Genomic DNA, 288,358 nt, shown 5'->3' with positions numbered 1-288,358 from the left:
GAACAGAAAACCAAACACCACATGTTATCACTCATAGGAGGGTGTCAAACAATTAGAACACATGGACACAGGGAGGGGAGCATCACATACTGTGGTCAGTTGGAGGTAGCTAGGGGAGGGAGAGTGGGGGGTGGGGAGGGCAGAGAGGGATAATGAGGGGAGAAATACCAGATATAGGTGATGGGGGGGATGAAGGCAGCAAACCACCTTGCCATGTATGTACCTATGCAACAATCCTGCATGATCTGCACATGTACCCCAGAACCTAAAGTACAATAAAAAAGAAAGAAAGAAAGAAAAATAAGTATTTCAGTATCTGAAAAAACTTGCACATGACTGCACTGGAAAACCTATTGAGTAGGTGGATGTCTGCACCTGTGTATAGAGTCGCCATGAATGCAGTAGCTGTAAATGCGCACAGATCATATGTGTTGTTAGGATGGCTCAAACACTGTGATTAGCATTGCCATTCATAACATGATTTTCCAAAATGGTGAACAGTCTTCATAAAGTCCTGAACAAGTATGTATCATCTTCACTCTAGGCTGCATTCCTGGAAAATTCAGTGTATGTTAAAACTGCAAAAAAAAAAAAAAATTCTTTGTGTTTCTATATAAAATGGGGTTGGATGCTATTAAGTATTAACAGATGCAACTGTTAGTATTAATTAGATGCAACTGTATTAACAGGTTTTCATGGACATAAACATCTAGTGGGACATTTGAAAGTCATGAGGGTCAGTCACTTGTGATGTGGATGGTGGTCCTGACCACCGCAGAGCATCTGACATCCCCAGTCCTGTCCACTGAATGTCAACGGCATCAGTGTAACAAACTGATAGTAACAAATGCCTCCCTTAATTTCCAAAGATACCTCTTAATGATGGGTGGAACCACCCTCACTGGGAATCCTGAGTTAGAGGCAGGAGTGTGAGTGTGTGTGTGTGTGTGTGTGTGTGTGTGTGTGTGTAGGTAGGTAGGTAGGTTAGGTGTGCCTTCCAACAGCTGGAGTTGAGAGTGACCTGATCACCCTATTGCTCCCTTTGATGGTTAATTTCATTTGTCAATTTGACTGGGTTCTAGGGTGCCCAGATATTTGGTCAAACATTTTTCTGGATGTATTGGGGAGGGTGTTTCTGGATGTGATTCACATTTAAATGTAATGAGTTAGAGTAAAGCACATTGCCCTCCCCAATGCAAGTGGGCCTCAAAAAATCAGCTGAAGGCCTTAATACAGCAAAAAGGTTATTGTCCCCCAAGTAAGAGAATTGCTGCTGCCTGACTGGCTTCAAGGTAGTACATTGGCTTCTTCCTGCCTTCAGATAGAAACTGAAACATTGGCTCTTCTGGGTCATGAGCCTGCTGGTCCTCAGACTGGACCTACACTCTAGTAGGTCTCCTACTTGCCGACTCACCCTACAGATCTTGGGATTTGTTAGCCTACATAATTGTGTGAGTCAATTCCTCACAATTAATCTTGCTGTATATACCCTATTGGTCTGTTTCTCTGAAAAACCCTGACTAATACACTCCCATATGAGTCTGAGCCATGTTCTTACCTCGGCCTGCCTCCTCCCTTCTCATCACTGACTCTGGGTTGCCAGGCTCTTGGCCATAACAGACGCTGGTCCACGCTGAGATGACCTGGAGCACTCTAACAGGAGGCTACCGCGTCAGCACACAGGACCCCACTCCAGGCTCAGCAGGAGCCAGGCAATGGCAAACCAGAGGGGCAGGAGACACCAACACGGCATCCTGTGAGAGCGGATTGTTCCTGGGCTTTCCACCCGTTTTCAGTGTCTATTTGGACATTAAGGCCAGAGGCCTCTTGTGAAACAGCAGAAGACATGGTTATTAGGAGTGCCCACCCCCCAAAGAAATATAATGGGAAAGTCAGCAAGTCCAGGGCCAATGATGGAGGGAAATGTTACAAGGTAAACATGTCTAGAGAACTCCCTTCAAATACCACGGGGGATGAAGACAGTTTCCCCATGGGGCACCATCTCTCAGTGGGCAGAGGGTGCTGCTAACATGAAACTGATCACTTCCCTTCAGTGAGTGAATCCAGTGGTCAGGAAGGGAGATCTCAGGAATAAATTGTAAGGGCACTGCCTTCTGTCACATATTCACTCATTCAAAAATGTATTGAACATCTACCACATGTCAGGTGTGCATGAAGTTCTGGGAGTATTAGATGAGCAAGGTGTATCCCCAAGAAGTGCACAGCCTGGCAGCAAGACAGAGAGTGACAGGCCATTGTGAAATGACCAGATATACACTAGAATGGGTAAATACAATTACCACGGCAGCTAGCCCTCCCTGGGAGGTGGGGCTGGAGGGCTTCCCAGAAGGGACACCAGGCATGTGTTTTCAAGAATAAAGTCAGTCAGTCAGAGAAGGGGAGAAGAGGAAAACAGGCAGAGAAATGAGCACGATAGAGGCAAGGAGCAGGGAGGGAGCAGGTATTTCCTGGAAGCTGGTAGAAGGAACATAGGCACAAGGGCAGAATGGTGAGAAACAGGGCAGAGAGAGAGTAGGCAGGGGTGGGGTTGTGGTCTGTGTGATATACACAGTCCCTGTATATGCACATATCACAAGCACTGAAGAATTGAGTCTGGGCTCACAAACTAGTAGACTGGGAGCAGAAGCTGCACTTGGAGAAGTGGCACAGCAACATCACTGAGGTGTGTTGTGACCCAAAGTAAGGTGCAGGACAGAAAAATAGAGGAGGGAAGGGGCATAAGAAATGTCAAGTGAGGAAAGGATGTATACACATGCAGCTAACAAACATGCCCAACTTATCAGAAAATATGGAAAACATCTTGCTGTCATTAATAAAGCAATAACAAATAAAATGACATGGTACCTTCTTCCATCACACAGGGAGTCACACCACTGGTACTTGGCCCTTTGAGTCTAGAGCTTCAAAGAGAGCCCTGGGCAGCGGGCAGGGTTTGGGTATATGTGGTGATCAGAAGCCTCGGCAGTGTATAAAATCACCAAGGAAGAGACCACAGAGTGAGGATGTAAGGCAAAACCCTGGAGAACACTAGCAATTGAGGGGCATAGAGGTTGAAGAACAGTTCAGGGAGGCTGAGAAGGAACAGTCAGAGAAGCACGAGGAAAACCAAGAGAAAGTAATGTCATGGAATTTCGGAGAGGAAGGAATGCCAAGGAGGAGGAAGTGATGAAGAGCCTTGAAAGTTGCAGAGACTTCAAGTAAAATTGACCTTTAAACTGAAAAGTTTCATTGTATTTTGAAATAAGTCATCAGCGACCTTGGCAGGATGGGTTCAATGTTTGGTGGGAGAAGCTACATGGCTGTGACTTGCGGAATGAATGAAGGATGAGGAAGCGCAGATGAGGAATCTAGCCACATTCAAGATGGCTGGTTGACTTTGGGGAGAATAAGGTGGTTTTGGAGTTGTACGGAGACCCCCAGAATTCAGTTCCTATTTTCCCCACCAGAATTCTAAACCAATCAGATGGTAGGAGGAGAGCAAGTCAGATGGAGACCAAAATGTCACCTTTATTAGGGATAAAGCTGACATTGAAAAAGGTGATATTAAATGTCCAGTAATAATTTTTCCAAATGAGAAAGACAGACTCACCAATCACAGGCAGCACTGGGCATTCCAGGCCTTCCTGCACAGAGGATGCGCCTGGAGAGCTGGAATCACGTGAGAGCAGATCAGAATGAGAGCTTGCTGATAAGGCTGGCTACACAGAGGAAGGAAGAGAAGTGAAGCAGTTGAGTCAACCAAGACATTCCTCCTCTCTGGGGAGAAGCAATGGGGGAGAAGGGGAAGAGGACCTGTGGCATTTCAGGGAAATTCCTCCTCATAGAAATAAGGAATGGGGACAAACCTGTAAATGCCGACCCAGAAGGAGCTAAGTATAGTTAGCATGTTTGCATCTTTGCAAGAGCATATGTATTTGTGTGACCCAGAATGATTATGAGGTAGGATTGGATAGAATGGGGCCGTGTTCAGGGGGAGCAACTTCTTGCTGTCTGTAAAGAAAAAAGGTACTGGAATCACATGTGGCTTCACTATTTTTCACATTTGATTTTTAACACATACTGGTTAGAGACTTTTTGCAAATTATCTTAGAATTACATAGCAACTCTGTCTTGTTCAGTGCTCTTTACATTTCATTTTATTGGGTTCTAACATAGTAATTCTTTCCTGCTTTGTTATTTGCATTTACCTGGTATCTTTTCTTGCCTTTTTATTCTCAACCTTTATCACATTTGTTAAATGTATTTTTTTCTTGTGTGTATATATACATGTTTATAAATAATACAACAATATATACAATATATGTACATATATATATTTACAAGAAAGCATGTAACTGCTTTTTATTTTACTCAATCCAATAGTCTCTCTTTTACGAATAATTCTGTCTATTCACATTTAATAATACACTGAATTTTATTTCTTCTATTTGACTTAATATTTAGTACTTATTTAAGCCCCTTCATGTTCTTTATATTAATTAGGTATCAAGTTACTCAGTTATTTTATTTCTCTTCTTAATTTGGGAGCTCTAGTTTTCCATTCTACCAGCTCATTCTCCTTTTTGTCACTCATAGTGAAACTCATTCTTTTATTACGTTATACCAAGATAAAAGTCCAACTATCTCCCTGATTCTCTCTTCTCCTGCTGTTCTTCCTCCCCCAGCATGAGGCCTTTAGAATGCTTTCACTTCCCTCCCTCACACACCAAAGTGAGACCTATGGAAACTTCACTTCTCCTCTTTCTCCTTTAGAACTTTTTGTTCCAGGCTATTGTTAACATTTCCCTTGAAATATGTCTCTTCTATTTTCAGCAATTATATTACACATTCCCGAACAGACTATTATTATCTGTCTGAATTTAACTGATGATGTGTTGTAAGGCTCCTTGCTCACCACTAATTTTTTTCTCCCTTTTCCTCCTCCTTCCGTCCTGCAGCCTTTAAGCTGATCCATCTGTTGTTTGGTTAGATCGTAACACCTTTTTCTCTGATGGAAGATGTGGGTGACATGTCTTTCCTTGACTATCCTCAGCTGTGCTTCCTTGGCCCTGACAGAGGAGTGGGGTCTTGCTACAGGAGTCTTGGTGTGCACTGTTTTTCTCTCAGTAATCTTCACACAATTGGCCTCAATCGTCCCTACTTTAGGTGTTATAGAAGAGAAAATTGATGCCTCCATGATCCTTCTTCCCCTGTAAGTCACTTGCACTTTCTTTCTGGAAGATTGTAAGATTTTCTTTTCAGCCTTAGACTTCTGGAATTTCCTAACCTGTGAATCATTTGTCCTACCCAGAACTTGCCAAAACTTTCCAATCGGCAAACTCGGGCCCTTTCTTAACTTGGGAAATTTACTTCTTGTTAGCTATTACCTCTCTTTCCCCCAGCTACTGAATTTGTCTGCAGATCTTGTCATTTGGTTCCAGAAACTCTTTTTGTGCTCTACTGGAACGTTTAGGTCCTAATGTTAATATTTTTATATGTATTACTGTTCTCTATTGGCTTGGTTTCATGTGAGCCTCTTCTAAGAGCATTGCTGCACCCCTTGGGTATAAGAGTAATGTTTTCTAATGTAAGCTCTCTGGGCTTAGGGCCAGCAGCAAGGGTGCCTTCTCAGAAGGGACAGATCCACAAATGGTGGTTATCAATCGTACATCAAGTCCCTGAGGGAAGATTCTCATTTTCCTGTTTTCTCACATCACCCAGGCTCAGAGGTAGAGGTAGACTTAGCACACCTGCACAACTTCCCTACCTCATCTAGCCAGGTCCATCTCCCAGGATACTCGCTGTGCCCAGCTACCAGTACCCTCTTATTCTTATTCCCAAAATCAGGGGTGGTTTGGAGACCATGTGTTTACTCATACAACTTTAAGAAAGTATCATGAGTTTAGGGTCTACAGTTTGACCTAAGCTTCCCCTGGCTGGGGCCACTTCTCTGGTCCCTGGCTTGAGTCTCCAGGCTCAGAAGATAGGGTATCATCTTCTCCAGGCTTGATATTGGCAGAAATCCCTTTTGGTCCCTCCCAACCAGTCTCTCTGGAAAGGTAAAGCATATCTGTTCTAGTTTGTTACTCTCCCTTTGCAACCCAGAGAGGAGGAAAGGTCTTAGGCTATCAGGCCCCAAATTCACTTTTTTTAAAGGACCCATACGCATCTCTTTACTGCAGAGATGACAGTTCCCCTACATGGTTTCTAGGAAATCACGTTCTTACATCATTGCTCTCTTAACACCCCCCTTAATCTGCTAGACCAGGCTTGGCTTTCTCTCTTGACTAGCTCACACGTTCTAGCATGCAGTGCCTGCCCCAGGTTTTTTTTTTTTTTTTTTAAGCCTTGGAGCCAAGTGCCAGTCTGAGCCCTTTTCCACTTTATCACTTTGAATGCTCTCCCTGCTCTATTTTTCACTTCCTGTCCATCATTTTGAGCATTCCTGAGTGGCCCAAGATGGGGACCAAAAAGGTTCCTACTTTTGATAAACAGGGCATAAATGAAGGCTGATGAAGTTTCAACAGTGACCTCGAGCAGATCACTTCAGCTTTCCTGAGCCCTGACTTCCTCATCTGTGAAATGGTTATAAGACCTTCCCAGCCCCCTTCACAGGCTTATGGAACTCAAAGGACATGAGAAAGTACTTTGAAAACTGAAGTGCTCTACACATGCAAGGCTTTGTTTTATGCTTTCAAAAACAGTGGCTCACATTTTGTAAGTGGAGCTTTGCAGTATTAACTTACTTCTGTGGATTTAGCAGTTTCAAATTCACAAGCAATTCCCATGATTTCACAGAATCCACTCTTAGAGCTTCCCTTTATATTTGCATTGTTTCTGAAAACAATCACTTTTTTATTCATTGAAAGGCCATAACTCTAGGTGAAAAAGGAAAAGGTTTCTTTCTACAGCCTGACACGGTTACAATTTAAAGCCTACTAATGTCACAAATCCGGTGGTGGTTGTGGTAGAAATGGTCGCTTAGGTCCCCCTTCAAGAAAGGACTGAGTGCCTGGCTGCGGAGATGAAGATTAAGGTGTGTTTCAGCTGCAGAGAGCCACCTGGCCCTAGGTCACACCCTCCCAGGGCAGCCCACATCTGTCTTGTGACTGAGTAAGACAGTCACTTTGGGACACTCTGACGGGCAATACACAATCCAGAACTTCTCAGTGGGTCACCTGAGGATTTGCAGGGTTGGAATGTGTTGGACTTCTCCCTCTGCCCAATCCTGCTTTTCCTTCTTTCTTCTACAGGTGCTGATCCCTGATAACCATCTTGTACTCCAAATTGCATCTCAGCACTTGTTTCCAGAGAATCTAACCTGTGACAATCAGATATACTACACTAGAAAGGTGGAATGGAGAGCAGTGTGAAGAAGAAGAGGCGAGAGCGACCCCCGGACCGACCAAAGCCCACACGCCGCTGCATCCCGCGCTCAGCGCCTACGTCCCACCGCCGTCGCCACCATGCCCAAGAGAAAGGCTGAAGGGGATGCTAAAGGAGATAAAGCCAAGGTGAAGGACGAACCACAGAGAAGATCCGCGAGGTTGTCTGCTAAACCTGCTCCTCCAAAGCCAGAGCCCAAGCCTAAAAAGGCCCCTGCAATGAAGGGAGAGAAGGTACCCAAAGGGAAAAAGGGAAAAGCTGATGCTGGCAAAGAAGGGAATAACCCTGCAGAAAATGGAGATGCCAAAACAGACCAGGCACAGAAAGCCGAAGGTGCTGGAGATGCCAAGTGAAGTGTGTGCATTTTTGATAACTGTGTACTTCTGGTGACTGTACAGTTTGAAATGCTATTTTTTATCAAGTTTTATAAAAATGCAGAATTTTGTTTTACTTTTTTTTTTTTAAGCTATGTTGTTAGCACACACAACACTTCATTGTTGTTTTGGGGGAAGGGGCATATGTCACTAATAGAATGTCTCCAAAGCTGGATTGATGTGGGGAAACGCCTTTCCCTTCCAGTTTTGAGAGACTTCCTCTTGGCTCCCAGGAGGAGGGATTCCCTGACTGTGACACACATGGCCACCTTGGCACACAAAAGCCTTGTGGTATGGAAACACAAATTCGCTTTCATGTCCTCTACTCCCTTTCCCTCTTTCAGCATAGACTTAACTCCCTTAAGCCCAGGCATCTGTTGGGACCTGACTCCCAGTCATTGGTTACCAGTGTCAGGCAATCTGGACTTGCCAGAGATGCCACTGAGATGGCACCTGTCAAAAAGCAGTGATTCCATTTCTAGATTGTGGATCTTCAGATGAATTCTGCCATTTTCATTTCACTTCCTGAAAGTCAGGGTCGGCTCGTGAAAAGTTGTTAAACAACATGCTAAATGTGAAATGTCAACCCTCACTCTAAACTTTCCCTGTTCAGAGCATCAGATGAAGACTTCATTGGGTTTTATAGTGGCTTTCTGATTTTTGGTAGTCCATCAAAGAAGGGAGTTTGAAAGTTGTTGTATACTGTTAATGATTGTCTGCCCATGTCCTGCCTGAAATACCATGATTGTTTAAGGAAAGTATCTTTAATAAAGCTGGATACAGTTTGGCTTGGAAAAAAAAAAAAAAGAAAGAAAGGTGGAATGGGGGCGGGGGGGTTGTCAGGGCATGTCTGTGGCAAAAAAGGAAAGAAAAGAATATGAAGAGGGGATTTTAAATGAAATCAACTTCACAACCACAGTCAGCTCCACGTCGAACAATGAATGGGCAACTCAAAGGTCTAGACACTGCAACTGTGACAGGTGGAAAGCTGTTGTAACCTGCCCAACTTGGACCAAAATCTCACAAGGGAAGCAATATCATCTATTCTTATTCCCAGCCCTAGAGATAAGCTGATTTGGTGCTCTTACCTGGAAGCACCAAAGGCTAACTTCTATGAAAATGCTAACAACATGCTGTGTATCATACAAAAACTCATGCTAGTATCAAGAATGGCTAAATGATCTAAATGTTAGTCACAGTTCTGTTGTTTCAACTATCTTTTTACATACAGATGAAAGAGAAAGTGACATTTTCTAGAACTCAGCACTTCCGTATTTCATTTGGAAGCGTGGTTTTAAAGGTTGAAGTTGGCCCTGGTGGAGGTCAGAGATCATACATGGTTTCTATAGTGACAGAAGCTGCCACAAGTCTGGGCAATAAAAGGTAATCTTTTAAAATGAAAATCTGTCATCCATCAACCCACTCCTTGCCTTCCCACATACATGTAAAACTCCTCATTGGCTTCCCATTGCTTTTACAGTAAAGACCTCAACCCTACGGGGAAGGTCCCACCCACAGAGTCTGGCCCCTGCCTTGGCAACAGTCTCATTTCCCTCCCTCCTCCTTGATCCTGATGCTCCAGCTGCACCACATTGCCTTCTTATGGTTTCTGAAATAAGCCATTGCATCTCCTGCCACAGGGCCTTGAACATGTTGTTCCTCCTCTCTGCTAGTCTCCTCACTCCCACCTTCGCCTAGTTTATAACTTAGCTTTAGATGCCAACACAAGCATCCTGTTCTCAGCCTTCCATGAACCGTACATCCAAGTCTAGGACAGGCTCTTCAGTTATATGATCTCAAGGAACTGCACTCCTTTCCTGCAGAGCATTTAGAATTGCACCCTCATGTCTAACATTGCTTGGTAAATCTGTCTCCCCACTCTGGGCTTCAGGAATGGTGCCTGACTTTGCTCTCCATGCTATTTCTGGCTCCTAGCACAGTTCCTGGCAGATATTAGACACCTAGTTACCATTTGCTGAGTAAATGCATACATGAATGAACAAAGGAAAGAAAAAAGGGAGAATTGCTGAGTTTGGTTGGGTGGTGTGAGGTTTCTTGGGGTTTAAATGTAGGAATGGGGAGTTAAAACCAGAAGAGGCTGAGTGGAAGGTGCACGTGGTGACAACTTTTAGCGGGACTTTCTCCCTAATCACTGCTGGGGAGGAAGGGTGCTGGGGGCAGCAAAGCCATCAGAAGTCACAACGTAGCTGCCAATCTCATCACTGAAGGCAAGAATGCCCAGGTGCCAGGCCTTGGAGTACAGGAAAATTATTCACTTCACAATCAGGAAGAAATGTTACAGAACAAGAGTTGGGGGTATAATCTCAAATTTGATTTTGTTCTCCAGAGCCCTAAAGTTAACCAGCTGGAATCATTTTTAAGGACCATTCTATTTAACTTTTGGAAACGAAGCATCTGCCTTTTAATGGAAAAACTACTTCTCATTGTAAAGATAGCACACACTGTTCTTGGCCTCTTTGATCTCCAGAAAAGGGAGTTTAGATATCTCCCTGTGTCCCCACTATCTTGAGCCTCCTGTGTCAACAAAACAGGACAGATTGATAGCTAACTTTTTTTTTTGATAATAAAAGTAGCAGCCCATTCTGTTAAGTATCAGGCAAGGCAGCCTATGCAGGCATATCTGCCTCTCAAGAAGTCTTAGGAGGCTTAGGGATCCATACTGAAACGCTCCATATAGCCAACCTCAAAGCCACTGTATTCATACAAGAACCCGGTTTATCATGCATTCAAATTTCTGTACCTCAAAAAGCATCTACAAAGTGTAATTAGCTAATCAATTGATTAATCAAATATTCCTACTTGGCAAAAGTCCCTGCTGTGAGGGGACACAGTTAAGATAGGTCCCTTCCTTAAGAATACTGTAACCCAACTGAAGAAATAGGCTGTGGAAGAAGTAAGATGTCAATTAACAGCACAAGGCACACATGGCCAGTTCATACAGCCCATATCCAGCAACACAAACCTGCATTGAACATTTATTATACAACATGTGCTTTACATGTATTTTCTCATTAAAGCTTCGCACTCCTATGAAATAGATAATTGCAGTCTCTTTAGATAAGTTGAGTAGCAGATCTAAAGTCATGCAGTTAAAAAACAGTTTCAAGGTCAGGTCTGATTCCAAAGCCGAGGTGAATAACCACAGAGCCCCTGCAGCTTGCAGAGCTCACAAGGCTTGGGGCTGACCTGGCCCTTATTCCTGGCTGGATAAGGAAGGGAGCTCTGAGCTAGGCTTTAAAGTGGGCAACACTAAAATAGGACAGCAACGGAGACAGGTCACTGTGTGGCACTGTGGTGGAAAGTGTTGGAGACAGAAGATAGAGGAGAAGGGGAAAGAGGACATATGGTGGCAGCTGCTTGGGCACAGCCACTTCAGGGTGAGGAATGAGTGAAGATGGCTACCTTAGGCCATATCGACACGTCCCCTTTCTTCTGTGAAAAATGCCATTATGCCACACAGGAAGGGTGGGAGAGAGATCCGACAGTGGAGTCTGGTAGGAAAGCAGTCTGGCCTTTCCTTTTGCCCTTCCTTCTGCCCCTCTCTTGCCTCAGAGCAATACCCCATGCTTTCCACCTACCCAGCCCAAGTCTTGTGCCCATGCCACAAGACTTTTGAGACCCCCATCCCAAGAGGGGCAGTTTCTTGGCTTGAAGTTGTCTGATAGAGCCTGCCTGATTATAAGCAGGCCTCATCTCCACTCTGTCTACTGGATCTGGGCTCTCAACTGGGGTGGGAGGTGGGGAAGTGGGGAGGCTGGTCCAGGCTACCACTTCCTCTCCTGACCATTTGATAGCCATCCTTGCAAGGAAGGTGGTGGGGGGCAGTTCTGTAGCATAGAACAGTACTGTTCTTAGGCCCTCCTATTTCAGAAAAACTCTCAAGCCATGCTTTTCCTCTGCTCTCATACCAGGACAACAATCATCAACACAGAAGACTTCTGCGACCAAATGTGTGGGGATCCCCCCACACACACATACACACCAAGCCATGGGCACCAGCTGGGTGTCCTCCAATTCAGTTCCAACACTATCTACCTGGAAAGAGTGTCTGATCCTACAGGTCGAGGGCTCAGTCAGATGAAGAGATACGTTAGGCGAGGTCTAGAAGGATCCTGAGCGCAGGAGCTTTTGTCCTCACAGGATAAGTTCTTCGCCTTCCTGTCTGCCTCCACGTGTTCAGCTCTCCAGAAACTCCCTGAACCCTGTCCTCTGGGCCTTTTATGGAAACTTCTTTGGTTTCCCATGACTGACGCATGTAATTGAACAAAATGTGATTGGACAAAAAGGACATGATCTAATCCCAGCAAGGTGTGTCTGTCCAGATTCTTCATCTCTCTGCAGCATTCCTTCCTCCAGGGTATGGGGCATGACTTCCTCTGGAATGAGGATCTTATGATCCATAAACAGATTATAGAATCCTGCCTTGGGTGGATGAAAGGGCAAAAGAAGGTCAGAGAGAGAGATTGTTTCCTGAGGGCTAAGCTACCTCTATGTTATAACAAAAGACTGTAACAAGTATCATGGGAAGTATGAACCAGGAACCATGGACAAAAACATATACATATGTAATCATAAGATCACACCTCCCACCACACACCACATTGTTCTATGTAGAAATGCCTTCACTATACAGCCTTTCATCCATCCATTCATTCATTCATTCACTCACTTCAATGAGTAATACTGAATTCCAAACCAGGAACTGTGCTACGTGTTGGGGGTGACATGGCCCGTAGCCTCAAGAGCCTTCTCTTCCATGGTTGATGGTGGGTATTGATGACAGATGGTCAGTCAGTAGTAACTGTAATGAATGTTAGGATAAAGAGAAGCCCAGAAGGCTCCTTGGTGTTCCAACTGCTCACAGGATAAGTTGCTTGTCTTGTTCTCTCCTGTATCTCCAATGCCCATGATCATACCTGGCACAGGAAGTGCTCAGTGTTTACTGAATTCAGTGACGTTCTGACTGATGCTGAGTGCCAACCCTCCTGCTCAGTGGCGCCTCCCCATTAGCCCTAAACCTGATATCTAGATGAAAACAGATAAGGATATGTGACAATTCTTCAAGTAGGCCACAGAGTGTTCCAGCTGAGAGGAAACTGACATAGCTTTTTACATCATCACTGCCATTCCCTCCATCATGTCCCCACAGTGGGGGTAGTTAATGAACTACTTGGACCTTCATGCTTTCCTAATTTCTCCTTATCCTGGATGCTCTTCTAAGAATACTGAAGTTGGTCAATATTCCTATTAAAATGTAGGAATCTGAACCTTGATCCAAAATTTCTGATTGAGATCTCACCTCAGTTTCCATGTGCATCCTCAGAGGCTCTACCCTGGCTCACCCTGGAGAGTAGGGGGCAAGAAGTCTGATGTTACTCAGATTTCTCTCCTGTGCCAAAAAAAACCTGCCTGCAAGAATTGGAATGTGTATTAGTCCATTCTCAACTTGCTATAAAGAAGTGTATTAGTCCATTCTCACCTTTGCTATAAAGACTGGGTAATTTAAAAGAAAAGAAGTTTAATTGGCTCATGGTTCTGCAGGCTGAACAGGAAACATGGGAGCACTTGCATCTGGGGAGGCCTCAGGAAACTTTTACTCATGGAGGAAGGCAAAGCAGGAGCAGGAACGTCTCACATAGTGGGAGCAGGAGGAAGAGGAGGGCAGGAGAGATGCTGCACCCTTTTAAACAACCAGATCTCATGATAACTCACTATCATAGAACAGCCCTGAAGGGATGGTGCTAAACCATTTATGAAGGACCACACCCATGATCCAATCACCTCCTTTTAGGCTCAACCTCCAATACTGGGAATCACAATTCTACCTGAGATTTGGTCGGGGACATAGATCCAAACCACATGGGAATGCAAATCTTTGGGGAGTAGACGGTTACAGAGCTCCTACTATTAAGTCAAAAGGTTCTTGCTCTCTGATCTTTCTGCTGGTCTCCCCCAGGTGCTGAAACAGTGAGGCCCCTCTGCTAGAGGAAGTCCTTTCTCTGTAACTGCTCCAACTGGCTCAATGGCTGGGAGCCACCTCTTCCTTGAGTTATGGGGCTGTGGTAACAGCAATCCTGGCTTCTGGTTGGGTCTAACAAATAGGAGCCATCCATAAAGAGTGATATTTTTTCTTAAGCAATGTCACACCTGAGGTTCTTAACATGGGTTAAGAAGATGGCTATCTAAGCTAGTTTCCCACAGGCCCTGGGGCCCCACAGAAGCAGAGCCATTCTAGGAGAAGCTGAGAAAGATCATGAGTGAAGAAGTTCTCTGAGGAAGCTCAAAAGTGACTCTGCATTTGGGTAACAGTGGCCCTCAAGGCAGAGCAGGTATCTGGGCAGTATAAAAGTCGTGAGGAGTAAATGGGAGGGATGGGAAAACATGCTTTCCTAGGGCTAGGTAAGCGCCCAACCCTGGCCCAGCTCTCCAACCCCGCCGCCAGAAAGCATCTCTGCATGGTCTTGGGACATGCTCAAAGCCTCCCAGCTGAGTAGCAACAGAATGGCTTTAGAAGCAGGTTTCCTGATTCCTGGGGTTGTTTTTTTTTTTTCCTCATCACTCTGCCATTTTCCGGGTCTGGATCTCATGGGAGAGTTCTTGGCTTGTCAAATCCTGGAACTCTCCCTTCAAAGACGAGTCCTGTTTGCCAGGCAGGCCTGGGCTTTTCTGGTTCTGATGGGTGGATTTTTCTTTTTCTTTTTTCTTTCTTTCTTTTTTTTTCTTTTTCCTTTTTCTTTCTTTCTTTCTTTTTTTTTTTTTTTTTTTTTGCACCTTCCAGTGCCAACTGTCTCCCTGCCCCTATCCATCCCCTTGCTGGGAAAGGTCATCCGGAGTCTTCAGCGACCCCGTGGCGCCTCACGGCCATGGGGAGAAGTGATGGGCAGCCTAGGGCTGGGCCTAGGACCAGACCTCCCATGGACAGTGGGCACGTGCCTTAGCATCTGGGCATGCTGAGCTTTTTCTTCAAAGAGGGCAGTGTGGGGGCAGAAGCGGGTGGAATCCAGAGACTTCTCGCCATAAGAATTCCTGCTCTCCTCCTCAGTCTGACCCTTGCTTTGCCCGTCTGGGCCACGGCAGTGCCCACGGGCAGAGCAGTGGGAAGAGGAGAAGAGGGTTTGCTCAGCTGGCGGGACTCTGGGAGCGCGAGCCCTGCCAGCCCCTCCTCCGCGGGCTGTCTCTACTGGCTCTTCTCCCGCTTCTGCCCGCCTGTCCCTCTGGGCTGCTCGGGCGCCACCGCTACTGTCCCCAACCCGCCCTGCCAGCTGGGCCAAAGAGTGACTTGACTCACGGCGCTGCCACCAGCCCACAGCTTGCCCGAGGCGTATAAAAGCTGCCAGGGCCGAAGGCTGCCAAGCCCTGCGCGGCCTGAGGTGCACAGAGCATGGCCCGAGGCGCGGAGCGAGGCCGTTGGGATGCGGGCTGGGGCCTGCGCGGCGCCCTGGCGGCCGTGGCGCTGCTCTCGGCTCTCAACGCTGCGGGCACGGTGTTCGCTCTGTGCCAGTGGCGCGGGCTGAGCGCGGCGCTGCGAGCGCTGGAGGCGCAGCGGGGCCGGGAGCAGCGGGAGGACGGTGCTCTGCGCGCCTTCCTGGCCGAGTTGAGCCGCGCACCGCGCGGAGCCCCCGCCCCACCCCCAGACCCTGCCAGCTCAGCGCGCAACAAGCGCAGCCACGGCGGGGAGCCCGCACCGCGTATCCGCGCCGAGAGCCAGGACATGCTGATGATGATGACCTACTCCATGGTGCCGGTAGGCGGGGGCTCGGTTCCCCGTGGCGCCCCAGCCGGGTGGGCGGCTGGGGGTGTGGGGCGAGGACGCCGACGCCCTTTCCTCCCCTGGCCAGGCGGCGAGGTGCTGCCGAGAGGGCCCTGGGCACGAGTAGCTGGGGATGTCAGTTTGGCAAGCACCTCAACCCACTGGAGTCTGTTTTCTCATGTGTGAGGTTAGGGAGAGGGTGAAGGAGTGAGTCTCTTCTACCTCTGACATTCTTTGAGTCCGCATGTAAATGAAGGGCGAAGGCAGTGCTTTTTAAGAGCCTGTTTTCCTTCTCAACTTAGACAAGTTTTTGTCTTCTGCTGTGAACAGAGCCACAGCAGCCTTGGGGCTCCGCCTGTGCCACTGGCCTGTGACTGGGGCCCTCTGAGCGGATGGAGGCGCGTTTCTGAAAGAGCATAGGCTTTTTCAATAAAGGGATTCTTTCTCGGGCATCATCTAGTGGTCTGGCTTTTCACCTGGCATCGCCTCATTCCCAGGAGATGGCCGGCCTAATTGTTTCCGTTTAAGTGAAAACAGCCAGCCCTAGTTTTACTGCCCACCTGGGACCTAGATGCTGGGAAAGTTGCCCCTGGATGTCAAGTAGTTCCAAATGGGAGACATCAATATGGTGCAATTTTTTTCTTAAGATGCTGTGTCAAAGCTGAGGTTCTTAACATGGGCCTGCGGATTACTCTCCGCATGGGCTCCAGGAAATCTGTGGAACTGCAGAAATTGCCAAGTGTGTGTGCCTGTGACCTCCTGCCCAGGTGGATGACGGTCTGCAGGTTTTCACTAGATCTTCAAGGGGGGTCTCATTGCATGCCTTCCCCAAAGGGTTTAAGAAACACTGCTCTGAAGAAAGTCTTCAAAGCCACAACGATTTTTTTTCCAGTGTTAAGTTTCTTTGCTTTTGCTGCTTTTAATTCAGTAAGTATTTAACAAATACTATTAGATCACATTGCAGTTCCCCATCCCATTTCATTATCTATTACAATTGCGACAGTCTTATTTCACTTTGTAATTAGAAAGATTTCAGCTATTACCTCCAGTCAAGTGTGAGCCATACTTCGGAATCCTAGGTATTTGAAAATAAATCGACTTAAAGCTTCTGTTATCATAGAAGCTTTTAAATATCTTACATGAGAAGAAATGTTTTTAAAACTACATAAAAGTACTACATATTTCAAATACATCTTTTGAGAGAGATCAGGTTTTCCATTTTTTTTTTTTTTTTTTTTTCAATTCGTGTTATTTGAAAATCTGGACCTAAGCAAGTTTCAAAAAGGGACTGCTATAAGATGAGAACACTTACTTAGGGGAATTCATTCTCGCCCTCTCAGCTTTCTACTCTACATTTTAAGGCTTTTAAAAAATCCTCAGAAAGGGATGCATCTGAGCATCAATGTTTTATACTTCTAATCCTACTTTTAAGGTAGAAGCTTTTGTATCCAAATTGCAACCTATTCTGTCACTAACAAATTAAATGGAGATACTCTTCTCTGTATCAAAGCTAGATTAGGTGACCTGGCAGTGCTACCACCAACTCTGTTACAATCAGAGAGCAGAATTACCGTGTCAGTCAGATGGGATGCAATAGTAGATTATCATCGTCTCATCCCCAACTGCAGTAGGTATGTTTTGACCTTTTAGAGTCATGAGGGACTGTCCCTGAGGCTAGGAGAAGGCAGTCCCCTGACCCTCATCCCCCTACCTCCTATGACATTGGTGAGTTTGATGCAGATGGTCCAGGCACTACACTTTAAGAAACACTCCTCTAGAATACTGTGTCTTAACACTGTCTTTATTGTGGACACGAATATCTTGGGAATCTTGTTAACATGCAGATTCTGATTCAGAAGGTCTAAGATGGGGCCTAAGATTCTGCATTTCTACCGAACTCCCACTGCTACCAATGCTCCTGGCCTGAAGACCACATTTTGAGTAGTAAGGTTGCCTACTGGAATTATTTGGGGAGTAAGCTTTCAAACTTACTGATGCCTGAATCCCACCCCCAGAGATTCTGAATTTGTTAGGCCACAGCCTTGGGGTGGAGTGCCCACTCACCAGCAGGAAGGACCTTTGCATGACTTCCTATGGATAGTAGCTGTGTCAGGCATCACACTCTCACCAGATCTCCATCAAGGTCTTTTCTTCAGGCCAAGGAGCCAATTTTATTACCGAAAAGTTTTAAAATTTATTACAGCAATATTCTTTCCATTCAGCTTCACAGTTTTCCTCATCTTTACTCTGGGCTCTACTCAGAACAAATATTCATATGAGAAAACAACTTTTTATTTAAAAAAAAATCATTGGGAAGTTCTTGTAGAGAAGTTAAGACAATGCCCTTGTATGTATCATGGACACAAGTGTACACACTTCTTATGGGTGAAGGCTATACCTTCCCTGGCCCTTTTATACACCACCATATCTTGATTGAGAGTAAGACCCAAGGTCCTCACCCTGAGATCTTATTTCCTTACAGGTCTAGGAACAAAGAAACAAACTCACTATGCAGACTAATGTCAACATTTCAAAAAGCCTTCCAGAATGGTTAATTTATCCAAGATGAACCTCAATGTAACTGATACTTTGAGTTTCTGTACTGTTGGCTGAAAATACATCAACTCAGCATGAGAATTCTGTTTAGCTGAGCATATTCTTACCAGAACCTGGTTGGCAGCTGTAAATGACTTCATTAAAAAGACAAGATAATTATTAAGTACAGTTAATTTGGCACAACACAGAAGCACATTAAATTTTTAAAACCATGTGCATACTCTTGGGAGAAAGTAATAAAAGTGGCCCTGGATGGGGCTTGGGAACCACTGAATTAGGCCAGTAATGGGAATAGGGATCTGGTGAGCGGGGAGAGAAAGAAAATTCAACCCATCTGCTACTGACTCCTGCAGGAGATGCTACTTCTGTTTAGTCTCTTTTTCTCTGACCTCCTCTGGTATCCTCCTTGTTCTCTTCCCGTCAGCTACTCTCTCTCATTCCTCTCTTCCTATCTCACATTTGCTGACATTCTGGTAGCTTTATCATCCTGTCTTTACTTGTCCAAAATCCAGGGTCAAGCACCCAGAAGGAGTTTCACAAATATTTTCATAAATTAAACAAACATAGAGAAGATATAATACTCTGAGACTGGTGATTACGTATCCATGATAATTGTCGTCCTTGAGGGACCATATGCATTTCCTCACCCGGGATATTGTTCAAAAGGTCCTTGGCACCTCTCTAACATGAAAATCAATCTGGCTATTTTAAAGTAGGAATTACATTTCAAATGATTTTTTCAAGGAAGGCAAATAAGATTCCATAATTACCAAATGATGAAAAGGCATTTGACAAAATTTAACATCTATGCTGGATTTTTAAAATATGCGATAAAAATAACAATAGGGAACACTAGTTCTTTGAGATATTAAAATATAATTAAAGTCTGAGTAATTAAAACAGAGTGGGATATGAATAGGGACAGAGTGGAAAGTCCAGAAATAGTCTTAAAGACATATGGCAATTTAGTGCATAATAAAGATAGTAACTCACCCAGTGGGGAAGAATTAACTTAATAAATGATTTTGAAACAACAGGCAAGCCCTCTGGGAAAAGATAAAGGTTAGAAAAGAATAGTTTTATTCTCACAATGTATACTTTAACAAGCTCTAAATGGATCAAAGATTTACATTTTTAAAAAATGAAACTAAAAGAAAATACAAGTATTTTATTTTTAATTTTGTAATTGGGCAGATTTCCTTTCAAATTATAACTCAAAAGCCAGAAAAGAAACAAACAATAAATAAATTTGACTGTATTTTAAAGGCACATGAAGCAACAACAAAACTTCTGCACAGCAAACAACAACAAAAATTAAAACATCGCAAATAAAAGCAAAAGATAAATAACAAACTAGAGGGCCAGATGCCGTGGCTCATGCCTGTAATCCCAGCACTTTGGAAGGCCAAGCCAGGTGGATCACCTGAGGTCAGGAGTTCAGGACCAGCCTGGCCAACATGGTGAAACCCTATCCCTACCAAAAATACAAAAATAGCCAGACATGGTGGCGAGTGCCTGTAATGCCAGTTACTCAGGAGACTGAGGCAGGAGAACAACTTGAACCCGGGAAGAGGAGGTTGCAGTGAGCTGAGATTGCGCCACTGCATTCCAGCTGGGTGACAGAGCAAGACTCCATCTTACAAAACAAAGCAAAACAAACTGAAAAAACCATATCATATCATAGACATAATCTTTTTTTTTTTTTTTTTTTTTCCGAAACAGAGTCTTGCTCTGTCACCAGGCTGGAGTTCAGTGGCTCAATCTCGGCTCACTGCAACTTCTGCCTCCTGGGTTCAAGTGATTCTTTCACCTAAGCCTCCTGAGTAGCTGGGACCACAGGCACGTGCCACCATGCCCAGCTATTTTTTGTATTTTTAGTAGAGACGGGGTTTCACCATGTTGGCCAGGATGGTCTTGATCTCTTGACATAGTGATCCACCTGCCTCAGCCTCCCAAAGTGCTGGGATTACAGGCGTGAGCCACCGTGCCCAGCCAGACACATTAATCTTTCTAATACATTTAGCATTCCTAAAAGTTGATAAAACAAGAATTTGATAGGAAAATCAATAACAGAAATGAGAATCCAATAGGAAAATGAGATAGATAGTTCTCAGGCAAAGAAATATAAATGTCTCATAAGCACATGGGAAAAGGTCTCTTCATTTAAAAATGTAGATTACAACCACCCCAAAATATAATTTTCACCTAAAACCAGCATATGCAATCTGTGGCCCAGGATGGCTTTGAATGTAGCCCAGCTCAAATTCATAAACTTTCTTAAAACATTATGAGATTTTTTTGAGTTTTTTTTTTTATTTTATTTTTAGCTCATCAGTTATTGCTAGTATTAGTATTATTAGTATTTTATGTGTGGCCCAAGACAATTCTTCTTCCATTGTGGCCCAGGGAGGCCAAAAGATTGGACACCCCTAACCTAGCAGAATGACAGAACTACAAAAGTTTGACAACATACTCTGTTAGGGAAGCTGAAGAGAAACAGACATGCTGTTGCATTGCTATTTGCAGTGCAGAATGGTAGAACCCATCCAGAAGGCACTTTGGAAAAATCAGGAAAAAATTAAAAATACTCTTTGACCCAGCAATCTCATCATGGATTGTATCACCTATGAATGACATTTGTACGTATTCATCACTGAATATTTGTAAAAGCAAAAGATTATCATTAAGCCATGTCTACCAATCCAGTACTAGTTAAGTTAATCTAATACTAAGTAGCTGTAAAACAAGAATGAGGAAATTCTCTATATAATGAGAGTTAGAACAATCCCCAGGATATATTCTAAGTGAACAAAGCAAGGCAGAGAAAATATGTATTGTATTACCTTGTGTAAGCAAGAAAAGGAAAACTAATTGAAGACATTAATAAAAGTGCTTACTTTTGAAGGCCGGGTGCGGTGGCTCAAGCCTGTAATCCCAGCACTTTGGGAGGCCGAGGCGGGTGGATCACAAGGTCAAGAGATCGAGACCATCCTGGTCAACATGGTGAAACCCCGTCTCTACTAAAAATACAAAAAATTAGCTGGGCATGGTGGCGTGTGCCTGTAATCCCAGCTACTCAGGAGGCTGAGGCAGGAGAATTGCCTGAACCCAGGAGGTGGAGGTTGCGGTGAGCCAAGATCGCGCCATTGCACTCCAGCCTGGGTAACAAGAGCGAGACTCTGTCTCAAAAAAAAAAAAGTGCTTACTTTTGGAGGGTGTGATAAGGTAGGAATAAACCCCTTATTGTATAGCTTTCTGTATTATTTTGACTTTTGAATCATGTGACTGCGTTACTGTCTTCTTCATGAGAGTCAAAAGGGCCTTGCACCCCAGGTCACCTGGCAGCTGCTCCTGGGTCGGGGAGCAATAGAGCATGGTAGGGACTGCACCCACCTGAGGTTCATCTGCTATGCCTAAAGGGGAGGCTTCCACTGGTAGCGACTGTACAAGAACCTGAGCTTCCTGCTTCCTGGGCCTGACTTTTTTCTTTCCTTTTCGTTTTTTTTTTTTGTTGTTGTTGTTTTTTAGAGACAAGGTCTCACTTTGTCCCCCAAGCTGGAGTGGTGCAGTGGAGTGGTCATAGCTCACTGCAGCCTTAACTAACTAGGTTCAAATGATCCTCCTGCCTCAGCCTCCTGAGTATCTGGGGCTACAAGTATGTGCCATCACACCCAGCTAATTAAAAAAAATTTTTTTTTCTTTAGTAGAGATGAGATCTCACTATGTTACCCAGGCTGGTCTTGAACTCCTGGGCTCTAGAAATCCTCCTGCCTCAATCTCCCAACGTGCTAGAATTATAGGCATGAGTCACTGTATCCAGCCTGATTTTTTTTTTTTAAAGAGAAGTATAAAATCTGTTTTTTTTTTTTTTTTTTTTTTTTTATGTGAAATCTCCTGGCTTTTAAATATTGAAAGCAATTCAAAAAAGTTTTGTGTTTTTTTTAACTGGCTCACAGACTGTTGGCCAAACAACATTCGCATTGTTAGGGGCCATGTTAGGACTTCCTATCATGCATTTGCAGGAGTCTCATCTCAGAATTATGAGTGGTTTTGAACCCAAAGGGCTTTATTTAGCTTGACCACAATTCCCTTATTTACCCGTCTGATTCTGAAAGCATGGAAGTTACTGTGTCATTATTGTTGCTATTACTGATTGAGGTCAATGTGGTTTTCTGCATTGGGTTTGGTTTGAGTTTTTTGTTGTTTTTTGCTGGTTTTAAAAATCAACTCCAACTTCAGTGGATGGAGATTTCCTGTCACTTTCAAAAGCATGTGCTTCCGATTCTGAGAGTAGTTCCCAAGCAGGAGATTCCAGCTGGATTAAGCAGTAACACATTATTATGGCAAACTGGTAGCTTTGCATGATGACTGCTGTAAGCTACACTGATATGGGTCTAAAAATTCTATTGTTTATAAAGAAAAAAGTCACAGCTTCTGTTGGCATGGGTGCCATATTTCCTTAAATTGGCTGTACCAGAGTTTACCTCCCTTTCCCACTTCCTTGGACTGGGTTATTTCCAAATGTTGTAAAAACTGAAGATGTAGACTGGGGTCAGTAAACTATGGCCTGTTGGCCAAGTCCACCCGGCTATTATACTTGTTTTTGTACAGGCCATGAAGAATAGTTTTTACATTTATAAATGGGTGGCGGGAAAAACCAAAGAATAATAATATTACATAATATAAGAACATGATATGATATTCAAATTTTAGTCACCATAAATAAAGTTTTATTGGAATAGTCATGCCCATTTGTTTACAAATTGTATATTGCTGTTTTGGCACTACAACAGCAGAGCTGAATAGTTGCAGCAGAGACCATGTGGCCCACAAAACTTAAAATACTTTTTGTTTTGTCCTTTTCAGAAAAAGTTTGCCAGACCTCCACTTATATTGCAATTCCCTGGAACAGCACTAGGGTTGATTCTTAGGAGTGCTCAAGGCACTAAATCAGGGATTCTCCTGATTCTTTGAAGTATGTGGTGGTGGTGAGCAGTGTGGACTTGGAAGTCGAATGGATTCACATCTTGGACCCACAGCTTGATAGCTGGGTGAACTTGGGCAAATTTTTTAACTTTTCCAAGCCTCAGTTGCCCTGTCTGTATGACTGAGAAAATAATACCTACCTCATTAGGTTGTTAGGATGTTTAAGAGAGATCATATAGATAAAGTGCAGTACCTGGTATAGTTGGGTTCTCAATAAGTGTTTGTTGTTGCTATTATTAAGATTTATCATACTCTTAGTTTATTCAGGCTGCTATAACTAAATACCATAGGCTGGGTAACTTATAAATGACTGAAATGTATTTCTCACAGTTCTGGCAGCTGGGGAGTCTAAGATCTAGGTGCTAACAGAGTGGGCGTCTGATGAGGGTCTGTTTTCTGGTTCATAGATGGTGCATTCTCACCTTCTTACCTTCCACCATGGTGGAAAGGCAAGGCAGCTCTCTGGGGCCTCATTTTTATAAGGTCATTAATCATTTTTATGATTTTATAAAATCATTGTTATAAAGTCATTAATCCTATTTATGTAGGCTTTCCCTTCATGACCTAGTCACCTTCCAGTGACCCCACCTCCTAATATCATCACACTGATGATTAGGTTTCAACATAGGAATTTGGGGGTACACAAATATTCAGACCATGGCACTCAGTATTGTTTTGCCATTAACCCTTTTTGCCCCATGCTCCTAGTGCCTTGTTTCTGGGTTTACTCTTTATTTCCACTTACTTTAGGGTGTCAACTTGTCTGTTCATCTGTGCTCTTATCAGCTGCTGCTTTGGGATAATATTTGGCCTCTTGAAGCCTGGATTGGCATCATACCAACCTAAGTCATCTTGGCATTGACAACAAAACAGAGTTCCCTTTAATATGGCAACAAGGCTTGTTCAGAGATTCAGGATTTCCCAGCTCCCACCCCTCTAAAACTGCCTTTGCAAAGATTATAATGGTGTGAAAATTATGACAGTGAAAGAAATCTGACCTAACTGGCTCCATCTTGCTTTGACCTCCAAGCTGCCCTCATTCCTTCCTCAAAGTAGGCTGAACTAACTTTGGAAGAAATTTAGTTTCTAGTTCAACTTTTTAACAAAGATAATAATAGCCCTTCCCCAAAACAAACTCTCTCCAGGCTTGGGAAGCAGACCACCTTTGTAAAACAAAAAAAAATTCGCCACAAGATTAGAAATTACATGCAGCTAGAGGCCACAAGATTTCTAACCTCCCCAATTGCTCCTATTGTAAAACCTAAGATTGGTATTCAAGGTATTTTTCAGACCCTACACATCCTGATGGATCAGCTGGCACCACCAAGACGAATAAACTGGTTCATCTGGTCTTGTGGCCACCATCTAGGAACAGACTTGGTGTAAGAGGGGAGCTTTGACTCCCTGCGATTTCATCCCTGACCCAACCAATCGGCATTTCCCATTCCCTAGCCTCCTGCCTGCCAAAATGTCTTTTTAAAACCCTAGCCTCTGAATTTTGGGGAGGCTGATTCAAGAAATAATAAAAGTCTGGTCTCCTGTTTAGCCAGCTCTGTATGTATTAAACTCTTTGTTGCAATTCCCCTGTCTTGATAAATTGCCTCTATCTGTGCAGCAGGCAAGATGAACCTGTTGGGTAGTTATACCCCTGTGTGGCCACTGATGATGAGGTTTGGCATTCACTGAAAGGCAGTCATCTTCACCACTCTCTGACTGGCTCAGCTATGGTTAACTTCTGTTGATTCCTGTTGGTGGCATTCCTGAAAAAATTTTTGTATGCTTGCGTTTGAAAAATTGAGAAAATGTGAGTGGAAGGTAGAGCAAAAACAGATTGAGAAAGGAGAATAATTTTACTTCTTAGGGGTCTTGTGTTCTCCAGGATATTGTTGCCAATGTGAGAACTATCAGAATAGTCCTTGGATTTGATAAAAACACACTTATGCAATCAAAAAAAAAAAAAAAAAGGACATTCTTTTTTTCTCTCTACATTCCTCAAACTCACCACCACCACCGCCACACAAAAAAGAAATTCTTGGCCAAATCTACTTGACATTCAAGATTAATTTACATGCATTTTATCTACAGACTAAAGGTCATGTTGTTTAAAACAAGCTGAAGATTTTAGGTTGTAATTGAGCTACAAAGGGAGCATTTTGCAGCCCATCAGTTGCTTTTGTGTAGATCTTTAACAGCTCTATGCTTTAAATAGGTATAATCTGCTTCTAATTTATCTAAAGTTGAAGACACAATTTTCTTTTCTGAAAGGTAGCATTAAAACAACAAGGACCACTAAAGATCACTCAAAATGCAATTTGTGTAGTTTGTTCTGAATGTGGTGGAGTAACCCCTTCATGTGCCATTCAGAAAAAGTTTGTGCTGGCCAAACTGCTGGGAGATTTGGAGGCCCTGCCTAGGCTTTATATAAAAACTGTGAAGTACTTTGTAATGGGTTGTTAATAACTGTACTCTAAAATGGTGAGCTGGTGATGGCAAAATAATGCCCCAGTTTTTTTGGTTACTCAGTGGAGGGAGTGTTGAAGTCTTGTATTCTTTTTACTGGAAGGTGGAAAATGCCTACCTCCACCTAGGCCACACTTGGGGACAGTCTTTTAGAGCAGGAAGACCTTTAGAGGAAAAAATGCTTCACAGTGACTGTGTGGAGAGCATGGGAGTAGTGAAGAAGAGAGAAAATAAATCCGCGCTAAGGAAACTGAATTCAAAATGGGCAATGGAGAATTGTAGAGACTGGGGCAGGCAAGGAGGGTGAATCATTCCAAGTACAGGCAATAATTTGAGCCAAAGTCTAGGGACCAAAATGAAAATGGTACAAGTCAGGAAGAACAAGAAGTCAGACCGGCCTTCCTGTACTGAAGAGTCTGGGGTGGGGAGAAGGGAACTAAGGTTGGCTGGGTTAGAGAGAGGTTTGAATTTGTACTTTTGAGAAGTTGAGAATGAACCTAATGAGCACTTGGGAGCCATTGTAGACCCTTTACCAGGGAGGAATCATAAAGGCAGTGTTTTATAGGAGGACAGATCTGTTGGTGCAATGCAGGAAAGACTGGAAATGGGGAAAGACTGAAGCAAGAAGAAAGAAAGTTATTACATTAATCTAGGCAAGAAACAATTCATGTCTGGCTAAGATAGTGGCAATGGAAATGAAGAAGGGTGCTGTCCTAGAAATATCAAGAGGGAAGCATGAATTAATCTTGCTAACTAATTGGATATAAGGAAAAGTGTACCAAAAGGGGTCCTGATCTGGACCCCAAGAGAGGTTTCTTGGATGATGCACAAGAAAGAATTTGCGGCGAGTCCACGGACGAAAGCAAGCTTATTAGAGATATATAGAAACAAAAGAATGGCTACTCCAGAGGCAAAGCAGCCCCTAGACTGCTGATTGGCTATTTTTATGGTTATTTCTCCATTATAGGCTAAATATGGGGTAGATTATTCATGAGTTTTCTGGGAAAAGGGGAAGGGATTTCCCAGAACTGAGGGTTCCTCTTCCTTTTAGACCATATAGGGTAACTTCTAGCCATTGCCATGGCATTTGTAAACTGTCATGGTGCTGATGGGAGTGTCTTTTAGCATGCTAATGCATTATTAATTGATACATAATAAGCAGTGAAGACAACCAGATGTCATTTTCATTGCCGCTTTGGTTATGGTGGGATTTGCCTGGCTTCTTTACTGCATGCTCTGTTGCCAGCAGGGTCTTTGTGACCTGTATCTTGTGCTGACCTCCCGTCTCATCCCGTGACTTAGAATACTTAACCTCCTGGGAATGCAGCCCAGCAGGTCTCAGCCTTATTTTACTCAGCCCCTATTCAAGATGGAGTCGCTCTGGTTAGAACATCTCTGACAAAAGGAGCTGCCTGTTCCAGATCCATTTAACATCAAAGATGGTGTTATGGTCAGAAGTAAGGAAACGTGGAAGCAGGCTAATTTAGACTTGAGGATGCAGAGTTTGTTTTGGGACTGAATGTGACACTAAAAGAGAGAAGGAAAACTGAGATAAGAAAGAATATTCAGGGAAAGGAGAACATCCTGCTTCCAAGGAGAACTCTGTCTTCTCCCCGTAAGAGGCCTTTGCAAATCTAAAAAGTATAAGGCAGACCCCAAAATGATCTAAGCCTTTATAATGGTAAAAAGCGTGGGCACTGGAATTAGACTGTGAGTTCACTTGTGGCTCCCCTCTCACCCGTGTGAACTTCAGCAGGTCACTCAACCCCTCTGCATCTCAGTTCCCTCAGCTTTAAAAAGGTGGTGAGAGCAGTATTTAACCCACAAGTTATAAGAACTCAGTTCATTCATCTACGTAAAGTCCTTAATACAGTGCCTAGAACTCAGTATGTGTTCACTCACTGTTATTATTTTAGTATTTTTCAAATGCTGCCATTCTCTGCTTCAGGGAATTTGGAAGCCTTGTAATAAAAAGAATTTGGAGATAAATCAAAAGAACTTGCCAGAGAAACAGCAGATTCTAGGATGACACTAAAGTTTGGAATCTTGGGTGACTGGGACAACCCAAAGACCTCTAAAAAAAAATACTGTTTCCCAGATAGGTGTTTTGATAGTTGGTGGGGACTAAAAGGATAACGTGTTTTGATATTAGATTTAGGGAGATTAATTATACTGAGCATAATCTGAAAGCATTTGACTGTAGTCAGTAATAATTTAATTGTACATTTTAAAATAAAAGAGCATAATTGGATTGTTCGTAACAGTAAGTGCTGAAGTGATGGATACCCTGTTTACTCTGCTTTGATTATTACACAATTGCTCATTATGTGCCTATATCAAAATATCCTATACATCCCATAAACATGTATATACCTCACAAAATTTTTTAAAAATATTTTAATTGCAAATATTTTTAATTCATTTTGTCCAATGTGAATGCATGCATTCATTTTTTTTATCGACTAAATCTGCATGCTGGTTAGACCAATCCTCCCATCCAGCCAGTGTCCTGATGTTAACATCATCAACAATTGCTTCATGGATAAGCATCTCACTATACCCCAAAGGACCTCATTCAGATGTTTCCTTGAATGATCATATAATATCACCCAGGGCAGCATCTAAGTCTCATCTTGAAAGATGCGAGAGGGGAACATGCTTGAGCAACAGGTGGTTCATTTTAGCTTGAGCATGACAGAGGTAGATATCCCCTGCATTGAGGGAGGAGGGGGCTGAGCAGGGAGTTGGTTGAGAAAACACTCTTACAGATGTTTTTGCTCTGTACGAAGGATGCCACAGGGCAGCATTTGGAGATAATGGTCGAATTCTTTGTCTGTTCCTCCCAACATCAGATGTGTTTGTTAACTATGATTTCTGACTATCAGATGAATGTAAAGAATCCTTAGATAAAAATCAGGAAGTATCTGAAGTTGTTTTGTAAGGCAACAATGTGAGTATAAAATATTGCTGTTAGTGGTTATTGAAAGATGATTCCAGCAGCACTCCTGCTTAGAAACTCCATTAGAGGCCTGGGGAGGACAAGTGATTCTCGGCTCACTTCAAAACACTCATCCCTTCCCATCCTAACTTCTTCTTCTGCACTTATTTATCTGTATCATACAACTCAAACTTTGTTTTTACACAATTTTGGCCTGTGATTTGTCACCTTTTTTCACCTTATCTCTTTAAATATGTCTCTTGATTTTTTACTATGCCTCTACTTAAGAATTTGATGAAAACCTCTTGACTGATAGACTGATCCACCGCTCGATCAGTGCATATACAACTTGGGTATCTGCCAGTTTCTGAACCTGATTTCTTGCCATACTAAGAGTTTTGGAGGTGGGTCCTGCAACATTTAAAAAATTCATTCCTACAAATTCATGCTACTCACCAAATAGGACATGATATCAGATATTGGTGAGACTGACTCAGAGAACTGCTTTACTGATCAAAGATTCATTCATTCATTCAATATGTAGCCACTGAGCACCTATTTTATCCAAGGCACTATTGTAGGTACTTGAGAAACAGTGTGAACAAAACATATAAATGCCTGTTCTTTTGACGTTTATGTTCTGGGGGGAAGGAGATAAAAACCAAAGCAAATAAGTAATGTATTTATCTACAGTGTTAGAAGGTGATAAGTGCTATGAAGATCAACAAAGTGGCTGGGTGTGGTGGTGCACACCTGTAATCCCAGCTACTCAGGAGGCTGAGACAGGAGAATTGCTTGAACCCAGGAAGGAGAAGTTTCAGTAAGCCGAGATCACGCCACTGCGCTCCAGCCTGGGCAACAGAGCAAGACTTCATCTCAAAAGAAAAAATAAAAATAAAGCAAGGAGGAGGATTTGGGAGGGGGAACAGGAAGCTGTAATTATAAGTAGTGGGGCTGGGGAAGCCTCACTGGAGAGGTAACATTTGAGCAGAGACTGGAAGGAGGCCAGGGAATGAGCCGTGTGAATATGTGTGGAGAGGGTCGTTTGGGCAGAGGAACTAGCAAGTGCAAAAGCCCCAGGGTGAGAGAGCTCAGGGAAGGAGACTGGAGCAGAGTGAGTGGGAAGAATAGTAACAAAGGAGGTCAGGGTCGGGCACGGTGGCTCACGCCTGTAATCCCAGCACTTTGGGAGTCAATGGTAGGTGGATCACCCAAGGCCAGGAGTTTAAGACTAGACTGGCCAACTTGGAGAAATCCTATCTCTACTAAAGATACAAAAATTAGCTAGGCATGGTAGCGGTGCCTGTAATCCCAGCCACTCGGGAGGCTGAAGCAGGAGAATCGCTTGAACTGCGGAGGCAGAGGTTGCAGTGAGCCAAGATTGTACCACTGCACTCCAGCCTGGGCAACAGAGAAAGACTCTGTCTCAAAAAAAAAAAAATAAAATAAAAGGGAGGTCTGAAAGGTAATTGGGTGGAGTGGGGAAGGAGGAACGAGAGACCAATTCATGTAAAGTCTTGAAGGCTGTTATACGGGACGGACACTGGCTTTTATGAGGAATCTTTGGAGGGTTTGGGGCAGAAGAGAGACGTGATTTGACCTGAATTCTCAATGAATCACTCTGACTTCTCAGTGATGAGAAGAGACTCTGTAGGTGGGCAAGTTAGGTAGTGGAAGTAGGGGGCCTATTTATTTAGCCATTGCAATAATTCAGGTGAAAGACGATAGTAGCTTAGACCAAGTGGAAGCAGTGAAGATAATAAGAAGTGGACGATGTAGAGATATGTCAGATAGTTGAGCTGATAAAATTTTCTGACAGTTTGAATGTGATGTGAGAGAATAAAAGAGGAATTGAAGGACTTCAAGGTTAGTGGCTGAGCAATAGGAAGGAAAGAATTGCCATTAACTGAGATGGCAAAACTGCAAATGGAACAGGTTTGTGGGGCAAGATCAAGAGTTCAGTTTTGAATGTTGTTAACATTGAGATGTTCATTAGATGTACAAGGGAAGATGTCATCAAGAAGTCCCAGCTGGAGGCATAGTCAAGAAATTGTGGAGATGCTAAGCATGGTATTATTCATTACTTGGACTTAGGGAGACTCTGTCAAGAGTCGGTCTATTCCTTATGAAACCCAGACTGTTACGTTTTTAAGTCCTTTATAAACAACCAAATTCAATCAGTCAACTGTATTGTGAGCTTTTGTGCCCACAGATTTTGCCTTATTTTTAAAAGCATAGGGCCCAGCTTATCATGTGTTTCCTGAAACAGACATAGGTACTTTTGAGTCAGTCAAAAATATCTTGGAAAGAAGTTTAAAGAAGGCTTTTAGCAACCAAGTAAAATGTAAATCAATATAACAAACACTCAGTGCCTGTTATGGGCATGTGGGTGCACACTGTGGGTGCTAAGGAAGAACAAGAAAGGAACCCTTAAGGAATTCACAGGCAAGTGGGTGGGAAAAGAAAAATCCTTAAACACTTATGACACAAGCAATACCTAACAGGACCCTAAGAGGGGTATGAATAAAGTCCAGTGGGCGATCAGGAAGAGTTTCAAGAAGGAGGCAGCATACCAGTCAAATCTTGAAGGATGAGAGAGGGGAATGGTATTGAACAGTAGGTGGTTCATTTTCACGTGAGCATGATACAGGTAGATGCAAAAATGTCTAAAGATTCTTTATTTTACCTTCGCTTTTGAAAATTATTTGGAGTATAGAATTCTAGATAGAAATTGTTCTTCTTTCAGTACTTAACAAATGTTACTTTACTGTCTTCTCACTTGCATTGTTTCCATTGAAGAGGTCTGCTGTTATCCTTAGCTGTGTTTCTCTCTGTGGAATGTGCCATTTTTCCTTTGGCTGCCTTTAGAATTTTCTCTTCGTTTTAACCAGTTTTATTATGATAATGCCTTGGTGTCATTTTCTTCATGTTTCTTGTCTTTGGGACTTTTTGAACCTGTTGAATCTATGGATGTATAGTTTTTTATTAAATTTTGGAGTTTTTATGCCATTGGTATTTCAGAAATGTTTCTGCCCTCCCTGCCAGCACTGGACTCTAGTTACTCATGTATTGGGCTCCTTGAAGTTGTCCCATAGCTCACTGGTACTCTGCTTATTTTTAAAAAGTGTTTCTTCTCCATGTGTTTCATTTCAGATAGTTTCTACTGCTATGTCTTCAAGTTCACTCACCTTACACATCTGTAATGTCTAATCTGCCCGTGGGCCTGTCCAGTGTACTTATTTGTTTCTTTAGAGACAGGATCTAGCTCTGTCTCCCAGACTGGAAAGTAGTGTCATAATCATAGCTCACTGCAGCCTTGAACTCCTGGGCTCAAGTGATCCTCCTGCTTTGGCCTCCCAAAGTGCTGGGATTACAGGTATGAGCCACTACACCCAGTCTAGTTTACCTTTCATATTAGACATTATAGTTTTCATTTTTTGAGTTTTGAGTTGGGTGATTTTTATATTTTTTATATTTCTGCCTAGCATGTTCAATCTTTCCTCTAGCTTCTTGAACATAGGAATATGGTTAAAATAACTATTTTATTGCCTTTGTCTACTAATTTATTTATTTATTTTTTGTATCATTTCTGGGTGGGTCTCAATTAATTGATGTCTTCTCCCTCATTATTGGTTGTGTTTTCCTGCTTTGTTGAAGATCTGGTAATTTTTATTGGCTGCTAGACATTGTGAATTTTACCTTGTTGGGTGCTATAGCTCAGTGAGGCACCCTTTAATTACCAAGGGAAATAAATAGCCTTGAGTAAGTTTCACATGGCTGACCATCCCAGAAACTACACATTACAGCTTCATGCCAAAAAATGTCCTACTGTTTATTTCACAGTCAAATAAATGAAGCACAAAAACAACAGAAGATAAATACAAGTTTGAATCTGGTACTTCAACAAATGACTCTAAAATGGAGAATCAGAAGCCTGTAATTAAGCCAGACTGGCTGGGGAAAGTATTAGAGTCTTGGTAGTTTGAAGTTTTTTTAAAAGAGGAGTGTCCAGCTCATGGATGGATTGGACCACTGACACCAAGAAGGGACTGCAGGTGTTTGATTAAACATATTTATTGGTGATTTGAATTTTTTCACTGTATGAGATTTATTCATTAATTTTCTTTGCTTATTTTTAATTGGAGTTTTAAATCTTTTTCTTACTAATTTACAAGTGCTCTTTATATAGGAAAGTTATTAGCTTTTTGTGTATCATACACATTGCCATACTTTTCCTTTAATAACAACTATAATGTTTATTGAGAATGTACAACATGCCAGGTTTTACGGTAAGAGCATTAGGTATGTGTTTCAAAAAGATCTTTATCTTATCCTGATAATAACTCTGTGAGGTAGTCGTTATCATCATTATCATCATTATTCCCATTTTACAGACGTCATTAAGGCTTGGAGAGGTTGAACATCCTGTGCAGGGTCACACAGCCAGTGAGTGAAGGAGCTGGAATTCAGACAGTATGTCTGCCTCCAAAGTCCACGTTATTTACATTACACCTTTGGCCTAGGGTGCTATCTATATTTTAATTTTGTTTATGGGTATTTTGGGAAAGGATTGGACTTTTTCATTTTCATGCAGTCAAATCTATAAAATCTTCTGTTCATAGGTTCTTCGTTTGCTTTTATGTGTAGAATGTTCTTTCCTACCTCAAGATCTCAAGATCAGATAAATATTCACCTGCATTTTCTCATGATTATAATTTCAGTTGAAAGCTATTCTGTTACATTTGTATGTGTTTAAAACATAGAGATAAAAAGAGCCTGTCCCCTTTAAGAAACAATTGTCCAGAATAAGTTATAAAGTTGCAGGACTCACAAACAGGCAATTCACTACCAAACAACTTCTTAAAAATAAAGTACAGGTGAGGAGGTGAGATGAGTAAGTTGATTTATAAATGCTTCCTTTTTTATGACTGGGAAAGAACTATCTTGGGGTCAGCTGTGGTAGTTAAGTAGATAGAATGTCAAATTGTCACTGTGTGTGTGTGTGTGTGTGTGTGTGTGTGTGTGTGTGTGTGTGTGTGTCTGTTCCTGACCCGGAGGAAGAACAATCTAAGCACAGGCGTATTGGGAGAACACGGTCAGAGGCCACCTCTGAGAGTGGCCCAGGATTTTTGGCATTGGAACTGGGTCAGCCAGTTCATGCAAGAAGGAAGCCTTGCTGCCAGCAGCTACTATCTAACCAGGTAAACAACCGAGGGAAAAGCACAAGGACTTGTCATTACTGAGTGGCTGTTGCTTGAACTGAAGACTGAGCAAAGCTGAAAACCAGGGGCTTGATGGAGACTGCAGGTCTCCAGGTGGAAGAAGGAAAAGGTTTAGGACGGTGGTTGTAATGACCAACACAACTAACAGTTCGTGGGTTAAGGCACTTAACTGTTTGTGCCTGGCTCTTTCTATAAATCTTAGTAAGATTTACTCAGATTACATTTTGAATTCAGTTTTTAAACTGAGCTGGTGATTAGACTTTCATGAATTAAAGTAGCATGGATTCTACTAAGTGAGGTGGCTCACACCTGTAATCCCAGCACTTTGGGAGGCTAAGGCAGGATTGCTTGAGCCCAGGTGTTTGAGATCAGTCTGGGCAACATAGGCAGACCCCATCTCTACATTAAATCTAAAACCTAGCCAGCCGTGGTGGCACAGGCCTGTGGTCCCAGCTACTCAGGAGGATTGCTGGAGCCTGGGAGGCAGAGGCTGCCCATGTACTGCAGCCTGGACAACAGAGTAAGACCCTGTCTGAAAAAAAAAAGTATGAATTGAGGATTGTTTCAGAAAACACAATTGATTTACATTTAAATCAAGACCAAATGTGTTTCTATAACAGCACAAACATGCAAAATTCCTCACAGCCACTCCCTGGGTAAATATCGTCACTTTTCCTATTGCATTCCCCATGTCATCAGAGAGGCTGGGAATCTGTAGGGTCTTTCTGTGGTCAGTAAGAAGAACCTCCTAGGCCGTCTGCCACCCCTGCTGTCTTATTCAGCCTTCAGATCCTGAAGAAGCACACCTGGGGGAGGAAATACTTTTTCAGGAAGTTCAGCCATGCTCAGATGGTTCCAATGTTAATGGCACACGGAGTGCTTCTCCAAAGCCCTGATTTCAACTGAAAGTAATTTTGCCAGAGACATTGGCACACAGGCGTTTGCTGGAACTGCCCCTTCCAACTGAGATTGCTGAGGAATCCTGAGCAGAGCCCCAGCCTCTGTGATTCCCACAGCCCTTGCGTGTGAGAGACCTGGCCAGGGCTTGTGGGTGGACTGAAGTCCACCCATTTGTTTGTAAACAAACACTTGGTAATTATTTGTCTAAGATATTATTAGAGAATCGGGGCAGTGATGGAGGCAGTGTAGGAAGGAGCACTGCTGGAGGCTCCACCCAGTCTCCCCCAATTCAGTTCAGCTCTGTAGGCTCTACTCAGCAAAACAAATGACTCGAGAATAAGCCCTACTCCTTGAAAGGCAGGCTGGCCTCCATTGCCGTCCTGATCCCCTTAGCAAAGCAGGAAGATCTGTTGAATATCATGCCTTCCCCATGGCATTGCATTTTCAGTGATGTCTTAGCCTTCTTTACATGTCAGCATCCCAGTGTCAACCTGGCTGGCCCAGCCCTGACCAGCCCTGAGTGCAGAACCTCACGCAAGTGCCCTGACTCAAGATAGTGTGAAAGGCTTGTGTACTATTGCCTTACAAACCAGGCCACATCAGTGGTCTCTGGTTTTGCTGTGATGTTGATAGAGACAGGAGGGGTCTAGCCATGTCTCGGGAACCCTGACTAGATAACCCTAGCATCTCCAAAGTCCTGTTTTCTAGGGATTAGTGGAGTGCCTACAAAAATCAAATTATCCTAAACAAGCAGGCACAAAGAAAAGCAGGTGACCCATGAGAGGTTTTCAGTTCCTGGAAACAAAGTGACTGCCTGTCTGAAAGGAATAATATCATTGGTTGGGGAGCACATTCCCCTCCCAATTGAACAAGTAATGAATATGGAAGTCTTTTTTGAGTACCTACTTTGTGCTCGGTGCCATTCTAGTGCTGAAAAAGGGAATGGATGAGTGAATGTGGCAAACAGAAAAAGGACAAAATAGTTTCTACCATTCAGAGCCTAGTCGAGAAGCCAGCATAACAGCAAAAAAGTGAGCCAGTGACTGGCCACACTGCTGGGCTCAGAAGGAGACAGTCAGTAGGAAATGGGCTCTTTGGGGAAGGCTGAGCAAGAGTCTGCTGGACTCTGCAGATTCCTGGCAGGATGAACTGATAGGAACACTTGCCCCCTAGGTCGCTAATGTGGGATGGCAGAAGATGGCTGAACAGGCTCACCTGAGCTGTTAAACACCTGCAGCCCAATAGCAGCTGAGGTCTAGGAGTCACACCCCAGAATTCCACTGTTGTGTTTCTAAGAAGCTGCATACGAGGTATCAAAGTTAGGTTGTTAGGATTTTAAGAGTTTATTGTACATACAAAGAAAAGTTCATGAACTAAGAGACCTCAAACTGGAAAGTGGCACAAAGTCTCAAATTTATAGCAGTTAGAGCTCAGTTTCAAGAGTCTAGAGGAGGAAGCATTTGGGCCTGTTTCAGGATTGGATGTCATTTATTCTTTCTTAAGGGATATGGCTATTTAAGCTGATTTGCCTGTAGTTGATTGGTTTAATTTCACTGAATCATGCTGATAAGAAGAAAAGTTTCCTGAGCGTTTATGTTTTGGGGGGCAGAGAATCAATAAGAGTTAAGTCTTGGTTATGTAGCTATGAGTGATTGGCCTTGGATACTAAACTGTGGCCTCCAGTTTTATTTATTGACATTTATCAAAGGCAAGACTCACATTCCCATTGGTGTTTGCAGAGTACCTTCACCATGTCTTGGTCCCTATGCAAACTCCTGCCTTTCCCAGAAATGAGTCCAGGGTGTCTGACCCCAGCTTCAGATCCCACGAAGGCTTCTTCCAACATCTGTGGTCTAACCCTCCAGTGACAAGCAGGTGGACCACCACATTCATAGCCCCATCTCTCCAGCCCAAGCAATCTCAGCCAACAGTAAGGTGAGTTATCAGCTCCTGGAGCTTTTTCTAACAGGATTGTTTGCGTGCACATAATAACAGCAGTTTGCATAATTAAGGAGAGTCATACAGAGTATTCAGTTGTCTAAAAGAGATGGAATTTAAGTTACAAAATGGGTCAGACCTGGAAGATGACTTAGCATTTAAACAGTGTTCCAGCTAGCAAACTATAGCCTGTGCTTAGAGAATTTCAGAGAAACCATGACAGGCCTCATTGTTTCAGCAACACACAAACCAGAGTAGCTGATGATAATGAGCAGGTTTGCTCTCTTACTTCTGCATGAATTCATCCTGAGAGTAAAAGGTGAGAGAGAGTTCAAGAGAGCAGCCAGCCAAACACTGTGAAGTTTCAAGTTCCATTGAGCAGTAGCAACTTACCACGTTTAGCTCTATTCATTCTGATGAGAAAGACATGGTTTTGATTTAATAAGCTTTTCACCTTCACACAGAAATTGACACATTTTAAATCACACATCTATTCATAAAAGTTTAATATCCTATTTATATGCAAAGTACACTAAAGCAAAAAAAAAATCTGTTTGAAGTTGAATTCAGACAATTCCTTTTGCAAAGGCTGAGCAGTATGAAAAAGTAGCAGTGGCTCACATCTATAATCCTAGCACTTTGGAGGCTGACCCAGGAGGATTACTTGAGCCAAGGAGTTCGAGACAAGCCTAGATAACACAGAAAGAGCGTATCGCTACAAAATAAATTAGCCAGGCATGGTAGCACATGCCTGTAGTCCAAGCTATTTGGGAGGCTGAGGCAGGAGGATCTCTTGAGCCTGGGAGGTTAAAGCTGCAGTGAGCCACATTCCGCCTTGGTAACAGAGCGAACCACTGTCTCAAAAAAAAAAAAAAAAAAAAAAAAAGAAAGAAAGAAAGAAAGAAAGAAAAACTAGATGAAGGGGAAATGTCTCAGCTCTGGAAGCCAGCTGGGTAATCCTAAACCCACTACTCGATGGCTTCCCTGGGCATCAGCTTTCTCATCCCTCCTCCCCACATCCTCTGAGTATTTCTCACCACCTCCTACCGAGCATCCTCTGATGGGAGCAGAGTCTGAAAATCATCTTTGGTGTCCAACCCTCTCATTTTACAGACAAGTCACTAAGGTCAACCCCACCCATTTACCCAGGGCAGCTCCATTTTTATTTGCTTTATATTTTGGGGCTTGGTACATATATAAGAAAAAGAAAAGTCTTATAGCTGATGAACAATTTGAAAATCACTGGACTGGACAAGAGTTCTAGTTCATTCTGTTCATTTGTCTAGAAACAACAGAGATCAGTCTGAGTAATTTTGAGTGTTGGGAGTAATTGTGAGGATGTGATATTTGGGTTTACACAGCACTTACATACTTTCCATTCCCTGGATTACTAAAAACACAGAAAAGTAAAAACCACCTATTATTCCAACACACCTTTATAACCATCTAAACTAAAAAGTGGAAAAAATTAAAAAAAAAAAATCTGCCAGGTCCAGTGGCTCACACCTGTAATCCCAGCACTTTGGGAGGCCAAGGTGGGCAGATACCTGAGATCAGGAGTTCGAGACCAGCCTGGCCAACATGGTGAAATCTTGTCTCTATTAAAAACACAAAAATTAGCGATGTGTGGTGGTGGGTGCCTGTAGTCCTAGCTACTTGGGAGGCTGAGGCAGGAGAATCACTTGAACCTGGGAGAGGTTGCAGTGAGTCAAGTTGGTGCCACTGCACTTCAGCATGGGCAACAGTGAGACTTTATCTCAAGAAATAAAAAGTAAAAAAAATAAAAATAAAAATACTCTCTTCTTATCCCCTAGTCTCAGTCTCTAGGGGGAAGAATATCAGCTGGTTGGGTTCGTGGCCCTCCCAGCTTTTCTGTGTACTTATACAGAAACATCTAAGTAACCTTTTTCAACCAAAAAGTTGTGTTGCATTGTGTGGCTTGTGCTGTACTTTGCTTTGTCACTTAACACCATGCCAAGGCTGTCTTTTCAATAGTACGTATAGATCTACCTCATCCTTTAAAATTTGTTCAACAAGAACCTTATTGATGAACCTTTAGGTGCTTTGCATGTTCTGCCACCAATGCTGCATTGAGCATTTTGGTCCAGATGTCGCTGTATGTTCTTCCAAGTGGGATTCCTAATTCGTAGCATTTTCTTTTTAACAGATACTGCCAAATTATGTCCCATCTCTGTATAGTTAGAACTAAAACAAGCTCAAGCCATCTGATGCCAGGTTAGCAAGAAGTCTGTTATTTTTCTCCTAGGGTCTCTTCCTTGGCCAAGATCCCCAAGAGTTTTGCTAATCCAATGAGAATAGTTCCCTTTTCAGAGAAAACAACTGGGAAATCTGGTCAGGCTACCAGCAGGGCCCATTTGTGCTATCTTTTCCCCATCACTATTGCTTTAGTCTACTTTCTGTTTATTATAACAGAATACCTGAAACTGGACAATTTGTAAGAAAAGGATGTCTGTTTGTTTGTTTGTTGTTTGTTTTCCTGAGATGGAGTCTCACTCCACTGCTCAAGCTGGAATGCAATTGCTTGATCTCAGCTCACTGCAACCTCCTCCTCACTGGTTCAAGTGATTCTCCTGCCTCAGCCTCCCAAGTAGCTGGATTACAGGAGCACGGCACCACACCCAGCTAATTTTTTTTTTTGTATTTTTGAGACAGGGTTTCATCATGTGAACTCCTGACCTCAGGTGACCTGCCCACCTCGGGCTCCCAAAGTGCTGGGACTACAGAGATGAGCCACCGCGCCTGGCCAGGAATCTATTTTTTACATTGATAGAGGCTGAGAAGTCTAGGGTTGATGGGCTGCATCTGGTGACAGCCTTCTTGTTGGTGAGGATTCTCTGAGGAGTCCCAAGTGGGACAGAGCATCATATGGCAAGGGATTGACGTGTATTCACTCAGGACTCTTCCTCTTCATATGAAGCTACCAGTTCCACTACCATGATTACCCATTAATCCATGAATGGATTATTAATCCATTCTTGAGGACAGAGCCCTCTTGATCCAATAACCTCTTAAAATGTCCTATTTCTCAATATTGCCACGTTCAGGATTAAGTTTCAACAGGAGTTTTGGAAGGAACATTCAAACCATAGCAGCTACCATACATTCAATGCTGAAAACAAGTCCCCACACAATGTAATATGTCCCTGTCCATTGCTTCATTGATCTTCCCACCTGGGTGGTGAACCTGATGGGCCCCAGTGTTTCTTCTGGCAGATAATTCTCACTCCTCAGTGATGCTTACAGCCAATGGTGCATTCATCCTGAGCTCTTGGGGGTCCTGTTTTTATTATCTTGCTTTCAGGTTGACAGCCCATCATTCCCACAAAGTCCGTCCTCCATGCTAATGTGGCTGGGTTGGACTTTTTTTTACCTGTGCCTCACCCACCCTCTCCCCAGCACCACCAGACGCTCATGTCATGAACTGATTAGCAACTCATTGTCAGCTTCTCTCAGGGAAACTCTCCCTTGGAGACAGTTGATGTGCTTTCCCACTTGAACCACTTCTCAGCAGAGAAGTTCCAGGCCTGAGGCCAGTCACTATTCTAGACACAGGGTACCTTAGTCTCTTTTGTGCTGTTCTCATAGATTGGGTAATTTGTAATGAATAGAAATTAATTTCTCATAATTCTGGAGGCTGGGAAGTCCAAGATTGAGGAACCAGAACCTAGTGAAGGCATTCTTCCTGCATCATTCCACAGCAGAAGGCAAAGGGCAAGAGAGTGAACTCAAGCCCTCTTATAATCAGCATTAATCCATTCATGAGGGTGGAGTTCTGCAGACCTGTATGTCTTCCTTTAGGTTCCACCTCCCAACACTTATGTTGGGTATTATGTTTCCGACACATGCGTTTGGGAGGACGTATTCAAATCATAGTACAGGAGATGCAGACAAAACAAAGAACAAGCTTTCCTGCTCACAGGATGCTTCCTTTCTCTGGGGAGCAGGAGTAGGTAATAAATACGTAAGTGAGATAATACAGTCATTCCTGTTTCTGTGGGGGATTGGGCCCAGAACCCCTGTGAATACCAAAATCTGCACACTCTCAAGTCCTGATGCTGACCCTGTGGATCCCACGTATATGGAAAGTCAGCCATCCTTTTCTGAGAGTTTCGCATCCCTTGAATACTGTGGACGGTTGCAGATGCAGAATCTGTGTATATGGAGAACTGACTGTATTTACTGATAAAAATTTGTATACAGGTAGGCATAGTGCTAACCTGTTATTCAAGGTCAACTGTACTGGATAATCATAAGTGCTGCAAAGACAAAAGGCCAGTTGAGGTGTTGGGGAGTGACTGCCTGGGCTCCCTTCAGCTGGGAACCAGGGAAAGCCTGACTTGAGGCATGAGTGAAGCCTGCCAGGTAAAGATGCAGGGCACAGCACACTAGGCACAGCCAAGACTGGCGACAAGGCCACTGGAGCAGTGACAGTGGTGGGTGGGGGAGGGGGGGAGCAGTGGGAGATGCCCTCCAAGGTGGGGGCAGGGCCACAACATGAATAGGTCATGCCCAGGACCCCCGGGACAATAACCTCTAAGGAGTCTTCCAGCTTCAACCACCTCTAGACCTACCTCAAGTTTTAAGAGGCCCCTTATGCCAAATATGACTCCTTAATTTGACCATCTAGATTTTTGTGACTTGCAATTGAAAGTTTTCTTATTTTCATTCCAATTTTTAATCATTATGACCAGAAAAAAGTATTTTTTTTAAAGTATTTTCTAACTTTCTGGCCGCACCTTTTCATACCATCTGTTTCATCTCAATACAATCTTATAGACACAGCCGAAATTCACTAAAAGACTATTCTCTAGTAAAGATGAACATAATTTACTGGTAAATATCTAAATTGACATTTAGCATACAAATGAAACCAAAGGTCAGGAAATGAAAACTGCTTCTTAGTTTTTACAGAAGCTGCACCTGCCCCAGATCAGTGATGAGTACCAAAGAGAAAGGCTGATTTCCCTATTGATGCTTCTGTTGTTTCCAGTGACCCCTCTGCTGTGATTCCCTCAGGCAGCAAATGAAGCAATTGTGAAGTCTTTTCTTGTCCTCTCAATGGGCAATTTCACATTTTTTAAGACAATAAATTTTGTTCCTAGTGCAGCTGATTACATTCATTTGTGAAAATGACTAAAAGCAGTGAATCAATTTTTTTTTCTGTCTGGTGATGTTAAGATAATCACCAGAGACATAATAGAAAGTAGAATGGACCTGGAATCAGGAAACCTGGAGCTGAGTCCCATTCTCCTACCAGCAAGCTGTGTGATTTTGAGTAAATGATGCCATCTCTCTAAATCTCTACTTTCTTACCTGAATAAAATGGAGAGTAATACTGCCCAGTGTACTCCAACTCAGAGAGCTGTTGTCGATGAGGGGACATTGGAAGGCTTCCAAGGCATTGATAAGCTTCCATTTCATTTCATATATATGTGTTTGTCATATTATCCATCATTAAATTATCTGTACACATTTTATTTCTTTTCCTTTTTTTTTTTTTTTTTTTTTTTGAGACAGGGTCTTGTTCTGTCACCCAGGCTGGAGTGCAGTGGTGGGATCACTGCTCACTGCAGCCTCAGCCTCCAGGGTTCAAACAATCCTCCCACCTCAGCCTCCTAAGTAGCTGGGATTATAGGTGCATGCCACTACATCCAGCTAATTTTTAATTTTTTTGTAGAGAAAGGGTCTTACTATGTTGCTCAGGCTGGTTTAACTCAAATCAATCTTCTCACTTGGCCTACCAAGCATTGGGATTACAGACATGATCCACCACACCAGGCCCACATTTTCTTTTTATGTGATACATATGATATATTTCACGATAAGTTTCTAAAGCAGTCAATAAATAGCAGTTGACATACTTGACACAAAGTAAAACAGTATGAGTTTTCTTATGGATCTCCTAACAAACGGAATAAATCTAGATTTAAGACAAAATCATTTTCCCTTCACATCAAAACATGGTATTTTGAAAAATAGTTTAATGGAAAGAGTAATCAGTGAAATTTTGGAAAAGACAAAGGTATATCAGGTTTAGTACAGGTCTCTTCCACCCTGACCTTCCATTTTTCCCTCACTTGAGGTTTCCTAGATCTATCTCCAGAAATATTCTGGAAAGACAGAGAGTATCTTAAAAGCAGCAAGAGAAGCATATAGAAGCATTTCTGTGTGCACTACTGTTTTACATAAACAAAAGTATGTTATGTGCTGTTCTACAATTGCATTTTTTTATTTATCCTAGAGATCTTTCAGTATCAGCCTAAAAATTTAGCCCGATGAGATTCATTTTTTCTGAAGCTCATTGGAGCAATGTGGAAAATACGAAGAGATATACAGTGGGTGTGGGGCAGCCGGATGTTTTCCACTGGTTTTCAAAACATCAGGCTAATGGCATGCTGCAGTGACCATCCACCACAGGTGGTCATCCAGGGGGGAGTGTCCACGTGACATGAGAATCACTGCCACCCAGGGGCAGTTTCCACATCCCAGGTACTGAGCAGGTACAATCCTCAAGGCCAGGTGCTTGTATTATTCAGAGGAGGAGACCAGAGTTCCAAGAGGCTAAGTACCTCGTCTGTGCTCATCCCACCACTAGGCTTACCACCCCTTCTATTCAGGCTCACAAACTGAGCCCTTCAGATGCTGTAGGGGCTAACTCATTACAGTTGTGGAAGTTGGGTTTGGCAATTCCCTCATCATCTTCTGCCAGAATTCCGCAGAAATTCAAGGAATTTCTGTTGATAATGTTGATAGATAAGCTGCTGATAGCAAATATTCTTACATCTTTTAAGGGTATCTTTTAAGCTTTATGTTAACTACAGTCATATGTCATGTAATGACAGGGATACATTCTAAGAAATGTGTCGTTAGGCAATTCTGTGTAAACATTATGGCGTGCACCTGCACAAAACTAGATGCTATAGCGCACGACGCACCTCGGCTCTCTGAGGGAGCCTCTTGCTCTCGACTACAAACCTATACAACGTGTTAGAGTACCGAATGCTGTAGGCAACTGTAACACAATGGTAAATATTTGTGTATCTAAGCATAGAAAAGGTACAGCAAAACAACAGTATGAAAGATTTAAAATGGCTCACCCGTATAGAACACTTACCGGGAATGGAGCTTACAGGACTGGGGTTGCTCTGGGAGAGTCAGTGCGTGAGTGAGTGGCAGTGAATGTGAAGGCCCAGGACATGACTGTGCCCCACGGTATTCTCTATCAATGCTGTACATTTAGGCAGCTTTATTTTAAAATATTTTTCTTTATAAATTAACTTTGGCTTACTGTGATTTGTTCACTTTATAAAATTTAAATTTCTTTTCACTTTTTGACTCATAATAACACTGAAAACACAAACACATTGTATGGATCTACAAAAATACTTTATATCCTTATGGTGTCAGCTTTTTTCTATTTCTTAAGCTTGGGGCTTTTTGTTTGTTTTTACTTTTTAAGCTTTTTTTTTGTTAAAAATGAAGACACAAACTCACACATTAGCATAGGCCTACACAGGGTCAGGCTCGTCGGTATCACTGTATCCCACCTCCACATCCTGTCCCACTGGAGGGTCTCCAGGGGCAGTAACATGCATGGAGCTGTCATCTCCTATGATAACAGTGCCTTCTTCTGGCATACCTCCTGAAGACCTGCCTGAGGCTGTTTTACGGTTCACTTTTTTCTTCTAAGTAGGAGTACACTCTAAAATAACAATACAAAATATGGTGAAGTCAAGATGTCAGCTGGAAACTTTTAAAAGACTTTTTAAAGTATAATATAGTAAGTGCATAAAGCAGTAGTGGTCATTTGTTATCAAGTATGATGTGCCATACGTAATTACACATGCTATGCTTTCTACACACTGCAGTGTGATACGTTTGTTTATACCAGCATCACCACAAACACAAAGTCATGCATTGCACCAAGACATTCTCTCGTGACTGCACAAGTGAGGTTTTCAGCTCCACTGTAATCTTATGAAATCACCGTTGTGTACGATCTATGGTTGACTGCATAGTCACGATGTGGGACATCGCTGCATTTTCCTTGAACTGCGTGTTCTCCTGAAGCTACTTGATGACTATCTGTGATTGCTTTCTGCTCATGTGAATAAAGGGTGAGCCCAGGGCCCGCTGCCTACTGTCTGCTCTGATGACCCTCTCTCCCCTGCAGATCCGAGTGATGGTGGACCTGTGCAACAGCACCAAGGGCATCTGCCTCACAGGTAGGCTGGCTGCTCGGCAGAGCCGCTCATACGATGAGCACATGTGCCACCGGAGGCCCATGGCAGAATGAACACCTAGGAACATATGATGTTATAAAAATACATGTTGGTTTACTTTCACCAGATGTTTTTAATGAGCTGAAAACCCATTGTAATATGATTATGAAAAATAGTATTTTCAGTATTGCCATAGAAATAGAGCCATGGAAAATAACTAGGACTTGGGTAATTAGAAACATGTGGTACCTTGAACCAGAGCCAGAGATGTTTTTCTTATTCCCATTAGTTTTTAAAAGAGCCGGGGGGAGGAAGGGAAAAGACCGTGCTAATTAATAGAGTTCTGTTATCAGAAGTACAGGTGTGGTGGCCCCGCTGTATGTCGTGGAGTGCTGGAACCATCCCCTCTGACTTTAAAACATTACCATGAGATCTGGAAGCCACCTGAAGCTTTTGCTGGACTTCTCAGTTGATGGTCCCAGTCCCTGGGGAGGCCAGGCTAGGGCTGACAAACCCTGCACAGTTTGTATCAGGTTGTAGGAAGCCTAGCCCTTTTCTGCAATATTTCCCTCACCTCCTTCTCATTACCTGCCTCGCATTAGGATTGCAATGTGAGTTTGCTGTGGCTATGTGAGTGTGTGAATGGAGGTGAGATGGTAAGAAAGAAGCTCCCCTCAGGAACCCCAAATCCAAGTCTGACTCACGTTCACTTAGTTTGGCCTCCGAGAGAAAAACTATAATCCTGTAGCTTCTTGGGAAATGCTAATTGAATAACTCAAGTCATATTTCAGCCCTCACTGGAAATTAAAGATCTTCAGAACAGCTTGGTCCTTTATTCTGAAACTCTTATAGCTTAAGCATCTTTCTTCCATCTCTGGAAGTCCCTTTTCAGAATTACATGTGACAGTAATGAGTGCTAGAGAAATGGAAGGACAGAATTACAGGCGCAAAAGCCTGTTGAGAGGCACAGGAAAAGCATCTTCCTTTTTCATTTTATTTTTTATAGTGACAGACCTGAGAGCCAGGCTGTACAGTGAATGCACGGGACGGAGCTATTGAGATCACTTAGGAGAGATCGGCAGGGAGGTGGGGGATGACATCCGCGTTAGAAGTGGGTTGAGTAGGTTTTGCTTTAGCACTTCCAAATGCTTTTCAAAAGACAGCACCTTCTCCTTTCATGCCAGATTGAAATTGGGCCCTCTTTCACACAGAAAGTTCTTCAATTAAAATTAGATGTGAAAAATACAAGTTGCAATGTGAGAGGATGCTTTGGGATGAACCACGAGGCCTGGATTGGGGACAGGGTAGTTGGCAGGAGGGTGAGTGACAGGACCCAGGAATGAACTGGGTAGCTCCAGTGGGTGGACAGAGAGCATGGGTTCTGAGCCCTAAGAGGATGCCTGGCAGGAAGATGTGCCAGAGAAGAACCTGGGCTTGGGGACCAGGAACGAGATTTAGCTTTCCATTGGATTCATCTTTGAAAAAGCAGGCACTCATAATCTGAGGCTAGTCCAGCTGTGACCAGGCAACCCTGCTCCCATTCCTCAACCTCATCCAGCTATCACTGCTATGGCAGTCAGGACAAATGCTATGCCATTCTGTGCAACCTTTAACATCTCAGTTGGATTGTGAGCCTAATACCCTAGCTCAAGTAATTAGCTATTTTTGCTAGTACAGAGTTTGTCAAACACCGTATGTTTTTCTGAATACATCTTACTCAGGAGCCCACATTTCCTTGGGAACCCAGAAGCATATCTTCTGGGAGAGCAGGTGTCTTGAAGAAGCCATGTTCTTGAGTGATTCTTCACTCACTGCATCTTCTTCATGTGGATTTGCTGGGAATCATCACATTACTGAACTGCTTATGGGGGCAGAAGCACTACACATTTTCCTTGCTGCCAAGTGAGCCTAACCCAATTGTGATACTTGTCACTACTCTCTCATTCTATACGTAGGCAAATCTCAATCATGGGTTAATGACGCTGAGCACAGCCTCGTAGCATTCTTTTCTGCTGTTCCAGAAAGCCAGCACAAATTGACTGGAACTGGCACTTCTCTCTGCAAACTGACTTGTTTTTAGTGTTCAGGGCCATCACAGACCTCAAGTTTACATAACTAGGGGCATGTGACCAATTTCAGATTTCAAGGGAAAAAAAAATCTAAGTGGCTCAGCTCTTAGAAGCATCCACCCAGTTTTAATCAATTCTGGTTAGGAGTGTGGGATGGATACAGTTACCGTGAGCTACGTAATTTGCAGGGCCCAGTGAAAAATGAAAATGCAGGGTTTCTTATCCAAAAGAAGCAGAAAAAAAGCTTCTTTCTTTCTTCCACAGTCTTGACCTGTTTTGGTGTGAGTTTTTATCTGCTACCTAATGTCATACTCCCCAAAGCACAGAATACTTATTGGGAAAGTACAGACTCTCACAGGAACCAGGGGTCCTGTCCTGTGACTCAGGCATGCAGGGCACCACTTAGCCCCACCTTTCCTGCACTTGTGCCCGGGTCCCCACCTGGGTGGAAGGTGGCGGAAGTTACTGACAGGGCAAGGAGTACAGAGGACACATCATGGGGCAAGGGAGCAGATGACAGGCAACCTGTCCTAGGAAGGTGGTAGGAGTGGGACTCCACCAGCCCTCTGTGCCTACTTTATTGACCCATTGGACTTCATTTACAAAACACAGATTCAAAGCCAAGATCATTGGGAATTTCTAAGTGGTGACTGCAGAGCATTAAGCCCACACCTGAAGCCCCCTTGTGAGGTGAAACCCTATGCACCCACAGGGGTGGCAGGCCCAGGGCACCAGCCCTGCATGCACTGCTAGCATGAACATGGATGTCTGCACATATTCCTTGAGGATGTGGTATTCAAGAAAGAGAAGGATCAAGAGTTGAAAAAGTTTTCTAAACACTCAGTTGGCACATATCATGACATTTGACATTATTTGACCCGTCTGGGGGCTCTTTCAGATGTTGGGGCCCCTGGAGAGACGGGCTGGCATTCTGAGAGGACAAGAGTTCATCCTACCATCACCATAGCTCCCTATGCCTCAGCACGTTTTATGTCTGCCTGGACTGCTGAGCTGTCTGGGGCTGTCTTCCTTTATCTTCTGAAATTCTCTCCTCCTCTAGCTCTGGGGCATTAGAACTCCTGGATTTCCTCCCCCACGTGTCTTCTGACGACTCTCTCTTTCCTGGTGCCTCTTCTCTCACTTGCCTCTCTCCAGGTGGGGCGTGGCCCTCCCCCTCTTCCATTACCAGTTCTAGCCCAGACTTTTTACTCTTGCCTTAAGACTAGTAGCTCTGAACCTTCTTAGGGTCAAGAACCCCTCTCAGGGTCTGCTGATGGTGACTGATCCTTTTCCCAGAAAATTGTCATATCACATCAGAGGGCCCATGACCATCTGCATCCCAGCCACCTATGATGCTTGGTAAAAATGCAGATTCTTGGGCTTTACTCTAAATCCAAACTGAATTAGAAACTCCAGATAGGGCCTGGGTATCTGCATTTTAATAGGCATTGCAGACAATTCTCTGGATTCATATGAGAGGAACGCTATCCTTAGGGCATCAGTGGAGTTCCTGCAGAAAACCCAAATCTAAGCACTTCACCATAGTACCCTTGGCCACCTAACTTGTCCTGAATATACAGCTTCAGCCCGGAGCTCTCACCAACGTCCCGATGCACGGACATGGTTATCAGACTGTCCTGGGAAATCTTGAAACCTACTGTGTACAGGCAATTCATCCGTCTTACAGTCAAAGCATCCTTCTACCAATCTGTATATCCGAATATGGCTCCCTCTGTCGTAGGGAACGATGATTAATTGATTTCCATTGACTCTGTTAACTGACCACATCACCCCCTTCCCAGTACATGTGCGCCATCTGGTGGTAAAGTCGTGGAGATGCAGGTTGTACTGACCCTAGAGAATGTGGTGCCGTTTTTAGCCAACCATTTTTGCCCAGAGTAGGACTGCTATGTATTGAAAGCATACCCTCAAACACCTATTTCTCCCAGGAATATGCCAACACAGACTCTATCCATCTGTGTCACAGGCCCCCTGTTATCTGAAACGCTTCCTCCTTTGCCTCCTACCCAATCAGACATGGATTCCTGCTCGTTCTGCTGAAATATCTCTTGAATTTCTAGCTTTCTCTACAACACCGCAGTCAGCACGTTTATCCACAACCTTGTCACTAATTTTAACTACAAGGATTCCCTTGGTATTTTTTCTGCAATAGCCATCCTCCATGTCTCTGTTCCTGTCTCTTTGTCACTGTCTCTCTCGTCTTGTTGCACCTAGTTCTATCCATCTTCCAGCTAGAAAGAGGCTGTCAAACCCACATTGCTTTCACAGCATCATCCCCTGCCTAAGAAAATTCCATGGCTCCCTCCTGCCCCGCAGATAACATCTACACCTCTCGGCTTGGCAGTCAAGTGCTTCTGCCACCCACCATACCCAGGTCCTTCTTCAGCCTCATCTCTCCGCACTCCAGCTGGGCTAGTCCTCTCACTTCCTCCCACCCTGAGTCTTATAAGTCCCCACCTCTGTACCTTTACTCCTGGTGGCCCATGCATAGAGTGCCAGATCTCATTAAGCCTCATTTCTTCAATGTCATGGCTCCAGGATCCTTCTCAGACCACTGAGTGCCCACACTTCCCCAGTATCCTTCATCAGGGGTATGGGAGTGGACACTTCACTATAGCTCTCTCATACTACATTATGGTTTCAAAGAGTCCACCTTCCCCGCATAGACTGTGAACATGACAGGTACAGGGACCAAGATTTCTTGGTGGAGTTTGATGTATATAGTAAGTGCTTAGTTAATGCTTGTTTTGTGTATGGTCACAAGCTTAGATTTATGGAAAGACCTTGCCATGCCAATATTGGTAAATCATTATATGTGGTCTAAAGAAACAAAAAGGGCCAGGCGCAGTGGCTCACGCCTATAATCCCAGCAGTTTGGGAGGCCAAGGCAGGCAGATCATGAGGTCAAGAAATCAAGACCATCCTGACCAACATGGTGAAAGCCTGTCTCTACTAAAAATGCAAACATTGGTTGGGCATGGTGGCATGCACCTGTAGTCCCATGTACTTGAGAGGCTGAGGCAGGAGAATTGCTTGAACCTGGGAGGCAGAGGTTGCAGTGAGCCAAGATCATACCACTGCACTCCAGCCTGGTGACAGTGCGAGGCTCTGTCTTAAACAAAAGAAGAGAGAGAGAGAGAGAGAGAGAGAGAGAGAGAGAGAGAGAGAGAAGGAAGGAAGGAAGAATAGGAAATCAACTGCTCAAGTTACAACCTCATTATTTTGTCTGAGTACTCAAATAGAATGGTTGACAATAAGACACTCCTATTTGTGGGAGCAAAATCAATTTGGATTCATCTGAACCCCTTAGATCCTTGGGTATATACATGCTAAGAAAGGTATTTGTTACCTGATCTGTGCTCTCGATTTTTATCAAGCTATATCATGTAACAAAAGAGAAATCTAGCCAGTCGGCTTCCACTTCCAACTCCCTCCAGTGGCTCAGATGAGACAAGCCAGCCACATGAGAGCACTTGGAGCGATGCTTGGGACGGCCAAATCTCAGTCCTACAATGACAGCACCATCATTCGCTAACCCCCTGTGCTAGGGCTGCACTCGTGCCCACCAGCATTGTTACTGGCCTGCCGTTTATGAGGCTGACAGCTTGAGAGGTGACTAATTTGTGAATCTACAGTGAGGCCAGCTCAGAAATTAATCTTGGTTCATTGAAACTTAAGCAAAAGTGGTTTGATTGGCAAATGGGTCTTTGTTGGATTATTTTAAAGGATCTTTTGGCCAAATGTAATGAGTTCTAAATAGAAGATGTGGAATCTGTTCCTTAGGGTCAGTAGATGATTAGGAGATTCAAAGGTGGGAGGGTGCTTTTTGTTTTTTGGGTTCAGAGCTGGTTTCTCTTTCTTCCACCCACGGTTTCTCATCTAAATTTTTTTTCTGTTGTAGGACCTCCTGGACCACCAGGTAAGAGCCTGTGGACTTTTCTAGTTCAAGGGGCGGCTGTGGGTGGTCAGACCCTCGGATCTCTCTGCCAGGACAGATGTGGGGGGGTGAGAGCCTGAGGCAGTCCTGGCTGTGTGTCTCCTTGGCGCTCCTCACCTGAGGTTCTGCCGTCACCATCCCCATCTCAGCACTGTTTCAGCCAGAGAAGGAAGGGAAGAAGTGGGAGAGGACGTGGAAAAGGCATTGAGGGCTGCTCAGCTTCACTGGTAGAGGAAATCACAGTAACTTCAATGAAGATTGTTTTTTCATGTCCCTGTTTCCGTGTTTTGATGCAGGACCTCCGGGAGCTGGTGGGTTGCCAGGACACAATGGATCGGATGGACAGCCTGGTCCTCAGGGCCCAAAAGGAGAAAAAGGAGCAAATGGAAAAAGAGGAAAAATGGGTATTGTGGGCAACTGTTCTAATTAATTTTCCTGTTGTTTACCTGCATGATTGCATTTTTGGATGACTAAAGCTGTGTGCAGCAGAGGTAAGGTGTTTCACCTCTGCACAAAAGGCTGGTTTAACTCTTACCTAGAAGCCATTGTGTTCTGGGACACCAAGGGTTTGCTCCTTGGTCCCACCTTGGCAAATGTTTATTTCAGACTGGAGAAGCCCTTTCCTGGGAACTGACTCCCACCCTTCTGCTGCAGATGGGAGGAGGAGGGAGCAGGAGCCCACAGCCTTTGGGAGGGACGCTCTGTGGTCCGTGTGACAGCTGGTGCTGGTGCATTCTCTTTCGAGGCTCAGCTCCTGCCTTGCCTTCTATTGCCTCCTCCTGCCCAGTAAATCTGTGTTTGGTTGAAAAATCAATGGGCTGATGTTGGCCCCTGGTAAGGCTTTTCTTGGCTAGAAGAATAGCTCAAAAACTGCTTGAGTGGAAAGGCAGCATCTCAGCCCCTCTGAGGCCAGCACTCAGGTCATGGGGTCCCCTCTTCAGGGTCTACAGGATAACTACAAAGACATGGCTGGCATCTCAGGGGAGATTCCTTTGCCCTGTTATGTGCAGGGCCGTGCCACCACTGGAGCAAAGGCCCAGAAGCACCAAGGTGTCAGATGTGCCTACGGAAAAGTGAGAAGCAGGGGCTGGTGCAGGGCCTGGCAGGAGGCTGGAGCACAGAAGGGGAAGATTCTGAAGGGCTCTGAGCACCAGTCCCAGGTTGCCAGGGCCCAGACAGATTCACCTGAAGAAAGCTGGCACATGCCATGGTGGGGGCTCAAAGACAGGGGGTAAGAAACTACTCAGGAGACTCCCACAAAGGCCTGGCTCTCAGCCACCTTTCAAGGCCACTGTTGACGGCAGAGAGATTGTTTTCAGCCAGAGACTCCACTGCACTGTCTCATTTTCAACCTTTTGGCTCTGCTACCCGAAATCACTTGGACAGGCCCTAGACTAGAAGAAATGGTAGAAAATTCTCCAGACAGCATTACTCCTTTGGTGACCTCCACTCTTATTCTCATTAGCAATTGAAGTAAGGGCCTGTGGCGAGGGAAAAATTGTTGGCACCTCTGTCGCTTGGCAGTGCCTACCTGCCTGTGTTCCAGAGGGTGGCTTCAGAGAAAATGGGCACACACCGTCCAAGCCAGCCCAGTCCTCAGAAGGCCAGCAATTACCATTGGAATTACAGAGCAGCAGTGGATTGTTCGTATAGGATAATGAGTGTAATTATACATGACCATTGCTGTAGAATAATCATGATGACTGGCTTATCCTGGGAAGACTCCAAAAATGTGATTCAGTCCTGAGGCCTCAGCAATGGGCATGATGAGGGCAGGCTCAGGGGCAGGAGTGCATTAGGAAAGGGATGGTTTTCAAAAAGACTTGAGGCAGATCCTGGCCTCGAGGATGCACTTAGCATGCAACCCACAACCCAGGGAGTGCAGAAAAGAAAAACTGCGTTCATTTATGGAGCACATGTTTATGTGGCAGGTACCATTCTAGAGGCCGGAGACTCAGATATAAGCCCGCCCCCCCCCCCACTTCCATGAGGCTTACATTCTAGTTGGGAGAGATGAATAGTAAATAAGGTAAATAAATAGAATATATGGCCTGTTCCATGGTGAGAAATGCTCAGGAGAAAAAATACCATAGAAAGGGGTAGGAAGTTTATGTGGAGTTGGAGGTGGTACATACAGATTGAGAGGCCAAGTAAGACCTCCCTGAGAAGGGAACGGAACTTTGAGCAAATACCTGGAGGAGGTGAGAGAGGGTCTCAGGGTTTCAGGACCGAGGGCTCTGTGCAGAGCATGTAAGTCTCCAGGATACCTACAGAAAGGCTGAGTGGTTAGCCTAGTCTAGTTGAGATCAGAGAGGTAACTAGGCCAAATCAGGTCCGCCTTGGGCATTTTAAGAACTGTGGTTTGTACTCGGAGGAAAATGGGAAGGCTGTGAAGCGGAGCAGTGCTGTGCCTGACGTATGGGTGACAGGATGGCCCAGCAGCTGTGCTGAGAGGACGCAGGAGGGAAGGGAAGAGGCTGGAACAGAGGACAGCAGCAGAGGAGGGAGAAGGTATTGGATTCTGTTTGTCACTAGAGGATGACCCCAATCCTTGGTTTCTAGAAGGTCCCATAGGAACTGCAGCAACGACACAGACCCTTCTCTGCAGCAAACTCCCAGAGAGTAAGGCCTCCAGGGGTAAGCAGCTTTACCTGAGAAGCCTCCATTCATACTCAGGGTAAAAGTTGAGTGTCCGAGGCCCCCACAGAGAGTCCTTGTCCCAGGCCAGGGGACGTGGGAGACTAGCCACCAAAGGTTATCTGAAGAGCCCAGCTCTATGGGATCGCTCAGTCATGGGCCGGCTCAGGCTGCAGAGCAAGAGCCACACTGTCCTGTCACCCTGCCAAGGCCCTAAGGATGCACTTTCCCTCTTCCACTCGCTCCTGAGCCCTGGGACAGATTCCCTTCCTACCCTGCTCTTGCTAAGAACGGGTAGGGAGGAGGGACCAGAGGCAGCAGGGCCACCGAGGGAAACCAGGCTTCTTCCTGAGGGCCATGAGAAGCCCCAGAGAACTGTCAAGTGGGAGAGAGTGATGGAATCAGATCTGCCTCTCTGAATGCCACTGTGGCTGCTGTGTGAAGAACACACTGGAACGGGCAGGTGAGGGAGCCAGGGTGGAGGCAGGGAGACAGCCTCCGTAGGCGGAGGACAGCAGGCGGGGGCAGAAAGACCCACAGGGGTAAGTGACATTTAGGAGTGAAGCCAGCAGTTCCCGGTGGATGGTGGATATGGGAGTTAGGGGGTCAGGGAGGCATCAAGAGTGACTCTGAGGTTGCCATCCTGCTTGACTGAATGGATGAATGAGCTGCTCCTGCCTGAACTGGGGAGCCCCACACTCCACTCAGATCTAAAGGGACAATCGTGGACTGCGTGGGATGTGCTGAGTTTGAGATGCCCTGAGGTATCCAGGAGGAGGTGGGGAGGTGGCCTTGGAAAACAGGTCTGCAGTCGGAGGAGGCCCCGGGTGAAAGGTATATACTAGGGCATCTTCGAGGCATCTGGGCATGTGAGCAGGGGTGAGGTCACTTAGGAAGAGAGCCTGTCAGAAGAGGAGGGGCTGGGCTTCAGCCCTGAGAAGCTCCAACCTCAAGTGACCAAGTAGAAGGGGATGAGTCGGCAAAGGAGAATGAGGTGGGGACTGAGCAGTGAGAGGAGCACCAGGAGAGGGTGGGGACGAGCATCGATAAATAGTTATCAGCAGACAACAGTCACATCTACCTACCATCTCAACATGAGATGTGTGTTTGAAGAGAAGAACAAGGTGCTCCAAGGTACCGTGAGAGAGAGGGAGGGTAGGGAGGTAACAGCTTGGCCAGACGTGAAGGGAGGCCCAGCACACACAGAAGGGTGGGACCACATGGCCAGGTGAGGTTGGAGGCTGGTGCCAGGCCTTTTTACAGCTTTTGGATAAGCAGCCATCTCCCAGGATGGCACTGCAGGTCCTCACATGGGTATGCAACCTGCCAGGCCAGTGCTGTGACTGTGGAGAAGGAAGAGCCATCATTTAAACTGAGAGTTAAAGAATCACTCATGGTTTGCTGGCAGGGGTAGGGCAGGGGAGATGTGGGAGTGCATTCCACAAAGAGGGAACAAGTGTTACTTCCAAGAAAAGGAAAAAGGGCCTGTGTTCCACAGTGTCAGGGACCCAGTTAGGGTGGGATGTGCCCCCTAGCAACAAAGTTTGGAACCATAATACACAGCCAACATTTACTGCCAGACACTCCACTAAGGCCTCGGTACACACAGCTCATCTAGTCAAAACAACCCAAGGGCACAAATGCTTTTGTTAGCCATGCTCTTTCCAGATGAAGATACTTCTCTCCTCAAATAGGCCAAGTCTCCCTTGCCCCAGGGCCTTTGCACACGAACCACTAGGGACCCAGAGTAGATTGGGGTGGGACTAGGGCACAGTGACTTGTGCCCACTGCCTCATGCCCTCTCCCTGCCTTCCCCTGTCTTCCCAGGCTGCAGGTCTTAGCTCAGATGTCACCTTGTACACGAGATCATCCCTGGCCGCTGTGCCTGGCCTGTCTCACCTACTCTGTCATCCCCTGCTCTTTTGAAATATTGATTCCTCCCTGAAATCACCCCGTGGTGACTATTTGCTATTGCCCTGAGGGACTGGCTCCCCAAGTGGAATGTGAGACCCGTGAGAGCCAGGGCTTATCTGTCTTGCTTAGTTTCTACCTTCGGTGCCTGGAACACTCTGTCAAGAAGCTCAATAAATTAGTCATTGAATGATTGGATATCAATTGTCTAATGTCAAACGCTAATAAGTGGAGGAGGCAGGACTTGAATCCAGGTTTCTCTGACTTCTGGACCCCTGCTCTTAACCACAGTGAACCGTCAGTTTCCATACTTGAGGGGCTTGAGCCCTGTTGTGAGAGCAGGGTTATTGGAAGTGCTGAAGAGCAGGAGCAAATAGGAAGGAAGCCTGGGCCCTGGGCACTGGTGTAGTTAATGGTTGAGAATACAGGGCTTCAGACACCCTCCATCCTGATCTCCAAGGCTGAGTCTTCCTGGGAGGGTTGGGAGGGTGCCAGCCTTTCAGAAAGGCCTGCAGGATATTGTTGCGAACATGCAGTTCAATTAGTAATAACCTGCCAGTTAGAGACAGTTGATTTTGTCTCTCTTGTTCCCTGCCTTCAAGGCAGAAGGGAACAGTTGAAAGAGTTCTAGGAGCTCTTGCCTTGATCCCTTACTGGCCCTCAGGCCCTGGGCAAGTCACTCCAACATGAGGCCTTGACCGCCTCATCTGTAGCCAGAGAGGTTGAGTTATAACAACTCTAATATGGTTTCTGGTTTTAAATACTCTACTATAGTGTTAGTCTATGAAGGCAGGAACTATGTTTTATAGCTTTTATTATCCATCACATCTCTTAGCTAGGGCCCAGCTAAGGTTCAATAAATAATTGATGAATGAAGAATGAATTGATGAATGAAGAATGAATTAATGAATGCATGCATTAATGCATGAATGAGAAGAATAGAACATAGTGTCTGTATACAAGGGCTTCCTCACAAACCAGCTGAAAGAGAAGATATACTGGGCAACAGCAGGTACTCAGTAACTATTTATTCTGGTTGGAAGACCACTTAATACTCCATAGTGGGCAATATTGCCAGAAGAAAAAGCCAAACTTCCCTGTGCAGATGATGACCAAACAGACCTAAGCGTAAAGGACGAGAGGGAAGAGCAATCAGCAGCTTGGACATAAGCAGAGGCACAGTGGAAAAGGCAGGGAACGGGGGCCGGAGGGTGTCACACAAAACCCAGTTCCAAGACACAAAGAAGAAGGAGGGCTTTCATTTCTGGTTTTTTTCTGAGAATTTGATTTTTAGAGAAGATACTGCAGCATTTCTCACGGGGAGAGAACAGAAAGGCCTAGGCTCACAGATTATGAGGCCACCCCTGGGTACTAGTGGGGACCCTGGCTAGACTGGGGTAGGACTAGGGGGTAATGGCCTTCAAAGTAAGGTTGGGGGTTCAGCTCCACCTATGCAGGAGGCAACCAGGAGCCATTATAAGACTACCCTGATGAAGCCAGAGCTTAAGCTCTGTAGCCTAATAGTGGCTTCTAGAAGATTGACATATCAAAGTTGCTCAGGTTCTGACCTTAGAAAAGCTAAGAATGATGGTGGAAGAGCAGAGCCAGGTGGTTTGGGTCCTGGCTCTTCTGCTTACTAGCGGTATGCCCCTGGGTAAGTTACTTCATCGCTTTGTGCCACAATTTCCTTGTTTGCAAAATGGTGACAATGATAGTATTAACCTCATAGTGTTATTAGGAAGATTAAATGAGTTTGTGTGTGTGTGTGTGTGTGTGTGTGTGTGTGTGTGTGTATATATGCATGCTTAGAAGAGGATGTGACACAGTGTAAGTGCTGTACTGGGGTTAGCTATTTTTATTGTTGTTGTTTTCAAAAGTGGGGAAGGAGAAACTTTATTTAGACCAAAGGGAAACCTAACTGGAAGCGTTCTGTATTCATTTGGAAACACCCACTTAGATTTGAAGAGAAGAGTCAGAACTGAAAGAGACCTGAATGTCAACTGTGCAGCCAGCATCTTCTATGAAGTATGACATGCCATTGCCTCAAAATCAAGCATTTTCTTTCCTTCCATCTGCCTCTCATTTTCTCACTTACAAGTTAGTGCTGCAAAGTCTTCTCTAAAAATCAAATTCTTATAAAAACAGAAATGAAAGCCCTCCTCCTTATTCGTGTCTCAAGACTGGGTTTTGTGTGACACCCTCCAGCCCCTTTTCCCCCCCGTCTTAGTCAGCAACAGATGATACTGCTGAAAATAAAACCTCCTCCCTCACCCCCTACTGTGAAGACGAGAGTGGACCTCAGCCCAGAGATATCACACAACTCCAAACTCAAATGCTAATGAAACTGTTTGTTTTGAGTGGGCAACACCTGGGAAAAGAAATGCCGGCGAGCCACTTGTAGCACAAGTTAGGCAGGCAGAGTTGGGCCTTCCTTCTCTGGCATAAAGTGCTGACTCAAAGCCAGCCAGGGGTCCAGATCACATCGTGTCCTAGCTGCCACTGTGCACAGCCAGCATCCCTGACCTTCGCTGGGCCAGGGCAGGGTGGAAAATGCCACGCATAGGTTCCTGATGGTGAATCATGATTAGGTGGCATTTCATTTCTGACATACCACAGCCAAAGCACAGCCAGGGCGATTTTACCAACAAAGACGAGGGAAAGCTGTGTCAGTGCCATGGTGGACAAGAGGGCAAAGGCAAACTATGCAGATAAAATGTCCCCCAACACTTTCTTAATGAAAATTAAAAAATGATCATGCCTTCCCCAACTACAGTCAAAATACAGCCTTAAGCAAAGGTCTTGAATAGCTTTAAATACCTGCCCCTGTGGGGGCTGCATTTCAACAGCTGCCCGACGGCAGGCACGTTTCCCTATTTCACATATGGCCTTTCCGAGAAAGAAAAGACAAGAGGAAGGAATAAAAGAAAGGAAGGAGAAATCGGATGATGCAGAAGGCTGTTTGTGACTATCATAAATGCCTGAAAAAGATATCTCTGCGGTAGCCAGCAGATCCCATTTCCCTGGGCACTGCTAAATCTGGGTCATGTGAGACCTTTCAAAGGTGTCAGTTACACTTGCTGCATTGTGCGGGCTGGACTCTATGGCGATGCCCTCATCTTTTGTCTCCTTCAGATAAAGTGCCAAATTGCCCGTTTAAAACTGACAAAAGAACGTCTTCTCACACACAGGGCCTGGCAGAAGGGCTCCTTTCAAGTGAGTAAACCACTTTCCAGCCAAATGGCCTCATGACTGAGGCTGGGGGGAGCCAGTGCAATGGATTTTTGGTGCTGTAGTGAGGAAGGCGTTACGACTAATGACCCCTCAGAGAGGCATGCTTTGACCCCTGAATCCACAGAATCCATAGCCGAGCCGGTGCTGACAATGGACAGGCCCCTGCTCCTCTTCACATCATCTGGCTGGGCAGCCGCCACCCAAGCTTACCACTGGTAGCTGTGAGGACCCCAGGTCTTCTGACTCCCAGCTGTAGCTAAATGTCATGGTTTTCGCGAAGGTTTTCTATTGGTTGGTTGAAATCTAGCAAATGATTTTTGTTCACTACAGTTTTCTTCTAACAGTGATCAACACTTTGAGGCTTTTTCATGCACTGCTGTCTTCCTTAGAATAATCTGTGGATGGTTCCTTGAATATGGGATACAAATATGAATATGGAAGAGCAGAAACAATTTTGATTATTTATTACTCCTCTAGGGTAAATGAAAGGTGCTAAGAGCTCCAGATTTATGTTTTAGGGTAGGGGTCCCCAACCCCCAGACCCATATCGGTCCATGACCTGTTAGGAACCGGGTATACAGCAGAAGGTGAGCAGCGGACAACTGAGTGAAGCTTCATCTGTATTTACAGCCACTGTCTAGTGCTCACATTACCCCTGAGCTCCACCTCCCATCAGATCAGCAGTGGCATTAGATTCTCATAGGAGTGCAAGCCCTGTTGAGAATCTAATGCCTGATGATCTGTCACTGACTCCCATCACCCCCAGATGGGACTGTCTCATTGCATGAAAACAAGCTCAGGGCTCCCACTGATTCTACATTTTGGTGAGTTGTATAATTATTTTGTTATATATTAGAGTGTAGTCATAGAAATAAAGCTCACAATAAATGTAATGCATCAGAATCATCCCAAAACCATCTCTCCCCACATCCTGGTCTGTGGAAAAATTGTCCTCACAAAAAACTAGCCTCTGGTGCCAAAAAGGCTGGGGACTGCTGTTTTAGGGAATAATTAATCTGACGGCAGTGCAGGGCATTTGTGTATAAACTGAAGGGTATTATGACTTGCTAACCTCCCCATCACTGAAATCTCTGCCACTTGGGCAATACCTCTGTTGAGCAATATCTCCAAGGAGCTGTTGTTAAAATGAGCACATATTCCCTGAGATAGAGTATCATGTTAATTGATTCATATCTGGCAATAGCTTTGAACAATATTAGATAATTAACTTCCCCTCTCAGGGACCCTGTGTAACTGTATAATTAAGAGTTCTAGTGGCCTTTTTATGGATTCCTTGAGATTTTCTACATAAGCACTCATGACATCTGCAAATAAAGACAGTCTTCATCCATCCTTTCCAATCTATCCACCTTTTAGTTATTTTTCCTTGCATTACTGCTCTGGCTAGGACCTTCAGTAGGATGTTTAAATAAAAGTGGTGAGATTAGATACCCTCTTTTCTGATCTTAGGGAGAAAACGTTGTCTTTCACCATTAAGGATGACACTAGCTATAGGTTTTTTGTAAATGACCTTTTGCAGACTGAGGAAGTTCTATTTCTAGTTTGTTGACAAATTAAGAATGGGTGCTAAATTGTATCAAATGCCTTTTCTATATCCTTGAGATGATCATATAGTTTTTCTTGCTTAAATTGCTAATACACTGAATTACATGAACTGAATAATTCAAATTTTGGACTCTCAGCAAGCATAGAGTCAAGCGGTTAAATAATTTGCAGATAAGTTTGGTCCTTTAGAAACTTGTTTTGAAGCTTTGTAATGATGGGTCCACAGCATCCTTCAAGCCAAGGCTAATTTAGCCTCACTACTACAGCAAGACTTTTTCAAGGACTCTACCTGTTATTTCAGTATTTTGAGATTTCTCCGTGTTGGCAGTGGGAATGAGAATTTTTTGCTATGTGAATCCCAAAAATTGTATAGTGAATGGTCTGTGAATTCCTTTCCCAGCCCTCTGGAATTCCCTCACATGTGCGAGTCATCCCTCAGTTACAGGTTCAAGAGAGCCCTTTGCAGATCAGCAGGGCTCTTTCACATAGCTGTCTCCTCTCTGCTCTTCTGTCTTGCAAATTCTAGCCACCTCCATCTCCCCAAAATCTGACGTTTGGCTCAACTTAGTGAGATTGATAGGCTATTTGAGGTCCTCCTCCCTGTGCCACTGGGAACTACCTCCCAGCAGTGAATTGGGACAATCCAAGGGGGTGCTTTCACTGCCCAGGTCCAAAGCTGACACAAGCTGTAACTTAGAGCTTGACTGGTTGCTAGCAGTGTGCGAAGGACAGCAGTTCCTGTAGTCATAGCTCCCTGTGAACAGAGGCAGAAATTTCGCTCACTACCTTTTACTCGCCATCCTTACTAATGGTTGTCTTAAAGCAAACTTTACCTGTTTTGCTATTGTGATTGAAAGCATTATTGTGATTGAAAGTGTTTTGCATTGGAATGTCACAGAAAAGGGCATTAGAGATTTGCTTTGCTGCTCTGATTTGGCAGCATCTGTTATAACCACTGTAGGCCTTAGTTTCAACACCTATAAGATGAGAGTAAGGATGACTGCCCAGACTACCACTCCAATATGTTGTGAGAAATAAACTAATGATTTAACACCCACTAGTATGGCAGTGGACACACCCTTCTGAGCATCATGGTTGCAGACTTCTCATTAGGCCTTCCTGACCTTCTTTCCAGTGTTGCTGATGTTACCCCTCTTGCCATTCACTCCTCTCTCTGATCTGTTGGCTCAGCCAAATTTCTCTGAAAATAATCCAGCAGGCCAGGTGTGGTGGCTCATGCCTATAATCCCAGCACTTTGGGAGGCCAAGGTGGGCAGATCACTTGAGGTCAGGAGTTCAAGACCAGCCTGGTCAACATGGGGAAACCCTGTCTCTACTAAAAATATAAAAATTAGGTGGGTGTGGTGGCTCACACCTATAGTCCCAGCTATTCAGGAGGCTGAGGCAGGAGAATCACTTGAACCCGGAAGGCAGAGGTTGCAGTGAGCTGAGCTCATGCTACTGCACTCCAGCCTAGGCAACAGAGCCAGACTTCATCTCAAAAAATAATAAATAAATAATCCAGCAGGGCCACCCAGAAATGCTGTTCTTTAATGAACATACGGCCACACTGCTGCTCTAAAATGGTTATGAAAAGCTGTGCGTTTGGTGTATCTGCTTCCCTGAAAAGCACAAAGTACAGTAAAGTGGCATGCTGAACTTCTTGCACAATAGGCTAAAATGTCTTTTGGTTTTTTTTTGGTCAGGGATACCTGGAGCTGCAGGAAATCCAGGGGAAAGAGGAGAAAAGGGAGACCCTGGTGAACTGGGCCTGCAGGGAAATGAGGGCCCACCAGGGCAGAAGGGAGAAAAGGGAGACAAAGGAGATGTGTCCAACGACGTGCTCCTGGCAGGTAAGAAGGGCGCGCGCCGGCTCTGAGGGCATGCGTGCCCAGAGAACCACCTGGTTGCAAACACAAGGGTGGCTCCTGTGTCTTCTCTCCTTTATGGCCTTATGCAGCCATCTGTTTTGCAGCATGTTTTGGAGTTCTATGCTTTCAAAGAGGAGAAACCTGAGCATGTTACTCCATGTGGGCAAGACCAGGTCTGGCATCCCAGTGCATAAGTGGTTCAGGTAATTGGGTCTAAAAGGCATGGCTGACTTCAATGGAATGAAGGAAGTTTCTTTTCCAAGTATCTACTGAAATCCAGCACAATCCAGAACAAGACAAGTAAGCAAGCAACTTATGATACCTCAGAGGACAACTGACAGGAAGCAAAAGCATTTGCTGTCGAGGTAGAGCCATCCTCAGGCCTGGAACCTAATGGCCTTTTCACATAGGACTGGGGCAAAATATTGTTGTGCCAAGCCCCGGTCAACCTCAGTAAGGATGGCAACAGACTCAAGAATCCAAAGAAGAGACCTGGGGCCAGCAACTGCTACATGGGACTTTACTGGGGGACTTGTACAGGGGAGAGAGTCCAGTGGTAATGGGGTGGACAGGAGAACCACCTTAAGACAAAAGCAGCCTAGGGCAGTGGACTGGATGAGCTAACTGCCTTACCTGCAGCCCAGGGGCAATAGACTCAGCAGGAAAACCACAGACACCTGCAAACAGCATGCAATTTACCTGACATTTTCACTTAACAGCTGTACTAGTCTGTTCTCACATTGCTATGCTATAAATACCTGAGACTGGGTAATTTATTTTAAAAAAAAGAGGTTTAATTGGCTTATAGTTCTGCAGGCTGTACAAGAAGCATGATGCTGGCATCTGCTCAGCTTCTGGAGAGGCCTCAGGAAACTTGTAATCATGGCAGCAGGTGAAGGGGAAGCAGGCACATCAATGGCAAGAACAGTAGCAAGTGAGAGTGAGAGTGGAATGTGAAGTGCCACACACTTAAATGACCAAGTCTCTCAAGAACTCATTTATTACCAAGGGGGCAATGCAAGCCATTCATGAGGGATCTGCCCGCATGATCCAAAGACCTCCCACAGGCCCCACCTCCAACACTGGGGAACATGAGATTTGAGCGGGACATTCATACTACGTCAGCACTCTCCCCTTAACCACCTCCACCTAGCAACCTTCACCTAACCCAAAACTCAGGGCCTCAACTGCCTGCATGGCCCCCATTCCATGGGATGGGTCAGGGGCTCAGATGTTCCTCAAAACAAGGAACGAAGCTCTGGGTTGGCAACTCCCAGATTCCCCAGCTCTGAGCACACATTCAGATGCATCTGCTATACAGAGTCATTCTAAGGATACACTTCAGTTACTGTCATCAGGGGTATTTCCCCTACAAATGCAGTGGCTGCTTTTCCAGCCCAGGGTAAAAGCAGATAGTTGGTGTTTGTGGGAGAAGAGGGTAAGGGGCAGCAAGCCAGAAAGATAACAACACAGGGGAAAGAGCAGGTGACAGCTGACTCTCATGGAGGAGCAGGAGGCAGAAGAATTTTAGAAGCACAGTACTTTGGAGATCACCTATATGATAAAAATATAACAATATAAATATAACCATGAAGACAATAAAGATGTATCAAATACCAGAGAACATTATTTCTGAGTCAGAGACTTAGCTAGTAGCTGGAGACGAGTAAGACATAACATTTGTCCTCAGGAAGCTAGGAGGAGGCTAGGTGTTCAGAACAATGACCCAGAATCAGTTGCCCATCCAACCATCTATCCATCCACTCGGACTTGACTGAGTGCCTGCTGTTTACCAGGTACTGTGCTGAGACCAAAGCACCAAGGAAACATCGAACTGAGGTTAGTACATTTTGTTTCATGAACAGGGGATGTTGCTATGCAAAATGTGTAAAATTTAAGAGGGGTTTTGACAGAGTGATATACATAAATATGTTTGAAAAATATAAGATTACGTTACACTTCAGCTACATAGGAAAGCGACACATCCAGAGTACCACGTTCCCCCATGCTGCTGACCAAGTGAGGGGTGATGACAAACCCTTCAGAAAAGCACCATCCTGTACGAACCCCAACTGAAAAGGCCAGGTCAGGGCAGAGGGTGTCCCTTGGAAGAGAGTGGAGAGGGCACCGGAAGAGGGCGGAGCGGGGCGCAGAAGGAGGGCAAAGAGGGCGTGGAGGAGAATAGAGAGGGCGTAGGAGGCTGGGGCTCGTCTGCTCTGCCTGCAGATCCCTGCTTCCGGCTTCTGTGACTCCACTTGCCCGCTGTAGACAGACTGAAAAGGCTTATTTGGTCTGGCTGTGAGGAGGCAGCTAAAGAGACCTTAGCTGACCAGTCTCAGCTCAGGACAGGAGGGGAGAACCAAAGGGCTGAACACCCCAGCCAGTGCCATCTTTGCAAAAGCTCCAGAACCAACAGCCCTGCTGGGGGCTTCATCCACATCAGCCACCTGAAGTTAGAGAGGCTGCCTGCAAGTGTGTAGGGATATAGCTGTCAAAGCGCTCACAGCAGTGGCCTCCCTGATTCCCACAGGGCAGGGCAGGAATTGTGAGACTCAATTTGGAGATGAAGAAATTTAGGGGCTCCGAAGGGTTAAGTTCTCTGCCCAAGATCACAAAGCTGAACAGAACTGGAACCTATAGGACTCCTAATTTCTTCAACCACACAGAGCGGTGCTTCTCATACCTGTCTACATATGAAAATGCTTCGGATGATACAGCTGACCAACCTCCCCACAGACATTCAGATTTGATTGGTCCGAGATGGGACCCAAGCATTAAAATTTCATGAAAGCTTTTTAGGTGATTCCAATAGGCAATCAGGGTTGAGATACACAGGCATGGCCAACAGAAACAGGATGAGCTTTACAGAGAGACACACACCTCAAGCTGTGCTTCCGCTGTCTTCAGCTGTAGCACTGGGCAGGTCACTTCACTTCTCCAAGACTCAGTTTCCTAAGGAGATAACACTATGACCTCACAGTGTGGTTGGGAAGAATGATGGGAGACTGTGAAACTCTCGGCACAGTCTCTGGCACCCAGTTGGTACTCAGCACCTACTATAGGTTGCTCCTGAACGTGGCAAAGACAAGTGCTAGGGTAAGTTACCTCCAGGAGGGGTAGCTCAGTGAGGCTCCAGGGAGGTGCTCGTTAGTCCTCTGTACTCATATTTAGAGCACCTTAATCAATCTCCCTCTTCCCTTCCTCCCTTCCTCCTTTCCCTCACCCTCCATCCATCCCCCCTCCCGCCCTTCCCCCTTCCTCCCTTCCTTTCTCCCATTGCCCTCCTTCCCCTTCTTTGTCCCTCTCTCCCCTTCCCTCTTCTCCCTCCTTCTCTCCCTTTCTCTCTCTCTCTCCAGGTGCCAAAGGTGACCAAGGCCCACCCGGTCCTCCTGGGCCCCCAGGCCCTCCAGGTCCTCCAGGGCCCCCTGGAAGCAGAAGAGCCAAAGGCCCTCGGCAGCCAAACATGTTCAATGGACAGTGCCCAGGTCACCACCCCTCCCCCACAGGACCCGCCACCTCTGTCTATTATCCCAAACTCTTGGTCTGCACCCCAGGCTCTGTGACCAGATTTGTTTTAATAGAGGGAGGAGGGTTTTGTACAAAATAAGAGTCCCCTTCTTGCAGCCTTCTCATAGGAGGTCTCTTTGTAGTCTGCCCCTAGGCTAAGGACTAGGGACAGTTGTAGAATTAGGCTTCCATTCCCCTTCCCTCATCCTGCTTCCTTCATTTACCAGAGGATAGGTCAGGGACTCAGATGAGCAGATCATCCCTCCCCGCTCTGGAAAGCTAAGCTGCTCACTTTTTGCAGTCCTGGGAAGTGAGAAGCTTGACTGATGCTCAGGAGATGAAGGGGACGTTTGGGTTGGCTAAGTCCTCAATGGTGCTGCAATGAGCCGGGCTCGGGGCTATGTGCTTGTTTAATTCTCACAGCAATCCTATGATATTGGAATCATTATTGCATTTAACTTACAGAGAGTAAAACTGATACTATCCTATTCCTTAGCTCCCAGAGAGCTAAGGAACTTGCCCTAGGTACCCCCAGGAGTAAGGGGAAGAGCTAGGATTCAAACCCAGCTCTCAGGGCATCTTCCATTTAGATAGAAATTCACACTGTGAGACCTGACCCAAGGTCAGGCTAACCAAGAGCAAGGAACACTTGACCTCTGCTGGACCAAGAGGACTTGTTCTTCAGCTGGTTTGTGGCCCAGTGGCCACAGGGTTGAAAGCTCACTGGAAATCAAGGATTATATTAATAGAAAATACTTCTAGGTTGATGCTAGGACTTCTTCCCAAAAGGAGTGACCTAGGATCTGTCACTTTACTGAAACCATGAGGAGGGCCACTTGCAGCCATCTCCTCAACGGCACTCGTAAGGAGGCTCCTCACTGGAATTTCTCGGCCTTGCTGTGGCCGTTGCTGCTATTTTCCTAAACAGTCTTGAGCTCTGTTTGGTGCACTGTTCTTTCTGGAAGACAATTGGGTGCATGCCGTTAGCTGTCGTAAAGTGGGCGAATCTGTGCTTTCGAAGATGGCACCATCCCCCTATCCGACTCAGTGGAGGCTGATTCTAATTCTGCAACGTGCGACCAGGGCAGAGCTGCTCCTCCGCTGGGCTGCCCTGCAGTTCCTCCCCAGAAAGCAGCACCAGCCCTTTGCTCAGTTTCCCTTGAAGAATGAGCTGAGTGGGACCTCCCCTGAGAGAAGAGGGCTCTGACCCCAGCTTTTGCAGAATTCTAATTTGCCACAGGCTCTGCCAGCCAGTGACAGCCCTTGTCTAAAGAAGCCATCTCCTGGGTTTGGCGGGATCTACCTGGGGGCTGGGTTGGCAGGGGCTGGACCCAGAGCCATGAAAATGGCTTTAAATGAGGCATTATCTTATCTTCCACTCTGCCTCCTAGAAATGAGTCTTTGATTGCCAGGCATTTGCATCTGAACTTGGCCCTCTCTCCTGCTCCATCTCCATGTCTTTAATACCCTGTAGTTCCCTAAATGGAAAGCCCCGTTGAAACCCTGGGGGCAGCAGGATTGCCCATGAGACGTCATAATAGATCCCAGAGACCACTCTCATCAGATGACAGAGGGACTTCAGGGAAACAGGCTTATCCAGCTAGAAGGAAGCTTAGAGATCATGGATGGTTGGGCCCCCTTATTTTACTGATAAAGGAGCCCTTGAGCTTACCCTTTCCGTCAAGCAACTACAAGGTGATTTGAACCCCTCAGGATTTGAGTGGGCCTGCAGTCGAGTGCATGGCCACATTCATCCTCCTCCCTCTGCCTTGCTGCCACCCTAAGGCACGTCTTCACCAAAGGTCTGAATTCAGCCCATTCATTAAGGGGAACACCGGCAAGCCGAGGAGGATGAATCACAGCTCAGCGGCAGCCTCAAGCCAATCTGAACCAGGCCCCTGTCAAGGACCGGTGTTTCTCTAGGCCAGGCATCCCCAAACTACTGCCCCTGGGCCGCATGCAGCCCCCTGAGGCCATTTATCCGGCCCCCCGCCGCACTTCAGGAAGGGGCACCTCTTTCACTGGTGGTCAGTGAGAGGAGCACAGTATGTGGCGGCCCTCCAACGGTCTGAGGGACAGTGAACTGGCCCCTTGTGTAAAAAGTGTGGGGACGCCTGCTCTAGGCCCTCGGAGACAGTGGGGAAATGGTCATGAGGGGACTCCTGTGTCTCTGGGCTGGATGGAATCTAGCTTACTTCTTCCTCTAAATCTGCACTTTCCCTCCCATGCCTCTCCCAGGAAGATGCTGCATAAAGTGGGCCACCCCATTCTCTGGGGCTGCTGCTTCACAGCTTCCACCACCTTCCCTGGAAGTGAGAATCCTTCCAGAACAATGCAATCATGATAGTGACACCACCTGCCAGACAGGCCAGGAAGATGTCCACAAGCCTCTCATTTCCCCAAATTGCTGAGGCCTTGAACAGGCTGGCTCAGGTCACTTTGTCACTTTTACTGACATCCTTTTGGGATTGTATTATCTTAGCAACTGTGCTCATGGAAAGCTTCTTGGGAACTCAACAAGCAGCGGGAATAGTTTGGAAGGCTATGGCTTAGAGTTGCTTAAAAGCAAGCAACCAAGGAATCTGGTGACCTATTGCAAGGGATACTTATGAGACAAGAATCTGGAATGAGGTAGAGGAGAGCAGCAGCTATAAAGTCCAACAAATCTCACTGTGCCAACCGCATTTGCTCTGATGATTATTGTTGTCATTTTAGGTGAGACCTGTGCCATACCAAATGATGATACCTTGGTTGGAAAAGCCGATGAGAAAGCCAGTGAACATTCCCCACAAGCAGGTACAGAAACAAAGCCTCCTGTCTTGAAATTTAGAAACTGAATGCCTTTAAGTCATAATTGACTGGCAAGTGACATTCTTTTCTCTTCTTTTGGCAGAATCCATGATCACTTCCATTGGAAACCCAGTGCAGGTATTGAAAGTGACAGAGACATTTGGGACTTGGATAAGAGAGTCTGCTAACAAGAGTGATGACCGGATTTGGGTGACGGAGCATTTTTCAGGTACTTGCACTCGTCCCATGACCCATATCTGTGTAGCAACTGGATTTCTCATCAGTTGCCTACCTTCAGGCGTATTCCATTTGTGTGTGTCTGAAATCCCTGGTAGTTGGCATAATAAATGTCTCTTTATCTTAGAAAGACCGAAGAGTGGGCAGAAAACTTTCCTCCTTTGAACATGCTGTGGCAAGCTTTGAAGTTCAGGTCACAGGGGCATGATGAGGGTAACCCACATAGAGCCTGCTTTAGGCCAAACATCCGCAAGGAAACAAACAGCACTATGACTGCAGGCCCCATAAACCTCCAGACCATAATGTGAAAAAACTGTCAGACAAATCCTTGTGCACCGTCCGTCTTTCTCTAAGTTTGCCCCCCTCCTAGAAGAGTACTTTTGGCCATCTTTCCCAGCCACCTGTCGGACACAGAGCCCAGGAAGGAGGTGAAGTTTCACCTTGCAGTTACACTGCATCCGAGCAGGACCCTAGTTGTACTGTCCCAAAGAGACGTGGTCAGGAATCGCTGTAGGAACACTGGCCTCTTTAAAGAAGGGGTCTGGCCATACTCACTGGTTGGAGAAATAGCTGAGAAGAAATCATTTTGTATTTCACCACGGCAAGTTATTCAACTGGGCAGCTGGTAGTAACTGCCCAGAATACCAGAATCTGGGGACTCAAAAAGGAAGAGTAATACTGTATATTAGCAGTGGCTGCCACACAGTGCAGGAAGAGGTGGGAGGAGGCAAGAGGTGACCACCCAAGCACCAAGTATTTGCTATTCCTGGTGATGGCCTATGCCATTCTCATAAAGAGTTTAATGAGGCTGGGTGTATTGGCTCACACCTATAATATGAGCACTTTGGGAGGCCGAGGTGGGTAGATCCCTTGAGGTAAGCAGTTCAAGACCAGCCTGGCCAGCAGACGAAACCCTGTCTCTACTAAAAATACAAAAATTAGCTGGGCATGGTGGCCCGTGTCAGTAGTCTCAGCTACTTGGGAGGCTGAGGGAGAAGAATTGCTTGAACCCAGGAGGCAGAGGTTGCAGTGAGCTGAGGTCACAACACAGCACTCCAGCCTGGGTGACATAGCCAATACCCTGTCTCAAAAAGAAAAGAAAAAGAAAAAAAGAAGAGTTTGATAAACAGTATAGAGTTGCGGGGCAGTGGGGCTGGGGGAGTGTGATACACAGTTCTCCCAGGAGGAACAAAGCCAATTTGATGCCCATCACTTTTAAAGGACATTTCAGAAATCCATATGGAGAAGTGGACTTTGAGTTTGGGAGTCTTAGATTCTTCACATTGGACATGGGACCTTAGGGAACATTTCACTCTCAACTTCCCTTCCTCTGAAATTCCTCCAAGGACTCCCTCCCAAGCTGTGATCGCTGGAAGCAACAGCCTCTTTCTGGCTTCCCCCCTACAGGCATCATGGTGAAGGAATTCAAGGACCAGCCCTCTCTTCTGAATGGCAGTTACACCTTCATCCACCTCCCGTATTATTTCCACGGCTGTGGACACGCTGTTCACAACAACTCTCTCTACTACCACAAAGGGGGTTCCAGCACCATAGTGAGGTGAGTCACTCTGGACCACGGCACCTTCTCATGCCTCTCAGGGAGCACCTGCACTGTGGTGCTTTTGTGAGCAATTAGGGGTAGGGACTGCGTTTTCATCACCTTTGTGTCCCTAGGGCTGACACACAGAGGTCAATCAGGGCTTATTGATGAATAAATCACAGGATACATTAGTGAGCCCCATGGCCCAGCCCCTGCCTGGGGTCTGCATTTGTTGCTGGTCTGGACACCCCAAGGAAGGTCAGAGCCAGGTTCTCCCTGGACTGGGGTGATGGTCACAGCTTCCTCGTCCTCTGAGAGAGAAGCAGCAGAAACTCAGAGCTCTCTCGGCTGGGATGTGCTGCTGCTACCTGATAAAGTTTTGTTTTGGAAAACTTTGGGTGTGAGGAATTCCATGTCACAGCTGAGATCATTGAAGACTGGGGACTGAACCCCAAGTCAGGCGTCTCTGCCTTCAGATCCATGTGTCATCCTGATGGAGTACTCCCAGGCCCCACTCTGCTCTCCCATGGGGAAGGGAGGAGGGTCACCTGGGTAGTCACTGCCAGGGCAGCCGCTGAGTCTTCCCCACAAGAATTGCTGAAGTTCTGTCTTTTTGGTTCAAGAAGAGGAAATCAAGCTCTCGCCTTTTGAGGCAGAAGCAGGTCATCTTGGGCAAATCAAGAGAGCAATGAACCAAAAGCCAGGACACCTGGTTTCTGGCTCCAGCTCTTCTCCTTCCTCTATGGCCTTGGACAAAAGACAGCACTTCCTGTATATCCCTGTCCTCAACTAAAAGGATGGACTAGAGACTCTGAGTCCTTCTAGCTGTTTCCCTATCTGAAACAGTAAACCCAGTATTATGAATGCCACAGTCCTACTCATTCCAAACAAGATGAGGGAAGATGGTCCTTTCTCTTTCCCTCGCCCTTCTCCCACCCTTAGTGGGGTTCAGCTTTAACAACCTTTGGCATTTGAATGCTCATGTTAGAATAGGGCGAGTTTCCCAGTGTAATGTGCAATTTGATCAGACATGTTACTAAACACAACACTTACCCCAGACCCACTAACTCAGTTTAATAGGGAAGCCTAGTAAACCACCTCCATCCACAGACACATCGGACATTGGTGTCAGCCGTGGCAGGAAGCATTCCCTCCTTCGCCTCCCACTCCCCTCTACATGACACCCCCATCCTCTCTACACCTCCCTGGCTGACGCTTTTGGGCAGTCTTGTGCTAGCAGAAAAAGGCAAGTGACCGAACACCTGCTCAGTAGTCCTTGCTCTCAAGACACTCTTTCCTCTGATGCTTCTCGTTGAATCTTGTGGTTCCCTGCTGCCATGTTACATAGGGCTATTGCCACATGGGTAGGGTCAGGGGGAGTTCTGTGGAGGATAAGCCCCACAGTAAGAATTGGCCTCTTTAAGGAGGTGTGTCTTCTAAGAATGCTAAGTTTGGATGCAGTGGTTAGGAGGCCTGTACCTCTGTATGCCAGGCCATGAGCCTGGACCTGATGGAGAGGCAGAGCTGAATTCAACCCTGCTATTGCTGGGAGAGATGGGCCTCACCAAGGAATGCACCTGTGAGGTACCAGGACCAGACAGGGACAAATGGCAGCACTGAACCCCAGGTATTCAGAGGAAGGAGAATTCCTGTGAACTAAGATGGGCAGGGACCTTCCCAAGCCTCACTCCTCTCTAGTTTCTTCACGGTTTCTTAATAGACTTCAAGTCTGTTAGGATCAAATGCATATCCACAGACTCGCATATTTCATGTTTCTTCTGCTGCTCAATGGCACCCTCTGGTGTTTTCTTTTAGCCTAATGTTCCTGAACTTTCATTCCTGGAGTTAGGCACCGTTTGAATTATAATTCATTTTATGATACAGCCTAGAGTTGGGATCTGTCCAATCAGACAGCCTCCAGGAGCTAAGGTGCATGAGATTTCATGCCATAGCTTAAGGTGTCCAGCCACTTACTTGACAAGAAAATGGGCTTCACAGTCATGACTCTGCAACAGCCCTTCTCAGCTGGTGACTTTCCTCTTAGCAGGTTGTGAAACCTTATTTTTTTTATTTTTTATTTTTTAAATTTCAGCAAGGAGTAAAGGAATAACTCCCACACTTAGAAACCCTAAGTTCGACCTCCAGCTCTGCCTCTTACTTGTATTCCTGGGGCCAGTCACTTCTCATTTTTTGCTTATAAAATGAGAAGATTGAACTACATCCTCTTTGACAGCCCCCGTGCAGCTCTAAGAATCTTTGAGGGGGCATTTCAGGAGGTCAGCAATCATCTGAGCATTAGTGAGGTGAAGTAATTTTCTGGGGGTCACATGGCTAGTAAGTGGTCACTCAGATGCGAATTCATTCTGACTGTGGGGAGTATTCTCTTGAACACCACACCACCGTCTCCCTGTTGCCTCTGCTAGCACAGCTGATCATCATCTCCTATGCCCTCGCTGCTCACAGCATTGTCCAAGGATCAGCAGAACAGGCATTACCCGGGAGCTTGTAAAAAATGCAAAACCCCAGCCCTTACCCCAGACCCACTAACTCAGTTTAGTAGAGGAGACTAATAAACCACCTCCGTCCACAGAAACAGTGACTCATGTCTCCTTTTTTTTGTTTGTTTGCATATTTCAGATTTGAATTTGGCAAGAAAACATCCCAAACTCTGAAGCTTGAAAATGCTTTGTATTTTGATCGAAAATACCTTTTTGCAAATTCCAAGACTTACTTCAACCTAGCTGTAGATGAAAAGGGCCTTTGGATTATCTATGCATCGAGTGTGGATGGCTCAAGCATTCTTGTAGCACGGCTAGATGAGAGCACATTCTCAGTGGTGCAGCACATCAATACCACGTACCCCAAATCCAAGGCCGGCAATGCCTTCATTGCCCGAGGAATCCTCTATGTCACAGACACCAAAGATATGAGAGTCACATTTGCCTTTGATTTGTTAGGAGGCAAACAGATAAATGCAAACTTTGATTTGAGAACTTCCCAGTCTGTTCTTGCCATGTTAGCATACAACATGAGAGATAAGTATTTATATTCATGGGAAGATGGCCATTTAATGCTTTATCCTGTGCAGTTTTTGTCAACTACCTTAAATCATTGATGTACTGCATTCTGCTCCCTTCAGCAAATTTCAGGTGTTTTATGGGACCAGTTGTATCCAAGTAGGAAACTTGTCTTTTTCCATATATTTAGAACATAAACTTGTGACGTAAGTGTTTATATAGTCAGTGAGCCCCCCTTAGTGAAATTGCAACAGATCGGAAGTTGAAATGGCTGAGATTTGGTGATGTCTCCACAATTTGCTTGGCAAGTTACCTCTTTCTCCTTGGGCCTTAGTTTCCCCGTTAGTAATCTGAATCAGCTGGCTAAGATGATTGGTAAGATTTCTTTACCTGTAGGAAATTTGGTGATTCTTGGCTGCTGCTATCCTCACAACTTTTATGTATCTGCTTCTGTTGTTTAGTTTTTTAGCCACATGCTGACCAAATTTAACTTTGAATTGGTAAGTCCAGTGGCTTGAGTAGTGAATCCCTCAGTGCTGACTTATATCTGGTTCTTTGAAAAAATGTGTTGACTCTTTAAGACATCTAAAGTATCACACTATCCATAATTTATTGCTTTTCTTTGCATCTGCACCTGCCAGCACAGAATAATCATTACCCTCAGCTGCTGACTGGGCAGCTCTGAGATTAGCAAAAGCCAGGGACAGCTACATGCTCAGGTTTTTTTTTTAATAAGATATTTTTTGTTGTTGTTTTCTTTTTTAAAATAGTCTTGCTGTGTTTCACAGGCTGGTCTCGAACTCTTGGGGCTCAAGTGATCCTCCTGCCTTGGCCTGCCACTACTGGGATTACAGGCATAAACCACTGCCTGGCTCAGGTTTCTTAATAAAACAGAATCACAATCTTGCAGGTTCCCTCCAATTTCTGATCATGTTGATTTGTAGCTGTGGATCATGAACAGCAAGTCCTCAGGTCACTCTGACTTCTTTTTTTTTTTTTTTTTTTTTTTTTTTTGAGACAGAGTCTCACTCTGTCACCAGGCGCCAGGCTGGAGTGCAGTGGCACAATCTCGGCTCACTGCAACCTCCACCTCCCGGGTTCAGGCAATTCTCCTGCCTCAGCCTCCTGCGTAACTGAGACTACAGGCGCACGCCACCACACCCAGCTAATTTTTATATTTTTAGTAGAGATGGGGTTTCACCATGTTGGTCAGGATGGTCTCGATCTCTTGACCTCATGATCTGCCCACCTCGGCCTCCCAAAGTGCTGGGATTACAGGCTTGAGCCACCGCGCCCGGCCAACTCTGACTTCGTATACTTCTTCCGTGGATCCAGTATCAAAGTACTAAATGCTATGTAAGTAGACACTAATCTGGCTGGAACCAGGGGAAGCACTTTGCAGTGTTCAGAAGAGAGGCGTCATTTGCAATTATTGTGTAGAACTGGGCCAGAGTCAGTCCATTGCCTGTTTTTGTAAATACAGTTTTACTGAGCACAGCCACACTCATTTGTTTATGCAGTACGGCCTGTGACTGCTTTTGCTCTGCAACAGCAGAGTCGAGTCATTGCAGCAAAGAGTGTGTGGCCCCACAGTGCCTCAAATATTGGCTAGCTAGCTCTCTATGGAAAAAGGCTGCTGACTCCTAATAAAAAATACAAAGTGAGCCTGATTCTTGAAAAAATCAGAACCAGACCCTGTTTTGTTTTGTTCTTGACTAAGAAGCCACATAGGATGTGATGTGCCTTTGGGTAGAGGGGAAGGGTGATAAGATGAAGTGTCCTCCACAAAGGCCAGTTAGGGACTGCTCTTTCTCCAACATAGCTTTAGAGCAGGCGTCCCCAAACTACAGCCCGCAGGCCTCATGCAGCCCCGTGAGGCCATTTATCCGGCTCCCCGCCGCACTTCAGGAAGGGGCACCTCTTTCATTGGTGGTCAGTGAGAGGAGCACAGTATGTGGCGGCCCTCCAACGGTCTGAGGGACAGTGAACTGGCCCCCTGTGTAAAAAGTTTGGGGACGCCTGCTTTAGAGGAGGTGATCTAGTCTCCTTGGGCGCCAGGAGAGAATCCCGTTGAACTTGTTCCTAAATGCTTTTAAATATGCATATTTTCTGCCAATTCACTTCTTTAAACATCTTTCAGCCCAGCGCTATGCTCTGGAAGGGCCACTGCGAATAGAGAAGAAGCTGGAAAAGTTCCTGGGGCTCTGCAGCCAGGAAGGGGAACCAGGGCAAATCTCATGTAAAGATTTTTCAGCAACTTGCCCTAATTTGTGTGTGTTCCGAAACTTTTTCTCTGGGACCAAATTCATTCTCAGTGGCCCTAGTTCAATACATTATTCACAGCAGTATTTTAAAACTTGGGATAAGCCAGGCCTGGGGGCACATAACTGTAATCCCAGCGAGTCGGGAGGTAGAAGTGGGAGGATCACTTGAGGCCAGCAGCTCAAGACAAGCCTAGAGAGACCCCGTCTCTAAAAAGTAAACTATAAGTAAATAAAACTTAGGGGATGTACAGATTTAAATAATCAAATCTCCCTGCTCCCCTGAAAGTCCCCAGGCAGCTGTTATTGACTTGTTTGTTGTGTTCTCAATACGATGAGTATTTGAAACGTCTCCCCCTACCTTTTCATTAGAATGGTTGTGCCACATCATCCTGGCTTTTAAAAAATATTCTTTTCAGATTCACGTTCTCTAACAAAGAGTCTCATGTTCAAGACTGATATGTCTAATGAATGCTGGTGTTCTTTTAAAGTATTTAAATATATATGTTGCTGTTGCTGAACACAGGAGACCAGGACAGGAATCTAGTTTCATAGTAATGGAAATATATACAATACTCGTTGGATATATGGTAGCAATCAAAGGAGGTTATTCATTAGCACATGTTCCTTTTAGAAAAACGCTTTAGAAACCTCAGTCTTGATATCTTAGCTATCTTGGCTCCCTTACTTGTGAGTAAGGAATCATATGCTCGCTGTTGGAGAAGCTTATACTGGGACTTTTTTTCTTTTTTCTTGCTATGGCAGAGTAATGCTAATGTAAGGACAACTGAGTTTGATCAGTGTTTAGTGGCAGTGGGTCATCTTATCTGATTGTCTTTAAAAGTGAAAAGAATTGAGATTTTATTCTTGTAAACTTTATTTGATTTTTTTTTTAAATGTTGGGCTCACTGCTAAAATAGAGTGTATAATCTAATGTTTTTAAGTCAAGATACTGTTTTAGGAGTTTACCCTCTCACTTATAATCAAAGTTGCTCTAAAGCACTTTCCAACTATCTGCACTTCTGATGTCAGAATCAAGCCAGATACTTCTCTAATTCTTCTTCAATCCAAAGTAGATAGCTTCCCACTGGAAAGTAAATAAAGCCATCCCTCCCAACCTCAAAGCTAGGCCAGACTCTACATCAAAGCATTTTCTTTCAACTGATAAGGTGGCCTTTTGAAGACAAGCAGGTGGTTCTGGTTTCAAGTTATCATTAGGCACAGGTGCTATGGCAGAAAATGTTCTGGGGTGGAAGTTTTCAGATAAGGAGTCCTGATCTTAGGCATCTTAACTGTCACAAGGTGAAAAGTCAAATGAAACAGTACAATTCTTGATGAGTCCGGTGTCATTTCCCAGTCACACAGACTACATTTTGGCTATGATTATCTGATGTCAAGTGAAGGAGACGTGAGTTATAGGGCTTTTCATTTACATCCAGATGTTGTGGGCTTGTGTTTCACGCATTAAGAGCCATAATTTCCAACCTGCACAGATTCTGAACAACAAATGATAATGATGAATGTCTTTTTGGTTGTAATTTAACAAGCCAAATAAAACAATCATTGCTGAGCACAATCACATGCTGAAACAAGTGTGGTGTTGTTTTTACCTCTTGTTAATGTATATGTAACATTTAAAAGAAAAAACAAGCTAAAATAATACTGTGGTAGAATTATACTGGTGGCTACTTTGTGGAAGTTCTCAGTTTGCTAGCTCATTCTGAACACAGTACTGAAAAATTGTTGATATAGACTGTCTTTTCTCTATAAGAAAACATGAACAATGGAAATCTAGTACTAGAACTGGGTAATACATAGACATAAATGCAATAAAGATTTGCCAATTCATCAGCTTGGGGAAGGCAACTGAGGACGTAATACTTGAGACTAAAGATGAAAAGAACAAAAATTTAAAACTGGATTTGTGTGAATTTGAGCAAGTTTCTTAATCCCTCGGAGCCTGTGTTTCTTCCATAACACATGGATAATAGTATTTACTTCCCTTTACTTCTCTATGTGAAATGTTCTGATAATTATACAATTCTTGACAAATCATAATTGTTACTTTTATTGTTCCTCCCTGCAGGGAACCAGAGTGACCCTGTGGTTCTTATGGCCTTATCTAGGGCTTCAGAAATAGGGACACCATGTGAGTAGTTTCCATGGGCTGAGAGCAAGGACCTGGTAGATCAGGTAACACTGTCACAACGCCAAAAAAAATGGTCCCTTAGTTATACAATGAATTTACATAAAACTGTTCCCAAATAATGAAAAAATAGTTCAACTATGTATTACCTTGACCTATAGAGCTTCTTTATAACCTTCCCTAGAAATGCCTGTTACTGGACTTTTGTAACTGAAATATTACAAAGCAGAAAGAAAAGTCCAAGGAGAAAATAATAGTGTCACCTCTTTAAGGTGTGATTTTAAGACCGTGCCTGTGATTTTAAGATATCTAATCTTATATCTATTCACTGTCAAGATTTTAAATAAGGATCAGATTGGTCTTTTGGTCCCACTGCAGTTTCCTCCAGACACTCTGCTGCAATCAAACTCAACAACTGAGTTAAGTTTTAATAAAGAAGTGGTTTAAACTACTTCTAAAATCAGATTCTTGTGTCTAGCAATGTGGCACTGTGAGTGTCCCAAGCTGCTTGCCCAGAGGCCACATCCACAACCGCAGGATAAAAGGTCAACACTGGTCGGGACCCTGCAGAACACTCAATCCCCCTCTCGTTTTAAAGTCTAGGAAGGTGAGACCAGAGAAGATGCATGACTAACTCACCACACATGCAGCCTAAGTGCCAGTGTCAAGAGGAAATACGGTTCCTGACTTTATGTTTTCCACCTCATCCTACCGCTTCCAAAGATAGGATTTGGTTCTTATAACTGGAAAGCAGAAATAATTAACTTTGAACACTTTTTATGGCACTCCTTTTTAAAAAGCTGTATCTAGAGAAATATGCTGAATCCAGCCTCGTCTTGCAGAGAAGTTCCATCGCTTGGGAATGCCCAGCCTCACCTTCTGGAGCAGATACACACGCCCAAGTCCAGCACTACTTGTGACTTGTAGATGCTTTAGAAACATCAAAGCAGCTGCCACTTGGTGCTCATGGTCTCTATGCCGTGATGTCTTCTGGGCAATCTGCACACATGATTTCACTCAATCATGCGCAAGTGGAAAAGTCCTTAGATATCACCCCTTCTCTCTGTGTGATGTTTAAATCCTCTCTACAAATGCAGTGGACTCTGATACACTCACGACTTGGATTCCACTTCAGAAAAGACATTTTGCTTTTGGTCCTGGAAGTGCTGTCAGCCTCTGCAGAAATGGCCAGAGCTGCAAGGAGCCGCTTTGCCCATGGACACTCCCCATCATCCAATGACTGATCAGTGTGGGAGTGTAAAGGTCTGGACATCTCAGCCCACCTTGTTATTACTCTAAAAGGCAATTCTAGTGCCAGAGTACCCCATGGTTCAGCCAAGTCTGTCACTGAGCCTGTATTGCAGATTGACTTTCTCTGTCCTTCCTGCTTCTGCCACCTCCCTTCCACAGATGTTGATCCTAAGGGATCTTCTTAATGACATCCTGCTGGCTAAACTCCATCTCAAAGTTTGTTTCTCAGAGAACCCAACCTGTTGTAGAATTGCCACATAAAATACAGGATGTTCAGTGACATTTTAATTTCAAATGGACAGAAAAATTATAGTAAAACTATGTCCCAGATATTGCATGAAAAATACTAAAAAGTGTTTATTTAAAATTCAAATTTAACTGGGAGTCTTGTATTAATATTTGCTAAATCTGGCAATCCTAACCAAGTATGGTCCCAGAAAGAAGCCACTGATATGGGGCTTCCAGGCTGGATCACTCACCGCTCTTCCTTCAGTGAGGACCCCAGGTTGGTAATAGATGAAGCACAGATAGCAAGGAATTGGTCTAACTGCTAAAACTTCCATTGGTGATCAACCGGCATGGTACAGTGGTAGAAAGGAAGGTATTAGCTGATGTGATATATCAGATGTTTGAGATTATGGGAGAAATAGGGACTGAAAGGATAATAAAATCAGGTGGCTACTGCTAAGCTTGATTGACCCACCAGAAACAGATAAAAAGCTGAGAGTGACTAATCACCAAAAGACAGCTGAGCGAGAAAGCCACGGGTCTCCTAACCAGCTCCTTACACTTTCAGCTTACAAAGAGGTTCTCGTCTCCTGCAGAAGGGGAGTAAAAGCTCAGGATCAGACCCTGGACATAAAGAGCAGAATTACCAACCTCCAAAGAAGGTTAAACTCTCAACAAAAGAAGACCTGCTATGTTCAGGTTAGAACACGGACAGGGACAGATTGGGGCTCTGACATATGGGATAAAATGTCTCTGTTGGCCACTTCCAAGTTGCAGTTTTTGTAGACTTTGTGGGCGTTTAGAAATAAAGGGAAAATTCAGAGCTAAGTTTGTTGGCAAAACTTTTTCTGTAGAAGACATGATAGCAAATATTTTAAGCTTTGTGGGGCACATGGTCACTGTTGCAACTACTCACCTCTGCTGTTGTAGTTGAAAACTACAATATGCAAATAAATGAGCATGGCTCTAGTTCAATAAAACTTTATGGACACTGAAATTAGAATTTTATATAACTTTTACATTTCACAAAATGTTTTTCTTTTGACTCTTTTCTTTGTTCTCAAACTTTTGACATGCATCTTACTTTTAAAAATGATTTACAAATGTAAAAACCATTTTTAGTTTACAGACCATACGAAAAGAAGTGGCGGGCCAGATCTAACCCAAAGGTCGTAGTTTGCCAATGCCTGGAATATTCATGCTACCTAAATGGTACTTTCAGTTAAGAACATTTTTTGGCCATTGCTAGAAGATGGGAGCCACTGTGCCAACTTAAAGATAGCTGCACACATAGGCTACAATAGTTTTCATTTAACTTTCTCCAAAGAAGCAAGAAAAGAAATACTATGGTGGTGGCAACATCAGTGCCCTCATCATAGTTCACATTATTGAGGGCTTACTGTGTGCCAGGCAGTATACTAAATGCTTCACGTGTGTTAACTCATGCAGTTCTCATGGGAAGCCTATAAGGCAGGCGTCCCCAAACTTTTTACACAGGGGGCCAGTTCACTGTCCCTCAGACGGTTGGAGGGCCGCCACATACTGTGCTCCTCTCACTGACCACCAATGAAAGAGGTGCCCCTTCTTGAAGTGCGGCGGGGGGGGGGGAGGGGGGGCGGATAAATGGCCTCAGGGGGCCGCATGCGGCCTGCGGGCCGTAGTTTGGGGACGCCTGCTGTAAGGCATAGTCTTTCTAAAATCAGTTTTCCAGATTGATAAACTAAGAAGCTCACCCACTGTTGCTCAGCTTGTAAGTGGTGCCGTTGGGATTCAAATTCAGGCAGTCTGACACCAGAGCTCACGCTTCTAGCACTACTCTTTCTTGCCTCTCACAGAATACCTGGGATTCACCCCCATGCTTTTTGGCTCCCTCTGACCTTTCTACTGTGATGATAAGCGCTAAAGACATCCACATAGGAGGAGACTCAGCAAGCCCTTTTCTGTCTTTGTCTTTTGGTCTCTCTTGTCCTTAGGAGTCTGGCAAGGCAATACGAGGTGGGCAAGCTGATCTCCTTGGTGAAACATGGAGCTGTGTTTCTTTCTATTTTCACTCTTGCTGTCTCTGTCTCTTCATCCCCCAATTTGTGCTCTAGAATATACTTTGGGAAATACTACCATAGGCACTCGAGCTTTCTTTTGGTTCCTGTTGGCATAGTTTATCTTTTTCCTTCTTACTGTTAATCTATGGTGTCACGGTAAAGTGGTTCTTTTTGTAGGAAGCATATAGTTAAGCTTCATGGGGTTTTTTTTCTCTCTCTTTTTTTTTTGCTTTTTTTGTTTTTAAACTTTTCTAACAACTTCTGCCTTTCAATGGAGATATTTAGAGCAGGGATTAGTAAACTACATGTTTGTAACTAACGTCCTATTAAAATACAGCCACATCTTTATTTATATATTGTCTATGCTTTTATACTTAAAAAGTTATTAGTTGCAACAGGGATTTTATGGCCTATGAGCTTAAAATATTTACTGTTGGCCCCTTTAAGAAAAGGTTTGAAGACTCTCCATTTGGACAACTTGCGTTTTTTTCTTCCCAGCTTCCCAGTTCAGACCGTTCCACGCGATGGGTATGCACTTGTTGATAGGGCTGGTTTCTATTTGCCACCTTGTTTTTGCTTTATCTGTTCTTTGTTCCCCTTTTTCTTTTTCTGCTTTTTGAATTGACTGACTGTGTTCTAAAATTTCACTGTACTTCCCTTCTGGGCTTATTAGTTTGTATAATTGTGTGATTTCTGTCTTATTTTACTTTAGGGTTTATCATGCATATGTTTTTCAAGAACCTTTTTTGGATGGAGGCAGAGCAAGATGGTGAAAGCAGCCTCCAGCAATCATCCTCCCCACAGGAAAACCAAATCTAACAGCTATCTACACAAAAAATCACCTTCATAAGAAGCCAAAGAATCAGGTGAGCAATCATAGTACCTGGTTTAACTTATTACTGAAAGAGGCACTGGAAAGGGTCAGAAAGACAGTCCTGCATAGCCGACACCACCCCTTCCCCAACCCCTGGCAGAGAATCTGTGTCCTTGGGGAAGGGAGAGCACAGTAACTGTAGGACTTTGCGTTTGAACTCAGTGTTGCCCTGTCACAGTGGAAAGCAACACCAAGTAGAAATCAGCTGACACCCACAGAGAGAACATTCAGATGAGCCCTAGCCAGAGGGCAGTCATCCCTTCCAGTGGCCAGAAATCAAGTTCCTGGAAGCCTCGCCGCTGCAGACTAAGGTGACTTGGGTTCCAAATAACCTCGAGAGGCGGTCTAGGCCACAAGGACTACAGCTCCTAGGCGAGTTCTAGTGCTGTGCTGCACTTGGAGCCAGGGGACTTGGGGGGCACGATCTAGTGAGACATAAGCCAGGATAGCCAAGGGGGTGCCTGCACTACCTCTCCCCCCAGGCTCAGGCCACACAGCTTGAAGCTCAGAAAGAGACTTTGCTTCCACTCAAGATGAGGAGAGGGACAAGTAGAGAGAACTTTATCTTGCAACACAGAAACCAGTTCAGCTGCAGTAGAATAGGGCACTAGGCAGTGTCCTGAGCCACTCATTCTAGAGCCTAGTTCCCAGGCAACATTTCCGGTTATACTCTGGGCCAGAAGGGAACCCACTATCTTAAAGGGAAGGACCCAGTCTTGGGAGGATTCATCACTTGCTGAGTAAGGGGCCCTTGGTTCCTGAATAATCAGCAGTGGTTTCCAGGTAGTACAGGTCGTAGGCCTTGGATGAGCCTCTGAGACTTGCTGGCTTCAGGTGAGACCCACCACATTCACAGCTGTTGTAGCTATGCGGAAAGACTCCTGCTTGCAAAAAGAAAAGCAGAGGGAAGGGTAAAGAGGACTTGCAGCTTAGGAAACAGGTTGGCCACAGTAGGGTAGAGCACCAAGTGGGGGCTTGGGGTGCCCGATTCCAGGCCTTTACCCCCAGATGGCATTTCTGGACCTGTCCTGGGCCAGACGGGAGACCACTGCCCTGAAGGGTAAGTTCCCAGACCTGAAAGCACTTACTGCAAGCTGACTGAAGAGCGCTTGGGCCTTGAGTGAACATTGACAGTAGGCTGGCAGTACTCCCCATTGGTCTGTGGCAGTGGTGGCCATGGGAAGAGACTCTTGTGGAAAAGGGAGAGAATAGTGAAGAGGTTTGTCTTGTGGCTTGAGTGCCAGCTCAGCCACAGTAGAATAGAGCACCAGTAGATTCCTAAGGTATCTGACTCCAGGCCCTGGCTGCCAGACAGCACCTCTGGACCTGCCCAGAGATGGAGGGAACTTGCTGCCCTAAAGGGAAGAACACAACCCTAGGCGTTGAGCAAACCTAAGTGGTAGCCACATGGTGGTTAGTGGGCCTTGGATGAAATTCAGTGCTGTGCTACCTTCAGGTCTCACCCAGTCCCACGGGTGGTGGCGGCCACAGGGGTGCTTATGTCACCCCCTTCCCCAGCTCTAGGGAGCTCAGCATAGAGAGAGGGACTTCATCCTTTTGGGAGAAAGTAAAGGAAGACAACAAGAGTCTCTGCCTGCTTATACAGAGAATTTTTCTGGCTCTCATCCAAGCCCATCAAGGTAGTGCCTCTGAGTCTGCACAAGCCACGGTATTATTGGGCATGGAGTGCCTCCTAATGCAGATACAGCTGCTGTTACCAAATACAGAAATCACAACACCCAAGTCCCTTTGACTATCTGGAAAGCCTCCCCAAGGAGGACAGGTAAAAACAAGCAATGAGCACAACAAATACCTGTATTAGTCTGTTGTCACACTGCTAATAAAGACATAGCCAAGACTGGGTAATTTGTAAAGGAAAGAGGTTTAATGAACTCACAGTTCTGTATGGCTGGGGAGGCCTCACAATCACAGCAGAAAAGAAAGATGCAAAGGCATATCGTTCATGGCGGCAGGCAAAACAGTGAGTGTAAGGGAGCACCCACTTTAAAACCACGGGATCTCATGAAACTTAGTCACTGTCACTAGAACAGCATGGGAGAGACCCACCCCCTATGATTCAATTATCTCCCACTTGGTCCCTCCCATGACGTGTGGGAATTATGGGAGCTATAATTCAAGATGAGATTTGGGTGAGGACGTAGCCAAACCATATCATTTCACCCCTGGCCCCTTCCAAATCTCATGTTCTTACATTTCAAAACCAATCATGCCTTCCCAACAGTCCCCCAGAGTCTTAACTCATGTCAGTATTAACTCAAAAGTCCAAAGTCGCATCTGAGACAAGGCAAGTCCCTTCTGCCTTATGAGCCTATAAAATCAAAAGCAAGTTAGTTACTTCCTAGATACAATGGTGGTACAGGGGTCGGGTAAATACACCTATTCCAAAGGGGAGAAATTGACCAAAGTGAAGTACCTATAGGCTCCATGCAATATCCAGAAGGGCAGTCAAAACTCCAAAATTATCTCCTTTGAATCCATTTCTCACTTCTACGTCACACTGATGTAAGAAGTGGGCTCCCACAGTTTAAGGCAGCTTAGACCATGTGGCTTTGAGGAGCCCCCAAAATTTGAGACAGGTCTCAGTTATTGTAGAAATTTTATTGTGCCAAAGTTGAGGACAGGTGTCCATGACACAGCTTCAGGAGCTCCTGACAATATGTGCCCAAGGTGGTCAGAGCACAGCTTGGTTTTATATATTTTAGGGAGACATGAGACTTCAATCAACATAAGTAAAAAGAGCATTGATTCGGTCCAGAAAGGCAGAACAACTTAAAGCAAAAGCAGGATAACTTGAAGCAAGGAGAGGGGGCTTCCAGGTCACAGATAAGAGACAACTGGTTGCATTATTTTGAGTTTCTGATTACCCTCTCCAAAGAAGGCAATCAGATAAGAATAGAATGGAGGGCATGTTTGTCCTAAGCAGTTCCAGCTTGACTTTTCCCTTTAGCTTAGTAATTTCCAGGGGCCCAATATAGTTTCCATTCACATTTTCTCCCCTTTTAAAAATCTTTTAGAGAAGGCATTTTAGAATAAAATGAGTCTCTGGTCTCAGGTTTCTTCTAATCTCTCATGGCTAGGATGGTGTATTCCTAGACAGGTAAGTCCTGAGTCATTAGGAAAGCTCGTTTTTAGGAGGTTGTGTAATCTCACGTCCTGTGAAGAGAAAACAGTGGGAGGAAAGGAGAAAATCTAAAAGAACAATATCTTGGAAAATCAATCTAGGCCACATTACTCTGACGTCCATACACCAGTAGGCAGGTATCAAAGTGGCTTACATATGTAAATAGGTTGCCATTATTTTCTTAACTTTATGTTGTCTGGCTTCAGTTCGCAGGGCTTTAAGAAGGCACAGTTTAGTTTTCAGTGACTCCAAATTAGGAAAAATGGGGAAAAAAGAAGAAAAAAAATGAAAACATTCTTTTGAAGACTTGTAGCCAACAAAAAATAAAATTTGGTTCAAACTGTAGAAAATAATAAAAATTGAAAACGATTAGGCAAGACTAGAATCTAACAACAGGCGTGTACTATAGTTTTTGAAACATAATTTGTCTTCAGTTTCCCAGTTTTACTGAAGATGAATCAGGGTAGGATTTATTTGCTTTGTTATACTTGACCTGATTATTTGTATACAGTACAGCAAAAATAATTATTTTTTACATAGACTTTGTTCCATGGCAGGAATCTCAGATAAGAATTTTTTTTTTTTTAAGCCAAGCCTAGCCATGGATTTGTGCCATTAAATACATAAGAGTTGAGTGAACACCTCTCCCCTTTAGATTTCATGATAAACTTGGAGCTTCTGGGCCTGTCACATAATAACATTTTTTACTTACACAGGTCAGGAACTCTGTACGGGAAATGTGTAGACAAAGGTATGAGGCCAGTTTTCCAAGGGGCCTTCATGGGCTCCCTAAGTCAAGCTTGATTCCTTAAAGGAAAACACATTCCAGTCAAAGCCTTGGTAAAATAACCAGTTTGTCCAGTTGTGTCCTGTTAAAAATGAAAACTGATTTTTATTGCACTTAAACAAATAACAGTATTTGTCATACATTAGGAATACTTATAAATAGTTTTCAAATTCTGTAGAAATCAGGTAGAGAGAAACCAATATGCTGCAAATTTTGTTTACAGGAGTATTCTTAGCTGTACATAGCTTAGAAGAAAAGTTTTCTTGACTCGGAAAAACAACAAAGGATCAGCAACACTTGAAGCAAAAAGTTAAAGAGATTACTTCTTTTAGACTTTTATTAGTTTAGTTCATGCGGTTAATTCCTGTTCTGCTTGATATTCATGAATGTTTCACCTCTATGTGAGTCCTGAAAATTTTTTCCTCTATTCTGATGTCACAATCTCCAAATTATCAGAAACCTGCATTTGAGAGCACCCGTTAGAACTTTATAGCTTATTATAAAACCAACTCCTAAAGAAGACCAAAACAAGACAACAATTGTCCATGGATGACAAAAAGTTTTAGGGCAGCCATAGTCAAAGACACAGTTGACAAGGAAATTTGTTACCTCTATTGTATGAATGATAGGAGTGTCCCATAATTTTGGAACACATACCAATAACATCAATACAGATACATCTCAAGAAAACCAAACGCCATTTCATATTTGACAATGTTTCCTGTGTAATTTTTATACAAAATAAGCCAAACTATTATCATTTTTGGACTTTAGGGAACCTAATATCTTAAAGGATTAATTAGGCCAGAAAAAGACGTAATTTATAATTTGATTTTGGAATGTTTATCAAATCACAAAGGTTTAAAACTCTTGATACCACAAGACAGGACCATTCATTTAACCCAAGTAATGACTCAAGGATTTCAAAAAAGAGAAAAACCTTCCTTCTTTGAGAGAGGAGACTACATTTTCCAAACTATAAGCCTTAATAAAAACAGCATGCAGCCATTTCAATTTGCTTTTTAAAATTTTATAAACCACTTATAAAAGTTTAATCTTGACCATAAAATTCAACTCCCATAAGCCTTTTATAACCTTTATATCCTTTATTAAGGAGTCAGTTAATGCTTCAAGAAAACCTTGTTAATGTGACAGAGGGGCCCACATGCTGGTCTTGTGTTGGTGTGCCTTTGACATTAATGATTGATTTATAGAGAAACTGAACTTATCTTTCAAAATTGGCCCTTATCATCTAATGTGCCCACCTCTTCCATAATAGCCCCTGGGCCTTGAGTTGAATAACTTTAATTTCTGACCTGGTTTCTTAGGAATGCAATTTGTTTTGATTGGCTTCTTCTACAGGGCCTGAAGATGAGGATTTAATTCCTGTCATCGTTTAAGATTTGGCAGGACTTGATGTCCTTTTTACACCCAGGAGTCAAAGCCCTGTAACTCACTGTCACAAGGACTTTAAAAGAACGTACAGAAAGATACACAGATGTAATAACCTCAAATTATTTTTTATCAGGGTCAATCTCTAAAAATGAATGTTATAATTTCTTTTCAATGAAAGACAACTTGATCTTATAAAAGTTTTTGGTTTTTTAAAATAAATCCTCTTATTGTGATTTGTATAGATCATTCTTGACATGCTTAGACTTTTTGGTTTGTCCTGATCATTCTTCTTTCTTAAACAACCAGTCATTTTATTCTAGGACTGAACTTAGCCTAGAAGATTTTTTTCTTGTGTAAAATTATTTGTGTTTGAGCATTCTTGCCCCCCAAAAAATTCTTTATTTTTCTAACTTTCTTTACATCTATTTTATTTACTGGTCCCTTTTAACTTGTTTTATACATAACCTTTAAATCAGCTTTGAATTAGACAAAAATTCTTCACCTTTTTAAAAAGGACACTTTTTTTTTTTTTAGCAAGGATGTTTTTCCACAATATATTTGTATAGGAAAATACTCAAATAATGAAATACCTATTATTTAATATAACCTTAGATTCTAAATTATAGCAAGTTTGTCTACAAGTATTTATCCCATTAAATTTACTTAATTATTTAATCATTTATCTATATTATTTATGTAAACTGCATAGTCATCATTTAAAGTTATGAAACTGTCATTGCAAAATTATAACTGAGACAGTGAAAAAGATTTGTCCTAAATAATTCTGTCTTGTTACTAACCTCTAAGCTGTAATGGCTCATTTTTGGGCATAGGCCAAACTAACTTTGGGAAGGGCTTAGTTTATAGTTTAATTTTGATACAAAAAGGAAAACAGTACTTTCCCAAGGCAAACCTCCTTACTGCCTATGGACTCGAATGCCTAAAGCCACAGGATTAGAAATTATGGTAATTTTACTAAGTTCAAGGTGTAGCTATTTTCATTAACCAATATTAATGTCTTATTAAAAATTACACAAGAAAAGATCATTCTGTTTGGACCTGTGTTTATAGTTTTGTAACCCTTAGGCCAAATGTTGATACCTTACAGTATTTGGCAAGGATAAGTATGAAATTATTTGGTTAATAAATGCAAACCATAATGTATGCTGGCAATTCTTAAGACATTTCTGATATTACTTTACCAGTAACTTGAAAGCTAGCTTATTAAAGATGTTTACTTAAATCATGTGAACTTGAAAAAGGGTTTGACTAGTCTTTTCTTTTTTTGATAAAGTATTTGATTTAAGCGCTTTTCTTTTTCTTTAAGTCAATTAGAGCTCTTTCATATATTTTCAGTAGTAAAACATTGTATATATCACACATAAATACATAGATGTATTAGGCATGCCAATAAAAGTACAATTTATAGATTCATAAAAACCTTTTTTCCCTTTATCTTAGGCTTTCAGATTCTTTATAACTTATTTCACAACCCTAGGCAGTTGCCAGCTAAATAGACTTAAATTTGCATATTGAAGGAAACAAGGTGAAAATCAGATAGCAAAAGTTACATCCTAAGGTAGAGAGAGAAAAACTCTGGTGTTCTAGAGAGATATTAAAGATGGATGCCAAATCAAACATAAAATTATAAAAATCTATCATACCATTGTAAAAGGAGACCAGTTTTATTTGGATAGGGGCTACCTATCTTTTAACTAGATCTCTAAACTTTAGGCAGAATCCACACTGAATCCTGGGTTTCCAAACAGGGAGAATCATTATGAGACTAGACTACATGATGTTACAGTGCACTTAAAATTTTTTAAACAAAGGCATTTCGAAGTGTCTATGCTATACTCTTCTTTAAAAACCCAAGTGTAGCCTCTGTTGCAAAAATTACTTTATTTAATAAATCAAGTAACACAATGCAAAAGCAGTTTAAAAACTGAGATGAACTTGTTCATTTACATTCTTGGGATTCCATTAAAAAATGGGTTTCTCCCCCAAAGGGAGTCTGGCACCTTCTCCATTTTCTTCGAGGTACCTCAGGGTATTATAAATTATTTTAGTTTCCTCATGCAGGAGAGGTTGCAAGAGAAAGAAGAGACTGCAGAAGTAAATGAAAACAGAATTTAGTCAATTAGAAGAAAAAAAACTTTTGCTCAAAATAAGGATGAGGTTCTAGGAGAGAGGAAAACTCCAAAAACATGAAGGCCTTTTAAACACACACACACAGCACACACATATACATCCTGGGTGTCAGCTTTTAATTAAACTGACTTTAATCATTGAGCTCCTTTAAAAAAAATCTTTTTAATCTTATTACTATATTTCAGCTAGGACAAATTGCTGCTATTTCAGAAGTACCAAGTATTGAACCAGAAAGGACTTGATTTAGGAACAAAATCCAAGCTGCTGTGGTGGAAAAAAGAAGGCAGTACCTTAGCTATTGAACTGTAGTGTGGGGTGACATCCATTGCTTTCAGTTGGGTCTGGCTAGCAAAAAGATGACCTTGCTATGTAAATAAAGCCCCTTTAGTAGTCGAAATCAAAAATCTTTCCTCCTTTTTTTCTTTATTCCCTTTTGTTGGCTGTGTTTATCCCCCACCACACCGAGTGTGTGTATGTGTGTATGCACACTTCTGTGGAAATTTAGAGGCATTATTCCCCATAATTTGGAACTTTCCTTCAGATTTGATCAAGTCAAAGTTGGTCAAACCCAATGGAAAAAAAAGACTGAAACAACAACAAAAACATTAATTAAGAAACCCATTAGGCAAAATAAATGATCCCACAACTTATATGATTACTGAGTACTCTAATGGTAAAGAGAATTTAAGGTTAACTTTAGCCAAGACAAAACCCCAATTCAGCTACTTACCTAGGATGGGTCTCAGACTAAAGACTGGTCTCTACCATCCTAGAAGCATGGGGTAAAAAAACATGGTCTTCCCTGCTGGAAGTAAGGTCAAACTCCATAAAAAAGTTACTTGCCTTCCATCATCACGGAAGCAGGAAAACTTGACTTCCTTGTTGGAACCAAGTAAAACTCAAAAAAATAAATAAATAAATAAAAAGGGAGTTGTACATTAAAATAAACTCTAGATCTTGACCAGATTTTGGGAGATCAGGGATTCTCTGGAGGGGTTGCTCCCAGACCTCAGCAAATTATCCTTTTGGTTTGAGCCATAAAGTTAGTTCATGCTGGTAGCAAGTACCAACATATTTGTCAAAGGTCAGGGCACCTCCAGTCAGAATCTCTCTGTGGTTACCAAAATGTGAACCCCCAAAATCTGAGACAGGTCTCGATTTAGGAAGTTTACTTTGCCAAGGCCGAGGACGCAGGCCCCGTGACACAGCCTCAAGAGGTCCTGATAACATGTGCCCAAGGTGGTCAGAGCACAGCTTGCTTCTATATATTTTAGGGAGACATGTGACATCAATCAACATACGTAAAATTAGCATTGATTCGGTCCAGAAAGGTAGGACAACTCCAAGCAAGAGTGGGATAACCTGAAGCAAGAGGGGGCTTCCAGGTCACAGAGAAGAGACAAATGGTTACATTCTTCTGTTTCTGATTAGCCTCTCCAAAGGAGGCAATCAGATATGCTTTTATCTCAGTGAGCAGTTGGGTGACTTTGAATAGAATGGGAAACAGGTTTGCCCTAAGCAGTTCCAGCTTCACTTTTTTCTTTAGCTTAGTGATTTTGGGGCCTGAAGATTTCTTTTTCTTTCACAAGATAGAGTGAGCTGCTGCTGTTACGGTGCCTGGAAATATGGAAGTAACTTTGGAACTGGGTAACAGGCAGAGGTTGGAAAAATGTGGAGGGCTCAGAAGAAGATAGGAAAATGTGGGAAAGTTTGGAACTTCCTAGAGACTTGTTGAATGGTTTTAACCAAAATGCTGATAGTTTCATGGACAATAAAGTCCAAGCTAAGGTGGTCTCAGGTGGAGATTGCCTCCTTTGGAGAGGCTAATCAGAAACAGAAGAATGTAACCATTTGTCTCTTCTCTGTGACCTGGAAGCCCCCTCTTGCTTCAGGTTATCCCACTCTTGCTTGGAGTTGTCCTACCTTTCTGGACCGAATCAATGCTAATTTTACGTATGTTGATTGATGTCACATGTCTCCCTAAAATATATAGAAGCAAGCTGTGCTCTGACCACCTTGGGCACATGTTATCAGGACCTCTTGAGGCTGTGTCACGGGGCCTGCGTCCTCGGCCTTGGCAAAGTAAACTTCCTAAATCGAGACCTGTCTCAGATTTTGGGGGTTCACATTTTGGTAACCACAGAGAGATTCTGACTGGAGGTGCCCTGACCTTTGACAAATATGTTGGTACTTGCTACCAGCATGAACTAACTTTATGGCTCAAACCAAAAGGATAATTTGCTGAGGTCTGGGAGCAACCCCTCCAGAGAATCCCTGATCTCCCAAAATCTGGTCAAGATCTAGAGTTTATTTTGCTGTACAACTCCCTAACTCCCCCCCTTTTTTTTTTTTTTTGAGTTTTACTTGGTTCCAACAAGGAAGTCAAGTTTTCCTGCTTCCGTGATGATGGAAGACAGGTAACTGCTTTATGGAGTTGGGCTTACTTCCAACAGGGAAGATGAGTTTTTTTCCTGCTTCTAAGATGGTAGAAGAGCAGTTTTTAGCCTGAAACACATTCCTAGGCAAGTAGCTGAATTGGGGTTTTGTCTTGGCTAAAGTTAACCACCAGCTGGTCTTAATTTCTTTTTATCATTAGGGCACCCAGTGATCATATTGTTGAGTTTTTTGTTGTTGTTGTTTGTCCTGGTATTTCTCCCATTAGATTTCACCAACCCTGCCTGACTTGGTCAAATTCAACTGAGAATTCCAAATTATGTGTAACAAGACCTCTCTAATTTGGGTAAATTTCCTCACAGCTACAGAAAAGAAAAAAAGAGAAAACAAAAAATCATGTGTTTGGTTTGTGTGTTTGCTATATGTCTTATAAAAACAATATTTCTTTTGTTTATTTTTCTTTCACCCTATACCTCCTTCCCCTTTTGCCATCTACAGTACCGAAAAAAATCTAGGGAAGGCTTATAATGACTTGAACTCTTAAAGAATTCAGAACAAAGGCACCACTCTCCCCTTTTTGGGGCATTCTGTTTTCTTTGCAGAGTTTCAAGAGTCACGGGCAGATTCTTCTTGGGCCTAAAACTGTGTTTTCCTGTTTTGAATGACCTAGCCTCTTTGGATTTGAGAGTACCAGAGATGGCTTTGCACTGAGAGATTTGACTTTGTCCTGTATAATAGTGGATGACAGCTACAAAGTCAGATGTGGCTGAGTGCAGTTTGCAGGAAGTGGTCTTGGCTGTTTGGTTTTTTTCTTCTTAGGAATTTCTGTTTAAGGGTCCTAATTCTGTTCAAAGATACATTCTAGAGGCTTTTCTCTATTTCTTTTTCTCCCAAAATTGATCTCAATTCAGTTTGTCTGTAGCATTTGTGTGAGCAACTAAACCATTATTTTCATAGGTAAATGAGAGACAGTTTTCTCAGGTCCAAAGAGAAAGGGCATTTTGTTCCTTCTAGTCAGAAGGTGCCTCTGGTGACCATGGGCCTTGTGGGAGTGTCTTGGGGGTTGACTCCCCATGATAAGCAGCAGCCCTGCAGGGAATCCCCACCAAAAATTAATTTTTAAAAAAGGGTTCATCCAGGAAATGCATATAATGGCTGATCACTAAGCATTTTGAGCCCTCTCAGAGGTAATAGACATCTGGAGAGAGAAGCTGAGACAGTTAAGAGGATGGAAATGACTCAGTGGTAACTCACTGTGGAGTCCTGCCCACAAGCAGCACACAATGACTCACCACACAAAAACAGTGGATCACAGCTCAGATCCTCTTTTAAAGAAAAAAAGTGGGACCAAATAACGTAAAAATAAGGACAGAATAAGAATGATCTTTTGAGCACTCTGTAGGTTTTATGGCACCTCCACTGGACAGAGTTTATGTAAAATGGAAATAATATGGTCTTTGTACATACTTACATTAAGGAAAAAGCCTTAAGTTTGACCTGCAAACTAGAGTTCCTAAATCCTCATTTTCTGTTTTTATTTTCTGCCTGCTCTAAATCCACTGTTATTTTTCTATTAAGATAAAAACTGCTGTTTAGATCCAACATGTTCTTTTTGTGAGCTAGTGAATTTGTATTTGTCTCATTGTTAAAGTTCTAAAGAAAAAGCTATAGGATCTTTTTGTGTTTTTATGTATGCGTGTGTATATATATTTAAAAGATCTTTATAATTTATAATTATTATTTGGGATGGAGTCTCACTCTGTCACCCAGGTTGGAGTGCAGTGGTGTGATCTTGATTCACTGTAACCTCTGCATCCCAGGTTTAAGTGATTCTCCTGCCTCAGCTACCAGAGTAGCTGGGATTACAGGACCCACCACCATACCTTGCTAATTTTTGTGTATGTAGTAGAGCTGGGGTTTCACCATCTTGACCAGGCTGATCTTGAACTCCTGACCTTAAGTGATCCGTCTGCCTTGGCCTCCCAAAGTGCTAGGATTACAGGCATGGGCCACCACACCTGGTCTATTTTATTTTTAATTGGAAATTAAATCTACTTATTTCCCTGTAGCACACCAGACTTTCTCTGTACCTTATGTAAATTTTGCTATTTGACTTTCACCTGAGTTCTTTTAACATGCAAATTTAAGGCTATTTGGCTGACAACTGCCCAGGATTGTAAAATAGGTTATCAAGAATCTATTTTTATTTCTATATAAATAAATAAAAATCTGTTTTTATTTCTCTGTAGCACACCAGACTTTCTCTCTCTGTACCTTATGTAAATTTTGCTATTTGACTTTTGCCTGAGTTCTTTTAATATGCAAATGTAAGCCTATTTGGCTGACAACTGCCCAGGGTTGTAAATGAGGTTATCAAGAATCTGAAAGTCTAAGATGGGGGGAGGAAAGCTTTTTATGACTCTGCTAAGATGTACTTGTATCTGCGTGCCTAACGTATCCATGTATTTATGTGTTGTGTACACAGTGTTTCACTACTGAAAATATATAAAAGATCTAATTATTTGGTTTAAGAAAATAAAAGTGTTTGAATAAAATACTTTATCAGGAAAAAAGACTAGTCAAATGCTTTTTCAAATTTGTCATTTAAAATCTTTCATAAATAAGCTAGCTTTAAAATTATTGGTAAAGCAATATTCGAAATATCTTAAGAATTGCCAGCATACATTTTGGTTTGCATTTATTAATTAAACAGTTTCATACTTATCCTTGTCAAATACTATAAGGTGTCAACATTTGGCATAGGGTTTACAAAACTATAAACACAGCCCAAAACAGAATAATCTTTGCTTCTGTAATCATTAATAAATAAGACATTAATATTGGTTTAATAAAAACAGCTATATCTTGAATTTTTTAAGATTACCATAACTTCTAGTCTTGGATTTTAGGCGATCTAGTCCATAGGCAGCAAGGTTTATTATCATCTTTGTTTCAGAAGTAAACTATAAACTAAGTTCCTCCCAAAATTAATATGGCCTATGTCCAGCAATGAACAAAGACAGCTTGGAGGTTAAAAGCAAGATGGAGTTAATTATGTCAAATCTTTTTCACTGTCTCAGTTATAATTTTGCAACTGCTTCTATAAGTTTAAATGACCATTATAGTTTTCATAAATATTCTAGGTAAACAATTAAAATATGTAAATTTAACAGGGCAAAAACTTGTAGACAAACTTGTCATAGTTGAGAATGTAAAGTTACATTAAATTAAATAATAGATATTTCATTATTTTGGCATTTTCCTATAAAATATATTTCTAGGCAAGTATTTTTTTCTTAAAAAAGTTCTTTTAATAAAAGGTGAACAATTTTTGTCTAATTCAAAGCTTATTTAAAGGTCATGTATAAAAACAAGGTAAAAGGAACCAGGAAACAAGAGATGTAAAGAAAATTGTAAAAATAAGAATTTTTTTTTTTGTAAGAAAGCTTAAAGAGAAATAATTTCATATGAGAAAGAATTGTGAATGGTAAACTTAGTCCTAGTGTAAAATGACTGGTTGTTTAAAAAGTGAGATGTTCAGGACAAACCAGAGTCTAAGCATGTCATGAAAGAATTGTGTAAGTCACAATAAGATAATTTATTAAAAACAAAAAACAAAAAGTTTTGGTTTCCTCAGGAAAAAACAGATTAAATTTTTAAAATTAAGGTTATTACATCCATGTATCTTTCTGTACATTCTTTTAAACTCCTTGTGACAGTGAGTTACAGGACTTTGACTCCTGGGTCTAAAAAGGACATCAAGTCCTGCCAGATCTTAAACACTGACAGGAAATAAATCCTCATCTTCAGGCCCTGTAGAAGAAGCCAATCAAAACAAACTGCATTCTTGAGAAACAGGGCCAGAAATTAAAGCTATTCAACTCATGGCCCAGGGACTATTATGGAAGAGGTGGACATGTGAGATTGTAAGGGCCAATTTTGAAAGATAGTTAAATTTCTCTATGAATCATTCATTAATGTCAAAGGCACACTAATGCAAGACCAGCATAGGGGTCCCTGTGTCAGATTAACAAGGTTTTCTTGAAGCATTAACTGACTCAATAAAGGATATAAAGGTTATAAAAGGCTTATGGAAATTGTATCTTATGGTCAAGATTAAAATTTTATAGGTGATTCATAAAATGTTAAACAAATTGAATTGGCTGCATGCTGTTTTTATTAGGGCTGTTTGGAACATTAAGTCTCCTGTTAAAAGAATGAAAGTTTTTGCCTTTTTTGAAATCCTTGAGTTATTACTTGGGTTAAATGAATGGTCCTATCTTGTGAGATCAAGAGTGTTAAACCTTTGATATTTGACAAACATTCCAAAATCAAATTATAAATTGTGCGTTTTTCTGAGATAGTATATAGTGTACATTATCAGTCATAATAATTGTTATGTTAAATTATTGTGTGCCATATAGGTAACAAATTTCCTTGTCAACTGTGTCTTTGACTATGGCTGCCCTAAAACTTTTTGTCAACCATGGACAATTGTTGTCATGTTTTGCTCTTTAGGAGGTGGTTTTATAATCAGCTATAAAATTCTAATGGGTGCTCTCAAATGCAGGTTTCTGATAACTTTGGAGATTGTGACATCAGAATAGAAGAGAAAACTTTCAGGACTCACAGAGAGGTGAAACATTCATGAATATCAAGCAGAACAGGAATTAACCGCATGAACTAAACTAATAAAAGTCTAAAAGAAGTAATCTTTTTAACTTTTTGCTTCAAATGTTGCTGATCCTTTGTTTTGTTTTTCTGAGTCAAGAAAACTTTTCTTCTAAGCTATGTACAGCTTTTAATAATTATACTCCTGTAAACAAAATTGGGAGTATATTTGTTTCTTGCTACCTGATTTCTACAGAATTTAAAAACTATTTGTGAGTATTCTTACTGTATGACAATACCATTATTTGCATAAGTGCAATAAGAATCAGTTTTCATTTTTAACAGGACACAACTGGAGAAACTGGTTATTTTACCAAGGCTTTGACTGGAATGATGTGCTTTCCTTTAAGGAACCAAACTTGACTTTTGGAGCCGATGAAAGGTCCTTGGAAAAACTGGCCTCATACATTTTTCTACACAGTTCCTGTACACGGTTCCTGACCTGTGGTAATTAAAAAATGTCACTATTAGACAGGCCCAGAAGCTCCAAGTTTATCATGAAACCTCAAGAGGAGAGGAGTTCGTCCAACTCATAGGTATTTAATGGCAGAGATCCAAGGCTGAGCTTAGCTTTAAAAGAAAAATTCTTATCTGAGATTCCTACCATGGAACAAAATTCCATGAAAGTCAATTTAAAAGCCTATGTAAAAAATAATTATTCTTGCTTCACTGTATACAAATAATCAGGTCAAGTATAATAAATAAATGCTACCATGATTTGTCTTTAGTAAATCTGGGAAACTGAAGAGAAGAAAAATTGTTTCAAAAACTGTAGAACACATCTGTTGTTAAATTCTAATCTTGCCTAATTGTTTTCAATTTTTATTTTTTGGCTACAAGTCTTCAAAAGAATGTTTTCATTTTTTTTCTTCTTTTTTCCCCATTTTTCCTAATTTGGAGTCACTGAAAACTAAACTGTGCCTTCTTAAAGCCCTGCGAACTGAAGCCAGACAACATAAAGTTAAGAAAATAATGGCAACCTATTTACATATGTAAGCCACTTTGATACCTGCCTACTGGTGTATGGACGTCAGAGTAATGTGGCCTAGATTGATTTTCCAAGATATTGTTCTTTTAGATTTTCTCCTTTCCTCCCACTGTTTTCTCTTCACAGGACATGAGATTACACAACCTCCTAAAAACGAGCTTTCCTAATGACTCAGGACTTACCTGTCTAGGAATACACCATCCTAGCCATGAGAGATTAGAAGAAACCTGAGACCAGAGACTCATTTTATTCTAAAATGCCTTTTCTAAAAGATTTTTAAAAGGGGAGAAAATGTGAATGGAAACTATATTGGGCCCCTGGAAATTACTAAGCTAAAGGGAAAAGTCAAGCTGGAACTTCGTAGGGCAAACCTGCCTTCCATTCTATTCAAAGTCATGCCTCCCGTCACTGAGATAAATGCATATCTAATTGCCTTCTTTGGAGAGGCTAATCAGAAACTCAGAATAATGCATCCATTTGTCTCTTATTTACCCATGACTTGGAAACCCCTCCTTGCTTTGAGTCATCCTACGTTTGCTTTGAGTTGTCCTGCCTTTCTGGACTGAACCAATGTTCATTTTATATATGTTGGTTGATGTCTCATGTCTTCCTAAAATGTATGAAGCCAAGCTGTGCTCTGACCACCTTGGGTACATATTGTCAGGAGCTCCTGAAGCTGTGTCATGGGTGTATGTTCTCAACTATGGCAAAATAAAGTTTCTAAATTGACTGAGATTGTCTCAGATTTGGCAGGTTCAAAACTGGTACCAACTTTATTAGTCCATCTTTGTGCTGCTAACAAAGACATATTTGAGACTGGATAATTTATAAATAGAGGCTTAATGAACTCACAGTTCTACATGGCTAGGGAGGGTTCACAAACCTGGTGAAATGCACAGGTGGACCACAGATCTTACATGGCAGCAGTTATGAGAGCATGTGCAGAGGAACTCCCCTTTATAAAACCATAAGCTCTTGTGAGACTTACTCGCTATCATGAGAACAACATGGGAAAGGCCAAGTCCCATGATTCAATTACCTCCCACCAGGTCCCTCTCATGACCCATGGGAATTATGGGAGCTAGAATTCAAAATAACGTTTGGGCGAGGACACAGCCAAACTGTATCAATACCTAACTCTTCAATGCCCAGAAACCAACGAACATCCATAAACATCAAGACTATCCAGGAAAACATGACCTCACCAAATAAGCTAAGGCACCAGGGACCAATCCTGGAGAAACAGATATGTGACCTTTCAGATGAATAATTCAAAATAGCTGTGCTGAGAATACTTGGCAGATTTTAAGACAACACAGAAGAAATTCAGAAATCTATCATATAGAACAGATTGAAATAATTAAAAAGCAGAAATTCTGGAGTTGAAAATGCAATTGACTTCTTCAGAACATATCAGTCTCTTTTTTTTGAGACCCTGTCTCACTCTGTCACCCAGGCTGGAGTGCAATGGTATGCTCTCAGCTCACTGAAACCTCTGCCTTCTGAGTTCAAGTGATTCTTGGGTCTCAGCCTCCTGAGTAGCTGGAGTTAAAGGCACATGCCACCACACCAGGCTAATTTTTGTGTTTTTAGTAGAGATGGGTTTTGGCTATGTTGCCTATGCTGGTTTCAAACTTTTGGGCTCAACAGATCCACCTGCCTTGGCCATCCAAAGTGCTGGGATCACAGGCATGAGTCACCATGCCTGGCCCAAAGTTTCTTTTTTTTTTTTTTTTGAGACAGAGTCTTGCTTTGTTGCCAGGCACAGGCTGGAGTGCAGTGGCATGATCTCGGCTCACTGCAACCTGCGCCTCCTGGGTTTAAGTAATTCTTCTGCTTCAGCCTCCCAAGTAGCTGGGACTACAGGCGCACACCACCACACCCAGCTAATTTTTGTATTTTTAGTAGAGACAGGGTTTCACCATGTTGGCCAGGATGATGTCAATCTCTTGACCTCATGATCTGCCCACCTCAGCCTCCCAAAGTGCTGGGATTACAGGCGTGAGCCACCACGCCTGGCCCCCAAAGTTTCTTAACAGCAGAATTGATCTAGCAGAATTGGTGAGCTAAAGACAAGCTATTTGAAAATTTACAGAGGAGACAAAGAGTGAAAAACAACGAAGCATGCTTACAAAAATCTAGAAAGTAGCTGCAAAGGGGCAGATCTGACTTGTTGGCCTTAAAGCGGAGGTAGAGAGATTACGATAGAAAACTTATTCAAAGGGGTACTGTGACTTCCTAAACCTAGAGAAATATATCAATATTCAAGCAGATTTATAGAAGATTATAGAACTTTAAGATTTAACCCAAAGAAGACGACCTCAAGGCATTTCATAAACTCCCAAAGTTCAAGGATAAAGAAAGGATTCTAAAAGCAGCAACAGGAAATAAACATACAATGGAGCTCCACTACTTCTGACTTTTCAGTGGAAATCTTACAGGCCAGGAGAGAGTGGCATGACATATTTAAAGTGCTGAAGGAAAAAAATTTTACTCTAAAATAGTATAGTGGGTGAAACTGTCCTCCAAACATGGAGAAATACTTTCCCAAACAAAAGCTGAAGGATTTCATCAAAACCAGGTATGTCCTAAAGGAAATGCTAAAGGAACTACTTCAATTAGAAAAGTATGTTAACAAGCGATAAGAAATCATCCAAAGGTAAAAATCTCACTGTTAATAAGTACATAGAAAAACTCAGATTAGTATAATAGTATAATTAAGATAAAGTATTCATATTTTGAATCAAAATATGAAAAGATTAACCAATCAAAAATAACTATAGTTTTTCAAGACAGTATAATAAAAGTTGAAATAACAAAAAGTTTAAAAGTGGAGACAACGTTATAGAGTTTTTACTTTCTCTTTGCTTCTTTGTGTGATTATGTAATCAGTGTTAGATTGTTGCCAGTTTAAAATAATGAGTTATGTAAAATATTGGCAAGCCTCATGGTGACCTCAAATCAAACATACACAAAATATACAACAGATACACAAAATATAGAAAGCAAGAAAAAACATTGCATCAGAGAAAATCATCTTCACTAAAAGGAAGACAGGAAAGAAGAAAGAGAAAATAACCAGAAAACAACACAATGGCAGGAGTAAGTCCTTACTTATCAATAATACATTGAATATAAATGGACTAAACTCTCCAATCAATAGACAGAGAGGCTGATTAGATTTTTTACAAGAAAGACCCAATAAGACCCAATGACCTATTGCCTATAAGAAAAACACTTCATCTATAAGACACACATTGAAAATGGAGGAATGGAAAAAGATATTCCTTGCCAATAGAAACCACAAAAGAGCAAGAGTAGCTATACATAGACAAAATAGATTTCAAAACAAAAACCATAGAAAGAGACAAGTTCACTATATAATGATAAAGGGGTTGGCTGGGTGGGGTGGATCATTCCTGTAACTATAGCACTTTGGGAAGTGGATCACTTGAGCCCAGGAGTTTGAGACCAGCCTGGGCTATATGGCAAAATCCTGTCTCTATAAAAAATAAGCTAGATATGTTGGCATATGCCTGTAGTCCCAGCTACTTGGGAGACTGAGTTAGGAGAATCACCTGAGCATGTGAGGTTGAGACTGTAGTGAGCTGTGATCATGCCACTGCACTCCAGCCTGGGTGACAGAGTAAGAACCTGTATCAAAAACAAAAACCAAAAAACAAAAACCAAAAAAACCTAAATGATAAAGGGGTAAATTCAGTAAGAGGATATAACATTTTAAAATATATATCCAGCTTGGTGGTGTGGCTCAAACTTGTAATACCAGCACCTTGGGAGGCTGAGGTGGGTGGATCACTTGAGGTCAGGACTTTGAGACCAGCCTGATTGACATGATGAAAACCCGTCTCTACTTAAAATGCAAAAATTAGCTAGGCATGGTGGTGGGCAACTGTAATCCCAGCTACTTATGAGGCTGAGGCAGGAGAATTGCTTGAACTCAGGAGGCAGAGATTGTAGTGAGCTGAGAATTGTGCCACTATACTGCAGACTGGGTGGCTAAGTGAGACTCCATCTCAAAAATAAATAAAAATAAATATATATGCACAAAAACTGGAGCACCCAGACAAATGCAGCAAATGTTATTAGAGCTAAGGAGAGAGGTAGGCTCCAATCCAATAATAGCTAGAGCCTTCAACATCCCACTTTCACCATTGGACAGATCTTTTAGACAGAAAATCAACAAAGAAACATCATAGTTGATCTGCACTATAGAACAAATTGACCTAATAGATTTTTGCATCAGTATTTATCAGGGATATTGACCTATAGTTTTGTTTCTTGGTGGTGGTGGTTGTGTCTTTGCCTGGTTTTACCATCAGGGTAATACAGGCCTCATAGAATGAGTTTGAAAGTATTCCCTCCTCCTCTAGTTTCCAGAATAGTTTGAAGAGGATTGGTATTTTGGTAGAATTCAACAGTGAAGCCATTAGGTCCTAGGTTTTCTTTACTGAGAGACTTTGCATTATGACTTGGATCTCATTACTTGGTCCATCTAGGTTTTTTATTTTTCTGATTTAATCTTATTAGGTTTTATGTCTGGAATTTGTCCATTTCTTCTAGATTTTCCAATTGATTGGCATGTACTTGTTAATAGTAGTCACTAATCATCTTTTGACTTTCTGTAGTAGCATTTGTGATATCTTTTTTTGTTTTCATTTCTGATTTTATTTGAATCTTCTCTTTTATTCTTATCCTGGCTAAAGGTTTGTCAGTTTTTTAAAAACTTCTCAAAAAATAAACTTTTTGATTCATTTATCTTTTATATATTTTTGAAATTTCATTAATTTCTGCTGTGATCTTTATTATTGCTTTTCTTCTATTAATTTTGGGTTTGGTTTGCTCTTGTTTTTTTCGTTCTTTAAGAAGCATCATAAGCCAGGAATGGCAGCTCACACCTGTAATACCAGCACTTTGGGAGGCCTGGAAGGGTGGATCACTTGAGGCCAGGAGTTCAAGACCAGCCTGGCCAATATGGCAAAACCCCAACTCTACTAAAAAATACAAAACATAGCCAGGCATGGTGACACACACATGTAATCCCAGCTACTCAGGAGGCTGAGGCAGAAGAATCATTTGAACCTGGGAGGTAAAGATCTCAGTGAGCCAAGATCAGGCCACTGCACTCCAGTCTGGGTGACAAAGTGAGACTGTCTCAAGAAAAGATGTATTATTAGATTGTTTATTTGAAGTTTTTCCTTTTTTCAGATGTAGGCATTTATAGCTATAAACTTACCTTTTTTAATTGCTGTATCCCATAGGTTTTTGTATGTTGTGTTTTTATTGTAATTTGTTTGAAGAAGTTTTTTGTTTTCCTTCTTAATTTCTTCATTGACACACTGGTCATTCAGGAGCATATTACTTAGTTTCCATGTGTTTGCATAGTTTCCAAAATTCCTCTTGTTATTTTCTAGTTATATTCTATTGTGGTGAGAGAAGATCCTTGATATATAGATATTTTAAAATAATGTTTTAAGACTTGTTTTGTGACCTAACATGGTCTATCCTTCAGAATGATCCATGTGCTGAGGAAAAGGATGTGTATTCTGCAGCCATTGTATGAAATTTTTTATAAATATCTATTAGATCTGTTTATTCTAGAGTGCAGGTTGTGGTGTTTCTTTGTTGATTTTCTGTCTGGAAGATCTGTCTAATGCTGAAAGTGGGGTGTTGAAATCTCCAGCTATTATTGTATTGGAGCCAATCTCTTTAGGAATATTTCCTTTAAATATATATAGATGCTCCAGTGTTGAGTGTGTATATATTTAAAATTGTTATGTCCTCTTGCTAAATTGACCCTGTTATCATTACATAGTGTCCTTCTTTGTCGCTTATCATAGTTATTTTTTTTCTTGAAATCTATTTTGTCTAATGTAAGTATAGCTACTTCTGCTCTTTTTTGGTTTCCATTGACATGGAATATCTTTTTTCATCCCTTTAAGTTTATGTGTGTCTTTATAGGTGAATTGTGTTTCTTGCAGGCAACAGATCAGTGGGTCTTGTTTTTTCATCCAACTATGTTTTTTAATTGGAGAGTTTAGTCCATTTACATTTAATGTTATTATTGATAAGTAAGAACATACTCCTGCCATTTTAGTATTTGTTTTCTGGTTCTTTTGCAATTTTCTCTATTTTTCTTTTCTTCCTGTTTTCCTCTAGTAAAGGTGATTTTCTGTGGTTATGTGATTTAGTTTTAGTTTCTTGCATTTTTTTTTTTTTCAGATGGTGTTTCACTCTTGTTGCCCAGGCTGAATTGCAATGGTGCAATCTCAGCTCACCACAACCTCCACCTCCCAGGTTCAAGTGATTCTCCTGCCTCAGCCTCCTGAGTAGCTGGGATTATAGGCATGCACCACCACTTCTAGCAATATTTTTTGTATTTTTAGTAGAGACAGGGTTTCACCATGTTGGTCAGGCTGGACTCAAACTCCCAACCTCATGATCTGCCTGCCTTGGCCTCCCAAAGTGCTGGGATTACAGGCATGAGCCACCATGCCCAGCCTGTTTCTTGCTTTTTATTTCTGTGTATCCATTGTATGGTTTTTGATTTGAAGTTACCATGATGCTTTCAAATACTATCTTATAAACCATTATTTTAACCTGATAACAACTTAGCACTATTTGCATAAACAAACAGGCAAAAAGAATGCTAATACAAGTCTATGCTTTAATTTTATCCCCCTGCTTTTTAAATTTTCTCTGTTTCGGTTTATGTCTTAAATCTTAACTGTCTTGGAAAGTTGTATTTATTATTTTTGTTTGTTTCATCATTGTCTTTTTACTTAGGATAAGAGGAGTTTGCACGGTACATGTACAGTGTTATAATATTCCATATTTCTCAGTGTACTTACTATTACCAGTGAGTTTTATACCTTCAGGTGATTATTTATTGTTCATTAATGTTTTATTTTCTTTCTGGTTACAGTACTCCCTTTACCACTTATTGTAGGACAGGTCTGGCATTCATGAAATCTCTCAGTTTTTTTTTTTTTTTTTTTTTTAAATCTGGGAAAGTCTTTATTTCTTCTTAATGTTTGAAAGATATTTTTGCTGGATATACTATTCTAGGGTAAAAGATTTTTCTTTCAGCATTTTAAATATCTCTATCCTGTAAGGCCTGTGAGATTTCCATTGAAAAGTATGCTGGCAGAATTATTGGAGCGTCATTGGTATGTTATTTATTTCTTTTCTCTTGCTGCTTTTAGGATCTTTCTCTTTGACCTTTGGGAGTTGGATTTTAAATGCCTTGATCCAGTCTTCTTTGGGTTAAATCTGCTTCATGTTCAATAACTTTCATGCACTTGGATATTGATACCTTTCTCTAGGTTTGGGAAGTTTTCTGTTATCTACTTGAGTAAACTGTCTACCCCTATTTCTTTCTTTACCTTGTCTTTGAGGCTAATGAGTCTTAAGTCTGCCCTTTTGAGGCTGTTTTCTAGATCCTGTGGTGTGCTTTATTGTGTTTTATTCTTTTACTTTTGTCTCCTCTGCGTATTTTCTAATAGCCGGTCTTCAAGCTCATTAATTCTTTTTTCTGCTTGATCAACTCTGCTATTAAAAGACTCAGAATTCCTCAGTATGACAATTGCATTTTTCAGTTCCAGAATTTCTGCTTGATTCTTTTTAATTATTTCAATCTCTTAGTTATATTTGTCTGATAGAATTCTGAATTCCTTCTCTAAGTAATCTTGAATTTCTTTGAGTTTCCTCAACATAGCTATTTTGAATTCTCTCTCTGAGAGGTCACATATCTCTGTTCTTTAGGATTAGTCTCTGGTGGTTTTTTTAGATTATTTGGTGAGGTCATGTTTGCCTGGATAGTATTGATGCTAGTAAATGTTCTTTAGTGTCTGGGCACTGGAGGGTTAGGGACTTATTGTAGTCTTTACTGTCTGTGCTTATTTGTAGCTATCCTTCTTGGGAAGACTTTCCAGGTATTTGGAAGGACTTTGGTACTGTAATCTAAGCTGAATCTGCCTTAGAGGGCAACCCAAGTCCAGTAACACTGTCATTCTTGAACACTTAAAGAGGTACTACCTTCATGGTCTCGGATGAGATCCAGGAGAATTCTCTGGTTTTCTAGGCAGAAACTCTTGTTCTCTTCCCTTACTTTCTCCCAATCATACAGAGTCCCTGTCTCTGTTCTGAGCCATCTAAAGCTGAGGGTGGTGTGATACGAGCACCTCTGTGGCCACCATCACTAGGACTGCATGGGGTCAGACCTGAAGCTAGCACAGCACTGGGTCTCCTCCAGTGCCAGCTGTAACCACTCCCTGAATACTGCTGATGTTCACTGAAGGCTCTTGGGCTCTACAATCACCAGGTGCCAAAGCCGGTCAGGCCTTTGTATTTCCCTTCTGGGAAGAAACATTGCCCAAGCCCCAGGAGGGTCCAGAAATACCATCTGAAAGTCAGGGACTAGAGTCAAAAAACCTTAGATGTCTACTTGGTGTTCTATTGTATTGCAACTAAGCTGGCACTCAAACTGCACAATACAGTCCTTCTCACTTTTCCCTCCCCTTTCCAAAGGGAGAGAAGCCTCACCTTACAGCCACTGCCGCCCCAAGCCACAAGGAGTACTATCAGACTACTGCTGATGTTCCCTTAAGGCCCAAAGACTCTTAAATCAGCTTGTGGTGAATGCTGTCTGGCCTCAAACTTTCCCTTCAGAGCAGTGGGCTCCTCTCTGGCTCATGGTGGGTCCTGAAATGCCATCTAAGAATCACGTCTTGGAATTGAGGAACCCCAAGAGCCCTCTTGGTGCTCTACCCTCCTGTGGCAGTGTTGGTACCTAAGGTGCAAGACACTTTTCCCTCTCCTTTCTGAAGAAGAAGGAATTTTTCCTTATTGCCACCACAGCCAGGAATGTGCTGAGTCTCTCCTGAAGTCAACTGATCTGAGAGGCTTACCCAAGGCCCTCAGTGTAATAGTTGGGTATCACTCCTAGTTATTCAGGGCCCAAAGGCTCTCCAGTTAGCAGGTGATGAATCCTGCCAGGACCGGATCCTTTCTGTCAAGGCAGTGTTTTCCATGTTGGTCCAGTGTGTGTTTAAAAATGTCATCTGAGAGCTAGGGCCTGGGAGAGGGGCCTCACGACTCTGAATGGTATCCTCTCCTGCTGTTGCTGGGCTGGTATTTTAGATGTAATAAGGTACAGTCCTCCCCACTCTTCCCTCTCCTCTCTTCAAGTGGAAGGAGGAGGTCTCTCTTGGGACCATGAGCTGTGTAGCCTGGGGTGAGGGAAGGGGTGATGCCAGCACTCCCTTGACTGCTCCAGCTGGTGTCTCAGTACATTGTCCCCTCCAAATCCGCTGCCATGGTGTAATTCAGCACTGGGACTTCCCTAAGAGTTGTAGTCCTTATAGCCTAGACTGCCTTTCAAGTTTACTTGGACACACAGACCACTATAGCCCTCAGTGGCAAGGTTTACAGACACTCAATTTCGGACTGCCGGGATCAGCATTTCCTCTCTGGCTAGGGTTGGTTTAAATGTTCCTTCCATGGGCAGGCATCAACAGAGTTTGGTCTGGTTTTCTTTTCTTCTCTAACAGGACAGCACTGAGTTTATTGCCTCACAATTGCTGTGTTCTTCAGTGCCCAGAGATGCCTGGCTTATTTCACTTAGCATAATGTTTTCCAAACCCATCCATGTTAACACAGATGATAGTGTTTCCTTCTTTGTAAAGATTAAATAGAATTTCATTGTGTATATACACCCCATTTTCTTTATTCATTTGTTGATGAACCCTTAGGTTGCTTTCTTTAGATGGCTATAGTAAACAGTGCTACAATGAAGACAAAAGTGCAAATATCTCTTCAACAAACTTGACTTTTGCGTAAATATCCAAAAGTGTAATTTCTGGATTCTAAGTCTTCATTTCCTTAGGGTCAGTTGCTTTATTTAGTTCTTTTGGTGGTATCATGTGTCCTTGATTGTTCTTGATTCACGTGGCCATGCATTCATGTCTGCACACTAGAAGTGTAGGGGCTTTCTTCAAGCCTTGCAGACTTGCTTTGGTTGGGCAAGTACTTCAACCTGTCCAGAGATTCTGGCCAGGTTATCTGCTGTGGTCCATGGGCAGGCTTGCTTCTTGTGTTCTTGAGCAGGCTGATCTGGTACCTGGGTCAGCAGATGGGCGGGCCTTGTGCCTAGGTCTATAAGCCTAGATTCATTGGAGTGGACCTGTTGATTAGGTCCACGGGAGCTGACCCAGTGCTGGGGTACATACAGGCTTTGACTTTTGAGTCTGCAGGGTCTAGCCAGGCAATGGGATGATCCTGGCACCCAAGTCCACTGGGAGAGACCTTGAATCTGAGTCTGCAGTGCCAGGTCTGGGTCCTGAATCTGCAGGGGCTAACATGCTGCTGGGTCTACTAGGACAGGTGTGAACCTTGGGTCTGCTGAAGTGTGGGTCTGAAAGAACCGGCCTGGCACTGGACAGGCCTAGAGCCTGTGTGCACACATGCCAGCTTGGGACTGGAGTTTGTGGGTACTGACCTAGTGCGAGGGCAGGCATAAAGCCTGGGACCATGGGGGCCAGCCTGGTGCTGGGAAGACCTGAAGGCTGAGTCTATGGATGCCAGCCTGGAGTCTGGGACTGCAGTAGCCAACCTGGAGCTGAGATAAGACTGGTTCCTGAGGCAGCAGGTATCAAGCTGGTGCCTGAGGCCAGGGGTGTCTACTTGATGCTGGGGTGGGCCTAAAACCTGGGGTTATGTGGGCCAGCATGCACCGAGCTGCTCTGGAGCCCAGGATTGCATGGGCCATCCTGGTACTGGGGTCTATGGCTGCCAATCTAGTGCTGGAGGAGGCCTACACGATGGGTCTGCATGTGCTAGCCTGAAGTCTGGCGTTGCGTAGGCCCAGCCTGGCACTGAGGCAGACTGGATCCCTGGTCTGCAAGGGCTATCTGGAGGCTGGATCCATGAATGCTGGCCTGAGGCTGAGGAGGATCTGGAAACTAGGTCCACGAATGCTGATCTGGAGTCTGGGGTTGCAGGGCCAGCCTGGAGCCTCAAGCTGCTGGCGCCAGCTGGGTGTTGGGGGCAGTCCGGAGCCTCGGGTCACTGAGGCCATCCTGGCAGTGGGACAGGCCTGGAGCCTAAGAATGGTCTGGAGCCTGAGGCTGCAAGGGCTAAAATGGTGCTAGGGCAGGCCTGGAGCTTGGGTCCATGGGTGTCCCACTGATGACTAGGGCTGTAGGGATGGTCCCAACACTGGAGTGAGCCTGAAGCCCAGAGCTATAGGGGCCAGCCCAGTACTGGGAACGGTCTGGAGCATGGAGCCATGGAGGACAGCCCAGCCCTGGGGTCAGCCTGAGGGGGTAAGTCCACCGACACCAAGGCAGGTCTGTAAGCAGGTCCACGAGGTCTTGTCTGGAGCCTATATCCATTAGGGTCTGCCTGTTGCTGGATGGGCCTGATGAGTCCTTGGGGCCATCCTGGAGCCTATGGTGGCTGGCCTAGCACTGGAGCCAGTCCAGAGCCTGGGGCTGCTGCAATGAGCCTAGAAATTGTGTGGGCCCAGAAATGAAGTTCAGTCAGGGGCCTGGGGCTGCAGGAACCTGCCTGGTACCTGGATGGGCTTAGAGGCTCAGTCTGCCGGTACTGGCCTGAAATATGGGCAATAGGAGTCTAGCGCTGGATTTTACTGGGGCAGGCCTGGTGTTGGGGTCCAAGGCACCATTCTAGTACTCACCTCCAGGTCATACTGTCCAGGGTTGAAGGAAGGGTGGCATGGGTCATGTAAAACTGTCTTTCTTCTTCTCTTCACAGCATCTTTTCTCATTGCTGTGCAACATTCAGGTGCTGTAATCGCTCACTTGGTTTCATTAGCTCTTGTATTTCCATGCATGGCTAGTGCTTTAAATTGGTGTTTCTGTGAGAGGGTGAGCATTGGAAAGACCCATTCTGCTATCTTGCCGATGTCACTCTGAAAACTAATTATAGTATAGATTGCTATCTACCTTTAAGTGATATATGACTTCACATATATTGTAAGAAGCTTACAACAGTATACTTACCTCCTGGCCTTTGTGCTGATGTTGTCATACATTTTACCTGTACATATACGTACCGTACATTATTACTTATGCTTTCTTATTTTTATTTTTTGAGACAGTCTTGCTCCGTCACTAAGGCTAGAGTGCAATGGCACAATCTCAGCTCACTTCAACCTCCACCTCCCAGGTTCAAGCTATTCTGCTTCAACCTCCTGAGTAGCTGGGATTACAGACGCCCACCACCATGACAAGCTAATTTTTTGTATTTTTAGTAGAGACAGGCTTTCACCATGTTGGCCAGGCTGGTTTCGAACTTCTGACTTCAGATGATCCGCTCCCCTTCAGCCTCCCAAATTGCTGGGATTACAGGCATGAGCCACCACAATTGGTCTTACTTATGCTTTAAACAGACAATTGTCTAGGACAGATTTAAACAATGAGGAAAAGTCTTAATGTAATTTACTTATGTAGTTATCATTACTGGTACTCTTCATTCCTTTGAATAGATCCGTATTTCCATCTGGTATCATTTTTCCTTTTGATTGAGAAACTTTCTTTACATTCCTTTGACATTTCTTATAATGCAGATTTGTTGGTGATGAACTCTTTCACCCTTTTCAAGTCTTTATGTAAACTTCATTTTTGAAAGGTGTTTTCACTGGGCAAACAATTCTAGATTGACAGCCTTTTTACTTCCAGTACTTTAAAAGATATTGCTCCACTCTTGGTTTGCATTGTTCCTGAAATAAATTTGCTGTCATCTTTATATTTGTTCTTGTGTATGCAATGTGTATATTTTCCTTTTGTGATCCCAACATTTTTCTCTTATCACTGATTTTAAGCAATTTTATTATGATGGGCATTGCTATAGTTTCCTTGTTTCCCGTGCTTGAGTTTCACTCAACCTCTTGGATCTGTGATTGAATCAAAACTGGAAAATATTTGGCCATTATTTCAATTATATTGTTTTCTTTACCCTCCTCCCTCGGGGACTCCAATAACACAGTTATTAGGATGCTCAAAGTTGTCCCAGACCTCACTGGTGTTATTTAGTTCCAATGTTTTTTTTGAAAGTGTTTCCTTTTGGATAGTTTCTATTGTGCCTTCATATTCACTAATTTTTCTCTCTGCAGTGTCTAATCTGCTGTGAATTCCATCCAGTGTGTTTTTTTTAATCTCAAACCTTAATAGTTTTAATTTCTATTAGTTTGATTTGAATCTATGTCTTCCACATCTCTTCTTAACACATTGAATTGTTTCTCTAGCTTCTTGGACATATGAAATAGTTATATTTGCTATTAATTTTATCACCTCTGTTTCTATATCCATTTTGATGGATATTTTCCCCCTCATTATGGTTCATATTTACCTACTTTTCATGCCTGGTTTTTTTGGGTTTTGTTCTTTTTTTTTTTAATGTCAAACACTGTGGATTTTACCTTTAGTGTTGGATATTTTTGTATTCATTCCTACATATATTCTGGAGCTATGTTCTCAGATAAAATTTAGCTATTTTGGAAACAGTTTGGTCATTTTCTTTTTAGCTTTCTTAGGTAGGACCATGAGAGTGTTTATCCCAGGACTAATTTTGTCCTACTACTGCAGCAAAATCCTTGAGAGTACTACCTTATGCCCCATGACTTACATGGATGGTACCAGACACACTATATATGTATTTTTCCTTTCTATATATACTTATGATAACATTTAGGACAGGCATGGTGGCTCATGCCTATAATCCCAGCACTTTGGGATGCCAAGGCAGGCAGATCACTTGAGGTTAGGAGTTCAAGACCAGCCTGACCAACATGATGAAACCCTCTCTCTACTAAAAATACAAAAATTAGCTGCACATGGTGGCACATGCCTGTGGTTCCAGATACTTAGGAGGCTGAGGCATAAGGATCATTTGAACCTGGGAGGCAGAGGTTGCAGTGAGCCGAGATGGCACCACTGCACTCTAGCCTGGAGGACTGACTTGAGACTCTGTCTCAGAAAGTTTAATTTATAAATCAAGCATACTAAAAGACCAACAATAATGAAATAGAACAATCAATACACCGTAATAAAAGCTATGTGAATGTGGTCTCTCCCTCTCTAAATTTCTTAGTGCACTGTACTCACCTATTTTCAGATCATGGCTAACCACAGGTAACGGAAACCATGGAAAGCAAAGCCACTGGTAAGGGGGGGCCTGCTGAATTCCTAGCTTTGTGTGAGTAGATTGTTACCTCTAATCCCTTTTAGATGGCTGTTGTCCTGGGTGCCAGTAGTTTGCTCACAAACTTACACTGATCCATTTTTCAGCCTAAGATTGAGGAAGATCTTGATGTGGTTTGACTGTGTCCCCACCCAAATTTGGTCTTGTAGCTCCCCAAATCCCCACATGTTGTGTGAGGCACCCAGTAGGAGGTAATTGAATCACAAGGGCAGGTTTTTCCCATGCTGTTCTCCTGATAGTGAATAAGTCTCACAAGATTTGCTGATTTTATAAAGGGCTGTTCCCTGCATACACTTCCTTGTCGCCATGTAAGATGTGCCTTTGCTCCTCCCTTTACCTTCTGCCATGATTGTGAGGTCTCCCCAGCCATACGGAACTATGAGTCCATTAAACTGCTTTCCTTTATAAATGACCTAGTCTCAGGTATGTCCTTATAGCAGTGTGAGAACAGACTAATACAGATCTTCTTTGCACTGCTCCTGTGCAGCTCTGTTGCCTTTGGTCTGCAAACTCTAGCCACATTATATGCCCCAGACTTATAGTTCAGCAACTTAGAGAGACCATTAGACTCTGCCTGGGTTCTCTCCCTACCTGTGGCCTGGAAACTTTCTCAAGGTGGTAAGTTGGGACAATTTAAATGCTCACCTCTCAGGGATCACTGTCCCTCCCTACCTGATGCTTAATGTCTTGAGAACCATTGTTTGTTTATACATTTGGTGCTCTTTTTTTCTTTTAGCTGTTTCAAGCTAGAAGGTAAATGAAGTCCCTTACTGCTTTTATCTGACAGAGAAAGTCCTCTTCTCTTTTTTCTGAAAGCTCCTTTGAGCCAGTTTTGCTTTAGGTATTGTGATGTCTCTCACAAGCTCATTTTCCTGGCTCTTCTTGTCAGTGGACATATTCTGATCTCCCTTACTTAGAAGCAAACTAAGAGCCAAGACTCAGATTTGAGTGTTGGGTAGGAGGTTAGTACTTCATTCAGTAAACTTCAAATCTGTCTGGAGAAGGTACAGAGGTCAGTTCTTGCCCAGCTAAATCCCAACATTGGGTCCTTTTTCTGTCTGGCTCTCAACTGTGTCCCATTTCTTAGACTGGCTTCTGGTATATAAGGTATTCAGTAAATGCTTGTGAATGAATAAACTGCCTAATAGCTTGCAAGTTCTCTAACAATTAAATATTTCATCAAATTAAAAATCTCAAATGTCAAAAACAGTATCAAAGAATGCCAGACCAACCTATTTAAACAGCTCAAACTAAAACTCTAACAAATAACATTTATTTTTCTTTTACATATGTATTTCACAGCCTGAACATCACATTATCTTCAGAGAAAGGTACTTTTATGCCATTATATTTACTATTTACCACACAGGCATTAAACATTCTCATTAACATGATGAGACAATTTGCTGGTAAACATTTAAACACACTGACATTAGTTTCGGTATCTCAACATATTTTTTGGTCATAACCAAGGAAATACATCAAAATATGACAACATTGGCTAATATCTTACAAGCAAATAATATTTAACTCTGCATAGTTTATACAGTAGGCTGTGGCAATAAATAATATCACCAATGTCATCAACTATTAACTGGCCACAAGAAGCCTAACATTCATTTTAATTATGATATGAAATGTTCTATTGGTGTCGTTTCAACATATCCTTAAATGTTGTGGGTGTTTGAGTACATGAAAAGAAAAAGTACTAAACTGGACTAAGAAGGTGTGTTTGGTTAACTACAAATATGCCATGTTCACATAGTACATTCCTAACATGAAGGCAAATATATAAATAGAAAAACTAGCAGTCAAAAAAATGTGAATGTTCAAATTGTGAGGAAAACATTGCATTTAAATTTGCACTCATTTGCAAGTTACAGTACTAGCTCAGTATAAACACTAACAGGAAAAATATTCAGCAGGAAAGAATGGAAATGACCTCTCACAGCGGCGAACTGGTCATTGCGTACTGCTCCACGGCTAAGAAAGTTTTCCTGGTGGTCTAGAGCTCCTACCCTTATGATTATCCTTCATTCAACAAAGGAGGAGGCTGCAGGCATGCTTCAATCAGTGGTAAGAACAGGAAGAAAAACCCGAATCAGCAACATTTTCTTCCTTAATTTGGTATAAAGGTACTTTTCATTATTTCAAGTTACTAATTTGCTAATCTCAAATGTTTTCTGAATCAGGTTTGCTAAATGCTGTAAAGAATAGCTATCCCTCATACAATACTAGGTTTTATTTTATTTTATTTTTTTAGTATGTCAGCATAAGGTACATGCGCATTCATTCCACCAACCTGTATAGCTAATACTTGGCTTGGGTCATTTTCAAATTCTACACAGAGATTCTCTGTTTTCAGTATGTTAACAACTGCTTAGAAAGCAGAATTGCCCAGTGATTACTGTAGTGTGCCTTTTAATTGAAATGTATATAAAAATAAAACCCCAATCTTTATAGAATGTCAAGAATTCTGTTAGGGATGTTAAAAGCACTGGGCAAAACCCTGGTTTTCAGCGTGCCATCTGCACCACAGGAGAAGATCCGATTGCCCTGGATGATGTCAATCTGCATGACTCCAGCCCCAATGTTTCGAAATATGGATTGCTTAGCATGTTCACTTTTAAATGAATGAATTAGGCCATGACCTGTCAATCTCCAAACCTAGTGCAAAACAAAAAGAGTTTTAAAAAAATCATTAGGAAGAGACCAAAAGCAAAAACATGGCCCTTCTGCTTCCTTGGCCCAAGTAATCTCACTAAAGCCCAACCATCCCATCCACTGCCTCCTTCATAAGAGCTTATCTAAGTGGGAGATAGTAACACCACTCCCATGATTCATTTACTGTCCTTCTTACATATTTTTCTTCACAACCTCTTGTAGTTTCACATAAACCATAATGAACCATATGTAGCCCATTTCAAATTCAAGTAACCATTTGAGTTCATCCAATTAAATGTGTTCCTCATGCTGAGATAGGCCCTAAGGCTATGTAAAAGTAGTGCGGTACAGAGAGTCCCCTACTTACGATGGTTTGACTTAAGACTTTGTGACTTTATGACAATGTGAAAGCCATATATATGCATTCAGTACACTCCTTGGGTTAGTCTCAGTAAACTCATAGTAAGTTGAAAATATTAAGTTGGAAGGATGTTTTCCAACTTAATATTTTTATAACTTATAATGGGTTTGTTGGGACGTAATCTCCCTATAAGTCAAGGAGCATCTGCACTAGCTCACTTACTGGAAACATCACCTGTACCACATACGAGAGTCAAGTACTGAGGGAGAAGGGAGAAGCTTCTAAGAAGCCAAACTAACGTCATCAAAAAATTTCATGCATTACACTCATATACTTTACTCAAAAGAGAATGCTTTAAAGCTTTCTAATGACCTGAGTCCAATGAGTTTGATAATCTCATTGACCATAAAAGTTTAGAAAGAACCATACAGAATCAAGGGGAGGTGGTAGAATGTTGAGACATTTGATATATCCACAAAGCTTTATTTCAAAGAATGTGGAGTTTTTCTTTTTTCTCTTTTCAGTCAGTCTTTAGCACATTCCAACCTCTTTTATTGACTCACCTTTATATTACCTTCTGCTGAACCTGTGGTAAAATATTCCTCATAGGGATCCAGAGCCAGAGCCTTAATAGCTGAATCATGGGCCTGGAATGTATGAATAAGCTGCCTCTGCCTGATGTCAAAAATGCAGACGTGTCCTTTCCTACCCCCTGAGATTAGGAGTTGCTGTTTGGGTGCATATTGAAGTACCGTGGCACCATGATCATGGCATGTGAAACCTGAAGAAGAAAAACTTCAGAGACTTTCTCAAAACAATTTCTTATCTTGGTAATTATGATGTCTAAATCCATATTTAAATACAGAAATTACTGATGCATTTTTCATCAAAGTACATTTATTGTTTTATAAGTCATTGAATTTCTGTAATCATATCATTAAAGAAAAATATTAAGCAATGTCAGAACAAACCTTTTGTATCCATAACCTCGATATGAAATACAAAGAAAAAGGAAGTGTATACCTGAAGCCCTATTATTGACACTGCCTCATAAAAAGTATACTGAAGAGAAGAGACTGAGCTTCTGAAAGATGGTGAGTATTAACCCAGCCAAGTGCTATATTGTAACTGAAACAACAATGGTACAGGAAAATGTGTGAATGTTTTCAGTTACAAGTTATTTATCCTTCCCAGGAGTATTTGCATTTTAGTATGATTAAGGATTCAAATTAACATATAGAAAATCTGTAAGCAATGTTAACCATTGTTCACAGAAATCTGCAATCAAATTGAGAAATAACTGCATTGGTGTATTAAAAGACTGAGCATCTTTCTGTAAAACAATCTACTTAACTTCATTTAACCAAACTTATCTGAGCATGGAGCACTTTCTGGGTGGTACTACGTGGAAGAGAGAGACAACACTAATTTGGCAAGTATTGTCTTAAAAGGAGTAATATATAAATAACATTGTTTACATTTATAGCAATTATCATAAGGTTAACCTTTGTTTTATTTTATGGTTAGGGCCAGGTGTGATGGCTCGTGGCTATAATTCCAGAATTTAGGGAGGCCAAGGTGGGAGGATAGCTTGAGCCTAGGAGTCTGAGACCTGGCTGGACAATACAGCGAGACCTCATTCTCCACAAGGAGGAGAAGAAAAGGCAGGAAGTATTTCATGATTAGGCTTAATTCTTTAAAATATGCTCTTTTCTATTAAGCTCAGTGAATACTTTGCAACTAATTTCTTAAATGGCCTTGTTAGTAGTACCACTATCGATACCGTATTTTTCTGAATATAATACAACATAAAGACTATTCTAATAAGCTAGTTGGATTTCTGAGGCCATATATCTTTAACTCAGCAAGGAAGCCAGATATGTTAATTAACTTTTCCAACTTTTCAGTCATTCATTCTAAATATTTCTCCATTTTCAACCAGTGAATAAACACTCATTAGATTCATTAATTAAAATCAAGAAAGCATTCCTTCATGGTATATTAAAAAAAATCATAAACCTTAACTCACCATGAATGAGGCTGTTTCCGGGTGATATTAACGTGTCCCAGAGGCAAACATTTCTTTTAAAAAAACACAATTAAAAAAAACACATCATAAACAATTGTTCTAAGTCATCACCAGGGACAACCGGTCTTTATCTTTTTTGTTCACTCACACCTATAGAGAGTAGTGATTCCCAACTAGGATGGGGATAGGGTCTGGGAGTCTTATCCTTTCACCCTGCACAGTTTCATCTCACACAGTTCTGCCTGTCCCTGCATCCTCCACACCATTGCCTTTCCGTTTCCACTGCAGGCAAACAGGAGATGTTATTCATGGGCGTGTGTTGCTAATGAAAACGATGTGAAGTCAAAATAAATGTTGAGAATGATGGCGACAGTGTCAAATGCCTGTTACCCTGAATCCTCATCTCTCACCTTACACAAAAATTAACTCAAGATGGATCAAACTTTAACACCTGAAACCATAAAAATTGTAGAAGATAACATAGGAATAACTATTTTAGACAAAGAATTCATGACCAAGAATCCAAAGGCAAATGCAACAAAAATAAATGTGACCTAATTAAACTAAAAAGCTTCTGCACAGCAAGAGTAAACAGACAATCCACAGGGTGGGAGAAAACACAATGTATATACCTGGCAAAGGACTAATATCCAGAGTCTACAAGGAACTTAAATCAACAATTCTCAAAAGAAATACAAATGGCCAAGAAACATGAAAAAAAATGCTCAAAACCACTAATTACCAGGAAAATGCCACTTAAAACTACAATGCAGTACCACCTTATTCCTGCAAGATCGGCCATAATTTAAAAACTAGAAAATAAGAGATGTTGGCATGGATTTGGTGAAAAGTGAACACTTCTATACTGCTGGTGGAAATGTAAACTAGTATAACCACTATACAGAATATATGGAAATTCCTTAAAGAACTAAAAGCTGAACTGTTCAATCCAGCAATCCCACTACTGGGTAGCTACCCAGAGGAAAAGAAGTCACTAATGAAAAAGACACTTGCACGTGCCTGTTTATAGCAGCACAATTCACAATTGCAAAATGACAGAACCAACCTAAATGCCCATCAATTAACGAGTGGATAAAGAAACCGTGGTACATATACATCACGGAATACTACTTGGCCATAAAAAGGAATGAAATAATCGCATCTGCAGTAACCCGATGGAGCTGGAGACCATGATTCTAAGTGAACTCACTAAGGAATGAAAAACTATATATCATATATTCTCACTTATAAGTGGGAGCTAAGCTATGAGGATGCAAAGGATCAGAATGATATATAATGGACTCTGGGGACTTGAGGGAGTGAGGGTGAGAGACAAAAGACTACACATCAGATACAGTGTACACTGCTCAGGTGATGGGAATACCAGAATCGCAGAAATCACCACTAAAGAACTTATCCATGTAACTAAATCCCACCCATTTCCCATAACCTACTTCAGTAAAATAAAAATGCTGAGAATGATGTCGACAGTATCAGATGCTTGTTAGTCCTGAAGAAATTAACAGTGTTAGCAGTAGTATTTTAAAACAAGACTGAATAGCTTTAAAACACAAATTATACATTAGGAATAATTTTCATCTTTACTTTTCTTTTTGATAAGAAAAACGACTCTGAAATAAGAACTATGTAACGAAGTTATTTTTTAATGCCTAAAACTCTATTAGAAATCCTACTTTTAGCAAGAATACTTTCCTGCCTCAAGTTTTTATATTTCTTACTTTGCTTTTCTGTGAACCCACCTGTTGTCATTGGAGTGTCCAGATGTGGCAACAAGACTTGAAGAGGTAATAAATGCAAAGTCACTTGTGGCTTTACTGTGGCACTGCCAACTCTACAGAAAACAAAGTGCAACTGAAGTTACTTTACTTTCAGATAAAATCTGATACAGTACCAACATACATGTCTGCTAATAACATATTACATGCATGAGCTAAGAACAGTTTTTTAAAACTCAGTCTAGAGTAAAGAATAAGTGATAGTACAAGGGTTAACTGTCATGTGTGTATTATTTGGCTATTATCCAGTAACTTTTAAAAACCAGTTGGTAAAAACAAAGATCATGATTTTTGGGTTATGTAAGAATAGGACATCAAAGTACCTGAACCTACCTAAGCCCCATCACTTTTAGTACTGATGAGCTCCAATACATATAATAAACTGTAATAATAATAATCCACAAAGGAAATGCTTACAGACCTAACTAGTCTTAGGATGTCAAGGTATTTTAAAATATAATCCATCTTTTTCGGTCTAGAATTATAATGGAACAGATCTGACTGAAGGCAAAAGTATAAATTCAGGATTACTTCCATTTCTGTGTAGACAAGGTACAGTCTACAGTGTACTAATTTAAGAGAAATATACAAATAATTAAGAACATACGTATAGTTTAGAAAATTTTTAAAAAGTATTTGGGTAATCTATCTGTCCCAGGAGGTTCAAGGCTTCCTGAACCTCCCTCCACATATATGAAGCCTGTTTCACACAGGACATCACCTTCCATCCTCCCCCTGTTCCCTTCCTCCACTATATCTCCATCACCAAATATTTTGTAATCCAATTTGGATTAATAAGGTGGCCCATTAGGACTGGTTATTTTATAATCTGGTAAGCAAAATTCTGCAACAAATTGGAATAGATATTTGGAACCTGATTCTTAATGATAGAATTTTATGGTATGTACATTAAGAAGCTAGAGCTTTCAAAATGGATAAAAGTGTAACAAAAATGTACCCTGAGTTGGACCATGCACAGGGGTTGGACCGTGCACAGCTCCAGAAATTTTAAAAATATAATGACTGCACTTCAAGTGGAAAAGCAAGGCTTTTTGTTGTTCAGGTAATTTCAGCCTAAAACTAGGGCAAGGACGGGTGCTGCTGCTAGGCTGGGATTGCTGAACAAAATCATCCTTCTCCCAGTAGGACCACCAAATGAGACTCACTGTCTGAAACAGATACTTCATAAACAAAGCGTCGTCTATATGCGCTCTGGAAACATTACTAATACTTACCATATAAGGTTTAGGATTTGATGCAGTTTGGTTAACTTGCCAGATACTCAGGAAACCCTCTCCATCTGCAACACCACACTGTAAGAACAGTATAACTACTAAACACATGTTCTCAGCATCCACAGCAAAGGTAAAAACATGTAAAGGAAGTTCACTCAGACCCTACTAAAAAAAAATTCTGTCTATAACTATGCTTCCATTGCTGTCATTCCCAAGAAAGTCCAAGTGCTAAAAAATTCCCTGTCACTTCCCCCCACTCCTTTTTTTTTTTGGAGACAGGGTCTCACTTTGTTACCCAGGCTGGAGTGCAATAGTACAATTACAGTTTACTGTAACCTCAAACTCCTGGGTTCAAGGGATCCTCCAGGTTCAACCTTCTGAGTAGCCAGGACTACAGGCACATGGCTGGGCTAATTTTTATACATTTTTTGTAGGGATGGGGTCTCTCTCTGTTGTTCAGGTTGTCTCAAATACTGGAGTTCAAGCAATCCTCCTGCCTTAGCCTCCAAAGTGTTGTAATTACAAGTGTCAACCACTGTGCCCAGCCATTCCATCCCTTCTTAACTGTTTCACTGTTTTCCTCTAACCTCTTACTCATGAAATTTAGTAAGAAACTAGGTTTCTCTCAAGAACTTGACTGTACTTATTAGGACTCACCAACACACTCAACAGAAGCAGTTTTTTTACTCTCACAGAATATTTAGTATCTTTAAATATATGATTAACCCATACTAAATTTTGCAGATTTTTGCTTCTATTGGAAGGAAAGAAGGTATATAAATAGACTCCACCAAACTGCCTGCTTAGCTTAAATCCAGGGTCATTGAATTCATTTTTAGATGCACTTTTATTAATCACTTACTCCTAAATATCCACAATTATTTTCAGATGATTTTAGCAGTAGCCCCAAGAAACTAACCTTGTTGCCTTGTGAATTAAAATATAATCTAGTAACTCTTGCATTGCCAGCTTGACGAAAGCAGACAAGTTGCTGAGGCCGCGTCCATTCAAACATACGTACACTGCCATCCTGAGCACCTGTAAGATCTGAAACACAAGAGAAAAAGAAGAAAATAAGAAATTGAAGAGTTAAGGAGTTCCAATCTATTCTGTTCTATAAGTCAACCTCCAAATGAGAGGGAACACTTACAATTCTTAGGTCATAAATACTTACAGTATTGATGGACTGGGTGTGAAGTCATTCTCTTCACATTATGTAGGTTCCTTTTCATAAGCTTTAAAAGAACATTTTAAAAATAAGTTTATTTTGTGTATTCAGAAGAGATGAGGAAAGGTATGCTTCAGGATAAATTCTGACAACATTTATTCTTTTACATTTGCTTATTATTGAGATAAAGCCTGTTACAGATGTTCTGAACCGCTACATAGAACACTTATCTGAAGAGGCTGAGGAAGAACAGTCACTTGCTGGTATAGCCCTGGCCTATGAGGTTACCAAGCTCATCTCATAATAAAGGAACTCTTCTTCAAGTGTCCCTCCCTGAGGACATTCAGGAGTACCTCCAGATGCTTCAGAGCAGAACAGGAGAATGGGACCCCTCCAGCTACAGTGACAAGAATGTTACTGATGTGCTTTCAAACACTTAGACATGAATTCCCCTTTAACTTTGCTTTACCGATTTGTATCTCAGTTTACTCAACTATAAAATGATAATGGAGGGTAATAATAGCACCTATCACCTAGGACTGTGGTGAGAAAAAGCATGCACCTGCCACTAAGAAAGTCATCTGAGGCCAGGTGTGGTGGCTCACGCCCGTAATACTGTATAGCACCTTGGAGGCTGAAGTGGGTAGATCACTTGAGCCCAGGAGTTTGAGACCAGCCTGGGCAATGTGGTGAAAGCCCATCTCTACTAAAAAACACAAAAATTAGCCAGGTGTGGTGGCATGTACCTGTAGTCCCAGCTACATGGGAGGCTGAGTTGGCAGGATCAATTGAGCCCAGGAGATCAAGGCTGCAGTGAGACAAGATTGTACCACAGCACTCCAGCCTGGGTGGCAGAGCCAGACCCCGTCTCCAAATAAAAAAGCCACAATAAATGTCAGCTGTCATTATCATGGCCTATTTACTGGTCTTTGTCCCTGATCTTTAGGATCATTCCAATGTCAAAGTGATTCCAACTGATTTTTCAGACAGTCCAAATCCAGAAATGATGCCTATAAGTAAATAACATACCACACTAGCTCCAGTGCTAGTCTGTCCACTGCCCAGCCATGGCAGAGATGAAGGTGGATGCACCTGACTTGCTGAATAGGCTGTTGCACTGGGTTGATAAAGAGTTGTAGTGGAACCACGATAATCAACATCGTCTGAACTGTGAAAAACATTCATTAGTTACTGTGAAAGTTCCCTTTTCTTTCTCTTAACACAAATTCCAGTTAAAGAGCTGCTTATGTACCCACAGGTCAATCTTTATTTTAAATAAGTAGCCATGAGAAAAATTAGGTACAAGTCCTAATCACCAATTTTAATACTGGTTAACTTTTTTCCCTTTTGGCAAAATATAAATTTAGTCTAATGTTGTTTGCAGACAACTTTATTGCTGCATAAGTTGAAACAAATGTTTGTTTTAAAGTATTTAATATAGATTTGTTTTTATCTATGGAAAAATCTATTCAAGTACAGATATTTCAGTATCAAATTAACACATCTAAAGAAATCTGAGTTTAAAGATTTCTTGGAGTAAGATAAAATGTGAAAGTAATTTTTGTAATGGATTGTATCACAGTACATGGTTGTTATCTACTCTAAAATGTGATATTAAGTCCTAGTTACATCACATACTAACAAAAGAAAGAATTCAACAAAACAAGGAGAGAAACTATCACGGCACTATCCTCAAGCACATACAATTTCTAAGAATCTAGAGAAAAGCAAGAGGGAGGGCAAACCATGGAGGAGAAACCTTAAAATAAGGAAGAATGGCAAAATACTCTTGGTGAAGTGTCCATAGCTTTAATGAAAAGTAAAGCCCTCAAAATTTGTCTGTTAAAAAAAGGTATGCTTATCAGGTGATAAGAAGAAACACTGCAAAATTACTCAGTAAATGTGACTCATCAGTATAATTAACATATTTGTGTATACTGTTTTAATTATCCAGATCAGATTAATACACTGAATATCATGAAGCCAAGAGTCAGGGGTTATTCTGATTCAAATACTATCAATAGTGTAGGGTTTAATGGAAGAAGTATAATTTATTAGGTTAATGTAGGCAAAGACTTTCATTGGCAGCTAAAGTAATTATATTTGTCACCTAACCAAATGAAGAAAGAGATACATATATACCTTTTGAAATAATTCAAATCATATGCATAACCATTTAGTGGGTACTTCTTACAGAAAACTATACGTAAAAGTGACTGTGGGACAAACCTTTTAGATTCTCTGTCATATTCTTCTCCAATCCATATATATGACTGACAGGCCAGTAGTGCAGTAACATCAAGTTCTTGAACATCATGTGTTGAAGCCAAAACAATTTCATTACAATTTGCCTATAAAGCAAAAGCAGATTCAATGATTTAAGCAATTTCACTAAAGAGGAATACATTGTTTATAATGATGACAGTTTTTACCTTATTAACAGAAAACGCCATGATCATATCAGATTCCTTATGAATGACTTTCGCCTTTCCACCTGGATAGCCTAGATCAGCTTCAACCTAGAAAACATTCATCAGCAGTTTTAGTTGCTGCAGCACAGCTCTATTTAGAGTTATCCACATCCCATAAGATTTAAAAGTAGGATAAGACGAAAATGTAGTAGCAGCAGCAGAAGCAAGAAGAACGAGTAACTTTAATGTGTTGAAAACCAGCTTTGGAAAATTCAGTTAAATTCTCTGATGTCCTGTAATCACCCCAATTTCCAGTGTGATGGTAAGATACTGATTAATGATCATAAAAGATGGCTAATACATTACATTTGATTAGTAATTTATACAGTAATATGTCTTAGTTCTTCCAAAAGTGTATAAATATTCTAAAATAAGAGTGTGTATACATTAAGAGGCACAGACTGGAATAAAAGGCCAGAAAAAACCCACAAAGAAATCACCCTTTGAATAAGGGTGATGAGCTAGAAATAAGGAAAAGTTGGAAAGAGGGATAGTTCGAAAAGAATGAAAGAGACTGATGAGAGGAAGGTGGCTTAAGGTTGGTGATGGAAAGGAAAGAAAAGGCAGAATCAAGAAGGAAAGATGAAACAGCCATGCTTAAAACAGAAAAAGTGACAGAAGTGAAGATGGAAAAGGGAGCAAGAAAGAGAAGAACCAAGGCAAGCCAGATACAGTGAAGCATCTCCTCCCCTACACCACTGAGGTGGTACAGGAGTACTATGAGTTCTCTGAGTAGTTAGCCAGTTGGGCAGGTCATGGTTAGTATCAGAAATGAGGCATTAGCTCCTTGAACTTTAAAGAATGAACTAAATACAAAATCTTGGAATACTACCTTGATGTGGCAATCTTCTGCTATGCAGTTTTGTTTGACCTGCTCCACATGTTCTTCTACAGACTAACACCACACCGACACAAACACAAAACACATGCATGGAATGAAATTATAAAGAGAGTGAAATATTTCAAGGTGAAATGGTCACTCCACCACTTAAAGATGATAAAAATGAATTTGCAAAATCAAGTAAAAATTAAACTGAATAAAACAGTCATCAAACACAATACAAAGCCAAAAGAGCAAAATTAATGTGACTATTACATACACACGAGAACATAAAAGCTATTTCAAAATAAAAATTAGTTATCTGTATACAGTTTTAAGAAATTTAAGTTACATAACTGGTAAAGTGTAAAATTAAAACCCACATGTATAAGCAGATGCATAAGGTGCTACATAAATTCCTACCCTATAGGGGTTGATTTCAAATCAAATCAAAATACCTATTTCTAAACAGAGATCCCAAATACTGGTATTTATTTCATTCTTATAAGGAACCTGAGTAACCACATGATTTTTCTCTAAGTAAATAAATGTTTAATAAAATCAGGCATGGAAAAGAAATCACTCGGCAATTTGCTCCTGGGTTGATGCAGGGTCCTAAGGATGGCCACAATCAGAAGTTATATTTCTGCTCTGCTGTGGACACCTCTGAAGGTTTGATCAGAGCAACAAACTCTTCCTCATACCTTTTCAGGTGACTGCCTCCCTTCCGTCATGAAGGGCCAAATTTTCTGACCATGCCTTCACAGACTGCCCTACAGTTGCTGCAGCTAGTAAAGAAACGCCTAAGAAAACTTGCAAGGAACGGTCAATGTGTGGCATAGCTAACTTAGCAAAGACCAAACTGCTGAAGAATCTATTTGTCTTAAATAAGGAGATGAATTCACCAGTCTGTCCAAAAAACAGGTTTTGTGAAATATTTTTAACATGTTCAGTGAGTAAAAGATCTTATAATATATCTATAACTTCAGCATTTCTCAGGGAAATTTGTTTAAATGCATCCAGCATTTTTAGGATTAGCCTGCCAATTTTATTAGTCAATTTTCCAAATTTGCCAAATTTAGTGATTATCAAAATCCTATTTGACAATTTTCAAGATAAAGCACTCTTACTGGATGGATAGAGTTTTAATAAGTTTTGCATATTTCTGAGCCTAGTGACCAGTTTTTGTTTTGTTCTAGCAGCCTTAACATTTTATTCATAAATTTTCTCTTAATGGAAATAATTTTTTTCAGATCTGTGCTATTCAAAACAGCAACTACTAACCACATGTAACTATTTAAATTTAGATTAAAATTTTAAATTCTGTTTCTCAATCATGCTAGCCATATTTCAAGTACTCAGTAACCACATGTGGCTTGTGACTACTATGTTGAACTATGCAGATACAGATTTCCATAATCACAGGAAGTTCTAGTACTGGACAAGATGGTAATTTCATTCAGTGTTTTAAAATTCAAAAGGGTACATGATAAAAATTCTTCCACCCTAAATCTCAATCATGTACTTCCCTTCCTTGGAGCCAACTGATGCTTACGTAACACTTTAAGAAACATTCCATTTACCTCTGTCCTACTTTCCTGTTGATGGGGACCCTATGCTGGGAGAAAAATGGAAGAGTATACACAGAGACTGAGGGGCATAATGGAAGGGAAAATAAGGGGTGAAGAGGGGGAGAATTAAGAAGCAAACTGGTGGGGAAGGGCAAGACAAGAATGGGAGGGTCCAAGAAACCCAGACACCTGGCTTCCCACAGGATTCTGCACTCTAACAAGTCAGCTAGTCAAGCTGCTATCAACCTTACCAATACTTAAAACATACTTGTGATAAATCATTAATTTTAATAATTTGAAGAACAAAACACTCAGAAAATTAATCACTCAATGAACTGGTTTTCTGTGACTAACAGAGGTATTGAATGATAGGCTGATTGAGACAGGGTCTCACTTGTTACCCAGGCTGGAGTTCCGTGGCATGTGATCTCAGCTCACTACAACTTCCACCTCCTGGGCTCAAGTGATCCTCCCACCTCAGCCTCACAAGTAGCTGGGTTACAGACATGCACCACCATATCCAGATAATTTTATTTTTTGTAGAAATGGGTTTTCAACATGTTGCCCAGGCTTGTCTCAAAATCCTGAGTTCAGGATATCACCTGTCTAGGCCTCCTATAGTGCTAGGATTACAAGCCTGAGGCACCATGCCTGGCCAAAATCTTTTAAATCACTATCTTAGATTCCTGTATCTTAGTTTACAGAATTTGGACTTAGCACCACTATAGGAAATACTGTACGCAGTGGTTTAAATGAAAGTGGCAAATAATTTGCCTCTGTGATTTCCTTAACAAAGCTCACATCAATAATTTCAATGCCATAAGGGTATGTTGTTATGAAAAAGCTTATAACTAGGATTCAAAAGTTTTCTTCTTCTACTTCCTCATTTAAGTACACAATTTTTAAATCCATAGAGTAAACAAATGACTGTTCATAAGGGCTGACCACAATTACCATTCTGGTGAGGAACGACTATGGTAGGTTCCACTGCCCTAGGCATGAGGAAAAACTGAGAAGCACTTTTATACTTTATCTCGGGAAATCGAGCCATATGGACTCTGTTTCAGTTTTCACTTTTTTAAGTGAAATATAATTCATTTTGTCTCTTCTCAGTGATTGTACTTGCCAAATCATTAATTATATCAGACACTCAACTCTGAACACTCTTCAAACTGCTCATTACCTCACTAAATGGCCAAACAGACCGAAATGCTCACGTAAAAGGTCCTACTTTTATAAGGAAGAGGTCATCTGCCAATCTCCCAAACTGTTGATTCTTCTTGAATCATGTCTGCTATTACATTATTAATTATGTTAACTTAAAAATAACCATGCAATGCAGAACTTTTGCCTTGCTTTGTGAGAGCAATCTTCCTTCATCTTGTATTTGCTATTTTGGATCTTTATTCTGTTCATTTCTAAGTGCTAAGTAAATGAAATGCTTTTAAAAAGCTATATTACATTTCAAACACACATTTGGAGAATATTACAGAGTATGTTTATATATTAAATTCCTCCATCACGATTCCATCCATTACAATGTTTATTAAATGTAAAAACCTAGTAACAAATAGTATAAAGGAAGTACCAACTTTCACTTGAATGTATGTAATTTATCAAGGTACCTATGTTGTTTCATTGCTATAAAATGAAAATTGTAAGGTTTTATCTTAAAAGCAGTTGACTGTAATTTAGTGAACTCTATTACCCAGCCAAAAAGAAAATTTCAGAATAAATCGAGCACTGATTTCCTTAGAAATGTTAAAGCAAACTAAAGAAAAATTACAATAGAAAGTATTTTTCTCAAAATACCTCACTCTGCTTTCTTTTCTTAGTGAAAATATATCTAATAAACGTCTCTTGAAGAACTTCTTGTTTAACAAGGAAATGCCAAAGTCGTTTGACTGGAAATGCAGAAGAATCCCGAGACCTATTAAAAAAATTAACATATTACACTATTTCAGTCTACAGAAAATATGTTTACATTTCTAGATATTTACAAAACCTTCACAATCTATTGCAGAGAAGACACAGCATTAAGTTCAATAAAACTATACAGTTTTAATTTTTAGTTCTCCTAAAAATCATTTATTCATCTAGCAACGAATTCTCTAATTACACTGAATGAACCAGTTAAGCTGGGAGTCAAATGAATCTTTTATTATTCTCTTTTTAAATTATACTTCATGTTGGTCCTGTTGGTTGAAGCATATCAGCAATGAATATAAGTCATAGCTATCAATTCGAACAGCCTAACAAGCTAAAAAGCTTTGTTCTTTCAAGCTTTTAAGAAATACTCTTAATCAGGGTCCACTGTCTCAAAAAAAAAAAAAAAGCATGCTGCATATCAAAACGGGCCTAGATGTAGAAGATCAAAACATCAATTAAAAACCTTTAATGTGTTTACTGTTAACTTACTGACAAAAGTCAGAAGCACTGTATTTGCATATATAGACTTTTTAAAAAATCTGTAAGAGTTCTGGCAATAAGAACATAAATATGCCAGCTGCAGTGAGGCATGCCTGTAATCCCAGCACTTTGGGAGGCTAAGACAGGCAGACTGTTTGAGCCCAGAAGTTTGAGACCAGCGTGGGCAACATGGTAAACCCCCATCTCTGCAAAAAATACAAAAAAATTAGCTGGGCACGGCGGTGCTCGCCTGTAGTCCCAGTTACTAGGGGAGCAGAAGTGAAAGGATGGCTTGAGCCTGGGAGGTCGAGGCTGCAATAAGCTGAGATAGTACCACGACATTCCACCCTGGGTGACAGACTGAGACTCTGTCTCAAAAACAAACAAGCAAGCAAGAACACCAGAAATTAATACAATAAAGACATCCTTTTTTTTATGTAAATGGATGTCTACTGAATTACAGGTAATACTGGGGAAAAATCTATTTAAATGTGTATTTTCCTTATTCTGCTAAAAACAGGACTGCAGGTTCAAAATTATGAATGTTTTAAAGTGTATTGCCAGATTTAGACAAACTGTCTTCCAGAAAAGTTAAGCTACATTCTTTATCAGCATTATAAGAGCTTTCTTACTTGAATGGGGTATTTTCAGGTTCTAGCATTGCTTTATTTCGAAGAATAGCTGGTCCTGCTCCCACTGAAAGGTCAGTTGGATATGTGTTGATATAGTTAGGGGGTGGACCTTCAAACTGATCCATTTTCTCTTGCAAGATCTGTTCCCAGTTCTCCAAGTTTTTAATCACAGCAGTACCTAATGGTGATGTTACAGGCAGCTCTACAAGGCGACAGAATGTTATTTAGTTTAATAAAAAGTATTGATCATCATCCAAATATTTACAGATTCTGAATTCTCAGAGACAAAACTTCTGAAAATACAAATAAAACTGGAAATGTTAGCCTAATACTGTTTAGATTTTTTTTTTTTTTTTTTTTTTTTTTTTGAGACGGAGTTTCGCTCTTGTTGCCCAGGCTGGAGTGCAATGGCGCGATCTCGGCTCACCGCAACCTCTGCCTCCTGGGTTCAGGCAATTCTCCTGCCTCAGCCTCCTGAGTAGCTGGGATTACAGGCACACGCCACCATGCCCAGCTAATTTTTAGTATTTTTAGTAGAGACGGGGTTTCACCATGTTGACCAGGATGGTCTCGATCTCTCGACCTCGTGATCCACCTGCCTCGGCCTCCCAAAGTGCTGGGATTACAGGCTTGAGCCACCGCGCCCGGCTTTTTTTTTTTTTTTTTTTTTTTTTTGAGACGGAGTTTCACTCTTGTTACCCAGGCTGGAGTGCAATGGCGCAATCTTGGCTCACTGCAACCTCCGCCTCCTGGGTTCAGGCAATTCTCCTGCCTCAACCTCCTGAGTAGCTGGGATTACAGGCATGCGCCACCATGCCCAGCTAATGTTTTGTATTTTTAGTAGAGAAGGGGTTTCACCATGTTGACCAGGATGGTCTCGATCTCTTGACCTCGTGATCCACCCGCCTCGGCCTCCCAAAGTGCTGGGATTACAGGCTTGAGCCACCGCACCCGGCCTGTTTAGATTCTTAATGCTTTGAACAGAACAGAAGGCCAGCTCTCCAAAAGCTGAGAAAATGTCTAGCTTCCCCAGGGTGGTTTTCTGCTCTTTCTCAATCTTTTGTGTTGACAGTAATTCTTGATATAATTTAAAGTACTAGACTGAAGGCAGGTGCTGTGGCTCACACCTGTAATCTCAGCACTTTGAGAGGCCAAGGCAGGTGGATTGTTTGAGCCCAGGAGTTCAAGACCAGCCTGGGTAACATGGCAAAACCCTGTCTCTACAAAAAATACAAAAATCAGCCCAGCATGGTTAGATACCTATAATCTCAGCAACTCAGGAGGCTGAGGTGGGAGGATGGCTTGAATGCAAGACATGAAGTTTGCAGTGAGCTGTGATCATGCCACTGCACTACAGCCTGGGCGACAGAGCTAGACTCTGTCTAAGAAAATAAAAATAAACTCACAGATTGGAGCATAAAATAAGCAAGACTTTATAAAATCTCTGGTACCTTTTAAAAAGGTACCAAATGATCTTTTATATAGATTTTGTAAAGAGAAACTTGATGATAATTTATTATTTTTAATAACAGTATTAAAATTCCAAACTCACCAGAGAATTCCAGTCCAGCAATGGGAAAGAAATTCTTGACATTGTGAAGTGCTAGCTTAACCATTGTCAAATGTAGAAGAGCCCAGCTGTTCAAAGAAGGGCAAAAAATAGTCTTTAAGTGAAAAATAAAATCATGGGAGAAACACAGTGGAGTTCCCTGCCAACTGTTTAGCCCACTCTCCAACCCAGAAAAAAAGCTGTCCTTGAAATTAACGACACAAAAATGGCACCTTTATGATCACTGAATATAAAAATCTTGCAATACTATATTACGCTTGCTGAAAATTACCTCATGGAAAAATAATTACCATACAGCACATGGAACCTAATAGTATACCAATAAATTACATATTAAATTCTAATAGTATATCTATGAGTTACATGTGTTTTCCTTACTAAAAATGCTTGTGTTTGCACTCTCCACGAAAGCTAGTCTTTGGATGTAGAGAAAATACTCTCTAGAAATTGACCTCAAAGGTGCAGAATTTGTAACCTGGAAACATAAGTCAGTTTTCATATAAATTCAGGATAATAATGTACTTTAAAATTAGTAACACTGAGATTTAAAGAAAAGCCAAAAAAAAAAAAAGAAAAGAAAAAGAAAGGAAAGTCTTATTTACCTATAGGAATTTGGATCTTGGTGCTCCTGTATTTGTGTATCTGAAAAAAAGGCATCATCTTCTTCATCACTATGAATGCTTTCATCAGAATCATATATAACACCACTATCAGACAAAGGAAGAAATGGCTGCAATAAAAGGTAAAGTTTTTTTAAAAGATATAATTTTATAAACATATAAAATATATTTGCATTATATTTATGTATTATATATTTAATATAGACAATATTTTTAGTATATAATTATTTTTTTCTAACCTAAAAGTAAACATTTTCAATGGTGTCAGCTTAAGTAAAAATTTTCTTTTGCAGATGATGCTATATCTATAAAAGTCAAGATGACTAGGCAAAACTCTCAGATTCAATAATTAAATAGCTAGATGTGAAAAAAAATTTCATAGTTTTCTTTTTATAGATAAGCAATAAAAAAGTTAGAAAAGTCTAAATATAAAAACTATAAAAACTGTGAGAGCGATACTGTGAAGGAAATTACAAACCTTTGTAAAATTATATGGAGGGAGGGACTGAAATATGTAAAAGCTGTAATTCTTTGCAAGTTAATTTATATAGGCTTTGAATAATTTCAATAAAAATCCCCCTGGGAATTTTTCTCTCTGTTTTAGAACTTTAAAATGATTGTGAAGTTCGTAGAGAGGAACAAACACAAGAGAAGAGCTGGGAATTTTTTTTTTAATTAAAAAACCCAGTTTTTTTTAGTGGATATTAAACTAAGGAAAATATAGTAATTGATTGATGCAAAAATATCGTACAAAAATTGTATAAGAATTTAATCGAACAGAGATAACATCTTAAGTCACTGGGAGAAAAGGAAGGATTATTTAATGAATAATAATAGAACAACTAGTTAGCTATGTGTAGGGATGGGAGATGAAGTCTTATCCCGCCTGTTCCTTACTTTATTCTAGATAATGGAGAAAGGAAAAGAATAGGAGGAAGCAGCGAAGAAAGGTAAAATAAATGTAAACATTTATTAGTGGAAAAGTCTTCTGCTTAAAAACAATGTATTCAATAAGGAAATATATGAATACATCTAATTTTTAAACTTTTTAAAACTTCTATGTATGATAAACTTTTTAAAACTGCAAATGCATAATAAACAAAATTTTAAAGCAAATAAACTGGAAAAGGTATAACAAGTAAGATAAACTAATAATGTCACTAAATAAATAAGGTATCCATAAAAGGAAAAAAACACTATAATTTCAATAGATAATTCAGGTAAGAATATGAAGTCAATACTGGAAACTGGAAAATCAAATGGCAATAAGATCATTAAAATTTGAATGTCACTAACAGAAAGTAAAATATCAAATAACAATTAGCAATATAATTAACATCAAATTGTCAATTAAAATTAATTTATAAAATTAACAAAAATGAAAAAGGAATACTTAATGCTAATACAGGGGTAAAGTCAGATGTATTCTCTCACTGTTCTCAAGAGAGTACAAATTAGTAATGTGGAAAATAATCTGGCAATACGTATTAAAAGCCTTATTTAAGTTTATAGCCTTTGACCTAGTACTTCTTTTTTTTTTTTTTTTTTTTTTTTGAGACGGAGTTTGGCTCTTGTTACCCAGGCTGGAGTGCAATGGCGCGATCTTGGCTCACCGCAACCTCCGCCTCCTGGGCTCAGGCAATTCTCCTGCCTCAGCCTCCTGAGTAGCTGGGATTACAGGCACGCGCCACCATGCCCAGCTAATTTTTTTGTATTTTTAGTAGAGACGGGGTTTCACCATGTTGACCAGGATGGTCTCGATCTCTCGACCTCGTGATCCACCCGCCTCGGCCTCCCAAAGTGCTGGGATTACAGGCTTGAGCCACCGCGCCCGGCCTGACCTAGTACTTCTTAAGGAAATAATCTGATCATGAACAAAATGTATCTTAAAAGATACTGCTCTTGGCATTATGAACATCAAATCTCTAATTAAGTAAACTAGTGTATTCATCAAAGTGAATAGTTACAAGGTCACAATAATTGATACTTATCTAAAAACAATGATTAACCAAGAGTGAGCACCTCAGTATCTGACTGTGGTTTCCAAATATCATTTCTTACAAAAAGGAACCAGGTTATTTAAAGAAATGATTGTTCTCAGTCACAGGGAGGAAATATACATGATTAGCCTAAATTAAAGTAGGAAACAGGAAAACTCAAAACACTAGTAGAATAATCTCAAAAAGATTCAGAGCCAACTGTGGAAGAGGCTCTCACTGGCAAAGCTGGATAATCTGAGTCCCCGTAAGAAAAATAACTGCAATGGATTAAAACATATAAAATATGTTTAAATTTATAAGATCATAACAAAACTGAAAGCAAAAGAAAACTCACTGGCCTCCTCTGAAGGATGCTTGGGAACCAACTCATCATTTTGAAAACTGGTACACAAAATCAAAGAATAAAGCATTTATCCTGTCTTTCCCATTCAAAATGTACTTCAGGGTAACCAAATAGGTTGATGAAGAGACATTCCAGCAAATACATGAAAAATGAATGATAGGATTATATTATCATAATTTAAAACTTTCACTGAAATAAAAATGTAAGCAAAGATTATCAACTAAAATCATAAAAAGCTTCCTAATAGAAATACACAAAACCACCAATAAAGTTAATCCTGCTCTCCCTTCTTCTTATCAAATCAGAATGAAATGGATTTAACTTTCACAAGATTCAGAAGAACAAAATATGATGATGCCATCAGCAAAATCTGTTGAAAAATTCTACAGGTCAAATTCTTTCAAGGGCAGTAAAAAATAAGTGTGAGCTCAGCTTAAAAAAAAAGAGAGCAAGAGATGGAGGTGGAGCCTACAGATTAAAAGAGACCTAAGATGAAGCAACCACTTGCAGGGTATGAATCATATTTTAGATCCTGATTTGAACAAATCAACTATATAAAAACATTTAAGATGCAAGTGGTAAAATGTGAACACTTTCTGAATACTTGATAATATTAAAGATTTGTTGGTGTGTTCCTGTGGGTATAACACTAGTGTAGACCTATTTAAAATCCTTTTTTTCAAAAATAAATACATGTCTGAATTTGCCTCCAAACAATCTAAGTAGAGGTATAAATGAAACAACCTAAGTAGAGGTATAAATGAAACAATCTAAGTAGAGGTATAAATTAAACAAGACTGTCCATGAGTACATAATTTTTGAAGTTAGATGATGGTAGATAAAATATTCATATGTCATTATCTCTCCTTTTGCATGTCTGAAGTTTTCTAACTTTTTTTTTAATGACAGCTGTATACATCAACACATGTATAAGTTTTTAATGGCATAAAAACTGTTTACCTTGTAATAATATTAACAGAATTAACTATATAAACTGATCCATTTTATATATATATTTTAATCTGAGGAAAACAGATTAGAAGTTTGCCAAGTTGCTAACAGTTATCTTTGCACAGATGAGTGCTATTTCCCTTCTTTATATTTCTTTGCATTTTCCAAATCTTCAAAACATATATCAGGAGGAAATATTTTTGAAAAACAAAAATTAATTTAGCACATTACCGTTTACAATCTTAATGTTGTTACCATTCACATTAATGATACGATGAGCTTTCATTCATGGCAAATAAAAATTTTAAATTAAAAAGGTAGGAGTGGGAACTGCCTAGACATTTTTAAGAGTACTTTATTACTCTTTATTAAGAGTAATTATTAGCTAAATACAATTAAGTGCAACTCAATCAGCAGCCTTAAGGAATAGGCCAGAATGACTCTGGTAAGTATCACTGGGACCTTGAGGAAGTGCAAACCTGGAAATTTGCACTCACAATGTGCCTAACCCCAGTTCTCAAACTGGCACATATTAGAACCATCTGGAGAACTTGTTAAGATACAGACTATTGGTTCTCACTCGGAGTTTCTGATAGAGTGGGTATGAGGTAGGCTCCAAGAATTTGCATTTCAAACAAGTTCCCTAGCAATGCTGATGCTGCTGGTTTTGAGACCACACTTTGAGAACCACTGACATACCCAAAGTCCTTTTTTTTTTTTTTTTTTTTTTGAGACACTGTTGCATTCCAACACCAAGGCTGGTGTGCAGTGGCACAGTCACGGCTCACTGCAACCCTGACCTCCTGGGCTCAAACAGTTCTCTCACCTCAGTCCTTCAAGCACCTAGAACTACAGGCACACACCACTGCATGTAAGTTTTAAAAATTTTTTTGTAGAGACATGGTCTCACTATGTTGTCCAGGCTGGTTTTTTTTTTTTTTTTTGAGACGGAGTTTCGCTCTTGTTACCCAGGCTGGAGTACAATGGCACGATCTCGGTTCACTGCAACCTCCGCCTCCTGGGTTCAGGCAATTCTCCTGCCTCAGCCTCCTGAGTAGCTGGGATTACAGGCATGTGCCACCATGCCCAGCTGATTTTTTGTATTTTTAGTAGTGACGGGGTTTCACCATGTTGACCAGGATGGTCTCGATCTCTTGACCTCGTGATCCACCCGCCTTGGCCTCCCAAAGTGCTGGGATTACAGGCATGAGCCACCGTGCCCGGCCCAGGCTGGTCTTAAATCCTGGATGTAAGCTGTCCTTCCAGCTTGGCCTCTCAAAGTGCTGAGATTACAGGTGTGGGCCACTGCGCCTGGACTCGAAGTCTTTAGATAACAAAACAAAGCGTCCAAACTCACAGTGAAAGACTTTTTAAGGATCAGCTTAGTACACAAAAAACAGAGTGAGATCAGCACCTCAATAAATCTGAGTTCTAATAAAAATTTAAAAATGGGAAGAGACGTGACTGGAGAATATTCCCTAATGTGGTATGCACAGCAAGGTAACAAGAGAGTTAACACATGTCAAGAGGGAAACATACCAATAGAAGGATCATGAGCTCATAAAAGCAAAGTGCAGAAAAGCAAACATTAGCATGCACCCAGCATGGTATGAAATGGGGCTACACCAGATATAGTCACCATGAGTATTCTGATCCCCTGACAAGTTTACTTTGCTATGGGAAAACAGAGATATATCAGGGGGCCTCATCATGGCCTGATAAAACCCCCAAATGTCCATTCATCTCCTTCTGTTCTAATTCCATGCTTACCAAGGGAGCCACTGATAATTAGAAGGAGGGTGCCTAGAGGGTAGATACAAGTATTCCAGTCACTAGAAAAAGATGGTGCTGATTATATAAATAAGCTGATTTCCAATTTATACTGAACTCCCATGTGATTTTACTTTGTCTCCTATATTATCAAGTATCTGATCATCCTTGAATTTACTATGACTATTCAGTTTCTAGACCTAGTAAGTTAAATGTCTAAACTATGGTGATTCATTCCAAAAGCTACCCCATCATTCCTATGTGAGACACAAACACGAGTTAATAAAACAGATGATCCACTTATCTAAAAGCTCGCATTTCTCACACTCCTTACCTTTGCAACAAAATAATCCCACATACTAAGTTCGGGAGGGATAAATTTTTCTTTGTAAGATGGTCTTTCTGCAGGCACCGGTGGTGGGGTAGCATCTTTTACAGGCCTTCCAGGGACCAGCATTCGCATGTTAAATCTCCTACGGTGTTTATCTATGTCTTCAGAAAGGACAGGAGGTGCTAAATGAAGATAGAAGAAAAAAATCCAGCATTCATTTTCCACTGTTAACTGATAGAGTTAAGCTTTCTTTTCATCCTACTCTTGCCATGTTTTGGTCTAGACTAAATTACCTACTCCTGTGCTTCTGAATTTTTCTAGTTACTCAATCAGCTTTCCAGCGGTCATGGAAGAGATGCAGATGGAGATAAAGCATTAAAGGATATCTTGCTATGCACTCCATAAAATAAGGATTAAAGTAATTCTATATAAAATATACTAAGTGGTATATTCAATAAATATTAAATGAGTGATTGACTGATAATCACTGACTATGAGGTTCAAGAAAGAGTCACTGAATATGTAGACTGTAATAGTGTACCTTAAGAGAAGGGCAGAAGTTCAATAGGGAAATGGAAAAGGACAACATAAACAAATGGTCAAAGGAGGTTTGGGTAAATGAGGAATAAATTACTTTTGGTAGACAGGAGTCACGGAGGGAAGTAATATCAACAACAAAGTCTAGAGTTAGGTTAGGACAAGTCTGTGGCTATGAAGCTGGGAACTTAGGTTTTGGGCAATTCTCACTAAAACCTCTTAAGCTTTAGTCACACAATGAGGGATGGCTTGTCTGGGGAATTAGAGAGGAAGATAGAAGATGACATAAGAATGGCCTGCACTGATATGGTGGGTGGTAAAAAGTAGAGGAAGGGTTGTATATGAGTGATATGCAAAAGAAACAGCAAAAGGATTCCGGAATTGGATATGGGAGGGCCAGAAAGTAGAAGTCAACCTGCTCCTCTTCTAAACCTCCCCATCACAGAAAATAATTTTATCTCAACTCTTCATTCTCCCCTACCCCACATACAATTCATCAACAAACCCATTGACTCTAACCTCAAACTACATCTAGAATATGATCACTTTTCACTCTGGCCATAACTAACACCCTAGGCTAAACCACTATTATTTCTTTTTAATTGAGGCGAAGTTTACATAACAAAAAATTAACAATTTTAACATGTACAATTCAGTGACATTTAGTACATTTAAAATGTCAGGCAACCAGCACCTCTATCTAGTTCCGAAGCATTCTCCTCGCCCTAAAATGAAACCCTATACCCAGTAAGCAGTCACTCCCTATTTCACCCTCCCCCTAGCCCATGGCAACCACAGACTACTTTCTGTCTCTATGGATTTACCTATTCTGGATATTTCATACAAGTGGAGCCAGACAATATGAGACTTTTTGTGTCTGGCTTCTTTGGCTTAGCATATTTTGAAGTTCATACAGATTAAGTATGCATTAGTACTTCATTCCTTTGATGGCTAACACTCCACTGCATGTATATACCATACTTTATTGATCCATTCATCCTTGATGGTTATCCACAACCATCTTTCAAGTGGACTAGCCTCCCTACTAGGCTCCCCGCTTTTATTCATGTTGCACAGTCTATTCTCCACAAAGCAGCTACAGCGGTTCTTTTGAAAATCTGAATCAAATTATGTCACTCCTCTCTTTCTTTTTTTTTTTTTTTTTTTTTTTTGAGACGGAGTTTCACTCTTGTTGCCCAGGCTGGAGTGCAATGGCGCAATCTCGGCTCACCGCAACCTCCGCCTCCTGGGTTCAGGCAATTCTCCTGCCTCAGCCTCCTGAGTAGCTGGGATTACAGGCACGCACCACCATGCCCAGCTAATTTTTTGTATTTTTAGTAGAGATGGGGTTTCACCATGTTGACCAGGATGGTCTCGATCTCTCGACCTCGTGATCCACCCGCCTCGGCCTCCCAAAGTGCTGGGATTACAGGCTTGAGCCACCGCGCCCGGCCCCTCTCTTTCTTTAGAACAACTAACACCTTTACCACGATCCTAAAGGACCTTGCCCCAGCTACTTTTCTATTCTCATCTCCTATAACACTCCCCCTTGTTCGTGAGAGCCATGATGGTCTCTGAGTAGTTTCTGAAAAAGGCCAAACTCAATTCTACCTCAGGACCTTTGCATTCATCTGCCTAGAATGAATGCTCTGGTCTCTGTTATCCACATGATGTGAGTCCTCACTATCCTACAGCTCTGCTCAAACGCTATTTCATCAGAAACATGCCTTTCAATCACCTTAACAAAACTGGTCAATTCCCATTCCCTTATCACTCTCTTTCTCCTTACTCCATTTTTATCACAGTTTTTATCATACCCGAAATATCATTTGTTAATTGCCTGGCTGATAGGTGTTAAGTGAATAAAACAATGCAAATATGAATGTATACTAGTGGGTCTTAAGCATGGATGATTTGATGGATAAAATTACCATGAACAAAAAATCAGAAAACTCAGGCAGAGAACGAAGCAATTTTGGAGAAAAACTTTTAAGTTTAAAGTGGACTATATCCAAGCAGGGAGAAAGAAATTCAGATGTATCCACATTTGATGGGAATGGAAGCAGCGGGAGTTGATGAGATCAGCTCCCTTACACTGACTTACACAGGAACCTATTTATTTAACTCAATCACAGACAATGAAGACACAGGTTAGAACTCGTGTCATTTAAACTTGTGTGCCACTGATCTATACTATGTCCGTTTCTAAGGATGATTAAGATGATTTCTATATTTGGATGATTAAGATGATTTCTATATTTCAGCATCAAGACAGAAATCTTTCCTGTGGTATCAGTCTATACGTCACCATATCTTACCATCTTCAAAAGTGGGATGAAAAATACATTCTGGTCCACGAGGGAAGAAAAAACAATGAAAATGGAATAGAAGACTAAGAAAAAATATTTTAGAGAATAAAAATGGAATTTAAAAACCATGTGTGTGATTGGAATACCTATCTTGTACATGACCATACACTTAATCTGAAGCCAATTGCTGGTGTGCTCTCTATAGATTTTGAACACTTATTTAAATCTTCTTTCTTTAATTAAGAACTATTCTTTTTGTTTCTTGGAGGACTTTTCATTTTATTTCCTTAGGAACTATCCTTTTTGTATGACTTCGTTCCTTAACAGTCTATATTTACCTTTACCTTTCCTCTATTTTTAACCTTCTTCAAACATGTCCTGCTTTATCAACCTCAAAAATATTATTTCTATAAACATAAAAGTTGCAAACTATATTTTTATATCATGGGTTTAATTATTTGCTGTCATAACGAGTGATTATACTTTAAGCATCACTAGTTTTCAAAGTGAAATATCTTAAAACATTAAAAAATCTTGTAACATTCAAAATGATTAACGTTTACATACATTATTAGTATCAAACTTATCTTACCTGAAATATTTTCTGATTGTCTCCGAGGTTTCACAACAAGTTTTACACCCCCTCCAAAAACAGCAGCCCACATTCTATTATTTAATGGGTGGGCTGCAAGCCGAAATAATTCATTGGAGGAATTTGTGGCAAGAGCATGTATCAATAAACTTAAGTAAACAGCAACAACAGCTTCACATAACAAAATATTCAGTTTTGGCTGGTCTTCATCTTGGGCTGAACTCAAGAGATTAATAAGTGAGCTCACACCTATAAGGGTATAAAATCATAAGATGTATGTCAGGATGAAGCACCAGAAGGAAAGAAAAATCCAAATTTGCAACTTATCCAGAATTACGTATTTATATTTTATAAAACAAATATTTCCAAAATTTGAGCAACAAAATAAATAATAACAGGAATGGATTATAAGCTATAGAATAAAATCATCCATTTGTCTATACTAATACAATAAATGAGTAGATAAATTAAAAGGTGAGAAGGGAAGTTCTTCTTTACAGTAGAATTTCAACTAATACATAAAATGAGTGACAGTGTTAGAAAATCACCATCTAGTAACCCCACAGTAATATCTGATTCAGGCAAAAATCATCACTAGATGCCAAGATTCGCAGGTGAAAGTATGTTTTACATAGTCTCAAACTATCTCTTCATGAGATACTGATTAATTACAAAGGAAAAAAAGTAACTTTACAATGGAGAAACTTGGCAGAAACCACCTTACCAAGTGATCAAAGTTAATAGCAGTTGGGGCCAAATGACATCATATGCCTCTTGATATTTCACACTGAGAAAGGCATGAAACCCCATTTCTACTGAAAATACAAAATAATTAGCTGGACATGGTGGCATGTGCCTGTAGTCCCAGCTACTCAGGAGGCTGAGACAGGAGAATTGCTTGAACCAGGGAGGCAGAGGTTGCAATGAGCAAAGATCGCACCACTGCACTCAAGCTGGGTGACAGAATAAGACTGTCTCAAAAAAAGAAAAGAAAAAAAAATCAGAAATGCCCAAATTAAGGGATGCTTAAAAAAAATAACTGGACGTTACTCTCAAAAGTGTCAAAGTTGTGAAAGAGAAAGAAGGAGGACTTTACTCTGTGTCAGAGGAGGCTAATGAGACATGACAACTAAATGTTACATATGGGCCCAAAAATCATATTAGTGGGACAATGGGTAAAGTTCGAAAAAGGTCTATAGATTAGAGAACATGAATGTTAAATTTGATAATTATGTAAGAATGTCTGTTTTTAGGAAACACACATTGAAATGTTTACAAAGAAAGGGGTATCAGGTGTGCAAGTTACTCTCAAATTTAAAAAAATACACTTAGACACACAAACATACTAAGTGATTGAAAGAAAAGAAATGAATGATAAAGGAGGAATGGTAAAATGTTAACATTTGGGAAATCTGGGTGAAATTTAGTATTACATTTCCAATTATTTAGAAGTCTGACATGATTCTGAAATAAGAGGTTAAAATGAAAACAATGTGTTTCTAGAAGCAAATGGTTAAAGTAATCTGAAATATACACTTAGGGTACTGAAGAGAACAGAGAAGTTTTGAAATAACTGATGTAGAGAATAAGAAAGAGAGCCAGAAAAAAAAAAAAAAGGACTGACAGACAGCAAGATATATGTACCACAGAATAGTCACTCCTATCCCAATACATAAATTTACACTCCGAAGAACAATTGTATTTTCTCTGATATATCTGTGAAAATATATCTGTGATTTTCAAAGACTCTAATTCAAAATTTCTAAGAAAGATAATGTGCTCCACCCTTATCAAGGATGTTAAGACATCGCTGTTTTATGTTGGTTAGCACAGTTGGTTTCTGAAGCCTTAACTTCCTCAGTCTTTAGACAATATTACAGTACTTAACAGTTCCTAATCCACAGTGGAAAACATCATCAAAAACAAAGAAGGAAACCACTCACTAAATCCAGCAATAAGCAGGAAACTGCTCAGTGGGCTTTTAAGAAGAAATTGCCAACTAGAAGATTTTTTTTTTAATCACTTAAATTCTCACCAGGCCATTGAGCAGGAGATGAATTTGGTGTTGCGTGTTCTTCAATGCTTTCTGTCCTTAGTCTTCTACGATCACTTAAAAGAAGTCCTTGATAAGCCATTCCTGTAAACTGATTTCCTTCTGTCTGACTGCTAAAACAAACAGGTTCAGTTATTTATTATCCTAAGAGAAGTAATAAACAACTGCATTTTACACACTTCATCTATATTAGACAACTATTTTAAGAAACAAAAATTCTTAAAATAGATTCACTGTTCTAATAAAAATTTATTTTAGAAAATTATTGAAATTAGTTACAAATGTTTACTGATCTTTTTTAAAGAAACAAAAACAAATTTTACTAGGTTGGACAGATGACATTTATTCCTTTAGAATTTTTTCCAGATACCATTTTAATACTTTAAAAATCTTTTCTATTTGCAGTCATTTTTATTTTGTATTTTTACAAAGTCTGAGGTAAGGAGACTACCACTGGTACTAGGATATAGTAGGCAGAAAATTTCAGGATACTAGTAGGTTGCATTTCTTTTCCCTGCAAAGTTGTACAAGCTTAACCCTAAATTAAAATATAAACTAAAGTCTGGAGAATCATATTTTAGAAATACCTAAACCTAAAATCCTATGTCTCTAAGTGTTATTTAATAATATTTATTTCCCTCTCTATAATGGCTATCTTTATAAAGTTGGAGAAATATAAAAGTGGAAAGTCAAGCTGAGTCTAGTAAATCATAGCTGACCAACTGGAAAATGCATATTTAAAAACAATGTATTCACCTTATCATTTGATGCCATTTTAACGGTGACCAATATTAAACAAGTTATCCTTGATCATTTAGATGACAACAGTCAACTAAATCAACTTTGTTCCTTATTTACATTTCTTATCTTTGGAGTTTTTTAGTCATAGCCTACTTAGGTTACAATCAGAGTAATGGGCCATTTTGAGAGCTAATTCTTTATCTGATACCAAATGTTCCCACAAAAGGCTTCTACCTTTATAAGAAAGCAAGCTAGACATATGTTTAATATAAACTTCACGTGAATCTACTATTATAAACTTTTCATTTATTAACATAATTCATTTAAATCTAGGTTATCTTTCCAAGTAATTCAATTTCTTGCTACTTATATTGCTCTAGTCATTAAAATGCAAAGTATACACTAATGAAGGCAATTTTACATTTAGAAAAATTCAAACCATTCCTTCTAATTGATATCATTTCCAAAGACTTTCGCATCATATGCAAATGGGTAAGTAAAAGCAATTTTAATAATTCCATTTGAGGAATGTACTTTTTCATTTTTCAAAAGTATTTTTTCTTTCAACTGATAATTAGTGAAATAAATAGATGCTGCTAATCCAATGCAAAAAGAAATTGTTTCTAAGGAAAAACAATTAGAAAATTTCATAAGTTATTATGAACAGTAAACTCTTCTTTCTTAAAAACAAAAAAGATGGTAATGATGGTAATTTACATTTACTATTTGTTACTTTCTATATTTCTCTGTTGCTACCAGGTGATAACTAAACTAAACAAATATTTTATTTCTGATTCTCATCTATTAAAATATCATGGCAGTCATATTTAGGGATTTTTCAGTCCCTAGGAAATAGAAACTTAATATAACTCTGGAACAGTTTAATGTTTTTGCTGTATTAATACTATTTTGGGTGATTTTTTTTTTTTTTTACCTGTAGCTATGACTGTCACATAATGCTTGGTAAATTGATGCAGAAAGTGATGCTGCTAGTGAATGAAGTGTGTGCACCTAAAACCAAAACAGCCACAATTACATTTTGTACTAACATTTCTACACAATGGTAATATTTCAAAAATTAGAAAACACTCAGGAAACTAGCAACATCATAAATAAGACTGACTCCTATACTGTTAACTCTGCTTTAAACCTTCTAACGTAACTCTTACCCACCTTTATACCCATGCCACAATAAAGCTGACTGTTTCAGACACATCTTTATCAAATATTTACTTCCTGTGAGCCTGCCATTTACCAGGCCCTGAGCAAAGTGCTAATGTTTGTATTATAAGATTTGTCCTAGCCTAACAATTAGCTTAAACAGTAATATTCAAAAACAAAAAAAAAAAAGCAGAAGCAAAATAAGAACGGAATTTTCTGAGCTCTGATTTAACGAAAAAATCTGCCTTGTGAAATCTGCCTTGATGAAAATAAAGACTTGATCTTATCAATAAAAATGAATTAAATCTTTTTAGTAAATGTATCACTTACTGTGTGAAATAGCTAATTTTCCAGAAAGTCAGTAATTTAGTTGGTACTCACGAATAGAGGACAGTCTTGGAATTTTACATTTAGAAAGTTTTAAATTTATCCATATAATTAAAAAAAAAAACACATACCCTGAAATGCTATACTGAATCAATATTTTCAGACTCACAAAATCTTTAAATATGAAGGGACCTTAGAAACAGTTTCACATCTTATACAGATTACTCTTTGAAAGCCTTATCCGAATTTCTAGGAACTAGAAATGTTTACTTTGAATTCATAAGCTTTTTTATGCCTTTTCTGTATGACCATGTTCACCTAACAAATGATTTAAATAATCTCTGCTAAAATACTAATATAGTTTAATTCATATTATGGATGAGAAATCCCTAATTGGTTAGACCAGGCCTTTAGAAGAATGTACTACGAGAGATTAAATGTGCCTGTCAAACAAAACAAATAAAAAATAATAATACAAGGGAACCTGAACTGTGCATCAGCCACTAGAACTGGAAAAAGCACAGCACAAATACACTTAGGCTGGGACAGTGGAAGTCTGATCAGCTCCCCAGATCCTGCCAAGCTCCCTAGTGTTTCTTGAAACCTATCAGTTTTTAAGATCTTGGCCGAGGATATCAATTTAGTTTGGGGTAGTAACGGCCAAAACTCTGACTGCCTCTTAACCATTGCCTCCAATAAACACAATCACCAACGAAACAGTAATAAGGACACACTATCTGGGGCCATTTGTGACCAATCTCGGTTCCCTCCCAGACACTCCCCAACTTGTATTTTCACAATATCTTGCCATGTAAACAGAGAGTCATAAATATTTCCAACTTAATGGTTCATTTAAGGGGCATGGAGGATCTAAAGCGATATTAAGTGGCAGAAATACTGTCAAGAAAATTAGGTTTGTTGCCAAAAGTATGTGTCTATCTTAAGGGAAGACAATAACTTTTCCAGAAGTAAGAACACTTACTTTTAAATTACATTCACTGGACAAATAGTCTAAAACTGATTGGGAGTGAGAAAGGTAGCACATTAAGAGCCCTTTAAAATATTTCCAAGTTCAAATCAAAGACAAGTATAACATATTTACCTTCTCAGTGTGTATAGTATCAAATGATCATAAACTTCACATTACCTTCACATCTTCAATACTGGGATGAGGTGGTGTTTTCATCTGAACAATAGTATAAAGTATATCATGGATGTGATTATTTAAGTACAATACAGGATTAGCTATGACTGTTTTTGTTGATGCAATACTTGCTGAAAGCAGAGGTAGGGTAGTAGGCAGCGGTAGTGGAGACTGCAGCTGCTTTACTGTAGTTTCCTGTGGGTGATAGTGAATTATTTTTTTCAAAGTAGTTAAATTTTATCAGCTATCTGATAAAAATACTGGTGATAAACATTGTGTAAAGGCAGTATGTTTGATCACTCATTCTACAAAAATTTATTGAGCACCCAGTATGTACCAGGCACTATGCTAGATGAAGATGATGTAAAGATGAATATGACACAAGACTACTCGCAAGCTTTTAAGCCTACTCCTTATTATCAAAACTTTAGTCTAAGACCACACAGAGTATAAATATCCGCCTCCTATAAATAGAGGAGCTGAACATATTTAGATTAACTAGTAAAACATAGTAAAAGAGCTTTATAGCTATAACTGGAAGAGCTACTAAAATTACTGAAATAACCAAGATTGAAAACAAAGCAATATTCATACCTGTTGTGATTCTTGTAGCAAAAATTTGAGTTCCATCCTTACTGAGGCCAGACCACCACCTTGGGCCCCATGAAGGCTACAGTAACTGAGAAACACTCTCAGCAGATCCTGGTTTTTCTGCAACCACAACTTTCGTCTTTCTGCATGCTCTCGTTTGGCCTGCAATCTTCTTCTTTCTATCTGATGGCGCTCATAGGAACCAATATCTGGTTTGTCTACCATTTCTTCCTGATCCAGTAAATCACTCTCTACTTTGGAATATGTCTTACTGGAATATTCTTTAATAACTGATTCATGATTACATATCTCATGCAAGGCAGCAATTTCCTTTTCAAGCCAGTTATAGAGTTGAAATCTGAGTTTTCCTCCATCCACTTCATAACCAGTAGCCAATGTTCTTAATTCAGTCATGAGGATCTTTAAACAAGCTCTGAATTTTAGTTGTTCAGCAATCACATCAACTTCAGTATCACCTTCAGGAGAATCCTCTTCCTGAGGTGTTAATAACATGTTAGGGTCTGAGGCCTTCTGATCTGCTTGTTGATCTTTTCCCCTGGTAACTGTACTTTTCATCACTAAACCAACAGCATCTTCTTCCTCTTCATCTAAGGCACTGTCATGATCTTCACCCCAATCAAGATTAAGAGGTTCCTCATCAACTTTTACCATTGGCTGACTCCAGTCATACTGTGATGAAGTTACACTTGACCAGTCAATGCCAGAACTTCCATTGCCATCACTGAGAGCTTTTGATTGTGAAAGTACATCATCCACCTTGTGAGAAATGAAGTCAGGCTGATCTTTTTTTGCAGATAAGGCAGATGCTTTGGTTACTTTTGGAATTTTAGAAAGTACCTCCAAGGCTAAAACAGGGCATCCAACTTTAAAATGAGCATTTGCAGTGGTAAAGAATAATTTTCTTTCTATGAGGTTGATTTTATCAACAAAGTTTTTCTCAGTTTTGAGACCTAAGGTTGCCAAAGTTCCTTCAGGGGAGGCAAGATTTCTTCGAATAAGCAAAGGATGAGTTCGAAGGTAGTTATAAAAACTAAATACCACTGGGTTACAAGACTTGATGATAACTGTAGAAACCAAACAGATACAGTCACAAAGTATTGTGTTAATTTGTATTTACATTACAAAATAATAAAATACGTAAGCATTTCTTCAAAAAAAGGACATCTAAATATTGACCTATGATAGGTTAACCTATGGCACATACATATAATCATTAAAACTGTACATCTGAAATAAAAAGAATTTCCCAATATGCTGTGGACTGATTCCCATCACTACAGAGTGATGTCCAGAATACACTAAGTAAAAGATGATGCAGAAAGTGCATGTAGTAATCTGCCTTTTATCAATCTAAGACAGTGAAGAGGAAATACAAATACTCATGCATATTGGCTTATCTTTTTTAAATGAAAGGAAAACACAAAAAAAATTTAATTGATTCCTTTAAAAGGGAGAGAAAAACAGGGAAAAAAAATCTATAGATTCCTATGAAAATACGCTGGTTTTATATATTTTGTTTCAATGCCATGTCAACATTTTACATAATTTTAAAATAAAATCTAATCTAACTTGCAATTCACAAAAAGCAAAATGAAATCAATCTATCAAGTTGGTAGCATAAATACAAAGAGATGAACTCTGAAAAGTGAATTTACAACAAGCAATCTGACTGTACATCCTTAGCAGGATGTATAATAAAATTAAAAAAAATCTGCAAAAAAGCTTAAATTATGCTCAGCATCATATTATTATAAAAATGTCTGTATTATTATTCTGAAACGATCATATGCACATAGACAGCAAATAACTATGTTCATGCCATGAGAATCCAAGTGTTTCATTTTAAAACACAAACTTGACTTCAAAGAAGAAAGAACCGTATAATCTATATTATAGATTACATAGTTCATGAAAACAGTGTAAACGTTTAAATTCTCAGGGGAAAAAATTTCCTAATTCCATTCATTGCAATAGTCTAGAAATTATGACCAGATTAGTACCAATGAGGATCCCTGTGCCCAAATGACAGTCTCTAAACATTATTCCCCACTAAAAGGAAGCAGAAAGCTTTAGAGGAATGGTCATTTCCAGGTCTAGGGCAGGAAATGTACAAGATGAGCCTGAAACATTTTGTAATACCAGAAAGCAAGAAAACTATCAATAAATAATGCCAGAAGAATTCAGAAACCTGAAGAGGCTCCCATTTGTGAAAGACAGAACAATCTGAGCATCTATAAAAACAAACCAAGAGAATGATGTCAGCAAGATGGCTGACTAGACACAACTGGCATTCATCCCCCAACAAGAAAGGATCAAGGCAATGAATAAACAGCTAAGATTTCACTGGAGTGTCAAACGCAGAGCACTAGAGTGCATCAGGGTAGTGGAGATGCATCTGTGGTAACTGAAAGTCCAGGAGAGCAGTGTAGAGGCTCCCGGCCTCTGCAGCCCTATCTTCCCCACCCAGACTGGATCTGCCCACAGTCAGGAAGAACTTCTCATTGCAGGGGGAAAGGGTAAGCAGAAGATCCCCACCAGCCCTCATGGCCACCACAAACATCTACAGGCCTTACAAGAGAAGAATCCCACAGTACTTGCAAGCCCTGAGCCCAGTTTGGAGAGATGGCACAAATTCAAGCAATTGTATTGCCCCAGATTAGGAGCATAAGGTGTGTGCCCTCCACCTACTGCCAGTGAGCCAAGCAGCACAGCACCATCTTGAGACCACAGTCACCTCTGGCATGCAAACTGCTCTGGGGCCAGGAGTCATTGTACTTCTCCAACACTGGGATCCCATCTTCATTCCAAGCTCATATGGGTAGCTAAATGCTACAATCCCAGCTATGCAGAGCCTAGGACCACGACTGGCTATGACTTTGGTCCTGCATGGCAGGGAAACCAACCCCTACCACCACCACTGCACTTCTAGTGGGAGAAACAATCTGGCAGTCTCTCCCACGGTGAACCTGCCCTGGAGCCAGCCAAACCAGTACATACCTTGGGAGAGGCCCTCCAAGCCTATGAGCAGCTGATATGCCCCTGGGCCAACAAAGTAGCTAAATGCCCACACTCAGGACCTCAGAAACAGCCTGCAGCACCCCTGCTCCCTGCACTCACACTCTTGGCCTGCCAAAGACCCTGCGCTTGCAATCAAAGCCTGAGAAATAGTCCTTCAAGCCACCCCTGGCAAGCACACCACCAGACCAGCCAAGCAGCCAAGAGCCCACTTCCACGACCCTGTGGGCTATCCCTGGTGGACACATCCTAGCTTGGCCAAACAGCCCTGCAGGCTGCCCCCAGTGGGCACACCCCTTAGCCAGCTGAACAGCCTTGTACCTATATCCCAGACCTGAGAAACAGCCCCATGGGCACCCAGAAGAAATGGCCCCATGCTAGCTGAGCAGCCTTATGCTCACACCTTGGGCCTGAGGAGAAACCTACTCCAAACCTACTAGAGCTAAAAAAATTCAATGAATGAAATAAAAAATATAATAAAGAGCTTTAACAACAGACTAGACCAAGCTGCCACCCCAGCTAACAGAGCCCCAGACCAGCTGAGCAGCACTGCACCTGCATCCCAGGTGTACAAAATAATCCATGGGCCACACCCTGCAGAAACACCCCCAGGTCAGCTGAGCAGCCATGTAATCACGTCACTGGCCTGAGAAACAGCCCAGCAGATACAACCTCAGGCCAGCTGAGCAGCCATGAGCCCACATATGAGAACTGAGAAACAGCCCTGCAGGCTGCTTCTGGCAGGCACACCTCCAGGCTGGCCAAGTGACCATGTATCTACACTCTTGGCCAGAGTGTAGAACTGTGGCCCCAATCCCAGCCAACCAGACCATAAGCTGGCTGACCCATTCATTCATTGTGTGCACATATGCATCCCAACCTGACAAACTGCCCAGCGAGTAAACCCTGGCAAAGCCACATGACCATCACCGCAAACTCAGCCTAGGCAACTGAGAGGATTACACATGCCACTAATGTAGATTACAGCTGAAAAAGCTACAGGGAGTCTACACTACTATATCCATCTGACCAATGCACTCCACCAAACCAATACCTCAAATCATATTCACAGAAACAAGTCTTTTCCCTATGAAACCTATTCCATAAAATTAAAAGAGGCAACTTCTTCCACCAGATGCATAGAAATCAATATAGAAACACATCAGCAATGAAAAAGCAAGGAAATATGACACCAAAAGAAAAGAATGGAAAGGAAAATACTAATTCTCCTATAACAGACCCCAATCATAAGGAAACATATGAAATACTAGGAAAAGAATTCTTAAGGAAATCATAGTCTTAAGGAAACTCATTCAGATACAAAAGAGTACAGACAGACAACTAAATGAAACCAGGAAAAGAATTCATGATATGAATGTGGAATTCACCAAAGAGAGAGATATTATACAAAAGAACCAAACAGAAATACCAGATCTAAAAAAAAATTCAAAGAATGAAATGAAAAATATAATGAAGAGCTTCAACAACAGACTAGACCAAGCAAAAGAAGGAATTTCTGAACTTGAAGACAGGTCTTTTGAAATAATCAGGTAAGAAAAGAGAAGAAAAGAAAAGGGAGAAAAGAAGAGAAAGAGAAAGAGATAGAAAAACAGAAAGGAAGGAAGGAAAAGGAAGGGAAGGGAAGGAAAGGAGGGAAAGAAAGAAAGAAAGGAAGGAGGAGGAGAAACAGAAAAAATGAATGAAGAAAGCCTACAGGATTTATGGGACACCATTAAGTAAACAAATAGTCATAAAATCAGCTGGGCGCGGTGGCTCAAGCCTGTAATCCCAGCACTTTGGGAGGCCGAGGCGGGTGGATCACGAGGTCAAGAGATCGAGACCATCCTGGTCAACATGGTAAAACCCCGTCTCTACTAAAAATACAAAAAATTAGCTGGGCATGGTGGCACGTGCCTGTAATCCCAGCTACTCAGGAGGCTGAGGCAGGAGAATTGCCTGAACCCAGGAGGCAGAGGTTGCGGTGAGCCAAGATCGCGCCATTGCACTCCAGCCTGGGTAACAAGAGCGAAACTCCGTCTCAAAAAAAAAAAAAAAAAAAAAAAGTCATAAAATGAGCATTCCAGAAGGAGAAGAAAAGGGAAAAGGTGAGGAAAACACATTTAATAAAATAGCAGCCCAAATCTCCCAAGTCTTGGGAAAGAGAATAGGCATCTAGGTCCAGGTAGCTCAAATAATCCCAAATAGATTCAACCTAAAAAGATCCTCTCCAAGGCACATTACGGTCAAACTGTCAAAAGTCAAAGACAAGGATCTCCTCATTCTTAATCCCAAAAGACAGTCAGTGACCAATGACCAGTATTTAATTTCTTATGATTTGTTTCAGGAAACAACCAAAGGAAATGGAGGAGACAGATATAATGTGTGCACACTGAGGTGTATATGTGTACAATATATATAGGCCAAATGCAGTAAGAACCACACTGCTGTGCATCTTACATTTTTCACTTAAAAATACAGCACATATTAACACATTAATCTACCTGATTTTTAAATGACACACTCTTTCTATATGTGGATATATTAAAATGTATTTAACTATTCTATTGGCAAAAACTTAAAATGTTGATTTCTTTCAAATTATTGCAAACAATGCTGATAAATATCCTTTAAGTGCTTTCAATATCTAAATTATTTCGGATAACAAAGAAAAAAGAAAAATTACCACAGAGGCATAAAGTTTTCCCAGGCCCATGTGACAAACCAATATATGTAACAGCCAAAATTTCCACTTTAAAAAAAATGGCTATGATTATGTGAAAAGAGCTACAGAATGTGGCAAACATTTTGTATGCTTATTAAATGCATAAGTAATTAGAACAGGATGGTGACCCTGTCTTATATACCCCAACATATAATTGTGAAAGTAAAAAAGTATGTAAAATCTTCTTAGTACATTCAAATTATAATAACAAAATGCTAGATTCAATTACAAATAGTGGCTACTCCTTTAGCCACACAATAAATTTTAATAAAAAATTCTCAAAGTTGAAAAGCAAATCTAGTAATGATTTTTTTTAACCTAAGTGATCATTAGTTCAGAAACTGTCTCTTTCTTTAAAAACAAGAAAAAGAAATCCACGAAATGTCCTACCTTGATGTTTATCATCCTCCTTTGGTGTTTGTTCCAGTAATGTGTCCAAGGCTCGGGTGTAATCTTTCATTACCCAATAGGCAAGACTACGCAGGAAAGGATCAGGATGCAATCTCTTGCAACTGAATCCTGAGCCATCCTTTTGGCAACCCAAAATCTTCTGATTTAGGATGGATATGTAAGTGGATGAAGTCTCAAATTCAGATTCATATAAACGTGCAATAACCATGGCTAGCTGAATATCTTCCATTTTTTCAAGACATACCTGCAAATTTAGACGTTAATACTTAACTTCCTTAATGACAATTATTTAAACAGATGAAATATCCCATCAATATCCTGAAATTATCTATCATTTATATTCTCATGGTGGAGGAAAGGACAATGAAGGGTAGTTAAATGACTGATTGGAGATTAAGGAATAGCAAAAGGAATAACAGGTTGGAACTTAGTAGCTTCCAAACTAGACAGATCATTTATAAAATAAGCATGAAACAAAGTATATCATCTCACATCAATTTAATAACATTTTTTTTTAAATTTAAATTTTTATTTGGTATTGTACTTTAGGTTCTGGGGTACGTGCGCAGATCTGCAGGATTGTTGCATAGGTATATACATGGAAAGGTGGTTTGCTGCCTCCATCCCCCGCACCATCAACTATAACTGGCATTTCTCCCCATGTTATCCCTCCCCAACCTCCCCACCCATGCTGTCCCTCCCTTAGTCCCCCACCTACAGACTCCAGCGTGTGGTGCTCCCCTCCCTGTGCTCATGTGTTCCCATCGTTCAACACCTGCCTATGAGTGAGAACATGTGTTTGCATTTCTGTTCTTGTGTCAGTTTGCTGAGAATGATGGTTTCCAGATTCATCCATGTCCCTACAAAGGACATGAACTCATTCTGTTTTATGGCTGTGTAGTATTCCATGGTGTATATGCGCCATATTTTCTTTGTCCAGTCTATTATTGATGGGTATTTGGGTTGGTTCCAGGTCTTTGCTATCATAAATAGTGCCACAATGAACACACGTGTGCATGTGTCTTTATAACAGAACGATTTATAATCCTTTGGGTATATACCCAGTAATGGGATTGCTGGGTCAAATGGAATTTCTATTTCTAGATCCTTGAGGAATTACAACACTGTCTTCCACAATGGTTGAACTAATTTACACTCCCACCAACAGTGTAAAAGTGTTCCTTTTTCTCCACATACTCTCCAGCATCTGTTGTCTCCGGATTTGTTTAATGATCACCATTCTAACTGGTATAAGATGGTATCTCAATGTGGTTTTGATTTGCATTTCTCTGATGACCAGTGATGATGAACATTTTTTCATATGTTTCTTGGCCTTGTAAATGTCTTCTTTTGAAAAGTGTCTGTTCACATCTTTCACCCACTTTTGAATGTTTTTTTTTTTTTCTTGTAAATCTGCTTTAGTTCTTTGTAGATTCGGGATATTAGCCCTCTGTCAGAAGGGTAGCTTGCAAAAATTTTTTCCCATTCTCCTGGTTGCTGGTTCACTCTAATGATTGTTTCTTTTGCTGTACAGAAACTCTTAAGCTTAATTAGATCCCATTTGTCTATTTTGGCTTTTGTTGCCATTGCTTTAGTCATGAAGTCCTTGCCTATGCCTATGTCCTGAATGGTACTGCCTAAGTTTTCTTCTAGGATTTTTATGATGTTAGGTTTTATGTTTAAATCTTTAATCCATCTGGAGTTAATTTTAGTGTAAGGTTTAATGAAGGGTTCCAGTTTCAGCTTTCTGCAGATGGTTAGCCAGTTTTCTCAACACCATTTATTAAACAGGGAATCCTTTCCCCGTTGCTTGTTTTTGTCAGGTTTGTTGAAAATCAGATGGTTGCAGATGTGTGATGTTTCTTCCGAGGCCTCTGTTCTGTTCCATTGGTCTACATCTCTGTTTTGGTACCAGTACCATGCTGTTTTGATTACAATAGCCTTGTAGTACAGTTTGAAGTCAGGTAATTGTTTTGGCTTAGGATTGCCTTGGTTATGCAGGCTCTCTTTTGGTTCCATATGAAGTTTAAAGTGGTTTTTTCCAGTTCTGTGAAGAAGGTCAATGGTAGCTTGATGGGGATAGCACTTATTCTATAAATTACTTCGGGTAGTACGGCCATTTTCAGGATGCTGACTCTTCCTAACCATGGGCATAAAATGTTTTTCCATCTGTTTGTGTCCTCTCTTATTTCCTTGAGCAGTTGTTTGTAGCTCTCCTTGAAGAGATTCTTCACGACCCTTGTTAGTTGTATTCCTAGGTATTTTATTCTCTTTTTAGCAATTGTGAACGGGAATTTGCTCATGATTTGGCTCTCTGTCTGTTACTGGTGTATAGGAATGCTTGTGATTTCTGTACTTTGACTTTGTATCCTGAGACTTTGCTGAAGTTGCTAATCAGCTTAAGGAGGTTTTGGACTGAGACAATGGGGTCTTCTAAATATACAATCATGTCATCTGCAAACAGAGACAATTTGACTTCCTCTTTCCCTAACTGAATACCCTTTATTTCTTTTTCTTGCCTGATTGCTCTGGCTAAAACTTCCAATACTACACTGAATAGGAATGGTGAGAGAGGGCGTCCTTGTCTAGTACTAGTTTTCAAATGGAATGTTTCCAGTTTTAGCCTGTTCAGTATGACACTGGCTGTGAGTTTGTCATAAAGAGCTTTTATTACTTTGAGATACATTCCATAAATACCTAGTTTATTGAGAGTTTTTAGCATAAAGGCTGTTGAATTTTATCAAAGGTCTTCTCTGCATCTATTGAGATGATCAGGTGGCTTTTGTCTTTCTTTCTGTTTATATGATGGATTACGTATATAGATTTGTGTATGTCAAATCAGCCTTGCACCCCCGAAATGAAGCCAACTTGTATCATGATGGATAAGCTTTTTGATGTGCTGTTGGATTCAGTTTGCCAGTATTTTATTGAAGATTTTTACATCAATGTTCATCATGGATTTTGGCCCGAAGTTTTCTTTTTTTGTTGAGTCTGTCAGGTTTTGGTATCAGGATGATGTTGGTCTCATAAAATGAGTTAGGGAGGATTCCCTCTTTTTGTATTATTTGGAATCGTTTCAGAAGGAATGGTAACAGCTCAGCATTGTACGTCAGGTAGAATTTGGCTGTGAAATGTGGCTGTCCGCTCCTTGACTTTTTTAGGTTGGTAGGTTATTAGTTGCTGCCTCAACCTCACATCTTGTTATTGGTCTATTCAGGGATTCAACTTATTCCTGGTTTAGTCTTGGGAGGGTGTACATGTCCAGGAATTTATCAATTTTTTTCTGGATTTACTGGTTTGTGTGCAGAGCTGTTTGTAGTAATCTCACAGTAATTTGTATTTCTGTGGCTTCAGTGGTGAGATCCCCTTTTCAATTTTTTATTGCATCTATTCAATTCCTCTCTTTTCTGTTGTCTGGCTAGCAGACTGTCTATTTTGTTGATTTTTTCAAAAAAACCAGCTCTTGGTTTTACTGGTTTTTTGAAAGTGTTTTTTTTGTCTCTCTCTCTCCTTCAGTTCTGCTCTTAGTTATTTCTTGTCTTCTGCTAGCTTTTGAGTGTTTTTGATCTTGCTCCTCTAGCTCTTACAATTTTGACAATAGGGTGTCAATTTTAGATCTTTCCTCACTTCTCATGTGGGCATTTATTGCTATAAATTTCCCTCTAGACACTGCTTTAAATGTGTTCCAGAGATTCTGGTATGTGGTGTCTTCATTCTTACTGGTTTCGAAGAACATCTTTATTTCTGCCTTCATTTCACTGTTTATCCAGTTGACATTCAGAAGCAAGTTGTTCAGTTTCCATGTAGTTGTGCTGTTTTGAGTGAGTTTCTTAATCCTGAGTTCTAATTTGATTGCACTGTGGTCTGATAGACTGTTATGATTTCCATTCTTTTGCATTGCTGAGGAGTGATTTACTTCCAATTACGTGGTCAATTTTAGAGTAAGTGGGACATGGTGCTGAGAACAATGTATATTCTATGGATTTGGGGTGTAGAGTTCTGTAGATGTCTATTAGTTCTGCTTGGTCCAGATCTGTGTTTAAATCCTGGATATCCTTGTTGATTTTGTCTCGTTGATCTAATATTGACACTGGAGTGTTAAGGTCTCCCACTATTATTGTGCAGGAGTCTAAGTCTCTTTGTAGGTCATTAAGGACTTGCTTTATGTATCTGGGTGCTCCTGTCTTGAGTGCGTATATATTTAGAATAGGTAGCTCTTCTCATTGGATTAATCCTTTTACCATTATGAAATGTCTTTCTTTGTCTTTTGATCTTGGTAGGTTTGAAGTCTGTTTTATCAGAGACTAAGATTGCAACCCCTGCTTTCATTTGCTCTCCATTTGCTTGGTAATCTTCTTCCATCCCTTTGAGTCCATGTGTGTCTTTGCATGTGAGACAGGTCTCCTGAATACAGCACACCAATGGGTCTCGACTTTTTATCCAGTTTGCCAGTCTGTGTCTTTTCATTGGGGCATTTAGGCTGCTGTTTACATTTAATGTTAATAATGTTATGTGTAAATGTGATCCTGCCATTTTGTTACTGGCTGGGATTTTTGCCTGTTAGTTGATGTGGCTTCTTCGTTGCATCATTGGTCTTTACCATTTGGTACGTTTTTGTAGTGGCTGGTACTGGTTGTTCCTTTTCATGTTTAGTGCTTCCTTTAGAAGCTGTTGTAAGGCAGGTCTGATAGCGATGAAGTCTCTCAGTAGTTGCTTGTCCGAAAAGGATTTTATTTCTCCTTCACTTATGAAGCTTAGTTTGGCTGGATATGAGATTCTGCGTTGAAAATTCTTTTCTTTCATGATGTTGAATATTGGCCCGTACTCTCTTCTGGCTTGTAGGGTTTCTGCTGAGAGAACCGCTGTGAGTCTGATGGGCTTTCCTTTGTGGGTGACCCAAATCTTTCTCTCTGGCTGCCCTTAGCATTTTTTTCCTTCATTTCAACTTGGGCGAATCTGATGATTATGTGACTTGGGGTTGCTCTTCTTGAGGATTATCTTTGTGGTGTTCTCTGTATTTCCTAGATTTGAATGTTGGCCTGCCTTGCTAGGTTGGGGAAGTTCTCCTGGATAATATCCTGGAGACTTGGATTCATTCTCCCCATCACATTCAGGTACACCAATCAAGTGTAGATTAGGTCTTTTCACATAATCCCACATTTCTTGGGGGCTTTGTTCATTTCTTTTTACTTGTTTTTCTCTAGTCCTGCCTTCTTGTTTTATTTCATTGACTTAATCTTCAATCTCTGATATCCTTTCTTCTGCTTGATCGATTTGGCTACTGAAACTTGTGTAAGCTTCACGAAGTCCTTGTGCTATATTTTTCAGCTCCATCAAGTCAGTTAAGTTCTTCTCTAAGCTGGTTATTTTAGTTAGCATTTCGTCTAACCTTTTTTCAAGGTTCTTAGTTTCTTTGCATTGGGTTAGAACATGTTCCTTTATGTCAGAGAAGTTTGTCATTACCCACCTTCTGAAGCCTGCTTCTATTAATTCATCAAACTCATTCTCCATCCTGTTTGTTCCCTTGCTGGTGAGTTGTGATCCCTTGGAGGAGGAGAGGCGTTCTGGTCTTTGATGGTTTCATCCTTTTTGTCGTTGGTTTCTTCCCATCTTCTCCCACTATTATTGCGTGAGAGTCTATCTAGCTTTGATCTCAGGGAGCCGATTGATTATGCAGTCTGTCCCTTTTCTGCCTGTAGAGGAACTGTTGGGCTGCCACAGACTCTGTCTGGCTGCTACGTGGGCTTTCTGTGTCTTTTGTTTACACAGGGAGATTAGGTCCGACTCTAATGGTGATGCCCTTCCCCCTACTGAGTTCAATTCTTCCAGGTCAAGCTCGAATTGATGCGCTGGCTGCAAAACCCTCAAGCAAGAGGGCTTCAGCCTGCTGGGCTTTGTGAGGGGAGGGACCCACGTAGCCTGTGTCCCTGCTTTTAGCACCCCATCTCTCCAGGGGGCAGGTAGCTCCAACCTGCAGGCTCTCCTGGCCAGCCAATGCATTTGCCTAGGTCTGTGCCAACAATCCACAGCACCAGCTGGGGCTGCTATTCAACTCTGTGCAGGTAACTCGGGCACTCTTCAGCCCAGTGAAGATCTCCTGGTCTGTGGGTTGCAGGGGCTTTGGGAGAATCACAGTATCTGGACTGGTGTGCTGGTAGGGGGAAGCCCCCAAACCTCTGATCAGATGGACTTCCTGGGTGGAGCAACACCCTGCCCCACCTCAGTTTGCCCTCTTTGGGCTATACCCACTGTCCAACCAGTCCCAATGAAATAAGCCTGGTACCTTGTTTGGAGTTGTGGAGATCACTTGCTTTCTGCATCTCTCACTGGGAGCTGTGACCGGAGCTGTTTCTATTCGGCCATCATGACCTAACATTCATTTTTAAATTAAATACTACATACGACGCTTGAATTTATATACCACTTCCTTTTAATTTCCAAATATCTTTCTGCATAAACGTAATTATTACAATTTGCCTCTTATTTACATAACAAATAACTTATTAAATAAAGCCAAATGTTCTATTCACAGTCTCTGGGAACATATATTCTAATGCAACTATCAGTTTTGAGCATTTGAGGTCATTCAGGCAATATGAGCATCTCACAGTCAACATTTCTCTTTGCTTGAATATCTTCTAAGCTAAACTTCTAATTTAAAGATTTTAAGTATTTTTTTTAAACTTATATGCCTAGGATAATTGTGGGGAAAAAAAGACTAATTCTAAATTTAAAACACTAAAGTTCTTTGACTTAATTGAATATTTCCTATTTTTCTATCATGTATTATTTCCAAATCTATTTTTCCTTTACCTGTTTGTATTGTTCATAATGATAATAAGAAATCTAAAAGGAAGATATGAGAAGTAAACAAAAACATTTGTAATTACTCTAATAATCACCTACTAGGATTACATATCAAAAAGTCACATTCATTTTCTAATATAATATTCTAATATTATAAAACAGCACAAATTGCAGTTTCAGTTCCTTATGTATAAATTTCATTTAAAAGAAAAACAGCTTAATGTGTCAGCCTTTTATAACAGAATAAGGAGGTTGTGACCTATGTACTTTAAATAGTTCAGAGTTACAAGATGGTCAGGAAAAAGACATTCATAAATTATTTTTCAACATTTTTTCAAACATTTTACACAGTCCTGAAATCCGATGTGTCATATATGAAATTTTTCTTTTTTCTTTTGAGACAGAGTCTCGCTCTATTGCCCAAGCAGGAGTACAGTGGTACAATCTCAGCTCACTGTAACCTCTACCTCTCAGGTTCAAGCGATTCTCTTGCCTCAGCCTCCTGAGTAGCTGGGACTATAGGTGTGTGACACCACATCTGGCTAATTTTTGTATTTTTAGTAGAGACGGGGTTTTGCCATGTTGGCCAGGCTGGTCTTGAACTCCTGACCTCAGGTGATCCACCTGCCTTGGCCTCCCAAAGTGCTGGGATTACAGGCATGAGCCACCACGCCCAGCCTGAAAATTTTCATTTGTTTCTCCCTTAAATCTATTCAAATTTTCCTTTACCATAGTGCCCCTACTTTAAGTTCTGCAACCTCTGTAGTTATTCTGTGTCCTTACAAACATATAACCAAAAGTTACAATCTCCTCTGCAACCTTCTCAGGTTTTCAATCTTTTTCTTTCTTTTTCTTTTTTTTTTTAAAGACAGTGTTTCACCATGTTGGTCAGGCTGGTCTTGAACTCCCGACCTCAGGTGATCCGCCCACCTTGGCTTCCAAAGTGCTTGGATTACAGGCGTGAACCACCATGCCCCAGCCAAGTTTTCAATCTTTTACAATATTATATAATGTGTTTTCTTATTTATACCTCTATGGCATCTTTCAATGAACCAGCCAGCAAGAAAAAAGCAGCAGATTGTTCAAAGCGTTGTTTTCCAAGTAAGGAAAAAGCATTTTTCAAAGCAGCTTTTCGCCACCTATCTTCATTAAAGTTGTGGCTGAAAAATGTTGTCATTTTTTCATCATGCTGTGACCTGGTAACAGAGCATAAACATAAAGTGGTTAAACCAAATTTAAAATGTTCTACAGAATATACAAAAATATAAAATAAAAATCTCAAACATAAATCTGAAAGAAGAACAGTAACTTTAAGGACCGGCACTTGTTATCCGGCATCTCTTCACTTCTTCTAATAAGGAAAATCAATCATGCCTTATGTATACATAAATAGGAAATGACAGCACTTTTTTTTGCTTTCCGAAGTGCTTTTATCAACTTTTAAAACATGCCATCTTTTAGATTAAGCTGAAAAGATATTTTACCCATTTTATTCCGCTAAAGGAACAAAGTTGCAAAGAAATAAGTTGACTTGATGAAGCTGATACACCTAATTATTTTCAAAACCATTAGGTTTCTTATTCACAGCACAATCTTCATTCTGTTAAATCATGTTATGTGTCAAGGCAACTTACCTAAACAGACCCCACACTACTGCTTTCTTCTTCATTGAAAGGTAGAATAGTGCAGCATCTAAGGCATCATTGTTCCTTTGAAAAGAAGCTTTGGCAACCTAAATGATAAACAAAATATTAAATTAACAATTTGACAAAAGAATTACAATCAGCTAATCAACAATATGCTTCCCTGCTACTTCCATGGCTCACAGAAACTGTGGAGACAGAAAGAGTTGGTTCTGTCTCACAATCTCCAGTAGGTTATAATATTAACACATGCTCCAAGAGATAACCACTCACAAGCCAGTAATTATGGTAAAAATCATAATTACAGCCAGCACTTATTGACTGTTTACCATGTACTGGGCACGAGTCTAAGCACCTTCTGTTTATCATATTGAATCACTATAAGCCATAAGGTACCATCATTATTCCCATTTTACAGATGAAGTGACTGAGAGAAAGATTAACTGCATTAACTGAATTGCCTACAATCACACAATAAGGGTTAGAAAATGGAATAGAACCCACGTAGAACTGAAACTAACATATGAAACAATAAGGAAGGCAGAATATTCAACAGATGTGACTTTTTACTTGAAAATTTAACATGTTATATTGTATGTAATCATATTGTCTTGAACATAAGAGTGTATAGGCAATCTTATTTTTCCAAGATGCTAAGATATAGCCTCTGCAAATCATTAAGTTGAAAGGCATAAGGACAAAAAAAAAAACAGTAATGTGTTATTAATTAGCTCACATTGACTGATGGCAAAGAAGGAAGCTATAATACTAAAGTATAGGAGAAAGGGAAAAGACATCTAAAATTACATCACAAAAATGCTTTACTCTCAATATACTTTTATTTCCCTTCCCCCTTTTAATTTTATTCTCTGCCCCTCATCATTTAACTTAGTGCTTCAATATGTTCAATCATTCTTAGAGGAATTTTATTTATATTCAGTTAAGGATTTATAATATACATTTTGAGGCAGAAAATGTACATACCCCTTTAATTTAATTTTAAGAACTAAATTACTTGTGAAAATAAATCATGTGTATATTATCACAAATACTCAATTATAATGACAAGATACATGTTGACAAGAAGTAAAATCTCTGTAGGATACATCTGAAACATTTCAGATCAAAGATGTCCTCTTTTTTCCAGTGCTTTGGAATATAAAAAATTTCATGTAGATACTGTATCATTTATATGGTTAATTAACTTTTCCTGTACATCAGAAATTACCTTTTTTAGTTGGTGCAGGAATGAATTCCTTCTTATATTTGTGCTTATTTTGAGAACAGAATACTGATGTCTTGTTGGCTACCTTTCATGTAGCAGAAAAATAATAGTTTTATACTCATATTTAAAACTGTGATCTGAGAACCATGCACACCAGAATCACGGGATGCTGATTAAGATGAAGAAACCTCAGCCCCACCACTAACCTACCAAATTAAAATCTCTGGTTATGGGATGGAGATTATGTATTTTACGTAAGTTTATCAGGTGAGTCTTCTTTGGGGAACTGCTACTGAAGAATAAACCAGGAAAGGGAATTTGCATCCTTGGGAGAAATAAATTCGTATGTCACAAATATAGCACTACTGACTGTACTCCAGGGAATTCCAATGGAGTAAAAGGAAAATATGAATGAGAATTTCACTTTTCTAATCCTGTTAAAGTAGAAAGGGCACAGACTAAACCTAACATTTATAAATGATTGGAGTTTGGGCTAGTTACCCAACCTCTCCAAATCCTAGTTCTATCACGTGTGAAATGGAGATGATGACATCAGGTTGATTAGAGCATCATATGGAATGATTTATGAAAAGCAACTGGCACCAAACCTGGTAGAGACTCAAACTGAATTGAATTATTTTTTTCCTAAAAGGAAGCTACCAGAAAACTGGCTCCAAAAACCCGCCTTAACAACTCTCATGCCATTTCACTTGCTGCCACAGATATGTTCTTCAAGCATATACAAATCCAAACCATTTTTATGGAATATTTCAAGTGTGCAAAGAAAGTTTGCTACTTACTAAACTAGTGATGCAGGGAATTCTTTGTATAAAAAAGTTTTTTAATGTAATGCAAGTAACAAACAAGAACTCAAGTTTACTTTCTAAATTTAGATTTCTGTATTTTCTTAAACTAAGACACACCTCAACTAATAACAGAAAATATTACTATTCCACAGATATATTATAAATTCACTCTATATAGAAAGACACAATATCATGCTGCATGGGTATTTTATAAAGGTCAAGTTTTTGTAATCTCCAAAAAACTATTTTTAAAATTCTCAACAGGCATGGTGGCTCACGTCTGTAATCCCAGCACTTTGGGAGGTTGAGGAGGGTGAATCGCCTGAGGTCAGGGGTTTGAGATGAGCCTGGCCAACATGGTGAATCCCTGTGTCTACGAAAAATACAAAAATCAGCTAGGTGTGGTAGTGCACATCTGTATTCCCAGCTACTCAGGAGGCTGAGACAGGAGAAGCACTTGAACTCAGGAGGCAGAGGTGGCAATGAGCTGAGATCGCACCACTGCATTCAAGTCTGGGCGATGAGAGAGAAACTCTGTCTCCCCCCCAAAAAAAAAAAAATTCTCAAGACCTCAAGATAGACAAATTTCCCACTACAGGTTTTCTGGGAGATAGTATCTTTTTTCTTCAGAAAAAGGGTTTCTTTAATGTAACTCAAAATCCACTGAAGAAAAGTTACCTTTTCGATGCATCTTCGAAGTGTGTTAATGTTTCTCACCCACCACCCTATTCCCATAGCTCTTAATTCAGACCACTGGGGGTCCCCTCTCTGAATTGCTGGAATCATATTAATCAGTTCTTCTTCAGCCTCAGAATGAAAAGCCCAGGCAAAATGGCATGTAGAGACGCCTAAATTGGAAATATGAAATAACCTTCATATATCAAATAAGAACAAAAACAGTTTTTCGTGCAATCACATGTGCATTCGTTTTCAAAAGAATATTCAAGCAGAAAGCAGAAAGAATGAAAGGAAGTCTGTCATCATTCAGGACTTTTACTATGTTTCTGAATACAAGATCAATAACATGATACACAAAGTCCAAATCTCTGTTTCTGCAAACATTTGCTTTTGTTTCCCCTACAAAAACATGGACACTAAATCTCAATCATAAGAAAGAAAAATATTTGAATATCAGGCTATTCACATGTATGGCACACCAAATTTATCAACAGGTCGTAAGAGCTGCCCAAGCTCACACAACTAGGAGTGCAGAGCTCAGGCCTGATTCCAGGTTTCTCTGTCACCAGGACCTGCAAACCTGGCCTGCCCAAGAGGACACAAGGTGTGTTGTCCCCCAGAAGAGCCTAGGGGAAGGAAAGTATGGTAAAAGCTCCAGTAAGTCAAAAGTACTTGGCTCACATGCCTGGACGTCAATTCTAGTACCACTGCCCCATTCTTCTCTCTAGCCATGGAGCTAAATATCACTCAAAGCAAGCTCTAAACTTCATCAGAGTTCCAGAAAATATTAAGGATAAGTTACAGTCATGATGTACATTCCTCTGCTTTTAGTGCCTTCAGTTAAAAGTAGTTTTAAACTGCCTAATACTAATGCTTTTTGGTGAACACACGCTGTTTTTTGTTTTTGTTTTTTCCTGGGAGAAAAATGACAGAGATCTAGGCTGTTTATAGAGGCAACAAAATCTTTACTGATGCTATCAGACTTCCAAGTACTAATGCATGTATCAACTATTTAATCGCTGGTAATACTCTTACTGATACTCACTTAGAGCAGGTAAAAAGGAAACATAATAAATGAGAACCACACAGAATGGTAACTGAAAATGGGAATGCTAGGAAGAACTCTGGGAAGCCTTGGAAAGAAGCCAGACGAGTGCAAGCAGCCACCTGTATGAACTCATCTTGGAAACAAAGAAATGTCTGAGGTCAAACAAAGTCACATTGCAACACAGGCCTCTCAATGCTATTAAGTATCAATACTGTTACACATGATATTTTTCATTATCAACTACTATATAGATTTTGCATATAAAGCTTTTCTAATAATTACTACTTCACTATAATTCCTTTAGAAAGTATAAAAGAAAAAACTATTATGATCATTTTGAAAAATAATCTTAACTCTTTTAACTTTCCCATTGCCAACACTAATATAACAACTGTGTTTGTAATCATACCACAGATTAATGCAGCGTGTCTTGACTGCCACTATAAAATTAGGAGAAAACACAGGAAAAAATTAATAAAATCAATTTAGTTTTTTATAACCTGAAAGACAGACTAATTTTTTCGTTATTTAAATCTCTGTCTGTGTAAGAGAGAATTACTGTATCAATCGATATTCTGCTTTGGAAACTAATATATAGCAATACAAAATGCGTAATTTTGCTGATATAAAATTTATAATATAAAATGGCAATATGAAATATATTATATTCTATATCCTTAAATTAATTAAAATTTTGGTATAAGAAGAAACAAAAATACAGACACATCAGAAGAATTAGGTTCAGAAAGCAAGACTAAGAGCAGTGAATGTATTTGAAAACTTGCAGAGGTGAAAAGGTTACTAGGGAAGAAAAAGAACAGGGGTACCAACTTACTTTTATTTACCTACCAATGGCTGGCTATTCTCTGCAGCTTACCTCTGCTCATCTCAGCTTTTCTATCTACATACTGGCTACTTAACTTTTCCCTGAAAACTGCTCTCAGGACCATTACCTACAACACCAGTCACTTCTCATTGCCAATGTTTTAACTGTAGTCAAAGCAAAAATTGAATTTGACAAAGCTTTAGAAATTTGAAGTGTTTTGGATCACCCTAGGAAATGTACAAAATTGTCATTAATTATTTCAATATCACTTGACTATCATCCAAAACTAAAATTTAAGTGAACACGGAGATACCATTTTTAAAATCTATCCAAACAGCACAGATTGCTTAAAATGTTATTATCAAATGTTGGCAATGGGTTGAGTTTTGGTATCAACAAACTTTTTTATTTTATATTTTCTATAATTTTTTAATTTTTGTGGGTACACAGTAGGTATATACAAAGTTCTGGGAATATAAATGAACACGGTATTTCTGAAGGGCATTTTAGTGATATTTATCAAGAGTGAAGAATTTTCATGCCTTTTGATTCAGTAATTCCACTGCTAGAAAACTAGCATAAGGAAATAATCAGAAGTGTAAATATTTATATGCCAAGTTCCAGGGTTATTCATTACAATGATAATTCAAATAGAAAAAAACCTCAGCAAAATCTGTCTCAAAAATAAAGAATTGGGTTGATGAAATATAGTTCAGACACAGAATATCAGGTCGCTATTTAAAGTTATGTTTTCAAAGAACATTCATAGGTTAAAGGGTAAGTGCCATGGGTAAGAATAACACACTATCAAGCCTGGACTTCTAGGTTCTGTAATACTTAGGCATATATTACGGGGCTGTTTCCAAGATGCTGGTTTCAAAAGAAATACAGTCCAATGAAATGAGCACTGGACTGGGATTTGAACGCCAACTCTTCTAATAAATAGTCCTATATCCTGGGCAGGTCACTTTTAATTCTGTAATTTCAATTTTTTAATCTGTAATAAGAAGGTTGATATAAATTGTCTCAAATCAGGTGCAGCAGTATGCTTGAAGTATGCAAATCCACTGTTATCAATATGGCAGATCTTCCTGAATCATCTTTACTTGCAAATAACTAGAACATAATGCTTACATTAAAATAAATATAAAAACACATAACAGAGAGAAGTTTACATAATTTTTCAAAGAAAAGACATCAAGATATTCAGGGCTACTCTGTAGAGGACCACTCGGGATACAACCTCAGGCATATCACATTTACTCCCTAAGCTACTACTTCAGTAAATAAGTTCTAAGAAACTTAGATGAGCAAAAGTCACAAAATAAAGCTGAAGGATACATAGAAAAATGGTAAGTGGGTACTACGTGACAGAAGGATCTTAATGCCAGTGACAGGTATGCATATAATGTCTTACCTAATGTTTACACACAAATATGACTACACCTCACCACTCCAATATTAAGTAAAAGTTACGTAAAGCTTCACTGAGTGAATTACCTTGATGAAGTAGCTGCACTCGGTATAAAGGAGGAAGTGATGTCAAAAGGCATGTGTGCAGGCGCATAGCTAACAAGTATCTCAAACCACACTCATCTAATGTATCTCTTCCTGTAATTTAAACAGGAAATATGTTTAAGGAAAAAAGAATGCAAGATGCCACAAACTGATAAAAAGTTATAAAATTAACATTAAACTTAGTCATAGATTATATAAAATATATAAGGCATTTTTAGTGTATTCCTTACTGAACACTTTAACATCTTTACAAAAAATCCTATCTACAAAAACACGTATGTGACTACTAAAACTCTTAAAAGAAAAAATGATTTGGGGAAATACAATTAACTATTAGTACAGATAACAAGAGATTTATATTTACTTATAATAAATGAAAGACGTCTTGAAATTCAATAAAAAATACATTAACAATAGTAAGTTACGTACAACTTTTAATATTATTTTCGGCATCAATTCTGATGAGATTACATAACTGATGTGAAATCATTTTTCATATACTTAAACAGGTAACAATTTCTACCTTTGTTAAATTAACTGAAATATGGTACTATCAAAGATTTGAAATTTGAATCCCCAGGCTAGTTAGTGTTACAGGATTAAGCTGAAACTTCACCTTGATTCTACAAATTTATTTACACAAATTTAATTCCACTTAGTCTCTAATGAAGGTGTGACAAGTTTAACCAAAACTATAGCCACTGCTGCATAAAAGGAAAGCAAAAATACTGACAGCACCTAGCCCAGTAACTGACACTTCGAGAATCAAATAATATTTTCCAGAAAAAAAGCAAAAGTTTTAAAATTAGCAAAGGGCAAGCCCCAGCTCTGTTTCCCATTACCTATATCAATCCATCCACCTATCTATCCATCTATCTATTTAGCTAGCTAGCTATTAGGCTGTTGCAAAAGTATTTGTGGTTTTGCCATTAGTTTTGCACCAACCTAATACCTATCAATCTGTCTATAAGCATGGGATCTTGTTACATTGCCCAAGCTGGTCTAAAAGTCCTGGCCTCAAGCAAACATCCCACCTTGGCCTCTCAAAGTGCTGCCATTACAGGTGTGAACGACCACACTCATTTGTCCATTTATTCATTCAACAAATCAAGCATCTATTACATGTGAGGAACTCTTCAGGTACTGGGACTTGAGCAGTGCATAAGGCAAAGTCCCTCTCTCATGGAGATCACACTTTAGAAAGCAGAGACAAACAATAAACAAATAGGATGTGGAAATTAATACTATGAAGGGAAATAAAGCAGGACTGAGAGACAGGGAATGCTGGAGTAAGAGAGTTGTATTTTACACAGTGTGGCCAAGAAAGAACTCTCCAATCAGACGACATGCCAACAGCAATTGAGGAAGTAAAGGAACGAGCCATGCATGAATCTGGAAGAAGAGCATTCTAGTAGAGCAGAAATGAGCACAGATCATGTAGGGCCTTTTGGCCACTGTAAGGTTCTTAACTTTTATTCTAAAGTGAGACAGGAAGGCACTGGTATATATTGGGCAGAGGAGAGATTTAATGTAATTTAGTTTTAAAAGAATCACCAGTTCCCAAGCAAAGAACGGACAGAGGTAACAAGAATAAGCAGTTAGGAGATAACAGGGACTTGGACCAGAGTAGTAACTGCAAAAGTAATGAGAATTGATTACTGGATTCTGGATATTAATAGAATCAACAGCATTTGCCAAAGAACTGGATATGGTATTTGAGAGAAAGTAGAGTCAAGAATGACTATAATCCATTTACTGAGATGTGTAACTCATTTAATCTCTGAGCTTCAGTTTCCCACCTGTGAAATGGAGACATTCATTCCTACCTTATTACCTCATGAATGTCCACCGTGTCTAGGATACACTATTTGTATATTGCTTAGCCAATGCTACAGTTTTGTATTAGAAAGTGTAAACAATTTTTCACAGATTATGGCATTCCTACTTTAATGTCCCACAGTAAAAACTAACATATATTAAACACACAACACAAGCTTAAGGTTGTTCTGAGAAGAATCTCACTCTATTGCATACAACCTCATAGTAAAGACTTTTTTTTTCCAATTAAAAGTTACAGAAATAAGTCACAGGCAGAACCCTAGAAGGTCTCTGTTTATTTTAACCTGCAGAAGACAAAATTATGCGAGATATACTATAAGGATTTAAATTTATATGAAGAGATATTTTTCCAGCAGGCTTTCCACCACACATCTGGAAATTATGAAATAGTTAAAAGAGTACAGGCTTGGGGTCAACAATTTATTCACATATGAACCCAACTTATACTCCTTAATGCCTACGTAATCTCAGATGAGTCCCTTAATTTCTTAAGGATCAGTGTCTTCATCTATAAAGTTAAACATAATAATAGCCACCTGCTAGAAGACTGATAAATACAATAAAGTACATAAATTGCCTGAAATGTAGCAATTTTTCACTCCCCCACAATATTTATTGCATGAAATTTTGATCATTAATTTTCAGTTTATTTTGCCAATGCCATCATTTACAATCAATACCATTACCCTGAACTATGTGCATAAAAGAATGGAATCTAGTTCCAGGAGGCAGCCAAAAATTTTCTAGTTACAGAATGAATTAGGCAAAATATGTATGACATTAACTGTATGGAAACCTCTCCGAAGGGACTTTTTGGAGAAAATTAGGTAATTGTAAAAAGTTGTTTATGGCTAGAAATGGGAAGATCAACAAGTTGAGCCCATGAGCTCCCAATAAGCCTCATGATTCCATAGTAGCATTAACAAATGGACCATTATTACCAAAGAAAGAAATCATAAGGATCAATCTGTTTTAAAAAACAAGAGACTTGGCCAATCCATGGTGGCTCATGCCTACAATCCCAGCACTGTGGGAGGCCAAGGCAGGAGGACTGCTTGAGCTTAGGAGTTTGAGACTAGCCTGGACAACGTAGGGAGACCTAGTCCCTACAAAAAAATAAAAAGAAATTAGCTGGGCCCCATGGTGGTGCACACCTGTGGTCCCAGCAATTCAGGAGGCTGAGGTGGGAAGAGTACTTGAGCCTGAGAGGTTAAGGCTACAGTGAGCCATGACTGTACCACTGAACTCCAGCCTGGGCAACACAGCAAGAATGTCTCAAAAAAACAGACAAACAAAAAACCCAAACGCACACAAAAAAACACGGGATTATAAATCCAAAATCACACAAAGATTTCAGTGTAAAAACTCATGAGAGAATACACATGGATCTCACAAATCCACGCATTCACGTCTGCCTCAACTGTCTTTTCTAACTAAGCATATTATGTAATAGTAATTGCCTATTAAGGAGGTCTCTTCCCTGCAAAGTTTGAAAGTTAAGGCAGTAATTCAATAAAGGAGTCAGTATACAGATAATACAAATATTTCTATTAGGCAGAACTTCATAAATTTTTAGTGAGAATATTTACCTGAGTAGCTCTTATCTCTGCTTTCATCAAGCTCAGTACTGGTAGTAGCCACTGTATCAGCCAAAGCTACAAGGAACATCTGCTCCAAACGGGTAAGGCCTGGTAGACTTGAGTGCATAAGATGACTTGAAAGAACCCTTGCATGTTCTTGGCCAAAGTAAGCTGGTCCATATTGAGAAAGATTTATTACTTTTGATTTGTTTTCTCTCTTTTCAGGCTCTAAATCAATATCATCCGTTGTTATGTCCTGCATTTGAAACAGCTCTGAATACTGATCCTCTGGTTGACTTACTGTCTGATCTTCATAGCTCTGTGGTATCTTTGTACTTTCTTCTGAAATTCTGTAGGATGTATCTTGATCTGCAGCAAGTAATGCATATAGTGGCAGTGGAGGGATAGAATCTATCTCAGTATAATCTCGAGTACCATCTTTTCCTAAGGTGACTGTTTCCTTTGCTGTACTGCCACTTACACTAATAGTTCGAGAAAGATGTCGCTTAGTTCCTTCTCCAGCATCAGCATCTCGAACTATTGCTACTTCACCTGCAATACATTTTACTAAATGAGACAGAATGGCTTTAGCCCTTCTAACTTTTCCTAAATCCATCAATTCTAACAGCTGAGTTGGATGATATTGTGGAAGAGTAGGGGAAAGTACATGTGCAGCCTCAAATAAGCCACCATCTTGAATTACAGTTGGTGAACAAAAAACATCATCAGAAATAGCTGTTCCTTCAACAATACTTTTTCTTGCCAGCATATTAGATTTAAAGGCCAAATGATCTTGCATTGCTGCCTCTTCTGCATTAGGACTATCAGCTTCAGTGTCTCCAAATTTGACAGCATGCTTCCACTGTGCATATACATGCATTTCACAGTCCATTCCTACCACCAATATCCCATCTCTTACCCAAGAGAGAGAAACAGGCAGTGAAGGAGTACCATCAACAGAAGATACCAAGTCTATGGATCTGAGAAGAACCCACCTTGACCTAACTCCTTGCTTGATACTGCCACCTAGTGGTAAAGTAATGACAGCTACTCCATCCTTACTGTTGATTTGCTCAGTCACAATTCCTGAAAGCCTTCCATACATGAAGATATTAGCACCGACCCCCACTGTAAGAATGTGAGAGCCATCTTCTTTTGATACCCAGTCCAAATGTACTAAATGTTTGATATTCGGAATAAGATATCTATCCTTGCTCAAGAGTGCATCTGACTTGCTATATACAAACAGATTACTGTCGACGCTGACCCTTGAATCAAGTACACTCCCAACCTTAACCAAATCATCAAGATGAATTGTTTGTTCCAAAACCCACTCTGACCCTCCTGTAGATTCACACTCAAATATACAAACATGCATAGAAAATTCTTTAGAAACAAAACCATTATGGTGGATGGGTTGCTTATAAGCCACAGCAAGGCGACCTGTGTACGAACAGCTAACCGCAACTGGTCTTCCCACAATGCTCACTGTACTGCTATTATCTTCTCCTTCATCATTCATCAAAGGCCATCTCTTCCAATGATAAATTTCTTCCTCTTCACTTTTATTACATTCTGGGTTGGTTTCCATACAACATTTCCAGAAGCGTACTTTATTGTCAGAACAAGTTGTAACCACTAAATAAGGTGCAAGGCACACTGGATAAATTGAAGAAGAACTCAGATGGCCTTAAAAAAGAAAAGGTAACAGTTATAACAACAATAAAGCCACAAAATAACATAGTAATAATCAAATTCTAGAATGTGATGAATTCAAAGTCACTATGAGCTTCTTCAGAATAAATCAGCAGTCTTCCTCTTAACAAGTATCCCACACTAAATGTCCATTGGCCAACATATCTATAAAGGTCTTAAAGGGCCCATCAGTGAAATCAAGGTATGCAATAATAAATCACTTAATTTGCTTTTACGTAATTAAGTTTATATGAGGCAAGCATTTAATTAAAATAAAACTCAAAAGCACTGAAACAAATCAACCCTTAATAAATGTGTTTCTATAATTTATACTACCTTCACCACAAAATGCCTCTGTAGACTTCCATACTATATATTTAATCATTTTCATCATGAATACTTAACTGAGTTTTACAATTTGCCTTTCAAATCCCCCTAACTTTCCCTCAAATAATCCAGACCCCATGTGGTACATCAAATGTTTTTTCAGGCAGCAAAACAGACCAATAGATCTCACCCTTTTACCAAGTTTAATTCATCCTCTCTTAGCACTGAACTAGAACCCTCTTATCTATTACTGACTGCCAAAAACTAACAATGCACATCTGTTGTCAACTGTAAGACAAGGGGATACAGAGATTAAGATGTGAGGTCAGAAGATCTGGATTGGAGTTTCAATCCACCAATAATTTCATTAACAGTGGAAAACCTACTTAATCATCTGAGCCTGCTCAATCTAAACAACTGAGATCAGTTACTGTTTCCCCTAGAATATTATTATCAAATAAGACATTTTATAAGGCCTCCGTAAAATATAATTTATTATTATGAACTCCAATAAACTTATCTGTGTATAATCCAAACCTTTCAAACATTTTGAAAGATTAACAAACTGGCCTAGATATGTACCAGCCACAAAAGCTCTTCTCAATACGATCTTTCCAAATATGAATGCAAACCTGTCTTAGAGATGAATAAGAAAAAACCCATACTGATTATCAATCCCCACTAATTTTAACAGCCCTGCCTGAACCTCCCATTTTGGTTTCCCAAAAACACTATTCTAGAAACTCCCCAATTAAAATTCTTCAAGTAGCAGATCACTTTAAATGCAGCTGTCAGTCTTGCCCTCTAAATTATCTTAACACTTTGCTAAAGTCAGTATCATTCCAGACCAGCCAAACTATAGTTTTCTATCCTACATATTTCCTCAGAGTATCTGCCAACCCTTTTTCAAACATTCTTAACAAAAGTGAGGCAATATTAGCACAATGTGGATGAAAAGTCTTAAATTTAAGAAAAAAAGCTTCAGTGATTTACAAATGAACATATTTGTTCTTCAAAATTTTACTAACATGGTAGGCAAGACACCTCACATTAAAATATTTACACTATTTTCTGTCAAGCTGATTACATTTATCAGAGGAAACTTTTTTTCCCTTTTTTCGGAGGGAGTCTCACTCTGTCGCCCAGGCTGGGTGCAGCAGCATAATCTCAGCTCACTATAACCTCTACCTCTCAGGTTCAAGCAATTTTCCTGCCTCAGCTTCCCAAATAGCTGAGATTACAGGCACGCGTCAACACGCACAGCTAAGTTTTGTATTTTCAGTAGAGATGGTGTTTCACCATGTTAGCCAGGGTGGTCTTGAACTACTGACCTCAGGTGATCCACCCACCTCAGCTTCCTGAAGTGCTGGGATGATAGGCATGAGCCACCGCATCTGGCCAGGAAATTATTTCTAATAAAGACATATTTCTAAACATCTAGACATATCATTAACAGAAAATAAATCTTTATTTTAATGTCAACATAGCACATATTTCAGAAGAGTTCATCTATTTTATCCACTAAAGAGTTCATACATTTTAACACTCTAAGCTACCACTGCCCAATCTTAAAGTGACCTTACCTGCTGAAGGTGTTGCTCTTATTACTTCAACTGATTCTGGGAGATCAAGGGGTTGGCTATACACCAGTCTAGAACTCAGAATAAGTTTACTGGCAGTTTGAAGATTGGCAATTGATGAAGAATGTGGCATGGGGCTCACACTAGGAGAGGTTTCTGGAGAAGAATCTACATTCTTCTGTGCAGGGACTGAAAGCAGACTCTCAGAGGAAGCACCTTCTGAAGCTTTAGCTTTAAAAATAAATTATAAAATTATAAAATGTATTTATATCATTACTATAAATATAAGCTGCAATATTATTTTATTATTTAAGAAACATATCTTCTTAAAAACATTTTGGAGGTAGGCTGGGTGCAGTGGCTCACGCCTGTAATCCCAGCACTTTGGGAGGCTGAGGCAGGTGGATCACATGAGGTCAGGAGTTCAAGACCAGCCTGACCGACATGGAGAAACCCCATCTCTACAAAAAAATACAAAATTAGCCAGGCATGGTGGCACACACCTGTAATCCCAGCTACTCGGGAGGCTGAGGCAGGAGAATAGCTTGAAACCGGGAGGCAAAGGTTGTGGTAAGCTGAGATCACACCATTGCACTCCAGCCTGGGCAACAAGACTGAAACTCCATCTCAAAAACAAAATATGTTGGAAATGAGGATACAGAGAAAAAAGAACTCTTTTTTAAACAGAATGACCATATGACTCAGCAATCTCACTACTAGGTATTTATCCAAAGGAAAGAAAAACAGTCTATCAAAGGGATAACTGCATCCCCACATTTACTGTAACCCTATTCACAACAGCCAAGATATAAAATCAACCTAATATCCATCAACAAATAAAGAAAGAAAGAAAATGTGGTATATGTGTATATATATATATATACACACACACACACACACACACACACACACAATATAATATTCTTCAGCCATAAACAAGAATAAAATCCTGTCATTTGCAGAAACACAGTTAGAAACTGAAGATCATTACGTTATGTGAAATAAGCCAGGCACAGAAATACAAATATCACATGTTCTCTCACGAGTATGTGGGAGCTAAGAAAGTGGATCTCATGGAGGTAGAGAATAGAATAATAGATACCAAAGAATGGGAAGCGTTGTGGGGCAGGTAAAGAGGCTGTTTAATAGGTACAAACATGAAGTTACACAGAAGAAATAAGTTCTAACGTCTGATAGCACAGAATGACTACAGTTAACAACAATACATTATATATTTCAAAATAACTATAAGAGAAGATATGAAATGTTCCCAACCCAAAGAAACAATAAATATCAAGGTAACGAATATCCTAAATACTCTGATTTGATCATTACATACTCTATGCATGCATCAAAATATCACATGTGCCCCATAAATATGTATAATTATTATGCAGCAATAAAATTTTTTAAAAAAATAATTTGGAGACAAGGTCAATTTTCAAACTTTTGCTTAGTTACTCTAATAAGCTTTAAAAAATATTTTTTTTACAATTTTACTCTTTCTTAGTACCAACTCCATCATGGGAGACTGTCAGGGAAGAATCACAACACATAAAAGCTAAAAAAAAATCCGTATACAGTCCAGTGTATTCAACCTTCAAAACACATTAAAAGTTTGAGGAATCTTAACATGTAAATTCCCAGGCCTAACCACAGAAAAACTGATTTAGATGATTTGGGGTAGATCCTGGTAAAGCAGCACAGGTGTTTCAAAACAGATGGATCATGAACCAAACTTTAAGAAATAACAATGTACTGCCTCACTTTTAGGTTAACAAATTTAAACTTAAGAGAGCTTAATGGTTTTCCTGAGGCCATATAATTAGCTAGGGACGAAGAAGACACTAGACTAGAAATCTCCTATAAAGTACTCAAACCAGAGAGTGATTTCAAGAATAAACACACAAAGTAAAAGTTCCAAGAAAATTTAAGATAGTATTAGTTGACTGGCTTTGTAAGCCATATTGACTTGATCTTCCAAAGAATTTCCAGTGAGTGTAAATCTCACTGGAGTCAGTTATCTGTTCTTTTGTGACATATAAAAGACACCCTACATACATACATACATACATACATTCATTTATTTATTTATTTGTGTGTCTGTCTCTCCCCACTGGACCACAAATTCATTAAAGGCAGGGATAATGTGTTATTGCTTTATACATCTCAAGGAGGACCAGAATATCCAATAAATAATAATCAATCCTCTTTTGTTTCTGTTACACATGTCAATCTATCTTATAATGACAGGCCACTAAGTAAGAAATATGAAAACATTTGTTTGTAAAATGTAGTAAGACTACAAACTTGAATCAGTAGGCAAAAGACATGAGTCCCACTCCTGACTCTAATCAGTAATGAGATGTATTTTCTTAGGCCAGGCACTTCACCACCTCTGGCTACTTTCTCACCAGCAAAGTAAGGTTAAACTACATTATCTCTCTTCCTGTGAATCATGCAATTTTCTAACACATATCTCATGCTAAGAAAGAAAATAAGAACAGAAAAAAAGCAAAGACTTGTCCGGGTGCGGTGGTTCACTCACTCCTGTCTTCCCAGCACTTCGGGAGGTTGAGGCAGGAGGATCACCTGAGGTTGGGAATTCAAGACCAACATGGAGAAACCTTGCCTCTCCTAAAAATACAAAATTAGGCCAGCATGGTGGCACATGCCTATAATCCCAGCTACCTGGGAGGCTGAGGCAGAATTGCTTGAATTCGGGAGGCAGAGGTTGCGGTGAGCTGAGATCATGCCACTGCACTCCAGCCTGGGCAACAAGAGTGAAACTCCATCTCAAAAAAAACCAAAAAGCAGACTTTAGAGTCAGCAAGGCCTGATGTTGAAACTTGGTTCTGTGACAAACTATATAATGGGACTTGGTCAAGTTACTTAACCTTGCTCCATTAGTAAGTGAAATAATATCTATCTCACATATATGAAGCACCCATCTCAGCGCCTGGCACCCGGAAGGCACTCAACATTTTTCCTTCTCTAACAAAATTTAAACCATTTATCCTTTAACAGGATATTCAACACTGTGGTAAATTCAAGCGTTAAATGTGGATGGCAACATACATTGTTAAATCTGCAGCAAACATTACAACAAAAAGATGGATGCTTTTTATCACAGCTGAAAAAGAGTAAATTCTTTGCCTCTATATAGAGAGATCTGAACATTTCAAATCTTCTTTTCTAGCTATTTTGAAGCAATGTAGTATCACTGTCCGTGACCTACTGCTGTCACCAACAGGGTAGACAAGCAACTCTACTGTAGCCATGGCTTTAGTGAGACACTCGCCTCATAAGCAGTGGGGACAAACAGTATCACATAGTTCCTGTCCTCCCACAAGGATCTGTTACTACCTATATAAATCTCTTCAGAGCCATTCCCATCTCTGTGCCCAGTTCTACAAATTATTATGATCTCTGCTGGGTGAATCTCTTCCTGATGAACTAGTTTTAGATCCCTTCTCTTGCATTTAAATCAAACAACATATAATGCAAAGAATTAACTCCAAAGGCTTTGAAAGGATTTTTAAAGTCCTGGTGCCTCAAAAAGATTAGGCTCCACTAGGTGAGGGTAAAGTTTCTGTCAAATAATTTGGCTTTTCTAACAGCAGTTCATGGCCCAGATAGAACTGCTACTTACAAAGTTATGTGATAATGTATAATACATGTCAACAAAAAAGTACGTATTATTCTTTCACTGTGTTAAATGTTGTACAGAAGGTTGTACAAAATCAATTAAATAATATAATTACAATAAATAATACAATCTTCTTACATCTCAAATATTTTGAGTTACCAGTTCAAAGCAGATTCAGTGTGATATGGCTATCCATGCAGTTCTTCAATTTAACAATTATCTATCAAAAAGTACAAGTTTGTTTTTAAAAAATCTATGATCATTTCTTTGCTTCATAGTACAGATTTCCCAATTGGTTTAGAGATTAATCTAAACGTGTACAGCAAAAGAATGGTTGAAATAATTTTTAATCACTATTGCATTTCTTTTTCTTTTTTTCTTTTTGAGATAGGGTCTCACTTTATCACCCAGGATAGAGTGCAGTGGCGCAGTCTTGACTCATTGCAGCCTCTGCCTCCAGGGCTCAAGCAATCCTCCCATCTCAGCCTCCTAAGTACAGGCACGGACCACCACACCTGACTAAATTTTTTTTTTTTTTTTGTAGAGATGAATTCTCACTATATTGCCCAGGCTAATCTTGAATTGCTGGGCTCAAGCAATCGTCCTGCCTTAGCCTCCCAAAGTGCTGGAATTACAGGCATGAGCCACCATGCCTGGCCTGTATTTCTTAATGTTCTACAAAAACAGTTCTGCTTATAAGCCTCAGGCACTCAATCATACTTTATCAAACAGCAAATCTGCTTCTCTTAATGATGATAAAGCTGACAACATACACTGTATTGGATGGGAATGTGTTTTAATAAAAAAGTACAATATTAGTTCTATGAACATCTAGAACAGTCATAATATCCACTCAATAAATATTCGCTGAAAACAATAAACCAAGCTTTTATTTTTTTCAATATTTCTAATGTGCTCATAGACTGGTTTTTAGGATTAACCGGTTTCATTAATGATTTATAACCTTGTAATTAAAGGTTTAGCAGCGACCTTTCAATTCAGCAACTCAATTTACAGTTTATTAGAACTTCATTTTATAGTATTAACCAAAATAAAGCATATTCTATAAAATGAATTTATTATACATCATCTCTGTATAAAACTAAAGCTACTTACCTAAACAGGCTTGTACAGATTTAAGATGAAGATGCCACATATGGAGAATAGAGTTATTATTGCTGTCCTTTTCAATTACTACTAGAAAGAACTTTTCTGAAAACGGTGGTGGGCGATATCCTATTATTCAAAGGAAAAGAGGATATTTAAATTAGCATGTTTTTATGGAGTTAAGAAAACACTTTTTAAAAGCTGCCACCACCTCTTGTTATGTATGGAAGTTGGGAGGAAAAGACAAGAAAGACTTTCAGGAGGAGTTTTATATAATTTTTCTGCCTAAAGTTAGATAGCTATCAAGGACTAATAACGTTTTGTCAAAGGAACACAAAAGATAACATGAAAGGATACCTACTGGTCAAAGAGGGGACAGTTTGAGCATCAAAGAATAAAACTAAATAAAATTTCTTAAAACACATTTACCGTATTACAAACTATGAGTTCACAAAAATGCCAAAAGAGTGTACATAAAAAAGAAAGGAAAAAAAAAGAAAAGCAGAAGAAGAATGGAAGGAGGAGAGAAGAGAAGGAAGTGGGGTCCTGAGCATACAAAGTGCAAGCCGACCCCATGGGATGTGCCTGGAGTAACTCAGACACTCACTCCTTATTTGGGAAAGTGGCAATGAAAAGGAAATAATAAACATTCATCCTGCTTTTCCTGTATAACAACAGCATTAAAAAAACTGAAGTTGTGGAGGAAGGAGAAGCGGTAGGGTAAAGAAGAGTTTTTGCAGGAATTTCACGTATTTTTTAAAGAAAAGACATTATTTGTATATATAATTTTTCCTGTTGACAATTATATTCTTCATAAATAAAAATGAGATCTATGCAGGATGATAAAAGCTTTCCTTAATAATGAAAACTCATAATGACAACTCATTGGTAATGAGCACTGCTAGAGTAAAAATTGAAAGAAACAGTTTGGCACTGCATGTTCACTCGTAAGTGGGAGTTGAACAATGAGAACACATGGACACAGGGAGGGGACCATCACACACTGGGCCTGTCTGGGGGTGAGGGATAGAGGAAGGGTAGCAATTAGGAGAAATACCTAATGCAAATGACAGGCTGATGGGTGCAGCAAACCGCCATGGCACATGTATACCTATTTAACAAACCTGCACGTTCTGCACATGTATCCCAGAACTTAAAGTATTAAAAAAAAAAAAAAAAACAGTTTGGACAGATAATTCCATTCTTGCAAAGGATTTCTACAAGATAAGCCTAGATAAGCCCTCGAAAATGTTGTGACTAAAAGGAAGTAAACTATTACAATAATGAGGTTATGTCAAAAGGACTCAGGATCTACTTGAAATGGTCCTTACTAGCCTAATATAGGACTAAGTAAGCATTTTAAAAAATCACTACAATGGCTTGAAATATGCTACATACATAAAATCCATCAGTTATATGAGTACTTCTCTGTATGTATATTATTAGTCAATAAAGAGTTTTTTAAAAATGAGTTCATGCTGATACTTAAAAGACAAAGAAATCAAAACAACAACAACCAATTCAACAGCAGAAGCTGGAGATAACCAGGGCACAGACTCCTTATTCTGAAACTGTCAATTAAAAGGGAAGAAATAAGCACTTAACCCCTTTCCAAAAAAACCTGGTTTTCAAAGTAATCCAATAGTTCCAGTAGATAAATGCTTTTCTTCACAGATGCTTTCCAGCTAACAAATAAAGAGGAAGTGATAAAATTGGAAAATCATCATTTTTCAATCACTAATGAAATAACTGGTTTAAGATCAACACTATTCAACCGAAGAAGCCATGAGATAAGCCCAGATAAGCCCTGGAAAATGCTGTGACTACAAGCTATCAAACTATAATGACATCACCAACTGAATCTTCCAAATCTTAGTATGACTAAAAGTAAGATATCCAAGGTTTTTTTTTCTGGTATGATACATATGAAGTACACAGCATCACCTAGAATGTTGAACCCTGATCTCATCAAGTGTCTAGAGCTAACTTCTGATTTACAGGAAATATAGTAGACAAGCAAAAATTTAAATAATATCACAAGTAAGTAGTCAGAGAAACTTCTTTAAAAAAAACTTGCTCTAGAACTGAAGAGAATAGAGACATGAAAAACCCTTCAAAATATCCATAAATCCAGGAGGTGGTTTTATGAGAAGATTAACAAAACAGAATGCCAGCTAGACTAATAAAAAAGAAAAGAATTGGCCGGGCGCGGTGGCTCAAGCCTGTAATCCCAGCACTTTGGGAGGCCGAGGCGGGTGGATCACAAGGTCGAGAGATCGAGACCATCCTGGTCAACATGGTGAAACCCCGTCTCTACTAAAAATACAAAAAAATTAGCTGGGCATGGTGGCACGTGCCTGTAATCCCAGCTACTCAGGAGGCTGAGGCAGGAGAATTGCCTGAGCCCAGGAGGCGGAGGTTGCGGTGAGCCGAGATCGCGCCATTGCACTCCAGCCTGGGTAACAAGAGCGAAACTCCGTCTCAAAAAAAAAAAAAAAAAAAAAAAATTAAAAAGACACAACAAAAAATGGTAAAGGGGATATCACCACTGATCCCACAGAAATACAAACTACCATCAGAAAATACTATAAACACATCCACCCAAATAAACTAGAAAATCTAGAAGAAACAGATAAATTCCTGGACGCATACACTCTCCCAAGACTAAACCAGGAAGAAGCTGAATCTCTGAATAGACCAATAACAAGTTCTGAAATTGAGGCAGTAATTAACAGTCTACCAACCAAAAAAAGCCCAGGACCACATGGATTCACAGCTGAATTCTACCACAGATACAAAGAGGAGCTGGTACCATTCCTTCTGAAACTATTCCAAACGACAGAAAAAGAGGGAATCCTCCCTAACTCATTTTCAGAGGCCAGCATCATCCCAATACCACAACCTGGCAGAGAAACATCAAAAAAAGAAAATTTCAGGCCAATATCTGATGAACATCGATGCAAAATTCCTCAGTAAAATACTGGCAAACCGAATCTAGCAGCCCATCTAAAAGCTTATCCACCAAGATCAAGTCGGCTTCATCCCTAGGATGCAAGGCAGGTTTAAGGTATGCAAATCAATACATGTAATCCATCACATAAACAGAACCAAAGAGAAAAACCACATGATTATCTCAAAAGATGCAGGAAAGGTCTTGAATAAAATTTAACACCCCTTCATGCTAAAAACTCTCAATAAACCAGATAATAATGGAATGTGTCTTAAAATAATGAGCTATTTATGACAAACCCACAGCCAATATTATACTGAACAGGCAAAAGCTGGAAGCATTCCCTTTGAAAACCGGCAAAAGACAAGGATGCCCTCTCTCACCACTCCTATTCAGTACAGTATTGGAAGTTCTGGCTAGGGCAATCAGCCAAGAGAAAGAAATAAAGGGTATCAAATATGAAAAGAGGAAGTCAAATTGTCTCTGTTTGCAGATCACATGATTGTGTATTTAGAAAACCCAACTGTCTCAGCCCAAAATCTCCTTAAGCTGATAAGCAACTTCAGCAGAGTCTCAGGATACAAAATCAATGTGCAAAAATCACAACCATTCTTATACACCAATAACAGACAAACAGAGAGAAAAATCATGAGTAAACGCCCATTCACAATTGCTACAGAGAATAAATTGCCTAGGAATACAACTAACAAGGGATGTCAAGGACCTCTTCAAGGAGAACTACAAACCTCTGCTCAATGAAATAAGAAAGGACAAAAAATGGAAAATCATTCCAGGCTCATGGATAGGAAGAATCAATATCATGAAAATGGTCATACAGCCCAAAATAATTTATAGATTCAATGCTATCCCCATCAAGCTACCGTTGACTTTCTTCATAGAATTAGAAACAAAAAACCACTTTAAATTTCATATGGAACCAAAAAAGAGCCTGTATAGCCAAGATAATCCTAAGCAAAAAGAACACAGCTGAAGGCATCATACTACCTGACTTCAAACTATACTATCAGGCTACAATACGAAAACATCATGGTACTGGTACCAAAACAGATATATAGACCAATGGAAAAGAACAGAGGCCTCAGAAATAATGCCACACATCTACAACTATCTGATCTTTGACAAACCTGACAAAAAATAAGCAAAGGGAAAGGATTCCCTATTGAACAAATGGTATTTGTTAAACTGGCTAGCCATATGCAGAAAACTGAAACTGAACCCCTTCTTACATCTTACACAAAAATTAACTCAAGATGGATTAAAGACTTAAATGTAAGACATAAAACCCTAAAAACCCTAGAAGAAAACCTATGCAATACCATTCAGGATATAGGCAAGGGCAAAGACTTCATGACTAAAACAACAAAAGCCAAAACTGACAAATTTTGGGATCTAATTAAACTAAAGAGCTTCTGCACAGCAAAATAAACTATCATCAGACTGAACAGGCAACCTACAGAATGGGAGAAAATTTTTGCAATCTATCCATCTGACAAAGGGTTAATATCCACAATCTACAAGGAACTTAAAGAAATTTACAAGAAAAAAACAACCCATCAAAAAGTAGGTGAAGGATATGAACAGACACATCTCAAAAGAAGACATTTATGCAGCCAACAAACATATTAAAAAAAAAAAAAGATCAACATCACTGGTCATAAGAGAAATGCAAATCAAAACCATATTGAGATACTATCTCATGCCAGTTAGAATGGCAATCATTAAAAAGTCAGGAAACAACAAATGCCGGAGAGAACATGGAGAAAAAGGAATGTTTTACACTGCTGGTGGGAGTGTAAATTAGTTCAACCATTGTGGAAGACAGTGTGGTGATTCCTCAAGGATCCAGAACCAGAAATACGATTTGACCCAGCCAGCAATCCCATTACTGGTTATATACCCAAAGGATTATAAATCTTTCTACTACAAAGACACATGCACACGTATGTTTATTGCAGCACTGTTGACAATAGCAAAGACCTGGAACCAACCCAAATGCTCATCAATGATAGACTGGATAAAGAAAATGTGGCAAATATACACCATGGAATACTATGCAGCCATTAAAAAAAGGATGAGTTCATGTCCTTTGCAGGGACATGGATGAAGTTGGAAACCATCATTCTCAGCAAACTAACACAGGAACAGAAAATCAAACACTGCATGTTCTCACTCATAAGTGGAAGATGAATAATGAGAACACAAGGACAAGGGAGGGAAACATCACACACTGGAGCCTATTGGGATGTGGGGGGGCTAGGGGAGCAATAGCATTAGGAGAAATACCTAATGTAGCTTACAGGTTGATGAGTGCAGCAAATCACCACAGCACATGTATACCTATGTAACAAACCTGCACGTTCTGTACATGTATCCCAGAACTTCTAATGAAAAAAAAAATTATAAAAAAACTTGCTCTAAAACAAGTCAGCAGCATGAGAGTATATATATGGTATCACTTTAGATTAAAATACTCTTAATAGACAATAAAAACAATATGTAAACCTTATTTAGATATAGATTCAAGCAAATTAAAAACACAAAAAACCTCAACATTTTTTACACAACTGAATGAAATATGGAATGGTTACTGCACGATTTTGAGAAATTTTATTATTTTATCAATTTGATAACAGCAAATATGCAAGGAAGTCATTTTTAGAAATGCATACAGAACTGAAACAACACCATAGCTAGATTTGCTTTAAAATATTTCAGTGGGGCCAGGCACAGTGGCTTATACCTGTAATCCCAGCACTTTGGGAGGCCAAGGCAGGCTGATCACTTGAGGTCAGGGGTTCAAGACCAGCCTGGCCAATGTGGTGAAACTCCAGCTCTAGAAATAATACACACAAAAAAATTAGCTGGGTGTCGTGGCACATGCCTGTATTCCCACCAACTTGGGAGGCTGCAGCAGGAGAGTTGCTTGAACTCGGGAAGTGGAGGTTGCAGTAAGCCAAAATGACGTCACTGCACTCCAGCCTGGGCAACAAAGCAAGACCCCATCTCAAAAGTAAAAAATTTCAGGGGGAAAGAAAAAAGAAAAAGAGTGTAGACAAAGCAAGTGTGATAAAATCTTTAACCTACATTATAGGAATATGGAGATTCATTTAATTATTCACTCTAATTTTGTCTATTTTGGGCATTTTTCTTAACTAAAAGTAATTAACTTAAAAAAAATTATTTATTATACTTTAAGTTCTGGGGTACATGTACAGATTGTGCAGGTTACATAGGTATACATGTGCCACAGTGGTGGTTTGCTGCATCCATCACCGCATCATCTACATTAGGCATTTCTAAAGCTATTCCTCCCCAGCCCCCACATACCAGTGTGAGATGTTTCCATCACAGTGTCCATGTGTTCTCATTGTTCAATACCCACTTACAAGTGAGAACAGGTGGTGTTTCATTTTTTGTTCTTTTATCAGTTTGCTGAGAAAGATGGTTTCCAGTTTCATCCATGTCCCTGCCAAGGATATGAAATCCTTTTTTATGGCTGCAGAATATTCCATGGTGTATATGTGCCACATTTTCTTTATCCAATCTATCATTGATGGGCATTTGGGTTGGTTCCAAGTCTTTGCTATTGTGAACAGTGCCACAATGAACATATGTGTGCAGATGTCGTTATAACAGAATGATTTATAATCCTTTGGGTATATACCCAGTAATGGGATTGCTAGGTCAAATGGTATTTCTATTTCTAGATCCTTAAGGAGTCACCACACTGTCTTCCACAATGGTTGAACTAATTTACGCTCCCATCAACAGTGTAAAGGCATTCCTGTTTCTCCACAACCTCTCCAGCAATTATTGTCGCCTGATTTTTAAATGATCACCATTCTAACTGGTATGAGGTGGTATCTCAATGTGGTTTTAATATGCATGTCTCTAATGACCAGATGATGAGCTACAAACACCTCTGTGCAAATAAACCAGTAAATCTAGAAGGAAATGGATAAATTCCTGGACACTTACACCCTCCCAAGACTAAACCAGTAAGAAGTTGAATTCCTGAATAGACCAATGACAAGGTCTGAAGTTGAGGCAGCAATTAATAGCCTACCAAGCAAAAAAAGTCCAGGAGCAGACAGGTTCACAGCCAAATTCTACCAGAGTTAAAAGAAGAGCTCCTTTTCACTCCTTCTGAAACTATTCCAAACAATACAAAAAGAAGGACTCCTCCCTAACTCATTTTATGAGACCAACATCATCCTGATACAAAAATCTGGCAGAGATGCAACTAAAAAAGAAAATTTCAGGCCAATATCCACGATGAACACTGATGCCAAAATCTTCAATACAATACTGGCAAAGTGAATTCAACAGCACATCAAAAAGCTTATCCATCACGATCAAGTTGGATTCATCCCAGGGATGCAAGTCTGGTTCAACATCCACAAATCTATAAACGTAATGCATCATATAAACAGAACCAAAGACAAAAACCACATGATTATCACAACAGTAATTAACTTTTAATTAAAACTTAGAAAGTACAAAATAAAGCAGAGGCAGAGAACAGGAGAAACCTACACAACTCCTTTAAGAATACAGTTATAGGCCGGGCGCGGTGGCTCACACCAGTAATCCCAGCACACTGGGAGGCAAATGCAGGTGGATCACCTGAGGTCAGGAGTTCAAGACCAGCCTGACCAACAAGGAGGAAACCCCATCTCTATTAAAATACAAAATTAGCCGGGCATCAGTGCGGGTTCCTATAATCCCAGTTACTCAGGAGGCTGAGGCAAGAGAATCACTTGAACCCAGGAGGCACAGGTTGTGGTGAGCCAAGATTGTGCCATTGCACTCCAGCCTGGGAAACAAGAGTAAAACTCCATCTCAAGAAAAAAAAAAATTAGGAAGAAAGAGAAACTTCATACAAAAAGTAAAGAAAACTAAGAAAGCATTGAGGAAATCTTTTGGTCTGACTTGGCAGTGGCATAACAAATATCAAAAGCGAGAAAAAAAGAAAAATTTTAATGCAAGTCAATTAAAATATTATAAAGAAAATTACCAACTTTATATAGGCATTGAATTCTGGTAGGTGGCATATCTTTCCTGTTAGAAATAACGTGATAAGGGGTGGATCCAAGATGGCCGAATAGGAACAGCTCTGGAGTGCAGTTTCCAGTGAGAACAATGCAGAGGGTGAGTGAACACTGCATTTCCAAACATGTTATTGCTGCCCACAGACCAGGAGATTCCCAGGCTGAAAACCTTCACCAGATTACAGCATGCCTATTACAGCCAGCACAGCGGGTCTCTGCACAAACACACAAATCTGGGCAGCAATTTCAACTGGTACCTGGAATGCCTGGGAGACAGAGCCACCCTTCAACTGAAAAAAAGGGGGCTAAAACAGAGAGTGAGGTGATCTGGCTTGGCGGGTCGCACCCCCCAAAAAATCAGCAATCTGAAATGTTCTGGATTTAGAGTTTTGCAGCAAGTGCAGCTGGACCTGGGACGGTCTAGCTCTGTTGGGGGAAGGGGGTCCACCATTACCGAGGTGGTCCACCACCACCAAGGCAGTCTGCCATTACCGAGGCAGTCCGCTACTACTGAGGCAGACTGCAATTACCAAGGCAGTTCTAACTACACCTCTATAAACAAAACCACAAGAAAGTTCAGCTCAGCAATGCCTCTGCTGGCAGACTGTGACTAGGCTAACTCCTTGCTGGACAGGGCAGCTCTGAAAAAAGGCAGCAGCATGACACGAACTTATAAATATGGCCCCACCTTCCCAAGACAGAGCACCTAGGAAAAAAGGCTGTTAGGAGTTCTGCTGTAGCAAGACTTAAACATACGTACCCAGCAGCTCTGAACAGAACAATGGAGCACCTGAGCTCCTATAACGGACAGACTGTCTCCACAAGCAGTTCTCCGACCCCCACATACCCAAACAGTCACCTCATAAAGGAGAGCTCAGGCTAACAAATGGTGGGTATCCTTCCGAGATGAAAACAGAAGAAACTGGCAGCAACCCTTACTGTTCTGCAGCCACTGGAGGTGATCCTCAGGCAAGCAGGGTCTGGAGTGAACCTCCAGCAGTCCTACAGCAGAGGGGCCTGACTGTTAGAAGGAAAACTAAGAAACAGAAGGAAATAACTTCATCATTAACAAAAAGGACGTCCACTCAGAGACCCCATCCAAAAGTCACCAACTACAAAGATGACCACAGGTAGATAAATCCACAAAGATGGGAAGAAACCAGTGCAAAAAAGATGAAAATACCCAAAATCAGAATGCCTCTCCTCCTCCAAGGGATCACAACTCATCACAAGAAAAGGAACAAAGCTGCATGGAGAATGAGTCTGATGAATTGACAGAAACAGGTTTCAAAAGGTGGGTAATAACAAACTTCTCTGAGCTAAAAGAACATGTTCTAACCCAATGCAAAGAAACTGAGAACCTTGAAAAAATGTACGACATAATGCTAACGAGAATAAACAGCTTACAGAAATATATAAATGACTTAATGGAGCTGAAAAACACAACATGAGAACTTCAAGAAGCATATACAAGTTTCAATAGCCGAATCAAGAAAGGAGAAGAAAAGATATCAGAGATTGAAGATCAACTCAATGAAGTAAAACGAGAAGGCAAGATTAGAGAAAAAAGAGTGACAAGAAATGAACAAAGCCTACAGGAAATATGGGATTATGTGAAAAGACCTAATCCACGTTTGATAGGTGTACCTAAATGTGACACAGAGAACGAATACAAGCCGGAAAACACTCTTCAGGGTATTATTCAGGAGAACTTCTCCAACCTAGCAAGGCAGGCCAATATTCAAGTACAGGAAATACAGAGAACACCACAAAGATACTCCTCAAGAAGAGCAACCCCATGGCACATAATTGTCAGATTCGACAGGGTTGAAATGAAGGAAAAAAATGCTAAGGGCAGCCAGACAGAAAGGTTGGGTTACTCACACAGGGAAGCCCATCAGACTCACAGCTGATCTCTTGGCAGAAACCCTATAAGCCAGAAGAGAGTGGGAGCCAATATTCAACATCCTTAAAGAAAAGAACTTTCAACCTAGGATTTCATATCCAGCCAAACTAAGCTTCACAAGCAAAGGAGAAATAAAATCCTTTATGAACAGGCAATTGCTGAGAGATTTTGTCACCACCAGGCCTGCCTTACAAGACCTCCTGAAAGAAACACTAAACATGGAAAGGAACAACCAGTACCAGCCACTCCAAAAACATACCACATGGCAAAAAGCACTGACACAATGAAGAAACTGCGTCAACTAATGGGAAAACAACCAGCTACCATCAAAATGGCAGGATCAAATTCACACATAACAATATTAACCTTAAATGTAAATGGGCTAAAAGTCCCAATCAAAAGACACAGACTGGCAAATTGGATAAAAAGTCAAAACCCATCAGTGTGCTGTATCCAGGAAACCCATCTCACATGCAAGGATACACACAGGCTCAAAATAAAGGGATGGAGAAAGATCTACCAAGCGAGTGGAGAACAAAAAAAAGCAGGAGTTGTAATCCTAGTCTCTGATATAATATACTTTAAACCAACAAAGAACAAAAGAGACAAAGAAGGGCATTACATAAAGGTAAAAGGATCAATGCAACGAGAAGAACTAATGATCCTAAATATATACGCACCCAATAAAGGAGCACCCAGATACATAAAGCAAGTTCTTAATGACCTACAAAGAGACTTAGACTCCCACACAATGATAGTGGGAGACTTTAACACTCCACTGTCAATATTAGATAAACGAGACAGAAAAATAACAAGGATATCCAGGACTTGAACTCAGATCTGGATCAATAAAACCTAATAGACATACACAGAACTCTCCTCCTCAAATCCACAGAATACACATTCTTCTCAGCACCACATCACACATACACTAAAACTGACCAAATAATTGGAAGTAAATCACTCCTCAGCAAATGCAAAAGAACGGAAATTATAACAAACAGTCTCTCAGACCACAGCACAATCAAACTAGAATTCAGGATTGAGACTCAGAACCACACAACTTCATGGAAACTGAACAACTGGCTCTGGAATGTTGACTGGATAAACAATGAAATGAAGGCAGAAATAAAGATGTTCTTCGAAATCAAAGAGAACGCAAACACAACATACCAGAATCTCTGGGACACATTTAAAGAAGTGTCCAGAGGAAAACTTACAGCAATAAATGCCCACATGAGAAGTGAGGAAAAATCTAAAATTGACACCCTATCATCAAAATTGAAAGAGCTAGAGGGCAAGATCAAAAAAATACAAAAGATAGCAGAAGACAAGAAATAACCAAGATAAGAGCAGAACTGAAGGAGATAGAGACACAAAAATCCTTCAAAAAAAAAAAATCAATAAATCCAGGAGCTGGTTTTTCAAAAAGATCAACAAAATAGACAAACTGATAGCCAGATTAATAAAAAAGAAAAGAGAGAATAATCAAATAAATTCAATAAAAAACGATAAACGGCATATCACCACTGATTCCACAGAAATACAAACTACCATCAGAGCTTACTACAAATAACTCTATGCACACAAACCAGTAAACCTGAAAGAAATGGATAAATTCCTGGACATTTGCACCCTACCACACCTAAACCAGGAAGAAGTCAAAACCCTGAATAGACCAATAACAAGGGCTGAAGTTGACGCAGCAATTAATAGCCTACTAACCAAAAAAAGCCCAGGTCCAGATGGGTTCATAGCTGAATTCTACCAGACATACAAAGAGGAGCTGGTACCACACCTTCTGAAACTATTCCAAAGAATCCAAAAAGAGGGAATCCTTCCCAAATCATTTTATGAGACCAACATCATCCTGATACCAAAACCTTACAGAGACTCAACAAAAAAAGGAAACTCCAGGCCAATATCCATGATAAACATAGATGCAAAAATCTTCAACAAAATACTGGCAAACCGAATCCAACAGTACATCAAAAAGCTTATCCATCACAATCAAGTAGGCTTCATCCCGGGGATTCAAGGCTGGTTCAACATACGCAAGTTTATAAATGTAATCTACCACATAAACAGAACCAAAGACAAAAACCACATGATTATCTCAATAGATGCAGAGAAGGCCTTTGACAAAATTCAACAGCCCTTTATGCTAAAAACTCTCAATAAACTATGTAACCATGGAACATATCTCAAAATAATAAAAGCTATTCATGACAAACCCACAGTCAATATCATAATGAATGGGCAAAAACTGGAAGCATTCCCTTTGAAAACTGGCACTAGACGGGGTGCCCTCTCTCACTATTCCTATTCAACATGGTATTGGAAGTTCTGGCCACAGCAATCAGGCAAGAAGAAGAAATAAAGTGCATTCAATTAGGAAAAGAGAAAGTCAAATTGTCTCTCTTTGCAGACGACATGATTGTATATTTAGAAGACCCCATTGTCTCAGCCCAAAATCTCCTTAAGATGAGAAGCAACTTCAGAAAAGTCACAAGATACAATCAATGTGCAAAATCACAAGCATTCCTATACACCAATAACAGACAAACAGAGAGCCAAATCATGAGCAAACTCCCATTCACAATTGCTACAAAGACAAAAAAAAAAAAAATGCCTAGGAATACAACTAACAAGGAACATAAAGAACCTCTTCAAGGAGAACTACAAACCACTGCCCAAGGAAATAAGAGAGGACACAAACAGACGGAAAAACAGTCCATGCTCATAGTTAGGAAGAAACAATATTGTAAAAACAGCCATACTGTCCAAAGCAATTTACAGATTCAATGCTATCCCCATCAAGCTACCATTGACCTTCTTTACAAAACTGGGAAAAAACACCTTAAACTTCATATGAAACCAAAACAGAGCTGGCATAGCCAAGACAATCCTAAGCAAAAAGAACAAAGCTGGAGGCATCATGCTACCTGACTTCAAAGTATACTACAAGGCTACAGTAATCACAACAGCATGGTACTGGTACCAAAACAGAGATAATAGACCAATGGAACAGAACAGAAGCCTCATAGGCAAAGCCAGACATCTACAACCATTTGATGTTTGACAAACCTGACAAAAACAAGCAATGGGAAAAGGATTCCCTGTTTAATAAATGGTGTTGAGAAAACTTTAGTCATGTGAAGAAAGCAGAAACTGGACGCGTTCCTGACACCTTACACTAAAATTAACTCCAGATGGATTAAAGACTTAAACATAAGGCCTAACACCATAAAAACCCTGGAAGAAAACCTAGACAAAACCATCCAGGACATAGGCATAGGCAAGGACTTCATGACTAAAACACCAAAAGCATTGCAACAAAAGCCAAAATAGACAAATGGGATCTAATTTAACTCCAGAGCTTCTGTACATCAAAAGAAACAATCAGAGTGAACCAGCAACCAACAGAATGGGAAAAAATTTTTGCAATCTACCCAACTGACAAAAGGCTGATACCCAGAATCTACAAAGAACTAAAACAGATTCACAAGAAAAAAACATACCCATTCAAAAATGGATGAAGGACATGAACAGACACTTTTCAAAAGAAGACATTTATGAGGCCAACAAACATGACAAAATGCTCATCATCACTGGTCATTAGAGAAGTGCAAATCAAAACCATATTGAGATACCATCTCATGCCAGTTAGAATGGCGATCATTAAAAAAATCTGGAGACAAGAGATGCTGGAGAGGATGTGGAGAAACAGGAATGCTTTTACACTGTTGGTGGGAGTGCAAATTAGTGCAACCATTGTGGAAGACAGTGTGGCAATTCCTCAAGGACCTAGAAATAGATACCATTTTACCCACCAATCCCAATATTGGGTATATACTCAAAGAATTGTAAATTGTTCTATTATAGAGACACATGTACACCTATGTTCATTGTGGCACTGTTTACAACAGCAAAGACCTGGAACCAACCCAAATGTCCATATTGGAATCACCCATCCATCCCTGATATTGATCTTCTCCTTAGAGTACTCATTTATTTATGTTTTTATATTTTAGTTATTTTTCATGTATGCGCATGGTGAAATTGAAGCCATACAGAAAAGTATGTTAGGCCTATTTTGTGTTGCTTTGAATACCCGAGACTGGTTAATTTATGAAGAAAAGAGGTGTAAAAAAATAAAATAAATTTAAAAAATAAAAAATAAATTAAAAAAAAAAAGAAAAGAGGTGTAATTGGCTCATGGTTCTGCAGGCTGTACAAGAAGTGTGGTGCCACGTTGGCTTCTAGGGATGGCTCAGGAAGCTTTTACTCATGGTGGAAGGTGAACAGGGAGTAGGCTCACTACATGAACAGAGCAGGAGTAAGACAGAGGGGAGGGGCCACACCCTTCTAAACAACCAGCTTTCCAGAGAACTCACTCATTACAATGACAACAGCACAAAGCCATTCATGAGGGATCTAACCCCAGGATCCGCTACCTCCCACCAGGCCCACCTCCAACAAGGGGATTACATTTCAACATGAGATTTTGGCCAACATGGTGAAACAAATCTGACCAACAAGGTGAAACCCTGTCTCTACTAAAAATAGAAAAATTAGCCAGGGTTAGGAGTCGGGTAGGGGCGGGTGGCTCATGACTGTAGTCTCAGCTACCTGGGAAGCTGAGGCATGAGAATTGCTTGAAGCTGGGAGGTCAAAGTTGCAGTGAACTGAGATTGCACCACTGCACTCTAGCCTGGGTGACAGAGCAAGACTCTGTTTCAAAAAAAAAAAAAAAATTTGTATAGCCAAGTTTATTATGTTTTCCTTTTATTTTCTGTGTTTATATGTTGCTTAGAGAGCCCTTCTTTATGAGACTGTAAAAGTAAATTACCACTGAGTTTAAAAAGTAGAGTTAAAAGAGTATATTAAGTACATAATCACCCTTGTTATTAGATTATTTTATTTTTAATGTTTTTCAAATGCCCATTAAAAAACTTTTGGTCCACCAAAAAAAAAAAAAAAAAAAGAAGAAGAAGAAAAAGAAAAAGAAACAACATGATAAATGGCTGCTACATTTGTTGGAAACCATATTTAAAAGATTAACCCAGAGAAAGGTAAAATACTACAGAAAAGTACATTTTAAATCTGTAAAGCAGTACTGCTGTTATAATGATAGTGAATAAAACTGAACATAATTAAATAACATAAATAAGAAAAGTTTTCTGTATGAAGAAAGATATATGAAAGAAAAACAAGTTATTAATCTCAGGTGTCAAAAGATGTTTGAGTTAAGCTTCTTAGAATACAGGACCTCAATCTGATTTTCCACTAAAGCAAAGAAAATTATCTGCACAAATTCCATAGAAACAGTTTCCTTAGATGTCTATTCATAATTTTGTGATGAAAACTACACTGAGAAAATAAAACGTATCCACCTAGATAATTCACAATTTATAACCAAATGAGATTATCTGAAAATCCTTTGTAAACCAAATATTCACAACAGACACTTAATTCTTAAAGTAAGACATGTCTTTTCACTCAAATAGAACATGATGGTTTTATAATTATGAAGTTATATATATACACACAATTTTATTTGCCAATTTAAAAACCTTAAATAAAAGTTTAACTTCTGAAGGGCACATTTTAAACTAAGTTATAAAGTTTAAACTAAACATCACATTGCTTGTTTTCGAAAGGGTTAAACTACTTTCACAAAAAGGAAAAAATACCACACTTCAAAGGGGAAAACTGAGATGGTACCTTGCATTGAGTATTTCCATGAGGTTTCTAGTGTCCCACACAACATGACACCTTGTATCTTATATTCATCATTGGCCTCAAGCAATTTACTGGGTACTTTTTCAAACATACACTAAAATTAACTGGTTTCCTTAAGACACCAAATGGAACTGAACTACCAATCAAAATAATTTAATTATCGGGTTGAATAATTAAACTTACTTTTTCAAACAAATTAAGGTTCATAAATACCTTTTCTTGGCAAAAGTCTATGTCATTGCAAAATGTAATTTTCACCCACATACCCTCTTCATCTACAAGCAATTTTGACAGAACTAGTTTATCTGTCAAAAATTATGAAAGTGATAACTTTTGAAGATCCATATTCGATAAAGCTTAGAAAATCATTTTTTTAGGATGAAGGCAAACAAGTGCAGACTATTTTCTTCAAGTACCTTGTGATGGCTGAAAAAAAATTTCTGTTTCCTTTTTCTCCATATCTTCTTTATGTGGTTTATATCCTATAATGAAGTCTTCTTGAAACACATGAAGCAACTGTGTATTTGAGCCACACTACGAATATAAACAAAAAAGAAGAGGTTTTATCTTTGAAATTCCCTATCTCCCAACTCCCATCCACCACCTCCCCAATACTAAGGCAGAAGAAATATATCTAACAATTTCTATTCTTTATCTACTATTAATTAGAAAGAAAAAAGGAACAGAAAAAAAATCATTTAAACTATCCTAGCTGAGTGCAGTGGCTCACATCTGTAATCCCAGTACTTTGGGAGGCCAAGGTGGATGGATCATGAGGTTGGGAGTTCAAGACCAGCCTGGCCAGATAGTGAAACCGAGGCTCTACTAAAAATACAAAAAAAAAAAAAAAAAAAAAAAAATTAGCTGGGTGTGGTGGCATGTGCCTGTAATCCCAGCTGCCACTTGGAAGCCTGAGGCAGGGAAATCACTTGAACCCAGGAGGCAGAGATTGCAGTAAACCCAGATTGTGCCACTGCACTCCAAAGCCTGGCAACAGAGGAAGATTCCACCTCAAAAAAAAAAAAAAAAAAAAAAAAAAAAACCTATCCTGATCACAGAAAAATTACTTTCGAAGGTATCAAAGAAGTGTTAGTAAAAACAAATCAAATCAACAAGCTTGCTTCTCAAAAAAAAAAAAGAAAGAAAGAAAAGAAAAGCTACAAAAACCCAAATTTAAAGAACAGGTAAGCAACCTTCACCACTTTTGAGTCTGAAAGCATCACATTCACAACTGGCTGGGGAGAGCTGCATTAACTATGTAAGACACATTAGACTACTATACAATTCATATAGTTTTTGCAATTCCACTGGAGAACCAAAAAAACAAAACAAAACAGAGAAAGCTCCTCAAAGTATCCCAATAGTTCTGTCTAGTAGGAATTAACGAGGGATCCTATAACAGCCAGTGGGATGATACATCTCTATAGAATGAAACTTACACATAATTAACTAGAACCCCTCAAAGGGCGAATGAAACATCACCATCAACTCCTATGCTCCATGACCATGTTTTTTTTGTGTCTTTTGTTTGTTTGTTTGTTTGTTATGAGATGGAGTTTTGCTCGTTATCCAGGCTGGAGTGCACTGGCGCGATCTCGGCTCACCGCAACCTCCGCCTCCTGGGTTCAGGCAATTCTCCTGCCTCAGCCTCCCAAGTAGCTGGGACTACAGGCTTGTGCCACCATGCCCAGCTAATTTTTGTCTTTTTAGTAGAGACAGGGTTTCACCATGTTGACCAGGATGGTCCCAATCTCTTGACCTCGTGATCCATCCGCCTCGGCCTCCCAAAGTGCTAGGATTATAGGCGTGAGCCACCGCGCCTGGCCCATGATCATGTTTTAAGACTATCACACACATATGTCTACTAAGAACCTTAACATGAACTGAAATTCAAGGAAAGGCTAGATCCAAACAAAAGCTTATTATGGAAGTGTGTTAAGACAATTAGATGGCTGCCCCAGAGATTTTGAGAAAGTGAAGTAGCTATGACTATCTTGGCATTAGAGGAGGAGTCTATAATCTTATAAAATAAAGGAAAACCTGCCTCTTTACATAATAGGAAGAAATAAAAGCATTATAATATTAAGTTAGGCCATATAATTTTTGAAAGTTATAGGGTATTACATGTTTCTCCAGGTAGAAACATTAAAAATCTCTTCACATTCATTGTCTAGAAGGTCACCTCCCCAAGGGACAAATAGATAAAAGAAAAGAGAAGGGTGATGTCTTCATGGATACAGAAATCATACAACACACTGGGAACAAACCTAGAAAGAATTTTAAACTGTCATTTATTATTGCTTACAGTTTACCAGCCTTTGTGTTAAAAATAGCCACAAGAAGCAGGGAAAAAAATGTTCAACAAATACGAAGTAAAATTACTACTTTGTGAGAGCAGACTATATTAAAGCCCATGGTAAGGAGTGCAAAGGAGGCTAAAGTAGGGAATGAATTTAACATCCAATCCATGAAAATTAAGTTATCTATAGAAAAGAAGCAAACCTACTCTTCTTCTACATCCCTGTGGAGTAGAAAAAAAAAATCACAGGTTGAATCTGAAGAAGGTATGGCACTGGGGATTAAAAACTTAAGCATTTCCCAGGAGGTATTAGCAATACGAGTCTGACAGCCCCAGTTCTGCTATGAAGAGATGATGTGGTAATTTATCTATATTAGCAGAAATAATTGCATTTTCCCCAAGAGAAAGTGTAAGACACCAAAGAAAAATTATGATATAACTCTATACTTCTATCCATAGTTGGATCTTTCTTCATTTCCTTGTATAAAACTACTGGTAGCTTCCTTACCAAACTAATCCTTTTTATATTTGAAATGAATGCTAGTTCTATCCCTTAGACCACTAACATAGTCCTAAAGAAACAAATATCCTGAGCGCTAAAATGGGTTTTACATCTCCCTGTAGGGAGAAGGGTTCTCCTTCTCTCCTAGGTAGTAGCTAGGGAAAAATACAGACTACACAAAGGACCTGATATTAAAAAATAAATGTCCACTTTGATCTGACTTTCATCTGCATTTTTAAAGACCTCATCCAAGTACCCAACATGGGGCCTAACAAGGCAAATACTCTGAAGCTGAGGTTACCCTCTACAGAGTTGAAAAGAGTAATAATATAAAATGAGACAGCACAGCCCAAACCTCTATGCAGCTGCACTGTATTTTCTCTCAGCATTTCAAGATCAGGCTCATGGTTTCTCAAACTGAATCAAATTTCCTTTAAACAGGAAATAAAGTTAAAGATACAATTCAACTGGAAAATTTTTTATTTCAATACCTTTTGGAGTACAAGTGGTTTTTTGTTACATGGGTGAACTATATAGTAGTGAATTCTGAGATTTTAGTGCACCCATCACCCAAGTAGTGTACACCCAAGTAGTGTACTTAATATGTAGTTTGTTTAATCTCTAGTCCAATTTCGACTCTCCCCATTCTGCGTTTCTAAAGTCTACTTTATTGCTCTGTATGCCTTTGCGTACTCATAGCTTAGCTCCCACTTATAAGTGACAACACGGTTCTTTGTTTTCCAAGGAGAAAAATAATCCCTACATCATTAATAGATTTTCACTAGGAGAATCAACAGAAGTTGTCTGCATTTAATATCAAACAAGAAAATTATTCTGAGAATGACATGTATCATATACATATAAAACACCATGGGATAAAGTATAAGAATATCACTAATTCATAAGCATGTTTTTACTTGGTTGGTTATTGCATCAAGTTCAATAATGCAGCCAGGTCGAGCAGTAGACTGTTGGCTCACAATGTTAAACACTTCTCCGATAAGTTTCTGTAAATAAAAAATACAAAATATTAATGACCAACAACTTTTGAATCTACTATCAATATGATACGGCATCTTGGACATTTAAGGCTCCCTCTAAATATTCACTGACTGGCAATGGAACTTAATACATTCAAAGAAATATTTCAACTTTCTATATTCATTCTCATGTTTAAAGTTAACAGAGCAGAGAGAAAACCTGATAGTGTTTACAAAAATAGTATATAACTTCAAGGCATTTTATCTTCCTCAGTTTTGCAACCTTAAAGCCCAAGACAGACATGGCTGAAGATCCGGCCCAATGTCTGAGTGGTCTGCAGATGTGCAATGCCATTTAAAAGTACAACCCTGCTAAACTGAAGGTAAGGCAATGGTTGAGAAGACGTGAGACTCTTGTGTCTTGAGATGAGGATATATGAGTTAACACATGAAGCCTAACTTTGGATCCCCAAAGCCCCAAAACTTTCTGCTAAAAAGACGAGTCCTCCTCACCCATGTTCCAACCAGCTTTCGCTTGCCTAAAAACCTTTCAGTAACTTCATCTGAGAGAGCTGCCTCAGAAAGGGATGCCCGTTCTCCTCAGCACCCACCTCCACCACTTTTCACTACCTCAAGGCCAATAAGAGGGGTTACAGGCTAGATATAAGCACAAGGTCAGGGAGAAAACAGCATATACACAAAAGTTATAGGACCTTTCTTATTTCTATCAGTAGGATTTCAGAATGCATGTTAGAAAATTGAATCTAGGGTTAACAGGTAAAAATAAAAAAAATATGTTGTTAAGTAGGGCTGAATTTATTGATATGGGTATATTCACCCAAGAATCATGATTTAAAGTGTTAGCTTAGACACCTAGAAATGGTGTTAACCAGGCAGGGTGCAGTGGCTCATGCCTGTAATCCCAGCACTTTGGGACACCGAAACATGTGGATCACCTGAGGTCAGCAGTTTGAGACCAACCAGCCTGGCCAATACGGTGAAACGCCGTCTCTACTAAAAATACAAAAATTAGCTGGGAGTGGTGGAAGGCACCTGTAATCCCAGCTACTAGGGAGGCTGAGACAGGAGAATCACCTGAACCCGGGAGGCGGAGGTTGCAGTGAGCAGAGATTGTGCCGCTGCACTCCAGCCTGGGCAACAGAGAGAGACTCCCCCATCTCAAAAACAATAAAGAAAAGAAATAGTGTTAACAGTCTGCTGGGTTTGTTCATTGAAAGCTGGACTCAACTGTGGTCTACAGTTGGTGAGGCAAAACAGTTAAATTTTTCTAGCACATAACAAAGCTTTGCCACTCAAAGTGTAGCTGATGGACAGCAGTGACAGGAAGCTTTTTATGAATGCATACTTACTCCCTGATACTTAGATATCTGTATTTTAACAAGACTTCCACAGGATCCATGTGTATACTAAAGTTTAAGAAATACTGCTGTAGATCACTGATTCTCAAACATGGCTGCACACTGAATCACCTAGACAACTTTAACAATCAATGATGCTTAGGTCCCACTCAGACACTGAGGTGCTTCCAATATGCAGCCAAGGTTGAGATCTCCTCACAGGAACAAATACGCATTCTAGCTAAGGAATTGCTTTCCCTGCCCATAACTCTCTGCCAGCACTATAACTAACAGACTTACTGAACATTACCATTACAGAATTCTACAGAATCTCACTCAACATCACCTCCAACCAAGGAACTCATTTTATAGTGGAAGATACTACTGGAATTAGAATGAAGTAAGTGAAGCCTTTACCTGGGGGGGCAAAATTTAAGAGAGTGTCCAAAAATTTAATAATCAAAAAAAATAACATTTTAATGCAATGTTTTTCAAAAATCAAAATTAATGTAAACAATTAATAATGAGCAAAATATCAAACATTTAAATACAGGACCAAATAGTGTCTTAATGAGCTATACTGATGCCATTACTGTGCATCAAAACTGCACATACATGTTTTGATGTTTGTTTTTTTTTTTGAGACAGAGTCTTGCTTTGTCACTAGGCTGGAATGCAGTGGCGCAACCTCCACCTCCCAGGTTCAAACAATTCTCCTGCCTCAGCCTTCCAAGTAGCTGGGACCACAAGCACGTGCCACCATCCCCAGCTAATTTTTGTATTTTTAGTAGAGACAGGGTTTCACCACATTGGCCAGGATGGTCTTGATGTCCTGACCTCGTGATTCACCCGCCTTGGCCTCCCAAAGTGCTAGGATTACAAGCATGAGCCACTGCACCTGGTCATATTTTTTAACGGTCAACATTTTTGTTTTCTTTTTTCAGTGTCTTGCTTTATTGACCTCCAACTGCTGGGCTCAAATGGTCCTCCTGCCTCAGCTTCCCAAGTAGCTACGACTACAGATGTACACAACATGCCTGACAATTTTTTTTTTTATTTTTTTGTAGAGACAAGGTCTTGCTATGTTGCTCAGGCTGGTGTCAAACTCTTGGCCTCAAACACCTCAGCCTCCCAAAGTACTGGGATTATAGGCATAAGCCACCGCACCTGGATGTAGTTAACTTTTTCCCAGAACATTAAAGTAGTTGAAAAATGCTAAAAAATTGAAAAGTAGGTGTATTACAACTCACATTATTACTTAAGTTTAAATTTATTTATACCAGAAATTGGATTAATTATAGTTTTATTTTTCTGGCTTTAATGGAAACAAACACATTAATAGTATTTTCAGGATCTCCTTCTTTCCTTATCTGGTTTTGCCAAAGTCTCTCCTTCTCTCTTTTTTTTTTTTTTTTTTTTTTTTTGAGATGGAGTTTCACTCTTGTTGCCCAGGCTGGAGTGCAATGGCGCAATCTCAGCTCACTGCAACCTTCACCTCCCAAGTTCAAGTGATTCTCCTGTGTTAGCCTCCCAAGTAATTGGGTCTACACGCATCCACCACCACACCTGGCTAATTTTTGAATTTTTAGTAGTGACAGGGTTTCACCATGTTGGCCAGGCAGCTGTCAAACTCCTGACCTCAGGTGATCCACCCGCCTTGGCTTCCCAAAGTGCTGGGATTACAGGTATAAGCCACCACACTCAGCCCTTAATTACATTTTAAGCGCATCATTCTAACTCCTATGTTGAGAACAGACTTTGAGATAGCAGAGCAAAATCATAAAGAAAGCAACATAAATTTTTTCACAATCTAACCTATAACTTTCTATCCAGTTTCAGCTATTTCCAACAGGCATTCACATTCTATGCTATGGCTGTAGCAAACTACTTACAGTTTATTATGCACATTCTTATACCTCTGTGCATTTTTAGTTGCTGTTGTCTCTACCTCAAATATTCTTTTCCTCCTTCACTTTCATGTCTTACCCATTCAGAGAGTTTCATCTCAGTTATCTCCACCAGAAATTCTTTCCTAACCACCACAGTCTGGATTAAGTGTTGCTTCTAAATAAGAAAAGCCATCTTAGCTGACAGCATTGGACAGAGAGAGGATAAATCACTCAGCAAGGTCAGTTAACCCAGGGAATCATTTTTAAAATAATATATATACTTAAAACATTTTATTTTAAACATAAACATATACGAATAACTGGTATTTTGGTGTTGAGTAAGACCTTTGAGTATGGGCTTGCTAATGGGGATTACAGGTCTTTCTTGCACAGGCCACTTCTGTAAGGCCCTTCCTGTATTTTTCAGTTCTTTAAACAGAAAACAGGCTGGGCACTGTGGCTCACGCCTGTAATCCTAGCACTTCGGGAGGCTGAGGTGGGTGGATCACCTGAGGCCAAAAGTTCAAGACCAGCCTGGCCAACAAGGTGAAACCCCGTATCTACTAAAAATACAAAAAGGAGCTGGGCATGGTAGTGGGCACCTGTAATCCCAGCTAGTCAGGAGGCTGAGGCAGGAGCATTACTTGAAGCTGGGAGGCAGAGGTTGCGGTGAGCCAAGATTGCACCACTGCACTCCAGCCTGGATGACAGAGCAAGACGTGGACTGAAAAGAAATAAATAAATGCATATATACATACATACATGGGAGTAAAAACATGAAGACACCTACAAAGCAATGTGAATGCAGTTTTTCTCAATTTCCTCCTGAATCTTTTACAGTTGTTTTGACCATGCCCAAAGAATGATTTTTAGTAAAACTGCTTCCAAAGAAGTTATTTTTATTAAAAACATTCACATTTTTATACTCATATTTCATCAATTTATATAATATTTAATTAAGTTACAAAATGACACTAATGTGTGTAACTTGACAGATACAAGGTGGCCAGGCATGGCCACACAGCTGGCTTTTGAGAAACAGTCAACATAGTTATAAGAGCTTAGTCTCTAGAAATAAGCTGCCTGGATTCAAATCCTGGTTCTACCATTACTAGATGACTAAACTGGGACAAGTAATTCAGTTTCTCTGTTTCAGTGTTCTTACCGCTAAAGTATGGATAGTGATTTTACATTTTTCTTAAGGTTACCAGGAAGGTTGAGTTAACATATGTAAAGCATTTAGAAGAGAGCCTGACATACAATAATCACTAGATAAAAGTTTACTATTATTATAACTGGTGGTGGTATTTTTTTTTTCAGGTTAAATAACTTGCCCAGCTATTATTATTATTATTATTATTAATTACTTGTTAAGGCTACAGCTCAACTTGTGGAATCAATAAGGCCTGGTCTACTGTTCTCTACGAGCATCCATCCTATATTTTATAGAAGGAATAGACAGCATTAACGAATACAGTGAGCTGGCTTAAGTGCAGGCCAATTAAATGAGTTTCACATCCTGAAATTAGCCTTTTCTTCTAATTTGCCACTTATTACATACTCTATGTACATATTTATATGACTCTACAGATACAAGATCCTTGAAAGTAGGGCCTACTTCTATTCATTTAAACACTCTTAGCACTTGGTACAATATGCACATTTATTCTTCTATGTACTATACGTAATGCACAGTGAGTCCTCAATAAAAATTAAAGATTGAGTAAATAAATTACTGAGTGAAAACAAATTACACTTTAGATCATTCCTCTTTTAAAAGCTTGTTTTTACTAATAGCAGCACACACTACGTCACCCTATCTTTTAACACGACACAACTCCCTTATTTGTTTGTAGAATACCTCAGTAAGTACTTACTAAATACATGAATGAATGGATGTTACCGATCTAGCATCACTGGGTGAAGATATTCAAGTTTAATTTTTAGGCACCAAACAATCTTCAATATTTTAAATGGAATTAAAAAAAATCTTAATCCCTGTCTTCATAAAAATCTTGCTAAACATAAATCTTTTCTTGATGACTGACAAGTCACATTTATGAATATTAATTATTACTAATGCCTTTAGAGATCCAATGACTTCAAGTTCTTTCTCTGTAATAATAAATCCCAAATGTGCACTGGTACCTAATGCAGAACATTAGGAATATCTCCAATTGCTTGTAAAAGTTATCTAAACCAAACTTAGCAGCTGGTTATGGTGGTTCCCACCTGCCCATAATGACAGCACTTGGAAGGCCGAGGTGGGTGGATCACTTGAGGTCAGGAGTTCAAGATCAGCCTGGCCAATATGATGAAACCCCGTACCTACTAAGCATACAAAAATTAGTCGGGCATGGCGGCACATGCCTGTAGTCTCAGCTACTCAGGAGGCTGACACGAGAATCGCTTGAACCTGGGAGGCGTAGGTTGCAGTGAGCCAAGATGGCAACGTTGCATTTCAGCCTGGGTAACAGAGTGAGACTCTGTTTCAAAAAAAAAATAAACAAATAAACAAATAAACCAAACTTAGGAATCTAAAACCAAGGTCACCTCACATTTAACATGTCCCAAATTTAAGTTGTAAATATCTCAAAACTATCTTGCCATAGCTACTGGAACAACTATCAAAACTAGAAACCTTAGAATCCTGTTTTCATATCCATATTAAAGCAACTGCTAAGCTCTGCTCTTCTCCTTTCCTAGCTACGAAATTCCATCTAGATCAGGTTTGTTTTACCACATGCTCAATTAACCTCAACAGACTCTCTGCTATCTCTATGCTTTCAGTACCTACCAACTCTATTCCACCCTGCAAATTCATCATTTTATTTCCCTTCCTGTGCTCCCTAAGTCTACCCCTTTATCTACAGAACAAAATTTATAGCTTTCAGGTATCTGTTACAAAATTTTTTAAAAGCAAGCCTTTATTCAGCATCTACTAAAAATCTCATTTGAGGAAAAGGAGAGCATGTGACAACTTTTTGCTATATTTTGCCTCACAATTAGTAGAAGAAGTAAGTAAGAGAATTGCTATTCTAAAAAGAAAACCAAAAGGATGTACAGAAATAATGGAAATGTGACAGAAAGCAGTCACATCATCTTAAGCATTTAAGACAACAAATGAGGGCAAGACTCTGTGGTCCATATTTTAGAAAGGTAAAACATCCCAGATGCCTTATAGCATGGGGGTCGCAAAGTCAAAATGGCTCAAGGAAGTCTGGAGGCTCAAGCAACTTTGAAAGTTTCTAACTAAGCAACCACAAATATAACTGACGAGAAAAGAAAGTTGATCAATGTAGTGGGTTGAATAATGTTCCCTCAAAATTTAGGTCCACCCAGCATCTCAGAATGTAAACCTTGTTATGAAGTAGGGTCTTGCAGACATAACTAGTTTAAGAAAAGGTCATACTGGATTACAGGAGATGGAAAATCTAACGACTGGTGTCCTTACAAAAAGAGGATACAAAGAGACACTCAGACGGAAGAAGGCCATGTAAAGACCAAGGCAGACTGCAGTGATGCAGCTATAAGCCAAAGAACACCAAGGACCAGGAGCAATCTAGGAAGAGGCAAGGAAGGATCCTCCCCTTGAATATCAGAAAGAGCATGCCCTTGCCAACACCTTGAATTTGAACTAAATGCGTATACACCAAAGAACAGTGCTGCAAACTATGTGAAGCAAAAACTTATAGAAGTAAAGGAGAAATAAACAAATTCACAATTATAGCTGAAGATTGCAACATCTAACACTAAAGATTTGATAGAACAACAAGGGACAAAATCAGTAAAGATACAGAAGAACTCAATAATTCCATCAATCAAAACGCTCTACCCAACAACAAAATACAGTTTTTTAAGTGCTAGTGGAACATGTACTAAAACAGATCAGGTCCTGGGCATGAAACAAACTTCAACAAATTAAAAAGGACTGAAATCATACAGTACATTATTCTACCATGATGGAATCCAACTAGAAACCAGTAACAGGAAGATCACCAAACACTCAGAAGCTAAATCACAAGTTTCTAACTAACTGAGGGTCGAAGAGAAATTCTCAAAGGAAATCAAAACATATATTGACCTAAATGAAAATAAAAATACTACATATAAAAATATTAAAGCAGTGCTGAGTAAAAAATTTGTAAGTACTAAATGTATACTTTAGAAAATAAAAAAATTAAAATCGATAAGCTAAGCTCCTGTCTCATAAACCTAGAAAAAGAACAACAACAACAACAAAAAAGCCCAAAGCAAGCAGAAGGAAGTGATAAAGAGCAGAAATCACTGAAAATAAAAATGAAAACATTAGAGAAACAAAGAGCTCAATGAAACAACAAGCTGATTGTCTAAAAATATCAAGAAAATTAACAAACCTAGAGGAGAACTTCCTCAACTTGATGAAGAATATCTACAAATAAACCAACAGCTGGAGGCAGGAGTACAGGAAGATGGCAGAATAGAAGGCTCCCCCAATTATCCCCCAAGCAAGAACACTAATTTAACCACTAAACGAGAAAAAGCACCTTCATAAGAACCAAAAATCAGGTAAGCACTCATGGTACCCAGTTTTGACTTCCTATCACTGAAAGAGGCACTAGAGATAGGAAAAACTCTTGAATCACCAACACCACCCTTCTCCCCCATCCTGGCAGTGGCAGTGTGGTGCTGAGAGAGTTTCTGTGCACTGGGGAAAGGAAGAGCAAGCAACTGTGAGGTCCTTAAGAAAACACTGGTAGTAGTCTGGAAGTACTCCCCATAGGCCTGAGGTCGTGGTGGCCACAGGGTGAGGCTCATCTGCCTTTGGAAAGCGGAGAGAAGAGTTGGAGGGACCGTGTCTCGTGGTTTGAGTACCAGCTCAGCCAAGTACAACAGAACACCAGGTAGACCTGCTAAGGTTACTGACTGCTCCCAGGGTCCCAGATGATAATTCTGGACCAGCACAGTGCAGGGGGGAACTCATCACCCTAAAAGGAAGGACAGGCCTGGCTGATGTTGCTACCTATTGACTGCAGGAGCCCCAGGGCTTTGAGAGAACACAGGCGGTAAGTGGGGAGTGGTTACAACAGGCCTTGTGCAAGAACCAGTGCTGTGCTGGCTTCAGGTGTGACCCAGTACAGTCCTAAAGATGATAGCCACAGGGTGCTTATGTCACTGCACCCCCAACTCTAGGTGGCTCAGGAGACAGAAAGACAGAGAGATAGAGAGACAGAGAGAGACTGTTTGGAATAAAGTAAGGGAAGAGAACAAGAGTCTCTGCCGGTAATCCAGAGAATTCTTCCAGATCTTGTCCAAGACCATTAAGGAGGCAGTACTTCTATGAGTCTGCAAAAACCACAGCATTACTGGGCTTGGGGTCCCCCGAAAGCAGACACAGTTTAGATCACAACACCCAAGTCCTTTTAAGTATCTGGAAAGCCTTCTCAAGAAGGACAGATACAAATAAGCCCAGACTGTGAAGACTACAATAAATACCTAATTCCTCAATGCCCACGCACCAAAGAACATCTACAAGTATCAAGACAATTCAGGGAAACATGATCTCACCAAACGAACTAAATAAGGCACCAGAGACCAATCCTGGAGAAACAGAGATATGTGACTTCCAGAAAGAAAATTCAAAATAGCTGTTGAGAGGAAACTCAAAGGAATTCAAGACAGCACAGACAACAAATTCAAAATTCTATCAGATAAATTTAAGAAAGAACTTAAATACTGAAAAAAAATCAAGCAGAAATTCTGGACCTAACAATGCAACTGGCATAATGAAGAACGCAATAGCAGAATTAAGCGAAAGAATTTGTGAGTCTGAAGACAGGCTATTTGAAAACACACACAGGAGACAAAAGAAAAACGAATAAAAACAATGAAGCACATCTACAGGATCTAGAAAATAACCTCAAAAGGGCCAATCTAAGAGTCAATGACCTTAACAAGGAGGTCTAAGAGATAGGGTAGAAAGTTCATTCAAAGGGATAGTGGCAGGGAAATTCCCAAGCCTAAAGAAATATATCAATATCCAAGTACAAGAAGATTATAAAACACCAAGCAGATTTAACCCACAGAAGACTCCCTCGAGGTAGTTAATAATCAAACTCCCAAAGGTCAAGGATAAAGAAAGGATCCCAAAAGCAGCAAGAGAAAAGAAACAAATAACATACAATGGAGTTCCAATATGTCTGGCAGCAGAATTTCCAGTGGAAACTCTACAGGCCAGGAGAGAAAGGCATGACACATTTCAAGTGCTGAAAGAAAAAAAATTTACCCTAGAACAGTGTATCTAGTAAAAATATCCTTCAAACATGAAGGAGAAATTTTTTTCCAGACAGACAAAAACTGAGGGATTTCATCAACACCAGACCTGTCATACAAGAAATGCTAAAGGAGTACTTAAATCAGAAAGAAGAGAACATTAATGAGCAATAAGAAGTCATATGAAGGTACAAAACTCACTGGTAATAGTAAGTACACAGAAAAACACACAATATTATTACACTGTAACTGTGATGTGTAAACTGATCTTAGGTGTAAAGACTAAATGATGAATCAATCAAAAATAATAACCACAACTTTTCAAGATACAGACAATACGAAAAGATATAAATAGTAACAACGAAAAGTTGTAGCAGGACAAAGTTAAGGAGTAGAGCAAAATGTCTTTTTGCTTTATTTATGCAAAAATATTAAGACACAATCAACTTAAAATAATGGGTTGTAAGATAGTATTTGCAAGCCTCATTGTAATGTCAAAATAGAGAACATAGAGTGACCACATCAAAAATAAAAAGCAAAAAACTAAATTATATCACCAGCGAAAATCACCTTCACTAAAAGAAAGACAGGAAGAAAATAAAGAAGGAAGAGAAGACCACAAAACAACCAGAAACAAATAACAAAATGGCAGAGTTAAGTCCTTATTTATGAATGAAAATGGACTAAATTCTCCAATCAAAAGACATACAGTGGCTGAATGGGTAAACAAGATCCAATAATCTCTTGCCTGCAAAAAACACACTTCACACATAACGATACACATAGACTGAAAATAAAGGTATGTCAAAAGATATTCCATGCCAATGGAAACCAAAAAAGGGCAGAAATAGCTATATTTGTATCAGACAGATATACTGATATCAGTATCATTATATGTCTGATACTGTATATCAGACAAAATAGTTTTAAGATAAAAACTAAGAAGAGACAAAGTAGGTCACTATATAATGCTGAAGGGGTCAGTTCAGCAAGAGGATGTAACAATTTTAAATATATATGCACCCAATGCTAAAGCACCCAGATACATCAAGCAAATATTAGAGCTACAAAAAGAGACTCTAATATAATCATAGCTGTAGATTTCAACATCACTCAGAATTGGACATATTTTCTAGACAGAAAATCAAAGAAACATCAAACTTAATCTGCACTATCAAAAAAAAAAAGGATCCAACAGATATTTACAAAACATTTCATCCAACAGCTTACAGAATATACATTCTTTTCCTTAGCATATAGATCATTCTCAAGGACAAATCACATGTTAGGTCACAAAACAAGTCTTAAAATATTTTTTTTTAAAAAATGAAACAATATCAAGCATCTTCTCTGACTACACTGGAATAAAACTAGAAATCAGTAACAAGAAATTTTGGAAACTATATGAACATATGAAAATTAAACAATATGTTCCTGAATGACAAGAAATTTAAAATAAAGAAGAAATTTAATGAAGAAATTTAAAAGAAAATTGAAAAATTTCTTGAAACAAATGGTAACGAACATATACAAAAATCTATGGGATATTGCAAAAGCAGTACTAAAAGAGGAAGTTTATAGCTATAAATGCCTACATCAAAAACTAAGAAAGACTTCAAATAAACAATCTAACAATGAATCTTAAAGAACTAGAAAAGCAAGAGCAGACCAAACCCAAAATGGGTAAAGGAAAAGAAATAATAAATAACAGAGCACAAATAAATGAAATTGAAACAAAGAAAACCATATAAAGATCAACAAAACAAAAAATTAGGTTTTTGAAAAGATAAAACAAAGTTGACAAACTTTTTCCCAGACTAAGAAAAAGAAATAGAAGACCCAAATAAATAAAATCAGAGATGAAAAAGGGGATACTACAACTGATGCCAAAGAAATTCAAAGGATCATTAGTGACTACTATGAGCAACTATATGCCAGTAAATTGAAAAATCTACAAGAAATGGACGAATTCCTAGAGACATATAACCTGTTGAGATTGAACCACAAAGAAATCTAAAACCTGAATAGACCAGAAACAAGTAAAAAGATCAAAGCCGTAATAAACGGTCTCTAAGTAAAGAAGAGCCCAGGACCCAATGGCTTCACTGCCACCGGGTATGCTGGCTCACACCTGTAATCCCAGCACTTTGGGAGGCCGAGACAGGCAGATCACAAGGTTAGGAGATCGAGATCATCCTGGCTAACACAATGAAACTCTGTCTCTACTAAAAATACAAAACAAAACAAAAACAAACAAACAACAACAAAAAAAGACATTAGCTGGGAGTGGTGGTATGTGCCTGTATTCCCAGCTACTCAGGAGGCTGAGGCAGGACAATTGCTTGAACCCAGGAAGCAGAGGCTGCAGTGAGCTGAGATTACTCCACTACACTCCAGCCTGGGCAACAGAGTGAGACTTCATCTGGGGAGAAAAAAAAAGTAATCTCATTTACAATAGCCACACATAAAATTAAGAACCTAGGAATTCACCAAAGAAGTGAAAGGTCCCTAAGGAAAACTGTAAAACACTGATGAAAGAAATTGAAAAGGACAACAACAAAAAAAAGGAAAGATATTCCATGTCCAAGAATCAATATTGTTAAAATGTCCATACAAACCAAAGCAATCTACAGATTCTATGCGATCCCTAACAAAACACCGACATTCTTTACAGAAATTTTAAAAACAATCTAAAATTTAAATGGAACCACAACAGACCCAGAATAGCCACAGCTATCCTAAGCAAAAAGAACAAAACTGGAAGAATATTATCTGACTTCAAATTACACTACAGAGCTACAGTAATCAAAACAGCATGGTACTAGCACAAAAACACACAGAGACCAATGGAACAGAATAGAGAACCCAGACACAAATCCACACCCCTACAGTGAATTCATTTTTGACATAGGTGCCAAGAACATACACTGGAGAAAAGACAAGTATCTTCAACAAATGGTGCCAGGAAAACTGGATATCCATATGCAGAAGAATAAAACCAGAACCCTCTCACTAACCACATAGAAAAATCAAATCAAGACTAAAAGACTTAAATCTAAGACCTCAAACTATGAAACTACTGCAAGATAACACTGGGGAAAGTTTCCAGGACATTAGTCTCTGCGAAGATTTCCTGAGTAATACACGGCAAGCACAGGAAACCAAAACAAAAATACACTAATGGGATCACATCAAGTTAAAAAGCACAGGATATAGTCAACAACGTGAAGAGACAACTGACAGAATGAGAGAAAATATCTTCAAACTACTCATCTGACAAGGGATTAATAACCAGAATATATAAGAAGCTCAAACAACTCTATAGGAAAAATCTAATAATCTGATCAAAAAATGGGCAAAATATTTGAATAGGTATTTCTCTAAAGAAGACATACAAATGGTAAACAGACATATGAAAAGGTGCTCAGTATCACAGATCATCAGAGAAATGCAAATCAAAACTACAAGGAAGTATTACCTCACCCCAGTTAAAACAGCTTATATCCAAAAGAGAGGCGGTAACAAATGTTGGCACAGATGTGGAGAAAACAGAACCCTCTTATGGCTATTAGCGGGAATGTAAATTAGTACAACCATGATAGCGAACAGTTTGGAGTTTGCTCACAAAACTAAGATAGAGCTACTATAGAATCCAGCAATTCCACTGCTAGGCACATACTCGAAAGAAAGATAGTAAATATATTGAAGAGGTATCTGCAATCCCATGTTTGTTGCAGCTCTGCAAAATAGCCGAGATTTAAGTATCCATCAACAGATGAATGGATAAAGAAAAAAAAATGTGGTACTTATACACAACAGAGTATTACTCGGCCATAAAAAAGAATGAGATTCAGTCATTTTGCAGCAACACAGATGGAACTGGAGGTTGTTATTTTAAGTAAAATAAGTCAGGCACAGAAATACAAACATTGCTTGTCCTCACTTATTTTTGGGAGCTAAAAATCAAAACAATTGGACCCATGGAGACAGGGAGTAGAAGGATAATTACCAAAGGCTGGGAGAGGTAGTGAGGGACTGGCAGGGAGGCAGGGATGGTTGATGGGAACAAAATAAAATAGACTGAATAAGACCTAGTATTTGATAGTACAACAGAGCAAGTATAGTCAGTAATTTAACGGCTCATTTTTAAATAACTAAAAGTATAATTAGATCATCTGTAATGCAAAGGATAAATGTATGAGGTAATGGATACCCCATTTTCCATGATGTGATTATTATGAACTGCATGCCTATAACAAAACATCTCATGTACCCCACAAATATATACATCTACTATGTACCCACAAAAATTTTAAAAATTCTATTTAAAACCTGCAACTAATATTGTATGTAATGGTAAAAGACCGAATGCTTTTCCTCTAAAAATGGGAAGAAGGCAAACACATCCAATCTCACTTCTTATTCAACATAGTGTTGAAAGTTTTAGTCACTGCAACAAAGTAAGAAAAAATAAAACCCATACAGATTAGAAAGCAAGACATGAAACTGTTTCCATTTATAATAAGATGATTATCTAAATGGAAAAGCCCAAGAAATCACCAAAAGCACTCCTACACCTATTATATGCATTCAGCAATGTTACAGAATACAAGATAAACATATAAAATTCAACTGTATTTGTATATTCTGGCAATGACATGAATGCCAAAATTAAAAATACAGTACTATTTACAATGAGTAGAGTAAATTAAATACTTATATATAAAACAAACAAAACATTCATAGGACATGCATGCTGAAAACCACAGGAGAGGGAGATAGGGGATACTACTGAAAGTTGTTTACATTATACATTGTGTGTGTGTGTGTGTGTGTGTGTGTGTGTGTGTGTGTGTGAGAGAGAGAGAGAGAGAGAGAGAGAGAGAGAGAGAGACAGAGAGAGAGAGATTGGGGATACTACTGAAAGTTGTTTACATTACATATATTGTGTGTGTGTATGTGTTCGTGTGGGTGTGGGTGTGGGTGTGGGTGTGGGTATGGGTATTTAGAGATGGGGGTCTCACTATGTTGCCTAGGCTGGTCTTGAACTCGTGGGGTCAAGCAACCTTCCCATCTAAGCTTCCCAAAGTGCTGGGAATACAGGTGTGAGCCACCGTGCCTGACTATATTATATTTTAAGTAGTATGTTATTATTTGAAGGTGCACTATGAAAGGCTAAAGATGCTTATTATAAATCTTTGAAGAACCACCAAAAACAAAACACTGAATATAATGGAGAACAAATAGAACTATAAGAAAATACTAAATCCCCCAAATCATAGAGAATGCCATCAATGGCAAAAAAAAAAAAAAAAAAAAAAAAAAAAAAAAAAAAAAAACCTAAAAACAAGCAAATATTCCCATATTCAGAATGGAAAACAACATACTTCTGCAGGGCAGACCAAAGACCTTAATGTCTATAGTACAATGTTTTGGTCATCAAGAGATGTCAAGGTGTATACATTATACCTATCAGATATTAAAACAAATCACCTTATGTAACTTTGACTTTCTTCTTTGACTGTAGAAGGTAGAGTGTATTTTGTGTCAGCAAAGTACATGACAAGTTGTCTCATAGAAATCCTTGAAACAAGATGGAAAACATTTCAAAAAATAAAAATGGAGAAAGATTTCAAATGTATACTGCTAGTCTCTTCCTTCAAACCTGCCTGTTTATCATATTAATAACTGACTCAGATTATGTAGATATAACATTTATCAAAGAGGCTGGTGACATAGTCATAAAGCAATAACAAACACATTAAATAACATAATCCAGATTCAAAAAGACACTGACAGACTGTTTAGTTGTGCTTAGCATGATGAAATGTAATAGGAAAAATAGGTCTACATTTGGACCCCAAATTCAAATGCACAAATATAGAATAGAGAAGACAAGGCTTAGCAGAGGGCAGGAAGGGGTAAAGACTTCGGGATGTTGAGAGTCACCTCATAATGAATCAATCACATACAAAGAATGTGGAGTGACTGTCAAAAGATAAATGTATCTAATGAGAGAGGTCCCAATATTCCTATATTTTAGTCATCCTATAAAGTCCAGAGTACAGACGAACTGACACCTGCTCAGAACAGTAACCAGGGTCAAATGTAAACCAGTTAAAGAAACTTGATAGGCACAGGGGGAACAGGTTTGGCCGGAGGTAGAAAGGTTCACGGGTTACAAGAAAGCTGTCTTTAAATATCTTGAGGTGCTCTCATATGCAAGAAATATTAGATTTATTCTAAGTAGAACAAGCACTAACAAGTAGAATTTACTTGTTACAAAACAAATAGCATTTCGTATGATAGTGTGAGCAATTCAAGGACAGAAAGAGCTGCATTTAGAGTTGAGTTTCCCTCATTGGTGGCTAGATGTCAAATTGGCAGGAACGCAGCACAGGGGAAGCATCAGATGGCTCGTGAGGCCAGGTGACCATTAAAGTATCTTCTAATTCTAGTTCTATGATTCTATTTTTCTAGACTTTTTCTATGCCAAACCTTAGGCTCCAATCCAAATGGTTTTCTCACTGTTTCTGGAACAAACTTTAGACATATACTTTCCTGTATTTGCACTCACTTCCAGGTCATTCTCTCACTCAAACAAACACAAAGAAGTTATCTTTCTAAATCTTATCCATCCATCAAGAATGAACCCAAATACTGTTCTTCATAAAGACTTCTATGCCTACCTTAATCTGATCTCTTTCTCCTCTGAATAAGGAAACACTTCTAGGGCCATCCTTTTGGCAATTAATTGCATTCCACCCTTAGACACCTCTTGTTATGTCTTAAACTGCTATTTAACTTTTTATTAATAAGCTCTCTCTTCAACTAAATTAAAAGCTTCTTAAAGGCAGATGTGAAACTTATATTCTGTATTCCCTCTATATCTAGAGGAACATAGTAGATGCTCAAAAATAGTCACTGATTTTCAATACTGGAAACATTTTTATTAGAATAGTTGTTTATATAGGCAAACGGAAAAATCTACTATTCAACTCTAGATACTAATATGTATGATTTTCAGCTCAGATACAGAACTATCAGAATGAGATGCTGCCACCCACTAATAACAAATCCTAACCAGAGAATTTTTTAAAATGGTGCATCAAGCTTGAAAAAGTTCCAATTTTCCAACCTAAATATACAGCTTAGTAAAGATGCCTTTAAACCTTTTTTAAGCAAAGTAAGAATAATAGAACCAAACTAGAGAGTAAAATATGTTACAAATCATTTTTTAAAATCGTTATTTCTTTTTATGTAAAATACATTAATGTGTGGTATGTACACTAACATTTTGATTCATATACCTTGGAACACAACTTAGGAAAAAATAAATGTATCATATATGTCATAAGCAGCCCAGAATATATGCTTACTCCCTAAACAGCAACTAACAAATATAGGTCCTAGACAGTCAAAAGAGAATTTTTTATCACCTTAGTTATATTAATAAAGATTATTAAACACTTACTGAAGATTCCGGGTCTGACAATTCATCCAATAATTTCCTTGCATCCACTACAGCTTGATAGAGTCTCAGATTTTTGCCATCAGAAGCAACAAAGCAAGCACTTGCAGAATTGCAATATGTGCCTGAGAAAGTAAAACAAGGACTCTGGGTTCTAATGTAGTTTATTTTTCTTATAGGCTAAAGAAACAAATATTCACACTTTTCTTTTTAGGATTAACCATGGTCTAGAATCATAATTAAACAGGCATAATAAGTAGATACAAAATTATTAACAAAAAAGTTAATTTCAAAATAGATTGACAGAAAAGGTTAAAACCTTCTAAAAGTTCTACAAATAAGTCTCATGCCTGTATTGTGAATATTTATTAAAAATCATCTTAATCAAAACTTAATACTTATTAAAAATCATCTTAATAACAAATATAAACCATTTTGTATATAACAAATAATAGTTTAAAAGCTTTTACTAATTACACAATTACAATGAACACTTACCCAGACAGTAACTGGGAATGAGAGTTGGAAGCCACGCCACATTAGAGAACGCTGAGGTATGTAAAGAGTTAATTCGAGCCAATTCTGATACTCCTCCAGTGTATGACAAAGGTCCTATTGGGTCTACACGCCACAGAATAAGTTCACTGTAGATCGCATTTGGGTCATGAAATGTACGAGTTGCTGCATTTCTAAGAGGTTGTTTTGAGGAACCTTTTATATGTTTTACAGGGTCCATTAATCTACTTAATTTATTGTCTGAGTCCCACTGATAATCTGACTCAGGAGTCAATAGAGCATTATGATGAGAGGATGTCAATAACAGTGGTAAAACTGAATGACACGCCAGGTCATTCAGATGAAATCGATGACCGCAATACCTAAATTTGTGAGATACAGTTAGAACAGTGGTAAAGGCAGACTTATCAGCAAAAGTTACTGCCCACTGATTTAAAGAACCATCTATGTGTTTAGAGATCATCATTACTGTGGGATCTACAATGTTCATATTTGTACTGTGTGATCTAGAGTGTGGCTGTGATCCATGAGGACTGCCTACAGACATCACTTCTTGGTGTAACACGGTGTGGTAAGAATCTTTTGTCGCATTTATACAGGCATACATCATAATATTTTTACTAAGAGAGCTTGCATCACCAGAGGGAAACGCAACAGGGATCCGAGAAGAAAAAGAAACCTGAAAAACATAATTATATGATTCAGTGCAAATAGTTTACCTCCTCTCAAAAAAAATACTTCTATTCTCAAAATGCCAAATCTCAGCATCTTAACAAAAAATGTCATTTTCAACCATTTCCTTTCTTCTATTTAGGTAATATCGTATCTCTATTCATGACCTAAAAGAAGACTGAAGAAAAAGTTCAAGTACTTTGCTTGTACAACAAAATGACCATAGCCACAGATCTAAAGAGCAATAAAGTCGAGAGAGATGACAAAGGCAGCTTCATTTAGCTCATCAAATTGGGTGTAAGGAGGAGCTTATCCTGAGTCATATTTTCAGGGTAGTTTCTTAATCTTATTCAAAATATTATTAATTCACAAAAAAAATCAATACATATATTCAAATATTCAGTATTGCATTTCAAAGCCAAATTCATTATGTTGTAACTAATCAAGTTTGCAAAATTTATGGTCACTGATCCCCTACTCAGATGTTTGTTAAAACCAAAATTTTTTTGTTTTTGGTTTTGACCAAAACTAAAAGCATGCTAACTCTACAAAGCATTTATTTCTTTTTACTATTTTTTTTTCTTTTTACTGTTTTAAGAAAGGCTATTGCATCAATAAAATATACCTGGACTTGTCTAAATATTCCAGGATTATATTCATCCAAGTATTTTACATGCCACACTAGAAAGGTACCATCTACAGGGTGTATTGTAAAAAGCATGTCAGGATTCTTATTCCATTCAGTTAGCAGCATTTCAATCTTCCGATCAAGCAGAACCGTAGGCAGTGGCATTGGTACACTAAGTCGTGAATAGGTTCTAGGACTTCCTTCTCTTTCTCCATCTTCATGTTCCGATGATCCCGTACCTGCCTCAGATTCTCTATCCAGGGATAAATCTGAATGAGAAAATATATTTATCAATATATGCATTAAATAATAATAATTCATTTACATACTAGGCTATAAATAAATGGTATACTATCTTTAGAAACTATAAATCTCTTTTCCAATTTACAGTCAGAAAAAAAAGGAAACTTTTGTCTGAATTGAAAGTTATCATAGTTACTACTTTTAGATAAATTAAAATTTCATTCACCCTATCATTATTACTGCCATTAGCAAAACCTGTTCCTCACAAAAAGATATGGCTTCCAAAGACTCAAAGCAATACGTTATAACAAAACATAGGGAGTTAGATGATGTTTGCAGGCCCTAGCAGAGTGTCTGGTCCAAGACAGATGGTCAGTAAATACTGGTGGAACAAACAGAAAAAAGGAGGAAGAGTAGGAAGGAAGAATTCAAAACTAAAAGCAATATACCACAGAAAGTTGTTTACTTTGGAATAAGAAAAATCTGAACACAGGATACTAACCATGGTCTAATTTCATATGTAAACCCCGTTCTCTTTCCTCCTGTGAATGTTCCTCATCCTCTTTATCTGCATCATCACTTTCATGATCTACCTGCTTATCAGAAAGTTTTCGTAACTGATGCATAAATATCTCTGTAGATGATGTAAAATGAAATTCCTTGTTGTTTAACCAATGAACTACAAAGCCCCCATTTCCATCATCGACATTAAATGCAGTGCCAACCAAGATATTTGGAATATCTGTGGAAATAAAAAAGATTTCAATATAATTTTTTTTCTTTCTTTAAAAACATGAGAAGTGCTTACAATGACTAATCTATACAAAGAAAAGGTGCTAAACAAGTCAAGTCAACATATTAGCAGCATTTGTAAAAACTAAGTGAATTTAATGGTAAATATAAACCTTAAGAACTAATGATAGACTTATATAAAATTAAACTATTAACTTAAAAACAAAATACACGAATGTATCAACCTTCGGTGAATTCTGGATTGGGGACGGGATGAAAAATTACAGCAGAAAAGCAGCTATAAAAGAGATAACTGGAGTTGTTTAAACATGAACTGAATATTAGATATTATGGAATTATCATTTTCTTGGGCATGATGATACTATGATTATGTGAGAGAATTTTAGGAGATATTTGCTAATGTGAGGGTGATATGCCATGATAGGTGTAACTTACTTTGAAAAGACTAAGAAAACATTCCGGCGGATGCAGTGACTCGTGCCTATAATCCTAGCACTTTGGGAGGCTGAGGCAGATGGATTGCCTGAGCTCAAGAGTTCGAGACCAGCCTGGGCAACACAGTGAAACCCCATCCCTACTAAAATACAAAAAACTAGCTGGGCGTGGCAGGGTGCACCTGTAGTCCCAGCTACTTGGGAGGCTGAGGCAGGAGAATTGCTTGAATCCGGGAGGTGGAGATTACAGTGAACCGAGATCATTCCACTGCACTCCAGCCTGGGTGACAGAGCAAGACTCCGTCTCCAAAAAAAAAAAAAGAAAAAGAAAACATTGTACACACACAGAGAAACATTTACCACATATAAAGCAACTGCAGCAAAATGTTAACAATTGTTGAATCAAAGTGAAGAATATAAAAGTATTCACTGTACTATTCTTCCAACCTTTCTCAATGTTTGAAATGTTACTAAAAAGCTGTGGGGAAATAACATACATAAAAAAACACAAGAAGATAGGCAAAATTCAAAGCATAAGGAACTTCTCCATTTGAGGTAATGGAAATTTATGAAATAGTTAATTCATGTAAAACAGTATAAATTGGCCATGTGTGGTGGTTCATGTCTGTAATCTCAGCACTTTTGGAGGCCAAGGTGGGAGGATTGTTTGAGCTCAGGAGTTTGGGACTAGCCTGGGAAACATAGTGAGACACTGTTTCTACAAAAAAAAAAAATACAAAAATTAGCCAGGCATAGTGGCACACGCCTGTGGTCCCAGCTACTCAGGAGGCTGAGGTGGTAAAATCGCCTGAGCCAGAGAGGTCAAGGCTGCAATCTAGCCTGGGTGACAGAGCAAAACTCTATTCCCCTCCCCCCAAAAACTGTATAAATAAAAACATTAATCTCCTTAATTACAATCCATATTATAAATAATTCATTCAACACAAGGAAAAACTGTCCTTTGCAAAAAGAAGTGAAAATCGAAAGATAAAAATGCATGGATATTCTGGTAATGTTCTATTATAATATATATGAAAGTTAAATAATGCTCTAAATTGTTCTTTCTTTCCAGTTCCTGGATGACCATTCTGGTTTTGTAATAAAAATGAAATGAATAAAACAGAATTTGCAAATTAGCAATCCTATAAAACACTACATCGCCTATGTGACTATGTAGTAATCTTGCTAAAAATGTTAAACCTAAATCTTATGAACAAATATTCAAACTGCGAGGCATTCTGAAAGAAAACTAAGAGACAATTTTTTTGAGACTGACAGACTTTGTTTTGACAATTGAGAGAGGGACTGTTTCAGATTGGAGTAATTCAAAGAAAAATAATAATCTGCATTTAAGAAAGGAATCTGTATTTGCATATGAACTATATATTACGTATTATTTCATCCATGTTCCTTGTATGCTATAAAGTACTGCAGTTATGGAGGCCAATTCCCTTTTTTTTAAAGATATGTTCTTAAATATTTAGGTACTGGAAAATATTTAGGAGATGAAGGGTAATGTTATCAACAACTTTACTTTCAAATGGTTCTGCCAAAAATAAGGGAGGAAGGAGCAAAGACATATCTATACGGGCAGAGAGGGGGAGAACAAAAGCATAAATGACCAGATATTAATACATGGTGAATCTGGTACGTGGTATATGGATATCTGCAGTATTATTCTTTCAACTTTCTTGTAGGTTCAAAAACTTTTTTTAAAAAATGGTGAAAAGGACAAGTCCTAACAATATAAAATTACTTGCATTTAGTAATCTATTTGGTCAACCTAAATGTTATACTTACATGCAGTAACTAAAAATGCATGATGTTAAACATTTCTAACAAAATTTTTTTTAAATAATATGTAAGTACATTAGGATAAGTATGAATAAAACTAGTGAAGGTCAGTCAAGATGCTGGGGTTAGTCAAGGCCCAATGGCTACAAGTACATATCCAGTCCTTAGGATCAAATGATGTGACAGAATGCTCATCCTCTGTGATCCAATTTCACCTGATTAGTATAGTGTACGCAGCTAAAAAGCCAAGATTTCTAATATGTATTCAATTTACTGCAGACTATCACGAAGTGCATTTTGTTTTGAAGTTAAATTTTCATCACAGTAATTCAATAAAATTTTCTTCTAAAAAGGTTAAAATTTCATAAAAATCTAAAACCACAAACATGTTGAAAACAAGTTAACTTATAAAGACATTCTTAGAATACAGTTAAGAGTTAAGACATTAGATCAAAAAGTTTAACATAAGCAAAATAACATTTAATCAGCAGGCAAAGCACTGTCTAACAGAAATACAATGCAAACCAAAAATGCAAAACATAAGTAATTTTAGATATTTCAGTAGCCATGTAACAAAAGGTAAAAACGGGTAATATTAAATTTAATAAAATATTTTATTTGACTCATCAAATACAAAATAGTATTTCAACAAGTAATCAATATGAAATAAAATTATTAATATTTTTCATTTTTTTACATTAAGTCTTAGAAATTTAGTGTGTATTTTACAGCATATCTCAGTTTGGACTGGCCACATTTCAACTGCTCAAATAGCTAATATGGCACTAGTGGCCACTCTATAAAACAGCACATATCTAGAGTTACCATTGCAGATCACCCTTTTGGAATTCTATTTACTGAATACTGTATTGACAGACAGAAACATTTAAAAATAAAAGCCCCTTTAATCTGAAGCAACAGACCTACACTTCAGTAACATGCAACTATAACTTTATATAAAACTTTGTATAGTTTTAAGAGCAATGTAGTATAAAATTTATAGCCTTTCTCATACATTTCCATATAGAAGGAAAACATATGCCCTAAAACAGAAGCTCTCAAATATGCATTTGCCAACACAGAACCTGCCTCAAAATACTTCTAAGTCAGGTAGGGGAAAAAGGGAAAAGAAAATATTCAAGTTAGAAGAAAAAGTGTCTTCCTTAGCACAGGATAAAAAAGTCTACAAGGGTAGAAAACAAGATATGCTGAGATATAAGGAAGACTTTGTAAAAATATATTTAAAGGAGGTTATAAAGAAGAGTTGGAAAGAAAGAAAAAGAGTTAAACTGTGAAGTGAGGGAAATTACACTAACTTACCAGGCTGCCACCACTTATGATAGATACCAGCTTCAACTAAAACTCTAATTTACTGGGAACTCTTATTATATTCTAGACAAAGATGCTCAGAAATAGTTGTTAATACCCTTAGAATCACATAGTCCCAATTCAAAAAATAGTACCTTATATCTCTATTCCAATTAAGAAGTTATTTTAGGGCTGGGCACGGTGGCTCACGCCTATAATCCCAGCACTTTGGGAGGCCGAGGCGGGTGGATCATGAGGTCAAGAGATCAAGACCATCCCAGTCAACATGGTGAAACCCTGTCTCTACTAAAAATACAAAAAATTAGCTGGGCATGGTGGCACGTGCCTGTAATCCCAGCTACTCAGGAGGCTGAGGCAGGAGAATTGCCTGAACCCAGGAGACGGAGGTTGTAGTGAGCCAAGATCGCTCCATTGCACTCCAGCCTGGGTAACAAGAGTGAAACTCTGTCTCAAAAAAAAAAAAAAAAAAAAAAAAAGGTATTTTAAAGGCAACATGAAATAATATAAAAAACAGGTTATAAAAGTAGTTCCACTTTTTTATTTATTTACCTGACTTCAACATTTATAAGAAATAAAACTTTATCCTTTACCTGTGGCAGGGTTGATGCTTGCTGCAATATGAAAATGACAGAGTGCATTTGCATGGTGGGAAATGTGTCTTTGAACTTCATGCATTGCTGTCTGGTCAGGTAATAACTGAGCATGAGTTACAAGAACAGAAGACCTCCTTTGTCCTTTCCTTAAATTTTTCAAATGGTGTATTGTCTAAAATAGAAAAATAGTTGCTGAGTCCCACTCCAGAAGTTCTAATAAATGCCAACCAAAGTACTATTGATTATTAAGAAATTTAAGATTTTTCTCTCCATAAAAACTGATCATTTTAAAGAAAATTTTCTAAATAACAGAACTATTTTGGATGTATTATCTACAGTTTTTATAAACTTTATAGTTCAAGGTAAAAAGTAGTGTGCACAGCACTTATTTGTAGCACCTACAAAACACGAAAAAAAATTCCCATTAATATTAGGAAGCCCAAAGATTTTTTTTTCTGGATATCCAGAAAATAACAGTAAAGAAAAAAAATTCCTGAGTCTTCCTACCAGGAAGAATATTGCCTCTCCAATACTGACTCTCACTTAGAATTAAACAGACAGCTAAACAATCAAATTTATGATATCTATTATAAAGAACTAAACAGGGTATGGAAATATAGAATAACAACGGGAACCTGCTTGAATAGCGGTAGACAAGAAAGACTTCATTAATTTAAATTGTTTTAAACAATTTGTAATTTGGATTTAAACTGAGATAAATCTGTAAGATTAAAATTCTTCATTAGCATGCATGATCATGTGGACTATTTTAGACATGGGGCCATGTCATTCTTGGCATGATCTTTTCTCCATATCACAGCCCCACCTCGCAGTAATTCCTTATTCTGTAACTTAACCCACTCCCAAGACTATATTTCATAATATGTTTGTATTCTTTTCCTTTGTTCTCCACATTCAATAAAGTATAACATGTTATCAATTCTTTCTTCATTAAAGTAACATATCTGGCATATCCTCTCTATTTCTACAGCCCTTCTCATTTTGCATATGGAAAATAGTATCAGATCAAATAATGCATATATTTTATAGTATTACCTAATCATATGGGACACAATCATTTGTGCTATATGTTATAATCTCATTTCTTATAAAGCACTTTCATTTCATACTCCATTTTAAAATTAGAAAAATTATTTCATTTTCAAAATATTCAATCATGGAAACTGCAAAGCAGTTCATTTGCGTCTACTGTTTTAATAAACATCTTTATTTTAAGGAACAAAATATCATTTTTAACTACAACAATAAAATTTTAATCTTTATGAAACAAAAGCAAAATATTTTTTAACTACAACTGATTTCAACAACTTTTACATATTTTATTCTTACTCCCTATAGATTTTCACATTTGACATGTAAAACATAAGAATTTATATTATGTAGAACTTGAGCATAAAATATCAATTTAAAAAATTTTAATGATAATATTTACCTATACATGTCTGACATCATTATTATCTGTATTTGGCTTCTTAATGGAATAAATAAGTAAGTCTTACAAGCATAAATGAGAATTTATTGTATTAATTTCACTCATTACAGGTACCATGTGTGCCATCTGCATGTTAATTTATGAATTTCCATGAGGCTCACATTATCTTCAGAATTCATTTACCATTTTAAATAACATAATACCTCAAGAGCATGCTGTATTCTGTCTTTGTGTCCTCCAGCATGAGAAAGGTTGCTGGCAATGCTAGAAGTGGTAGTCTCACAAATCTGCTCACCCAAAAGACAGTCTTCTGGTAATAAAGTTTCTGCCCAGAGCCGGCACACACCATCATAACATGAAGTTAATAACACATTACAGACAGAACCCCTAACAACAAAAAGAAATAAAGGTTAATATGAATGTCAATTCCATCAATTAAAGGCTGTTAATATTTGGTTCTTCATGCATAAAGATTAACAGTGCAAAATAATATGTAAAAAAGGAATCAGTCAAAGAGTTTGAAATCATATATAGTACTACTGTGAACATCACTAAGAACAGGGAAATGGTTTTGAAAAAAGAAATCGAAATTATTGCCAGATTATACATGCAGGCTCTAGAGGATTACTAGTATCTCCTAAACAAAACATACAAACTAAACAGCAAAAGAAAACCTAATCACTGCAAATTACAGAATGAACATAATAAAAGATCATTTAATGTAATTAAACTATCTGGCTTATGGCAGTAGTTTCATCACTTTACATCATCCTTCCTATAATCCAAACAGTTACAAACAAACCATCATCTTCATCATAAAACTGTAAGGGGAATATCATTTCAAACTATAACTCCATTTTTATTAAGTTAAAATAAGCAAAAATAGCATGGCATGGAGCAGCTAAAGTAACTTACCTGTTTGCTACAAAATAACAAAAAACCCTTCTCCCTTTAAAAGAATGTTCACACAGAATCTGAGTCAAAAGTATTTTGCAAATTGATACAGATGACTTAAGAAAAATAGACTTTTTCATTTAGATTCAAAAATATATAAATTTTCCATGTTACCATTTGCTGAGCATCTCTACAATGTGTTCTGTATTTCCTAACAGGTATACACAATTCTCAGATATATTCAGTACGTGAAATAACCCTCCCTCAAGAACCAACTAGATTTCTAAGCAAGCTTCTGAGTACCCAACAGCTTTCTTAGAACTGTATATAATACAGGAATCATTTGTATAAGCTGTTTTGCAGTTTATTTAACCTTCTAAATACCTTTAAGAGGTGCCACAACGATGAGGAAAAAAATGTGTAATAAAAAATCCTTTGAGAAGCTTCTGTTGACACAGTCTTCAGATTTCAACAACAAAAAAAGCACGTGTTCACTTTTTTCACAGTACAGTATATGCTTTAACACCATATATTTTATTGACAGTTTTTTACCAATATGTTTCTCTTCAATGTGTGCTTTCCTGTTACTTGCAAATATTTTCTTGCTAGCATCTACTAGTATCACAGCTACTACTAACAATTTCATTGCCTGGACACAAAGTATGAGCAAAGGCCTATACTAAGCCCTTTGCACCCACAAACTACATTTTAGTTTCACAATAACTCTCTGAGGTACGTACTGTTACTACCCTCCTTCTACAGAAAGAAAAACTGAGGCATAGACAGGTTAAGAAATTTAGTTAAAAACTCATGAAGTTAACAGTAGGATTTGATTTCAGGCAGCCTGATGGCAGAGCCCATGCTATTAATCGCCACCATGTAAATAAACTAAAACGACTTTATTTTCATTATTTTTATAAATATATAAGGACACAAACTAAAGTTGTATGATTCATTTATCTAACCTTGGCATATACTTGCTAGTTTTACGCCATGAAAAACCTGTCACAGCTCGGGGATGTGCCAAGTAAACAAAGGAAAATTGAGTAGGAGACTGTCTCCTTTTCACTTCATGATGATCCTGAGGTATAATTGAAGACTTCCAACCAGTCATAGGGTACCACACTTTCAAAAGACAATCATCCTGAAAAATATATAGATCAATATAAAGTTAATTTCTATATGCAATTTAAAATTAATACAATTAATTTTGAAAAGTTAATACACAATTCAAAATTTAAGTGGTTTGAATAAGTTTTAAAAATCAAGCTATATGTAAAAACTAATATGTGACATACATAATACAAACCTTAACTTAAAATTATGTTTATTACTTTAAAGAATACTATTCTTGAAAAATAAATGAACAGTCTGTTCACCATCAATCTTTTCTGTGTGATAATGTTTTCCAAATGCAGACTGATGCCAAATTTCCCCATTTAAACAGAAATTGGTCACTGCAGAAAAAAGACTGATGCTAGCCCCTGGGATAAGTTAGTTAAGAAAGGATTACAAAGATCCATGCTATCTTTTCAGTCACTGTTACTATCATCCTTTCCTTTTTGAAGTAGTCTGTAACAGTGAAACCCTTCACCCTTCCCCTCATGAATATGAATTGGTTCTGGCTCTAAAGTAGGAATCAGCAAACTTTTCTGCCAAGGGCCAGATGGTAAATAAGTTAGGCTTTGTGGGCTATACAGATCTATAACACAGATTCTTCTTCTTTTTTTTTTATCTTACAACCCTTTAAAAAGGCAAAAAACATTCTACTCTACTCTACTCTAAATGACGAGAAAGCATGCAAGTAGCTGTTGGGAACCACCTCTATGCCCACTTAAAATATTTACAAGTATAATAATGGGCACTGACTTAATCACTTAGTTCTAATAATTTAATTAAAGGCTAAATAATTGTATTTTCTTTAACAGAAAATAACTGCTTTACAGTGCTTTATAATCAATAAAATAATAAACTTCATGCTATGTTGAAGAAGATACTTGGAGGAAATCAACTAGTATCATTGTTAAGTGGTTATCATTTTCACATATTCAAATTTACAGCAGATTCTATGGCAGTGGTTTCACACTATGTAACACAGAAATTCTAGAGGTACCTAAGAGCCCCTCAGAAGTCACAATGGAAATACAAAGAGTCCCACAAGCAGGTGACACTCTAGCCCTTCTCCCATTCCCAACAATCTCCCCCTCAAACGAAGCAGTCCTCTTTCAACTGTAACTGTAAAACCACAACAAAATTAAATTAGTAACTAATAACAGAAAGATATCTAGAAAATTCTCAAATATTTGAAAACTAAAAACTTCTAAATTACAGGAGACATTTTAAAATATGTTGAAAATATGAATGAAAATGAAAGTACAACAGATCAAAATTGGGGAGTTACAGTCACCTCAGTGCATGGGGGAAATTCCTAGCTTTTCTTTTAGTTTACTTTTGTTTAGTGTTTTGTGTTATTTATGTATTTAACTTCCATAGGTTTGGTGGGAACTAGTGGTATCTGGTTACATGAATAAGTTCTTTAGTGGTGAATTGTGAGATTTTGGTGCACCCATCACCCAAGCAGTATACATTGTACCCAATTTGTAGTCTTTTATCCCTCACCGTCCTCCCACCCTTCCCCCACAGCCCCCAAAGTCCACTGTATCACTGTTATGTCTTTGCATCCTCAGAGCTTAGCTCCCACTTATGAATGAGAACATACAGTGTTTGGTTTTCTATTCCTGAGTTACTTCACTTAGAATAATGGTCTCCGATCTCATCCTGGTTGCTGCAAATGTCATTATTTCATTCCTTTTTATGGCTGAATAGCATTCCATGGAATACACATACCACAATTTCTTTATCCACTCATTGACTGATGAGCATTTGGGCTGCTTCTATATTTTCGCAGCTGCAAATTGTGCTGCTATAAACATGCATGTGCAAGTATCTTTTTCATCTAATGACCTTCCTCTCAGTAGATACCCAATAGTGGGTAACTGGATCACATGTAGTTCTACTTTTGTTCTTTAAAAAATTTCCACACTGTTTTCCATAGTGGTTGTACTAGTTTACATTCCCAACAGCAGTGTAAAAGTGGTCCCTTTATACTGCATCCCCACCAACATCCATTATTTTTTGATTTTTTCATTATGGCCATTGTTGCAGGAATAAAGCAGTATTGCATCACAGTTCTGTTTTACATTTCCCTGATCATTAGTGATGTTAAGCTTTTTTCATATGTTTGTTGGCCATTTGTATATCTTCTTTTGAGAATTGTCTATTCATATCCTTAGTCCACTTTTTGAAGGGATAGTTTGGTTTATTCCTTGCTAATTTGTTTGAGTTCCTTGTAGGTTCTGGATATTAGTCCTTTGTCAGATGTATAGACTGGGAATATTTTCTCTCACTCATTGTCTTTCTACTCTGCTATTTCATTTATTGTGTAGAAACTCCAGGAAAGGACATGACAAAAAAAAAAAAAAAGGAAATTACAGACCAATATCCCTGAAGAATAGAGATAAAAAATCCTTAACAAGATGCTAACTAACCAAATCCAACAGCATATCAAAAACATTATCTACCATAATCAAGTAAGTTTCATACCAGGGATGCAGGGATGGTTTAACATTTTCAAGTCAATAAATGTGATACACCATAGAAACAGAATTAAAAACTAAAATCACATGATCGTCTCAATTGATGCAGAAAAAGCACTTGAAAAAAATCCAGTATGCCTTTATGATTAAAACCCTCAGCATAATCAGCATAGAAGGGACATATCTTAAGGTAATAAAAGCCATCTATGACAAGCCCACAGCCAACATAATAATGAATAGGGAAAAGTTGAAAGAATTCTCTCTGAAAAGTGGAACAAGACAAAGATGTCCCTCTCACCACTTTTTTTTTTTTTGAGACAGAGTCTCGCCCTGTAACTCAGGCTAGAGTACAGTGGCACAATCTTGGCTCACTGCAACCTCCACCTCCCAGGTTCAAGCGACTCTCCTGCCTCAGCCTCCTGAGGTAGCTGGGATTTCAGGCACCTACCACTGTGCCCAGCTAATTTTTGTATTTTTAGTAGAGATGGGGTTTCACCATCTTGGCCAGGCTGGTCTCGAACTCCTGACCTGTGATCCACCCGCCTCAGCCTCCCAAAGTGTTGGGATTACAGGCGTGAGCCACCGTGCCCAGCCTCTCATTACTTCTATTCAACATAGTACTGAAAGTCCTAGCCAGAGCAATTAGACAACAGAAAGAAATAAAGGGCATCCAAATCAGTAAAGAGGAAGTCAAACTATTGCTGTTAAAGACTCCTCCAAAAAGCTCCTAGAACTGATCAATGAATTCAGCAAAGTTTCAGGGTAAAAATTAATGTACACAAATCAGTACCTATACACCAACAGTGACCAAGGTAAGAATCGAATCAATAACTCAACACGTTTTACAATAGCTGCAAAAAATAAAATAAAATAAAATACTTAGGAATATATCCAACCAAGGAGGTGAAAGTCCTCTACAAGAAAAACTACAGAACACTGCTAAAAGAAATCAAAGACCGTGCAAACAAGTGGGAATGCATCCCATGCTCCTGGATGAGTAGAATTGACACTGTGAAAATGACCACACTGCCAAAAGCAATCTACAAATTCAATGCAATTCCCATCAAAATATCACCATCATTCTTTACCCAACTAGAAAAAAACAGTCCTAAAATTCATATGGAACCAAAAAGGAGCCCACAGGGACAAAACAAGACTAAGCAAAAAGAACAAATCTGAAGGCATCATATTACCTGATTTCAAACTATACTATAAGGCCATAGTCACCAAAACAGCACGGTACTAGTATAAAAATGGACACACAGGCCGGGCGCGGTGGCTCACGCCTATAATCCCAGCACTTTGGGAGGCCGAGGCGGGTGGATCACAAGGTCAAGAGATCGAGACCATCCTGGTCACACGGTGAAACCCCGTCTCTACTAAAAAATACAAAAAATTAGCTGGGCATGGTGGCGCGTGCCTGTATTCCCAGCTACTCAGGAGGCTGAGGCAGGAGAATTGCCTGAACCCGGGAGGCGGAGGTTGCGGTGAGCCGAGATCGCGCCATTGCACTCCAGCTTGGGTAACAAGAGTGAAACTCCGTCTCAAAAAAAAAAAAAAAAATGGACACACAGACCAATGGAACAGAATAGAGAACACAGAAATAAAGCCAAATACATAGAGCCAACTGATCTTCAACCAAGCAAATGAAAACATGGTGGAGAAAGGACGTCCTATTCAACAATGGTCCAGGGAAAATTGACAAGCCACATGCAGAAGCATGAAACTGGATCCTCATCTCTCACCTTATACAAAAATCAACTCAAGATAGATCAAGGACTTAAATCTAAGACCTGAAACCATGAAAATGTTAGAAGATGATATCAAAAAACTCTTCTGGACATTGGCTTAGGGAGAGACTTCATGACCAAGAAGCCAAAAGCAAGTGCAACAAAAACAATGATAAATACATGGGAAATTCATAGCTTTAAATGCTTATGTTAGAAAAGAATAAAGGTCTCAAATCAATGGTCTAAGCTTAACATGGCAATCTATGATATATTAAGAAATCAGGTTAAGCACTTGATCTTATCTGAACATGTGTGAATGCACACACATTTCTGTGTGGTTTACACAGGCATCAAATAGTCAGGATATGTATTTAAGAGAAAACAATGACCGTTTTTTAATTGGGGGCTGAGCTATTTCGTAGAAGAATTTTATTTTCTCTGCATGTTCTTTATACTAAGACCATATTATGTTAAAAAACAGTAAAGATATTTCCACTTTGAAGGGACAAAAAGGTTTGAGAAGTTAATCCTTAAATAACTTAAGCACTGAATCTAGAAACAGAGAAGCACGCTCAAGAAGAGAAAAAGCTTCTGGGTATACTCTGTAGCTCTCTCCTATCTTCCCTGCCAAAATAACCCTTATCAAGAAATTTTCTCATCCTAGCCCTTGCAAAACCCAGTTTTTCACTCAAAGGCATAATCTTCTCTCAAAGAAAATGCTGCATTTTTTTATTATAAATTGACAATTTATAATTGTATAAATGTACTGAGTATGAAGTGATTTTGTAATTCATGAATATAACATGCTAATTACATCCATCACCTCAAATACTTAATTTTATGATGAGAACACTTGAAATTTACTCTTAGCAATTTTAAAATATACAATATTCTCTTACTAACAATATTCACCATGTTGCCCAAGAGAACTCAAAAAAAGAAAGTTATATTTCCTGTTTTTTGAAAAAAACAGAATATCTTAAATTACTTGCAAATTTTACAAAATAACCAAGTGGGTTTTTTTAAAGTGTTCTAATATAAACTTTATGAACATAAACGAACAGAATTTCAACAAATATCTCCTAGTAAGCACACCAGAGAAAACCAATTATTGAGCTAAAGATTTAATCAGGTATGTCTTGTAGGGGAGAAAAGGCTCTGTAGCAAGTAAGGCTTTATTTTAAGCTTAAATAGAAATTTAAACTGCTCTTAAGCCTTAATTTACCACATTTATAAAAAAATAGATCTTACCAGCCGAAGTGCTCAATGAACTTTAATATTAAAAATCCTGGAAGTAACTGAATTTGAGTCTCACAACACCTGAAATAAAATCCTGCCATGTGTAGCAGAGGCGGTGGAAAATGCCTTCTAGTGGGAGATCCACACAGTGACCATCTGTTTTATCAATTCAAATTTGGCTTTATTAACAGAAGCAGAACAGACTGTACCAAAAAAAAACCAAACAAACAAAAAAACTGCCTAACATCCCACAGTTATTTTCTGTTCTTTTCATCAGGATAATCTTAATCAGATGTGGTATATTCAAAAAATGTGAGAAAACAGCTTTTAAATCCAAGACACATTTGCTTAACCTCCATAGGATCCTTACCAGTAAAGCATTCTTATCTTTCCCTAAGAATTATGAAACACTTAACTCTTAGGATAACTGAATGTAAGCAGCTTAGGGACATGTGACTAACACAATGAAAAAATACTCAATAATCTAGAAAATAAAATTTTTGTGGGCATTTGTATTTTTATTTTGTGGGCATTCATATGTCTCTTTTAGGGAAGGGTAGCCATCCTGTAGTTTGTATCAAGGTACTATTCTTAATTCAATTTAATTACATATATTTCAATAGGTTTCATAAGAACCAATAACTATACATTTGATCATGTCCAGATACAGATTCATTAAAGAGCCAAATTTCCCTCTAAGGAAACTCAATGGCTTTCCAACCATTCTCAGGCTTAAAAACAGAATCAGTCTTTTAACATACTAATAGATAATAACAATGTGCCATTAACTACCTGTACAACTATGAAACAGTCACAAGATTCACTCAAACAGTAAGTATTTATTGAATGCAGCTACTGTGTGAATGGCTGAGTACAGAGTTGGGGTAGAGGAGGAGACAGAAATAATAAAATATTATTTTCTAATCGCACAGAGCTTATTCTCTAGAAAAGAAGACAACATTAAGTAAGGGTATAAATTATTGTTTTAACTACACTTGTGATAAGCACTATAAGAAAGAAGCAGAGGGCACCACAGAAGTATTTAAGAGACTTGCCTTGCCTGGGAGATCAGGTTTCCTTAAGAAAGCAGTATTTAAACTGAGAGTTGAAGGACACATAAAAGATGACCAGACAAAGAATAAGGGAGGCTGGGTATTCTGGGTATTCCCTAGACAGAGAGGAGGGCACATAAAATGGACTGGAAGCAGGAAAGAGCTTAGCATATTCAAGGCCCTGAAAGGTCATCAGTGTGGTAGGCATTCAGGTGGGAATCAAGCTGTAGAGGCACATAAGGGCCAGATCATACAGCAGAGCCTCAAGGGCCATTGTAAAGATTGTGATCATCATCTTAGAAGCAACAGGAGTTATTAAAGGGTTGTGAAAAGGAGAATGGCATGTTCAGGTGGCTGGCTCCTATAAGCAGACTTATCAGAGGATGGTTGCAGGACATCACTTAAGAGACTACTATAAAGGTCTGCAGCCCTGAAGATACTGACATAGGAAGTGGCAGTGGAGGGCAGAGACATGGACTTCATCCCTCTTCTGTGATCGCTAAGATCATTAAAACTTCATGATTCCACAAAAGTTTCCTTGCTTTAATTTATGCACAATTAGGCTTGTACTACCTACAGATGTTCTCCCATGTGTTCTAGGTCATTTGACAAAATTAACTGACATTCCCTCCTTGACTTCTGTAATGTCACATTCTCCTGGTTTTTCTTTTATTTTAGTGGCTACTCCTTCCCAGCATCCTTTCTAGGCATCTCCCCTCTCCCCATTTCTTAATGTTTGAGGATCCTGGGATTTGATCCTGAGTCCCATTCTCTTCTCTAATACACATGTTCTCCCTCGTTCATTTCATCCAGACCCATAACTTTAAATACCATCTTTGGCTAAAGAATTCAGATTCCCAGAGAACTCCTGTCTTATTCTATTTGATATCTTAACCCAGATGCATCTCAAACTTTTGTCTAACCACTATACTCCAGCTTTCTATTATTCTTTAACAAACCCTGCTAATTTCTATTTCAGAGCATTTGCACTTAATTTGTTCCCTTGGCCAAAACACTATTCCCTCTGAACTTCTGAGTTGTCTCCTTTACAGTATTCAATTATCAGTTTAAAAGCATCTCCTCAGCAAAGCCTTTTCTAAACATCACCCACTCTAATAGACACTGGTCACACTATTACATCACCTTGTCTTAATTTTCTGAATAGCACTTGTTAATACTTGTTTTTTTTTTTTTCTGTCTTTCCTTACCAGAAGTTAAGTTCTAAAAGAACAAAACCCTTGTCTGTCATCTTCATCACAAGATTGCCAGCACACAGAACAGTTCAGGGTATATAGTGGTGTTCAAAAGAATATCTGCTAAACATGTGAATTAAGGTTAATTTCGGATATAATTTCAAATCAATTGTTTCTTTAAAATGTACTATCAATTTTACATATATAGAGTTAAGGCTATCATGATATGAATACAACTATAAAAGATTCTCATGTGCCTTACAGGTATACATTGCTAGAATTCTAAAATGCATTCTCTTTGACCAGTTCTATGAGAAAAAAAAAATCAGACAATATTTACGTTAAAGTACAGTTGACCCTTGAACAACATGGGTTTGAACTGCACAGGTCCACTGACATATGAATTTTCTTCCGCTTCTGCCACCCATGAGACAGCAAGACCAATCCCTCCACTTCTTCCTCCTACCCCACCAACTGAATGTGAAAATGATGAGGATGAAGACCTTATGATCATCTACATCCACTTAAGGAATGGCTAATTTATTTTCTCTTCCTTGTTTTCTTAATAACATTTTTCTTCTCTTCCTTACAAGAGTACAGAATATATTAGATGCCACAAGCAGGGTTTCAAAAAGAGTATATAATACATGTAACACACAAAATGAGTTAATTGACTTTTTATCGATAAAATTTCCAGTCTACAGTAGGCTATTAGTAGTTAAGTTTCTAGAGAGTCAAAAGTTAGGGATTTTTGTACAGGAGGTTGGATCACCCAACTGCCACGTTGTTCAAGAGTTAACTGTACATGATTCAAGGAAAACTTACAATGTCTGCCCATGATCACAGTGCCATTAATGATATTTAAAAGGAAGTAATAGGAAAACATGCTCCAAATGATACACAGTATGTACATATCCAAGCTGACATCAGCAATGATTAACTGGGAATATTATAAAGCTAGATTCCAGTATGACTCTCCTCCAGCAGCTCTCTGACCACGCTGAACTGATCCTACATTAAATCATCCACAGGGTCACCTACTATGGACTTGTTAAGTCAAAGCAATGATTCGCTTTATTAATTGCTTATTAGAATATGGTAATTTTAAGAAATAAGGGTAACCAAAAAAATATGAGTTTTTTCAGTCAAATTTTAAGAATGGGGTATTTGTTTTTAAAAGATCCTAGTTTTAGAGATCAAGACATGAATTATATAAAATAAAAGAAAAAAACACATGAATTACATTATTTCTCAAACTGTTTTTCCTGTGATTCTGATAAGTGTTCCCTTCATTAGATACCCATACTTCTCAGACATTGCAGAAAATTCTTCACACATCTCTACATTTCTATCCAGAAATACTAAGTATATTTTATTATTTGTAGATAATTTAACTGACTTATCAACATTTCAGTGTTTTATTTTTAAAATCTAGTTTAACAACAATGAGGCAAACCAGCTAGAGTGGAGTGTGCAGGGGTGAGGGTTAGCAAAGCAGTGACGGGAGTCCTGGCAAGCCTGGAGTGTGCTAAACCATCAGGAAGACTTGGGCTTCTGGTAAATGAAATGGAAAAGCTTTTGACAGAATCTTTTGACAGTTTTGTACAGAAGAAGGGTGACAAGATCTGACAACATTTTGAAAAGATCACTCCAGGCCAGACACAGTGGCTCACACCCGTAATCCCAGCACTTTGGGAGACCAAGGTGGGAGAATCATGTGAGGTCAGGAGTTCAAGACCAGCCTGGCCATCATGATGAAACTCCATCCCTACTAAAAATACAAACATCAGCCAAGTGTGGTGGCACATGCCTGTAATCCAAGCTACTCAGGAGGCTGAGGCAAAAGAATTGCTCAAGTCCAGGAAGCAGAGGTTGCAGTAAGCCAAGATCGTGCCACTGCACTCCAGCCCGGGCAACAGAATGAAACTCTCTCAAAAATATAATTTAAAAAATTACTCCACCAGCTGGTTTGAACATAGATTGTACAGCAGTGCAGTAAAAATTGGGAAACCAATTAAAAATTTAATACAACAATGTAAGTGATAAACAGTGGTGGCTTCAACCAGATTATAAGAGGTGGTAAAGAAGTGACAGATTGTGGATATATTCTAAAGGTAAGCCACCAGAGAGTAGACTGAGGAGGTAGGGAAGTGGAGATCAGAGGAGAGGTACAGGCAAAAAATACACATTTGAATGTCACCAGCTAATAAAAATGGTATTTAAATGGCATTAGAAACCATGAGACTAGAAGAGCCGTGGGTACCCCAACATTTAAAAGTAGAAAAGATAAGGTAATACTAACAACTAAGGAGGGGTAGCCAGAGTTAAAAATAGGCAGAGCACAGGGAAATTTTAGGGCAGTGAAAAGACCTTTAAAATTGATGAACTAACTCTTGGTGAGATGAATCAAGAAAGACAGAAGGCACAAATAACTAATATCAAAACTGAAGAAGAAATCATTATACATGTATTATAGATATTAAAAGATAAGGTATTTTATACAATTTTGTGCCAATAAACTTGAAAATCTAAATAAAACTGTAAAAGTACAGACAAATACAACTTACCAAAACTGACATACAAAAGAAAAAGAAAATCTGAATAATTTAAAAAACTGAATCCCACAAAGAAAATTCCTGATCCAGAAAGCTTCACCAGCAAATAAGAATAAAACTATATCAATCTTACACAAAACTCTTTTCAAAAGAGAGCTTTTCAACCCATTTACAAGGTCAGCATAACATCAGCATAAAAATCTGTCAGGGACATTATGAAAACAGGAAAATTATTGGCCGAATCTCACCCTAATACATATATCTTAATCAAAAGATCAGCAAATCAAATCCAACAAGGATAATACAGTATAATGAAGTTGGGATTGTTCCAGGAATGCAAGATTTACAAAATCAGTCCATGTATTTCATCTTAGTAAAAGATTAAAAAGACAGCCAGACATGGTGGTTCACGCCTACAATCCCAGCACTTTGGAAGGCTGAGGCGGGTGGATCACGTGAAGTCAGGAGTTCCAGACCAGCCTGGCCAAAATGGTAAATCTCCATCTCTACCCAAAATATAAAAATTAGCTGGGTATGGTGACAGGTGCCTGTAGTCCCAGCTACTCGGGAAGCTAAAATGGGAGAATATTTGAACCTGGGAGGCTGAGACTGCAGTGCTGAGACTGTACCACTGCACTCCAGCTGGGTGACAGAGCAAGACTCTCTCAAAAAAACAAAAACAAAAACATAAAAATTGTCTTGTAAGATACAGAAAAAATACTTGCTAAAATTCTACATCGTTTGTGGTTTAGATAAACAATCTAGCAAACGACAAATAGAAGGAAAGTTTCTTTACGTAAAAAAAGTATCTACAATAAAGATCAACAGTAAACATTATATTTCTAATGACACAGTGAAGGGTATCCCTTTGTGACTGGGAACAAGGAAAAGATACCTGTTATTACCACGTTTATTCCACACTCTACTAGAGGTCCTAGACACCGCGGTTAAAAAGAAAGGAAAAATATAAAACATGGGAGAGTTAGAAAAGATGAACTAGAGCTTTCATTATTCATAGATAATTGTGTACATATAAAGTCCAAAATGATCTTAGGAGAAATTATTAGAATTACTGAGTTTAGTAAGAGTGCTAGGCATAAAGCCAATATACACAAACTGCATTTCTATATACCAGGAACAATTTTTTTAATTTAAATAATGATTCCATTTACAACAGTATCAAAAATATCAAATATCTAGGAATTAATCCCAAAAGATATCTGGGACCTTCAAAGAGAAAATGATAAAACATTACTAAGAAAGGATCTAAAATAAATGAAGGGATAGTCATACTCATAAATGAGAACCCTGAATACAGTAAAGATGTCAATTCTCCCCAAACTGACCTATACAGTCAATATAATACCAAAAAGAATCGTAAGAGGTTTTCTGTTTGCTTTGCAAAATTTATGAAGTTTATTCTAAACTTTATATAGAAATGCAAAGGGCCAAGAAGAGAAAAAAACAATCTTTAAAAAGAAAACAAGAGGGGAAAACTTGCCCTACCAGATATCAAGGTTAATTTTGTCAGGTGGCACTAGTAAAAAGTAAGACCAATTAACTAGAGAAAGGAGCCCAGAAACAGACTTTCAGAAATATGGACATTTGATTTTATGACAAAAGTGATAATATACAACAATGAAGAAAGGGATTTTTTTCGGTAAATTGTTCAAGACTATTGGATATCCATAAGGAAAAAACCTGACCTTCATCAACACCTACACATTATTTCACATAGATTTTAGACCTAAATGTGAAAGACAAAACATGTAATGTCCATATTCTAGACCAGAGGATCTCGGTCTTAGGTCCTCTGACCCAAAGGTCCTATAAATATACATCAAGATACAAAAGATACTTTTGACACATCATTTATATCCCATCATGCCTTAGCATTTGTTGTGTCAGTTTCAACTGCAAGCATCTACATCATTTTGCCTGAGGTATTCCAGGAGCGAAATGGGTGCTGGCCCTCATCCGCCCTCAATCAATGACTGATGTGTGGGTAGAAGATGGGTAAGGAACATGACATGAGCGAGCAGAACACTGGCTCTCAGAGGACCCAGAGATTCAAGCTTGTTAATACATTTAATAAAGGTTAAGTGTCATCACGTCCCTGCCTCAAATCCAGCATATTTCACGTGATCATTCCCCCTATTAATTATATACACTTGAATACTTATCTCAGGGTCTGCTTCTGAAGAAACCAAGAAAACTACGACCCAAAGGCACCATGAACCTTAATAGTGAAAAACAATTACTTCTTTATTTTCATAAATGCTAAATGCAAAAAAAAAAAACAATTCAAAGCAGTATTAGCAGTACATGTGACTTTGTCTCTATCAGAAATCAAAGACGTTTTCTTATCACATGACAGTTACTGCATATCTCAAAGTAGTTTCTGCACTCATTTCTACTTTGAAATTTTTAGTTATTGGAACTGCTACTGAACCGCATATGATTGCAGTCTTCCTGTCTATATTGTTCAGGCAACTGTTAAGCAACTACCTCTGTGCCAACTAACTGCTGAGCAATAAGAGTAAAGTTTAATGTTTTTGCAACTAGAAATCAACCCAAAAAGGCTTCAGTTAATTCTGCTGTTCTTGGAAAGCCTATCCTCACCTTATAAAGTGAGATACTGAAGTTTTAATTCCATATACAGTAGCTAAGCACGATTAAAACTGCCCATATTTTAAATGCAATTTTTCGTACTGAATACATTTATAAGTATATGTCTGTTACAAAAATATTTTTTAATATCTTGAAGCTGTATTTCAATAATTTCTTTCTTTTATAATGCTACATATTTTATGCATTTAAAAACATCAAATTCTGAAGAAGGTTATTATAGGCTTCACTAGATATTCAAAGGAATTCACAGCACAAAAAAACTTAAAGCAACTCTGGTCTAGAAGATTACAAAAAATCTTCAGAATCTCAGAGTAGGAAAAACTTATTAAATAGGAGTCAGAAAAAATACTGATATATTTGATATTGAAAACAAATATCTCTATTCATCAAAAGATTCCATTAAGAGAGTGAAAGAGCAATTAATGGAGTGGGAGAAGATCTTTGCAAAACGTATAACTGACAAAAAGCTTATATCCATAATAAAGGACTCCTACCAATCAACAAGACAAAAGACCAAAAACTATTTTTTAAATCTTTCTTTTAAATCAGTCATCCAAATATTCAATAAATATATGAAAGGTATTTAGCCTCATAATAATCAGGGAAATGCACTTTAAGACTACAAGGAGGCCAGGCGCAGTGGCTCACGCCTATAATCCCAACACTTAGGGAGTACAAAACAGGAGGATCACTTGAGGCCAGGAGTTCAAGATCAGCCTGGGAAACATAAGGAGATCCCATCTCTACCAAATAAATAAATAAAACTTAGCCAGGCATGGTGGTGTATGCCTGTTAGTCCCAGCTACTCAGGAGGCTGACACAAGAGGATCGCTTGAGCCCAGGAGTTCAAGGTTACAGTGAGCTATGATAGACCGCTGTACTCCAGCCTGGGTGACAGAGTGAGACCTTCTCTCAAAAAAAAAAAAAAAAAAAAAAAAAAAAAAAAAAAAAACTACAAGAAGGTACCTCTCGACATCTACCAAATTTACAAGTTTAAAAATCAGACTATATCAGCATTAGCTAGGAGCAACAGAAACTACTGTATTACTGTATACTATTAGAGTATAAATTAGTATACCAACTTAAACCTGATTGGCATTATCTACTGAAGTTAAAGATACATGTAACATATAATGCAGCAATTCTATTCCTATGTATATACCCAAGAGAAATCCACACAAGAGCCTAATAGAAATGAACAAGACATCTGCGGCAATATTATTTAATATATGTCAGAAATGGCATGGCGGATCTAAGAGAAAAGAGTGAATTATTCAATAAATGGTATTGAGACAACTTTCACTTGAAGTAGGGACTTAATTATAAGATATCGACATTTTAAGATTTTAGGAGAAAATAAAAAAGAATATTTTTATAGCATAAGAAGAAGCTTTCCTAAACAAGATTCGACCTACATTTAACCCACTTTATATTGTGGATATTTTTGTAAAATCTTTGTACTTCAAAAGTAGATACTGAAATATTTACAGATAAATGACATCAGTGACACAGCCTAAATAACCTAACTCAGGGAGGAGTAGTACAGGTGAAACAAGATTATTGCCTGAGTGATAACTACTGAAGCTGAGTAAGTGAACACAGGAATTCAGTACATTTTTCACTGTACTTCTGTTTATGTTTGAAGAAAAAATTTTTTTAAATTAAGGCATCATAAATAAAGGGAAAAGAGACCAGGCTGGGCAACATGATCAAACTTTATTTCTACAAAAAAACACAAAAACTAGCCACAGGTCCTGGTGCATACCAGTAGTCCCAGCTACTCAAGAGGCTGAGGTAGGCACTGCCGGAGCCCAGGAGGTCAATGCTGCAATGAGCCGTGACTGTGCCACTGCACTTCAGCCTGGGTGACAGAACCAGACTCAGTCTCAAAAAAAAAAAAAAAATTATACCAGACATACAAAGAAGAGCTGGTACCATTCCTTCTGAAACTATTTCAAACAATACAAAAAGAGGGAATCCTCCCTAACTCATTTTATGAGACCAACATCATCCTGATACCGAAACCTGGCAGAGACACAATTTAAAAAGAAAATTTCAGGCCAATATCTATGATGAACATTGATGCGAAAATCCTCTATAAACTACTGGCAAACAGAATGCAACAGTACATCAAAAATCTTATCCATCACAATCCAGTCAGCTTCATTTCGGGGATGCAAGGCTGGTTCAACATACACAAATCTATAAACGTAATCCATCACAGAAACAGAACCAAAGACAAAAACTACATGCAGAGAAGGCCTCTGACAAAATTCAACAGTGTTTTATGCTAAAAACTCTCAATAAACTAGGTAATGACAGAATGTATCTCAAAATAATAAAAGCTATTTATGACAAACCCACAGCCAATATCATAATGAATGGGCAAAAACTGGAAGCATTCCCTTTGAAAACTGGCACTAGACAGGGTGCCCTCTCTCACTATTCCTATTTAACATAGTATTGGAAGTTTTGGCCACAGCAATCAGGCAAGAAAAAGTAATACAGCGTATTCAATTAGGAAAAGAGAAAGTCAAATTGTCTCTATTTGCAAATGACATGATTGCATATTTAGAAGACCCCACTGTCTCAGCCCAAAATCTCCTTAAGATGATAAGCAACTTCAGCAAAATCACAGGATACAAAATCAATGTGCAAAATCACAAGCATTCCTATACACCAATATCTGACAAACAGAGAGCCAAATCATGAGCAAACTCCCATTCACAATTGCTACAAAGATAATAAAATACCTAGCAATACAACTAACAAGGGACATGAAGGACCTCTTCAAGGAGAACTACAAACCACTGCTCAAGGAAATAAGAGAGGACACAAACAAATGGAAAAACAGTCCATGCTCATGGTCAGGAAGAAACAATATTGTAAAAATGGCCATACTGTTCAAAGCAATTTACAGATTCAATGCTATCCCCATCAAGCTACCACTGACCTTCTTCACAAAACTGGAAAAAAACACCTTAAACTTCATATGAAACCAAAACAGAGCTGGCATAGCCAAGACAATCCTAAGCAAAAAGAACAAAGCTGGAGGCATCACACTACCTGACTTAAAACTATACAAGGCTACAGTAATCAAAAGAGCATGGTATTGATACTAAAACAGAGATACGGACCAATGGAACAGAACAGAGGCCTCAGAAGGAACACTACACATCTACAACCATCTGATCTTTGACACTTCTGACAAAAACAAGCAATGGGGAAAGGACACCATGTTTAATAAATGATGTTGGGAAAACTAGCTAGCCATGTGCAGAAAGCTGAAACTGGACTCCTTCCTTACACCTTACACAAAAATTAACCCCAGATGGATTAAAGATTTAAACATAACACCTAACACCATAAAAACCCTAGAAGAAAATCTAGGCAAAACCATTCAGGACACAAGCATAGGCAAGGACTTCATGACTAAAGCACCAAAAGCATTGGCAACAAAAGCCAAAATAGACAAATGGGATCTAATTAAACTTAAGAGCTCTGCACAGCAAAAGAAACAATCATTAGAGTGAACCGGCAACCAACAGAAAGGGAAAAAATTTTTGCAAGCTACCCATTTGACAAAGGGCTAATATCCAGAATCTACAAAGAACTAGAACAAATTTACAAGAAAAAATCAACCCCATCAAAAAGTGTGCAAAGAATATGAACAGACACTTTTCAAAAGAAGACATGTAGGCAGCCAGCAAACATGAAAAAATGCTCATTGTCACTGGTCATTTGAGAAATGCAAATCAAAACCACACTGAGATACCACCTCACACAAGTTAGAATGGCGATCAGTGAAAAATCTGGAGACAACAGATGCTGGAGAGGATATGGAGAAACAGGAACTCTTTTACATTGTTGGTGGGAGTGTAAATTAGTTCAACCATTGTGGAAGACAGTGTGGCGACTCCTCAAGGATCTAGAAATAGAAATACGATTTGACCCAGCAATACCATTACTGGGTTATATACCCAAAGGATTATAAATCATTCTATGATAAAGACACATGCACATGTATGTTCACAGCGGCACTGTTTACAATAGCAAAAACTTGAAATCAACCCAAATGCTCATCAATGATAGACTGGATAAAGAAAATGTGGCACATATACACCATGGAATACTATGCAGCCATAAAAAAGGATGAGTTATGTCCTTTGTAGGGACATGGATGAAGTTGGAAACCATCATTCTCAGCAAACTGACACAGGAACAAAAAACCAAACACCACATGTTCTCACTCATAAGTGGGTGCTGAACAATGAGAACACATGAACACAGGGAGGGGAACATCACATACTGGGGCTTGTTGGTGTTGAGGGAGGGTAGGGGAGGGATACCAGGGAGTGGGGGGATTGGGGAGGGATAACATTAGGAGAAATACCTAACGTAGGTGACAGGAGGATGGATGCAGCAAGCCACCATGGCATGTGTATACCTATGTAACCATCCTATATGATCTGTATACGTACCCCAGTACTTAAAGTATAATAAAAAAAAACTTGTAAAGAAAAGAAAGACACAAACTCTGTTAAGTTTAAAACTGTGGAAAACTAAATATTATCTTATTTAGGAATTCAGATGACTGAAACTTTTTTTAAATAAAATAATAAACGTGAAAGTCAGGATTCTGGTTGTCTGGGGTGGGAGGGGAGGAAGGAAATGTACAGAGAAAGATAATGGACTCATTCGTTTTATGTTCTTTGTCTCAAGTTGAGAAGTATGGGACATGGGTATTTGTTGAATTAATTTTTGTATCTTACACATGTTTTATATATACTTTTTATAGAATTTTAAAACCTCTTAAAAGTTAAAAATTTAATAGCAAACAAAAATTAGTTTGAAGTTACATCTGAAAAGTCCCCCAGAAATTAGAAGAAAAAGATGAACAGATGAAAAAAAAGAGGGGGGGAGAAATAGTAAGAGAATTACTGTAAAAGTACCCATAGCTGAATAAGAGATCCAGAGAGAGAAGGAAAAAACACACAAAAGACATAAAATAATCTCTCAGAATTGAAAGACATAGTTTTTGACTTAATAGGTCCCCCAGATGTTGTAGTGTTAGTTGGACAGTGTGCTTTGGCTTCCATTCTGGGTGAGTACAGGAGAGTACTCTTCATACAATTTCTTCATCTGTAATCAATGTCAGTGATGTGTGAGTTATTCATTGGCTTAGGCCAGGCGTCCCCAAACTTTTTACACAGGGGGCCAGTTCACTGTCCCTCAGATTGTTGGAGGGCCGCCACATACTGTGCTCCTCTCACTGACCACCAATGAAAGAGGTGCCCCTTCCTGAAGTGCAGCGGGAGGCCAGATAAATGGCCTCAGGGGGCTGCATGCAGCCCGCAGGCCATAGTTTGGGGATGCCTGGCTTAGGCTGTTGGTAGCAGAGGCTGTGGTGAAGCTTTGCTGGAGACAGGGACACCAGACAGGCCAGTTTTGGGGCACCAGTGGTGGCAGAGGCAGACCAGGCATGCCAGCCCTTGGGCTCCAAGGCAGCATACATGGACACCAGCAGTCATAGGTCCAGGAGGACCAGTTTGGGGCCTACAGGCAGCTCAATCAGGTGGTAGTGGTAGCAAAGGTAGTTAAGAAAAACAGTATGGCGTTTTCTCAAAAAAAAAAAAAAAAAAAAAAATAGAGCTACCATACAATTCATCAATCCCACTACTGGTTATTAATTCAAAGAAAAGGAAATCAGCATATCAAAAGGATGCCTACACTCCCATGTTTACTGCAGCACTACTCACCATAGCCAATATATAGAATCAACCTAGATGCCCATCAGTAAACGAAAGAATAAATGAAATGTGGTAAATATACACAGTAAAATACTCTTTGGCTATAAAAAAGGACAAAATCCTATAATTTGCAGTAACATAAATGGAACTAGAAGTCATTACGTAAAATAAGACAAGCACAGAAAGAAAAATACCACATTTTCTTAATCTTATGTGGGAGCTAAAAAAGGAAATGAAGAGAAGTTGGTTAATTGGTAAAATACAAAGTTGGATGGAGTAAGTTTGAGTATTCAATAGTACAGTAGGATGGCTATAGTTAACAATAATATATTGTATATTTCAATTAGCTATAAGATTTGAAATGTTCCCCAAAAAAACAGACAAATGTTTGAGGTGATGGAAATCCTACTCTGATTTGACCATCATTACACTTACACGTTTCAAAATATCATATGTATCCCATACATATATCAATAAAAAATAAGTTTATTGATATATAATACCGAGGGTTAATGATTTTCAACCCAATTCTATGCCTGAGAAAATCAAGCATAAGAAAAAAATCTTTCAGACATGTAAGGCCTAAAAAATGCTTTTTTCTATTCACCTTTCTTCAGGAACCTATTAGAGGATATCACTATTAAAACAAGGAAAAAGGAAGATAAACAATGCCAAGAAAGAGAAAATTTAACACAGAAGAGAAGCAAAGAGAATTTCCCAAAGTTGGTAAAAGAAAATCCAAAAATGGTAGCTCTGCTATTTTAGACTGGTAGAGCAACCAAGCTGGATGAGAGCAAAGAGAACACATGTTTCCAGAACACGTCCTATGTGGGATTATACTGAGAAAAGATTGAAAGTAGTTCTAAGGATGAATCAGGTATATAGAAAAAACAACAAACCATAAAACAAAGTAATTATTATCTCCAGAGTAATTATTAACTATTAAAAATATTCTGTATAATCTTAATAATGTAAACAATAACTTATGATTTATCCAAAATCATGAGATACCTGTGTCAGGAAGATAGGAGCAAGTGAAATGAAAATCTGTATGTGCTGGATGTGAAGACGAGGTTGGGATACCAATCCCTCCCCTTTATCAAAGTAAAGCCTCAGCTTCTACAGTGGGAAGGCAAAAAATCATACATACAACCAGGGGGACTGGGCAGAGAGAATCAAGAAATGGGAGCACCTGCAAGTTATTTAAGGACATGAAAGGAAATACCAAAATATTCAACTTCACAAATAACTACCTCCTGGAAACAGGAATTAGAGTGGGAATAATAAGGCAGGGAGTACATCTTCTCATTGTGAATCCAGTATTATTATTTTACTTTTTAAGTTACATACATATGCTTTTTAAACACAAAACTTAGTTTTTAAAAAATGCAAATGATATAAGGACAAATAAAAGTATTAAGAATAGCCATTATTTCCCAAGTCCCTACAACCTGTGGGGACAATATCAAGTCTTTTACAAACAACACTTTTATTCTTCAGGCCAGCTTTGCCAAGGAGGATTATCTCAGTTTTACAGATAAAAAAACTGAAAATAAAAATGAGTAATAAACATTTTGCATTCTTTTATTTGTTTCTTCTGTATGTTTTTGTTTGATCCTTTACCTTTCCAGCAGTAGCAAAATATTCACCATCAGGAGACCATTCCATTAAATGTATAGATACTGAGGTTCTAAAAAAGAAAAAGTTAAGCAATTAGCACTTTTAAAATCTGGTATGCTGTATATATAAATGGTCAAGATGAGATTTTTGTAACATCAGAGTCAGAATCTTCAGAATAAGACGGCTTTACATAAATAAAATATTTCACCTCCATTAAAAACATAAATTAATTAAAACTACTCCAACATTCACTTTGGGAAAAGAAGAATTTAAGTAGCATGCATATAGTATATTTCCACCTACATGTCCCAACAACATCCTAAATATAACATGTTAAAAGCTGAGTTTATCATAATCCCTGACTGGTCTTCGTCACATAATCTATATGAATGTTAATAATATATCTTCCACTTGAAAGACTGGCTGGCAAATTTCACCACATCTTCCCTCTCCCCATCCTTATCTCAATCTATTAATGAGTAATTCCTATGTATCAACCCTGTCAACTCCTGTCCTGGGGCTGTAACTATGAAAATACTTTCATCCTTTTTTAAAATTATTAACTGTAGCACAAATTAAAGAATGATGTTATATGAGTTTTGGTTAGAAAATATCCACTTTCTAGGCTTCTAAATGCAATGGTACCATAAAAAATAAAGATCTTTGTGAAAGGGAACATATTTTACAAAGCATTTGCTTTTAATTAATGAATATAACAATAGAAATAGACACTAACTTGCACTGCCAGACACACTTCCAATCATTTAAAACAGGTGGCATTTTATTATCAATTTCTTCCTCCTCTTCCAGAATATCATCTCCTGGAGGAGCCCACAACTGAACTGAATCAGTTGCTGTTAACAATCTATTATCTGAAAATTAAAGAATGTTCTGATGAATACACAAAAATTATACAGGGAAATACATGCACATGGGCTTCTGTTTAGATCTGTAAATTAATATTATGTGAAAAGTAACCAATATCACTAATGAAAAACACTTGTGTATATTTAATTTTTAATTTAATTAATTTTTAATTTAATTTTTAAAGTCCCTTAGAAGGAAAAAAAAGCATCTTTCTGGACAGCAAAGAGTAGTTCTTAAGATTTGAGAACAACAAAGAAAAGCTTACTGGCAAAGAGTTATTGTATCAAGCAAGTACAAAAAAATTAACAGCAAATGTATTAACAGATAACAAACTCGCCAATAACTCTGATATTACCACATAAAATGACCTTGAGATATAAGGCATAACTACAAATTAATAAAAGGTGGTTTTATACATGAAATATAAAAGTAATCCTCATTAATTGTGAATATAAAAAGGGACAATAGCTATTATCATTAGAGGTTCCTACTTTTTCAAAATTAAAGATAGCAATTTCCTGACACAAATGATAAAATGAGGTGAAGTTTTTGTATTTTTTTTTTTTTTTTGAGATGGATTTCGCCCATTGCCCAGGCTGGAGCACAATGGCACGATCTCGGCTCATAGCAACCTCTGCCTCCCAAGTTCAAGCGATTCTCCTACTTCAGCCTCCCAAGTAGCTGGGATTACAGGCATGCGCCACCTCGCCCGGCTCAATTTTTTGTATTTTTAGTAGAGACGGGGTTTCTCCATGTTGGTCAGGCTGGTCTCAAACTCCTGACCTCAGGTGATCCACCGGTGTCAGCCTCCCAAAGAGCTGGGATTACAGGCGTGAGCCACTGCGCCCGGCCAGAAGTTTTCTTTGTCTCTGTTTTATTTCTAATTGTGTTTTTATGTAAATACAACAAGAGTAAAGTGCTGCACATGTTAACTAGGAAACAAATCATCACTGTTTCTTGAAATAAAACACTCAAAGGCAGGGGAAAAAAACAGAATGGTAAATTAAGCATTGTACAATGCACTGTATACCAAGAACAAAAAATTATATTCATCAACAAAAAGAAGACATAATGTACTGATCATTTTCTTATGGGAGACTATATCACATTCTTATCATACATTTAAAACAAATATTTAATTTAAATAATTTTAAATATAATTGCTAAATACCTTGAGGATCCCATGCTAAGTTGTACGTCACAGAACTCAAAAAAAACTGCCCAGTTTTAAGCCACTGGCACTTGAGTTGCTGAAATATGTAGACAAAAGGAAATAAGAAAAAAGAAAAAGATGTTTTTAAAATAAAATCCCAAAACACTACCATTTTATCATTTTCTTCAACTTATGACCTCATGATCTGAAACAAACATGCAAATATTACACTATTATTTTCGTACACTGTTTTTAACATAACTTTCATTGGTTCTACTACTATTTATTCTACCATACTGAGCTCCTTGCCATGCCCAAACAAAGCAGGTTCTCTCCGGCTTCCTTCACGTCTATAAATACATTCCTATGTTTAGGATATCCTATTCCTCACGTCTCCATCTGCAAACTCTTATCCTTCCACTAAGATAAGCTAACTCATCATCTCAGCTATGAAGCCTTCTGTGACATCCTGGCAGCACCAAAAGCACTTTTACATTCTGCCATTATAACACAGATCACATAGAATTAGGATTTGTTTACATATCTGGCTCTCCCATTAAATTGCAACTGTGCAAGGGCAGAAACTGTGTCATAATATTTTTTGTTATCTTCAACATTTGTAATGGCTGGTACAAACATGTTAAATGTTTATTAACATAAAATAAATGCACATTAGAAAGAAATGCAAATTGTCATAATCACATGGAGTTGATGCCTAAAACTAGATTTATCTCAAAAGTCAACCAATTTGCACTATGTTGTATATACAATCCACAAATTTTATATCTGAATTTCAACCTATTTTCTTAATATTTTCATTCTAAAAGGTGATTTAAAGTTTAAAAGTCCTTTAAAAGACCTTTGCCATGAAATACAATCTTTAAGTAAACAAAAGTTTACATATTTCTTTGTAGTACATAAATATAAAATGTCCTTTTGTGAGAGGACATTTGTATGTTTTGCAAATGTCCTCTCACAAAAGGACACTTTATATTTATATAAAATTATGTTACCTTAGGCAAGCTATACGTTAATTGTTTGGCAAATAATAATTTTTAACTGGTAATACCCTTTGTTACAATATTTTAAGAATATTTAACAATTTAAAATTTTATGCAAGGTTTCTTGATTACTTTGAGGAAGAATTTTAAATTATAGCTGCAACCCAACAGTCTGGGAGGCCACAACAGACAGATTGCTTAGGGCAGGAATTTGAAACCCGCCTGAGCAACACAGCAAGACCCTCATCTGTATAAAAAATTTTAAAATTAGCTGGGCATGGTAGCGCACACCTGTAGTCCTAGCTACTCAGGAGGCTGAGGTGGAAGGATCACTTTAGCCCACAAGTTTCAGGATACAATGAGCTATGATCACACCACTGCATTCTAGCCTGAGTAACAGAGCAAGCCTCTGTCTCTAAAAAAAAAAAAATGTGTGTGTGTATCTCTACCTCTCTCTCTCTGTGTGTGTGTGTGTGTGTGTGTGTGGTGTGTGTGTGCGTGCGCGTGCGCACGCATCTGCAAACCCTGCACTTCATTATCCAAAAATAACTTTATACTGTATAATCAGAGAAAATGTTATTTTTAAACCCTACCACTGCTGGCCAAACAAGAATCACAACAGCACACTATTTTAAATACTGTTCAACAAATCTATTTTAGTGCAGTAATTAAGTAATTTCTAAAATTATAGACAGCCCTAATTTTTTTCCTTTAGTGTTCCTCAGAGTGTAATCTGTGGAGCAACTACCTTGAAGAAATTTGGGGAATGAGGCCTGGAAACCTGAATTTTTACTATTTTAGCTCTAGGTGACTCTGAAGTAGCCCAAAATTTGATATCCATTTCACAATACTATTACAGGGAAAGATTAATATTTTAATTTACACTGTTTATGGGGAATATAAAAATATAAAATATAAAAAGATATACTAAAATATATACATTTAACAAAAAATACCAAAACCATTTGCTTTAATGCATTTCACTTAAAAAAATACTTTAAAAATTACTTGTAAATATATACTTTCAGCATTCAAATTTAGCATTTGCAATTTTGATTATTTGTGAGTGATGGTGGAATTTTTAACGCATGCAATACTTTTTAAAGGGGTTAATCCTAACCACATTGGATTTTTTTTAATGTTAAGTAAGATAAATATATAATATAGTACCCAGTATGAATATGGATGATTCACATTGTGGTATGCTTAACCACTTAGCTGGTAAGTGAGCTTTTCTAAACTCCTAACTCCTTCATTTAGGCAACACTTAGGAGTAACTGATACATTCCAGATACTGCTCTACTACTGGGGATTCACCAGTGAAAAAAAGAAACAAAGCCTCCTACCCTTATGCACCTTTAGATAACATTCTAAATAGTAAACAATAAATAAATAAATGTTGCAAAAATAATTTTAAACAGAAAGTGGGGTTACAATTTTTTAAAGGGTGGTCAAGGTAAACCTCATTGACAAGGTATTATTGAGCAAAGACCTAAAGAATCTATGGGAGCTACCTCTGGAGATAACTGGAGGAAAAACATTCCTGACAAAGAAAACAACCAACACAAAGGTTCAAAGAGGGAAGGGTAACTGAGAAATACTAAAAATGCCAATGTGGTCGGAGTAGAACCATGAGCTCTGAGACATAGTAAGTGTGGTACTGAGTAGAAGGGAAGTTGTAGTCTACATTAAGACTTTTGCCTTTCTATCTGAAAGAAATATGGAGCAGCTGGGCTTGGTGGCTCATGCCTGTAATCCTAGCACTTCGGGAGGCTGAGGCAGGAGGACAGCTTAGCCCCAGGGTTCAAGACCAGCCTGAGCACCACTGGGAAACCCCATCTCCACAAAAAATTTAAAAATTAGCTGGCAATGGTGGTGCATGCCTGTAGTCCCAGCTAACTGGGAGGCTGATATGGAAGGATCACTTGACCCTGACAGGTTGAGGCTGCAGTGAGCAGCAATTGTGGCACTGCATTCCAGTCTAGGCAATGGAGTCAGACCGTTTTAAAAAAAAAAAAAGAAAGAAAAGAAAAGAAAAAAGAGAGAGAGAAATATGGAACCATTACAGAGCTTTAAGCAGAGAAATGTCATGATCTGCTCTGTTGAGACTAGAGACCAGGGGTTGAGGGCAACAGGAAAACAGATATCAGATAGAGATTAGTAATCCAGGCAAGAAATAACAGTAATTCAAACTAGAGTAGATCTCAATTAACACAGTAAATCTCAATTTGCAATATTCTAGAGACCTGAGTTTCTAAAAGCACTAGGGATATATCCCTAGTGAATTTAAGAATCCTACCATAAAGCACCAGACCAATTTTCACTGATACTCTAGTATGCTTTCAGCACTAGTTCCTAAGGAGCTTTTTATTAACATCACTTGGATGTTAACTAGATTCTAAAAGTATTCTATTATCCGTTAATACTTACACAATTTCTTTTATGAGAATTTATGCCCAAGGGCTCAAATATACAAACAGCATTACCATATGAAGCTGCAATCTAAAAAATAATAAATACAGCATTAATACCTAGAAAAGGTAAAATAAACATATCTTCCTTTTCATAATAATGTATAAACTAATTACATACAATATCTCAATACAGAATTCGTGGTTTATTTCCTTCCATAAATGTATCTTGAAGTATACTGGAGTTAAGAGTCTCTTCTCTGTTATCAAAAAATTCATCAGGCTTTATTTTACATATCAAATAGAAGGCTGACCTATTCAAAGAAATCATATTTTCCTAAAAATGTTATTGTTTCAGATAAAAATAACTATTAAAAAATACAAAAAAAAGAAAAAACACATTTTAAAGGCAAGCATCTTTGTCAGAAACTTTATAATCAGTGAAAATAATATAAAATCCATGAGAAAAGCATCAAATAGTAACAAGTCTTAAAAATATTTCAAATAAAATGGCCTAGTTATACGATCAAACAGAAGACACCAATTGGGACACCATCTAAAGGAAGGAATAGAAAAAACGGGCTCCAATGTGTGATATTCCCCTACCTGTGTCCATGTGTTCTCATTGTTCAACACCCACTTATGAATGAGAACATGTGGTATTTGGCTTTCTGTTCTTGTGTCAGTTTGTGACTCTAATATTCACTGTTTTAAAATTAAACATTAAATTTAAATATAAAAAAAGAAAAAATGGGCTAAGGAGAAGTCAGGGAGCCATCCACTGCACCTGGGGGAAAAGAGCTGATGCGGACATCTCCAGAGGACTGAAGCAAGAAATTTAGGAACCAGGAGTATTTTGTTCCAGGTCACATACCTGATAAGAAAAGACATAAATCCCTCCATTCCTAGAAACTACCAGCATCTGTTTTCCAATAATTTCTTAAAGGCTAGTTCCCAGTTCATACTCCTCTTGGTAAGAAGGAATTAACTACAGTGAAGAGACCAAAAACCATCCTTTATGACATCTCTGTACCCCAGTTAACCTTTAAAACTAAATTAGGTATATATTCTTGTAAGGTCTGACAAAAATATTCCCTGTGATTTGAAGGCACTGTCATGCCAAAAAGTGATTTTAACTCTTACCTAACATCTAACATTTTTTCCAAGAAAAAAAATAATCCACAACAGAAAGTTACTTCGAATAACATTTATGCAACAAATGTTGTGAATGATCCCATTCAACATGTCAATCAATGAATGAATAATTATAATAGACTAATACAAAGTCACCAATGTGAAAGTTATCACCACAAGGATTGGGGGATAAAACGACTAAAGAAAGATGCCAATAAAGACAATAACGATATTACAATTTTGCCTTATTTACATTAAACCAGGTCAAAAAAGTAGAAACACAAGTTACTCTGTTTCCCATGGTATGAATACCAATGTCTTACATAGTTTTTAAAAACCTTTACTCCCAGAGAATGTGTTCATTGCAATTATCACCAGCAATGACACTGAATTATTTACTAAAATTCACCTCTGACAACTATCATACAGCTCTAGGCAGGCTTAAGCTACCTTGCTTGGCCTAGAGAGAAAAGCAACAAAAAATTAACGAGAGAAATCCGACACTCTCCATGTTTTCTAAAATAAGTGTAATCAATGTTTGGGGTTGGGGGACCCAGGGAGCGGGGGGAATCAGAAAAGCAAGAAACAAGTATTAGGAAACACCAGGAAATCCAGTGTTTCAATACTACATCAAATGTATCACTGAATTGTCAAGTACTGATATATTTACACAAATATTAAGGCTTGATGCAAACAGTAGGATAGGGCAGGATAAATAGTACAATAAAGTAATCATAATTTATCATTCAGTACAAATTTGTATGATTACTATTTATCACCATAAATATTCTGATTTAACATATCCTTAATCAAATTTGTTACCCAATAAAGAACAATTTCTAGAACACTAAGATTGTTTAAACTGTTACAATAATTACAGGTAAAAACGTTATTTCTCTATTCTGGTAGAGGCATTCAACTCTGCTATATAATACTGGCCTTACTGAATTGCTGGAATATACAGCAAACATGCTATATTTACTTGACATGCAACCAAAATTTGATTATGTTTGAAAATTGTGTGGAGGGAGTACATATGATAAAATTTTAACGATTTCAAAATAAATCCTCCGTTTTAAAGCCTGAATGAACCATAAGACTCTTCACTCAACAAAAAAAATCTTTCGCTATATTAAGACTTTACAAAGCACTTGCTATATGACAACCATGATATTAGACATTAACAACTTGCTGAATTTCTTAATAAAACTTTGATGTTATAGTATGAGGAATATAAGGGGTGCTAGGTAGAGAATATAAAAGTTTACTTCCCCCTACTGGCCTAATGGCTGCTGGAAGTATTAACTGGCAGAGTATCAGTATGCACAGGATTGTAAGGCCTACAGATCTCTGAAGACAGCATACACTTGTAGAACAATTAACTATCAAATTATCAGTTTAATGGCACTTTATAATTTGTATAAAACCTATCACTATACAACTTCTATTAACAGCCACCAAGCAATACATAAGAAATTGTAGACAAGCTTTGCATAAAAGGATATGAATATTCTGAGATTATTAAACACATTTTTAAATGACATTTAGTAAAGAAATTAAATCTCTTACTCTTCCTTGTTGGTTAGAACACTCCACACAACTGACTTGGATGTTTCCATGCTTAGCACCAGGAATGATCTGTACACATTCAAAGTCATTTGCCAAAATAACGATATCACAGCCTGATCCATAGGCCTAAAAAAAAAAAAAAAAAAGGTTTACAATATATAAGATATGCAACTTTTGAAATCTTATTACATAATATTTTATCTTACATTTTATTGCCATTATAAAGTATACTTTGGCCACTTTACTAAGTAGTTAATTTAAGACTATCAGTTTCTAAATAAGAACATTAAATGTCACATAAAAAATAAACTGATGACACTCCATGCATTATCATTCAACAACTGTTACTAACAGGAAAAAGTTTCTTCCAGTTCTTAAATATGACAGTCTCTGTTCCTGCAGGTCATAAATCATTCTGTTTAGACTTTCTCTCCAAGGTTCATGTCAGTAAACCCTAAAATATAAAAGCTCCAACTAAAAATACTAAGACATCGAAGACTCCAACTGTGTTCCTGGGGTTCAAACCAGGCTTAAAAAAGATTGAGAAAGAAATCAGACTGGCATTTTCCAACACAATTCCACGTGCCTTAAAGAACTAGTTAAATAGATATAAACACCAAACACAGAATTACGTGCACTGAAGCACGGCTGAACTTAAATGCATCAGTGACCCAAATGAATCCATGACGTAGCCTGGCTCCATTACCCACCATCCATCCCAAATATCACCAGGCCTGAGGGAGAAAGGAAACCAAGTCAAAGTTGTTTTACCAAAGGCAAAAAAGTCAAATAAAACAGAAAATAAACTAACTTATGAAGAATATTGGGCAAATATCACTATATGGTCTGGAAAACAAACTACAACACAGAATTAAATTTTGGAAAATTCCCTTGTCCAACTGTAATGAGTAAAACCACATATTTCTTCCTGTTGCAACACTTCTTGCTGTATGCTATTCCTGTTTTGCAACTTTGTGAATTTTATGACAAATGGGTCAGACTGTGGGGACATTTTTTTCTTTCAAACTACTTACGATTAAATATTCAAAACAACCTAACAACCCAATTCTCAAACAAACAAAAGCCCCATTAAAAGATAAACATAAAACTTATGAAATAGTATTATCCTCACTGTTTCCACACCCTTAAGCAATATAGTTACAACCTACAAAATACAGATATCCAATAGCCAGGGCTGACATCTGATATCTTAATCAGTGACCCACGGCCTGAAGAGGTCCACATAAGGCTGCTAATGAAAGAGGGAAATGAAGATAGACTATACAGGAAGACAATGTTACTTCTACTGGTTACTAAAACTTCCAATGTTACAAAAATCCTGCTGTAACCACAATATAAAACATCTTCAACCACGTGTTTTATTTTTAGAAATCAAAAAGTTCAACAAAAGAAAAGCAGACAATTGTAAGCAAGAAAAATATAGAGAAATTCACTCACAGGAGGAAATGATCACTTATATTCTTATAGACAAGGCAGACTTGGTTATACTATGAATTTAGGAAAACCAAACTGAAAGGGAATATTGAGTCTATGCACAAGAAATGTTTGTATCACCATGCTAATCTTTAAAAGTATAGTATTAAAATAACAAAAATTCAAAATTTCCAAAGTGCCTTGTATCATTACCTCAGCAAAGTGGATTGATGGAAAAAGCACAGACTTTATCTAGTTTGAAATCATACACACAGTTTTCAATTTTGGTTATGCCATGCTGTGCTATCTTAAGCAAGTTAAGTTCCCTGAGCATTTCCTCATGGTAAAATTAAGCAAATAATACTTATCTCTTATGATACTTGGGAAAATTAAAATAGAAAATTTACATAGTCATTTAAGAAACAGAACGGTGCACCATGTCCCAAGTCTGGGCTAGGGACTGGGAACACCAAAGTACAAGACATGGTCCCAGTTACTCTAATGGAGAGATGACTAGGTAAATTACCAATTACAACTAAATGACAAACTGCCATGACAGAGACAGCCATGAAATACCAGAAGACAGCAGAGGTACTCAACAAATGTTGTTATCACTCTCTCTTTAATCTTTGCAACAAATCTGGAGGGTAGACATTATCATTGTATAAAGAAAAATCCAACTTTATTAATTTGCCCAAGAATACAGTTACTAAATGGAAAGTGTTCAAACTCAGGTCCCTACAATTCTTACATTCTTTTCCCTACATTATATATCAAAAAGACGTAATATATTCCAGATAAATATTAGTACACTTTGTTTCTATAAAGATGGGCCATCCCTAGCAACTGCTACTTAAGATAGATTCGCTCCTACGGTTCAGACACCAAAAAGGCTTTTTACTCTTCCCTAGATAACCATAAATGCCTGTTGTTTTCCAGAGGATATGTACTATACTCCATTTTTCTGATCCTGCGATAGTTCTTCAAATTGGCTACATCAAAATCACCTAAGAAACTTGTTAAAAACACAGCTTGCTCAGTCCCACTCCAGACTGTAAATTAAAATCTGCATGGGTAAAATAATTTGGCAATAGCTATCAAAATCTTAAATACAATATACCTTTTGATCAAATATTCCCTATTTTACCCTGTAAGTATACATAGAAAAGTTTGCCAAAATATATGTAGGATGTTCAGTTAGTGCCCCAGTATTTATGGTAGCAAAAACTGAAAATAATCATGCTACTCATCAGGGAATAGTTAAATAAAATACTGAATATCCACACACAATACCATACAGCTACTAACAGTTTAGAGGCTGGGTACAGTGGCTCATGCCTATAATCTCAATACTTTGGGAGTTTGAGAATAGCCTGGGAAACACGGTGAGACTTCATCTCTACAGAACATCAAAAAACTAGCTGAGCATAGTGTCATGCACTTGTAGTCCTAGCTACTCAGGAAGCTGAGGTGGGAGTATTACTTAAGCCCAGGAAGTCAAAGCTGCAGTGAGTTCTGATTGCACCACTGCACTCTAGCCTGGGTGACTAAGTGAGACCCTGTCTCAAGGAAAAAAAAAAATACCAAGTTTAGAGACCATTGGTTTGAAATGGTCTCAAACCCCTTATCAAACTAGTAATTCCCATCAAAATGAACAACTTATGTCTAGTGCTAATTTACTGTTTAACCAGAGTTAGGCAATGTCTACCATTTTATATAATAATCATGATTAATGCTAAAAAGAAGTCTCTTAAATTATTGCATGCTAACAGCTTGAAAAAGTACAGAGGGCCATTCTCTAAGGAGTCTAATGCATAAATAACCGAAGTCTGGAAGAAAAAGGGATTCATATAATCAGTTACTACTGAATCACATGCATTCTATAACTGAGGGCCCATGAGATTTTAGTGACCTTAAGGCATGTTTAAGGTCTGTCTGGTTCCCACTATACTGAATTGTTCTTCGGAGCAAGGATCTTACCTTGTCCTTGTTTGCCACAGTAGTCCCAACACCTAGCACATAGGCAACCCTCAATAAATAGATGTGTAATAAATAAAAATATTAAAATTCTTCCTAACATAACATCTGGTTCTAGAAGTCTAAGTACCTAGAAACTTAGTCAAAGAACATGGAATTGAAACACTGACACTGCCTTGTTGCTAATAATTTGGTCAACCTAACCTCATAGGCTTAAGAAAAGAAGGAGAGACTGACTGATTTTCCAGTATCAACTGATTTAACAGTATCAACAAATGTAGATCTACTAGAAAAGAATCTACCTAAGGCTTCCTTAATAATCTACCATTTACTGAATAGCTACTATGATCAAGCAATTTTTTAGGGTCTCTACAAAAATTATCATTATCTTCACAGGTCTGTTTTTGAAGATGGAGAAACTGAGGCCCAGAAAGGCTAAGTAATTTGCCATAGTTCACAGAATGAGGATCATCTCCTTCATTGTAAAGTTCCTGCTCTTTCCACTGCATCACCCTACCTCTACTCCATGAGGATCTTGTCAGTGCTAGGAGTGTGTTCATCTTTTTAATCCCAGTTAACATACCACATGATGGAGCACACACTAAGAACTCCATAAAAACCAACAGCTGAGATGACTTATACAAAATCTGTAATTTACTCAAAAGATTCCCATTCTCTCAATTTCAGAGAGATCAAAAATGATTTTGCTCAATTCTTCTTTTTCAGAATCTAGTTTTACCAGAGGAAGAATTTACAGCACAGGAGGAAAAGTGGGTGCTCATTAAGACTGCAAATTCTAAATTGACCCCAGAGAATATGGATGTGGGCTCCTTTGCATTAGATAAATGAAATATTTCTAAGCTAAGTATAAACTAACTTCTTCACATGTGGGAGATAGGCCACAGGATTATTATAGGGAGGCAAGGAGAAGGACAGCAAGCCTTTTCTGGAGAAATGGAATCCCTTAACCGTATTATCCCTCTTCAGATTCTTTGTAGAGCTGGCCTGTGCCAGAGCACAATATACCAGTGTCCTGCTCTTCTAACAGTACTGATCTATAAAACACTTTATCTCAAAGTCAAGGATATGGTTCAGCCCCTACACACAGAGAAGGCCCAAGAAAAGAGGAAGCAACTTAGGAATAATTGCTTTCCTTCCATTCATGCGGGAGGATTTGTTTTATAAAAGGACTAAAGGGTTTCTATGATGATAAAGAATGATTAGCTGATATTAGCAATTCATAACTAAAAGACAATTCTGTAGCATAAGCTCTTACATCCAAGAAAACTTTAAAATATTAACCCTCACTTGTTATAATCCTATTTTTAGAGACGAAATTCATCCTATTAGGAAAGAAAAGAGTATTCTCTGCTTTGAACATTGAAACTAACAGTTTTCAACCTGAAGTCTAATAGCCATGTCATAGATGGCCTCAGTATGTCTCTGACCTCTGAAAAATTTTATTTAAAGTTCTGCAACTGTGTTTATTTCCTTTGCTGTAGTATTATTACCACAATAAAGATACTGCTGCTTTCTTTAGAGCTGGGGTCCCCAATTCCTACCACCAGTCCGTGGCCTGTTAAGAACTAAGCCTCACAGCAGGAGGTGAGCAGTGGGTGAATGAGCATTACTGCCTGAACTCCACCTCCTGTCAGATCAGCAGTGACATTAGATTCTCATAGGGGCACAAGCCCTATTGTGAACTGTACATGCTAGGGATTTAAGTTGCACGCTCATTATGAAAATCTAATGATACACATAATGTGCTTGAATCATCCCGAAACCATCCCTCTCCATCACCCCTTGCTATAGAAAGTAAACTGTCGGGCCAGGCGCGGTGGCTCAAGCCTGTAATCCCAGCACTTTGGGAGGCCGAGACGGGTGGATCACAAGGTCAAGAGATCGAGACCATCCTGGTCAACATGGTGAAACCCCGTCTCTACTAAAAATAAAAAAAAAATTAGCTGGGCATGGTGGCACGTGCCTGTAATCCCAGCTACTCAGGAGGTTGAGGCAGAAGAATTGCCTGAACCCAGGAGGGGGAGTTTGCAGTAAGCCGAGATTGCGCCATTGTACTCCAGCCTGGGTAACAAGAGCGAAACTCCGTCTCAAAAAAAAAAGAAAGTAAACTGTCTTACACAAAACTGGTCCTTGGTGCCAAAAAGATTGGAAATGGCTGCCCTAGAGGGTTTAACGTCCTCATGAACAATGCAAAGTTTGAGATCATTGACAACTACTGACAGATGCATCTAAATTTAAAAGACAAAAAAGGCACTGATAAATCAAGGAGTATCAAGCATGTTGAGAGGTTTTTTAATATCCAGTGTTGAGGCATAATGCCTCATTCGATCTTCTCTAAATTTAGTTTTATATATAATTGACTTAACTACATTATTTTCAGAAAGAAAACTAATATTCTAATCACACAAACACTTCTAATTTCTCAAATTTCTTCTATGTCTCAGATAAATTGAAGTGGAGAGTAACAAAATGAAAACTTTTAAAAAACTTACACAAACTTGATATTTCCTATGAAACTATAGCATATAATAGATTGATTACATTGGCATTTACCATAGAATAGTTGGATGTTTTAACATCCTGGAAGTTACAGGGTCAAAGTTCGAGATCATTGACAACTACTGATACGCATCTAAACTTCAAAGACAAAAAAATAAAAATAATTTAAGTACAGCGTACTGAAGGCCTGTATCCTAGGCTACACACTGGGGACTTGTTCCTCTGACCCTTGCCTAGGGGAAAGTCCCCGGACCTCGGGCAGAAAGTGCCGCGTGCCAGGGCGCGTAGACTTTCCCCGCCTCCCACTGTAAAGCCCGCCAAGAAGCACGTCCCGCTGAGCCGCGTGGTGCGGGGGCGTGGTCAGCTACTCTAGTTACGCAAGCAGTGCCTCTCGGCGCACCAACCACACGGGGCTCATTCTCAGCGCGGCGGTTTTTAAAAAAATTAATTTAAAAAAAAGAGAAAAAAAATAATTAAAAAAAAAACAACTTGATAAACCAAGGAGTATTAAGGTTGAGAGGTTTAACAAAGTACTGTAATCTTACCAAGAATACTATACCAAGAGTGTTACTATTAAACTCTCCCCTCTCCCTGGGAGTGAGTTTTGATCTATATGTCTACTCTTCTACAGATGAAGGCACATTTTATTCAGAGTTAAAAAAATAATTACAAGGAGGTATACCATTTATTAAAAACCTATTGGGTGACAGGTATTATACTATTTTTATTCCATATTCCTAATCTTTCTTTCAAGACTGCAACAATCCTAGAATTTGGTTATTAATCCCATTTTACTATTTTTGAAAATGGAATTTCACAGGATTTAATCAAATTCCTAAGACACAAGATAAATACATGACTGTAATTCAGACTCAGCCCTCTTTACACTGTTTTTTTCACTTTACTAATGATGTTTTTCTGTCGTTTTTCTGTTGCTCAAATTTTTTGCACTTTTGGTTAATTACATTTAAATTCTCCATTTCTATTGTGATCTTTCCTCCATAAACAAAAAAACTAATAGGAAGACAGGGTTGTCTAGGCTTTGATGGTTATCTGGTTGTACCAAGAGATCTTATAGAAAGAGTCTTAAGGGGCCAATGCTGACACACGAAAAAATCTTAAAATCAAGAGGACAATGCACAGATTAACATAGATTTCCCAAGAAAACACCCATTTCCTCTCTTCATTTTTGTCACCTAATTATAATCCTCTTTATGATATTCTCAGAATTATTAATTTCTAAAAAGGACAAACAGCTTTCCTTATTGAATATGTTCCTAATTAAGGAAAAAATGTCCTAAGTCACATACCCACTGAAATCATGTACAAGGTAAATAAAGCACATAAAATGTTTAATTTTAATGTTCTCAGTAACAAGATTTTCAGAGGAAATAACACATACACTAAATTTTAAAATTAAATAAGAAAATGAAGTCACCTTCTCATCCTGTTCACCCTTCTTACCCCTCTCCTCCTCATTCCCAGAAAGCAATTACTTAATAATTGCCTATGAACTTTTCCTGAAATGTTCAAGATATAAAAGCATTATTTTTTACAAACCTTTCTTTTTTTAAACATAAATGGGATCATGTTATATACAGTTCTGCCATTTCTTTTCCACTTAGTAACAATGTATCTTGAAGAACTTTCTACATCTGCAAAGAGGAAATTAATTCATTCTTCTTAATAGCTGCATAGTATTAATATTTCATTTTGTGGCTTTGCCATAATTAATTTCGGTTGTTTCCAGTCTTTAACTATTTCAAACAATGCTTCAATGAAAATGTATGTATATGTGATATATGCACATGTGTCCAAGAATCCCTACAGAAGAAATTCTAAGATATAATACGCTGGATCAGTGATTAAAATTAATTGCTACTGCAAGTTGCCTTCCAAAAAGATTATAGCCCCCATGTGTATAAAAGTACCTATTTCTCCACTTCCTCACTAACCCCAATCATTATCAAATGTTTTAATCTTTCCATTCCAACAAAACCTGACATCTCCCTGTTGTTCTAACTTGTATTTTTATTAGAAGGAAAGGAAAGCATCTTCTCACATATTTATCAGCCATTTATATTTCTGTCTGTCAACTGACTATTCATATTATTGGTCCACTTGTCTTTCTGCAATTTTCACACCTACAAACCAACGCTTACCATTATGAACTCCTGGCCAACACTACCACTGCCAACCCCAAGACAAATAAAATTCCTACCCTTCAGATATAAGTTCACACTATAGTAAGAAAAGCAGGGAAGGGGTAGCATTTGAATAAGTTCTTTAGTCCACATGATTGAAAACACACTTTACTGACATGATTCAGTTATCCTAACTGCCAAAAGTACACTCGAGAGTGCTGAATGACCAAAATAAATACATGAAAAAGGAACTAAACAGTACAAAGAAAGCTTAGAGCAAAAAAGTTTAACCTAAGTCAATGATGAGTATAGAAATGTCAGAAATAACCTAATAATGACTGCTTGTGTGGTAATCAAGGGGACTGGGACTGTTCCTCTTAGAAACAACTCATATCAGAAAATGCAAAATTAACAAAATTTATACAAGTGACAGTAGAAAAAAACAAAGCTGTGGGTGATATGTTGAGGGAAACATAAGACAAAGCTTGACTAAAATTTGTAAAAACAAAAATCTATGGCCAGAAGAAAAAAAAAAAAACAGAAAACTTAAGAAAATATTATGAGTAAGTGGTAAAAGACAAAATGATTTCAAATTTCTTCCTAACTACTCCAAAACAGCAACTGGCCTACAAGAAATAACTTTCTTTATAAAAATAAAATTTTGGCTGGGCGCAGTGGCTCACACCTGTAATCCCAGCACTGTGGAAGGCCAAGGCAGATGAATCACAAGGTCAAGAGATCAACACCATCCTGGCCAATATGGTGAAACCCAGAGTCTACTAAAAATATAAAAATTAGCCAGGTGTGGTGGTATGTGCTTCTAGTCCCAGCTACTCCGGAGGCTGAGGCAGGAGAATAGCTTGAACCCATGAGGCGGAGGGAGCCGAGATCACACCATTCCACTCAGCAAGACTGTCTCAAAAAAAAAAAAATCTAAACTTAGACTTTTAAAAGAACAAGTTTTAATGTTACTGAAAAAACTAGCCAATTTTGATAATTTACTAATAGATGGTACCATAATAGACTTCTAAGTACTAATCTAAAGAGAAACAGATACTTGCAGTTCAAACTAAGTCTATTTATATACCTCTGATAAAGAAGAAAAATGTATTTTTGCTTGCCGGTGCTAGTAACATCTGAAAGAAAAATTAGACCTTGAAAAGTAAAATATGCAATAATTGTTTGCTTTAATTAACCACTGTAAAACCAACTCTATCTCCAGCTTGCCTGCATTCTCAATAAAGGTAGATCTGGAAGTAGAAATCCAAAATCATACCCCTTATATTTTATATGTCAGTGCTAAGAATAACTATTTTAATAACTTTTCTATGTCAGTACTAAGAATAAACTATTCAAAGTATTCACTGTCAAAAATTTCTAAAAAAAAAAAAAAAAAAAAAATCTCTAAAAAAAAGGCCCAGTAATACTATAAAAAATCAGCCCCATGGCCTGGCCAACATATACAAAAACCTAGTTACCTTTTGGCTTCAGATTTATTTTCAAAAGCTTGGAGTATGTAACAATTTGCTTTGTCAAAAATAACAAAGTAAAAGGCTACTTTTTAACATCTACTTCTAAAGAAATAAAAAGCATATTTTTAGACATTATAAATACAGAAACTACTTTAAGTGACCCAATATTGTGTTTTGGGTTTTTTTGTTTCTTTTGTTTTGTTTTTTTGAGATGAGATCTCACCCTGTCTCCTAGGCTGGAGTGCACTGGCACAATTTTGGCTCTCTTCAACCACTGCCTCCCAGACCCAAGCAATCCTCCCACCTCAGCCTCCCAAACAGCTGGGACCACAGATGCAAGCCACCACACCTGGTTAATTTTTTGTATTTTTTTGGTAGAGATGGGGTTTTATCATGTTGCCCAGGCTAGTCTTGAACTCCTAGGCTCAAGCGATCTGGCCAGGAGTGCTGGGATTACAGGCCTTATCCTCCTAAAGTGCTGGGATTACAGGTGTGAGCCACCACACCCAGCCACAGTACTGTTTCTCAATTTGTTCTTAACACATTTTACATTTGAAAGTTTTAAAGTTAATTGTATATTATGTCACATAAACCAATATTAACAGGTAACATTTATAACAACTTAAAATTATTTTTTAACTATTAGAAATTTCTGGAAAACCATAAAATATAAATGTTAATATTTTGAGGGAGATGGCTGTAACAGCATGCCAAAAATTTTGCTCAAATAGTATGATTGAACTATTAAATTGTAATTAAACTTCCAACACCTTCAGCATGTTGGAAAAAGGATATTCCTGAGAATCTAGAGAAAAATAACACTACAACAATGGGTACATCACAATCTTCCTATAGATGTTTCCTTCAGGAGCCAAATGAAAGATTTTGGCTAGATCATTTACGACCCCTTTTTCACACTGTAATTCATAGCTGTACACAAATTTGCTTCAAAAAGTCTCTGAAAGATTAAATAATCCAGTATGCACTATTTTACATACAGCCCTAGGTAAGTGGCCACAGTATGTTCTTTACTTTGTGATGTTTCCCCTCCTCAGAGGGGAGAATTGAGAATTTACATAATGGTGCAATAAACATCTTAATACTAATTGTAATCTTTGTTTGCATGTGAGGTCAGAATTAAGAGGATGGTCCAGAATAATGACTTATGACTAACATCCAGCTGGAAATGATGGTGGCTAATAATCAGCTGGAAAAGATGAGCTAGCCCAATCAAAGTCTACTCTGGGAAATGTAAACCAAAAGACTCTTTCACAGAAGAGTGGAATAAAAAGTCATGCATACTCAGGAATAAGGCAACTATTAAGAATCTGGTCCAACTTGAAGAGGAACTCACAAGTTTCAAAAGCACATAGATCAGATACCCAAACACAATAACTTATGAGAAAACAAGTGCATAAAATCCCTAAGAGAAAGCAGTTGATATTACCAGCTTTCTAGTTCCAATTACTCTGAAGTCCAATCACACTTCCTTGATGGCTTACTGTATGTGTTAAAATAAACCTTGCTCTTACTTCTGTACATTTGTCCCTTGCCCTGACTAGAAGCAAAACTGGTACAAAGATTAGGGATATACAGAGCAAGGCTTCAAAGAAAATGTGGATTCGGCCATGAAATTAGGGTAAGGAGTGCAATGAGAATGCTGGGATGCAAAGAGAGCAAAAAGGAAGTATACAGTGATAGCAGTTACTAAAGTTAACTGCGATCACTTGGAACCCAGAATATGTGATTGCAAGACTTCTGAGCATTAGTTAGCTAAATGTACTTTTTTCAGCCTCTATTAAAGAATAGAAAAAGCAATGAGCCAGAGTATGATACAGCATCAAACCACAGAGCTTTTCTGGAAAATAACTTGGTATTATGAATTAAGAGAGTTACATAGAGTTTTTTGATTCAGTAAGACTATTTTCAGGACTTGATCCTAAGAAAACGACCTCACATGCAAACAAAGATTACAATTAGTATTAAGATGTTTATTGCACCATTACGTAAAGTAATAAAAAAGGGAACAGGCCGGGCGCAATGGCTCACGCCTGTAATCCCAGCACTTTGGGAGGACGAGACGGGTGGATCACGAGGTCAAGAGATCGAGACCATCCTGGTCAACGTGGTGAAACCCCGTCTCTACTAAAAATACAAAAATTAGCTGGGCATGGTGGTGCATGCCTGTAGTCCCAGTTACTCAGGAGGCTGAAGCAGGAGAATTGCTTGAACCCAGGAGACGGAGGTTGTGGTGAGCCGAGATCGCGCCATTGCACTCCAGCCCGGGTAATGAGCAAAACTCCGTCTCAAAAAAAATAAATAAATAATAAAATAAATAAAAAATAAAAAAGGGAACAATGTAAACAAGACATAATAGAAAAATTATGCTTTATCATGTCAAGCATATTGTCCATCTTATTCACAGGCCTTTCTAGAGAAAAGTGTCCCATCTACAGTCCTTCTGAAAGAGCAATGCTGCCAGACTACATGGTCAACACCCACAGCATAAAACTGACTGAATAAGGGTTGACACTTGATTCCAAAGACCAGGAATTTAATACCAAAAGCTATAGGCTGGCCAGCAAACTATGATGTGGTCTGGCTTAAAAGAGTGAATTGGGCCAGGTTCTACTCCCTAATTATTCAATTAGGAAAAGCAAGACATGTAGCAAGTAGTAACAGGGACTAAAGCCAAAATGGCTTTAGGTACACAGAGGCCAGAGCAGTCACTGTGATTCTCATACAAGCCAGTTTTAATAGACCCAACACAAAAAGAGGCACAGACACTGTAAGAGATCACAAAGCCCATTAGAAAGAGGAATCAGTCCACAGGAATGAGTCCCTGATAATTGAGGCTCAACTGTACTACAACTTGTGTTACAAGATTCTTAGAAGATCTGTCTTCTATTCCCTTTTCTATATCGTTACAATAAATTTCCCATTACTAAGGTAATCTGCCTTGACTAGTTCCATTTTAGCTCTTTTTTTTTTTAAGAGATGGGGTCTCACTATGCTGGCTGGACTCAAACTCCTAGGCTCAGGTGATCCTCCCACCTCAGCCTCCCAAGTAGCTGGGACTACAAGCAAACCACTGCACTCAACTTCAATTTTAACTATTTGTAACATAATAACTGCTAAGCATTAAGTCAACAAATGTCTACTAACCATCTCAAATGATCATAACCCAGGCCTACAATAATCCCTGGAGCCCCAACAGGACAGAGATACAGTTTATAGCCACTCTCAAGATCAAATTAGAGGACAATGCAACAATTTGGTGTTTTAAGAAACCTTTTGCAACCTCAAGGTTAGCAATACATTTTCCTCTAAATGTATTCATCTGAATTCTGCCTTCTAAAGTATGTATTGTCCTGTCTTGCACATCTCTAATCTACTTAGAGTTTTGGCTCAAGGAATGGGAAAGGAGACTCTTAATGTTCAAAGAAAGGGACACAAAATTCTCCCTTTATCTTTTTTGTTTTCTCTATTTTCTCATATCCCAGCCCCCGAAAAATCCCAGTTCTCCGATGAGCTATGATCCCAAGAGAATAGGATGGATCCAAGTTACTCTTTTTCTTCTCTACAGCTACTCTGGCACTGAATACAGGCAGGTACAATCACAGGAAAGCAACTGGTTTTCCAGCCACAAAACCACAAAGGGGAGCCCCAGGAAACTAGGAAGTACCAGGAAAGTCACAGAAAGAGGAGTCTGGAAAGGCAATTCAATAAACTTGCTTGTAAATTCCTGGGTTCATCCCCAGGCTGCCTAAGCATGATCCTAGCTTAAAAAGCCAAGCAAAGACATCGAGAACCACCTTGAGACCACTGCCCAGGTCCCATACTGGCCACTAAGTTGCACACCACAGGATAGAGTATATTCAACTAGCACTGCAAAGGCTTTGAAAATAGAATTGACATGGAAACTATAATACATACAAAGTTGGTCAAACCTTTCTGCCTGAACCCAACCAAGTCTAATTCCTGCTAAAACAAAAATATCAAGAGTCTCCATAGGATTTACACAACACCCAGAGTTGCATAATGTAATATTTTTAAATGTCCAGTCACAATACAGAATTACTCACAAAGAACTAAGAAAAATCTCAACTTGCAAGACAAAAGACAATCAAGACACAAATGCTGAAATCAACTGACAAAGATGTTAAAACAGCTAGCAGAAAAACGTTTGAAGAGTGTGAGCACTCCCAAATCAGTAATGTTGGCTTCCATCTTAATCAATTAGAAAAAGAAGAGCAAAGCAATTCCAAAACACATAGAAGGCAGAAAACGATAAAAAAGCAGAAATCAGTGACACAACCAAAAAACAAGAGTGAATATGAATGAAATCAAAAAATCAATTAACATAAAAACTTCAATAAGACAGGCAAAAAGACACAAATTACCAATATCAATAAAAGAGATAGCACTACGAACCCTGCACACATTAAAAGCATAATAATGAAATGTCATAAACAATTCTATACATAAATCTCTAAAACTGAAACAGATCAAATAGACTAATTCCTCTAAAACCAAAAACAGTAAAAAATACACCCAAGCTGAAATATATTACTAAAATAGTCCTTTAACTATTAATTAAATTAATGTATAGTTAAAACCCTTCTGAAAAAGAAAACTCCAGGCTCAGACTGTTTCACTGGTAAATTCTACAAACATTTAAAGAAGAAATGACACCAATTCTACTAAATCCTGACAGAAAGTAGAAAAGAACAAAATACTTCCAAACTCATGAAGCTAGTATTACAGTGATACCAAAACCAGACAAAAACATACAAGGGAAAAAAATAGATTAATATTCTTAATGAACATAGATGTAAAAGCACTCAATAAAATATTAGTAAATCAAATCCCACCACAAATAAAAACAAAAATATACCATAACAGAGTGGGGCTTATACTGATACTACAAGACTGATTCAATTTTCAAAACCCAATCACTGCAATCCACACATTAATAATTTAAAGAAAAAAATATATAATCATACTAATGCCTACAGAAAAAGCACTTGACAATATTCAAGATTCCTTTATGATAAAAAAAAAAAAACTTTCAGCAAACAAGGAACAGAAAAGAATCTTCTCAGCCTTCCAAAGGGCATCTATTAAAAAAAAAAAAAAAAACTAGTACTGCAATAAGGCCCGCCCCCCCCCAAAAAAAAAAAAAACCAGAAAGAAAGAACACATATAGATTGGAAAGGAAGAATCCAAACTGTCTAATTTGCAGCTAGTATGGATATCTACATTGAAAATCCCAAGAAATTTACAAAAAAATCCTAGTGCTAATAAGGTCACAGGATACAAAATCAACAGAATTTCTGTCTAGCCATGAACAACTGAAAAAAATTGGAAAATAAAATGTTTAAAAATACACAATTTTAACATAGCTCTGAAAAATTAAATACTTCTAACAAAGCATGTAACAGATCTATGTGCATAAACACTGATGAAAAAATCAAAGAAGAGCTAAATAAATATAGACATATGTTCATAATTAAAAGACTCAAGATGAAGAAGTCAATTCTCCACAAATTGATCTACAGATTTAAAAGAAAGGCAATTGGAGGCCGGACACAGTGGTTCATACCTGCAACCCCAGCACTTTGGGAGGCTGAGGTGGGCGGATCATGAGGTCAAGAGATCGAGACCATCCTGGCCAACATGGTGAAACGCCGTCTCTACTAAAAATACAAAAATTAGCCAGGCGTGGTGGTGGGTGCCTGTAGTCCCACTTACTAGGGAGGCTGAGGCAGGAGAATTGCTTGAAACTGGAAAACAGAAGTTGCAGTGAGCTGAGATCCTGCCACTGCACTCTAGCCTGGCAATACATCGAGACTCTGTCATTAAAAAAAAAAAAAAAAAAAAAAGGCAATCAAGTTCCCAGCAGGATTTTTTTTGTAGTTATAAACAAACTGATCCTAAAATTTAAATGGAAAGGTAAAGGAACTAGAATAATTAAAACAACTGTAAAAAGAGAAAAGCTGAAAGAATCACACTGCCCAATTATAAGACTTATTATAAAGACAGTAGTATTGTGGCAAAGGGACCGACACACAGATGAGTGGAACAGAATAGTCTCCAGAAATAGACCCACAAAAATACAGTCAAATGATTTTATACAAAGGTACAAAGGAAATTCAATGGAGAAAGGGCAGCTTTTCCACAATCAGTGCTGAAACAACTGGACATTCATATAACAAAAAAAAAAAAGTCTAATCTGATACTTTATACAAAAATTAACTCAAAATGAATCATAGGATCTAAATTTAAAACACAAAAAGGTTCATGGAATATACAAAAAACATCTTAGCATGATACCAAAACCAAAGAAAAACAGTGCAAGAAGAAAAAAACATATAGATTACCATTCTTTTTTTTTTTTTTTTTTAAAGAGTGTCTCACACTGGAGTGCAATGGCGTCATCTCAGCTCAATGCAACCTCCACCTCCTGAGTTCAAGAGATTCTAGTACCTTAACCTCCCATGTAGCTGGAACCACAGGTATGCACCACCATGCCTGGCTAATTTTTGTATTTTTAGTAGAGACAGGTTTTCACCACGTCAGCCAGGCTCGTCTCAAACTCCTGACCTCAAGTGATCTGCCTGCCTCGACCTCCCAAAATGCTGGGATTATACGCATAAGCTACCACATCTGTCCCATATAAATTAATATTCTCAATGAACATAAATGTAAAAACACCCAAAGAGCTAAATATATATATATACATACATATATTTTTATACATACATACATACATGCATGCGTATGTCCATTGCAGCACTATTCACAACTGCAAAGACATGGAATCAACCTAGAGGCCCATCAACAGTAGACTGGATAAAGAAAATGTGATACACATATGCCATGGAATACTATGCGGCCATAAAAACAAGATCATATTCTTTGCAACAACATGGATGTAGTTGGAGCCATTATCCTAAATGAACCAAGGCATAAACAGAAAACCAAATACCATATATTCTCATTTATAAGTGGGAGCTAAGCAATGAACAGCTTTGTGAAGATACAAAGAAGCGACAACAGACACCAGAGCCCACTTAAGGGTGGAGGGAGGGAGGAGGGTGAGGATGAAAAAACTACCTATCAGGAGCTATACTTATTACCTGGGTGACAAAATGATCTATACACCAAACCAAGTGGTACACAGTTACCTGGATAATGACCTGCACATATAGTCCCAAAACTAAAACAAAAGTTTAAGAAAGAATACCAAAAAAAAGGCTTTTATAGACAAACAAAATGCAACATTACAACACCAACAGATTCACACCAAAGGAAATTCTAATGGAGATTCTCTCGGAAGAAGGAAAATGTCTCCAATGGAATATGAGAGAAGAAGGAAGAAACAAAGAGCCAAGTTACTGTAAATAAGCGCTGACTGTGTAAAATAAGAATGTCTTACAGGGTTATAAAAACAGACTTACCACAGAAGTGAGTATTATAAGCAGGGAGTTAAAAAGCAATTCAAAGTTTCTTGAATTGTCTAGAAGGAATGTAAACCCTCATAAAGACTTCAATAAGTGAAATGATAAGAATGCATGTTGTAATTTCTAAACTATCAAAAGAATAGAAACAGAACATGGAGTTTTAGGAATGGAAGGAAAAAAACTGAATGAAAAAGAATAGTCATTTCAAAAGACACAAGGAAGGAGAAAAAGGGGAGCAAAGAACAAAAAGGAAAAAATAAAAAGCACATAGTAAGATGGTAAATTTAAACACAAACATGTCAGTAATTATATTAAGTATAAATGAAATGAAAGTTCTAGTTAGCACAATTGTCAGGCTGTATTTTTAAAACTCCAACTATGTTATATAGTCATATGCCACATAAAAACATTCCAGTCTACAAAATATCCAGTGTACAATGGACCACACATACACCATGATGGCGGTCCCATAAGATTATAATGCCATATTTTTACTGTACCTTTTCTACATGTTTAGATACACAAATACTTACCATTGTGTTATAAGTGACTACATTATTCAGTACAGTTAACAGGCTGTACAGCTTTGTAGCCTAGGAGCAACAGGCTATACCACATAGCCTAGGTTATGTTCCAGGCTATCAGCCTGGCCAACATAGTGAAACCCCGTCTCTACTAAAAATACAAAAATTAGCCAGATGTGGTAGCACATGCCTGTAATTCCAGCTACTTGGGAGGCTGGGGCGGGAGAATCACTTGAACCCAGGAGGCAGAGGTTGCAGTGAGCCACTGCACTCTAGTCTGGGTGAAAAGTGTGAAATTTTGTCTAAAAAAAAAAAAACAACAACAACAAAAACAAAAACTATTTAGGTTTGTGTAAGCACACTCTATGATGTTTGCACAACAATGAAATCGCCTTACAATATACTCAATGCATCTCCATTGTCAACCAATGTATCACTGCATTTACAAATACTTAGGAGTTCATGGTTTTAAAAAAATAGCTTTGTAGAATGCAGAGAATGTAGATACTGGAGGAAAGCTTACATTTGAAATTAATGTATCAGAAAAAAAGGCAAAAATGAGCTAAGCATTTATCTCAACAACTAAAGAAAAAACAGCAAAATTATCAATGTAGAAGGAAATAAGGAAAAACATTAATAAAATAGAAAATACATATATGAGAGAGAGAAGTGGTAAAGCTAAAGGTTCTTTAAAAAAAGATTAATAGGCCGGGCATAGTGGCTCAAGCCTGTAATCCCAGCATTTTGGGAGGCCGAGGCGGGTAGATCACGAGGTCAAGAGATCAAGACCATCCTGGCCAACATAGTGAAACCCCATCTCTACTAAAAATACAAAAAAAATTAGCTGGGCATGGTGGCGTGCACCTGTAGTCCCAGCTACCCGGGAGCCTGAGGCAGAAGAACTGCCTGAACCCAGGAGTCAGAGGTTGCAGGGAGCCGAGATCACACCACTGTACTGCAGCCTGGCACCTGGTGAAAAAGCGAGACTCTGTCTCAAAAAAAAAAAAAAAAAGATTAATAAAGTTGATAAACCACTTTTGAAGAAAAAGGGAGAAGAACAAATAACCAATGGCAGTAATGACAAAAGAAGTAACAGAGATGCTGCAAACCTAAGACGATATTAAGAGGCTGCTGTGAACAACTTTATAATTACAGATTGGAAAATCTACACGAAACAGAATTAGAAAAATAACTATCCAAAACTCATTCAAGAAAAAAAAAGAACAGTTAAACATTCTCAACTCAGTAATAATATAAGCTTCCTCTATGAGGACTCAGTCCAACTTACCAAAATGTTAAACGGGGTTATCTCTGGATTATCCCATTATAAATGATTTTCTGTTTCTTCTGCATTTTTCCAAATTATCTAAAAGGGCATGTGTTACTTTTTACATTGCAGGGTGGGGTGGGCGGGAGGCTGAGGACCGAGAGCTTTGGGTTCCAGTCTTAATTCTGCCTTAGTTCTAACTAGGTGGCCTTCATTAAATCATTTAATTTCTCAAGAGTATTAGTATACTCATCCATGAAATGAAGATACTAGACTAGATTTAATTTGTAAAGCAGATTTAATTTCATGTATCAATTTAACATACAAGATAAATATTAATCCTACTACTTTAAAAAATTGCCTCGTTTTCTATATACCAACCACATAAAGACAGCACTAGTTAATACTGCCGGGAAGAACGGCTACAGATCAATTATTCTATAGTCAAAATCATCACATTAGTATATGAGCCCCAATTTAACTAATTTATAGCTAATAACAACATACACAAAGTCCTCTTGTACAACAGTACACTCTAATAGCTAGTTTATCTTGTATGTTCAACACCTAGGCACTCAAGTATTTTTTGAATAAAAGATAACCACTAAGTTGCACTCATCAAAATTATTCTGGGAACTAGAAACTTTCAGTTTTACTTTCTATATTTCAACACTGTATGAATTATAACTTTTTTACATTGCAGATATTACATTAATTTTTTAAAACAAAAAATCTGAATTCTTTGTGGTTTTAGCTTTTTGCTTTTAATGGCCAAACTGTGCTTTTAATTTTATCTATATAAATTTGTCCAGCATAAAATTATCACAGCCATGTCTGGATGTTCCATTTGTCCACATATTAGCATATTCTTAAAATTTCTTTAACAGAATCTTGCTTCTACCGAAGAGTACTTCTTTGGTTGAATTCAGATTACCACCAAGTAGGGCAGCCACCTCAGTCATGTCTTTGTTAGGCTCCTCAATTTTCAATTCCAGGACCAGCCCAGCTGATTGTTAAAATGTGTTGTGGACTATACTGAGTGCCCCCAAAATAGCTTGAAACTCTACCTACCAGTGACTGTATTTGGAGGTAATATAAAGTTCAATGAGGTCTTAAGGGTCGAGCCCTATAAGACTTGTGTCCCTAAGAAGAGAAAAAGACACCAAGAGTGCACGTGCACAGAGGAAGGGCCGTATGAGGACACGACAAGAAGGGGGCAATGTACAAGACAAAGAGAAAGTCCTCCAGGGAAACCAAATCTGCTGACACCTTGATCTTGGACTTCCAACCTCCAGAACTAGAAGGAAAAAAATTCTGTTGTTTAAGCCACCCAGTCTGTAGTATTTTGTTATGACAGCCCTAGCAGATTAATGTAGCATATTAAACTCCTAAAATACACAATCTCTACACTCCAGTTATTTGTCAGGCTAACCTGTAATTCATTATATATTTAAGTCTTTCAAAAGCATCACTGAGAAAAATTTGAAAACTGCCTGTCAATATCTCTTGATACATTAATATACATCCTTGGATTAAACCAGACTAGCAGAGCTTTATACCTAGATTGTATTATATCAAAGTTCTCTGCCTTCATCCCATAAAACTGATTTTTCTAAATATGACCTAATGCCACTGACCTATATCAAAAAGTGTTATAAAAAATAACCTTATGAAAAGATAACTTTTTATTGTAAGAACGTTGTGTATTACATTAAGTACCCTTTCCATTTACTAATTTATTAAGTTCTTTTTTTGTACCATCTTCTGTTTTAGGTGCTAAAGAAATAGCAATTAAGGGCATTGCAAGCACTCAGGTTTTTACTGAGTGGGGAAAAAAAGCCATGTGAAAGTTTGGTATGAGAGGCTAACAAGATTTTATTTATATTTTAAAAGGAGCATTCTAGCTACTATGTGGAAAATAAACTGGAGGATAGACTAGAGGCAGAAAAGGCAAGAAGACCATTTGAGATTTAACTGCCATAATTCAGGAGAAGAAAAATGATGGGGTCTTGCACCAAGGTGATGGCAGTAGTGATGATAAATAGTAGTCAGATTCGACATGCATTTTGAAGGTATAACTAATAGAATTTGCTAACATTAGATATGGGATATAAATGGAAGAGAAAAGATAGGTTACAAGAAAACTAAAAAAAAGTAGAGTTGCCATTTATTGATTTAGGAAAGACTGGAAGAGAATATTATCAGGTCTTTGTGAAAGCTACTAGACCTTCAAGGAGAAGTCAAAAAACAGCTGAGTATACAAATCTAGAATCAGGCTGAGAAGGAGTAGGTAAGCATTGAAGAAGAAAACTAAGAAGGCTAAAAGAATAAAGTGTTTCAGTACAGCAGAAAAAAACATTTTTGTAAGAGAGAAGGAAGAAACTGCTAGAACCATACAGTTGAGTAACAAAGAGAGAGCTACAAATCAGGGTTTCTCACAGTACTACTGACATTATGGGCAGTTGTGGAGGGCTATCCCATGCACCGTAAGACAGTTTATCAAAATCTCTGGCCTCTCCTCACAAGACGGCAGTAGCAATTCCCCACCTCCAGTTACAGCAATCAAAAATGTCTCCAGACACTGCCAAATGTCTCCTGGGGGACAAAATCATACCCAATTTAGAACATTAATAGAGGAAGTAGCCTTTGCTGAAAACAGTGGTTATTAATCCACATAAAAGGAATGATGGCTGTTATCTACGCACAAGAAAATAAACAAACAAATAAGGAATGATGGATTATGGGAAAGGTGCATGATGATAATATGATTACCTCCTACTGATGAGATCCTCTTAAGTGTAGATAGAGTCAAGGCCAGAAATGATATAAAGTTGCTAGCACAAAACCACAATCATTACTCCTAAGAAAATGTATGGAATTTTGTTTTTGAACTACAGCTACCATATGAGCTACACATACTGTGAAATGAGTCTAATTCAGAATTATTATAAGTTTTTTGTGTCCATCTATGCCCACTAGCAAAATGGACTTAGGATTTTTTAGTTTCTCATAAAATCACAAGAAGAAAACACTACTGATTTAGTATGAATCAATGGGTTTTTCCTAAAATCACAGGAAGAAAACAATTATTTAGTATGAATCAAATTAAATGCTATTACTCCCAAGAAGCCTCAATTTTCAGAAGTGAAGCAAATAGACCTAAAGGAACACCTCTCCAGTGATAATCCATCTAAGAGGATATTATTTATTCCTTTATAATAACCCCCACCAAATCACCACATTTAATATTTAGAGGAGCCTAGCTCTATTTTCTCTATCTGAAAGAGATAAGATAACCACTACATTGTTTAGGTGTTCAGGACTAGGGGTAGAGAGCATTAAAGGAAGCCTCAGGAATTACAAAATGAGAAGATCTGAGAATAAAAATAGCAGGCAAACCAAAAAGAAAAAGAAAAAAATTAAGAAAATAAAACACACAGATGAGAAAATAAGAAGTACAGGTAACTGGTTTCACATTTACATCAAGTTCCAGGATTACATGGGCTATCTTTAAGACGGAGTGAATACAGTCATGCCACCTTTCTAAGTTGTACTTGCTCCTTCAATATCAAGTTACATCATGGATCAGGGTTTCAGAGCACTAATGTAACGCAAAAAAGATTCTACAAATTTGAAGAGACTGAAAACCCAAAACTTCTACTAAAATATTTGGCTTCCAAATTTGTTTTAAAAAATTACTGACAAACGGCCGAGTGCAGTGGTTCACACCTGTAATCCCAACATCTTGGGAGGGCAACCTAGGTGAAGCCAAGAGTTCAAGACTGCCTGGCCAACAATTGTGAAATCCTGTCTCTACTAAAAATACAAAAATTAGCCTGGCATAGCGGCACACGCCTATAATTGCAGCTACTGAGGAGGCTGAGACAGGAGAATCACTTGAACCCAGGAGACGAAGGTTTCAGTGAACAAAGATTGCGCCACTGAACTCCAGCCTGACAGACTGACACTCTGTCTCAAAAAAAAAAAAATATATTAAACTGACGAACTAGAAAAGTCTTACTACATCTGAATTGTAGATATTCTGTATTATTATCCCATTTGAAATACTGCCTCACTTTCGTCGAAAGAAATTAAACTGGTCAGCCATGACTTGTTTTTCCACTGTGCCATTATGGTTGTTACCCAACATCCTGTGCTCTTTCAGATAATTAAATACTGAGACTCTGATTTGTTCTAAAAATGTCCCAAGATCCAAGTTAAGATAATCTGACTATAATTTCTAAAGTAATCTTTTAAATACCCCAAATGCTAAGAACAGAAACTAACAGAATAAAGATACTGGATGGGAAGAGGAAAGCTGCCAAGAGAACCTAAACGCCATCACGCTGGCCCCATCTCCCGCCCAATACTGTACCACGGCAGGCGCAAGCAGCTATTATCTGCCAAGTGCCAAAAACCAAAACATAACCAAGAGGCTCCTCCTCAGCTGTAAGCCCAAAGACTCATTCCTAGACCCACTACTTCATAAATGCTCTGCATGGCCTACCTACCGAGCCAGAAAGGAGGTTGGACTCCCTAACTGTGAGGTCTGATCAAGTCGTAAATACAAGGTAGAAGCAATATACAACAAAAACTCCAGACCTACAACTTCAATACAACCACTTTATGTATCTAGTCCATTTTCTCTTTTGGTCCCTGAAAATCTCTAGTGAAGTCCATATAATTTTCATTCATGGTCTAAATACTTAAAGAATATCTTTAAGAACTTCTTTTACAGATAAAAGACCTAAAATTGTTTAAGTGATTTAGCCAACACCATGTAAGTTGCTGGTCTCTGACCTCCCATTTTGGGGGAAGGCATTATTCAGAACCTTACCAGAGTTTCTGAGTAGCTGCCAGCAGTCTTATTGCTACAAGCAGGAAGACTAATTAACAACCTACAAAGGGACATAATAACTTATATAATCCTATATTCACATACTGCCTAACACTAAACCCAAGCCCACAAGGTTTTAAATGTATCTGTTTAAATAAACAAGAAGACACACTCTGAGAGCAAAGGGGCCAATTTCTCTTGGAAACAAGTCCACTCTAAATTCTTGAATTCTGTCTTTCCCTTTCCTCTCAGCTCAGCACAGGCTGACACATTAATAACCAGCCAGTACAGAAGCATGTTTCTAACTAACTTCTTGATTCCCCTAGCCAAAAGTTATCTCTTAAGTCTTTCTGAATATCCACAAGAATTTAAATGCTGGTAATACTGCACAGCTGGCATACTGTGGTTAGGTACATGCCTTTTACTCTCCCATTAGACTACCAAGTTCCTACACTTCTTCAATAAACTCTCTGAAATCAAGACTATGTCTTTAAGTTCTTTTTTTAATACCCACAAAGCTTAGCACACCTATGTGTTCAACATTTGCTAAATGTATTAACAGGTTGATCATTTTCAAAGTTTGGTGTTGCCATAACTCTAGGACTGAAATGTTATTCTTAGGTGTTATTTTTAGGTGTTCAGGACTAGGGGTAGACAGCATTCAAGGAAGCCTCAGGAATCATGAAATGAGAAGATCTGAGAACAAATCTTATTTAATAGATATCTTAACAGTAAAGACATATCTAAATGCCATAAAAGAGGTTATACATTATCTTCTAATTTTTAAATGAAAGGTTTACCATTAATTTCCAAACTTTTGTTGGTATTTTAATTCAAAAACAAAATCAAAAACAAAAATTGAATGTCAAAATACCAGGTATGTTTTCCTGAAAAGCTACAGATAATGTTTGAAAATTATATTTTTCAACATTCTACAAGCGTCTGTTATTTAATGAAGAAATCTTGTGGTTAAAAAATAACTTATGTGAAGAGATAATTTATCCTTTGTATTATGCCATTCCTTTGCTTCTGCTGTTCTTGTCTTTCCAAACCTTCATCTTCCATTAAACCTCTTCTTGTTTTCCCAACTATCTCTTCCATCTGTCTTATAATTATATAAATCATCTTAATATCTGCCAGATTATAAATTTCTTAAGTGTACAAATGACTTACTAATTTTTGTAAACTGATCAATGTGTTCAAATCATGTCAGACTGGAATAATAGTAACTGGCCCTAAACATCTGAAAATAGTCTGCAAGCCTTAAGACCAAATGTTTAAATTTTTTAATTAAAAAATCATTGTGTATCATTATTTTAATATTTTAATATGTGTAGTAAAATTGAAAAAAAAAAGCCAAGGACTATGTTTCAGAAAAGTAATAACATAATGAGAAATTTACAATATGTGTTGCATAAACCCTCAAAACATTCACTGAAAGGTAGTTAGAAATGTTTTAAAGGCAAAATAAAGCATATAGCTCATACACAGTAGAAGATTCATCTCTTTGAACTACCAGATTTGACTTATTGCAGGATAACAACATTTCCAAAACCTAGATCTTACACTGAAAGAACAAAAGTGTTCAAAAGGTGATGTTTTAAAATGTGGTATCTACCACTACATTTACAAAATCACAACTGAATGTTTAAGATTCAATTTAATTCACTGTTAGGCTATAAACTGCCTAAACACTAGTGAAAAGCATAGTAGCTTATGTGTTACCACTAAAACCACAGACATCAACTCAGACTGTCCACTACAGACTCCACTACCATGTCACTACTGCACAAATTGGGACATCATGACATCATTAAGTAGTCATTCACAGTCAACCAATCACACCACCCACCATGCATGCCAAAATATAAAACACACCATTTCTTTGAATTATTACAATATCATAAACTCAAAATCCTTTTAGAACAATTCTGTTCTTCAAAAATGTATCAATTTATAGACTCTGAAATAAAGAATGTATTTTGAAAATGTTTTCAGGTTACCATGAAACACAACATCAGCTAAGAATCATCAGATAGCTGCAAGACAGTAGTTCCTTCTACACTATGTCTGGGAGGCCTTCTATCCAACCACTAATCCACCTATGCACCCACACACCCTCTCCAGAGCAGGCACTTTGATATTAACAAGGAAATACACTGTCAAGAAAAGCCCACCTGATGAGAAGTCACAAGACCTTCATTCCCAATCCTGGCTGGTTCCCTTTTTAGTCATCTGATCCAGAACTAAAGCTTCTTCATCTGATTGCTATAAAATCAAATTACATGCTCCGTGAAGAGGAGTTTTGCTTTTTTTTTTTTTTTTTTTTTTTTTTTTGAGACGGAGTTTCGCTCTTGTTACCCAGGCTGGAGTGCAATGGCACGATCTCGGCTCACCGCAACCTCCGCCTCCTGGGTTCAGGCAATTCTCCTGCCTCAGCCTCCTGAGTAGCTGGGATTACAGGCACGCGCCACCATGCCCAGCTGATTTTTTGTATTTTTAGTAGAGACAGGGTTTCACCATGTTGACCAGGATGGTCTCGATCTCTTGACCTCGTGATCCACCCGCCTCGGCCTCCCAAAGTGCTGGGATTACAGGCTTGAGCCACCGCGCCCGGCAGGAGTTTTGCTTTTTATTTTTACTATACAAATATAGGAATTCAGGTATCTGTTAGTTGATTCTAGAGTGCTTGAAAGCAGCTTGTTCTCTTTTCTTGTTGTTGTTTTAAGCCAATTTGTTCACAAAGCCCAAGTGGTCATTTCTAGTTCATGGCAAAACTGTAACTGGATCAGTGCATTCAAAACTAAGGTGCTGCCGGGCGCGGTGGCTCAAGCCTGTAATCCCAGCACTTTGGGAAGCCGAGGTGGGTGGATCACGAGGTCAACAGATCGAGACCATCCTAGTCAACATGGTGAAACCCCGTCTCTACTAAAAATACGAAAAAGTAGCTGGGCATGGTGGCGCGTGCCTGTAATCCCAGCTACTCAGGAGGCTGAGGCAGGAGAATTGCCTGAACCCGGGAGGCGGGGGTTGCGGTGAGCTGAGATCGCGCCATTGCACTCCAGCCTGGGTAATGAGCGAAACACCGTCTCAAAAAATAATAATAATAATAATAATAATTAAGGTATTAAAATGAGATGGTGTGCAAAATGAGTTTGAATTTGCACTTGCCAAAAGATCAAAATAACAGTGTCACACGCAGGCATCCTAAACCAAGTAAATTTTGAGTCGAATTTGGAAGACAAAAAGGACCGCCTTGTTGCAACTTAAAAATGCAGGTTAGATTAAGAAGATCTGTATGTAACAGAGGGGCCCAAGTGAGGAGTACATATAATTAAATACAAAGACAAAGATAGCAGGACAACACTTGACAAGTTTACATTTCCTAACACAGCTATTAGAAACAACTACATATTCTTAAGCCAAGAGTGATATGGTAAAATCATACTTGAAGAAAATTATCCTAGCAGTTGTGCGGAGGATGAAGAAGTGATCGGACACAAGTGTCAGAAAATCCAGTATTGAAAGCTTTTATATTAATACAAGTAAGATTCTAAAATAAGGTGGTGGTTAAGGACATAAAAAGGAATAAATCTGGTAGACGCTGCAGAGTCAAATAGACTTGGTGAAAGCTTGAATTACAGAGGTGCAAAAAGATTTGAAAACGACTTTAAGCATCTGGTCACAGGTGGCCTACAGCATAACCACATGGGCACAGCACTAACAGTTCTTACACAGGCTTTTCCAGACTGCATTTGAACCCATTTATTTAGTTCTATATACCAGACCAGCAGTAAGACAGCACTCCACTTTATATGGAAGCAGAAAACTACCACCGTTATCACCATCATTCTAGCAGGACAATATCTGTAACCGAAGATTCCAGATTTGTCTCTTGATGGAGAAAGCCCACTCTTCTAACCCTGAGGAACTTCCTCCCTATCTGCATTATTGGAGAACAGGAAAATTTCACTTCTCTATCCCCCAAAGATTCTCCACACACTTGAAAACTCAGTTCTATATGAATCTTTTAAGTCACATGTATGTGACTTAAAACACAGATGACACCATTGATAGTGATAGGTGTAACAATATAAGGCAGGCAAATCCTATTTTTGAAGGGCTCGTTCTAAACTGGAACTAGGCCAAGTTGATTATACTAAAAAATTAAAGTGGCTAAAAAGCAATCTTGGGGGATTAATGTATCACAAAACATTAAAAAATAATGTTCCAGAATGCACTGCTACATAATGATTCTGCAGTTTTGCTAAAGCTTCTTTTATTTTCTGCAGTTTCAAAAACAGTGTTGGAAAGCAGACATCAGATCAAAGGGTTTCACTTGTGTAAAAACCATACCATTATGCTACTTACAATTTTATCAAGCAGAACACTTACCAATAACAAAACGTATTTAATAAAGCTCTGGCTACCTACAGCTCCTTTTAAGGAAGACCATGTATAAACTGCATTTCATTTTTTAAAAACTCACATTAATCTATAGGAGTCTCTCTATGAGTAAACAAAGCTCTAGGGCTTGGTTTGAACATTTGTATTCTCAAAAAGGGAATGATGAGTTCAATCTCGAGCAAGATGTTTACTTCATCTAGCTTTTTAAGGAGGTTCTAAAACGTTATGTATACATACACTTTTCTCGCACAAACAAGAAAAGCACTGTCGTAAAATTTTCACACCGCCTTACTATATGTATATTTTTCTAAAAGGCTACTTTACAGATTAAAATATTACCTAGGAGGGTTACCAAACTGCGACCTCCTGATAGGTCTCCAAGCCACTGTCACTCTAACTCTTCTATTCTAAATCTTTCGGGCGCAGACGACGAATTTTTTTTTTTTTTCTGTTGGAATTAAGATCCTGCATATCAGAAGATACAGTGTCAGGCTTAAAGCCACAGACTCCAGCAGCTCCTCGCTGCCCTAGCACAGCGGGCAGGGGGAGCCAAGGCGCAGCATCGCCTCCACGCTCGAAGACCAACACCAAGTCTCTTCACCTCCACGCCGAGAGCAGGTGCAAAACGGACGCTCTGGGGTTTCAGCAGCGCCACCACCTTACTCCGCCGCAGACAGACCCAAGGGCCACCCTGGAAGAACCTTCGAGTCCAGTCACCTAAGGCCCGTTTGCTGAGGGTGGAGAGTGCGGTGGATTCCTAGCTTTTCCCCTAAGGGGTGATTTCTACACCAGCCGCAGAACGCTCGGTCCCATTGACCCCAAGGATAACTAAAGCCTAAGGCTGCAAAGGGGTCACGAGTGGGGCCCACCAACATCTCACAGCCTCCTGAGGACGCGTGGGCCCTAGACAGGAGGTTCCAGCCCCCGCGTCTGGACGCTGGTCTCTTCCCCTCGGGCTCCCGGCCACCGCTCACCGTGAAAGGGACATCCCCGACGCTGCCCACAGAGTAGCAGTTGTCTCCAGGGTTGACAGCCCCGGTGAGGACCTGATGCAGATGCATCTCCGGAGCCTGAACTGGACAAAATGCGCGAGAGGGGCGACGAGCCCCGCGCCCGGCCTCCCTCCGGCCACGAGAGCCGCTTCCCTCAGTGCCTCCCTCGGAAACCCGCCCCGCGGAGGCTCCGGCTTAAGTCCTCGCCCCTCTTTCGCCTTTCCCCCGCCGCGTCCCAGCCATAGGAGATCCTCTACCGCCGCCGCCGCCCGGGTCGCCGCTCAGCTGCGGAAATGCCCGGATGTTCCCACTGCCTGCTGCACCGGCGCACAAATGCGGGAGGAGGGCAAGGGTGCGTGTGAGGCGGGGGAGGGCGCCGAAGGGAGCGCGCGAGCCGGGCGCGTGCTGCAAGGGACACTCCGCTCAAGGAAGAGGGCCTGCGCGCGCGCCCACCACGGGGGAGCGACGGTCGACCGGAGGTAGAGCCCTCCTCCCGCGGCAAAGCTCTCAGCTCAGTCTTTCTCCCCCTGCCCCGCGTTTGCGCGTGCGCGCGCCGTGGTTTCCAGGGCAATTGCGCGCGCCGCTGCGACCCTCCGTCCCGGGATTGCGCGCGCAGACGTACGGGAGTTCCCGTAGACGCTCCCAGGCTGCAGGCGGTGCGGACTGAGGCGGAGGCGGGGGCGGAGGCGGGGGCGGGGGCGGGGGCGGGGGCGGGGGCGGGGGCTGAGGTTGGGGTGGGGGCGGAGTGGGATGGAGGTCGCGCGGGGCCATGCGGCAGTCGGACGCCGGGGACGCGCAACGAGCCTGTTTTGCTGTGTTGAATCTATTCCAGAATACAGTGTGCAATGGTCAGTGCAGTTGACCTCAGAAGAAGGACACTCGTCACCGGGAATTTCCACATCGGGACATCTTAGATCGCTTCAGTCTTTTCCAAAGTGCAGTACATAAGATATTCTGTTTTACGTAAACAATTTAGGCATCTTACAACTATTTAGAGAAGCCGTACTCTCCTGACAGCTAATTATTTTGCTCCCACCTTTTGTCACGGTTACTCTAGACAGCAAAAAGCCCCCTTAGAGATGGGTGACCCCTTTAGACTCTTTTTTCCCATAGGTGATGTCATGAATTCGCAGAATCGCCTGATTTTCCATACTGTCTGCTAAACTTTGAGTGGTTAACAAGGATCGGATCCCTGCCGCAGGTCAATTCATGGCAAAAAAAAAAAAAAAAAAAAAATGTTTTAACCGATACTATGCTTAAGTCACAGGGTAAGGAAGTCGGGGATACCAAGACACAACTATCTGTAAAACCAGGCAGAACGCCAAAAGTGTTGTGATTGAGATATAAAAGTCTGTACACCACAGAAGAGGAAGAAAGATGTTGACAAAGGGCGTGGATAAGGAGTTATGGAGACATAACCTGACATAAACACTGGGTTTAATTTTGGTAGGCTGAGGTAGACAACAAATGCTGCAAATACAGTACAGAAAGTAGGTGAGTGTTGGAGGTACAAAGATTAATGTTTGAGGCAGATGATTTATAGGGTGGAGAAAGGAAATAATACTTAGCAAGAGGTATCCAAGTGTCTATCTCTTGGCCTACCAAAATATGAACAGATCTTTGCTCTGTCTTGACTGCCCAAGCAGCCCAGATTTCACCCTACATGCAGTGAGAGTACTTCAGATGTTTCTGAGTACAAATTTATATCATCAGAGCTACTTTGAGAAGATGACTTTGTAGCACTTGGAAGCAGAAAGGGAAGGGTGGGGAAGATTGGAGGCAAAGATCTATCAGTGGTTGGTAATCTTTTCAGTAGAAAGTACTAGGAGGAATAAAAAAGAATTCCTAATAACCTGGGGCATTTTCCTTTTCATTTAATGCATAACTCTTACCCCAGACACCCAAACTAGAAGGCGCCCTCTCCCCTCTCCCCTCTCCCCCTCCTCCCTCCTCCCTCTTCCCTCTCTCTCTCTCCCCCCCCACTTCCTCCCTTTCCTCCCCTCTCTCCTCTTCCTCCCCTCTCCCCTCTTCCTCCCTTCTGCTGCCCCAAATCCAAGAGTTCCTTTTCGAGATCCCAAATGCATGCCCTTCATCATTTCCACTGCCATTTACCTTCATTGTAAACATTACTTCTCATTTAACTGCGGCCATAGCCTTCCAAATGGTTAAACTATCTTCCATCTCTTGCCTCTCCAATCCATCCACCATTGTGCAGCCAGAGAAACCTTTAAAAAAAAAAAATTTTTTTTTTAAGAGAGCCATCTCCCCATTGTTGTTCAGACTGTACTCAATTCTCCCGCCTCAGCCTCCTGAGTACCTGGGACTACAGGTGTATGCCAACCCACAAGCTCAGAGAATGCTTTTTAAAGGAAAAAAAATCCTCTGCTTAAAATCCTCCAGTAGCTCCCCAATCCATATAGGTTAAAGTCCAAACTCCTTAGCTTGGCTGAGAATCCCATCCAATCTGGCTTCTACCTGATCTTCCTGTCTTATCTCACACGCTGTTCCCTTACAGCCGGTAGGTTCCAGCCCCACTGAGGTAATGCTGTTTCCAGAGCATACTATGTTCTTTTATGCTTCCTTGCTTTATGCATGATCTTTGCTCTGTCTGGAATGCCCTTCCTCCCCTTGCTGACCTGATAAACTTCAATTCGGCTCAGGGCACCTATTAAGTAAAACCCTCCTTGACCACCCCAAACACTCTGAAGCTTCCTTCACTATAAAACACCTATAAAACACCGTTATCACATATCTCAAAGCAATGTAAGTATTGTTTGTATGTGTTTCCTCTAGCAGAGACTTAGATCTTTCAAGTCAGGATCCGTATCTGATCTTCCCTGTTTCTCCAGTACTTGAACTATACTACAAATAAGTTGACATATAAGATTTGAATGTAAATAAGAGCACCCAGTTTTGCAAGAAAATGTTATGGGGTAAAAAAGTACCTTTCATTCTTTATAAAAGTGTTCAAATGATATTGTAGTGGTTTTATGGAGGGAAGTATTACATGTTCATATAAATACAGTATTCTATATACATTATACTGAATTCTAGGAAATTACTGACTCTGCATATTTAATTATATACTACTGGCCATGAATAAAGATACTAAGCTGCACAGCTAAAAAGAAATATACTGAAAATATCATAGCAGACAAGAAAACAAAACAAAAATGAGGAACCATGGAGGCAAATATTGGAGAAGTATGTTGGTACTAGCGACTAAAAAACATGTCACAATATCAAATACATATGAGAAAATTCCTTTGCTGCCCTTGCAAACACAGCATGTAGCAGTCAAATCGTGTATAAAGCAAGAAGTTAGTACGATATATCTAAATAAACTTTACATGGTTTAATTCATATAAACAAATATTTCAGTAAAAAATTGAAACAACTCTTACAACAAAGTAATAAATTTGAAGAAATTCTAATGTTATGTTCATACATAGAAAAAAGGCAAATATGTTACCAAATATTAATACATACTAAATTGCAGGAGAAACATTAAATACATGTTATAGAAGCTAGTTTTTGAGAATAATAGCCACATAAGAAGTGAAGGCTATTTCTAAGTGTCATAAAGTTTTTATCTTTACCCTCAAAACTTAAAGCAATACCATTTTTAAAGCCTAATATCCATTGTTACTACTGGATTCTAAATGAGTCTTTTAATCTTTGACTTTCACTGCATTAGAAACCAAGTCAAAACTATCATCAAACAACAAATTGTACTCAGGTTGCCAAGAATGCTACTAAGTCACATTATTGAAATCATTTCACATTTGGCTCTTGTTTTACAGCATTCCATGAAGTTTTAGCCCATTCACACAGTTCTGAAGTTTTGAGCCTCTTTCTTCCTCTCGGTATCAAACTCAAAATCTGAAGCCTGTATCCACCTGTTCTCTTCCCTCATGAATCCTTTAAATGGCTTCTTGATAGCTGCATCTCAAGGTTGCAAATGGCTAATTAGGTCTCCTGGAATTACAGCTGAGCCTTTTATAGTCCAATCTGATCAATCAAAACACATTCCAAACTAATATGACAAGTTTCCTTGGTAGCCCACGAGGGCAGCTAGACCACACTTTTGACTGTCCACAATTTCATCTCTTCCTTGTTCGTCTAAACTTTTTCATGGACCTAAAAATGAATTGGAAATTTTTTCTTCTAATTTTGGAAATGACTTTCTTTTTAAAATTAGGAAAAGTAGCAGTTTTGTATCATTAACAAAATATGCTAATCGAATTGTAGGATATAATTTCTCATGTCCAAAACACTTTTTTTTTTCCTTTTTGCTTGGACTTCAAATCCCGACATAACTCTTAATAGTACCTTTGGGGTTGGGTTTAATGGCACATTGAATGTGTGCCATTAAATGTGGGACTTAGTTTCCCAGCAGTATCACATACCTATGCGTACTAGTTATCTATTACTGTGCAATATATTACCCCCAAAATTTATCAACCAAAAATAACAGTAGAGATTCATTATCTCACAGTTTCTGTGAATCAAGAATTTAGTAGTAGCTTAGCTGGAAACTTCTGGTTCAGAGTCTCTCATGAGATGGCAATCAAAATGTCAGCTACAGAAGCTGGACACAAAAGACCACATGATTCATTTGTATAACTTCATTTATATGAAATTTTCTGAAAAGACAAATCTATAGTCACAGAAAATAGGTTAGTGGTTGCCTAGGGCTGAAGGTGGAACTGAGAGTGACTGCTAATGGATATGAGGTTTCTTTTTGGCATGATATAAATATTCTAAAATTAGATTGTGGTCATAGTTGAGCAGTTCTGTAAAATTACTAGAAATCATTGAATTGTATACTTGAAATTAGTGAATTTTATGATAAATAAATTATACTTTCAATAAACCTATCTAAAAAAGGAATATCAGCCAGGGATACAGTCTGAAGTCTTTCCAAGATGGCAGGCTCTGTTGATGGCTGGCAAGTTGATCCAAACAGGTAGATGGGGGCCTCATTTTCTCACTATGTGTTCCTCTCCAAAGTGCTCTGTGAGTGTGCTCAAGACATGGCAGCTGGCTTCTCCAAGAGCAACTGATCCAAGAGAGAGACCAAGGTAGAAACTGCAATGACTTTTATCACCTAGCTTTTAAAGTCACTCAACATCACTTCCACCTTATTTTATTGGGTGCACAGGCCAGCTGTAACTTAGTATGGGAGACTATTTCCCAAGAAAGTGAGTGCCAGGAAGGGAGAGTTGTGAGCAGCCATTTTGGAGGCTGTCCACTACACCATGAAACTCAAGGACTTTATCTTCAAGAGTCTAAGGGCCTCATTTGTGTCTGTATTACTCCTACCTACAGAGGTAACTGAAATTTCTACTTATAAATCAACTGTCATAATGCTGATCTTTGATATATCTGTTATTAGTTATTCTTGCTGAGCTAGCTATATAATTTTAATATGAAATTTTTTCAAATTATTCCATTTGTTTGAGGATCTAATACCCATTTTTTAAAAATGTTTCTTCTAGTTGTGGGGATCTTACAGTTTTCCTAGGGATGTCTAACACTTGAAGCTGTTGGTTTCTACAGCTGTATAGCAATGGAAGCCCTGACTTTCTGTTACCAGTTCATTTTGCAGTCTATTGTGTTAAAGCCTGAAATTGATGTTGTAGCAATACCTGTATTGCTCTTCAGTCACAAACTATAGCAATGATGCACTTTAATTGAAAATATCGTAAGAGT

At 39.2% G+C, this 288,358-nt stretch overlaps 2 protein-coding genes and 1 pseudogene across 8 annotated transcripts; 2 read left to right on the top strand and 1 right to left on the bottom strand.

The window, feature by feature from the left end:
* Nucleotides 1–7,350: 7,350 nt before the first annotated feature.
* Nucleotides 7,351–7,815, top strand: LOC120363902 (non-histone chromosomal protein HMG-17 pseudogene; annotated as a pseudogene).
* Nucleotides 7,816–14,990: 7,175 nt separating this feature from the next.
* Nucleotides 14,991–82,126, top strand: GLDN (gliomedin). 2 transcript variants are annotated; one of them, XM_074393602.1, is made up of 11 exons: nt 14,991–15,525; nt 44,726–44,777; nt 50,766–50,783; nt 51,098–51,205; nt 61,853–61,999; nt 65,374–65,502; nt 68,240–68,320; nt 68,418–68,543; nt 69,959–70,109; nt 79,563–79,693; nt 81,746–82,126. In XM_074393602.1, the coding sequence occupies exons 1-11, from the start codon at nt 15,163–15,165 to the stop codon at nt 81,850–81,852; spliced, it is 1,413 nt and encodes a 470-aa protein (XP_074249703.1). In that variant the 5' UTR covers nt 14,991–15,162; the 3' UTR covers nt 81,853–82,126. The 2 variants fall into 2 exon arrangements, with proteins under 2 accessions (XP_074249703.1, XP_003928901.2); XM_003928852.4 differs by lacking the exons at nt 79,563–79,693; nt 81,746–82,126 and adding an exon at nt 72,729–76,948.
* A 30,807-nt stretch (nt 82,127–112,933) lies between these two features.
* DMXL2 (Dmx like 2) lies at nt 112,934–284,868 on the bottom strand. Of its 6 annotated transcripts, none has more exons than XM_074393600.1 (44): nt 284,756–284,868; nt 253,604–253,729; nt 250,920–250,991; nt 247,507–247,585; nt 246,205–246,340; nt 245,472–245,538; nt 225,068–225,246; nt 223,412–223,595; nt 221,753–221,927; nt 217,355–217,594; nt 216,607–216,878; nt 215,292–215,988; nt 214,797–214,918; nt 197,761–197,850; nt 194,459–194,576; nt 178,379–178,498; nt 173,617–173,844; nt 170,021–171,700; nt 166,575–166,685; nt 163,201–163,370; nt 160,483–160,580; nt 159,879–160,044; nt 152,021–152,285; nt 145,876–146,957; nt 145,285–145,476; nt 143,584–143,660; nt 141,891–142,021; nt 139,856–140,104; nt 136,421–136,599; nt 131,005–131,132; nt 130,385–130,470; nt 128,833–129,034; nt 127,604–127,721; nt 124,233–124,295; nt 123,362–123,448; nt 123,159–123,280; nt 121,959–122,097; nt 120,936–120,996; nt 120,681–120,808; nt 119,762–119,839; nt 118,491–118,582; nt 116,731–116,783; nt 115,265–115,482; nt 112,934–114,343 (listed from the first exon to the last, which is right to left on the bottom strand). In XM_074393600.1, exons 1-44 carry the CDS (start codon nt 284,768–284,770, stop codon nt 114,134–114,136), a joined length of 9,105 nt encoding a protein of 3,034 aa, XP_074249701.1. In that variant the 5' UTR covers nt 284,771–284,868; the 3' UTR covers nt 112,934–114,133. The 6 variants fall into 6 exon arrangements, with proteins under 6 accessions (XP_074249701.1, XP_039325021.1, XP_039325020.1 ...); XM_039469087.2 differs by lacking the exon at nt 284,756–284,868 and adding an exon at nt 282,626–283,230 and having other exon boundaries at nt 141,891–142,018; XM_039469086.2 differs by lacking the exon at nt 284,756–284,868 and adding an exon at nt 282,626–283,229.
* Between the last annotated feature and the right edge of the window lie 3,490 nt (nt 284,869–288,358).

The sequence above is a fragment of the Saimiri boliviensis genome, chromosome 2, assembly GCF_048565385.1.
Source record: "Saimiri boliviensis isolate mSaiBol1 chromosome 2, mSaiBol1.pri, whole genome shotgun sequence".
Classification (NCBI taxonomy): Eukaryota; Metazoa; Chordata; class Mammalia; order Primates; family Cebidae; genus Saimiri; species Saimiri boliviensis.
This window is presented reverse-complemented; position numbering and strand designations above follow the sequence as displayed.

What these genes read in the sequence shown, in the direction of transcription:
- GLDN (XM_003928852.4), top strand. Translation starts at nt 15,163, where the DNA reads ATGGCCCGAGGCGCGGAGCGAGGCCGTTGGGATGCGGGCTGGGGCCTG. An exon ending in TGAACATTCCCCACAAGCAG is followed by an intron (nt 68,321 to 68,417) that starts GTACAGAAACAA and finishes TTCTTTTGGCAG; the next exon opens with AATCCATGATCACTTCCATT. An exon ending in GGTGACGGAGCATTTTTCAG is followed by an intron (nt 68,544 to 69,958) that starts GTACTTGCACTC and finishes TCCCCCCTACAG; the next exon opens with GCATCATGGTGAAGGAATTC.
- DMXL2 (XM_039469086.2), bottom strand. Translation starts at nt 282,712, where the DNA reads ATGCATCTGCATCAGGTCCTCACCGGGGCTGTCAACCCTGGAGACAAC. An exon ending in ATCTGTACAAGCCTGTTTAG is followed by an intron (nt 173,845 to 178,378) that starts GTAAGTAGCTTT and finishes TTATTTTTAAAG; the next exon opens with CTAAAGCTTCAGAAGGTGCT. An exon ending in TGCTGGACTGGAATTCTCTG is followed by an intron (nt 129,035 to 130,384) that starts GTGAGTTTGGAA and finishes GTCGCCTTGTAG; the next exon opens with AGCTGCCTGTAACATCACCA.